The sequence below is a fragment of the Oryzias latipes genome, chromosome 4 (assembly GCF_002234675.1).
Source record: "Oryzias latipes chromosome 4, ASM223467v1".
In the NCBI taxonomy this organism is placed as follows: Eukaryota; Metazoa; Chordata; class Actinopteri; order Beloniformes; family Adrianichthyidae; genus Oryzias; species Oryzias latipes.
Window position 1 is genome coordinate 7,684,286 of NC_019862.2, and position 281,615 is coordinate 7,965,900.

General features: G+C 46.1%; 14 protein-coding genes and 4 long non-coding RNA genes across 46 annotated transcripts in view; 9 read left to right on the forward strand and 9 right to left on the reverse strand.

Annotated features, from left to right (window-relative positions):
- The first annotated feature begins 1,183 nt into the window (after positions 1 to 1,183).
- LOC101171982 (elongation factor 2) lies at positions 1,184 to 7,249 on the forward strand. Its single transcript, XM_004067697.3, has 13 exons — positions 1,184 to 1,306; positions 2,349 to 2,563; positions 3,312 to 3,493; positions 3,845 to 4,056; positions 4,289 to 4,467; positions 4,545 to 4,650; positions 4,858 to 5,110; positions 5,209 to 5,404; positions 5,493 to 5,859; positions 5,959 to 6,312; positions 6,381 to 6,563; positions 6,638 to 6,770; positions 6,906 to 7,249. Exons 1-13 carry the CDS (start codon positions 1,304 to 1,306, stop codon positions 7,097 to 7,099), a joined length of 2,577 nt encoding a protein of 858 aa, XP_004067745.1. The 5' UTR covers positions 1,184 to 1,303; the 3' UTR covers positions 7,100 to 7,249.
- Positions 7,250 to 7,978: 729 nt separating this feature from the next.
- Positions 7,979 to 14,202, forward strand: hmg20b (high mobility group 20B). Of its 3 annotated transcripts, none has more exons than XM_020702248.1 (10): positions 7,979 to 8,093; positions 8,341 to 8,477; positions 8,946 to 9,146; positions 9,231 to 9,351; positions 9,453 to 9,499; positions 9,606 to 9,672; positions 9,750 to 9,965; positions 10,899 to 11,031; positions 12,856 to 12,963; positions 13,810 to 14,202. In XM_020702248.1, exons 2-9 carry the CDS (start codon positions 8,397 to 8,399, stop codon positions 12,941 to 12,943), a joined length of 954 nt encoding a protein of 317 aa, XP_020557907.1. In that variant the 5' UTR covers positions 7,979 to 8,093; positions 8,341 to 8,396; the 3' UTR covers positions 12,944 to 12,963; positions 13,810 to 14,202. The 3 variants fall into 3 exon arrangements, with proteins under 3 accessions (XP_020557907.1, XP_020557908.1, XP_004067746.1); XM_020702249.1 differs by having other exon boundaries at positions 9,456 to 9,499; XM_004067698.4 differs by lacking the exon at positions 12,856 to 12,963 and having other exon boundaries at positions 7,980 to 8,093.
- A 90-nt stretch (positions 14,203 to 14,292) lies between these two features.
- On the forward strand, positions 14,293 to 55,079 carry unc13a (unc-13 homolog A). Of its 10 annotated transcripts, XM_023954105.1 has the most exons (45): positions 14,293 to 14,965; positions 19,150 to 19,179; positions 19,266 to 19,365; positions 20,545 to 20,662; positions 21,241 to 21,364; positions 21,945 to 22,015; positions 22,104 to 22,158; positions 22,561 to 22,590; positions 23,695 to 23,890; positions 24,522 to 24,641; positions 25,670 to 26,464; positions 27,498 to 27,591; positions 28,700 to 28,746; positions 28,861 to 28,939; positions 29,502 to 29,507; positions 29,831 to 29,905; positions 29,982 to 30,201; positions 31,178 to 31,405; positions 31,524 to 31,665; positions 31,770 to 31,939; positions 32,015 to 32,130; positions 32,945 to 33,108; positions 33,184 to 33,337; positions 33,429 to 33,497; positions 33,713 to 33,802; positions 33,989 to 34,123; positions 34,195 to 34,328; positions 34,422 to 34,507; positions 35,016 to 35,142; positions 35,219 to 35,315; positions 35,575 to 35,718; positions 35,791 to 35,868; positions 35,945 to 36,022; positions 36,776 to 36,864; positions 36,947 to 37,093; positions 41,474 to 41,597; positions 43,015 to 43,020; positions 45,993 to 46,022; positions 47,305 to 47,361; positions 47,457 to 47,537; positions 50,648 to 50,795; positions 51,322 to 51,378; positions 53,398 to 53,490; positions 53,615 to 53,774; positions 53,846 to 55,079. In XM_023954105.1, exons 1-45 carry the CDS (start codon positions 14,944 to 14,946, stop codon positions 54,132 to 54,134), a joined length of 5,475 nt encoding a protein of 1,824 aa, XP_023809873.1. In that variant the 5' UTR covers positions 14,293 to 14,943; the 3' UTR covers positions 54,135 to 55,079. The 10 variants fall into 10 exon arrangements, with proteins under 10 accessions (XP_023809873.1, XP_023809874.1, XP_023809879.1 ...); XM_023954106.1 differs by lacking the exon at positions 43,015 to 43,020; XM_023954111.1 differs by lacking the exon at positions 24,522 to 24,641.
- Positions 55,080 to 55,363: 284 nt separating this feature from the next.
- LOC101165221 (unconventional myosin-Va) lies at positions 55,364 to 67,325 on the reverse strand. Of its 2 annotated transcripts, XM_004067834.4 has the most exons (34): positions 66,923 to 67,324; positions 66,441 to 66,551; positions 66,177 to 66,345; positions 65,704 to 65,848; positions 65,475 to 65,631; positions 65,260 to 65,403; positions 65,107 to 65,188; positions 64,931 to 65,038; positions 64,735 to 64,847; positions 64,395 to 64,663; positions 64,237 to 64,318; positions 62,948 to 63,088; positions 62,743 to 62,874; positions 62,598 to 62,681; positions 62,408 to 62,521; positions 62,241 to 62,338; positions 62,090 to 62,176; positions 61,679 to 61,999; positions 61,188 to 61,344; positions 60,868 to 61,107; positions 60,058 to 60,261; positions 59,896 to 59,989; positions 59,684 to 59,832; positions 59,416 to 59,601; positions 59,239 to 59,339; positions 59,049 to 59,154; positions 58,690 to 58,930; positions 58,098 to 58,249; positions 57,872 to 57,961; positions 57,656 to 57,788; positions 57,287 to 57,584; positions 57,043 to 57,217; positions 56,888 to 56,968; positions 55,364 to 56,819 (listed from the first exon to the last, which is right to left on the reverse strand). In XM_004067834.4, exons 1-34 carry the CDS (start codon positions 67,070 to 67,072, stop codon positions 56,658 to 56,660), a joined length of 5,076 nt encoding a protein of 1,691 aa, XP_004067882.2. In that variant the 5' UTR covers positions 67,073 to 67,324; the 3' UTR covers positions 55,364 to 56,657. The 2 variants fall into 2 exon arrangements, with proteins under 2 accessions (XP_004067882.2, XP_020557910.1); XM_020702251.2 differs by having other exon boundaries at positions 59,684 to 59,989; positions 66,923 to 67,325.
- Positions 67,326 to 68,553: 1,228 nt separating this feature from the next.
- LOC111947352 lies at positions 68,554 to 69,830 on the forward strand. Its single transcript, XR_002873166.1, has 2 exons — positions 68,554 to 69,371; positions 69,440 to 69,830. It is a non-coding gene; the product is annotated as an uncharacterized LOC111947352 (long non-coding RNA).
- On the reverse strand, positions 69,273 to 75,082 carry LOC101172482 (methyl-CpG-binding domain protein 3). 8 transcript variants are annotated; one of them, XM_004067702.4, is made up of 7 exons: positions 75,007 to 75,077; positions 72,046 to 72,114; positions 71,511 to 71,670; positions 71,215 to 71,352; positions 71,043 to 71,133; positions 70,789 to 70,966; positions 69,273 to 70,153 (listed from the first exon to the last, which is right to left on the reverse strand). In XM_004067702.4, exons 1-7 carry the CDS (start codon positions 75,018 to 75,020, stop codon positions 70,006 to 70,008), a joined length of 798 nt encoding a protein of 265 aa, XP_004067750.1. In that variant the 5' UTR covers positions 75,021 to 75,077; the 3' UTR covers positions 69,273 to 70,005. The 8 variants fall into 8 exon arrangements, with proteins under 8 accessions (XP_004067750.1, XP_020557916.1, XP_020557915.1 ...); XM_020702257.1 differs by having other exon boundaries at positions 72,085 to 72,111; positions 75,007 to 75,035; XM_020702256.1 differs by having other exon boundaries at positions 72,046 to 72,111; positions 75,007 to 75,035.
- A 4,206-nt stretch (positions 75,083 to 79,288) lies between these two features.
- Positions 79,289 to 102,893, reverse strand: LOC100820722 (E2A1 transcription factor). Of its 6 annotated transcripts, none has more exons than XM_023953842.1 (21): positions 102,475 to 102,893; positions 100,352 to 100,448; positions 99,204 to 99,276; positions 92,051 to 92,118; positions 91,479 to 91,551; positions 91,300 to 91,337; positions 91,035 to 91,167; positions 90,336 to 90,382; positions 86,228 to 86,327; positions 85,973 to 86,058; positions 85,740 to 85,833; positions 85,606 to 85,667; positions 85,271 to 85,346; positions 85,087 to 85,148; positions 84,819 to 85,013; positions 84,390 to 84,501; positions 84,162 to 84,309; positions 83,913 to 83,966; positions 83,374 to 83,606; positions 83,145 to 83,296; positions 79,289 to 82,065 (listed from the first exon to the last, which is right to left on the reverse strand). In XM_023953842.1, exons 2-20 carry the CDS (start codon positions 100,424 to 100,426, stop codon positions 83,151 to 83,153), a joined length of 1,875 nt encoding a protein of 624 aa, XP_023809610.1. In that variant the 5' UTR covers positions 100,427 to 100,448; positions 102,475 to 102,893; the 3' UTR covers positions 79,289 to 82,065; positions 83,145 to 83,150.
- A 6,147-nt stretch (positions 102,894 to 109,040) lies between these two features.
- On the reverse strand, positions 109,041 to 125,724 carry LOC111947353 (zinc finger and BTB domain-containing protein 7A-like). Its single transcript, XM_023954115.1, has 4 exons — positions 125,028 to 125,724; positions 119,747 to 120,292; positions 117,421 to 118,262; positions 109,041 to 114,464 (listed from the first exon to the last, which is right to left on the reverse strand). Exons 2-4 carry the CDS (start codon positions 120,212 to 120,214, stop codon positions 114,041 to 114,043), a joined length of 1,734 nt encoding a protein of 577 aa, XP_023809883.1. The 5' UTR covers positions 120,215 to 120,292; positions 125,028 to 125,724; the 3' UTR covers positions 109,041 to 114,040.
- Positions 125,725 to 126,501: 777 nt separating this feature from the next.
- map2k2 (mitogen-activated protein kinase kinase 2) lies at positions 126,502 to 132,363 on the reverse strand. The gene is made up of 11 exons (XM_004067704.3): positions 131,611 to 132,363; positions 131,229 to 131,439; positions 130,037 to 130,183; positions 129,882 to 129,959; positions 129,743 to 129,794; positions 128,579 to 128,703; positions 128,145 to 128,352; positions 128,004 to 128,068; positions 127,860 to 127,921; positions 127,649 to 127,694; positions 126,502 to 127,578 (listed from the first exon to the last, which is right to left on the reverse strand). The coding sequence occupies exons 1-11, from the start codon at positions 131,697 to 131,699 to the stop codon at positions 127,468 to 127,470; spliced, it is 1,194 nt and encodes a 397-aa protein (XP_004067752.1). The 5' UTR covers positions 131,700 to 132,363; the 3' UTR covers positions 126,502 to 127,467.
- Positions 132,364 to 132,947: 584 nt separating this feature from the next.
- On the forward strand, positions 132,948 to 133,886 carry LOC105353893. Its single transcript, XR_908613.3, has 2 exons — positions 132,948 to 133,482; positions 133,623 to 133,886. It is a non-coding gene; the product is annotated as an uncharacterized LOC105353893 (long non-coding RNA).
- On the reverse strand, positions 133,549 to 147,234 carry pias4 (protein inhibitor of activated STAT 4). The gene is made up of 11 exons (XM_004067705.3): positions 147,128 to 147,234; positions 145,129 to 145,507; positions 144,947 to 145,031; positions 144,830 to 144,871; positions 142,545 to 142,635; positions 139,670 to 139,798; positions 138,181 to 138,286; positions 138,027 to 138,100; positions 136,115 to 136,275; positions 135,749 to 135,900; positions 133,549 to 135,672 (listed from the first exon to the last, which is right to left on the reverse strand). The coding sequence occupies exons 1-11, from the start codon at positions 147,152 to 147,154 to the stop codon at positions 135,407 to 135,409; spliced, it is 1,512 nt and encodes a 503-aa protein (XP_004067753.1). The 5' UTR covers positions 147,155 to 147,234; the 3' UTR covers positions 133,549 to 135,406.
- On the forward strand, positions 139,690 to 140,291 carry LOC110014922. The gene is made up of 2 exons (XR_002289944.1): positions 139,690 to 139,827; positions 139,934 to 140,291. It is a non-coding gene; the product is annotated as an uncharacterized LOC110014922 (long non-coding RNA).
- Positions 147,235 to 150,500: 3,266 nt separating the features above from the next.
- Positions 150,501 to 152,913, forward strand: LOC100301625 (forkhead box protein D1). Its single transcript, XM_011473845.3, has 2 exons — positions 150,501 to 151,785; positions 152,311 to 152,913. The coding sequence occupies exons 1-2, from the start codon at positions 151,321 to 151,323 to the stop codon at positions 152,689 to 152,691; spliced, it is 846 nt and encodes a 281-aa protein (XP_011472147.1). The 5' UTR covers positions 150,501 to 151,320; the 3' UTR covers positions 152,692 to 152,913.
- Positions 152,914 to 178,258: 25,345 nt separating this feature from the next.
- LOC101173926 (one cut domain family member 2) lies at positions 178,259 to 195,951 on the forward strand. The gene is made up of 2 exons (XM_023954116.1): positions 178,259 to 179,689; positions 190,083 to 195,951. Exons 1-2 carry the CDS (start codon positions 178,651 to 178,653, stop codon positions 190,373 to 190,375), a joined length of 1,332 nt encoding a protein of 443 aa, XP_023809884.1. The 5' UTR covers positions 178,259 to 178,650; the 3' UTR covers positions 190,376 to 195,951.
- A 4-nt stretch (positions 195,952 to 195,955) lies between these two features.
- Positions 195,956 to 212,805, reverse strand: LOC101165719 (phospholipid-transporting ATPase IC). Of its 5 annotated transcripts, XM_020702260.2 has the most exons (28): positions 212,045 to 212,309; positions 211,682 to 211,932; positions 208,011 to 208,102; positions 207,768 to 207,881; positions 207,160 to 207,258; positions 206,704 to 206,765; positions 206,317 to 206,389; positions 206,059 to 206,129; positions 204,993 to 205,084; positions 204,752 to 204,910; positions 203,941 to 204,029; positions 203,676 to 203,869; positions 203,397 to 203,605; positions 202,645 to 202,676; positions 202,408 to 202,564; positions 202,036 to 202,224; positions 201,839 to 201,951; positions 201,253 to 201,420; positions 200,915 to 201,026; positions 200,327 to 200,402; positions 200,131 to 200,254; positions 199,653 to 199,839; positions 199,340 to 199,563; positions 199,185 to 199,268; positions 198,885 to 199,109; positions 196,849 to 196,987; positions 196,548 to 196,678; positions 195,956 to 196,391 (listed from the first exon to the last, which is right to left on the reverse strand). In XM_020702260.2, the coding sequence occupies exons 2-28, from the start codon at positions 211,704 to 211,706 to the stop codon at positions 196,200 to 196,202; spliced, it is 3,432 nt and encodes a 1,143-aa protein (XP_020557919.1). In that variant the 5' UTR covers positions 211,707 to 211,932; positions 212,045 to 212,309; the 3' UTR covers positions 195,956 to 196,199. The 5 variants fall into 5 exon arrangements, 4 of the variants coding, with proteins under 4 accessions (XP_020557919.1, XP_020557921.1, XP_020557922.1 ...); XM_020702262.2 differs by lacking the exons at positions 211,682 to 211,932; positions 212,045 to 212,309 and adding an exon at positions 212,385 to 212,805; XR_002289945.1 differs by lacking the exon at positions 196,849 to 196,987 and having other exon boundaries at positions 196,244 to 196,391; positions 211,682 to 212,317.
- Positions 212,806 to 242,744: 29,939 nt separating this feature from the next.
- lingo3 (leucine rich repeat and Ig domain containing 3) lies at positions 242,745 to 269,665 on the reverse strand. The gene is made up of 2 exons (XM_023954117.1): positions 269,229 to 269,665; positions 242,745 to 245,397 (listed from the first exon to the last, which is right to left on the reverse strand). Exon 2 carries the CDS (start codon positions 245,344 to 245,346, stop codon positions 243,517 to 243,519), a length of 1,830 nt encoding a protein of 609 aa, XP_023809885.1. The 5' UTR covers positions 245,347 to 245,397; positions 269,229 to 269,665; the 3' UTR covers positions 242,745 to 243,516.
- Positions 258,561 to 261,647, forward strand: LOC105353894. The gene is made up of 2 exons (XR_908614.3): positions 258,561 to 258,746; positions 261,080 to 261,647. It is a non-coding gene; the product is annotated as an uncharacterized LOC105353894 (long non-coding RNA).
- Positions 269,666 to 281,119: 11,454 nt separating the features above from the next.
- LOC101174173 overlaps positions 281,120 to 281,615 on the reverse strand; it is a 1,126-nt gene continuing 630 nt past the window's right edge. Inside the window, exons 4-6 of the mRNA XM_004067707.4 lie at positions 281,458 to 281,615; positions 281,281 to 281,385; positions 281,120 to 281,220 (exon numbers count right to left, since the gene is read on the reverse strand). The exon at positions 281,458 to 281,615 is cut by the window's right edge and continues 6 nt beyond it. Coding sequence (XP_004067755.1) covers positions 281,188 to 281,220; positions 281,281 to 281,385; positions 281,458 to 281,615 — 296 coding nt within the window. The 3' untranslated portion in view covers positions 281,120 to 281,187. The remainder of the gene's footprint in view (positions 281,221 to 281,280; positions 281,386 to 281,457) is intronic.

The window sequence follows — 281,615 nt, forward strand, 5'->3', positions numbered from 1 at the left end:
TTTCGATTGGTTGGTAAGGCCACTTTGAGATCTTTAATAGAGGATGGAGGTCATAACATTTAAGCTAACACAGGAGTGAGATGCAGCTGAGGAAACTCAAGCTGCCCACCAATGTATTGGTGCACAGTGTTGGTCTACACGGCCATCATAGAGTCCGTCCTCACCTCCTCCATCACCATTGGGTACACTGGAGCCACATTGAGGGACATAGTCAAACTACAGACCATCATGTGCTCTGCGGAGAGAGTGGTTGCCTGCAGGCTCTCATCCCTGCAGGACCTGTACACGTCCAGGATTCAGAGGGAGGCGTTAAACTCAGATTAAGGATGACCCTTCTCATTTGGGACACAAACTGTTTGTCCCTCTCCCTTCGGGCAGGAGACTCCGTTCTATCCAGACCATAAGAATAGCTTTTTCCCCTCTGCCATAGCACACATTGGCTGAAATACCTTCAAATGTAAATAATTAAGTCAAGTCCATTTGACATCCTTAGATTTGTATTTATGTTTCGTGAATGTTTTACTGTTGTTATGTTTAATTATGTTCTGCTCTATTTTAGCACCAATCACTGCAAACAAGATCACACTCACCAACAATTGCAGAAAAATATTCTGATTCTGATCTAATTAGAGAGAGAACAGGACTGTAATAGGTAGTGGGTCGGGTGTGGTAGTACATTTCTTGTTTCTTGTACTTATTGCTTTCTTTAATATTGTCCTATTTCTCCTTTAAATCATATGCCGGAAAAAAAATGGTATCTGTATGGTATCATATCTAATGGTATCATATCAATCCTGAAGGCTTTGAGCAGATCAGGAGAAAGGGATCTACTTTTTCCCTTTAGCTGTCTTAAAACACATAATTGATTTGAACTTTCAAAGCCAAGAGCTTTGTGATCTCAGTGACCTCACCTGTTATGTATGTATGTAGAGGCAGTGACTTTTATCATCTATTTACATTTAAGTCATGTTTTTAACTCAAACTTCGTGTTTTTTTGCATAACGGTTAAATTTTTAGTGATGTTTTGGGGCTTTAGAATGTTTTCCATCAGTGCGCATGCTCCAGACCAGGAATAAACAGCATTTCACACACGTGTTAATATTTTTTAGTTACCACACCGACTAGTGTTTAGTAACTTCAACGCAATACGTTAGTACGTGACCACGCACGACACTGACGCATGCAGTATAAAACCTGGAAGTCTGACGTCAGCGGCCTCTTCCCTGCCTATGCCCCTGTAAGGAAGGCAGTGTAAAGTTTCCTGTCTCTTCTCCAGCAAGAGAATCCGAAACCATCCGTCAAAATGGTGAGACTTTTCCGTGTATTTTGTGCATCGTTAAAACATTAAGATCGCAACGCTCCTTTTCAGCTAATATGAATGCAATGACGCAGCTGCCGTGGAAGAAAATCTTGTGTTTTTTAACGTTGGATGTTCGATTCAAAATGGCTACCATTTTTTGTTATCAAAGCGTTTGGGGCCTTTAAGTCATATAATGCAGTTCTGCTCCGATTTTCAAGAGTTTTTGTATTTCTGTGCTGTCTGTGGTTTGTTATTTCGGGGTCATATATACCAAACCTGATTTTAAAACTTGACTTTTCCTGTTTTTCGTGCTACTCGTAATATGCGGGTTGACAGCGTCGGTCGGCTTTTTATGTTGCTCACTGTTAGCTCCAACGACGTTTCAGAGTGATTTGGCAACACAATAAGAGATACTATTACGGCTTTTGTGGTTTTAACCACGTCATGTGCCACAAGGCAACTCCTGTGTAAAATATAGCACTTAAAATGACTGCATTTGTTTTGGCAGCAACTTGCCGGTAATAGCTCTGCTAGCATTAGCATGTAGCATAGGTGCAATGTCTGTACACGTGGCCCTTCGGAGCAGACATATGACGCCGGTCTCATCGCACATTAATGTAGAATATCGGACGTCATCTTGTTTAACGCAAAACGTAATAGTTTGTTTACTTGTTGTTGCACCTGGTTTCCAATTTTCACTTCATGCGTAGTTGCTAAGACCGTCAGACTTTATCATGGCGGACACACAACGCCCAGAAACGCAGGACCTTTGAAATGAGCCATAAGTTGCCTCCATATGGGAGTGTCAACATGATAAAGATGCAGTTAACAGCTGTATATGACCGTTGCACATAAGTGTCTTTTACTTCAAAGAATCTGATCTTTGATAAGTCATAGAATTTATATTAAATCTTTTTTTATGGTCTGTAAAAGCCACATGATGATCACATTTCAATCCCCTCAAGACATTGAGAAGGCACCTGCACTGTTAAAGAAAAGTTGAGTCTCCCTTTAGTTTGGTTTAAATGGAAATTCTTTTTGTCCTCAGGTGAACTTTACCGTAGACCAGATCCGTGGCATCATGGACAAAAAGGCCAACATCCGAAACATGTCTGTGATTGCGCACGTGGACCATGGAAAGTCAACGCTGACGGATTCACTGGTGTCCAAAGCTGGCATCATTGCCTCTGCCCGTGCTGGAGAGACACGTTTCACCGACACGCGCAAAGATGAACAGGAACGTTGCATTACCATCAAGTCTACGTACGTGTCTAGGGGAATGGTGACCAGCTTTATCTGCATCTTTGTCAGTTTAAAGCAGCTTTTTTTTTTTTTTTTACTGTTTATGGTTTTGTTAGAGCAGCTCCTCACAGTCAAAGTCTGTAGATTTTTAATGTGCCTAATGAGCTTTCTTTGAAAGCATTCCACCTTAAGCTATGTTAGGAGCAGAAGTACATTCCATAATGTCTGCCATTTGTTTTATTTAGCGCTCCTAATAGATTTTTCATCTGTGGGTGATTCTACATTTTTTAAAGCATTATATTTAACTTTCTAGCCCAGCAGAGAGGAACATCACCTAAATTAAAGTTTAAAACTCAGATTTACTTAACATAATACTTTATAGACAGTTGACTAAACTTGTCTTTAAATGTGTCCCATTCCTGTGTGTGTCGGGACAGCAGAATGTGATACTATTGTTAATCTCAGGGTGTTTAAAGTTTAAGGCGGAGCTGGGAAACTAGTCTTACCTCTTGTTCCTGACAAAAACACCTTAGTCACTCTCCTGACATGAACTCCAACATTTAGGTTTTCATAATGTTTTTTTATAAATTAGTAACAGGAAAAGTTGCCATAAAAAATGTTTTGTACTGCTGTAATTGCATTAACTGCTCTTGTGTTTTAGTTTTTTTTTTTTTAGCTGCATTTGAATTTTCCTTTAATAAATGAATCTTTAATAAATACAGAGATATGTTTATTGCTGTTAACATGCTGTTTTTATTCTAACCCTCAGAGCCATCTCCCTGTACTATGAGCTCAGTGAAAACGACATGGCTTTCATCAAGCAGAGCAAGGACGGCCGTGGTTTCTTGATCAACCTGATCGACTCACCGGGCCACGTGGACTTCTCCTCTGAAGTGACCGCCGCTCTCCGTGTCACTGATGGAGCCCTGGTTGTGGTTGACTGTGTCTCTGGTAATGTTTTAAAATGACCTTTGCCCCTATCCTCTAGTCTTGATGAGCTTGCATGTTGATGTGGACTCCACAGTGAGGTCACTTTGCAATGATGCTGTTTTAGATTAAGGCTGAATAGCTGAATATACTGTATACATTTGCTCTTCGGGCTAGATGACAAATATTTTGTTGTGACGATAAATTTTGGTGTCAAATTCCCCGTCCTGGAGTGTAATATAATCAGTTCCTTTTTTCCAAAATAAAAGCCTTAGTTTTGGTGCAGACAGCATGTATACAGCTCTGGATTTACCCTGCAAACCATTCTGCTGCTGTTGGTTATGCGCATGAGTTTATAAAGGTGTTTGTGCACAGGTGTGTGTGTACAAACGGAGACCGTGCTCCGTCAGGCCATCTGTGAGCGCATCAAGCCTGTGCTGATGATGAACAAGATGGACCGTGCCTTACTGGAGTTGCAGCTGGAACCAGAAGATCTTTACCAGACATTCCAGCGAATTGTGGAGTCTGTCAATGTTATCATTTCCACCTATGGAGAGGATGAAAATGGACCAATGGGTAACATCATGGTATGTGGTGGATTAAATTAACCTTTTTTATTCATTCATAGTCCTGGGGGGTGGTGGCTATGGAAGTTGCATATTTATGTAATTATCCAACAAAATATGCAAATCAGGCTCCAGCTAAACCTTTTCCTCCAAGGTGAAAAGGCATTTAGTTGAGAAAAAAATTCTGTCATTCTGTCAAAGACATGAACATAAATCTTCTCCTACGTCTCCATAACCCGTCTATCTCATCCAGGTTGATCCGGTCATTGGAACCATCGGCTTCGGTTCTGGCCTGCACGGTTGGGCTTTCACTCTGAAGCAGTTTGCTGAGATGTACGCGGCCAAATTTGCTGCCAAGGGCAACAGCCAGATGACTGCAGCTGAGCGCTGCAAGAAGGTGGAAGACATGATGAAGAAATTGTGGGGTGACAGGTGTGTCTCATACTAATTTGCCCAGATATTTAAACTTCCGTCATGAAATCTCATCAATGCTTTGCTGAATATTATAGATACTATGACAGCGAAAATGGAAAGTTTGTCAAAAGCGCTATTGGCGCTGATGGCAAGAAGTACCCCCGCACCTTCTGTGCTCTTGTCCTGGACCCCATCTTCAAGGTAAACCACTTTGAAATGTCCTAACTTTTGAACATTTTGAACCCAGCGCCATAATCTATAAACCTGCAAGTGATGACTCAGCTATTCTTCACTTTGACCTGAATTAAGCAGTGATGATGCATGTAGACCTGAGCAGGTGCAAATGCCGCAGATGTGGCTCATGTTTTGTCAGTGCCTGAAGCCAAATTGGATTTCACGTTGTTGCAGGTGTTTGATGCCATCATGAACTTCAGGAAGGATGAAGCAGCTAAGCTCATCCAGAAGATGGATGTCAAGTTGGACAACGAAGACAAGGACAAGGAGGGCAAGCCTCTCCTGAAGGCCGTGATGCGCCGCTGGCTGCCTGCTGGAGAAGCTCTTCTGCAGATGATCACAATCCACCTGCCTTCCCCGGTCACTGCTCAGAAGTACCGCTGTGAGCTGCTCTATGAGGGACCAGGAGACGATGAAGCTGCAATGGGTACGAAGTTGCTCTTTTTACCATTTTCCTGACGGATCTGATTCTGTGTGAAAGGATGTTCCTGTTTTTAACGCAGTTCAATACAATTTGTCTCCCAGGTATCAAGAACTGTGACCCCAAAGCTCCACTCATGATGTACATCTCAAAGATGGTCCCCACTAGTGACAAGGGTCGCTTCTATGCATTTGGTCGTGTGTTTTCTGGGTCCGTTTCCACAGGCCTGAAAGTACGCATCATGGGACCAAACTTTGTCCCAGGAAAGAAGGAGGATCTGTACCTGAAGCCCATCCAGAGGTATGTTTCAACATCTGCTCTCCAGAACAAGGTTTGAGTTTTGGTTTGAGAACATACTGACGCAGATGTGGGGCGTTCGCTCTTTCAGGACCATTTTGATGATGGGTCGTTACGTTGAACCCATTGAAGATGTGCCTTGCGGAAACATTGTGGGTCTGGTTGGAGTGGACCAGTACCTCGTCAAAACGGGAACAATCACCACCTTTGAGCAGGCTCACAACATGAAGGTGATGAAGTTCAGCGTCAGCCCTGTGGTGAGAGTTGCAGTGGAGGCAAGGAACCCCGCAGACCTGCCCAAGCTGGTGGAGGGCCTGAAGCGTCTGGCCAAGTCTGACCCCATGGTGCAGTGTATCATCGAGGAGTCCGGAGAGCACATTGTTGCAGGAGCAGGAGAGCTGCACCTGGAAATCTGCCTCAAGGATTTGGAAGAAGATCACGCTTGCATTCCAATCAAGGTTCAACATTATTCCTGCTGAGATTAGGATTATACAGGCAGAAACATTTCATCTGTTTGTTGGGTGTGGAGTTGTTGAAGCTTCTTTTGTTTCCCACAGAAATCTGACCCGGTGGTGTCCTACAGAGAGACAGTCAGCGCAGAATCTAGTGTCATGTGTCTGTCAAAGTCACCCAACAAGCATAACCGTCTGTTCATGAAGGCCCGTCCCTTTGAAGATGGTTTGGCAGAAGACATCGACAAGGGTGAAGTGACCTCCCGGCAGGAGCTCAAGGCCCGCGCCCGCTACCTCGCCGACAAATACGAGTGGGATGTCGGTGAGGCCAGAAAGATCTGGTGCTTCGGACCTGACGGAACTGGACCCAACATGCTGGTGGACGTGACCAAGGGAGTTCAGTACCTTAATGAGATCAAGGACAGCGTCGTGGCTGGGTTCCAGTGGGCGGCCAAGGAAGTAAGAGCCTGAATATCTAACGGTTGAAGTTATTGGTGTTCTTGCCGTTTACAAGGCTTTTGTTACAGGGAGTTCTGTGTGAAGAGAACATGCGCGGCATCCGCTATGACATCCATGATGTGACCCTGCACACAGACGCCATCCATCGCGGCGGCGGCCAAATCATCCCCACAGCCCGCAGAGTCTTGTATGCCTGTCAGCTGACAGCAGATCCCAGAATGATGGAGCCGGTCTACCTGGTGGAAATCCAAGTGAGTCTGGGGTTCCTTTATTTTATTTTTTATTTTTTTTTAAGAATATCAGCAACACGGGTTTTATTTTGTAGTGCCCTGAGACTGCGATGGGTGGGATCTACGGTGTGTTGACCAGGAGACGTGGACACGTGTTTGAGGAGTCCAGGGTCATGGGAACACCCATGTATGTCATTAAGGCCTACCTGCCTGTCATGGAGTCATTTGGTAAGTCTTTTGGTTTGCTCCTGTTTGCTTTGAGATTCTTTCTTCACCTTCCAGCCTGTTCTTGTTGGAATGTTTGACCTCTGTGTGGCAGAAGGTCGTCTGCAGGCGTGTTTCAAGTAATGTTCTGTGTCGCAGGCTTCACAGCTGACCTGCGTTCCAACACCGGTGGCCAGGCCTTCCCACAATGCATGTTCGACCACTGGCAGATCCTCCCAGGAAACCCCATGGAGCCCACATCCAAGCCTGGTGTTGTTGTCACGGATACACGCAAACGTAAAGGTCTCAAAGAAGGCGTCCCAGCTTTGGACAACTACCTGGACAAATTGTAGTGCACCGCTCTTCGCCATTCCTCCATTCCCACATTATTTGTTTATCATTTGGGACCGGACTGTACAGAACAGCAAATACTCAAGAAAGCCAAAAAGATCAGAAAATAAACACAAAAATTGTAAACGATAAATAAAACATTTAAAAATCCAGTTTGTCGTCTTTTCTCTCCTTGGTTTCATTTATTCACAAAGTTTCATGATTCATTTGCACGTCTGGTCAGGATTCTGAATCCTGCTTCAGCCCTTAATAAGGTAGTTGGTTCTGTGAAATTAAAAAATTGGTTTTAAAAGCGTTTTTCAATAAGAATGGTGTGCTGCTGCGTGTTCTCTGTATGGGATCCATGTTTAAAGTCCTGTCAGCTTTATGATGAGCCAAAGTGCTACATGAGTCCTATATGGCAGGTCCTTGGAGAACAGGCCATCCTGTTTCAGTTGAAAGTGTTCAGTGCCTAATATTAAACGCTGGGAACTGACAAGAGTACAGCAGTGGTTGGATCTTTACAGGTTTCAAGTGTTACAAACTTCATAATGGTCTGAACTAATGTTCAGTTTGTATGTAGCGGAGCAGCAGACAGGTGAGCAGAACACCTGCAGACAGATGCATCTGCAGCCACGTTGGTTTTATTCAGACTTTTGAGAGCTAGTTATTTTTTAGGATTATACTGACAGATTTTTAGTTTTTTTTTTTTTCTTTAAAGAAGCGCAAAAAACACCATAAATGAACTGTGGGAAAGGTGTCAGTGGAAAAACAGGTTCATCGCATTTCTGTTCCACTGAAATCTTAGCCGGTTCGGTTATGGAAGCTTTTCTCGTGGACTGAGTTGCTTCTGGTTTGGACGGGGAGGGGTGGAGTTAGTTTCAATCGACCAATCAGCTGTCTTCCTATCGACCAATCCGGTGGCAGATCAGCTCCACTTCCTGTTTGACCGAGGGACACATCTGCCTAGAAAGAGTCGTATGTTCACGAAAGTGAATCGATTTTTAAACTGAACAGGTCAGTAATTTCACCTTCACCAATATGACACTTTGGATCTACGACCGTAGTTTTTCCAGTCCTAAAAACTTGCGGTTTGGTTACCTTTGTGTGAGTTGTGTCTGGTGTGCGTGTGCGCGTGCATGACACTGGCCAGTTAACATTAGCCATAACTGACCGTTAACAGTAACATGAGCAGAACCAGAAGTGCAACATCTCGCTGTCAAATCGGTGCTAATGTTGCGCGTTTTTACGTCTTTCCGCGCAGCTGAAGTCTATCTGCGGGGAACGAGTCTTAACGGAAACTCGCAGAAGTGAAGCATCATGGGAGGAATCAAGCAGGAGCACGGGGACGTTTCCCAGCAGCCCAGGGCTCCGCACGCGCCGGACCAAGCCCAGGAGGAGGTGAGCCCCGCCGAAGGAACAGTCTACGCGCGTTGTCGCGCACGCGCGCCACAGAAAAGAAACTTGTTTTTACTAGACATTTCCCTTATTTCAGATCCTTAATTGAAATACAGTTTTCCCGCCTCCTTTGAACCTTAATAAAGGATGTTTATGGTTATTTATGTCTTTTGTTAAAAAAAAAAAAACCTTCGTTTTTGTTTTAGTTTGAATATTTATATATATGTATATTTCCTTCATAGATAAAGATAAAGTAAGGTTTTCTGAACAGTTGGATGAAAACAAACCATGTTTGATGTTAACCCCAAACAGAACTGTATTTACCTTTTCATTCCTGTATATCTGTTCATCCTTTACTGTCATCCTTGTCAATGTCTGACTGGGGGGAACATCATACAGTCAGTGGGTCGATACACAGATCGCTGCAGATGTTCCTCTTTGTTATCACTATTTGGTTCCTTCTCTCTGCAGCCTAAGAAGAGAGGCTGGCCAAAGGGGAAGAAAAGGAAAAAGGTTCTTCCAAACGGTCCAAAGGCGCCCGTAACCGGCTATGTCCGCTTCCTGAACGAGCGGCGGGAACAGATGCGGGCCCGATACCCTGACTTACCGTTCCCAGAAATCACAAAGAGACTGGGGTCTGAGTGGACGCATTTAGCTCCAAATGACAAACAGGTATCTGTTTCCATCATCATCATACGGCAGAGGTCGTACGCTCCTTTGGCGGTTCTGGTTTCAAACATGTGGGTCTGTTGACAGCGTTACCTGGACGAGGCAGAGAGGGAGAAGGTGCAGTACGCCCAGGAACTGAAGGAGTACCAGCAGACCGAAGCCTTTCAGATCAGCAGCGCCAAAATACACGACAAGAAGATCAAGAAAGGTGATTGTTCCTGTCAGTCAGCCGTTTCCGTGGAAACGTTGATCTCCTCATGAGTGCTTTTGTGTCCCCGCTGCCCCTCATGTTCACTTTGTGTCTTCCAGAAGAACCTCCCGTAGGTTTCAGCAGCTCAGGATCGTCATTGGTGAAGGTATGTAGACGGCTGTGCCGTCCGGTTCCGGCTGTTCTCCTCAGACGTTTCTCAGAACTGGACGGTTGAAACAGATTGTCTTTTTCCGCAACCACGTTCGCTTTAGGCTTCCGACATCCCGAGCAGGTTTGACATCCCGATTTTCACAGAGGAGTTCCTTGATCAGAACAAAGGTAGCTCCACGCGATCCTCAGGAACACGGGTTTGTTTATCTGGGATTCTTCTTTTTTATGTGACCTTCTGTTTGCAGCTCGAGAGGCGGAGCTGCGGCGGCTCCGAAAAGCCAACATTGAGTTTGAAGAGCAGAACGCGGTTCTGCAGCGGCACATCAAGGACATGAACAGCGCTAAGGAGCGTCTAGAGGCGGAACTGGGTCAGGATGAAAAGCGGACCCAGGCTCTTCACCAACACCTGCTGGCCATCAAACACTCCCTGGTCAGCAGCCTGTCATCAGTGCCGCTCCCAGGTCAGCCAGCACTTGGATTGGGGTTCACTTTTCTGGTTTCAAGTCTTAAACCAAGTCGCTCAGCCATCTGATCTGGGAAAGTTCACCAATGGGCCCTTTGCTGTGACATCACGTGTCCGCCATGGTCAGCCATTTTGGGAGTCAAGCACACATTTGTTTTGATACATGACGGGTAAAATCTGTGACTTTGGTGTAGAGAAACAGCCGCTAAATGGCATCATGGTCTACAAGCGCCCCTGCTGGTTGTCACAATAGAAGAAATCCAAATTCAAGCGTTTTATCTCATTGATTTCTGAAGGCAGAAAATAAGGATGAATTGCTGCAGTCTGACGGGACGGATGGCGGCCTACAGATGCTCACGGTGAACAATTAGTCTCAGGTTGGCCTTTGGTTACACATTTTGTCTTAAAAGTGATACATATTTAAGGATAAGGATGGTTACAATTTGGGTTTTATCCTGTACCAATCTGTTACTTTTGAAAGGGTGCCGGCTTGAAACGGTACTTTCTTTTCTATCTAACGGTGATCAATAAATGGCAACTTTTCCAAAAACACGGAAATGTAAGGAAGCAGCATCCCAGGTTCCTGCGGAGCCTGAATATACGGTCTCCGTTATCCTCATCCTTACTGGTAAAAGGAGACACCAGACGCTGGCAGACCTTTATTTTTCTCTATATCAACGACATGGAAGGAACTGTCATTAGATCATATATATGATGAAAGGAGTCAAGAGGACATAACAGAAATCTGTGGCAGCTATGCTCTTTGTTTGACTCCTAAAATGGCGGATGGGCGTTCCCACAGCCACGGGGACGTCTCTGTCACGGGCTCGATAGCAACACAGATTAAACACCACAAAACGGGTACAGGAAATGATGTCACGCTGTGTTGCAGCTCCAGTTCTGAAACCAGAACTCCTGTTTTCCTTCACAGATACGGGAGAGACGGCGTCTCTGGGAAATCTGGACTCGTACCTGAGTCGTCTGAACGGAGTTCTTGAGGGAAACCCCCACAAACACCGAGCTCTGGTCAACCAGCTCACTGAAGTCCTCTCACACATCGACAGGTAGATGCGACATCGTTTGATCCACTGGAATATAAATGAAGAGCTGTCTGCCGTCCTTCGTCTTGACTTTGGAATCACAGTTGAAGCATTTTTAGTATCAAGTACATTAGTTTCAAAGCAGATTAGATGTGCATTTTTCTTATTGTTCGGCATCTTTGTTGTCTTTAATTTGGATTTGTGGTGGCGTGAACAGGAGAAGCATGCGGCTCCACAGAAGTTCATGTTTGGGGGGCTTTCTGAGGTCCAGTGGGGTTCATACCTGCTTCTTTATGTCCACGGCCGAATCCGAATTCTTCCCCTACCCCTTCAACTGTAGGGGCATTTGGAGGGGTAGGGCTGTCCGAAATAGTTTTTTGAAGGTGAAATCTTCGCAGCAGAGGACTCTGTATCCATCTGCTGCGAGGGTAATCCACGTCGTGCTGTGCCGCGTAGAAGAAACGCATTTATTCACATACGTGCGCTTTGAAGGACACAAGTTTCCATATAAATGTTAGTAATGATCTTTTGTTCTAGCATGCCTATTTAAAGTTATAAAATCAATGTTGTGTATTTTCAAAGCGCTGGCAGCTACACGCTAACGTGGATGACCGGCAACTGTTGATGACTGTTAGAAGACACTATTTTCACATAAGTCTCCATTTGAGGGTTGGGGTTGGGAGAAGCTGTAGGTCACATGTGTCAAACTCAAGGCCCGCGAGCCAAATGTGGCCCTCCATGACATTTTATGTGGCCCGCGAGAGCATAAAAGTTTTTACTTTCTTAAAATAAAACATAAAGATTGGTGTGTATTTATTCCGTATAAATACTGTTTGGAGAAGAAAAGGAGGGAGTTAAGAATGTGTGCCCTGTCTAGGCTACCCCACTTTGGTGGGACACAGCCCGGGTATATACAGTGAGGTCAATAAGTATTTGATCACCCTGTGATTTAGCAAGTTCTCCCACTTAGAAAACATTAAGGGGTCTAACATTTTCATCATAGGTGCATTTCCACAGTGAGAGACAGAATCTGAAGAAACATTCAGAAATCACGTTGTACGATTTTTTTAAAACAATTTATTTGTATATTACTGTGACAAATAAGTATTTGATCACTTGAGTTAAACAACTTTAATATTTGGTACAGAAGTCGTTGTTAACAATTACATAGGTCAAACGGTTCCTGTAGTTCTTCACTAGGGTTCTACACACAGCAGCAGGGATTTTGGCCCACTCCTCCACAGATCTTCTCTAGATCTTACAGGGTTCAGGGCTGTCGCTGAGCAACACGGAGTTTCAGCTCCCTCCAAAGATTTCTATTGGATTTAGGTCTGGAGACTGGCTAGGCCACTCCAGAACCTTGATGTGCTTCTTACGGAGCCACTCCTTGGTTTTCTTGGCTGTGTGCTTCGGGTCATTGTCATGCTGAAAGACCCAGCCACGACCCATCTTCAACGCTCTGACTGACGTTAGGAGGTTTTTGCCATATATCTCACAATCCAGAGCCCCGTTCATCCTCTCCTTAATACAGTGCAGTCGTCCTGTCCCCTGTGCAGAAAAACACCCCCAGAGCATGATGCTTCCACCCCCGTGCTTCACTGTAGGTATGGCGTTCTTTGGATGATGCTCCTCCTTCTTCCTCCTCCAAACACGCCGAATGGAGTTAAGACCAAAAACGTTCTATTTTGGTCTCATCTGACCACAAGATTTTCTCCCATGACTCCTCTGGATCATCAAGATGGTCATTGGCAAACTTCAGACGGGCCTTGAAATGGGTTGTCTTCAGCAGGGGAACCTTCTGTGCGATACATTATTTTAAACCATGATGTTTTCATGTATTACTTATAGTAGCCTTGGAAACGGTGGTCCCAGCTCTCTTCAGGTCATTGAGCAGCTCCTCCCGTGTAGTCCTGGGGTGATTCTTCAGCTTCCTTAGCATCATCGATGCCCCACGAGGTGAGATCTTGAGGGTCCCCAGTTCGAGGGGCATTGACAGTCATCATTAGCCTCTTCCATTTTCTGACCATTGCTCCAACAGTTGTTTTTTTCTCACCAAGCTGCTTGGCAATTGCCCCATAGCCACTTCCAGCTTTGTGAAGGTCTACAATTGTGTCTCTTGTGTCTTTTGACAGCTCTTTGGTTTTGCCCATGTTGGTAGTTAGACTTCTGACTGATTTTGGGGTGCAGAGGTGCCTTAATGCAAGCTAACAACCTCAAACAGGTGCCACTCATTTAGAATCATGAGCAGAGTGGAGTTGGACTAATTAAAAGCACAACAGCATGTCTTTGCTGGTCAAAAATTTATCTGCTAATCAAGTGATCAAATACTTATTTGTCACAGTAATATACAAATAAATTGTTTAAAAAAATTGTACAACGTGATTTCTGAATGTTTCTTCAGATTCTGTCTCTCACTGTGGAAATGCACCTATGATGAACATTTTAGACCCCTCCATGTTTTCTAAGTGGGAGAACTTACAGGGTGATCAAATACTTATTGACCTCACTGTAGATAGATAGATGGTGTATTTATTCATATCTGGGGGAATCAGACTTGAAATATCAGATTATACATTAGGACTTAAACACTGTCCATATAACCTAACCTGACAGAATCAATGAGTTATTTAACATTAAGGAGTAGTCACATATATTTTCCATTACATTTAGTTACATATATAAGTTATATCTGGCCCTTAGAAGACAGCCACTATGCTGATGTGGCCCTCGGTGAAAATGAGTCTGACATCCCTGCTGTAGGGGAAGAATTCGGCCTAATCGTGTCTTTTCATTTATCACCAGCGAGAAGTTATGAGGAGACCCATAATCCCCCTGCAGCATGAGGGATGCTCCACTCTCCGATCAGCAGAGGAGAAGAACACAAACATCATCAGGAGAGAACGCTGTTTTTTTTTACTCATGGATCCATATGTTTCATCATGAATGTGTTTCTATACCACGATGGAATCAGCTGCATTCAGACTAAGTCTGAGTAGCCGTCAAAGTGACGGCGCAGCAGCCACGTGGCGAAGGCGGAGGATGTGACAGAACTGGAAAAAGATGGAATAAAGTTTGGTTTTCATGTCGCGTCTTAACAGGGATGTTCTCATCACATGTTCAGTAAGCATTTTATATTTGTGTTGCTTGTTTTTATTTTAGAAACTGTCATTAAATGTAGTTACACTTTCAAAACAGGAGAATGTCTGTGGCTCTTTTGTTTAGTGTTTCCTGAAACAGTTTAAACCCAAACTTTTTCACATTTAGTCTCAATATAATGTAAAGTCTGCAGTTGGCGTGGAGCGCCAGGAGGGGGCGCTCTTCGCCATATCCGGCTCAACGGGTCTGGTGTTTTAATCTGGATCGAACCGGTTCGGGAAAAGGTCTAAATATTTCTCGGAAAGCTGCTCCTTCTTTTTTAGAGGCTTAAAGTATGAGAATAGCTTGATTTATTGATTTATATTTTTATTTTTTACAAAAACGCCGTTAAGGAAAAAAAATATGTAATTTTGTTTTAAAAAAGATAATTTATTCTAAATGACATTAAACTGAAACTTTTAGACTACAGTCCCTTTTATTTCCGCTCACTCACGCGGCGTGACGTCACGGCCGGGAGCTGTCCACGCAGCTGGTGGTGCTGAAGCTGAACAAGATGGCTGTGTGCTGGAGACCGGGGAGCTGAGAGCGGAGGAGGGAGAGGCTCTGAAATCCCGCCCGTCGCGCCGCCAAACACACGGGAGGCTCGCTGGCGTCCTCCCCAAACCGGAACACGGTCCGTTCTACCGGTTGACACGCAGCCGTTCGGGTCCTGGTCCCGCTCAGCCGCGGAAAAGGCGGGCAGCCGAACCTCTCCAGCCCAGCATTCTCAGCGGAACTGAACCCGAGCGCCCGCACGAACGCTCCAGAAGCCGGACTCGGACCTGAAGCCACGCTGGAGAGATGTCACTGCTGTGTGTTGGAGGTGAGAGTCCCGTTCGCGCGGTTCGATCCGAACCTTCTGCTCCGAACGTTTTCAGAAATGACATTTCATTGAAACATCAGAATGTCTTTCCTGCACGAGCCAACTAGCGCGCGGGGGCATCATCATCACTGAAAAAAGCAGCTTTATTGTTTCTCAGGCATTTCTTCTTCAGGATTTTGCTCCTCGGGTTGATGAAGCAGAACATGATGAAGCAGATGGATGAGAGTCAGACTTTGCTCCTCGGGCTGCTTTCTCAGCACTTAGACTTCAGTTTGGAGGACAGGTCTCGCTGTTTCTGTTTCCACATGAATGCACCTACACACAAACGAATGTCAAAGTGACAAATAAAAACAGAAGTTTGTCATGATGCTTGATTATCTTCTCTTGGATTCTGGGTGAATCTTCTCTGAGTGACGGTGGAGGTTCTGCTTCATCAGAGTTCGCATCAACTCCAATTCTTAGATAAATAAACCAGACTTTTTCATCAACAATGCATTGTGGGTTCCTGTTGGGTTAAAGGCAGCAATTAGCCCATGTTTGTTTCGAGTGTTTAAAGAAATGCTTTCATGGCGCCCCGTGATGATGGCGTATTTCTGCCGCCGTTTGTCAAGTTGGTTTAAGATCGTGTGTGAAATAAAAGGTTTTGGCTCCAATGCTTAGTCAGCAGATCGATGTGTGGCCAGTTTTGTGGAAATTCCTGGAACCAAACCTTCATCACACACCTCCATCACACACCTTCGTCACACACCTCCACCACACACCTCCACCACACACCTTCATCACACTCCTCCACCACACACCTCCACCACACACCTCCACCACACACTTTCATCACACTCCACCACACACCTCCACCACACCCCTCCATCACACACCTTCATCACAAACCTCCATAACACACCTCCACTACACACCTCCACCACACACCATCACACTCCTCCATCACACCACCACACACCTCCATCACACACCTCCACCACACACCTCCATAACACACCTCCACTACACACCACCACACACCTCCATCACACACCTCCACCACACACCTTCATCACACTCCTCCACCACACACCTTCATCACACTCCTCCACCACACACCTCCATCACACACCTCCATAACACACCTCCACCACACACCTCCACCACACCCCTCCATCACACACCTTCATCACAAACCTCCATAACACACCTCCACTACACACCTCCACCACACACCATCACACTCCTCCATCACACCACCACACACCTCCATCACACACCTCCACCACACACCTCCATAACACACCTCCACTACACACCACCACACACCTCCATCACACACCTCCACCACACACCTTCGTCACACACCTCCACCACACACCTCCACCACACACCTTCATCACACTCCTCCACCACACACCTTCATCACACTCCTCCACCACACACCTCCATCACACACCTCCATAACACACCTCCACCACACACCTCCACCACACACCTCCACCACACACCTTCATCACACTCCTCCACCACACACCTTCATCACACTCCTCCACCACACACCTCCATCACACACCTCCATAACACACCTCCACCACACACCTCCATAACACACCTCCACCACACACCATCACACTCCTCCATCACACCACCACACACCTCCACCACACACCTCCACCGCACACCTCCATCACACACCTTCATCACAAACCTCCATCACACACCTCCATAACACACCTCCACTACACACCTCCATCACACACCACCACACACCTCCATCACACACCTCCATAACACACCTCCACCACGAGCCTCCAGCACACACCTCCGTCACACACCTCCACCACACACCTCCACCACACACCTTCATCACACTCCTCCACCACACACCTCCATCACACACCTCCATAACACACCTCCACCACACACCATCACACTCCTCCATCACACCACCACACACCTCCATCAAACACCTCCATAACACACCTCCACCACACACCATCACACTCCTCCATCACACCACCACACACCACCACCACACACCTCCACCGCACACCTCCATCACACACCTTCATCACACTCCTCCACCACACACCTCCATCACACACCTCCATAACACACCTCCACCACACACCATCACACTCCTCCATCACACCACCACACACCTCCACCACACACCTCCACCGCACACCTCCATCACACACCTTCATCACAAACCTCCATCACACACCTCCATAACACACCTCCACTACACACCTCCACCACACACCATCACACTCCTCCATCACACCACCACACACCTCCACCACACACCTCCACCGCACACCTCCATCACACACCTTCATCACAAACCTCCATCACACACCTCCATAACACACCTCCACTACACACCTCCATCACACACCACCACACACCTCCATCACACACCTCCATAACACACCTCCACCACGAGCCTCCAGCACACACCTCCGTCACACACCTCCACCACACACCTCCACCACACACCTTCATCACACTCCTCCACCACACACCTCCATCACACACCTCCATAACACACCTCCACCACACACCATCACACTCCTCCATCACACCACCACACACCTCCATCACACACCTCCATAACACACCTCCACTACACACCTCCACCACACACCATCACACTCCTCCATCACACCATCACACACCACCACACACCTCCATCACACACCTCCATAACACACCTCCACCACGAGCCTCCAGCACACACCTTCGTCACACACCTCCACCACACACCTCCACCACACACCTTCATCACACTCCTCCACCACACACCTCCATCACACACCTCCATAACACACCTCCACCACACACCATCACACTCCTCCATCACACCACCACACACCTCCATCACACACCTCCATAACACACCTCCACCACACACCATCACACTCCTCCATCACACCACCACACACCTCCACCACACACCTCCACCGCACACCTCCGTCACACACCTCCATAACACACCTCCACTACACACCTCCACCACACACCATCACACTCCTCCATCACACCATCACACACCACCACACACCTCCACCACACACCTCCATCACACACCTCCATCAGACACGCCCCATGTTTTTTATCTCCTGCTATTCTGTTTTGTTTATCCAAATCATTACTGAACCATGCTTTTTGGGAAGTCTCTCTTTGTTACATAACTTGCACTGAAGATTTAAGTTTCCTGTTTTTAGATCTGTGTTTTTGGTCCCTGCTCAGTAGATTCAGTTCTACATCGGTGTTTGGTCTTGGTAGATTCAGATCTCTTCTCTGGATGGAGGTTGTGTTTGGAGGTTCTACTCTGCGGAGGTTCTTCTTATACCATTCAGTGAAGACAGAAACCAAGTGACCCTGTTACTGCTGTGGCTGCAACATTTCTGCAAGGGGTGTGCAGAAAACGTGCACTAACCCCCCCCGACACATACAGAAGTGGTTATTTTTAGTGTGGGGATGCACTGTCCCCGCCTGCATCCGGCGCCACAGAGAGATTATTGGAGCACAAATGAAAGAAAGAAACAGCTAGCGCACGTGCAAACGCGCCACATGATTATGGGGAGGTGTAGGAGTGAGGGTGTAAGAAAAGGGTAGGGGGACCCACACACACACACTGCCCCATGAAACACAGCGATGCTCAAACTAGGCGTCATCCCAGGGGCATTCTGGGTAAAGCTATTTTAAGAAGTGCATGTGTTCACAGTGATGAATGTCTGTGGTGACAGTGACTCTGAATGGGGGAGGGGGGGGTATGTCCCCATTAAAGTACTTCTTCACTTCCTGACATCAGTGAAACGCCCCGACTGGGGGCAGTTTTCATGCTGACCATGGACATGAGGAAAACACAACTCCAAACCAACGATGAACAAACTCAGCTGGGCTTCAGAAGTCTGGTTCCCTTAGGGGAGGGGGGTGTTTTGTCATGTTTCATCTGATTATGATAGGTCTGTCACATTCAGACCTTCAACTCTGCCCAAAGGGCAACATGGACTCCCATAGATCCCGCCCCCTTTTCCCAAAATGTCCATCCTCTGTCATTCAGTGTATAACTTGACCTGTGAGCCGCTGGGATTTGAGGTCACACAACTAAACAGAACTCAACTTATCCATTAAAGCGCTTCGAAAACAGAACGATGGACTGATGCCTCCTTTCTTTATTCCTCTGTTCACAGTGAAAAAAGCCAAACTGGATGGTCTCCAAGGTGAGCCCCTCCCCCTCGCTGAAGGACCTCTGGTTGACTGTCATTTAAACATCGGAGCAAACCAACTCCATGATCTTTGTCCACAGAGAAGTTCAACACCTACGTGACCCTGAAGGTGCAGAATGTTAAAAGCACAACCATCGCTGTGCGGGGCAGCCAGCCCAGCTGGGAGCAGGACTTCATGTTGTGAGTTTGATTCCTTCCTCTGACCTGTTTGCTCCCTCACAGCATCTCTCAGTCCCTCCTGAGGGAACCTGCTCTCTGTTTCTGTTGGACTCATCATCAGCACCAACTTCCTCCATTCAAACCTGATTATCCAACCAAATGTGTGTGTGTGTGTGTGTGTGTGTGGGGGGGGGGTCTAAAAGTAGTTTAGAGCTTTTCAAGACAGAAAAGTGTAAAAAATGACTGTTGAATGTTTGTGTTTCAGCAAATATTTGATGGGTGGGTCTGTGTTTATGCTGGGAATTGTTTGTTACAGAAGTGTCAGCGATAGTTTAGTGTAAAGATGCTTCCGTCTGCCCTCAGAAATGGGAGCTTTGGGCTGTAAAGACAGAATTTTCTTTTCTAAAGATCTTGCTGAAAACTTAAAAAGTTGCTAATGTCCTGTGATCTCAATTTTTGTTTTTGAAAAATTCCTCTTTTTTTAGAGCTTTTGCGTAAAGATATTCTTCATTTATCAATGATAATGACAGGTGGTTTCTAACAGCAGCACACATAGAAGTATAGCAGCATAAAGATGCAACACTGGATACTTTTTTAAACAGGTTGGTGTGCAAATGTGGATAGTATTTTTGGTACGCTTCATTTTACAGTTAAAAAGTTGACCATTATTGAAGACATGAATAAAGCTGTTGGTGCCACTGTTTCCTTGGTGCACAGACACCTGCACAGGTAAAAGATGTGAGGTGGGTGGCAACATTTGTGTTTCTATTCAAAGCTTTGGGGCTCCACACTCCCTGGAGGAGCAGAAGGAGCAGCTCAGAGGATCCCTACTGAAGCTCCAGCCTCCCTTTACCTTTCTGATTCAACACATCTTCATATATTTTAGTGCCGAAGCTGTAAAAATCAGGATGTGTTTAACATTTAAAGGTAAAAGCATTCATTCGCTGTGAAGACGATCATTTTTTCTTCTCTCAGACGTTCAGTCAGGCTGCAGAGCTGTGAAACATGGCTGCTGCTGCGGCTGGTCGTTGTCTGTTTGCTCTTGAATCCTGCCAGACGCTGCGCTCAGACTCTCACACTTTTCCTTTGGGCTCACAGATGGGTTGGTGTCCATCAGCAAATGCGGCGCCTGATTTCACCTCGCCGCCTTTCCCTTCATTTCTGTTTCTTTTCCCACCGTTTCTTCCATGTGCCACACAGTGAGATAAACCGTCTGGATTTGGGCCTCACCGTGGAGGTGTGGAACAAGGGGCTCATCTGGGACACCATGGTGGGAACCTTGTGGATCCCCCTGCGCAGCATCCGGCAGTCTAATGAGGTACGCCGCCTCCAGTCCTTTGTTTCTCCAGGTCTTCTGTACTGAAGCCTGGAGGGTGGGCTGCTTTTTCCACAGCTTTCACACATGAATCCTAAGTCGCAGACGTTTATTTTTACTCAGACCAACAGTTGGTGTTTGCTTAGAAAAGCTGCATTTTCTTCTGCTGCTTCTCTCACTCAACAATAAAACTTCACATTTCCTCAATTAGCTCACACTGTCTCACCGCTGGGTTGAGTCCTGGCTGAGGAAGCCGCTGATCCATGGAGCCACCACCTGCATATCAATGCATTATTCTTCAGGCATGCACATTGTTTAATGCATCTGGAAAAGGTTTAGTTGTTCAAACCAAGTCATTCAAATGGATCAATTAGAGTTGAATGGACATATGAAGTCTGATTGATCACGTTTGCAGTCAGCCTCCATGTTTAGACCTCTCCTCTGCCTTGGATTCTGGGCTTTTCATTAAGATTGATGAGAACGCGTCTGAAGGACTAATCGATTAAGATCCATGTTTAAATCAGTGCCAAATAAGAGTCCGGATGTTCTGCTGAGGTTATCGTTTCTCCTGTTTTCACCAGGAGGGTCCAGGCCAGTGGTTGACCCTGGACTCCAACGCCATCATGTCTGAAAACGAGATCTGTGGAACCAAAGACCCCACGTTCCACCGGCTGCTGCTCGACACGCGCTTCGAACTGCCTTTAGGTTTGACGTTCCAGCTGACTTTGAAAAGTCTTTTTTTTTTTTTTTTTTTTTTATACACTGTATTTTATCCCATGAAGGGAAATTCTTTCTCTGCATTTGACCCATCCCCTTGGGGAGCGGTGAGCTGCAGCCGAAACCGCGCTCGGGAGGCAGTAGCGTTAAGGGTCTTGCCTAAGGACCCTCACTGGGTGATGTTAACTGCTCGCCATTGATATGGTAATTTCCCCCAGTACCATTGCTCATTCCCCTCCGGGAATCGAACCCTGGTTTCCTGCATGGTAGCTTCCCACCTTACCAACCGAGCTACCCAGCCGCTAAGTCCTGCTTTTATTTTGAAAATCATGCAAACGAGTTTCTGTTTAAACTTTACGGTCTCATAAAAAGTTTTTCCTGCCGGATTTGATCCTCTTAGTTTTCCAAACATTGAACATTCTGGAGGACTTTTATTTCGTGATCTCATCTGCAGTGCTGGTGATTTTCCAGCCTGGAGCTTCAGTTTTAGCCTGGCGGCATGCGCCTTGTGTAGTTCCCTCAGAAGTGTTGGACAGCAGAGTAACCAGATGCTTGCTTTGTGCTGCAGACATTCCCGAAGAGGAGGCCAGATACTGGGCGAAGAAGCTGGAGCAGCTCAATGCAATGAGAGACCAAGATGTGAGAAACATTTTTCGCTTTCTGTTCCTCCACATTTTGATGAGTTGATCTGTAAACCTGTCTTTTTTTGTCTTTTTTTAAATGACAGTATGCTTATCAAGAAGAACAGGAGCGTCCACTTCATGCTCCGTCCACACAGTGCTGTAAGTCTCCCCCACTGCTGGCGTTCTAAATGTTGAAGTTATGAGAATAATGGAACCTTTTTAGCATTTAATAGAGGTTATTTCTTCCAAACAAGTCAATCTTCCTTTTGGTTCATTGAAATCTTTTAGTAAATATGAGCTTTTGTATAAACAAACAAAACATTTAATTTTCTTTTGTCTGTTTAAAATTATGTTAATTTAACATTAAGTGACTAAAATGGACATTTTTTTAATGTTATTTTCTATATTTCTGTAGGTTGTGTTTACTTTAGCATCCTCACCTGTAAACGGCACAAACATTTTCACATAAAAGATTTTCAAATTGTTTCCTGATTCTTTTAAATGTTCTGATGAATCTGTCGGTGATCAAAGCATCTGTCCTCTTTTTTTACGGCTGTGCAGGTAACTGGAGTTTGTGGGGCGACCAGCAGAGTGAGTTCAAACTCTTTCAAATGACTGAAGTCGTTCTCTGAGGTCACAGCAGGTTTGGCTTCTGCGTGTTTGATCATTAAGCCTGATTTAACCCTCGTTAAACTCCTGTGCGATCTAAACGTTCTGACTTTACTCCTCCTGTTCTACGGGTCAAAAATGACCCACCCTACCAAAGCCCCACAAGAAAGCAACTCCATTGAATATTAAATCTAAAATCTATTGGAAAACATCCTGCTACTCATTAATTCAACTTAATCTTATTGTTTTTTTAATTATGCATTTTGTTACAAAATGAACATTATTACCCTTTTTCAACTCAACCCAACAGTCATGACAGTTTTCTTTCACACAGTAAAGGTGTATTATTGTTAATATACAAATGTAAAGTTATTACTTCTGAATGAATTATATTGAAATGGAAAAAAACTGTCAAAACTCTGGTATTTATTTGTCAACATTTCTTTTACAAACTTAGGAAATGAACTATGAAGTACTTTTCTCACAACACAACAAAAGGTTTCTTTGATTTTGTGAAAAACTTTAAAAATCAACTATTTAGCGAGTTTTTTTAGCAGTTCTTACATTTCTTTTAAATTATAATTTTACGGGTCATTTTGACCCGTAAATTTATAATTTTTGTGGGTCAAAATGACCCATAAGACAATTCTTGTACCCTAGTTTTGTACACATAGACAAAAACAAATTTTTCTAATGATGGAGCCTCTTTAGGAAAAGGCATAAATTTTCTAGTTAGAAAAGTGGAAGTCGTGTTTTTTACCAGCATACCGCCCCAACCATGGAGGTGGGTCACTTTTTACCCACAAGACAACACAAGGGTTCATTGGGACACTTTCCTGTGTTTCTTTAGTGTTGATCATCCTTTCTGATGAAGAACACCTCAGTTGCAGTCCTCGGTTCTGCTTGGAGAAAGTTGTTCTGTGTCAGGATCGGATCAGAAAGTTCTGTTAAAAGTTTGGTTTTGTTGCTTCCAGAGTTTATGAAGCACGTTTTTGGGAGGGAGGGAAGGAGGGAGGGGGTCTGTTTCTTTCAAATGTGAGCAAAACAACAGGAAACATGGCCTAACCCCCCCGGCGCCCCCCACAGATGAGGATCCGGACAGTGCTGTGGATGACAGGGACAGCGACTACCGCAGTGAGACCAGTAACAGCATCCCACCCCCCTTCTACACCACCTCCCAGCCCAACGCCTCCATGCACCAGTACCCCATCAGGCATCCGCAGTACCGCCACTCCTACAGCGACGACCCCCACCTGCTGGACTACGACCGCAGGAGCATGAGGTAACACCTGCAGCTGCTGTCCCAGCCAAAGGCGCTCTAGTTTGAAGGACGTAGAAAAGTGAGGATGGAAAGAAATGGCATTAGGAAATAACCAAGCTGTTTTGGTTCTGTTTCTCGAACGTGGTAACATTTCCCAGAATGCTCTTCTCCTCCAGAGAGGAACCTGTCTTAGCGTGCTGATGCTCACGCATGTGTGTAGGTCATGTATGAACGGGGCCTTTGAGGTAACGCTAGTAAGGTAACCCATTGGGATTCCTTCTTCGCTGTTTGTTACTGAAGACATGAATTTCTGGACCTTTCAAGAAAAGATGAAAAGCATCCAGCCTGGAGGTCCTTCAGAGAACTCTGAGTTTAGACAGACGTTTGTTTCTCTAAAGTGTGAACATTTGAAAACCAAAGCTGATGTTTGATCACAGAACTCCGGACACATGTGGGCCTCCTCTTCTTCCTCGGGGAGGAGGGAACCTCTGACTGGACCTGACTGAAGCCTGTTCCTCAGGGTGTTAGCTGTGAGCAAAGTGGACCACTTGGACCTGAATGTTGAGGGGCAGTTTAGAGGTTTACAGAGCTTTTCCACTTTGACCTGAAGCTCTACTGATGCTCCTCTTCCCCTCTCCCCTCCTCTTGCCAGACGCTATGATAGTTTAGATTCTGCCACCAACGAGCGCAGTGATCTCGACTCAGGCTCGGGGTCGAGCCGGCGCACCAGTCGTCAGTATTCTCTAGACAGTAGGCACTCACTGTCCGATAGGTGGGTCTCTGAACCTCCTCTGCAACTTCTCCTCCTCCTCCTTCTGCTCCGGCCTGTGACTCTGTTTGGCTGTGACGTCAGTGGTGGACTTGTCCCGTCCTCCTCGCTCGCTGTGCTTGCATGCATGCGCTCTCACCTCTTCTCTGTGCGTGGATGTTTGGTATTTTTCTTTGTAGAAACTGCTGAATCTGTCTCAGCCAAGTTCCCGCCGGAGACACGGTGGTCGGGTCACCTGCGGCTCGTTAGACGCAGTCTCCTGTGTGTGTGTGTGTGTGTGTGTGGATGGATGGATGATGGATGGATGGATGATGTTGCACAGCCCTCAGAGACAGAAAGGTTGGTCGTTGGTGGGACTTCCTGTGTAAATCGGTTGTTACCATATAAACCCCCCCCCCACCTGCATAAAAGACTTTATAAAGCACCGCCCCCACCCCGATGATACACAGGAACTTGGGGTTGGAGGCGAGTGAGCATAGCCCAGATGAGGTCCTTTCTCTTTCATTCAATGATGTATTGTTATCCTCATACATGTTAGGGACAAAAACCCAGAACCTGGTCTGTGTCCTGCTGAGAGACAGACATGAGGGCAGGGGACCAGGACTCAGGCCACAGTTCAGAACCCAGAACTGTCCTGACATTCCTACTTTACCTCTCTGGCTCCTCAAACGATGAGCTGTGAGAAGTGGTCTGGACCTTTTGAGGTCGTTCCTCCATGTTTCAGTGTCTGGACACCCCTCCCCTTGTCATTAGTGTATTTATTTTCTTCTTCTCTGGAAGCTCTTCCAGCTTCATCCGAATCCGTCCAAATTCTTCCTCAGCTTTTGGGAAACGTCTCTTCAGTTGGTTTGTGTCCCGTTAACACCCCCCAATTTCCTGTCCAGTTGTGACATCCGGAGCTAACCTAAGACCCCCGTCCCAACTCATCTTAAAGTAGCTGCCCCGTCCCCGTCCCCGTACACGCTTCCCTCTGGCGTCACAGACCGGTCCGGCTGTGGCGGTGGGTTGGTCTAACCGTGTTCTGGTTTCAGCCCCACAGACAGCCGGTACGCCTCGTCTGCTGAGCTGAGCCGTGGCAGCTCTCAGCTCAGCGAGGAGTTCCCTCCGGAGGATGGAGAAAGCCTCCGAGGATCAGAGTTCTACGACGAGAACGACTCCTACCACTCCTGCCACTCCTCCGTCAGCTACGGCAAAGAAGACTCCCCCGGCTGGGAGGGCGAGGACCACCCCGCGGTCTACAGTGATGAAGGAAGCTACATCAAAGACGGAGGCGAAGAGGGGGCGCCGTATGAGGATGATGAGGGAGACATGTACTTGGATGAAGGACAGTATAACTATGAAGATGGGGAGGAGATTCCTTATGAGGAAGACGAACATTTGTATCCGCCAAATGACGTGCAGAGTAAAGCCCAGGCGTCTCCCTACACCCCAAGCACCGCCCCCGCCCCGATCCCCCCTGAGGGTCTGTCCTCCACCCGGCCTCCGCTGGAGAAGCAGACCTCTCTGCATCAGCAGCAGCCGGTCCTGGATCAGCACCAGGCCCCCCCAGCTCCTAAACTACCTCCAGCCTCACAGGACAGCATCCCCCCTGCTGTTGCTGCAGAGTCTGCCAAGCCCCCCTTTGCTCCTCCACAGCCAGAGCTTGGCATCACAACTTCCTCCACCCCTGCAACCACATCCCAGCTTCCATCTCTGGACAGCAAGACCCAGGAGCCTCCACCCACATCTGAGGCAGCTGTGGAGGAACCCAAAGACCTCGAGCAGGTTTCAGCAGCAGACGCTGCACCAGCGGCCCCTGAGATGACCCAGGAGCCTCCTGTTTCCAGGTGAGTTCATCCGGTCCTGATGTTAGGATGCACCGTAAACAAGCGTAGGTGGCGGTATAGCAGTGTTGTTTGTATCACATCAGAACCCTCATGGAAACATGTTCCCATCAACCTTTGTGCTTCCTCTTTTCCCACCCTTCATGAATCTCTGCCCAGCACTGGTGGAAGTGAAATAGTCCTGCCAAGGTAGCTCCGCCCCTCATTCATTACAGTAGCCAGGGGCAGCCTGCTGATTTCCGGATGGAAGCTGGTTAAGAAATGAAACTTGTGTTGGTCAGTTCACTAAGTAGCTGCTGGCTTCAAAAGAACTTTTCACCTTCAGGGATAAATTTGAAACGTGAGAAGATGATCACGTGATATTTGACTGAGATGGTGAACATCATCATCATCATCTTCATCACAGGCTAAAATACTGACTTTCTGTTGAAAAAAAAGGCTATAATTTAACCCTGTAACAGTGGAGTTTTAACTCCAATGTTTACAATCTTTCCACTCTTCAGCTGTTCACATGATTAACGTAATTCCAGTGGATTCTGAAGCCGAGAAAAGCGGCTTTATGCTGTTATGCAACATTTTACGCTAGTAACCTGTTGCATATCTATGCCATATGAAAAGCCGCTGTTCTCCGTGTCCGAATCAGCTGATTTGCATTGATCGCATTAACAGTTGAAGAGTTAAGGAATGTCAAAAAGGCATCGCTGGGGTCATCTCCAGTGTTAAAGGGTTATTGGCATGTTCACAAACATCCCATCATTTTTTTGGTGTAATTTAGACCTGATGTGAGAGGTCATTGAGCAGAAATTCTGACGCTGGCCCCGCCCACATCCTCCTGTTGACCATCTGCTGAGGTGTTTACCTGAACAAGACGTTGTTCAGAACATTTACAGAAACAAAAATCTTTGCCTCTGAATTTTTTTTTTGATTAATTATTGATTATTGATCATTGATTATTTGATTGCTGTTCTGGTTACATCTCCATGTTCCTACTGGTTGTTTTTTTTTTTTTAAATCACTTTTTTAACTTTGATTTCAGCTTCCCAAAGAGGGAGATGATGGAGCCAGGTCATGCCAGAGCCAAGGCCAACTGGCTCCGACTCTTCAGCAGAGTCCGGCTGCAGCTCCAAGAGGTAGCTGGGGGGGGTATAGCATAGATGCTAAGTGTCTGTATTGTTGTGTGTTTTACTGTTGGTTTGCTTTATGTCTCGGTGACGGCACATGGATGAGCCGGATGAACCGTCCCCGCATGTGTTTTTGTTGACCTGTTTTTCCCAGTTTTTGGTGAGTTCTGTGGAGGATACGGTCTCGTGATTCTAATGGTTTCTGTTTACCCCTGTATTGTTTGTTCCATTTCATTATTTTCTTTTCAGTCGTTTGCCACCCCCCTAGCGATTTGCATGTTGTCCGTTCTGATAGCCCAGGACCAGACTCTCAGGTGGGTGTGGCCAGAAACCTGTCATCACTCTAGTTGACATTGTTTGCATCCTTTCTGCCTCACAGGAAGCTACAGAAATCCTCTCAGGTCAATATTGATGTTACTTTTAGTGTGGAACATCTCTAAAGAAGTTTCAGGAACATTCCAGCTGAATGTTTCAGAGCTCATTTAACATCAGATTAACATTTACAAACTCAAAATTTGTCAAATATTTTCTAGTTCTCTTTAGATCATATTCAGAACATGAACGGTGATGGTGAAATACAGATTTAAATGGAGAAAATGAAAGTTATTATCAGGTTTGAATGAAGAAATAAACAGTGATTTTTTTAATAGAGAAAACATTTAGAAAGATGTTAATAATAATCACATGTAAAGTAAGAGCTTTGTAAACAAGAAATAAATAGATTCAAAGAAAGAACAATGATTTGTTTCAACTGTTTTTATAGAATTTGTGCAGAAAATGATCAATAATGAGGATTGAAACTGTTAGAAGACAAAAGTTTCACTTTGTTTGCAGTTAAACAGAGGTCCATCATGTTTTATAATTAAACTGAAGTCATTTATGCTGCTTTTCAAGCTAAATCCTAAAATTAAAACCAATCCTCTGAGAGGAAAAACATGGGGGCCAAACTGGTCCCCTCATGGATGTTTCAGGCTGTTATTGAGTCTTTAAAGGGACAGTATTCAGAGGTCATGATAGAAGGGATGTAAATACTCATCAGGACAAGTATCTCACAGTGAAAGAAAGATTGTTGTGTCCAGCGTTTGCTCTGGTTTCTCATCTCTCCGTCTGCGTTCAGGCTCGTGGTGAAAGTGTCGGCATCGCATCTTTGCTGTTGTCAGCTGGGTAAGTCGCCGTCCTCCTGATGGATCTGCTCTGACCAAACCTATGAAACCTGTTATTGAATTTTGTGCGACAACGGATTTGAACTCTCCTCTATCCATGTGTGTTTCTGTGCAGCATGGGCGGGGCTCTGTACAGCATCGACAGCATGCCCGATCTCAGGAAGAGGAAAGCCATGCCTCTGGTCAGAGATCTGGTCAGTTTCTGCTCTGAGACAACGACTGACGCACATCGCAGCTTCACATCCTGTTCTCGCCCATTCACAAGCACCTCCTCCTTCCTTCCTTCCTCTCCTTCCTTCTTTCCTTCCTCCTCTCCATTCTTTCCCTCCTTCATCTTTCCTTCCTTCTCTACTTCCTTCATTCCTTCCTTCTCTCCTTCCTTCGTGTCTTCCTTCATTCCTTCCTTCTCTCCTTCCTTCCTGTCTTCCTTCATTCATTCCTTCTCTCCTTCCTTCCTTTCTTCCTTCATTCCTTCCTTCCTTCATACACCTGTAGATCCTCTGAGCAGTTTTTTCCGCTGACTCATCATTTATCAGAAAAACATTTTGACTTGTTGAAACTTCACAGAATCCTCTTTCGTTTGTTTTTCTTGCACATAAACAGAAGAGAGTTGGTTAAATCTCGCTGCCTTCATAGCATCACATCTGTTTGAGTCTTCATGAATTTTCCAGAAAATCCTCTTCATCTTTGAATAAATGTTTTCCTTTTTCTGAACTTTCTTTCTCTTCCGTCTCCTGCTTCTCGCCGCTGCTGCAGGCTATGGTGAGTTTCCTTCACCAAAGCTCCAGTTCCTTCCAGGTTCATGTTGAAAAAAATAATCAAATCAGCTGCTTCCTCTTTGACCCATAAATAAATGCTCTTCTCCTAAATATGAGGCATTTGCTGCTCTTTGCTTTTGGAGAATCAGAAGGAGTCTGCATAAAAAGTTCATTCAAAGCTGAAACACACGTGTAGGAGAACTCAACATAAATGTGTCTCCGAAAGATTCGTTTTTTCAACGATTCATTGTTATGGTTCTGAAAAAAGAAGGAACTCCTCCATGTTCTTCAGACACTAAATGCAGCTTCTGTCTGTCTGTCCCTCAGTCTTTGGTCCAGAACTCAAGGAAGGCAGGAATCACCTCGGCCCTGACCTCCAGCACCCTCCACAACGAAGAGCTGGTCAGGAATCCCTTCCAGAATGTCAGCAATGAAAATCTAGAGTACTTTGCTGATCCGTCTCTTTGTCCTTTTCCAGAAAAGTCATGTGTATAAGAAAACCCTTCAGGCTCTCATCTATCCCATATCCTGCACCACCCCACACAACTTCGAGGTGTGGACAGCCACCACACCCACCTACTGCTACGAATGCGAGGGGCTGCTGTGGGGGATCGCTCGCCAAGGCATGCGCTGCACAGAGTGTGGAGTCAAATGCCACGAGAAGTGCCAGGACCTGCTCAACGCCGACTGTCTGCAGAGTAAGACTCCTGTTTTCAAGGAAGTCTAGTTTCATTCATGTGGATCTAAGGATCCTTAGGTCAATAATAATAATAATAATAATAATGGATTAGATTTATCTGCGCATTTCCAGACGCTCAAAGCGCTTACAGTGTGTCCATTATTCATTCACTCCTCATTCATACTTGGTGTTGGTAACTACTGCTGTAGCCAGAGCTGCCCTGGGGCAGACTGACAGAGGCGTGGCTGCCAGTACGCGCCTACAGTCCCTCTGACCATCACCGGGACATTCATACACATTCTGGAGGCAGGCAGGGTGAAGTGTCTTGCCTAAGGACACAACGACGTTTGACTGGGATCGAACTGCCAACCCTCCAATCATTGGCTGACCTGCTCAACCGCCTGAGCCACTGCCATTGTCATTACAGGTCATCACAGGTCAATACAGGTGATTACAGGTGAACGTAGACTCAAAAGCTTCAGAGACGTTCTCCATGAATCATTTAGGAGCTTTTGAGCTGATGCTCTCGTCTCGTGGTCCCGTCCTCTTCACTCTTTGGGTTGCCCTCATTGCAGCTGCACCTCTGTTGATCTCTAAGTCTGCACAGCTCGGTCAGACACAGAAGATCTGACTTGTTCACTGCAGGTCCATGACCTGAACCTGCGGGGAGCTCGCAAAAAGCATCACTTCCTGTTTCTGAGACAACGCCATCCAATCCACTTATTTTCTTTTTTGTCAGTTTCTTGTTTATCATGTTTTCTCCAGAAACCCATTTGTTTTCTGTCCCCGCTGAACTTTCCCGGCCTTTTCATTGATCTGTTCGCAACCTGATGACAACACAGATCAACATTCTTCCTCATCTGCTGGCTCCTCCTCCTCTTACAATGACATTTTCAGTCACAGTTCAGAGAACATCTTCCTCCTTCAAGCGTCCTCATCTTCTGAGCTCCAATGACATCGATTTGGTTCTTTTAGCATTTTTGTGTTACTTTCAGGAGCAGCAGAGAAGAGCTCCAAACACGGTGCAGAGGACCGGACGCAGAACATCATCATGGTTCTGAAGGACCGCATGAAGATCCGCGAGAGAAACAAGCCGGAGATCTTTGAGCTCATTCAGGAAGTATTTACCGTCCTCAAGTCCACCCACGTCACGCAGATGAAGCAGATCAAGCAAAGCGTGCTGGACGGAACCTCCAAGTGGTCTGCCAAGATCAGCATCACAGGTGAGAGAGGGGGGCAATATGAGAGCCTGGTCCATTGAAAGTTGAAGAACATTTTTGGAATCAAGCGTCCGACAGGTGATCCACAGGTGACCGGCTTGACCTTCTCCCTGTCTTCCAGTGCTTTGTGCTCAGGGCCTCCAGGCAAAGGATAAAACCGGCTCCAGCGATCCTTACGTCACCGTCCAGGTGGGAAAAACAAAGAAGAGGACCAAGACCATCTACGGGAACCTGAACCCGGTTTGGGAGGAAACGTTTAACTTGTGAGTGAACTGAAAAATACACAGAAATTGAGTTTTCAAAGCAGGAAATAATAATAATGTTAAAATATTCTAACTTCCTTTAACGTCTTGTTTCATCTCTGCAGCGAATGTCACAACTCCTCTGACCGCATCAAAGTGCGCGTTTGGGATGAAGATGATGACATCAAGTCTCGTGTGAAGCAGAAGTTCAAACGGGAATCGGACGACTTCCTCGGTCAAACTATCATTGAAGTCCGAACGTTGAGCGGAGAGATGGACGTCTGGTACAACCTGGGTGAGTGAAACACGAGGCTCCTTCAGTGGCGAACCAGCTAAAGAACCACCTGATGAATACTTTCACTCTCCACAGACAAACGCACAGACAAGTCCGCCGTTTCTGGAGCCATCCGCATGCACATCAGTGTTGAGATCAAAGGAGAGGAGACCGTCGCCCCGTATCATGTGCAGTACACCTGTCTGCATGAGGTACATTTTTTGGACATTTTGAGGGGAAATGCTTGTTCATTAAAACTCCAATGCTGCAGTATTTAACGTTTGTCAATAAAATCTCGTTAATCTTATGCTGAGTTCCAATCTTAATGTTTTAAATCCCAGTTTTTTTTTCTATTCTCACTATCAGAATGGAGACAATATGCAGTTAATTTTGTCATTGAAAAAAACCCTCCTTCTTTTGACCAGCATTATGAATGGTGGTTTTCTGCTCATGACGAGTCAATTTACCAAGTTTACTCTTAACTTATTGACTTCAGTGATGATAATGACTATAAAGGACGCCTCAGTCTCTCCTCAAAGCTGCAGATTGATTTTCTGCTGCAGAAATGAAGAAAGTGGAGAAAATGGGACAATTTCTTCTGGATTTCTTCCTGTTTTGGGTTGAAAGTCAGCTTGTTTGGAATGTGGGAAACTCTGTTTCCACCTCCTTCCTGTCTTAGTTCCTGAACGACTCCAGCAGCTCCAGAGGCAGGTCTGTTATGAGTTCTGTGGAAAAACCACAGATTGATCGCAGACCGGCGCAGAGTCGTTACTCGGCTCATTACTCAGCATCTAAACTGCCAAATGTCATGTTTTATGGCTTCACATTAGAGCCTGTAAACCCCTTCAGGGTTTCAGTGGTTTTACTGCAGAGGCCGCGCCTGTGCTGCTCCATAATCTACGTTTATGGTCTTTAAACCAACAAACACTTTGGACTGAGTGATGAAATAAAATCTGGTAGCAAGTTACAGACCTTTCTCTGGCGTTTGACCTCATCTTGGATGTTTTGTCCGACTCCTTTGTACAGAACCTCTTCCATTATGTGACGGATATTCAGAACAACGGCGTGGTGAAGATCCCTGACGCTAAAGGGGACGATGCATGGAAGGTGTACTTTGAGGAAACTCCCCAAGAGATCGTAGATGAGTTTGCTATGCGCTATGGGGTGGAGTCCATCTACCAGGCCATGACGTACGTGTCCACCTGAAGCTGCTATTTGTAAGGCCTCCTCAGTTCAGGCCGTAAACCTTTGCTGTTGCTTTGCAGCCACTTTGCCTGCCTGTCGTCTAAGTACATGTGCCCCGGCGTGCCCGCCGTCATGAGCACCCTGCTGGCGAACATCAATGCGTACTATGCTCACACAACCCAGGCCACCAACAACGTGTCTGCATCTGACCGCTTTGCTGCGTCCAACTTTGGGGTGAGTCGAACTGGAAGCAATCGTCTCCAACATGCCAGCAGATCTTGTTTGTTAGGCTCAGTTTTCACCACACGTGTCGTCACGCCCACAGAAAGAACGCTTTGTTAAACTCCTGGATCAGCTACACAACTCCCTGAGGATCGACCTGTCCATGTATCGGGTAAGAGCCTTCATCACAGATATCAGATGTAGACGGGAGCTGCATCAGTCCTTTAGAGAGAAAACAGTAAAAACCAAGGAGGTGGAGGAGCTCTTCGCAACTCCTCTGGTAGATGTACCTTCAGGAGCGCCGTAAGCTCCCTTTGACCATGCGGGGATTCTGGACAGGTACGATGTTGTGTCTCACTGTCGTTTCTCTCTGTCCTCCACCTGCAGAACAACTTCCCAGCCAGCAGTCCTGAGAGGCTGCAGGACCTCAAGTCCACCGTGGACCTACTCACCAGTATCACTTTCTTCAGAATGAAGGTGCGGTCCGTCTCCAGTTCTGTTAAGGTTCTGCGGTCCTCCTGTGGATTTTCTCGGAGTCTTTTTTAAAATCAGACACACAGACCGTGCATGACATACATAAACTTTGGTCTGAATTTAAGACAAAGATGTTAGTGAAGCTCCAGTCTGTGAGGCAACAAAGTCTAGCAGTTTTGTGTGATTTAGGTCCAAGAGCTCCAGTCTCCACCAAGAGCCAGCCAGGTGGTGAAGGACTGTGTGAAGGCCTGTCTGAACTCCACCTATGAGTACATCTTCAACAACTGCCACGAGCTCTACAGCCGAGAGTACCAGACAGACCCGGTAAGAGCAGCAGATCAAGATCCTGTTGGTTTTTCTGCCTCAGCGCTGTCATTTCTACTCTCTACTTCTAGGCCAAGCAGGGAGCTGTTCCTCCGGAGGAGCAGGGGCCCAGCATCAAGAACCTGGACTTCTGGTCCAAACTCATAACTCTCATTGTTTCCATCATAGAGGAGGACAAGAACTCCTACACGCCCTGTCTAAACCAGTACGTCGGCCGTTTTATTCCTCCTCAAACCTTTTCGGTTCCTCCTGGAAGAACCGAAACGCTCAGATGAACATGTCTTTGTTCTCTTTCAAGGTTTCCTCAGGAGCTCAACGTTGGTAAAATCAGTGCAGAAGTGATGTGGAACCTTTTTGCTCAGGATATGAAATATGCCATGGAGGGTGAGTGTTGGATCCATGGAGGTTCCTGCTGCCCATCAAGCAGAGATTCTCTGTATTTCATCTCGTTCATGTAGTCGAGTTAATTTTGTGAAACTGCAGGAGTTCGAGCCTGAAGACTCTTTAACCCTTTGCACTCCAGGGTCTTTTTTTTCTCTGCAATTTGCTCAAATAATTTGATCTCTAAATTGTTTCTTGTGAGGATGCAAGAAATCCACATTTTATTAAAATCAAAGCTTCTTTTTTTATTTATAGATGTTTGTCATTATTTTACACAAAAATTCCACGACAAACCTGACTGTCAAAAAAAGTCAATTCAGAGGAAAACCTTTAGTCATTTTTTAACTGCTGTTGTAATTGTAAACTACAGATGGTATTGACAAAGAGAACGGTGAATTCAGGGACATCTGAGGGTTCACATCTTTTGTAAATCAGGAATCTAACACATTAGATCCCTGCTCTGCAGATGCAGAGCAAACTTTCTCTGATGTCTGCTTTGCGTGTTCCTCAGAGCATGAAAAAAACCGCCTGTGCAAGAGTGCAGACTACATGAACCTGCACTTCAAGGTGAAGTGGCTCTACAACGAGTACTGCAAAGACCTGCCCTTCTTCAAGAGCCGAGTGCCTGAATATCCGGCGTGAGTCTCCAGAAGAATCGGGACGTGTCCACCAGTCGTTCCTGAACGTTCCCTCACTGACTGCTGCTCTTCACAGGTGGTTCGAACCGTTTGTCATCCAGTGGCTGGACGAGAACGAAGAAGTCTCCAGAGATTTTCTGCATGGCGCTCTGGAAAGAGACAAAAAGGACGGGGTAACCAGCCTCCTCCTCAGTACCTCCCATTCCATCTGCTCTAACCCCCCACCCTCACCACCACACACAGGTTCATTTCCAAAGGAAGTGACTTTTCACTGTCACATTCCTGAATTTTGAGGTCAGAAGAGCTGCTTTCACTTCATTACCCAGACACCCCTGGGGCAGTGATGGTGGGGGCACCCTGTGTCCAGCCCCTCCTCCTTCAGGCCTCGTTCTGTCTTAGTGTGTGATCTTTTCGTCCGTTTCCCGCTCTCAGTTCCAGGTCACGTCAGAGCACGCCCTCTTCTCCTGCTCGGTGGTGGACGTCTTTTCTCAGCTCAACCAGAGCTTTGAGATCATCAGGAAGTTGGAGTGTCCCGATCCACAGATCGTAGGGCACTACATGAAGCGGTTTGCTAAGGTACGGCCCACATCCCAGAACCTTGTGCTTGACTGTTTCTAACAAAGACTTCCGTTATCCTGTCCTCCTTAGACCATCAGCAACGTTCTTCTGTCTTACGCCGACATCATCTCCAAACTGTTTGCTAACTACGTTACCATGGAGAAAGTGGTGAGTTTGTTGGAACAAACCAGGTCATTCTTCAGCAGGGGGGGGTCTAAAAGGATTTCTGTCTTCTTCTTCTCAGCCCTGCATCTTAATTAACAACATACAGCAGCTCAGAGTTCAGCTGGAGAAGATGTTCGAGGCCATGGGGGGGAAAGACGTAAGCCCCTCCTCTTGGTTACTTTGACTGGATTGTGTTTCAGCCGCTCAGCAGAAGAACCCACGGAAGAACCTGTGTTTCCTGATGGAGATCAGTCTGTAGCTCTGAAACACCTGTGATGGTTGAAAAGTGAAACTCAAACTGTTAGAGGGAAAACGAGCAAATCCATCAAATTAAAATGTATGTTTTTATTCCACAGAAGCAAAACAAGGTGGCTCATAACTGAACTGTTTCTCCTTAAACACCTTAGCAGATGAACTGAAAGAGGAAATAACCTACTGCGACTTTTTGAAGGTTTCTGAGGAGCAGTCGCCATGGTGACGGAGAGCTGTAGCTTGGTTGAACGGGCTGAAAAAGGCTTAATAACATCACATGTACGGTCATGGAGGTCTGATGTCTTTGTCTGGACTTTCATGCGTACAGGCTGTGGAAGCAGCCAGTCAGTCCCTGACTGGAGTCTGAGGCTCAGCTGGGTCACGTCTGCACGTGTCTGCATGTCTCTGCATCCTCTGGTCACCTCCAGAAACCCTAAAGAAGCCATGACAGCCTTTTAAGAGGCTCCAGGCTCTGACTCTAAATATTTATGATCTTCTGGTGAAACTATGAAAACAGTTTATACTCCAGACCAGGTCCTCTTGAAAGGCAGAAGCCTCTTAGATGTTTGTTGCAAAGTTTTACCTTTTATTTTCAGGTGGAAGCCCCATTCTGTGCTTTTATTTTGAAGGTGTCTTTGTTTGCGTGTTTCTTATTCAGCTGTGCGTGGACGCCAGTGATATCCTGAAAGATCTGCAGGTCAAGCTGAACAACGTCATGGATGATCTGAGCCGCGTCTTTGCTGTCAGGTACAAACTCACCTTCAGACACGCAGAATTATCTGTGATGACCTCCAGGATCTTCTGAGAAGAATGATTGTTTCCTTCAAAGCTTTCAGCCTCACATTGAAGAGAACGTCAAGCAGATGGGAGACATCCTGGCTCAGGTGAAGGGAGGCTCCAACGTTGGGAACGCCAGCAGTGTGGCTCAAGACGCCGACAACGTCCTGCAGCCCATCATGGAGTTCCTTGACAGCAAGTGAGGAACCTCAGAAACCTACCAACTCACCTTTAAAACCCAAAACCGACCTGCTGCTTTAGAACCCCCTAACCGACCTGCTGCTATAGAACCCAGAACCTGACCAGCTGCTTTAGAACCCCCTAACCGACCTTCTACCTTAGAACCTCATAACCGACCTGCTGCTTTAGAACTCAGAACCCGACCTGCTGCTTTAGAACCCCCTAACCGACCTGCTGCTAAAGAACCCAGAACCTGACCAGCTGCTTTAGAACCCCCTAACCGACCTGCTGCTATAGAACCCAGAACCTGACCAGCTGCTTTAGAACCCCCTAACCGACCTTCTACCTTAGAACCTCCTAACCGACCTGCTGCTTTAGAACTCAGAACCCGACCTGCTGCTTTAGAACCCCCTAACCGACCTGCTGCTAAAGAACCCAGAACCTGACCAGCTGCTTTAGAACCCCCTAACCGACCTGCTGCTATAGAACCCAGAACCTGACCAGCTGCTTTAGAACCCCCTAACCGACCTTCTACCTTATAACCTCCTAACCGACCTACTGCTATCCAACCCAGAACCCTGACCTGCTGCTTTAGAATCAGAATCAGAAATACTTAATTGATAGAATGATGTAAAAAAAACAAGAAAAAGAAAATGTGGGAAATTTGTTTGTCACCATAGCAACTGACAGCAGAGGGAAAAAAAGGCTTAGAATGATGTAAAAAAAACAAGAAAAAGAAAATGTAGCAGAACCCCCTAACTAACCTTCTACCTTAGAACTTCCTAACCGACTTGCTGCTTTAGAACCCAGAACCCTACCTAATGCTTTAGAACTCCCTAACCGACCTGCTGCTTTAGAACCCCCTAACTGACCTTCTACCTTAAAACCTCCTAACCGACCTGCTGCTTTAGAACCTCCTAACCAACCTGCTGCTTTAGAACCCCCTAACTGACCTTCTACCTTATAACCTCCTAACCAACCTGCTGCTTTAGAACCCCCTAACTGACCTCCTACCTTAAAACCTCCTAACCGACCTGCTGCTTTAGAACCTCCTAACCAACCTGCTGCTTTAGAACCCCCTAACTGACCTTCTACCTTAAAACCTCCTAACCAACCTGCTGCTTTAGAACCCCCTAACTGACCTTCTACCTTAAAACCTCCTAACCGACCTGCTGCTTTAGAACCCCCTAACCGACTTTTTACCTTAGAACTTCCTAACCGAATTGTTGCTTTAGAACCCAGAACCCTATTTACTGCTTTAGAAACCCCTTACCGACCTGCTGCTATAGAACCCAGAACCGACCTGCTGCTTTAGAACCTCCTAACCGACCTACTGCTATAGAACCCAGAATCCCGACCTGCTGTTTTAGAACCCCCTTAACTGACCTTCTACCTTAGAACCCCCTAACCGACCTGCTGTTTTAGAACCCCCTAACCGACCTTCTACCTTAGAACCTCCTAACCGACCTGCTGCTATAGAACCCAGAACCTGACCAGCTGCTTTATAACCCCCTAACCGACCTTCTACCTTAGAACCTCCTAACCGACTTGCTGCTTTAGAACTCAGAACCCGACCTGCTGCTTTAGAACCCCCTAACCGACCTGCTGTTTTAGAACCCCCTTAACTGACCTTCTACCTTAGAACCCCCTAAACGACCTGCTGTTTTAGAACCCCCTAACCGACCTTCTACCTTAGAACCTCCTAACCGACCTGCTGCTTTAGAACTCAGAACCCGACCTGCTGCTTTAGAACCCCCTAACCGACCTTCTACCTTAGAACCTCCTAACCGACCTGCTGCTATAGAACCCAGAACCTGACCAGCTGCTTTATAACCCCCTAACCGACCTTCTACCTTAGAACCTCCTAACCGACTTGCTGCTTTAGAACTCAGAACCCGACCTGCTGCTTTAGAACCCCCTAACCGACCTGCTGTTTTAGAACCCCCTTAACTGACCTTCTACCTTAGAACCCCCTAAACGACCTGCTGTTTTAGAACCCCCTAACCGACCTTCTACCTTAGAACCTCCTAACCGACCTGCTGCTTTAGAACTCAGAACCCAAACTGCTGCTTTAGAACCCCCTAACTGACCTTCTACCTTAAAACCTCCTAATCAACCTGCTGCTTTAGAACCCCCTAACTGACCTTCTACCTTAAAACCTCCTAACCGACCTGCTGCTTTAGAACCCCCTAACCGACTTTTTACCTTAGAACTTCCTAACCGAATTGTTGCTTTAGAACCCAGAACCCTACCTACTGCTTTAGAAACCCCTAACCGACCTGCTGCTATAGAACCCAGAACCGACCTGCTGCTTTAGAACCTCCTAACCGACCTACTGCTATAGAACCCAGAACCCCGACCTGCTGCTTTAGAACCCCCTAACCGACCTGCTGTTTTAGAACCCCCTTAACTGACCTTCTACCTTAGAACCCCCTAACCAACCTGCTGTTTTAGAACCCCCTAACCGACCTTCTACCTTAGAACCTCCTAACCGACCTGCTGCTATAGAACCCAGAACCTGACCAGCTGCTTTATAACCCCCTAACCGACCTTCTACCTTAGAACCTCCTAACCGACCTGCTGCTTTAGAACTCAGAACCCGACCTGCTGCTTTAGAACCCCCTAACCGACCTGCTGTTTTAGAACCCCCTAACCGACCTTCTACCTTAGAACCTCCTAACCGACCTGCTGCTATAGAACCCAGAACCTGACCAGCTGCTTTATAACCCCCTAACCGACCTTCTACCTTAGAACCTCCTAACCGACCTGCTGCTTTAGAACTCAGAACCCGACCTGCTGCTTTAGGACCCCCTAACCGACCTGCTGCTATAGAACCCAGAACCTGACCAGCTGCTTTATAACCCCCTGACCGACCTTCTACCTTAGAACCCCCTAACCGACCTTCTACCTTAGAACCTCCTAACCGACCTGCTGCTTTAGAACCCCCTAACCGACCTGCTGCTAAAGAACCCAGAACCTGACCAGCTGCTTTAGAACCCCCTAACCGACCTTCTACCTTAGAACCTCCTAACCGACCTGCTGCTTTAGAACTCAGAACCCAACCTGCTGCTTTAAAACCTCCTAACCGACCTGCTGCTATAGAACCCAGAACCTGACCAGCTGCTTTATAACCCCCTAACCGACCTTCTACCTTAGAACCTCCTAACCGACCTGCTGCTTTAGAACTCAGAACCCGACCTGCTGCTTTAAAACCCCCTAACCGACCTGCTGCTAAAGAACCCAGAACCTGACCAGCTGCTTTAGAACCCCCTAACCGACCTTCTACCTTAGAACCTCCTAACCGTCCTGCTGCTTTAGAACTCAGAACCCAACCTGCTGCTTTAGAACCTCCTAACTGACCCTCTACCTTAAAACCTCCTAACCGACCTGCTGCTTTAGAATCCCCTAACTGACCTGCTGCTATAGAACCCAGAACCCTGACCTGCTGCCTTAGAACCCAGAACCCAACCTGCTGCTTTAGAACCTCCTAACCGACCTGCTGCTTTAGAACCCAGAACCCTGACCTGCTGCTTTAGAACCCCCTAACCGTCCTGCTGCTTTAGAACACAGAACCCTGACCTGCTCCCTTAGAACCCAGAACCCAACCTGCTGCTTTAGAACCCCCTAACCGACGTTCTACCTTAGAACCTCCTAACCGACTTGCTGCTTTAGAACCCAGAACCCGACCTGCTGCTTTAGAACCCCATAACCGACGTTCTACCTTAGAACCTCCTAACCGACTTGCTGCTTTAGAACCCAGAACCCGACCTGCTGCTTTAGAACCCCATAACCCAGCGGTCCCCAACCCCTGGGCCGCGGACAAGTACCGGTCCGTGGGTCATTTGGTACCAGGCTGCACAGAAAGAATAAATAACTTGCATTACTTCCGCTTTATTAATTTCGGAATCTGAAAGATGTTTCATCTTGAAAAATTGCCCAATTCTCTGTTACTTCCATCTATGTCACTCTAGACGCAGGCCAACACTCTTCTTGGTCATGTGATAGGTTACCGCTAAAATAAAACCCAGGAGCTAGCAAAATGAATAAAAAACAAACGACTTTGCAAAGCTTCTTTGCCAAAGGGAAACACTTCCAAAAAACAAAGTTACATTTAATAGAATAGATATTTTTTGCACCATGAGTGTGGGAAGGAGAGAGGATGATGACACCTGTCCCATGTACTTTGTCAAGCGTGTCAAAACAAAAACTCAGGCTTCATCTTGCCATAACTTTGTCATAAGGTTTATCATGGCGTAGCAACAATAATCATCTGTCTACAAATTTCAAGACCGGTTCGTGGAACCTTTGTGTGACGTCATAACGGTCTGTGGCCTTAAAAAACGTTGGGGACCACTGCTGCTGTAGAACCCCCTAACCGACCCGTTGTGCTTCCCTCCAGCCTGACTCTCTTTGCTAAGATCTGTGAGAAGACCGTGCTGAAGCGGGTGCTGAAGGAGCTGTGGAAGCTGGTGATGAACACCATGGAGAAAACCATAGTTCTGCCACCGCTCACGGACCAAACGGTGAGATCAGCTGTCGGATCCGAGCATGAACATCTGCGCAGCACAGATTATTACAGGTCTGGAGGGCAGCTGATCACGTTGATACTCCCACACATGGACCCACGTCTCCAGGTTTTTGTAAACCACATTCAGGGCTGGAGGAACGAGGAGACACATTAGGGGACAGCAGAAAATGTGAGCATGTGCAGAAACATGCGAGGCGACAGAAAAAGGTGGATGACTTGAAAAGAGACGTTTTTGTCTGAACCCAGAAGATGCTTCACACTTACATGCCACCCTCTTCTCACTACCCCATAAACTCAGCATTGCCCCCAGTGCCTTTTTTATCTTAGCAACCAACAGCAAACCCTAAAGCAGGGCTGGACCATACCATCTGAACATCTGCTCATGGCTGCTCTCCAGCATGCTTGAAGTTAAAAAACGGATCCGGCCTGATTCTGAAAAGACGCATTTTGGAGACCAGCCCTGTTTCTGTTTCGTTTTAATATCTATGTTATTTATGTTGGATTATTATCTAAAGAGCCTCATATCAGTGATCATAAAGGAGCCATGCAGACAGCATGAAACGATGATATTTATTCTGAAAGGTCAAGTACGGAAAAACAAAGTTTGTGTGTCGGGGCCCTAAATAACACAAAAACGTTTCTGAAATCTTTTTGCCCTAAAATTGCAGATCAAGAAACAAACCAATTTTAACTTCACATTAAAAATATTTTAAATGTGTCCATTTTTGGTCAGTTTTATTAAACGTTTCTGCATTTCAGGCGTCCAACTCTCTACTAAAAAACATTGGACAGGAACTTTAGAAGCCAAAAATAAAACATTTTATTAAAATTTTGTGCAGAATTTTCATCCAAACCATCATTTTTCTGCCACCAACTCTCACATGCAAACATAATTTCACCAAATTTATAAAAAAAATCCATGAATAGGACTCATGACGTATCTGAACCTTCATGTGACATAGAGGAGGAATGTGTAGATCTGTTTTCAGGAAATAGACAGCACCAAAAAGAAAGCAGAGGCGACCAAATGATGCCGATATTAATAATGACCCTTAAAGATGACTCTCCTCGTGAAGGAGCAGCTCTGGGGGGGGGCACAGAGCTGCCTCCCCTCTGGTTGATGTCACCGGATCTTGAGAAGGTCCGTTCGGTCCCAGAAGCAGTAGAACTGACTTTTGTTTGAAAGGTGGTGAACGCTCTGAAATGCAGAAATCTGAAATGGATGCCGCTTTCCGATGGGACGCAGGCAAGCAGGGGGCTTCCTGCTGGGGTCTCCACCTGCTCTCTGCTCAGAGCTTCACCCAAACGTTTCTTTTTGACTGATGTGCGGCTCTTTGCAGCTTGACTGACCCTTCTCTCTGGTTGTTGTTGTGATTATGGTTACATCCTGCTCCCACCGCTCTCCTTCACAGATGATTGTAAGTACAGCTCTCCTGCGTGTCTGTCTGTCTGTCCGTCATGGTGGTTGACCTTCTGCTTCCTGTGGCTGCTCCTCTTCTGTTCCCACATCACACGCCCCCCCCCAAAGCCTCATCTCTCTGGTCCATCTCTAGTTTGAGAGGAGAGAAGCATGGTGCATTCCTAACTCGCTCTGATCAGACAGGCCACACCTCCCGAACAGTCTCCACCAATCCGTGCCCCTCTTCTGTTGCCTCTTCCTCCTCTGACAGGAAGAGCTGCTTCCTTTGCGCCTGGTCTTGCCTTGTTTCTTCTCATACATTGTCTCCTGTCCCGGGACTCTGATGGGATGACTTTGACCTCTTGATATCTTCTGACCCCTTCTAGCCCCTCTCTTTTGATCCCCCCCCCCCCCCCCCCCCCCCAGATTCCCACACCTCTTCCACCTGTTTGAATCTGTCTTGCCGCCCCCACCCGTTAGTGTGGGTTTGTTGCTTGCGTCTGAACTCTTGGTGCTCTCTGGGTTTCATGTGTGTCTATGCAGACCTGTCCTGTTGGTCTGTCTGGTTTAATGTTCTGTCACTGACGATAATGATGATGATGATGATGATGATGATGATGATGATGATGATGATGATGATGATGATGATGGAATATAAACTTCTGCTCTGATGATCCACCAACCAAAGGTCTGCAGCGTCTATGAGCGGAGATCCAGCTCTTCATCTGTGCCATAAAAGTCTCCTTCATGTCTTAAAGACGCGTCCACAGTGAGACTTTGGCTGCCAGAAAAAAAAGTTCCTGGTTAGCCTTTAGTTCCCCGTTTTTTTTTGTCATTGAGGTTCTCAATGGCACTTGTGTTCCAGTGAGAGCTTCGGGTTTTGTCCGACTCCACTTTTGCTGTGAGTGGGGAGAGAAAGTCATTCTCATTCGATTCTGTTTGCGTGATGCTCCGCCCACACTGAGGTGGGGCCTCTTGCTTTGTGTGGTCCATCTCTTGCTGGCGTACAGGTCAGAGCTGGGACCTAAAGGAGAGGTAGGCAGGCATTTGTTAACTAACTTGTCGACTCTGAGTTGTTCAGCACGTTTGGGTGAAACGTCACAAACCAGAGCAACCCCAGATTATAATACTTCCCCCACCGGGGGAGGCAGACAGGAAGGCTCGCTTTACCAACCAGATCCTACTCTCTCTCTGTAACCAAAAGATCTTTTTCAATCACACACACAGACTTGATCTTTTCTGTTTCCAAGCAGACTGCTGCAAATGTGATTTTTTTTAGCACAAATGAGACGTAGTGTAGAACCAGCAACACTTTTTGAGCGCTAGCTCTGTGTGGCTGCATGATAGGTGTCATGGTTTGAAGGTGGGAGGAGTCATTCATAACCAGACAGAAATTAACATCTTAAATATTGTTTAAATGATGCATAAAGTGAAAAAGCTCATTTACATCCAATTTATTCAGATATGTTGATTATTTGATGCTCAATGGGAATGATGGGAAGTTATAATAATGGGAAATGACCGTTAGAAACTTGGAGAACTGTTGGTTCAGCTTCTCTGTCTGTAAAGTAAATTAATGGAGCTCCGGTTTTACATCGCCAAACGCTGCCAAACGCTGGGGGTCCTAACAACTGCCAACAGGTTCTGCATCATGTCATTTGCTGCTCAGTTAATTATAGATACAGTGGGTTTGGTGTTCTTGTGACCCAGCCCAGCATTCTTCCTTCTCCAAACACGGCGAGTGGCGTCCATACCAAAGATTTCTATTTTAGTTTTATCTGACCTTATGACCTTCTCCTAATTCTCCTAAATTTGTCCGAGATCTTCTTCCATTTTCTAATAATCTCGCCAACAGTTGATCTCTTGTCTCCAAACTGTTAGTTTATTGTAGACTGGTTTTATCCCCACGTTGGCTCAGGTCTACTTTCTTGTCCCTGGGGTCCTTCGACAGCTCTTTGGTCTGGGTGTCTTAATATAGATAACCAGTCTAAACAGGTGACATTCATACAGGTGGAGGAGAGAAGAGCTCCTTAAAAGAAGAAGAAACAGGAATGTGAGGAACAGAATTCTTGTTTTTGGAAATAAATCCTCGTTTTCTGCTCCATTAAACAAATACAGTCTTGTCTCCCACAGTCAAAGGGGTTCTATGGTGAACATTAGAGACCAAACTCTGATTTCTCATTCAAAGAACTTTGTAAATGACGACTAAGATCTTCTGTCTCCAGATGAGAAACATTTCTTTCTCAAAGCAGAAAGGATTCCAGTCCATGCAAAGTTTGGCCAACAGGATCAAACAGTTTTCCAATAAGAGAGATTTCAGTAAAATGATTCCGGTGAATTTGTGATGGATGTGCAGAAACCCATAGGTCTGTAATCTCTGGTTCGGTTCTGGACTGATGACGTTGTTTCATAATCTCAGAGCAAAGATGGATAAACCCCAGAGTTTGGAGACACTGATGGAGACCAAAGTCTGGTTTCAGGTGGAGAAAATTAGGGGGGGTGATTGGCTCAAATGCAAAGACGGGCAGTTAAGCAATTAGTCCAGAGTGAAGGTTTGATGATCTGTGGCGTCCAGAGAGACAGAACCCAGAGGTCCTGCAGGTCAGGTAGATCTTCCTCACTGAAAGCTTGAGTAGAAGTGGACTTCATCCTTGGGCAGTCTCGTTCTATGTAGTTCAGGTAACTTTAGCTAGAAAGTTGATGAAACTCTGGATCTGTTGTTGAACGGATGTTTGATTTTCGGATGCAAACGGATCTGAGGACATTAAAGATCAGCATGTCACCTCCTCTTCCCGCCGCCATTATTGTAGTTTACAGCAGTTTATGATGTCATTCATAGACCAGAGGAAACAGGTTGTAATGGACAGAAAAGTCATGAAAACGTCTCTTCCAGGTTCAATCTTTAAGTTCAAACTTTTTTTCTTGTGAACATACTTGAAATGACGTGGACCAGCAGGACGCTCTCATATTAACCACATGCTTTCTTTTCAGGGGAGGCTGAAGAGTGCTTCTCACAGTGATGTAAGGACTAAATGTGTCTCGTCTTCCTCCTGTCCCTCCTCTGTGTCCTCGTCTGTCATCAGACTCAACAGTGTTCCTGTGTGTGTCAGCGTCTGTAAATGTAGCTGCTTCAGAAAGTGTTTTCAGGCTAAGCAGCGTCTAAACACACAGCGCTGAACCAGAAAGGACTGAAGAAAGAAACACGATCAAATATCAGAAAACCTGCTTCATTAGGAGACAATTGAAAGAATTCAGGTAGAAATGTAGAAACTAGGAATCATCAAAGTGCAACAAAACACAAAAGACAGGAAGGGTTCATGACTCCCACATGACGGAAACACCGGGTTTTATCATTATATTATTATTGTTATTATTATTATTGCTGAGATAAAACCATTTTTGAGAAAACTAGTTTAAGTTTGTTTACATATGAGAGTGTGTGCGTCTGTGTTTGTGCATGCATTTGTGTTTGTATGTACTTGTTTGTGCATGTGTGGGTAAATGTGCGCTTGTCTGCATGTATGTGTGTGCAGAAGTGGATGTGTGTGTACAAGTGTGTGCTTGTATGAATATGTGTAAGTGTGCTTGTGTGTGTGCAGCATGTGTTGATACATGAGTGTGTTGCATGCATTGTTTGCGTGAAATTAATGTGTGTTTTAGTAAGTGGATGCTTGTTTAGTGTGTGGATACATGTTTTTGTGTCTGTGTGGGTGAATGTGTATGTGCTGGTGATGGTGTGTAGGTGTACATGGGTCCATTATTTGTATGTGTGTCTGTTCACATGTCTGCGAGCCTGTATGTGAGTTGTTGTGTATGTATGTGTGTCTTTGTGTTTGCCTGTGCGCATGCATGTACTGTATGTTTGTGTTTCCGTTTATGTGTGTGATTGTGTTATGTGTAATTTGTTTGTGGTTGATTGTGTGCTTTTTTTGTTTGTGTGTGATTGTGTGTTTGTGGTTGTGTGTGATTGTGTGTGTGTCTATGTGATTGTGTGTACGTGTAATTGAGTGTGTGGGATTGTGTGTTTTTGTTTGTTTGTGAGTGATTGTGTGTGTGTTTGTGAGTGATTGTGTGTGATTGTGGGTGTGTGTGTGTCTATGTGATTGTGTGTAGGTGGGACTGGGTATGATTCACAGACATATCTTAGCAGCTAAAATCCAGAAGCTGCCGTTTGGTCTGAACTTTCTTCAGTTTTACGGTTGGAAATTTAGGTTTGTGTCAGAAATTGTGATTTGTGTGACTCCTTTTGTCGTCTGCTAGTTTTACTCCTTTCTTTCTCTTTATCTCTTTTCTTCTCTTTCAGGGAACACAGCTCATCTTTAATGCTGCCAAGGAGCTGGGACAGCTGTCCAAGCTGAAGGTAGTCTATGTTTCTGGATGGCAATGGTTCCTCTGGAAACTGCAGTTTACTTTGCTGACAAAATTTTCCATATTTTGTCTTGCTTTGATCTTTAGGAGCACATGGTTCGTGAGGAGGCCAAGGCACTCACACCCAAGCAGTGTGCTGTGATTGAACTGGCTCTGGACACCATCAAGGTACGAGATTATTAATTCCAAATCAGGAAAACTAAAAAAAAGAAACAAACCTAGTGCAGAAACGCAGGGGATGCAGCTGAAATGTTTCTGCAGCAGCAGGAGATGCAGCTGAAATGTTTCTGCAGCAGTTGAAGATGCAGCTGAAATATTTCTGCAGCAGCAGGAGACCCAGCTGAAATGTTTATGCAGCAGCAGGAGACGCAGCTGAAATGTTTCTGCAGCAGGAGGAGACGTAGCTGAAATTTTTCTGCAGTAGCAGGAGATGCAGCTGAAATGTTTCTGCAGCAGCAGGAGACGCAGCTGAAATGTTTCTGCAGCAGCAAGAGACGCAGCTGAAATGTTTCTGCAGCAGCAGGAGATGCAGCTGAAATGTTTCTGCAGCAGTTGAAGATGCAGCTCAAATGTTTCTGCAGCAGTTGAAGATGCAGCTCAAATGTTTCTGCAGCAGTTGAAGATGCAGCTGAAATATTTCTGCAGCAGCAGGAGACCCAGCTGAAATGTTTCTGCAGCAGCAGGAGATGCAGCTGAAATGTTTCTGCAGCAGCAGGAGACGCAGCTGAAATGTTTCTGCAGCAGCAGGAGACGTAGCTGAAATTTTTCTGCAGTAGCAGGAGATGCAGCTGAAATGTTTCTGCAGCAGCAGCAGATGCAGCTGAAATGTTTCTGCAGCAGCTGGAGACGCAGCTGAAATGTTTCTGCAGCAGCAAGAGACGTAGCTGAAATTTTTCTGCAGTAGCAGGAGATGCAGCTGAAATGTTTCTGCAGCAGCAGCAGATGCAGCTGAAATGTTTCTGCAGCAGCTGGAGACGCAGCTGAAATGTTTCTGCAGCAGCAAGAGACGTAGCTGAAATGTTTCTGCAGTAGCAGGAGATGCAGCTGAAATGTTTCTGCAGCAGCAGGAGACATAGCTGAAATGTTTCTGCAGCAGCAGGAGATGCAGCTGAAATGTTTTCTGCAGCAGCAGGAGACGCAGCTGAAATGTTTCTGCAGCAGCAGGAGACGCAGCTGAAATGTTTCTGCAGCAGCAGGAGACGCAGCTGAAATGTTTTTGCAGCAGCAGGAGATGTAGCTGAAATGTTTCTGCAGCAGCAGGAGACGCAGCTGAAATGTTTCTGCAGCAGCAGCAGACGCAGCTGAAATGTTTCTGCAGCAGCAGGAGATGCAGCCGAAATGTTTCTGCAGCAGGAGGAGACGCAGCTGAAATGTTACTGCAGCAGCAGGAGACGCAGCTGAAATGTTTCTGCAGCAGCAGGAGACGCAGCTGAAATGTTTTTGCAGCAGCAGGAGATGCAGCTGAAATGTTTCTGCAGCAGCAGGAGATGCAGCTGAAGTGTTTCTGCAGCAGCAGGAGACGCAGCTGAAATGTTTCTGCAGCAGCAGGAGATGCAGCTGAAATGTTTCTGCAGCAGCAGGAGATGCAGCTGAAATGTTTCTGCAGCAGCAGGAGACCCAGCTGAAATGTTTATGCAGCAGCAGGAGACGCAGCTGAAATGTTTCTGCAGCAGCAGGAGATGCAGCTGAAGTGTTTCTGCAGCAGCAGGAGACGTAGCTGAAGTGTTTCTGCAGCAGCAGGAGATGCAGCTGAAATGTTTCTGCAGCAGCAGGAGACGTAGCTGAAGTGTTTCTGCAGCAGCAGGAGATGCAGCTGAAATGTTTCTGCAGCAGCAGCAGACGCAGCTGAAATGTTTCTGCAGCAGCAGGAAATGCAGCTGAAATGTTTCTGCAGCAGCAGGAGATGCAGCTGAAATGTTTCTGCAGCAGCAGGAGACGCAGCTGAAATGTTTCTGCAGCAGCAGGAGATGCAGCTGAAATGTTTCTGCAGCAGCAGGAGATGTAGCTGAAATGTTTCTGCAGCAGCAGGAGACCCAGCTGAAATGTTTCTGCAGCAGCAGGAGATGCAGCTGAAATGTTTCTGCAGCAGCAGGAGACGCAGCTGAAATGTTTCTGCAGCAGCAGGAGACGCAGCTGAAATGTTTTTGCAGCAGCAGGAGATGCAGCTGAAATGTTTCTGCAGCAGCAGGAGATGCAGCTGAAGTGTTTCTGCAGCAGCAGGAGACGCAGCTGAAATGTTTCTGCAGCAGCAGGAGATGCAGCTGAAATGTTTCTGCAGCAGCAGGAGATGCAGCTGAAATGTTTCTGCAGCAGCAGGAGATGTAGCTGAAATGTTTCTGCAGCAGCAGGAGACGCAGCTGAAATGTTTCTGCAGCAGCAGGAGATGCAGCTGAAGTGTTTCTGCAGCAGCAGGAGACGTAGCTGAAGTGTTTCTGCAGCAGCAGGAGATGCAGCTGAAATGTTTCTGCAGCAGCAGGAGACGTAGCTGAAGTGTTTCTGCAGCAGCAGGAGATGCAGCTGAAATGTTTCTGCAGCAGCAGCAGACGCAGCTGAAATGTTTCTGCAGCAGCAGGAGATGCAGCTGAAATGTTTCTGCAGCAGCAGGAGACGCAGCTGAAATGTTTCTGCAGCAGCAGGAGATGCAGCTGAAATGTTTCTGCAGCAGCAGGAGATGTAGCTGAAATGTTTCTGCAGCAGCAGGAGATGTAGCTGAAATGTTTCTGCAGCAGCAGGAGATGCAGCTGAAATGTTTCATGTCAGGATGTTTGGTTTAGGAAGATGGAAAGAAAAGAAATCTGTCAAAAGTGTTATCTTATTTTAAAAAGTGTGAGGGTTCTTCTTCTCGTTCCAGATACGAACATTTGGAAATTCTGTTTGTGAGGCAGACAGAGATGTTTTTTTATCAAAACAAGCCTCAGATTTCAGATTTTTATTCTTGACCTGCAGCTTCTTTGATACACTTTCAGTTTTTGTTAAAAATGTACATTTTCTATCTTTATTGAGTTTATTCATCTCAACAGATGTGAAATGTTTCCTGTTTAAAATAGCTTAAATACACCATTGTGAGTTTTTTATGTTAGCTGTTAGAATTTTCCTTTTTTTTTCGTTTATTTCTGAGTAACAACAGAATTTCTTTGGATTCGTGCCACAGTATTGACTAATCAAAGGTCTGAGGTGAGGATAACTGCACTTTTTAGAGCAGAAACTCTTGGAAAAAGAGTGATAAATGATGAAAGTGCAGATCATTCTGGAAGACGTTTCTGTTTTTCCTCCTTTAGCAATACTTCCATGCTGGTGGTGTGGGTCTGAAGAAGACCTTCCTGGAGAAGAGTCCTGACCTCCTGTCCCTCCATTACGCGCTGTCACTGTACACGCAGGCCACCGACAAACTCGTCAAGACTTTTGTCCAATCCCAGAATGCACAGGGTAAGATCTGCGCTTTCGTTGACGTGTTTTTCAGCAGGTTTTCAAGAGTCTTCCTTTGTTTGCTGCAACTCTACTTTTTTCTTCTGCTTTTCTGAATTGTAAAGACAAACTCTCAATCTGAGCATAGCTTTCTGGAAGCTCAGAGGTTTATTTACCTGATATCTACCTGCTGACAGGTAATCCTGATAGGGATTTTCAGGAAAACACTTTTCATTTCTTCTGGTCTTTATTCTGGGGCTCAGCCCCCCCCCCCCCCCCCCCCCCTCCGCCGACGACACACCTCCTCTGAGCACTGCTGGGGGGGCAGATGCCATTTTCAGTGGATGAGGTTTTAAATTTTAATCAGGTAAAATGTCAGGCGCTGCCGAAGCTCAGATGAGAGCGTTTCACTGAGGATCTGCGGCGTTTCTGCAGTAAATCGTTAGAATGAGGGCATATTTCCGTCAGTTTGTACGTGTTGGTGTCTGTTTGACGTGTCTCTCCTCTCTCTGTCTGCTCCCTCCTCCTGTGCCCGTCTGCGGGCCAGTGTTCGGCGGGAAGGGGGTGAGGTTCACCACTAGTGAGGATGTTTACCCAGAAAAGGGTATGTCGCCTGCAGGCTCAGGGCCTGAGTCATCCAGGACTAACCTAAAGACTCCAAACCAAAGCCCCGACACCCCCTCCACCCTCCACCCCTCTGCCCTCCATATGCATCCTGACCCCCCCCCCCCTCCCGCCTGCTCCATCCCAAAAGCAAGTGCAGCTGCGCCGCACAGACACGCCCACAACAGAGAGAGAAAGAGTTCTGCATTCATGCATGAAATGCGCGTCTGTCTGTGCAGAGCTGCAGTGAATACATACTCCGCTGCCAGTATGTATGAGCAGAACCAGCATGACGTCACACACGACCCGTGGAAATGCATCAAGCAGGGGCGGAAGTCCGATGCTGCATGTGTGTGTGTGTGTGTGTGTGCGCACGTGAGTGCACGTGCATAGATGTATGAATGAGGAGGCCCACACAGCACCACCCTCCCCACCCACAGTTGGAGGAAGTGCTGTCCTTCAGCGATGAAAGAACCGAAGAGGAGCATTTTTCATCCAGGAGGAGCACAATCCTCCCCGAAGCACTGAAGAAGGAGGAGCTAAAAGGAGCCAATCAAAGAGGATCGTTCTGTTCAAAATTATTATTTTATTTTGTTTTTGCGGATGCTACGTAAAAAAAAAAAACAACAACAAAAAATAGTCAAATTTACTTTAAAAGTCGAAAGGAAAATAGTTCTTGGGCTCTCCAGGGTTGAACAGATTTCATAAAACAGAACTTTCGGAAACTCAAAGTAAAACATTCATCCTATGGACCCTGCAGCTGCTTTAGTCTGAAATAACTTCAGTAACAAAAAGTTTGAAAGAGGTGCCATCTGTTCTCTGATAAAAACCATTTGATGTTTTTTTAATTTTTTATTTGTTACAAAATGTCTAAAAAAAAAAAACAAATCTGATTCTTTTCACGTCTTAGAAGAAAACTATGAAAACAGAAGCAAAAGTTGATTCCGGTTTGGAAGATACCACATCTGGAGGTCAAAGAAGGAGCTGCAGAAACGCTTCAGAAGATGAAGATGAGGATGCAGAAGATGTTCAGTAAAGGACGCTGCTGTTCAAACAACTCCAACACTTTTTCCAGATTTGCTCTGAGCATCAAAAGTCACACATTTTTTTCAATCACCTACATTTTGTTACCTAAGCTTCAGGATTTTACAGGAAGACGTTTATTTTTCTTCTCAAAGCTTTTATTTTTGCACGTTCCTTGATGTCAACATTTCCCGTCTCTTCAGCTCACGCTGTCGAGTTTTTTAGAGATCCTTTCTGGCTTTCCTTTTTCCTCGGCTTCATTTCCCTCTCATCTTCTGTGGACGTCCTGCACAGAGCAGCAGGAGCAGATGGAGCGCTGCTGCTCTCTTTGGTCCTGCTGGCAAGCGGAACCGATCCGCCCGTAATGTTCCTCTGAGAGACGGCGCCGCTGCTGCATGCCAGGAACACTCAGCCTTCTGACTCCCACACTCTCCTCAGTGGGCGGGAATCTGGTTCGGCACCGCAGATCCTCTGCTGGTGGACTGAAGACGCATCAAAGGCAACAACAACTCCCATCTGCCACTGCGTCGTCAAGGACCTTTATTCACACCCATCAAGTGACGGACCCGTCCATCACTACAGCCTCGGTGGACCTGCAGATCTCCACCTTCTTCCAGTGCTGCAGATGAAAGATGAAGGCTCTGCTCTTCATCCCACTATTCTGGATGAAAGCAGACCGGATTCCATCTTCCTGTCTGCCCCCCCTCCCAGTGCGTGGGCTGTGCTGGATTGAAAGCCTCGCCTCCCAGCGGCTGCAGCTGGAAGTGCTGTGGAGACTTCATCCCAAACCCTCTGCTGCCGCTCTCGCCCACTCGTAGCAGCTGTGTGGTGCAGACAGCCTGTTCCTCCATGATGGAGGCAGGAGAAAAGGCCAAATCCTTCCAACGCTCCTTTGGGAGATTGGGACAGATTTTGTCTTAATCTGTGTGAGATTAGAATCCCAGAGTGCAGTTTGGTTTGCAGAGAGCAGTGTTTCACCTCCTGTCTGTCCTGTCAGGTTCTGGGGTGGATGACGCCGTAGGGGAGGTGTCCATCCACGTGGAGATCTTCACCCATCCAAACACCGGCGAGCACAAAGTCACGGTCAAAGGTAAGGAGGGGTTTACAAACCAGACGCTGCTCATCAAACCATTGTTGGTACGAGCGCCGTTCTCACCGTTCTGCTCTCCCTTGACCAACCTCCTCTTCCTCCCGTTCCTCCTCTTCCTCCTTAGTGGTGGCTGCCAATGACCTGAGGTGGCAGACGCAGGGGATCTTCAGGCCCTTCGTGGAGATCTACATCATCGGCCCACATCTGAGCGACAAGAAGAGAAAGTACGCCACCAAGTCCAAGAACAACAGCTGGGCCCCCAAATACAACGAAACCTTCACCTTGTAAGTATCTGGAAGTCATGATGGACGAGCGAAGACGACGCTCCATTCACGCCGTTTCCTGCGCTCTGCAGCACCCTGAGCAACGAGGTGGGTCCCGAGTGCTACGAGCTGCAGGTATGCGTGAAGGACTACTGCTTTGCTCGAGAAGACCGCACCGTGGGGATGGCCGTCCTGCAGCTGAAGGACATGGCGTCCAAAGGAAGCGTGGCCTGCTGGCTGCCGCTGGGGAAGCGCATCAACATGGACGAGACGGGCCTCACCGTGCTGCGCATCCTCTCCCAGCGCAACAACGACGACGTGGCCAAGGAGTTTGTCAAACTCAAGTCCGACCAGCGCTCCGCAGAGGAGGGGCGCAGTTAGGACGCCGTTCACAGGTGGGGGGGGTATCCAAGCCGGAGCCTTCCAGAGTCCCCAAGTGACCCGGAGTCAAAGCACAGATAAGAAAACCGTCACACCTGGGGATGTAGAGACCCGTCTGTCAGAGGAGGGCAGACAGAACCACGCCCTCTACCAAGAGACCCCGCCCGTCCTTATTGAGACTGATGTCAGGAAAAATCCTCCTCTGGGTTTACATTTCAAACTCTTCTCACACACACCCAAAACCCTACACACACACCCCTCTTCAGAGTAGTTGTAGAATTGTTGTACTGCCTGTACTGTTTGGGCTTGTTTTTCACCCCTCCTGCACTTCCTCTCTTCTCTAGTTTTGGGAAGAGAAGGAACCACAAGTGCCGGCAAACAATCCCTGAGAAACGCCACGGGCAAACCCAAGCACAACCAGGTCCGGGAGTCCGGGTGACCCGGAAACAGCAGGAATGGCTGCACAGCCCGAAACATTACAGAAGTCTTACAGAAAACGCAGGAAACAAATCAGTGGAGTTAAAGTTGTTTTAATTCAGGTCTTCTAGAGTATATTTCTATCTGAGTCATTTATAGATAAATATATAGATACATATGTACACATCCATACAGGCAGGAGAAGACAGTCTGATGGAGATGAGATACTTGAAGGACTGTCTTTGTGTCCGTTTACCCTGAAACAGAGCACACTGCCCAACACCCTCAATGCCTTCTGCCCTGCTGACCCCAGTCTGTGTGTGTGTGTGCAGAGAATTGTGTAAGCAAAGGTGTGTGTGTGCGTATGAATGTGGACGTGTGTGCAGAGAATTGTGTAAGTACAGACGTATGTGTCCACATGTACGTAGATGTGTGTGTGTGCACATGTAACCCTTGTGCTATCCTAGGCACTTTAACATTGGGAGTTGGGTCATCTAGACCCACTAGACAGTGCTCTGAACCTTTTTTCTTCAATGATTTGTGATCTTCACTGGTGTCCATGGATTACATGAAATCTTTCCACCTTTATCCACCTTTGTCATGGTATGGAGAACACGTCAATGTAAGGGTGGGGTCATCTAAGATAGCACAAGGGTTAAGTAGCTACTTATGTATGTAAATGTATGTGTGCATATGTATGTAGACGTGTGTATCCGTCTGTTGTGTGTTTTGTTGGTGCGGTTGTTGTTTACATGTAAAGAACGTCTCATCGGTTGAAACGATCTGGTTTGGATGTTTTTGGGTTCATTTTCTTTGAGGCCAAAGTTTACACTCTTTTTTTTTGTTTGTTTGTTTCTGTAAACATTCTCAGCGGCTCTTTCTTGGGGGGCCGCGGGGAAGCAGACTGATCCTCTCTGCTTCTTCAAAAACGAAGGAACATGTGGGGGGTGAAAACATGGCTGCAGATCCAGACCCCCCCCCACACATACACATACACACACACACACAGGTCTAAAACTGACATTTACAGGAGATCATTTAGTCTGTTCAAAACATGAGGGGAGGGGGGCACATGTCTATGGATGTCACTCAAATGTTTCCCCGTTATTTTCCAGACTTAAAAAATGTAGAAATGACAGGGTGGACCCCCCCTCCCCCTCCTCTAAATAAACCAGGTCGGTGGTTTATTTAGAACTGACATAGAACTGAACTCTATGCATCTAACCTCCACGTTTGTGTCGACGGGTCGTCTTAAAGCAGTGCTAAAATGTTTACATGGTGGATTCTTCTCAGCACAAGTGCTGCTCTGATATCGTCATGCTGTCTCTTGACTTGTCCCGGGCCAAACCTGCGCTAACCCGTCTGTGCTGAACTGAAGATTGTTGTAAATATCTGGCTGTGAGGTTCTGCTGAATCGGAGCACCTCCTGAGGGAATCAGGAGAACTGGAGGTGAAGGGAACTGGATCACCGGGCCGGACTGGGAGATGCCGAGTGTCCCGGTTCGGTGTGCACGCTACGTGAACGTGAGCACGCTGTACACGCTCGTTCAGTGAGAAGGACATTAGAGTCGGAAGAAGGCTTGCTGTTGGCGTGTGGGAGCGGTTGCCAACACGCCTGCGGGACTCAAACCTGAAGCAGGAGGAAGCACCACGCACACAGGGAAGAACTTCCAGACATAGTGCATGATGGGAAATCCAAAACAAAAAGAAGCTCCATGGATCCAGCACGCAGTAGTTCATGTTTCTGCCTATGGTTGTTCTTTTTCATTTTAATATTCATCCTCGTTTTCTATTTTGAAATGTCTGTAAAGATATAAATATGGGTTTCTGATGGCGTGTAGTGCTTCACGGTGTGCGCATGAACATGTTTTTATACACGGGACGTTTCTATTCTTTTTCCTATTCCACTTGTCTGAATGGGGTTGAGGTTTGTCAGGCTCCAGTCTCTCTGTGTTTCTGCTTCCAATAAAACATCAACCAGAGTTTGTGTGCAGCTTTCTGCTCGTTCAGCGGTTCTGGTGGCGCCAAATGCAGGAGGAACACGTGTGTCAGAAGGTCAGGTTCACGCAGAAACCGTCCCAACAGCCTCCTCCAGCAGGAACATCCTCAGGCTCTGCGCAGAAACGAGATCTTCAGGGAGTCCGGGATGACCAACTCCTCGGCGTGGAGCGCAGGTGGAGGCAGGTACGGGAATCTGACGGGAAACACTTTCCTCACATCCATCAGCAGCTGTGGAGGCTGATGGTCGCAGCGGCTTTTCAGCAGCGCCTGGGGAAAGCAGAGGAGCCTTCAGGAGAGGCTTTGGGAAAGCGTCGACGCTCACGCCTGAGGCGTACCTGCACCGTACGGATGAAGTTCAGAGTCACCCTCTCATCCAGATCGCTGCTGGGGGTGTAGAGCATCAGAATTTTCACGATCTGTGGAAGAAATCCGCTCTGTCAGCTCTTCACAGGAACAAAATCAGAGGAGAAGCTTTGCTGCAGACGCCCACCTGCTGGCTGGAGAGGGCGCTGCAGGTCTGAACTATGGCCTGTGCGTCTGCAGGGGTCTTCTTCCCCACCTGCAGCAGCTGCGCAGCCTGGATGAGAGGCTCTAGTGTGGCCACAGCGCCCCCTGCCATCACACCTCTACTGCGCAGCCACTCCTCCAGCAGGCTGACGTTGTATCTGCGGGGAAAGGGTAGCATGAAGACAAAGTGGAGCTCACGTGCTTCCCGGCTGGCTGCGGTGTGTTACCGTATCTGAATGCCTCGGCTCCAGCAGCACATGTCCTTCCTCAGCAGCAGGCTGTTGATGGCGGACGCACAGATCAGGTAGGTCAGCTGCTGGAAGGCTTGCTCCATCAGACTCAGAGGCAGAGCCTGCTGGGTCAGCGCCGCGTGAAGAACACCAAGCTCCCGCAGCACAGACGCCATGGTGGGGGCCTCGCTGCCTGCGGGCCTGGGGCCAGAACCTGCTCGCTTCCTGGACACGCCCATCTTCACCACTGAGCCAGACAGACCCGTGATGGTCTCACTCTCCAGCAAGGCGGGGACTGAAGAGGGGGATGAAGGCGTGAGGGAAACCCGAGAAGACTTTTTCAAAAAGAGCCCGCTAGACACCCACCTATGATGTTTTGTAAACGCGCCTCAGTGATGGACAGAAGCTGCTGGAAAGCCTGAATGCAGAGGTCACTCAGCCCGCGGCCCAGGTCCCTCAGGTCAGCGGAGAGGGGAAGCTCCTTCTCTGAAGCAGAACTCTGAAAACCAGCAGAGCGCCTCAGGCGTCCACGTCTGGGAAAACAGACAACAACTTCTCTTCACAAGGTCAGAGGATCCGTACCTGCTTGGGAGAGTGCTGCTTCAGGAGGTCGTGCAGCAAACAGGCGTTTTTCAGCCACAGCGCCGTCATTTTCACATCCTGCTGGTGTTTCTGAGGAGACGAAAAAGCAGGAACGCAGCAGAAATGAAAGGATTGGAGTCGGATCTGTGCTCCCACCACACCGACTCGCTGTGGGGGGAGTTCTCCTGACCTCACTGCTGTCCCACAGTTCAGGACGAGGGCTCACCTTCAGCGCGGCCTTCATGGCGGTAACGGCGGCGCCGCAGAAGGAGCGAGCACGAACGGGGTCTCCGCTGCAGTCGGCCTGACGCACGCACAGAAAGAGCACGCTGGCGGGAAGGCCAGGAGGCAGGGAGAGGGCGCCCTCAGCACGGATATCTGGGGCGGAGACCGGGGAGGGGTCAATGACCCGAGACCAGCTGCTCTTTCAAACACGAGTTTACCTTTGAAATTCCTCTCCTTTCATCTTCTGATCTATTGTCAAAGTGTTCCCGGCTGTCTTTTCATTACGATGATGCAGTTTTGAGCCAAAATCTAAAAACCAGTGTCGTTATCTAGGACATAGTTTCTGCAGAGCGGCAGGAGTTCGTTCACCTCTGAGTTGTGGGCGGGGCGTCACACATAAGATCTTTTTCTAACTACATTTTTTGGTCTGCTCCTGATTCACAACGATTTAGATAAAGAAATATTCAGAAATGCAATTTTGAGCTGAATTTTCTTTCTAAATGCCGTCCATCAGCAGAAAACTGCTCCAAGAATACGTTAAAAACACCAAAAACAAATTTTCATCGCAGTTTCCTTTAGAACATCAGTCGTACCTGTGATGAGGTTCTTGATGAGTTTGTTTTCGTCCCGTTTCCTGCATTCCAGTAAACCAGGGACTGCTGCTGCCTTTGGGCACCGTGGGATTTCTGAGCACAGCGACTGTCGCGTCCTGACAGGTGGAAGCTCACTCGCAGTCAGGAGTCGTCTGAGCGACACCGTGCTCTTCAGCTCCTTCAGCTCCCTCCTCAGACGCACACACTCCTGCTCCCGGGCCTCCAGCAGGTCCTGTAGGTCCTTCAAAAGAAGACATGTTGGTGGTCATCAACTGTTCTTTAAGCCACAACAGCTGGACGGCGTCCAGGAAGGAACCAAACAGTGCCGATGTTCCACCAGCAGATCCTAAGACCACCACCTCTGCCTGTGCAGAACCAGACACGGCTTGGTGGAGCCGCTGCCGCACAGCCTCCAGCCCCTCCTCCTGCTGACTTTGCTGCTTTCGCAGCTGACGCTCCAGAAACCTGAAGGAACCAGAGGAAACTCTGTGACGGATGATCTTGTGGATCAGGAGGAAAGTTTGGAGAAGAGGTTTGACGGTAACGGACCTGTTGGCCACTCGGACAGCGTCGTAGGCGTGCTCCAGGTCTTCTACGCTCATTTTTACCACCTGGTCTTTGGCCACATCCATCTTCTCCATCAGCTGGTCCTGTCAGGATGGACACGGTGAGAAGATACGGTGGCAGATTTGTGACAGTAGAAGGTGGGGAGAAATTTGAACTCACCTTTGGAGATTCAGAGCTCCACACCAAAGACTTCCTCTCTGGACCAGGAGACGTCACGCTGACCCTGCGCGCTTCCTCTGGGGAGGGGGGAGCAGGTTGGAAAGGTGACTGCAGAGGTGAGGATGGTGAAGGGGGCTCCAGGCTTAGACTCTGGGTGGAGTCGCTCCTTCTGTGGCCCTTCGGAGTCTGCGGTTTGCGGTGAAGGACAGGAAGCAAAGTTAGAGGTTGTGGTGTTTGAGGGTTCACGGGACGGACGGCGAGGAAGGACCTCGGGGAGCAGACTCATCTCCTTCAGGTTGTCGTATCTCTGTTCCAGCCTGGTGAAGTCCCTCAGGAGGCCCTGATACTTCGTCTTCTCCTCGTCCAGCTCTGCCTGAAGAGCTTCGCTGGCCTTCATCACGGCCTGCTGCACACACTCTTCACACACAGGAAACAGATGAGACACAGACAGAGCCACACGGCTGTGAAGTTCAGACCCACCTGCTTGTGTTTGTTGGAGCTGAAGCAGGCGAGCAGACAGATCTTCCTTCTCAATGGAGACCTGCTCCTTCTCTCTTTGCAGAATTTCCACCTCCTGATGTCACCAGAGTCAGTCACACTCCACCTTACAAACACGGAGAACTTGGAGTTTGGAGGACTCACGTGCTTGAGACAAAGAATCTCCTGGGCAGTTTTCTCTTCAGCTCTCTTTCTGTCATCCACCTCTTTGTCACTGATGGGTGGAGGAGGCTTCTCCTGCTTCTGACTCTCCAGTTTCTGGACGGTCGCCCTCAGAGCCTGCAGCTCAGCCTCAGCAGCTCCTCGATACGCGGCGAGCGTCTCCCTGAGAGACGAATTCTCCTTCGCCTGCAGACAAAGAAACCAGTTCAGAGAAACGCACAGCAGGTGACGACAGGAAGACCCAACGATGGCACAATCCTGAGCCGTCTCTGTGTGAGAGTGAAGTTGTGTTTGTTCATTTGTCTTGATCCAGCCTTCAGAGGCTGCTGACATCTCAAAAAAGCAGCAGGAAATGCAGCTCATGTCTGTCTTTTTTTATTTAACCTTTATTTATCCTGGCCAGACAGCTGAAAAAATGGTGTTTTCAACGGTGGCCCAGCAAAAGGCAAGAGGAAGAGAAATAAAAGGAACTACAGGAGACGGAAACTGAACAAGGATAAAACAGCAGCAACACAGACAGCTATTCAAATCAATAAACTAAGTTACAGCAACATCTTTCTTTCAAATGATCATTAAAGTTCTTCTAAAAAACTATCTTTGTGTCTATTCTTGGTGTTTTTAGTCAATGATTCTGGTCTCCACAGAACCAATAGGAGTTTGATTTAAGGACGGTGAACAGAACCCATTTTGCAGGTGTGTTGCACACGGGGCTGAAGTGTGCAAAAGCTCTTCAGGTGGAAACATTAAACTGCATGAGAAGACGTGCTCCTGTGTCCGTCCTGAAGTCCGTACCTGCTGATCCGCCCTCAGCTGCAGCTGCATCACTTTGACCTCCATCCCTTTGTTCAGTTCTCGGAACCTCTCCACGGAGCGCGCCTCCTTCTTTAGCTTCAGCAGCTCTCTCCTGGCCGCCCGCCGCCGCACGCAGCATTGCATGTAGACCACAGCCGCACGCACACGCCGAAAAGACTGCCTCGCCAACCATCCGCGCACCCTGGCCTGGAGCAGCACGGCTCTCCTCTCAGCCACCATCTGAGGGCAGAACAGACAGACGGCTGAGTCTGGCGAGGTTCTACTGCAACCGGTCCGATTCCTTTGGTGGACCCGCTGACTTGTCTGTGTCTGCGGCGCGCCAGCGTGCCCCGGCTGAAGGCCTGGATGGTGACGGTGGCCTGCCGGATCATCAGGAACAGCTGCCTGACCACCACCATGCGGTAGTTCTTCTGGAACACTAAGGCCGCCTTATCGTGGCGCAGGAGGCGGGCGTGTCTGCGGCAGCATGACCAGACAGAACTTAGTTTAGTAGAAATAAAGGAAACATGACCAAAAGTACTGCAATGTGAACAGTCATTGGTAACAACTGGATTATTAGAATCCTTTTGATTAAATGCAAAGTGTCCCTATGTTTGTGTGTGTGTGTGTGTGGGGGGGGGGGGGGTTGGGGTGAGGGGGTCAGTGTGTCGTGTAGTTTCAAAGCTAACTTTCTAAGCGCCTCTCTATTCATCACTTTTCTTCTGACAGAGAATCTTCTAGAAGATTTTAGTTGAATCAAAGCTAAAATGGAATTGAAAGAGAAACCAAAGTAAAGACCGCAGGTCCACACCTCCTGGCCCGAGACCCTCTGCAGTATCTCTGGATGGTGGCCGCGGCCCGGAGGATCCGGGTGTACCGGATCCGCTGCAGCCAGCCTTTGGCTCGGCTCTGGATGATCACCGCCGCTGCTCGCAGCCTCTCGGCCCTCAGCCTCTCCAGAAGAGCCACCTGACCGGCCCGGAAGAAAACTTTGGTCTTCCCGAAGCAGTACTGATCCGGGTCCGGGATGAGCTGCGGGAGAGTCTCTCTGCACGAGGCCTGTGCACGCTGCAGGTTCTGAGGCCCAGGGAGGAGAACGCGGTACCTGCTGAAGAACTCCTCATAGGTCCACCTGCACAGACGCGTCTTTGGGGTCAGACCTCACAGCTCCGGGTCTAAGCTTATCCTCTGGAAGAACCAAAGCATCGTGAGACCCTCGCACCTGGATGGATAACCTTGTGCGCTGATCCGGATGGTCTCCAGAACTCCGCAGGCTCTCAGCTGCTGGACGGTTCTCTTAGGATCAAACCTAAGGAGAGAGGCTTTGCTGTCAGTCTGCGTGCAGCAGAGGTTGGCAGCTGGTACCAACTCACGTGAACGGCTCCTTCAGGTCATTGGGTTTGATGCAGCGGACGTAGTGAGGGGTGGTGCTGTTCAGAGTGTCCATGAGCATCTGCAGGGACTGACGGAACTGCGGAGAACATCACCAGCTTCAGACTGGATTCACAATCCAGAGCTCTGGTGCGAAGTGAAGACACACCTGGAAGCCCACAGTCAGCTTGTGCTCTCTGGTGGCTTTCCTCCCCAAGCGGGAACCACCTTGGGTCAGAGGGGAGACCTCCTGGAGCTGGAAGAGCTCCGCCACCAGCTCAGACTGACGCATGAACACAAACACGCCATCAGCCGAGGTCACGCTGAGGCCGGACTGGAATGGGCGCCGTGCAGCTCACCTGACTCGCTTTGAGAACGTTGATAAGCTCATCAAAGACGGTGTCTCGGTTCTTCTCTAAAAAGCCCTGACCCTCATATCGGACCTGCAAAAAGAGGCGTCAGTGCACAGGGAGGCGGAGCCTCAAGCTGAGCGGCAGCACTCACCGTGTCAGCAAAGTGCAGGATGACGAAGGCGCTGTTGGAGGTGCGAGGTTTGCTGAAGTGGGGGTGTGGCTTACTGCTCAGGTGTTGGTCGTACAGTTTCTGGACCCAGCTGTCATCAGAACCTTTAGGCATCTGGATCATTCACACACAAGCATGAGGGAGCTGTGGAGCCGCGGCGGTTCTGTCAGGTACCGTCGCCACTGACCCTGCACTCCTCGTCCAACAGGTCGAACACGCCCAGCTGACCCTCCATCAGGTTGATGCACAGCTGATTGTCGCTGAACTCGATGCGCGTCCAGGCCAGCTCCTCTCGAACGTACTCCTCTTGTTCCAGGAGGAAGACATGCTGAGAACACGGATCGCAAACAAAGAGAAAACCTGAAGTGTAGCGACGCCATGAGAAGAAGCCTATTCACAAAAGATCCAAACGGCTCATCGATGTTTTCAGCAGGCAGGTTGGACAAAAATCACTAAAGCACAAGCAGACAGAGCAACATCCAGCTTTTATTTTGATAGTCCACTCCTGCTTATTAACAAGCTCATTTGCATGTTAGCTAAAGATTTAGTCGAAAAACTAAATATTAATTTAAGCTTAAATATTTAGTTCGGAAAATAAATATATAGGTCAGATCAAAATATTTAATTTGCAAACTAAATGTTTAATTAGATACAATTAAACATTTAGTTTGCAAACTAAAAAGTTTGTAAACTAAATATTTAGTTGTAAAAACATTACTTTAAATTAAATATTTAGTTAGTAAATGCAACAATTATAATAAATATATAAATTAAAAGGTGAAAATGTGCATTTGAAAAATGAAACCTATTCTTACTGATGAAACAGGCTAAATAACATAAAATATTGCTGTTACTATTTTACAGACACACACACACAAATAGAAGCACACACAGAAAAACACACAAATAGAAGCACACACACAGGGTCCTACCCATCGACTGTACCAGAGAACTGGACTGAGTGACGTCATCAGTAGAAAACGGTTTATTCCAGCTCCAACCAAATGAAGTCAATTCAGTCGCCATCATTTCCCAATACAGACGCCGCCATATTGGATTCAGACATCATCAGTGAGCAGGGATTGGTCAGAGTTGGTCCAATAAGGAGTGAGCTTATTGGATGGCCACACCCCTACCACTTGAAAGTGGCCTACACCAAATCTGTCAAACATTTTGAATGTGGGACGTGGGGGCCAGCATACTCTGCCTACAATCAAGGCACCTGATTGGTCAGATCATAACTTGAACTACAGAAAGAATATCCTAAAAGAATAGAGGATTAAAAAAAGGTATCAGATCCAGAGTGGTTGTTCCGACCAATAGAATGACTGACAAACAGCTGTCTATGGAATTTTGGCTTCTTGGAGCCAGCAGGTACTTCCTGTTTGGGACACCAGGGGGAGGGGCTACTCAGTCCAGATCTCAGATACAGTCAATGAGAAACCCACTGAGGGGAACATAAGGAAAGAGACTCACCCTGTTAAACTGCTGCTGCAGTTTTTCATTTGCATAATTGATGCAAAACTGCTCAAAACTGTTCCTTTCAAACGTCTCGAATCTGCTCCAAACAAAAACACATCAAAGTTTTTTAGGAAAGAAGTCATTTTCCAAATTCCTGCGGGTCGTTCCCTCACCCATAGATGTCCAACACTCCGATGAAGGACTTGACCTTTCCCCTCTGGCTGCGCAGCGCCGCGTTGAGCCGGTGGACCGTCCATGTGAACAGCTGACCGTAGACGTGTTTAGCCAGAGCATCTCTGGCTGCCACAGCCTGCTGAGCGGACATGGGTTTGACCAGCATCTCTCCCCCCACCGCCAGTCTGCGGTGGCATAGCCAGTGAGAAATCTGAGCCCCCTCCACGCCTAAAAGCTTGGAGAAGATGGCCAGAGAGCGGTCCTCCACCTGAGGTGACAGCAGAACACCTGTACCATCACTGAAGTGAGGACCATAGGAAGAGGAAGAACCTCTGTTACCTCAATGAAGCTCCGGTCTGAACTTCTCCCACTGGACTGAACTCTGACATTCCCCAGGTGTAGAACACCTGAGAGGATCCTGAAGAGCTCCATCTGCTGCTCAGGCTGCACACCTGTGGGATTGACAAAAAGAAGCCCAGGTTTTGGAAGGTTGCTCTTCATCCTCCATTTCTGAGAGAAGGCAGGAAGATCTCACCCAGAACTGTGAAAGCGTTACGAGTGCGCTCCAGATCCGACCGATCGTCAGCGCCGCAAACCCGGGTGTCCCCACCCTGGTTGGTGTAGAAGAAGCGCTCAGCTGCGTCTGTGAGGACAAACATCAGTGAGACCATGGCGCGAGGAGCTCACAGACGTGACGTGGTTCCGTCTCACCCAGCTGGAGAGCTCTCATCTCGGGCAGGTCTCTGGAGGCGCAGAGCTGGTAGAAGATGTGGTAGTTCCTCTCTGCTGAGGCCTTACAGACACGCCAGAGAAGAGTCACCCACAAGACACCAACAGCCGGGCTTCAGCCGAGGATGAAGATACCTGGAAGACGACCCTGGACTTCTCCAGCAGGTATGTCCTCATGTTTGCTCCGATGATGTCTCCGTTCTTCCCGAAGCCGATCTCGATGTACTTCCCAAAACGGCTGCTGTTGTCGTTCCGAGTGGTTTTAGCGTTGCCTATGGACTGAAGGCAGAACGTGGACCCCCCCCCTTTCCTCCTGAATACTTTTAGGGTGGAGACTGGGGCTCCTGTACCTCCATGATGGGGTTGGAGCTCAGGACCCGCTCCTCCACGCTGGTCTGCTGCGATGCTCCTCCTACCACGGCAAAGTATCTCATGGTGAATTTGGCTGAGACGGTTTTTCCAGAGCCGGACTCCCCACTGATGATGACGGACTGGTTCCTCTCCTCCCTGCACACATCCACACAGTCAGCAGAGCCCCACCCCCCACCGCCTGCCCTCTCCCCCGCCGCCACCCCTCACCTGGTCATGGTGCGGTACGCCTCCTCTGCCACGGAGAAGATGTGCGGCTCCATGTCCGTCATGTCCTGACCACTGTACGCGTCCATCACCTCCTCGCCGTATATGGGGAGGCTCTCATAGGGGTTGATGGCCACTAACACAATACCTGTGGGGGGGAGGGGGGAACAGTTTTTAACCATTTTCACCCCATTTCACCCCCATCAGAGTAAAAACTAATGATTCAGAGGCTACATGAAAGACATGTTCAGGGGGCGGGGTCAAAAACAGGTGAAAAACAGGATTCAGGCCAGTCGGTTCCTCTACAGAAACTGATTTCTTACTGAGAACTCAGATGTTTCTGGTAAACATCGGAGTCTGTTTCTGGAATCAGGTTGGTTTCTGTTGTTCTCGTCAGATCACGGAGGGAGATCCTGCCGGATCTGTGATGTCACAGACAGAAGCTCCTCCTCCAACTTCCCTCCATCTCTGCTCACCGCAGTAGGTGTAGATGCTGCTGTAGTCCAGAAAGCGAACCCGGAGGTTGTGCAGCACAGCGGGCTCGTGTAGAAAGCTCAGGGCGGTCAGGTCGTTCTCGGCCTCTAAAATGTCGGGGTTCCTCAGAGGAGGGAGGTCAGACGGGGAGCGCAGTGCATACTGGACCTCCTGTTCATGAAAATCAAACAAACAGATGAAGTTTGGGAGAAAACCTCTGGAACCCACATGACTCCATGAGGAACAGGAAGTCCAAAGCATCTCACGTGGCCGTTCATGAGGCGGAGCATCAGCTGTTTCTCTCCAGGTCTGTAGTCCTGGAGGAGTTCTGCTGGAACCCAGACTGCCTCCGGGTCAGGAACCCACACCCGCTCACCCTGGCAGGAGAGGAACATACAGATGAGAAGCGGGGCTTTGTGGTCCAGCAGAAGGTCTGAGTGGGAAGCCTGTGGACATTTCCAGGAGCTGCTGCTTTGCCTGACCTCACCCAGTCAGGGTTCAGGTCCTCCATCAGCAGAAAAGCCTCCTTAACGGAGTTAAAAATTAACCCGGGTCATCCTTTCTCTGCAGCTCCTCAGCAGATCAACCCTATTCTCCAAATACGCTCAATAGTTTCACTGTTTTTAGGCCTCCAGAAACAGTTCTGACTCGACTGAAAAGAACACCATTTTGGAGTTGGAAGCATCAGAAAGTCGGTGAGAGTAGAAACTTTAAGACTTTGATCTTTAAGCTGAGGAGCGTGTCTCACCTTCGAGTAGAACTCCAGAGACGCCATGTTTCCGTCACAGCAGAAGACCTGCTTTGAGGTTACTGCAGAGACTGATGCTGCTGAGAGAGAACCTGCCGGGATCCGCCGCCGTCCGTCCAGCTGGTGGAGTTCTGCACTTTGTCCGCGCATAAAGCTCCAGGTTAACTGTTAATCTGCTGAAGGGCGAGCGGCTGCATCAGCAGAAAGACTTCCTGAGTCATAAAGATGCTCCAACTCCAGCAGCTTCAGGAGACGACAAAAAACTCTGAGGAGACTTTTGTGAAACCAAGAGCTGTTCTTCAAACAGCCACAAGAATGTGAAGAAGCAGAGAACAAAAACCACACCACGTGTGTGTGTGTGTGCATGTGTGCGTGCATGTGTGTGCGTTTGTGAGACAGAGAGAGAATACATTTGTTTGTTTCTGTATATTTGTGTTTGTGTGAGTACATTTGTGTGTTTCTACGTGTATTTGTGTGAATATTTGTGCGTCTCATCGTATTTGTGTATTTCTGTGTCTATTTGTGTGTGTTTCTGCATAAAGTTGTTCGTCTCTGTGTATATTTGTGTGTGTTTCTGTGTATAGTTGTGTTTGTGAGTGAGTACATTTATGTGTTTCTGTATGTGTTTCTATGTGTATTTCTGTGTCTATTTGTGCGTCTCTGCGTTTTTGTGTATTTCTGTGTCTATTTGTGCGTCTCTGCGTTTTTGTGTATTTCTGTGTCTATTTGTCCTTCTCTGTGTATATTTGTGTGTTTCTGCATAAAGTTGTTCGTCTCTGTGTATATTTGTGTGTTTCTGTGTATAGTTGTGCATCTCAGTTTATCCGTGTGTTTCTGTGCATTTTAGTGAGTATTTGTGTTTCTGTCTACATTTGTGTGTTTCTGTGTATATTTGTGCATTTCTGTGTCTATTTGTCCTTCTCTGTGCATGTTTGCGTGTTTAAATCAGTGTGAATGGAAGCGTTTGTGTATATCTATGTGTTTCTGTATATATTTGTGCGTCTCTGGGTATATTTGTGTGTTTGTGTATATTTTTTGCGTCTGTGTATATTTGTGTTTTTGTGTATATTTGCGCGTCTCTGCATTTTTGTGTACATTTGTGTTTTTCTGTGTATATTCGTGGGTTTCTATGTATATTTAACCATTTCTGTGTATATTTGTGTCTGTGTGCATATTTTTGCGTTTCTGTGTATATTTGTGCATCTCTGTGTGTTTCTGTGTATATTTGTGTGTGTTTCTGTGTATATTTGTACGTCTCTGTGTATATTTGTGTGTTTCTGTGTGTATTTGTGCATCTCTGTGTGTTTTAGTGTATATTTGTGAATTTCTGTGTATATTTGTGTGTTTTTTGCATATTTGAGTGTGTATATTGGTGTGTATATCTGGGCGTTTCTGTGTATATCTGGGCGTTTGTGTGTATTTGTGAATTTCTGTGTATATTTGTGTGTTTCTTGCATATTTGTGTGTATATTAGAATGTATTTGAGTGTTTGTGTATATTTGTGTTTCTGTATATATTTGTGCGTCACTGTGTATATTTGTGTGTGTTTCTGTGTATATTTGTGAGTATCTGTGTATATTTGTGTGTTTTTGTGTATATTTGTACAGCTGTGTTTTTGTGTACATTTGTGTTTTTCTGTGTATATTTGTGGGTTTCTGTGTATATTTGTGCATCTCTGCATTTCTGTGTGTATTTCTGTGTATATCTGGGCGTTTCTGTGTATATTTGTGTATTTCTGTGTATATTTGGGTGTTTCTGTGTATATTTTTTGCATCTCTGTATATTTGTGTGCTTCTGTGTATATTGTTTGGGTCTGTGTATATTTGTGCGTCTCTGCATTTTTGTGTACATTTGTATTTTTCTGTGTATGTTCGTGGGTTTCTATGTATATTTAACCATTTCTGTGTATATTTGTATCTGTGTGCATATTTGTGCGTTTCTGTGTATATTTGTGTGTGTTTCTGTGTATATTTGTACGTCTGTGTATTTTCGTATGTTCCTGTGCACATTTGTGTCTATTTGTGTTTCTGTGTATATTTGTGTGTTTTAGTGTATATTTGTGAATTTCTGTGTATATTTGTGTTTCTTGCATATTTGTGTGTACATTAGAGTGTATTTGAGCGTGAAACACAAATATATTTGTGCGTCACTGTGTATATTTGTGTGCGTTTGTGTTCAGAAACAGATTTTTTTATTCCAATGATGTTACGGCTGTGGCCTAATTTGGCTTGGATTTCTTTTTGTTCTGTATGTAGTGTATTTTCTTTTTGTTCTGAGTGTTGTGTATTTTCTTTGTGTTGTGTATTTTCTTTCTTAACGGGCACAAGAAACGACAACAAACAATATGAAGTGAAGTTCTGGTTAAAGTGATGCCTCTGACCACAGCTTTAATGGTTCAAGCATCAGATGGAGGCGTGCCGCTCAGACATCAGAACACCAGTGGAACCGGGTCACTGGTGGAACCTGATCACCAGTGGAACCGGGTCACTGGTGGAACCTGATCACCAGTGGAACCAGGTTACTGGTGGAAACGGATCACCAGTGGAACCGGGTCACTGGTGGAACCTGATCACCAGTGGAACCAGGTTACTGGTGGAAACGGATCACCAGTGGAACCGGGTCACTGGTGGAACCGGATCACCAGTGGAACCAGGTTACTGGTGGAATCAGATTACTTGTGGAGCACACAAACAAATTTACATCTACAAAAAGTCAAAAGTACAAAAACCCGTTCTCCAACGGACCCTAAAAGACGATCTGCTGTTGACGTGTTTGATTTTCATGATTGTCACAAATATACAAACTTCTCCGTAAAAATGCGCCGCTCGCCGAATGCCACTGACGGATACTCGTCGGTAAAAGTGTGTCCTTTGTTGGTTTGTATCTTTTTGTTCCACGTCTACGATGATCTGGGCTCACGGATGCAGCCAGGAGCCCCTGCCGCCCCGGTTCTGATGAGGGAGAAGCCGGTGCCGAGCCGTCCTGGATGGAGGTTTGGGTTGATGTGGACGCCGATGCTGGGCGGGTCTTCCTGACAGCTGGACTCCACCTGCACAATAAAGCCCCCCACCCCCACCCCGCAGCTATACGGTCTCCATGTCCTCGCTGCTGTTGCCCTCCTCCTTCGGGGGCTCTCCTTCCTGGGTGGCCTCCTCCACCTGGGCCAGCATGTCAGCCATGAGCGCCTCCTCCAGCCTTTTCCTCACGCTGTACACCAGCTCCTCCTGCTTCCTGCACACAGAACCCAAAGAACCTGAAGTTCCAAACGGCTCTATTGTCGTCAGAGCATCAGCTTTTGGGCATAAATACCCCCAGGGGCATTTCCAGCTTTCTACCCTCGGGACTAGTCAGGGGTTATCCGACTCTTTTAGAGTTTATTTTGATGTTTGAGGAGAGCAAAGTTTAATGGAACCTTCTGCATCAAAATGCAGCTCCTAAAACAAATTTCAAAATAAAATACAGAGCTCCTGCTGCTGTGAGGAGCGTCTGCCTCCCCCCTCCTCCACAGCACAACGCTGGACCACCGTCTCCTCCATGGAGGTTCTGTGCTGCAGCTCCTCTGTTCAATCCAAACACCGGAAACTTCTGAACTCCTAAAACTATTTGCCGCTGCCTTGCTCCTCACTCAAAATCTGCCTCGACGTTGAACCAGCAGCCAGTCAGCTGAAGATGAGGGGACATTCCGTCTTCTAGCCTGCGTTTCTAAAGAAGAGGAGCATGGGGGGTTTGTGATGGTGAACGTGGAAAACGTCGAGCGAGGTCAAAGTTCTCGGAGGTAAACGTGGCGTTTGGCGTGAAGCCCCCACCTTCAGTCAGTCCATCTAAATCTGGTCATGTGACCTTCAGACCAGCCTCTGCATCCTCACCTGATGTCCTCATCAGTCACGATGAAGGCCTTGCACAGCGGCTGGGCGGTGTTAAGCCACACCCCCGGGTTCTTCTCCACGGCGGCAGACAGCTGCCCGGTGATGGGGGCGGCGCTGGTGTGGAGTGCGCTGGCTATTGCCGACAGCAGCGTTTTATCCGTGCAGCCGGGACCCACGCCTAAAGAGCAGCGACAGTCAGACCGGGGTTTTCAGCGGAGGGCGGCGTTGGAGCAGCGGATGCTGCAGCTCTGCACCTTGCAGTCCTTTGGGCAGCTCCATCGTCCGCACCAGCTCCTCGGCGATGTCGTACGCATTCAGGCCGCTGAGCTTCTTCTCCCAGAACAGCTGTGGGCGGAAGGACAGGGTCAGTTCCATCACACCGAGCTGCCACAGCCCTTCAGCCAGCATCAGAGGCCGCGGCCTTGCCTGTCGAGGCTGGTCCACGGCTTTCTGAGGATCCGTCTTCACTTTGTTGCTGGGGTGGTTGGTAACCTTGGTAACGGGCTGCTTGAAGATGGAGGCTGTCTGTCTGACTGGGAGGGAGGTGTTGAGGTCCGGTTTGCCCTTCAAGACACACAAACAGGAAGGGAAGATCATGAGGAGAACACACATCCACCCAAAAATGATCAGCAAAGATCTACAAACCAGCTCAAAACATCCTGAAACAACATCCTGAAAGACCCCACCAAAATAAAAGTCCTGAAAGATGCCGTCCGTCTCACCTTGTTCTGGTTGTTGTTGTCGTATCGCAGTCGCTGCCGGTTTTTGTTCAGCTTGCTCATCAGCATCTTCCCCGTGCGGAAATCAAAGGAGCTGAGGTCCATCTGGTTACCAAGGTAACGGGCCAGCTGAGGCTTACTTCGAAACTTCTTTCCAGATGGACTGACGAGCCGGGACAAGAGAAAAAAAACGTGAAGAACCTCTGCGATCCGGAGGACAACAGACCAAAACGACAGCAACACCAAAAAGCAAGCAGAGATGAAGAGCACAAAGGAAACATCACAGCTGGAATCGAACCACAACGTGCAACAACCAGAACACAAGATGCATCCCAGCAGCACAGGAGAGACAGCGCAATGAATGGATGCTGCCCTCCGACCAGCAAGATGTGTCTGAAGAGGAGCTCCAGAAGAGCGCAGCTTCATGGAAACAATGACGAGGAGATGTTTCTGACATGGAAGTCCACATCTGTGCAGACGGTCATGCAGATGTTCGAGCATCACACAGGAACAGCAGGATGATGGACAGGTAGCCTACCACAAACTATACAAACGACCCGCCTCCCCCCTGTCTTGCCTTTGCTCCTCATCTTGTTCTTCTCCTCTGCTAAATGAGAACAAATCTGTCGTTGTTGAGTCGCTTCAAACAAAGAAAATCAAGAGAAACATCCGCGAGCTCTAGGTCGGGAGACCCGGATGTTAGCTAGCCCGCGCGGTTTAAGAACTTCCCAACAACGACGAGGAACCAACCCCTTCCCCATCCCAGCCTGTCCCCTACCGCTGTCTGTGTCGGAGTGGGCTGTGAGTGTCGGAGGTTGTCGAACAGTTAGTACCTAAAGTAATAGACATCGCTTTTCCCGGCTGACAAACCCGACTTTCTGGTCACTTCTTCCATTTTCCAGCCTTTTGGGAGAGCACTGCAATCCCACCTTTTCTTCTCCATTTCCCGGCGAGCAGCCTTTGAGTCTGCTCTAAGTGAAAGGCGGGCTAGTCTACGACAGAATCGGTCTTTGAGGGAGGGGGGCGCAGGCCTATCGCTTCCTACGCTTTTCTTTCTACCATTTTAAACCGTAATGGGATCTTCCAGCTCACATCTCCTCCCTTTGTCGCCGAGCAGATCCCTCCGCCGCCGGCTCAGCCGCATCACTACCTGCGCGTGAGGCTGGCGCATCACGGCCACATCCGCCTGGAAAACTCCACCAGAAGCAGAAAAAGACGCGGCGAGGGGCGGGGCCAAACCAGACAGGAAGCTTCACTGATCAGACTTCAGAATAAAAGCACAGGTCCATTTACCTTTCATTTTAGTGGTAAACGTCACAGAAAATCGTTAATGAGCCCTTTTTTCATTTAGGAAGGACAGTTGTCCTTATAATACAAATAGAGTCTATATAATACAAATAGAAATGGACATGAAAGAAATGAAGGTGAAATATTAGGGGTTAAATTTATGTATTAATGTCTCATACTAAATATAAACATTTAATGTATATTTCTTAATTTCATGAAATGCTGCACACAGAGATGATCAAATCGATCTGATTTGCTGCGTTATTTTATCAGATTTTTGCATCAGGTTCTGCGTTCCTAACAAGTTTAAAAAAAAGATTATTATTCTCATCAGTTTATAAAAATGTGTGACTTCAAACTGATTGTATTAATTCTAAAGCTGAAGTTAGAAGAAACAAAGAAAAAGAAACCAAACTATATTTTGATATTTTAAACATCTCAAATTGAGGATGATCTTATGTTTTTGTGAAACTGCTGATGACTCTCGGGGCCCGTTTTTCCCAAAACCGCAAATGTTGGTTAAACATTTAGATGATAACAAATTAACTGCTTTAACTCTTGTATGAAATTTGGTCATATTTAATGAAATTTTATCCAATTAGTTTGATCAAAATTGCAGCCTTTAGACTGTAAAATACAGCTTAAAATCTTTACTGTTGAAAAAAGTATGTGAACCTTTTGGAAATACTTAGATTTCTACATGAATTGAACAGAAATTTTGTTATGTTTTTTTATCTGTGTATATGTGTGTTTCTGTGTATATTTGTGGGTTTCTATGTAAATTTGAGCATTTCTGTGTATATTTGTGAATCTCTACATTTTTGTGTGTTTCTGTGAATGATTGTGGATCTCTGTGTAAATACGTATATTTATGTGGATATTTTTGTCTATTTGTGTGTTTCTGTGTATATTTGTGTATTTTCGTGTATATTTGTGTGTTTCTTACGTATTTGTGTGCGTATATTGGTGTGTATTTGAGCGTTTATTTATATTTGCGTGTTTCTCTATATATTTGTGTGTCTCGGTGTATATATGTGTGTGTTTCTGTGTATATTTGTGCGTCTCTGTGTATATTTGTGTGTGTTTATGTGTATATTTCTGCATCTGTGTATAGTTGTATGTTTCTGTGTATATATTTTGCATCAGTGTATATTTGTGTGATTCTGTGTTTTGTTTGCGTCTGTGTATATTTGTGTGTTTCTGTGTATATCTGTGCATCTCTGTGTACATTTGTGCTTTTTTGTGTATACTTGTGGGTTTTATGTATATTTAAGCATTTCTGTGTCTATTTGTGTGTTTCTGTTTACATCTGTGCGTTTTTGTGTATATTTGTGTGTTTCCGTGTATATTTTTCCATCTTTGTGTAGGTTTTTTTTTGCGTCTCTGTGTAAAGTCATTCCTCAAGGTTCACTGGGTTTTTTTTTTTAAACTCTAGCTGAAATACTAAGAGCAACCAGATGATGGCGCCAGTAAAACGCAATAAACGGAAGGAGGATGCAGTCTGTGTCTAAAGCTCACTGAGGTCCCGCAGCTTAACGTCCATCAGCAGGAGCAGATCCAGAACCTGATCCAGGTCTCTTCAGGACCACCTTCAGAGGACGTGAGACCTGAGAGCGACTGCAGTCTCTTTTAAAAGGAGGAGCGGGAGTTATCCATCCTTTCTGGAGATGGCTCTGTATTTTGAAAAACACCGGAAGCTCCTTTTGAACGAGCCGTTTGCGATCTCGACAGACGGGATCGGCCATCTGACAGCAAATAGTCCGTCCTCACGAACCAGCGGCGCAACATCCGTTCATGACTCCACAAGATTACCAATCTGTGATCAACACATGCACACCACACACGCGCGCGCGTGAACCGGCCTCAGGCAGCGGGACAATAATCCCGCTGTCACTCAAACCCGGTGCCGGCAGTGAACAAAATAGATCTTATCGATACATGAAAGCCAGTCTTGATGCGCGTGTCACGTACACCTTCACCTCCGTCGCGTTAGATAAAAGCACCGATCCGGCGGGGGTTCGAACGCGAGGCGCGCGCGGAGAACAAGAGATGCTGGGATGGACCTCAGAGCCCACTGTGGGCTGCTGGACAACGACACGCGGAAAACCTTTTCCGTGTCGATGATCATCCTCCAAATATCCACGCGAAGTCAAACGCAGTGAACCTGCGTTGAAAGCGCGCGGCGCCACGAACCGTCACATCATGTACTTACTCGTTTTTATCCATCTTGGAGACGGTGGCGCGTTCCGCCTCTTCTGCGTTAAATCCCTCTCCTCTTTCAGTCCCCTCCCCCCTCCATGATCCGTGCGCTCCAAACCAACAACATCTTCACCCGGGAGGCGCGTGCGCTTTACTGGAGCGCCCAAAATCCTTTAAAAGCAGATTTTTCACATATATGTAGTCTTCTAAAACCCTTTCCTGTGTGGACACGATCAGACATCAGAGTTCATAACCCGCTTTAGAGTTTGTAAACAGAAAACCACAAACAAGAGTTTACTTTCACTGGTAAAAAACAAAAAACATGTCACGGTGCATTTAAGAGAATCGTTTAATCTGTGGACATTTACAGCAATATGAACAGGCGAAAACAGTGGGAAAGACATTTTTACAGCATCTGCAGCTTAGTCAGCCTTCAGTCTGACGGTGGTGTTCCTCCATGACTCCACCTGCAGCTCCACCCTGTAAACAAAAGCACATTCCCATGTTCAGGAACACCTCCATCCCTGACACTGAGGACGCGGAGACCACCTTACGCTCAAGTTTTCTTAGCAACCTTTTAAAAATCCATAAAGTTAAACATGTTTATTTAGTAAACTGTTGACGCTGCAGTCTCGTGTTTTCCTGGAAGACATGAACTAACGAACCTGCAGGAGTAGCTTCAGTCCTGCTGCCTTTGGCTGTGGGAGGGTTTAGGGAGTGTGGGAAAACCCCACGTCGGATTCTGACGGTTGTCTCAATGCGCTGCAAGAATTCATCCATTGCGTTGAAAAGCAGACAGGTGTTTGAGGAACACCTGAGCTCCGACAGGAGCTGCAGACATAACGGTCCAAGCAGCCTCCAACCCCAACGGAAAACACCTACTTCCCATCAGAAACCAGCAGGTGACTCACATTTTGAATGTTATTTGTCGTCCTTGAATTTTCCATTAATGTATGGAACGTAGTCGAGAACTAATCGCCAGTCCGTGAAGTAGACGAGGGCCACGCCGCCGACTGTTCCCCATGTAACCATGTTTGGTACCCTGGAAGAAACAGAAGAGGGTGAAACTTCCCAGCAGGACCATCAAGCCGTTCCAGCTGCACAGCAGACGTCTGCAGCCACATCATCTACTAATAAAGGAGTTGCTCTACACTAAAGGTTCTGGAGCACGTGTCAAACTCAAGGCCCGCGGGCCAAATGTGGCCCCCCATGTCACTTTGTGGCCCGCGAGGGCATAACAGTTTTTAATTTCTTAAAATAACATTTTTTTTAGTTGATTACAAATTATGTGTAGCTGTAGTTGTAATTATTCCATGTTTGCAGGTCTTATGTGTGTATGCAGAGAAATTGTTGTCATCAAACCACCAGTTGGATGCAAGGTTGTGTGTAGCCTTATTTGTAAAATGTTACACATGTAATACATGTTCTTTCTAGCTCAGTTTTATGTTCTTTTTCTTTATTCACTTGGACAGTTATTAATGGAGTTATGTGGGTTTTAATTAGGGGACAAAATTTAAAGGGATTTATGCTAGAGTGACAAGCAAACATATGTTTTCTATGCCACTGTAATTGTCAATTTAAAAAGTTATAATAAATAAATAGAGTTTTTCAACATTAAGGAGTAGTTACGTTTATTTTTCATTACATTTAGTTACATGTATAAGTTAAATCTGGCCCTCTGACGACAATCACTATGCTGATGTGGCCCTCAGTGAAAATAAGTTTGACACCCCTGATCTAGAGCCTAAAGCTCTACCAGACATTGTTCTTTTACTCTCCACTGTGTCTCTTTGGCTACAGGAAAAGAGATGTCATTGAAAAACATTGGAGCTACTTAGTTAGCAAAGCCTTTTGAATTTACCTCCGATGTGCTTCTAAATCAGAGTGATATACTGGAAATGATCAACCATGCATCCAGAAGCTCAATATAAAACACAAAACTGTTTGTTTTTAGAATAAGTTTAACTTTAAAGCACATATAATCTTATGGGGCATTACAATATTTTGTTGCTATCCAGAGAAGGACTAAAATATACAGTGCTCAGCATAAATGAGTACCCCCTCTTTAAAAAGAACTAATTTAATCTGTAGCTTAATGCACACAAGGAAAATGTCCAAACTTTCTACAAGGTTGAGTTTTATTGAACTCTTCTTTAACTCCAGAACATGAAATAAAGGTTAATGATCTAACTTGGATCACATAATCTTCACCCTGCAACAAAAACTACTACATCTAGTGTTTTGGATGAGCACCGTGATTTTTGAGGACAGCACCAAGTCTTCTAGACATGGAATGAACAAGCTGGTGACATTTACCAACATCTAACTTCTTCCAATCTTCAAGAAGAACCTCTTTTAGAGCCCGGATGCTGGATGGAGAGTGATGCTCAACTTGTTCTTCAGAATTCCCCACAAGTGTTTGTTTGGGTTCAGATCAGGAGACATCCTTGGCCATCCAATCACCTTCACCCTGTTCTTCTTCAGAGATGCAAACGCCGCTTTAGAAGTGTGTTTTGGATCATTGTCATGTTGGAAAAGTGCTCCACCACCAAGTGCATGAAGTGATGGCAGCATCTTCTCCTTCAGTACAGAGACGTACATTGAGTTCATGATACCATCAATGAAATGCAGCCCCACATTAGGACACTGCCACCACCATGTTTCACTGTAGGCACCATGCATTTCTCTTTGAAGTCCTCACCTTTACAGTTTTAAAACCAAAAGTTCCAAAAACTGTGAACTTTGTCTCATCACCTGGTGTATTGAGTCCCAGTAGTCTTCATGTTTTCCAGCATGGGCCCTAGTTAATTCTATGTAAGCTTTTTTTGTGCGTGGGCTTTAGGAGTCCTCCTTCGTGGACGATAACATGCAGGTCATTCCTCTGCAGAGAGCGCCGTAGGGCGTCACAGGAAACAGTCACTCCAGTTTGGCTTTCTACTGATTTAGCTAACTGCAGTGAACTTGCATGGCGGTTTTCTTCAATCCTTCTCATCCTGTCGAGATGTTAGCTTCTGTGGACGGTCTGGACGTCTCTGTTAGATGGTTGCACTTCCATCTTTAATGTTTAGATCACTTTTGCTATAGTATTTTGATTAACATGTAAAGCTTTTCTGATCTTCTTGTTGCCCTCACAAAGTCTAGTCTAGTATTTCACTGACAGTGTTGATTCTGAAAGGACTCTAAAGGTTTTCTGACAAATGTAGTGCCGTGTACTCGTTTATGCTGAGCAGTGTATCTGTTTACATAACGTCTGGACTTATTCCATTGAATCAAAAACCAATGAAGTCATGTTTATGTTCGCAGAGGTGATATATAGAGACATACGAAACCCCACCACGAACCACGGAAAACCGGAGGTATACAATTAGAAAATGCAATTTTTGTTAAAAAACAGTTTTATTGAAAATGTTTGATTGGAAAAGTTACGCTAAAGCTGATGATTCTGTGTGGCACAAGGCGTTTTATTTTGAAAGGAAAATACATGTTATATTTTGGGGAAGAGAAGTGACATTTGTTCTTTGATACAGTGTCATAACATGGATAATAACATAAATACAAAGCCAGGTTCAGAAATGACTGCATCTGAAAAATAATACTTCACTAATCTGTCCCAGATACTGCTCTGTCCTCACGCGCGCGAAGGAATTATCGATCGAGATACTTAAATTGATCCACAAAGACATCGAACAGTTGAAAATCATCAAATGTGGAGCTCCGTACAATAATTACCCCACATGTTTGTTTGCTTGGAGAGGTTTCGTTTGAAAAGCGAGTAAAAGTGAAAAAAACTTCCGCGGACGGGAAACAATCATGCTAAGCTAACGGGTTAGCTAGTGGGTCACACAGGAGGACACTGGGAAACTGAGCCAGAAAAGACGCTAACGGAGCTGTCATGGTCTCCAGAACCGAGCCCGTTAAGATTCGAACTTACCACGTCCTCAGAACGGAGATGTACTTTGCTCCAACAACTTTATTTAGTATTTTCTGGACCATTCTGACCTTTCCTCACCGTTTCCCTGGCAATAGGTCTTCAGGACCTGAGCTGGTCTGCCTCTTCTAGTGCCTGATCAGAATGACTCGATGGCGCGGCGGTTTATTTTTAAATTTAATCTTTAAAGTGCCCCAAACCTCAGTCACCCAAACGACAGGCTCACTCAGCACTAATTAACCTGCTGCACATCTGTCTGCTTTATTTTAAATTTGATCGATATTTTGAATGAAATGATCATAAAGTGATACTTCTTCTGGATTGAAACAAACCGAGAGGCCTGGAAGATGAAGACATGAAAACAAAATGTGGTTTAAACCCTTTATTAAAATGGTTTAACTTTCTCTGTATACAATATTCAAAACCAGACATTGGAAAATGTATAAATCTGCTTTAAAAATGGCACATTTATTGCTACATTTACAGGTTATCTTAAACTGATGGGTACATAGAAATATTGAGAGGACTCTGTAGGAGTAAACACGGTCCTCTGGGTTCAATAGTTAACACTTGGTGGTCTCACCACCATTTAGGGCAAAACTTTCATTCAGTGACCCAAAAATAAAGTCCATAGTTTTCAGACACCGCAGCATCTAAACTGCACTTGGGTCCGAACTTTTCCTTGTTTATTTATCCTTAGCATGAAATGATCTTCAGTCAAATTTCCACGACGTTCTAAAGTTATCAGATGTGTTTGGACAGGAATCTAAGAGGCAGGCTTCCCTCCACATCATTTCAGACGTTTGGTCTGGAGGACCTGAACCTGAAAACTGCTGCGGGATCTTTAATGTTCACGCCGACGGGATTTTCAGGGGCTGAAGCGGTGGAGCCGCTGGACCTGCATCCAAAAAGCAGACAGATCCAGTAGCAGGAGGAGGAGGACGGGGAAACAAAAACAAAAGTAAACATGGTCTATGATAACATTTATTTATTAACTAGATACACTGAAAGAAAATCTTTTTATACCATTTAAACTTCTTCCTGAAAATTAAAAAAACAAAAACAAAAAAAACATTAGGAGCAGGAGGGGTCAGGGAATGAACAAGTACCTCTTTAATCTCCATGACAATGAAATGATATGGTTCACAACAGAAAACGCTCAGAACTGAAACAAACTAGTTCAGGCACTGATAAAGCTTCACTCTCCCATCCTGACATCTTAAGTCTTGAGAATGAAAAGGCCACACTGTTGATTTGTATAGGTGTTTTTCTTCATCTTCTTGTAGAAACCAAAACGGACAAAATGCTCTCACTCCCACTTCTGATTACATGTTGGTAAAAAGAAACCTTTAACAACATGACATGGGAAAAAATAAACACAATAACACTGTTTTGTTCTCCATTTTATCCATTGTGTGCAGGAAGCCGACGGAGAGCTGCACACACGGCCGTTTGGTTTGAGGGCGGACCAACCCAAACATGAAACCCTCCTGATGAAACGCCATCCTTCTACCAGAGCTACATTCAAAAACCTGTTGCATAATAATAATTACTGTTGGACACAAAACCCTCCGATCGCCCCGGTGAGAGCGCCTCGACACGACTGCGGCACACGCCGTCCACCAATGGAAAGACAAGAGTTCGATTCCCGGTCGCTGATGATGCGTCTTACAACTAAAACTGGAATAAAAAGGATATAACAAACACTTTTCTTTATCATCTATTGATCATTTTCCTTCTGCCATCCCAGTTCAGTTCAACACGAACTTCCCCTTTTACAGCTCATCTACAATACACTCTAAACTTTTAACTAATATTGCCATTTATGTAAAAAATCTACAATGTATAGACTAACAAAAAATATATATTTTTATATATATTTAATTTTGAAAAATGAAACAATGAATGAATTGAATTTACACGTCACACTTCTCTCAGTGAAAAGGTGAGAAGACTCACTCACTCAGGAGAAAGGTGAGGGGCTGTAATTCAGTGGGAATGCTCGTTTAGGAAAACAACGCCTGGGTTTGCTCAAAGGCTCGTCTGCTCAGGCAGCGGCAGCACGCGGCGTCCTCCTTCAGAAGAACCCAGACCTTTGTGGTTTACACCCCTCCCCGCTGAGCGCCACGCATCTGCTGGCACAGTCAACCATTTGAATAGGAAAAGGACCTGCACCCGCGGTGCTGGTCAGTCCATGGCTTTGATAGAGGAGCTGAGGAGCTGAACTGCAGGCCGACACTTGGACTCCAGCCTTTTCTGGACACTACTGTGCTTTCCATCGTCTGTGTGCCTTAGAACATAAAGCAGGAGAACCTGGATGACACCAGGCGGGGCCGCAGGATTAATGCTAGAATTTGGACTAAAAAAAAAAAAGAGGCAGAGCGGTTCTCCGGACCGGTTCCACCTCTTGGATAATTCATAACAGTCAACGGAAGGAGTCTGACTGCAAGCCCCCACGTTTGGGAGGAGATCGACTCGGCCTGGATCCGGACCGAATCCAGGGACGCTGCAGTCAAACCAGCAAACACGTGCACGAGGAGAAGCGTCAGCTCTGGGTTACATAACATATGTAAGACTGTACCATCACGCTGGGAATGACATACATTAAAATAGTTGCTCATACACATAAGCAGTCCCTCACAAATGTTCCTCGCATGGAAAACAATTTGCTTCAATTTCAGTTAGAAAATATGTAACAATTAGGCACAAATTCCTAATAATTCAATTTGTGTTTGTTAGGTCTCCTTTGCCCCCCCCCCCACCAGAGCACCTCTTGGCAGTGTGTGTAGTTCCCGAGTGCGTCAGGACAAAAAAAGAAAAGTACTCCGCCGTTCGAGCGTGTGGAACCCCGGAAAGCAGAAAGAGAATCTGAGGCGTAGAAAACAAAAGGAAAGTTCTTCACATTTTCACTCGTAGTCTTGGTTGGGAGTGCGGCGGACAGGCTGTGTCAGTTTTGGCAGTATGCACATGTGTATGAGTGTGTGAATCTGCATTCAGCAAACATGAACGGACAATACACAGACATGTCCACGTGCACGTACGCACGCGCACACACACACACATACACACACACACACGCAGAGTAATGGGTGGAAGAAACATTTTAAGGCCACATCCATAGACAGCCGGGAAACACCACCAGGTCTGTGGAAACAGGAAAACACCCAATCAAAAACAGACTTTTACTCTGAAAAGCCACACAGCTTCAGGAAGCCCAACAGCAGTTTGTCAGGCACTTCCTGGACATCAGCTGATGTGTGCTCTCCACCTGCTCCCCACATGTGCATTCATCTTTAGCTGCTCCGTCTCCAGGATAGTCCTGCAGACTCTGCTTACACAGTTAATGTCCCATCAGCCATCACACAGCCGGGTGAGTAGGGATGGGTATCGTTAAGGTTTTAACGGTACTACTACTCTTATCGATACTGCTCATCAATCCGGTATTTTAACGGTACTCTCATCGATACTTTATGAGGATGAAAAATAAATAAATAAATAAAAAATTAAGAACATAAAGGGTTTTATTTCCTCATTTTGCAACAACATTGTTTTTTTTAACGAAACATTTTACTTTATACATGAAAATGTTCCAGAAAGGATATTTATTTAATTATTTACACTAATTTTTATTCTTTATGAGCGTGATGTTTCCTTTGATCTTTTGTCCATTTTCCACAACCTTGAATAGACTTTGTCTGTCAAACACCCAGAGTTAAGTTAAGTTAAATCCAGTAAACCCAATAAATTATATTAATTTTATGGATGACGAATATCATTAGTTATTAATTATTATTAAGCTTTAGGAAGCAGCTGTTAGTTTGTTGCGGGTCTGGAACCATAAGCGGTCAGTCTAAGGCCCGCCTTTCTACCTGTTCGTTGTTTGCTCCGCGTGCAGCGGAGTTAGTTAAATATGACAGATAACGTTTATATTTTGTGGGACACAAAAAAAGCGACTTCTCCAGTACCGATAGCAGAACCGTTGAGGTCAGATCTTAACGATACTGGAAACTGCTCAGGAACAGTTTCATGGTTTAACTCCCCAAATCAAACCCTTTGATGCTGGGTGTCAAAGATCTGAACTCATGTCCCTCCAGTCTCGGGGTGGACACTCGACCACAAGGCCAGAGCTGATTTCTAAATGCATGCGAGTCCACTGCAGTTCATTAGGGGGCGCTGTTGTCCCTGCGGCAGACGTAAGAATGCCCGGTGACTTCAGGACCTACCTGCTGTTACATGTGACCAACTGGGTTGTGGCCGTCTCCGCCCATGCTGGGGTGGCCTCCTGAGAGCTGCATGGGAGCCTCCGCCCCCACCCCGGACACCTTTTCCTCCTCGCGCCGTTTTAAACACGCAGCCTTGGGGTTGAGGTTGCGCTCTGACAGAGGAGCGGAGACAGAGCCGGTGAGCGTGAAGCTGTGCTGGAGGCGCGGCGCGTGGACGTCGGCAGCTCACCTCTGACTTGTTGTTCTAAGTTCAGGATGACGTTGACGGCTTGGTGGAGGATGAGAAGTTTGGTCTGAGGTTTGTCGTGGCTGAGGTGCAGCTGGCACATCCTGCCGAGCTCCTTGAAGGCCTCGTTGATGTCCCGGACCCGCAGACGCTCTCGGGCGTTGTTGGCCACTCGCCGCTCCCTCTCGCGCTCCATCTTCACCTCGGGGGGAACGTCCTCGTCATCCTCGTCCAGACTGCACACACAGATGGGATCAGTCGTAAAGCCGGCTTGAGCAGGTCGTTCTGCTCATGCTTCCAGGCGACCTTCAACCTGCACTAAAAGGTCTCTGTGCATGGCAGCCATGATGGAGCTCGGCAGGATGTGCCAGCTGCACCTCAGCCACGACAAACCTCAGCGTGTCTGTGACCATCTACAAGCAGCTAACACGATCACATCTCTGAGAACGTCTGCTGATGGAATGAAAGCTACAGACGTTTGATCTGCAGAACGTCTGCCGCTCTGATCTACTGCAAAGGAATTCTCTGGAGGAGAAACTTACTCATCTTTCTGGTCTGATAGGCCAGAGAACATCTGGAGGGTCAACGCCTCCTTTCTGAAAACGTGAAATGAAGGGAGGGGGGGGGTTGATATTGTTAAACACCTGACACAGGTAAGACCACAGGCCTTTGACAAGCAGCCTCTGGAAAAACAGCTTCAGCATCACGTCCGTCTGTACTCACAGTCTCCAGCATCAGGACCAAACCTGCGTTTGACAAAAAAGCTGCAGAGGTTGAAGAAAGCGTGTCACCTTGTCCGACTGCGAGCCGATTTGGGATCCTTCTTCTCATCCTCTGATTTGTCTGCCACGGAGGAGTTCTCATCGTCCTCTTTGTCTTCTCTTTTGATGTCGGAGCTGCTGGAGGAGTGTGAGGAGCGAGCCAAGCCCCCGGGGAGACCTTCACACACGCAGGTGTTGTTATTATGATCATGTGACCCGACACCAGACGGTCATTTCCAGGTGAACCTGAAAACCTACCAGTGAAGCCTTCTGACTGGCTGACAGGCTGCGTGGGTCCTGATGCGTGGTGACCGTGCAGGAGAGTGCTGCTGGGAGGAAGTCCGGCAGGTTCCTCGTGTTTCCCCCCCTGCTAGCAAAGACGGAGGACAAAGACACGAGTCTCATTAGCAACAAAAACCGCCAGGATGTGACACAAAAGTGTATCTAAATGACTGATCGATTAATTAAATACACATTTTCCTGGTCAAAGTTGTGGAACAGTTTTTGTTGTGTCACATTTTAGCCAGCAGGGGGCATCGGGAGAAGTTCCACTTGAAAATGATGGCCTGTGATCTGCGCAGCTCACTCCCAGACGCTGCACAGGTCCAATGGTGTGGAGCGTCTGACCGACATCAGGACAGAATCCTCTCTGCTGACAGAGCAGCAGCTCAAAGGGCGGGGACTCACCATGGCCGGATGTCTGTTGCTGAGCGCGAGGCTGGCGTTGGGGAAAGCCGGAGACAGGCCTCCCAGGCCCCCGTTGTGCACGGGGGGCAGCAGGCCGTGCATGTCACTGTGAGTGCTGTCTAAGGCGGGGCTCTGGCCCACAGCGTGGCTGCGGAGAACGTGGATGGCCTCCTCCAAACGGTCCTCCATTTTACTCTGCTGAAGAAACGGCACAGATGAGCGGAGAAGCGGCACCAAGACAAGAACAAGCTCCTGTCCGTCATCCTACCAGTGCGTGAGGTTGGCCTTCAAACGGGGGGGTGGTTGGTCTTTGCCACTGAGACGGAGCTCCTGAAAGACGGAAAAGCATCATCGCAGAGAAAAGGACCGCTTCCAGAAACGAGTTCAACCGCGAGAACCGGACTTATGGTCAGTGAAAGATGGCAGAAGCTGGACGGGTGGAGGAGGCGTACCTGCGATGGCCTGAGGAGATCCAGGAGTAGAAGGAGCAGACGGGAAGTTGTTACTGTTGTGGTCTGACGGATAAATCTGAAAGATTCAAAAACACAGAACTCAAGTCTTTCTGGAAAAATGTGAAAAACTGAAGATCCAATAGATCCTCTTCATCACATCATCTTCATCCTTTCTGGATTTCTACGGAGGTCAACGCTGAACTTATGCAGACAGAGCATTTGGGATTTTATTCCCTGTTAGCGAACAATCGTATTAACCCTTTAACGACTGGTGAACAGTATTTCTTTAAACTTTAGAGGTGTTGCTGTTCCTACGATCTAAAGCAGGACGTTACCGATGCCAGAGCCTTCCCGATCTCGTCCCCCGAGCTGCTGGCTGTGGTGCCTCGGCCGGCCGCTGAAACACATTGAATCCTCTTAGAACGTCTCCTCAGAGGAAACATCACAGCTAGGTGCTCCTGGTGCTTACCCATAATGCTTTCTCCGTTGAGGGTGGGTGTGTGGTTGTAGGTGGTGGGGGCTGTGTGGAAGCCGTTAACTTCGGTGCTATGCAGGGGGTAGTTCTGGGGGGGGAGGCATGCAGGTCATTACTGAAGAGTCAAAACTAAGGACAGCCTCCTGGGGGAGCTCTTTCATCATTTTTTTGAAGCAATGCCCCAACAGCCCTAATACACACAATGTTGGCGGGGGGGGGATACTCACCATTCTGTCGCTGATGGCGGGGAAGGAGCCTGGCTGTCCAATGTTCCCCAGCATGGGGGAGTAGCTGGAAGAGGACCAGGGGTCTTCTGAAGGACGGAGACCAGTGTTAAAAACCCAAACCCTCAATAGAACAGTCCACTCCCCCCTCAGTGGAACTGTCCACTCCCCCCTCAGTGGAACAGTCCACTCCCCCCTCAGTGGAACTGTCCACTCCCCCCTCAGTGGAACTGTCCACTCCCCCCTGCATGAAGTTACCTTGCATGAAGAAGGAGCCGGGATAGACGGCGCCAGGCTTCGCGCCCGCGTATCCTGCACCGTCTCTGGCAAACTCCTCCCCTGACGTGGAAACGTAAACCTGAGACAAAAGCAGAGATGGAAGAAAGTTTAGAGAAGGCGGTAGCGTGAAAGCACGGGTCACTGATGAGACACAACTGCCCACTTCAGTCAACTTCTGAGATCAGAGTTTAATCATGAAGGTGCTGCAGACCCACATGTGGACCACCAGGCTGGAATATCAATGGAATGTCCCTTTTGGTGTGACAGGGCTGCCAGAGCCCATCCCAGTGGGTCCCCGGAGAAAACCCACACGAGCAAACTCCACACATGATTCTGTTTCAGGTGCCCCAGCCAGGACTTGAACCAGGGCCTTCTTGTTGTTAGGCAAGAGCGCTAATTACTGTGGCTGGAATAGTGAATGAAAAAGCCAGACAAACAAGCGTTTCCATAACCCCCTTTGGAATCAGAAGATTCTGCTCCAGTCAGGTGTTCTGGTTCATTCCTCATAAACAAACGTCTCCAATGGTTTTTGTCTGAAACCAGAACTTGCCGTCTTCTCTGGGCGGCAGGTTCCAGCTAAGCTCCCAGAAGAACTCTTCTGACCAAGACCAAGCAGCACGCTCAGCTTCAGAATGAGAGCTCTGCAGACGGTACCGAACCTGCACAGGTTCAAGACACCCCATGTCAGACGCAGCAAAGCCTGGACTTCTGTCTTCAGTCATCGTGGAGCAGCTCCAGCCACAGAACATCTCACTGTGTGGACTGGATTCTGCTGAGAAACTGTCCTTCTGTCCGTGGTACAAGATCAGTGTGGTCAAAACTGTGGTCAACCATGGACACCAAGTCCAGCTTTGAAGGCACCAGTGATGAAGATCAGAAGAGCCACTAGAGTCTCAGAGTCATGCTCCTTTGTTCACCTGAACTTTTTCCCCCCAAATGATTTTGTTGAACAATGCTTCCAATCAATGAAATTCACTGGAGAATTTAGATTTATTAGTATCACTACACCTAACTTCCCAGTTGTCCCACCTGTGTTGTGGAACAATTATTTAAAGTCTTTCTGCTTTAAATTGAGTTCTTCATCTGACCTGCAGAGGCTGCTGATCCAGAACCACAATTAGGATGTTCTTTGGACCCCCTCCCTCCATCATGACTGGAATCCTAAGGCTTCTGCCATGGAGGTAGATGTTCTGCTGTGGTCCATTAGACCAACTTTTGGCTCTGGAACCTTAAAGAACCTCATTCTTCACGTGCGCTTCAGGGAAACCTCAGGCTGCACCAGCTTTAGCCGCCACAAGGTGGCAGGAGGGAGTATTTAGGAGCTGGAGGAAGAGGAGCATGGCATGCTGGGCACAGCACCGGCTCCAGTCCCAGCGCAGCCAGAACTTCCTGTGGACCCCGGTGACACGGCCTGGCCTGTAGCCCTCCCCTGGAAGACTCCCGGGATCACACACACACATACCAGGCATTCAGTGAGCCAACACACCCGTCCAGGCAGAACCCCCCCCCCTGTCCACTACATATGGAACCAATAGAAACGCTGCTGATGAAACTACATGTGAGCTCAACCAGAAAGCCTTTGAAACACAAGAGACAAAAACACGAACCCCGGAGATCCAGAGGGACGCAAGGAGCCCCCGCTCTCCAGATATCATCGCTCCTCACTCCTCTCCGCGCTGAAAGAGGAGGAGAAGAACGGAGGCTATGCTGCAAAGAATGCTAATCCAGAAAAGGGATTTTTTTCTGTAATTTGATTTAACAGAGAGAAGTGGAAAGGGAATGGAGAGATGCACTTCTAATTACAGAGCCATCTGCCTGTTCCTGGACCACGTCCAACTCCACAGGCAGCTGGGCTGAGGAGAGGATGGGGGCTGGGATCAGGCTGCACGAGGGACGCAAGGAACGCCTCGCTGGGTAGGGGGTGCTAAAGGGGCAGGGGAGAAAAATGTACGAGGCCAGAGCAAGAGAACGTCAAGCTAGAGATGAGGCGGATGAGGAGAGAGAGTTGATCGGGCTAAACTCAGGGGAAACACGATGGAGATGATTTCATCCAACTATAAGCTTGGAGACGTTCTTTCAGAGAACAATGAGAACCTTGCAGGTCTGCACGCAGATCCTGGAACCTCCCTGCTTCATGCAATCCAGGTGATGGCCGTGCAAAGGTCAAAGGTTGACATCAAACTGAGCTAATGTGGAAGCAGAGGCTTTATGGGACCAATGAGAAGCTCTCCTCGGACCCAGAGGAGGCTTCAGGTCAACAGGTGTAACAGGAGATGATTCAGAGCAGTGGTCCCCAAACCCCCAAGGCGTGGACCGTCACTTGGCATCGGGCCACAGAGAAATTTCTATTCCTAGGTCAATCTGAGGCAGAATCAAATTGACCAATACCATTAAAAAATCGTTTAAAAATGAGATAAATCAATAATTGAAATCGGGGCCTTAAACCCCTTTAATTTAGACACGACACGTTTATTTTACTATCAGGTAAAAATGACCAAGTGGTTTTAGGTCAGTGAATCGGCAACCAGAAATGCTGAATCGTTGCTAAAATGACTCGTTACACACTTATCCATTTTGTAAAGCAAAATTAAGTCGATTGAGGATTATCAAGAAGATGTAAAAAAAGAGGGGAACAAAAGTTAACAAGTCCAGAACGGTTCTTCTGACCAACAGAATGAGTAATGGCTGTTTATTTCTCTATAGTCTATGGGATTTTGGCTTCTTGGAGCCTTCTTTTGTTTAGAACAAAACCTATTTTGTGACAATTTAATCATTTTTATTTATCCACCACACTTAAATCCTTTGACACGGAGATGTCGCCCAGCAACAGCTAAATAACGGGGGTTGGGCCCGTTTAGGTGGTTGTCCTCAACCAGCAGGTTCTGGAGTTGAAGACGGAGTCCCAAGAATTTCCATACCTGGTCCAAGGCTCCAGTATTAAAGGTCGAACAAAGCTGAAGTTGGCGTCCAGTTGTTTGCTTCCACTGTAACGGTTAGGGGAAAACCTAGATCACATTTAAATGGGCCTAGTTAACTCATGAACAATTACGAATCGTCCAGAAGCAAAGCTCACTCAAAAATGTTAGTACAGAAAATATTCTTCTGTTAAAAGACAAAAACCCAACCCTGTAATTTAGCCTTTCATGAATTTTACAAATCAATTATCAACTCTACATTTTCTAACAATGAGGTTCAGACTATTCTTTTAGGCTAGAATTAACTTTCAAGAGTCTATATTGACCAATACTAGACCTCCAAAAAAGGGGGAGCACAGCTTTACCCCCAGAAACCCTCACAGGATCACATAAGTTGATGAAGAAAGTGGGCGGAGTCATTAATCTGGGCTCAGACTTGGCCTCGCAAGCTCTGCACCTCACAACTGGGTTACCCCCCCCCACTTCATGTGGTGAAGCACAGGGGGGTGTTGGGGGAGGGTCACAAACAGACGTCTCATCGTTCACCGTAAAACCTTATAGCGGTCTGCACTAAGCTTTAACACCCACATATGGAGGGGGGCACCGCCGCGGCTCAGTTTTAGTCATCAGGTTGATTCAGACCCAAACACGAAGACCCAAACTGTCTCAGTTCTGAGGAAGTAGGGCCTGAATCAGGTAGCACAGAGGTGTAGAGGTCAGCATTCTGGCCTCACAGCGAGACGGTCCCGGTTCAAATCTCTTTGTGGAGTTTGAATGTTTTCCTATGGGTTTTGTCCCACAGCCCAGAAACATGCTCAATAGGTTCACTGACGCTTCTAAACTTGGGGTGTGTGAAAGTGAGTGTGTGTCCGTGTGACGGACTGGAAAACTGTCCAGATAGACTTCACCCAACGCTCCCGGTGAGGACACCCACTTCCAGGAGGACGGAGACAAATAGAAGTTCTGACTCAGAAATCCATGACGGCAAGTTCTCCTGCAGCTCACCCATAGACATCCCAAAACACAAACAGCACCTCAAATTCTATCAAATCGACAAAACCGGCGTGGCAACAACCGCACTGAAGTTTAGCTGAGACAGTCGAGTCGGGCTGAGCAGAACCTTTGCAGGTTTGACAGAACTCAAGCAGAGGAGAGAAAGCATCAGTTCTCACCGAGGAAGGCAGGCCGGGGGGTTTCCGGATCTTCTTTGGCTGGGCATCTGTGCACAGAAAAGAAACATTGTGCTCAGGTTATCGGGTCAGATGAGGTTTGAGCACCAGAGGGGAACTTCAGGTGGAAGAAAACATTAGAAAGAGGAGAACAGGAAATGACATTGAGCCTCCAAGTGAGAGAACCTTCTGGATGATCAATTGATCAACCTAAAGCCATTTGTAAACCATGTTAAAAATATGGCAGAAAGTGGTAAAGATGTACGAGATGAGTGATGCTGAAGGTGTATAGGTGGTGTGCATGTGATACAGACTTCCAACCAAATGGGCTTGGTAAAATGTTTCCATCCTGGATGAATAAGGGGCTGACGACGTGCCTCTCATTCGCTCACAAAGGTGCACTACTGAGTTCTCAATCAGAGTGCTAAATGTGACATACAGCAGACTGATTATTCAGAGGTTTTTCTTTTTCTTATTTTTTTTTAACCAATGTTCATGTTTAAACTGGGCCTGTTCTCTTTATTCAACTTGTATTCAAAAAAAAAAAAAAAAAAAAAATCATAAAAGAATCTTTTGGAGGACTTGTATAATAAATACTGTAAAGCTGTTGTACATTAAATGCTTTTCAACTAATAAATATAATTACAAAGAACATTCTGGAAAAACCACGAAGACTCAGTCAGGGAGACCCTTCCTCCTTACCTAAACCTCCTTCGGGCGGCCTTCTCCTGGGGTTGTTGGGGTAGGACGGGTAAAACTGAGAACCAGACTTGAGGCCAGAGGGGGACATGGCATCTGGGCTTGGCATCGGTATGTCGCTGGGAAGAAAATTAGGCTGCAACAAGAGAGATGGCAAGTTTTTACTGTTCAATAAAGACGGAGCATCAATGAAGTGAGAACAGAAGTGAAGTGGAACGTCCTTCGTGTAAATGTTCCTCCAACTTTGGCTTCACAAGAAAAATCCTACCTGACTCCCAAAATGAGGATACGGCCGGTCAGCTTTACCTGCAGGAAACAGGAGAAGATGCAGAACAAGCTTTGATTGACAGCTGAGGTCAGAGGGTGATGAAACCTGCAGACAGGCTTCGTTTACAGCACGAACACGCGAAATGTTGACGGAAGAAAACACGAAAATTAGAGACAAACCAGAAATCCCTGAACTGATGAACGGAGATGACAGGCCTTCATGCTCACTGAAGTGGGTTCCATCTCCGTAGCCCTGCAGAAACAACAGCACCAAAAGAAACTTAGAACCTCCGACAGAACCTGAATAACATCTCTAACTTCCGGCAAATTCAATATCTTCATATTGGGGGGGGGGGGAGCCGCCCCTCTGGCGGGAAGCGTGCCAAACAAATCTGCAACAGCTCCAGGGATTCAAACAGACTTCCTTAATTATCAGCTTGGGGTAATCAAAGCTCTGCCTCCATTTCTGCCCCGGTTCCTTCCATTTACGCAGACAGCTGCCAAACGGGGACGGTGGATGAGGAGAGCAGAGAGACGCCATGCCAGAGCGGGATCCTGAGCCAAGGTAATTAGGTAGAAACCAAAAACTAACACTTCCAACGTGGCGGGAAGCTGCACAGAGCGGCTCTGGTGGATGGAAGACGGCGTGCAGTTTCAGCCCGTTAAAAACATGCACAGTGTCTTGATTGGACGGCACGTGCTGTTCCACGGTAAACCCGTATTGCCCCTTAAAAGAGTCATGTGGATCTTACCCGTCCTTGGCTGAACGAGGGACTGTTCTGTTCTGCAGAACCCCAGGACCCGGAGCCGCTGCGTTCATCTGCAGATGAAGAAACACTTGGTTAGAGAGGACATTGGTCAGGTTCCACGGAGAACATCTGCCGTATGTTCATTTCTAGCTCTGGGACAACGTGCGTGAATTGCCGTGCACTGTTCCCATTAGAGTTCATTATAGTGAGTGAATAGCAGAAAATGAAACCTTCACTTCCTAAAGGAATTCAGGATGTTCCAAAGCATCTTTTCTGACGCCTTTACGTTCATAAACCAGACAGAACCTCTGGAACCTCAGACGCCTCCATTTAGGTCAAACATACATGATGCAGCACAAAGAAAACGCCGCCCAAGCCCGGTGGAGCAGAAAACTCCCAAATACCCCCATCATCCCCTTCTCCCTGTCGAATGCACTAATGCTATCCAGCCTCTCGGGAGACACAGGCTTAATTGCATGCTCATTTGCATAATTGTGCATATTAATGTGGTTTCCTTATGAATATTCATATTTGGTCTTTGATTTCTGCCTAATTAAAAACACGTGTGTGTGCGTGAGCAGCACAGAAGCGGAGGGGTCTGGGTGAGATCAGCAGCCGCTCTGACGAGCGAGAATGAGCGATGAGACGAACAGAGCGGTGCAAGCACCTACACTGGCGCTGACAGCCGTGATCTATGGCGCCGACGCCGGCGGCATGAAAACTCAGGGAAGCAGCAAACGGACCTGAGAAGATCTGCAGCAACAAAGCCCAGAGACGCCGTCAACCACCTCCAAATGCCAATAGACACTGGCGAGGAGCTCACGGTTAAATAAAGACGACAGACTTTGCATGCCGACTCTGGGGCCAAAGGCCTCTGCCAGCAGACGTACGTAGCACCAAATTCTCATGACAGAAACTCACACAAAGCAGCAGAGTGTCCCCCCAACATGGTGCTTTATTGGTTCACATGTTTGAAAGGTGAGTGTGGAAGGTAATCTGAGGAGAAGCCTTTACCGAGCGGCGCTCCTGGGATGTCTCATTTGGACAACAGGGATGCTGAGGAGGAAGACAAAGAGCCGTGCAGCAGAAACCCAACAACCTCGTGAACTCAAAGGCAATTAAAAACAAGCTGCAGAGGGGACACCGACACCTACGACCACCTCGACTTCAGGGCAGAAATCCAACGGTTACTATCCCGTATCACAATCCCTTGGTTACTAGATCCCGTCTCCATAGTGTGCAGCTTCAAGGGGCTCCACTGATGAAAAGCTAAGAACACTGAAACATCCATGTCATCTGTGTGGCATCATGCAGAAGAGCTGATGCTCCACTGATAAAAGAGAAAATAATAATAACATTTAAAAGACAAGTTTCTTCGTGAAACGGAGAGCCCGGAGGTGTGAAAACGGTTCCAGAACTACAGGCACATGAACACAGATTTTGGTCTGAGTCCCTTTGCAAAGGGATCTGAATTCAGTAGAAGCGCACCAGAGTTCACTACAAAGAATCAAACCAAGAATCCTGCAGCACCAATAGTTTAGGTCAGTGGCCCCCAACCTTTTTCACGCCACGGACCGGTGTGACGTCACACAAACTTTAACAGCCCAGTCTTCCAAATATAGGCGGATGATTATTGCAACAACAACGCTAGGATGAGGGAGGATCAAAGACGTGACAAGACAAACACTGCACTTTCATTTTTACACGCTTAATAGTTTGCATGGCACAGGCGTCATCATCCTCTCCCCTTCCCACACTCATGGTGCAAAAAATAAGTACTGTCCATTAAATGAATTTTTTGGAAGCCGAAGGCTCCTCTTCTGTCTGCTGTCTGGGCCTTTTCCCCTTCGCAAAGTACATTTCCAAAGACGTTTGTATTTTACTCATTTTGCTAGCTCCTGGGTTTTATTTTGGCGGTAACCTATCACGTGACAGAGAAGAGCGCCTTGGCTTGCGGCAAAAATGACAGTCAGATGTAACAGAGAATCGGGCAATTTTTCAAAATAAAACATCTTTCAGATTCTGATATGAATAGAACGAAAGTAATGCAAGTAATTTATTCTTATTTTGTCTGGGAGGGCTGGGGACCGCTGGCTTAGGTGACGGGACTGAGGTCCCACCTCCTAAATCAAGGTGATCATCCTGGTATCAAAGCTCAGTCAACAGGGGTTCCTGAATGTGTGGCATGAAGCTCAGGGGAACATTCAGGACCTCCCAACAGCCCAGCGTTTGCTCAGACATCAGTCTGGATCGTTTGTTGTTCCGTTCTTGGATGTGGACTCCAGAACAGATTGGCTGCACTGTGAACAGGAAGCGTGACATCATCGTGGCGTGTTGTTCCATGATAGAGACGGGGAGGTCAACACAAACCGAAAAAAAAAACAAGCTGTTGATCACTCCTCACAGAGGCATGAACAGCGCCACCTACTGCACCAACAAGCACAGTAACTGCTCCCGCCCATGAAGTGATCAGACTTTAGTCAGAGAAGAAAGGAAGAACCAGCCCCCTGTTCTCCCGGCTAAGGTTAATTCACGGTTCTTTAGTCTGCCTCGGGTTCTGTCACACCTATCCTCAAACCAAAACTCGTGGTTTTAATCCAAATGATTCACATTCGGTGGGTAAAGAATAGGGTTGAGATGCCAAGAGTCTCCATAAAAACAGAACTTCACAAAGTCATCGTAAAAACTAAGGAGATCCAGGCGGTACCTGCAAAGGGCGGAGCCACATCAGAAGTACCTGCTTATGTGTTTGTAGCTATACATAAACAGACCCCCCCACACACACACACACACACTAAATGACATTGGGGGGCATCTATAAAGGAAAACTGCAGCTTTCAGCCAAGAAGATTTGGCTGAAGGCTGAACCAAAGCAGTCCATCACTCGATGTGGGAACATCCATAGTGCATTCATGGATTATAAAGGTTCTGGCAAGTTCTACAAGTTCTGATCACTCTGGTTCTGATTGATAGACATTTGTGGAGGGGAAAAAATAGCAAACAGCAAAAAATAGGTAGTTTCGAGAGGAAAAAGAAAGAAAAAATGAAAACGTATTCGATTCCTGAATCAGATCAACAAATCTTTATGTTTAATTTTTATTTAATCATCAATTCTGAGTTTATTTACAACTTTAGGTCAAAATCACCAACACATGTAAGAGATTTTAAAAGAAGTGTTTTGTTTTTAATCGCTTTTGTCACTCAAATGTTTTCTTCTGTCAACTTCCTGGTTAACTTCAGCAGAAAACCAAACCTAAACATCACCTTCACTTTGGATCATTTTATAACGAATCCTGAAAACGTTCTCCAGTTCTTCATCCTTTTTCCTGACTACAGATCCAGTAAATGAAGACGCAACAACCCCTCAGTAGAACTGGAACAACTAGAAAACACCCACTATCCCAACATCTCAACGCACAAGGGTTTCCAACTTTTACCGACCGACTTTTTTCCTCTTTAGTGGAAAAACCACAAAACTCTAGGTAAACATTTTACAGACGCGCGTTCCGGTAGTTTTACTTTGAAAATTAGAACTTTAACCGAGACTTTACTGTGAAGATTTAATTTCCTGTAACAGTAGCGCATTCGGCTTGTTTAGTTTTTACTTTATTTTACATTTTAGAGCTATAAGTACATTGCATGAAGCTTTTTTTTTTACTCTACTCCGATATTGAGATGTGAATCGGGGATCTTGGATATCACAAATATTCACATTTTTTTAACAAGTATCCAAGTATTTAAAAACTCATTACAGCCCTACTAAAACTAGTATTTTCTAAATATGATAAATGTGAATCAACCGTTTGAATAACTTCACTAGCAGCATCTTCAAAACATTAGAATATTCTGCATCATCATTATTGTCTGTTGGAACAACTGTCAAAATAATTCCAGATTTGTAGAAAGGACACCTGGATTTTTGTCTGTTAAAAGCAGCTTTTATTTTGAAGTGGAAGGTTCTTCTGTTTCCTCTTTTCTTCCAAAAGAAACTTCTAAGATACGTTTGTTTTTCTTAACTTTGATAGCTTGGGGGGTTTCAATTTAGCAGCTGGAGGAAGTGCTTTAAGAAAGAGGCGGATGTATAGAATCCAGTCGTTTTCCAAAATAAAACTTCCTTCAGAATCAGATTAGAAATAAAACAGAAAAAATGTGGGCTTTCCCCCCCCCCTTTGTGGCCCGGTACCAACTGCCCCATGGACTGGTACCAGCCCAGAGGTTGGGGACAACTGCTCTTAAGTTTGGAGGTCATTCGGAACAGAACTGTTTACACAGGCAAGTCACATGACTGCTCCGAGTGTTGTTGTTCACACATTACAGTCAGCACTAGTGGTTTAGGGGGAAAAAAAAAAATCGATTAGACGATTTTGCGATATTTCCTTTGGTGATATTTGTATTCATTTGGAATGCTGTCAGGACGATATCTATTTAATTATTTGTGGCCGTCCTTCAGCGTCTAACTCTTTTTTTCCCCACTTCAACCGCTAGTTGGCAGCACCGCCCACTGAGCCTCTTTGAGCAGCTCTAAACTGCACCAAAAAAATAAAAATAAAAAGACAAGATCTCATGGAGAGGCAGCTTGTTTTGTTGTCATGAGACTCGGTGCCATGCTGCTGCCAGTATCATAAAAATGTGTGTAATGCGGTGCTTTGTAGCGGCTCAGATAAGAACGCGTGAAGCAGTGCAGCTGTGCAGCGGCTCATGAACGAAGCATCAGCCAAAATACCATTGGAAAAGCGGGCCAAAGTTCTGCAGAATCTCACAGCAATAGATTCCAGTTTAGCGACCTGATGGATCAGAGTGACGTGTACAACACTCTGAAAAAAGACCAACGTCGCTGCGATGAGCGGTGAAATCTTTGTTTACTTCCGCGTGTCACAAAGCAGAGCTTCAGCGGCAGTAAAGACTGTAAACAAAGCATATTAGCCATAGCAAAGCAACTTTCCTTCGCCCTGTCATGTCACCTCATCATCACACTTTATTTTTTCTGGAAAGAATGTGAGTTTTTTTTTTCTTTATTTTTTAGGCACCGTTCAGGCTCCTGAACCGTTGAAAAGTTCTGGAGAAGCAACATTTAGCAATTTGAATAAAAAATAAACAGATCATACATTTAGAGCCTTTTTTGTTAAGGCACATTCATTCTGAAAAATATTTTGGTACAAAAATCAGACTATGTTGACTGTTCCCTATAAGAACAAATATATCCTATATTACCCAAATAAAAGCACTATGAATTTGCTTGTATAAAACAACTTGTCTATGAGATACAGTTGCACTGCTCAACATTGCGATCATAAAATAAAATGAATTTGACTTTTTTTTTTCCAATGAAAAGAGTGTCTTTTTTAAAGCAATACCCCCCCCCCCCCCCCCCCAAAGGGAAATGTGTTCCGGTACAATGTCGCGATACGAGACTCTTGCCAATACACATCCCTAGCTAGCGCCCCTTGTGGACCTTTAGCCGTTTATGCCAACAGTGCCAGAACCTCATCCAGCTTTTGTTTTTTAATTTATCCCTGATGGGAATCCGGTCATCAGGTATTTAAAAAGTTCCATCTTCCTTTTGTTATTTTTCCTAAAATGTTAGGACCTCCTCCGGACTTCTGCTTGGTCTCAGAAGGAGCTTCCTCCCTTCTGGGGCTTCGGAGCGTCTGAAGGAGGAGAACCCTTCCAGCTTTGAGCTGCTCATGTCTGAACCTGAAAGGTTCTCCTGACCAAAGCTTATCCTTGATTTGAAAACGGTCATTAGCAGAGAAGTAGTTGGCGTAGTAACCACGTAAACAAGGTCTTAAACATCCCAGCATTGTTTTTATGCTTTCCAACAACGGCAGTGAAAAAGCCCCTTTAACTAAAGCGGCAGAGGAGAACCGGAAGCAGAACATCCTTGTTCTATGGCTTTGGTTCTGCGGCGCTCCGCTGCAGTCCAGCAGAGGAGCGTTCTGGAAGAAAGCCTGTCGCGTCTCGTGTGTGAAGGGGGTTGGAGACGTTGCCAGCAGCTGCAGAGGTGACAGAGGGGTCGCCCGCCTGAAGGCTTGTGGGCTTGGCCAACCCCCACCCCACACAGTTGCACCCCCCCTACCACCACCACTACTCAAACATCCCACACTTCTTGGCGATCCGGCGTTTCTTCCCTCCACACCACGCGCCCTGGCGGGAGCGCGCACGCCGGAGAAGGACGCCTAACGCAATTAGCCCCCCGATGAGCACTTTTGTGCTGATGAGCAGACGCGATGTGGAGGGCCGCTGTTCCCGCGCTGCTGCCCTGGCGTCATGGATGGACGTTCCTCAATGGTCATCAAAGCTACATAAGCAGCTCTGCAGGCAGACGTTTGCCCCCACCCCTTGGGGTTCTAGGACCTCCGGGATGAACGGTTCTGCGGTTCAGGAGGACCTGCAGAAGCTCCTGAAGTTGGAGCCGACAGCTTTAAGTACCACATTATAATTGGTGTCAATGACTGAGGGCCACACTTGGGACAGGGGGGGTTAACTCCTCTCTGTTTAGTAATTGCCTGACGTGAGAGGAACAAACAGCCTTCCACAGACTGATCCCTCCATTCAGCAGCGCGGCCGCTCGCTGCACGCTGGGCCGCTTTAAGGGGTTGTCGGCGACATTGTCTCAGACTCCAGCCATTTCCTGCAGATGGGGGGGGGGCTCTGAGCTGTGCTGGGGGAGGAGTGTTTTACACTTCAGGGCGGGGGAATCGTTTCAAGTCCATAAGCCCCTTCTTTGCCTTTGTTCCTGAGTGGCCAAGTTCTCACTCTGGGGAATGCTGGGAGTGTGACTCGATTTCACACACCGGGATGGGGGGGGGGCAGCCCGGCCCAAGTAACGCGACTTACTAATAACCTTCAGGAAGAGAGACACCCCCCACTCCCCCCATCAGTGTGTTAACTGCAGCTAGTTTGCACTTTGAAGTGAGAGGTAAAGCTAACAAAAAGGACAAACACGCTGAAGATGCCCGGTTACCATGACGACATCCAGTCAGAATCATCACTGTTTCAAAACAAACGTAATCGTATTTGTCTTCCTGAAACATCTGCTCACAAACACCAGCAAAGGATATTAAACCACGACAAAACCCAACGTTTCTGCTAAACGTGGACATTAGGAGACACCCCCACGTTGTATTTGGAGGACAGACGGCTTCTGGAGGCATACCTGATCCAGCGAAGTGAGTGCTGGCCAGAGTCATGGTCCGGTTCTTCCCGTTGGCGACTGGCGGCGCAAACATCTGCAAGACACAATGAAGTCCGAGTTAGCAGAGGAAAGAGCAGAAGACGCACACACAGGTAAACCGACCTCCCCACCACCACCTCTTCACACCAGCCTACAGGGTTTGATGAAGTCGGTGTGTGAATGAACGAACAGGGACGAGAGCATCCCGGAACCACGGCGGTTTGCGTGGTTTACTGTCTGCTGGGGTTCACAGCCGCTCCTCTTACAGAAACGTTCACACCAGAAAATTTGGACACGTTTGGTCGTGACTGCAGCTGGATCCAAACCGCAACTCAAGAGGGAAGAATCTACTCTAGCGAACGGGAAGCTTTTCACACCCCCCCTTCCCAAAAACAGGGGCTTCACAGCTTTACTTTAGCTCATCTAGCCCACAGAAGAAGACGACTTTATGTGGACTTGTTTAACTGAGCTTCAATAAACATCAAAGAAGCTTTCCATCCCATGAACCTGCTGAGTCCAGGTGAGGGTGAAACACCAGAACCCTGATGGTTAAACAGCTTCTAAACCCTGCTTTAGAAACCAGCAGCTTGGGTTGTTTTAGAAACTAGGAGATGATTCTGTCAGCGTTAAGCTTCCCCACAGAACGAAACCTGACAAAACCTCTCCATCCACGCCGCAGGTGATGTCAGAACGGCGTTGAGAGCAGACGTGTCTACAGTCTGAAGGGTGAGCCCAAATGCAGGAGCGTCGTCTCTGGTGATGCAGCTGCACCAACTCTAAACATCTGTGGGGAATTCTGGTTGGTTCTTCTGCGTTTTCCAGTTACCTGACAAACACCTGAAGGCTTCATGGATCATTTACATCCACGTAAAGTTAAACGGTGCCGTCCGGATGGTGTACATGACACAATGGGCACTCCTTTGCTGTACAAACATTGAATGCTGATAAAACAAATGTGTTGTTCTGCAGACTGAGGATTGTGAGTGTTCCTGCGGACCCCCTCCTGCACTCTGACTCCAGCTCTCCACCGCACATAACCACACCTGTATTGCATTCTTTTCTCCCAGTGCCCCCCACCTGCAGCACCAGTGCCACCCAGAGCTACCCAGGCTAATCTCCCACTGGCTTACCGCGCTGAAATCCAGGAGGTCGCTGAGTTCCTTGTCAGTTTCCACTGCAGCCATTCTTTGCTGCTGCTCGCTCATACCCTTCAGCCTCTAACCAACCCTACGAGAGAAATTTGCAAATACAGGGTTTTAATGGCACTAGCAGGCACAGCGAGAAGTTACAGACTATGATGAAGGTGGAGATGAATGACTGAGAGGACCTGTGCTACGTCACTGACTCGGACCAGAGTTTCTGCCCCTTCACTTCCATAAAACCACAACAGAACGGACGCCTTCTTCTCACGCATCCATGCAGGTAAACCAGACGTTGTTTACCGGACAGGTTGAACACACGACCAAAACATACAGCTCAGATTTCCGCCATGCAGACACACGAGCCCCCCGGAGAGGAGGAGGAAGACAAAAGAGGAGTTCACCAGGAGCTCTCCTCCATGCACAGGAAGGAGGCCACGCTTTGAAGAACACTCCGTCTTCAGCCAAATCACAGAGTAACGAGCAGAAATGGGGTCTTTTATTTTACGCAGCCCCGGCAGCGAACGCAGCCGCATGTCGATCATCGCTGCATGAAAGAGAATGTAATACACTCACAATCACAGACATAATCGGGACTATTGTTAGCCTGAGGAAACGGGGCTGAAAGGCACAGCTAATGACTGTATGCAAACACGCCATTACAGAATTACCATATGTCACCTCAGAAAGGCGCTTGTCACAAGACACAGTGAGCATGAAGACGGGATTTAGCCTCTTCTAAACTCCACTGCAGGCCCCAGGCCGCCTGATGCTGCGCGGCGGCGAGCCCCACAGAGCGGCTGCTCAGTGGAGGAGGAACAGAGGCGCGCGGACACCAACAGGTGGTGTGTTTCTGCAGCTTCCCCTCGCATTCACAGCGAGGCATGTTCTGATGCCACCAGAGAAACGGAGAGACGCCAGAAGTTCAGGCTGAGCAGAAAAACATGGAGGGAGCTTTAGTGTGAAGGAGGAGGAGTCTCTGAGAAAAGCCTCCTCAGATATGACCAGAGAACGTAAACAATAGACACGGAGCTGGTTACAAATTAAACTGGCATGGTGACCTCGGGATCAGAGGGCCTCTCCATCAAGACCAGAACCAAACGGAGCAGCACATGGGGGGGGGGGGGGGGGGGGGGGGGGGGGTTCTGGAACAAAATGGTATGTTCGCCTGCTGCTGGATCAATATCTGAAGCTGGGAGATCCGGGCTCTTTGTCACCCCAAGCAGGGCAGGAAGGCAGCTCCTTCTCTGCAGAGGCTTCCACCCCAACGATGGAGCAGATGCATCAGACTGCATCCAAACATCAGCTGGGTCCTCAGGAGAGGAGCTGTGGTGACGGTCCAGCCCGAACCGAGCCTGTGGGTCAGCCCCCACCGAACCGCTTAAAACAGACCTCCTTCTATCTGAAACAAAGGATCGGAGGAGCAGAGAAACATGGTTTCCATCTGTTGCTTTAGCCCGCGAGGACCTTTTGTTTTCCAGGAGTTTCTAGACAAACTTTGGATCAAACTCCTCCTGAAGGAGGGGAACTCGCGGACTCCTCATCGCCATGAAAAGCGGAGCAGGAGGCGGCCGCGAGCCTCCGCAGGAGGAGCCCAACTTCAGAGCCGTTCTGGGGGCTCCGCGTTCGGGGGGAGAGGGGGGGGGGGGGGGGGGCACAAGGAATTTCCTGCCAAATGTGCAATAAAACGGGTCTGAGGCAGCCGCCGCCGTGAGCTCTCGCTCGGCTCACGCGGAAAGTTTGCTCCACGTCTGAGCGGAGCGTAAACGCCGCGTGGCCACAACCACCGAAAAGGCGTTTTTTTTCACCGCCAATACCCCCCCAAAGCCGCCGGAACGAGCGCTGGCGGCTCGGCCCAAACCCCGACGGCCGCCCGCGAGGCAGCGCCAACGTTTCACGTCCGCGGAGGGTTTTAGTAGAACAAAGGAGGGATTTCCTCCCGCGAACTCCATCACGCACTCGGCCCTCCACCTCCAGCCAGACAAAAACTTACATCCCCCGCTTAAACCGCACATTCCCCAAAACTTTTCCACAATGGAAGCGGTGGAGACGGGCTCAATGGAAGCCGTCGAGTTCAGCCCCAAAGAGGCGATGTTGTGAGAGTGCGGGTTTACCTCTCTGCTCCGAGGGTCCGATATCCAACCGTGAAAAGAAACGCAGAGACCCGCAGGGAGAAAAACATAAAACTTCAAGAGAATTTCGACCTCAGTGCATGAAACGCATTGGGAGCACACAGATGTCTTCCTTTTGTCCCGGGGAGCCTGCGTCTCGCGGAGCGTCCACGTGCCTGCCCGAGAGCCGCGAGTCTGTGTGCAAACACTTCTATTTTAGGTACAAATATCACGTCTTCCGTTTTTGTTGTTACAACTGAGATGATTTCATTCTTCTCGTAGACATCTTCACCACCTCCGTCCACATTGTCAGACGCAACAACGTATCCCTCCGCACAAAAAGTGAGGGCCTCAACGCCAGCGGTGTCCGATTTCAAACGCCTTTGAGAGATGTTTGAAATTTTTCGACATAAAATCCCCCAAATTCGATGTCTCCTAGTAGCCAAGGCCTACAACATGTCCAATCTCGACATTCATGGTCAACAACTATGTCGGCAATCCTCAAAATTCGGGCGCTCTGTGAGAACTAGATGGCGCGGCGGAAGGCTATGGCAAGAAAGTTACCTGCGATTATACAGCAGCAGCTTGACGAGATGGCACGATAAATCCAAAGGCTCTCAGCCAATGAGAGAGTACGCAGGCTTGACTGACAGTAAGAAACACTAATAGGGAGGCGTATATCGAATTTGGCCCCGCCTTTTTCCTGACGCTCACTTTCCCTGCGTGCTCAGAGAGGTTGGCTAAAGGGGGCTCCATCATGCCCGCTGACATCACTTTAATTTTTAGGTTGCCGTGTCTTCTTTTCGTTTTTGGTCCCAACAACAACAACGCGAACTCGCAGCTTTGCTTTAGCCTAGAGCTTTCTGCTAGGATCTCCGAAACCCATCCACGCCGGATTCAGCCGGATAATAATAATAATAATAATAATAATGATAATAATAATAATAACAATAATACATAATTTGCTTTTTAAAACGATATTTAGTTGAGTGAAAATCTACCTTAAGCTGGACTTTCTGTCACTTATTTACATATCTGTAAGACGGATTATATATGTCACAGGAAGTCCAGTGTTATTCTTTTGTGAGTTCTGATAAGTAAGACGTTTCGCTCCTGCTCATCTTTGAGCTTAAAAAAAATAAAAGTCTAAATAAGCCACAAAAAAACGACACTATAGAATGAACCTCAATCTATGAAGAAAGACAGAATCAAACGTATTGCATCTTCGTCTGTTGTTCATGCTCAGTTAATTGAAACAAACTGAAAACGTTTTCTGCAGATAAAGTGTTGTTGCACTTCCACCATTCTCCTGCAGGGGGCCGCGCGGGCAGCAGCCCGGCAAACATCAGACCAAGCCGGCCTGCTAACTGCCTTCTCTGGAGCAGAAGCACACGGAAGAGACGCTCCAGCAGCCAAGGCAACTTCACGTTTCTCCCGAGGGAATCAGGCCCAAATGTTTACGTTCAGTCCACGTCCTGATGCTCAGTTCGCGCATAGCTCAGTATAGGCATAAGCCAGCCTTTATTAACACGTTTTTCATCGTAGAGTGATCAATAATCCATAAATATAACGTTAAGCAGGTAAGAGGCAGTCACGTGACCCGTCTCTTGCATTTATCACGACTTAATACTTAATCAAACGTCTTATTGGCATATTTTAGAAATTCAAAACTAAAATGGTGTCAGAAACCTTGCCTAACCCTGAAGTGTGTCTGAAGCCGTCATGTGACCCCGCAGGCGGGATGCTCCAGCTTTGACCTACATCAGAAGGAAGACGCACTAAACTCCAGTCATTCACAGACTTGAGGGTCTGAGCATCTATTTATACAGCAGGTAGTGATGCTAAGGGGATTGCTGTCAGTGGTGCATACAGGTAAATAATCCCCTGGAGGAGGAAGCAAAAGCTCTGGATCAGAACAGGACTTTGTTTCATGGACCATCTGAGGAACATGAAAAGGTTGAACCAAAGGAGACACACATCTGAAAACGACGTCATGCATCATCATCTCAAGTTGAACCCTTTCATTGAGAAGCATCCTCATTAAGGCTTTATTACTGGAGGAGCGGAGGATCCAGAACAGGGTTCCTGGAGATGTTCTGTTCTAGAACTGTGCTGATGTCTGCGTTTGCCATGAAGCTCTGCAGGCGGTTTGTTGCAACAGCTGGGTCTGACATGGAGAGCGTGGATGAGGGCAGGCGGAGGCTCAAACCTCTGCAAAGACTGTCAAACTGAACGCCACTCACCACAGTGCTGCATTTAGCTTATTCAAAGCTTTCACGACGTTTACGCTGCATACGTTTCCCGTCTCAAACCAGAGGAAATGTTTTCTGTTCTGAAACAGAGAAATCCCTCATCTGGACTTAAAGTCTTCTTTCTTTGAAATGTTTCACGACTTGATGAGTTACCTCACCTGGATAAAAGAGAACCTTCATTGACATGGAGAAATCCACATTTACGACATCTTTGAATTAGCTAAAAGAAAGTCTTAAAGATGAGGGAGATTCTCCTGAATTAATGCTGCAATATCATGCTATTAATGGAAATCTACCACTGAGTGAAGCTTCTAAAAGTTATTTTGAGAGGACTCTCTAAAACACTGATATATATATTTATATAATATAAGGCTCAATTTTCTGTCCGCATGTCCCCCCATCCTCAGAAAAATCCCACGAGGACATGTTAAAAACAGCACGAATCTGTTCAAAATGATAAGACCACAGAGCTGCATATCTGTTTGCTGTTAATATCTGTGGGTACAATAAAGCTTTTTGTTTTTTGAACAGAGTCAATCTCAGCAGATCTAGAATGTGTGCTGTTAATCTGCCCCCGTTTGCTCATGGAGGGAAACCCTGAGCGCGCGCTCGTGACGCTGCAGCTTAGTGTTCCCGTGAGTGTGCGTGCAGGCCGCTCGTCACGCAGGAGCACGTCGCCGGGCTCTAAGCTGCTGGATGTGTAGGCGCAGCACGCGGGGCCCAGCAGTGAGGCAAGCTGCTCACCTCTCTCCACAGAGCCCCCCCCCCCCTCTAGGCCTGTAATAGTAGAGGCTTAGGTTGGGGTGGGGGAAGGGCAGAGGTGCACAGGTTTCTGATCAGACAAGAAAACTAGGCCAAGACCAACAGCCCCCCCCCCCCCCCTACACAAATGCAACAACTTTGGCGGGGCTGAGCCGCCCGTGGGCCCAATGGCCGCTGATGTTTGAGACGCAACACCTGCGCTCTCATAGCTGAGTTATGATTCATGCTCCTCGGCCCTTCGGCAGCCGGGGGCGGGAGCGGGGATTGATGGCGCTGGCTGAGCGCAGAGGGAAGCGTGGAGACACCGTACCGTCCCTGTTGGAGGATGTGAGGAAAACCAAACATTTGGTTGGAAGAAGGAGCAGGAACCTTCATCATCAAATCAAATTCCCACCAAGATCCACAGTTAGAAAGTCTGGGACATCACTTAGTTTGAATCTAGAATCAAGTTCATAATCCTCCTGCTAACCTATGAGGCCTTACATGATATAACCCCATCCTATATCAAAGACCTCATGGTTCCTTACCAACCAAACAGAACACTTGGGCTCCCAAAATGCAGGACTGCTTGTGGTTCCTAGAATTAGTAAAAGTACAGTTGGAGGTAGAGCGTTTAGCCACCAAGCCCCTGTCTTATGGAATAAGCTCCCAGCTCATGTAAGAGAGGCCGACACAGTTCCCACTTTCAAAGTTAGTTTGAAAACATTCCTCTTTGGACAGGCTTATTGTCAGACTAGCAAGTATTCAGATAATATATAGCTGATAGTAGGCTGCTAGAAGTTTGAAGCTGGAGAAAGTACGGTATTCCAGATTCCAGTTGGCTCATCCGTGCCCCTGTACCTGACTGTGTACCTGGTCTCTGCTCCTGGTCCTACACTTGGCTGTGGATCTTGCCTCTGGCTCCACCTGGATGAAGCCCATCTGCTGGACTTTTAAAACATGTAGTTGTAGAGTTAGATAAGATAATTCTTCTCTCAGAGTTCTGGTACATCGCCTGTCCGTCCTGGGAGAGGATCCCTCCCTCATGTGGACACCCCTGACGTTTCTTCGTTTTTTCCGGAATCCGTTTTTTTAGGAGTTTTTCCTTACCGAGAAGGAGGGTCTAAGGGCAGGGATGCCCAGTTTAGCTTAGTCTGTTTAGTTTAGTTCACAATTTTCCTATTGAATTCTATGACTTCATGTTCTTATACAATTATGGTATGAAGCCCATTGAGACACCTATTGTTGTAATATTGGGCTACAGAAATAAATTTGAATGGAATTAACCTCCCAACTCACACACACACACACACACACACAGACACACAGACTCACACTATCTATTTACCGAAGTAAACCTGAATCAACAGTTTTGTGTTTTGCTGCTGTCTGCTCTCATTTTACAAAGCCTGTGCTGCACCCCCCTCCTCCTGCTACTTCATGGGACTCCTCCCTTCCATCTTGGATTCCCATTATTGCGCTGTTGCAAGGGAACCTGTACCCCCCCCCCCCACACACACACACACACACACTTCAGGTAAACAAAAAAACAGGGGAGGGGGCCACCAACAGACACAAGGCTGAGCAGAAGGCACACCGGGGACTGCAGGGGCAGTTGGTTTTAACATGAAACAGGTAGCAAACAGGAAGTGGTGTGAAGACGGTGACCAGAGTCAGGAAGAGTCTGGAACAACGCAGCAGCAGATCAGCTGAACTGACTCTGAATCAATGGAAGGAGGCATGTCAGACGGGGGGGCTACGTGGGGGAGGGACGTGAAGATTGTTGGTGTGGTGGGAGCACTGCAACAACAATAACAGCAGTGTGTGTGTGTGTGAATGAGTGCATGTTGTGGCTCATGAAAGTGATGAAATGACATCTCTGCTTCAGCCTGCAGCAGCTGCAGCAGCTGCTGCAGCTGCTGCTGCTGCAGCCAGGACCTCCCCGTCCACATATCTGAGCGACTCCCTGATAGCTGCTGCTGGTCAGGATGCTCCGTCTGCCTCTAATGAGCTCTTCCTTCACAAAGGCTGGTCTGTGTGCAAACAGGTTTATGTCTTTTCATCGTTCCATCGTCTGCCTAATCTCATTTTCATGGCTGTTTACTGAGAGGAATCAGTAAATCCTTCTCCCAACAGAACGTCATGATGTGCTTGCATAGATTTAAAGTTCCTCAATGATGCTGTGGAGCAGTGTCCACCACAGCAACCATCCCATCTCTCCATAAAGCAGAGCTTCCAGGTAGAACATTTGAAAACCGTGTGGTGGTAATGTTTAAATGAGGTTAAAGCTCCTCTTTTTCCTTGTTTTCTGGCTTCTTTCATCTCTTTTCTCCTCCCCTCCCCCTTTCTTTGCAGATTAGAATTCATTAGCAATCAAAGAGCCTCCAGAGAGCTCCAGCTCTTAATTGCCTCCTCATTTGCATTTTTGCATATTAATGACTGCAGGGTTTTGGTGGGATTTTGCCGCAGTGGTTTAAAGGCACCTCAGTCCTCTGGGGAGCAGAGATGGCTGGAGGCACAGCTCCCAGCCGGTCCCTCCGTCCTTCCCAATGGGGAGCTGGACGGAGCCGGAGGGGGGGGTGCGATGGGTCGTGAGGGGACTGCACAGGTTAAAGGTCGTTGTTTCTGCTCAGCATAAGAAAGAACACGTCCTCCACAATTCCTAATTATTCTCATATTGAGCAATTTGAACACCTGATCTGAAGAAAATCTCCCCCAGGAGGAGGAAATCTATACTGCAGAGATTGCACAGTCTCCTCCTCCTGTGGACCACAGCTAGTCCGCATTAGGCTCATGTCCCACCATGGCAGAGCCTAAAAAAGCAGCAGGACTCTCCTTCAGGTTCAGACTCACACAAACTGCACAAAAGCGCACATGCACACACACACACACACACACACACACACACACTGCAGGAGTACCAGTAGCAGGAGAACGCTGGACTCTCATCCTCTGCATGTTAACTCTGAGAGAACGGCCCCCGGGGGCTCCTGCCCCTCAGGTGCTGCGCCTCTTCTTCTCCTCCGTACAACTGGTGTGTGAACACAAGAAACGGCACACAACCAGGATCGTTCCTGGTCTCCCCACAGACTGGAGATGCTCCTCCTGCATTCACATGCTCCTCCAGGAGCAGCGCATTACAGCAGACGGGCTGCAGAGCAGGCCTGCAGACTGCTGCAATGTGTGGGCCACTGGGGCGGGGTTAATGAGCTATTCTGTGACCCCTGTCACAACCCCTCCCCCCCATATCACCCCCAGGGAGCAGGCGAACAGGAAGGCCGGGGGACGAGCAGCCTGCGTCCGAGTCCGGACTCTCCGCTGCAGCGCAGGCAGACACGTCAAGCTTCCCGCAGACAAAAGCGTCCATCAGGGCTGAGAAGGAGTCAGGAGTAAATTCAGGAGGAAGGAGCGTCCCTGCATGTGGAAAGGAGTGAAGATACCGCCACCTGCTGGAGAGCTTCGTACATGAAGGAGGTCACTTTGTAAATGAACGGAATCCAAAGATGTAAACAAAGTAAACAAGCTGCTGTAAACAGGAGGGGAGGGGCACACGAGTCAAGGATCGGACAAAGCAGCTTAGCCACCATTGTTTTAATAGAAATATCTTATATTCTTTAAACCAGATGCCAGACATTTTTGGATACATAAAAAAAACAAAACTGAAACAAAAATCAACACAAACTGGAATTTGACGGATTCAAATGTGTGGATTTAGTGGTCTCTTTACATCACCGTTTCTATGGGAACAAAAGTGCAAATTCTCTCAACTGAAACGTCGGTGTGGCGTTCCCTGCAGCGTTTGTGTGGACTGATGGTTAGAAAAGTAGAAAAGTTCTTCAAAATGCACACGGAACCACGTGGCACCGAAGTCTGCTGCCCCCCCCCCAGGTCTGACTTTGCTTTGTAAACCATCAAGGGCAGCTTACGTGGGAGTGGCCAGGTTGCAGGTCCGATTCCTGAAAAAAGGGGCGGGATTTTAACGGTAGAGACTGTGGGGCAGCAGATTTCTCTGCTTGGGGTCAGTGAACATTTCTTTCCGATTTCAGAGGGATCTCAAACACAACGGGATCATGGAAGAACCGCCCGTTCCTTCTCCCAGCTTCAAACATAAATGCTCCAGTTTAAAGGATTCCTCCGCCCCACTGCAGCGCAGCAGGTTCTCCTGATGTGGTCAAACAGGCCAACGTTCTGCAGGGAACGTGGCGGGAGGTGTACACGTTCTAGAGCATGTCAAGTGTTCAGACGCCAGAACCTGCAGAAGATGCTGCAGGTTCCACATTTAGCACTGAAAGCTTTGAGATGTATTTCTGTCAAAGGTCCTGCCGTCAGATCCACTGACCACTCTCCCAACAAGAGCAGCTGTGGTGCAGCGGCCGTCCTGGGCCCCCCCACCACCTCTGACCACAAAGGAGCTGCAGAATTCTGATCGTAAGACCGTTAGAGATGTTTTGATGTCCAGATGAGCTCCAGCTTACTGTCATCCAGACTGCATTCATTCAAGTTTTTTTTGCTCTCATTTACATATAAATAAAGTTTACACTTAAATAATGGTTTCCATGGAAACCAGGGACAGAAACACAACAGCAGTGACACCCATGAACGCATAGAAAGAATCCAGGATGGCCTTTTGCAAAGTGCTTTTGTTACAATCGCAGAAGCTGAAAAAAGGCAGTTTCAAAGCGATATGGTGGGGGAGGGGGTCCAAACTGTAATGTCCACCGTTAACAGCCCAAGAAAAGTTTGGGGGGAGGGGGGGGGCAGTGTGAGAACTTGAACAACCTGGAACTGCACTGTTTTGTACATATAACCCCCCCCTCCTCAGCGTGTTATCTCTGATCAGAGGACGGTCTCCATTTGGGGGGGGGGGGGGGTGAAGATGGCAGAGATGGGGCAGCCCCCTCCCTTACAGTCCAAGTCATATGGCTGAACTTCACGTGGCTTTCTTTCCTCTGATGAGCGCTTCACCTGATCGATATGGGGGGGGGGGGGGGGGGGCTAACATGTCAAACAGCCAATCAGAACAAAGCAGACACTGAGACTCAATGCATAGCAAAGAAAATCCACCTGAGTAGAGCTGAGTAGAGGTCAGCGACAGCCGAACCGCTTTCACGGATTTTTATTTTATGGCCATGCAGTTCCTGCTTCCCTGTCTAAACCCCCCCCCCCCCCCACACACACACACACACACGGAGCCCTTCTCCCTGATGCCAACCTTTGCCTCCCCACAGACGGAGGAACTGCCCCCTTCCATGAAAAACCCAGGCAGACGCAGAGCCAGGGTGCGTATGCGGCGCCAGGCCGGCCAGGAATCAACACAACCATCAGCCCCCCCCACCCCAACCCCCTGGTCCCACAGTCCCGTAATTGCAGTCAGCGTGTCCTGCTTTACGAGATTCCACCGTTTTTATCCGTTTATGGCCACGACCGCCATCAACATCGACAAGATAAGAGCAGGAAACCACCTGACAAGGTATGGGGGGAGGGGGGCACCCATACCTGCTCCTTAAGCAGACAATCCTGCTTTGATCCAAAACCCAAAGATCTTCTGGAGAAGGTGACGCACCGTGACACCCCCCACCCCCCCAGCAGGGCCAACATTTAAGGACTCCTTGGTTCTGTTCAAGTGTGCTTGCAGACAGAGCTGGTGGTGATCTGCAGCAGCAGACGCAGGACGTCCCATCTGCAGATCCCTGACCTCTCAGAGAAGCGCCACTGTCTGCTTCCCTTTTCATACGGAAGTCGCTTTTTTATTAATTTACTTTTAATCTCTTTCCAGAGAAATCAGGTGAAATGGATTTATTCCAGCTCAGGGTTGATGGTTCCAAACCCCCAGAGACGTGAAGGAAAGCCTTTTCCTGCTTTGGTTTGATGGTTCCTGGACATCTTTACATTTTTTAGTGTATAGCATCACTTCTCTACAGGGGTTGGATGGACTGTATAAGACTGTTGAGTCTGGAGCTGCATGCTCCTGAAGCAGCCGGTCTCTGAGGTTCTCCAGTCTCCTTGCTCCTCCTGCTCCAGCAGCAGGAGGAGCACTTTTTCTACATTAGTGCAAACGTTTGCTCTCTCCGCTAAAGCACCACTTCCAGTGCTATCAGGGTTTCTTATTCCCAACCCACCCAAGCACCTCTTTACCCCACCCTCCTGGCATAGTATCCCAACACCATGACCGGGCCCCCCCCCCTCCCAAAAAAAACGAAACCCACGCAAACACAAAAGATCGCTTGACAAAACAGCTAAAGCAGTTATTCTGAGAAACACCAGATTATCCGGACATAGAACGCAACAAAGTCAAGTAAAAATAAAATCCTGCGCATGGAAGAGGAGCTGCGATTCAGCCGGGGGGGGGGGGGGGACGCAGACCACGGCGTGAAAAAGAAGAGAAAGCTTTGGTTAGAAAACATCCAGGAACAGATGAAGGTCCAGTTCTGTCTGCAGTCAAGAAGCAGGTAGACACAAGGCTACCCAGCATGCACTGGGGCAGCATGCACTGCCCCCCCTTTGCAGATTAAGACATTAGGAGTCAGCTGCGGGGGCCGATGGCTTGTTTTTGTGGAGACAGAAAAAAGTTGATTTTTTAGGGCCCCCTCCCCTCCCCTAAAAAGTGCATTTAAAACCGATTTTCTAATTAAGGTGCAGACGAGACTCTCAGTCCAAATAAAATAGGTAATGGGGGGGTAGGGGGGGGTGGGGGTCTGACTTAAAACTAAGAAGAAACAAACAAACAAACAGGAAGTTTTAAGACTTAAAAAAAAATAAAACCTTACATCTATAGACTCCATACAATAGATATGTCATCTCCCCCCCTCCCCCACACCACATAAGACCCACATAACCCAGTGGGGGGGGGGGGGGGGCATCTCTGGCTGCATGCTTGAACAGGATGAGGTTGACTCACACCTCCAACGGGGCCAGGGGGACCCGGATACACACACATGCACAGCTACACACACACATATACACACAAACACAATCACACACAGCGTGCATGGAGATGTAAACCCCCCCTCCCCTCAGTAAACTGCCAGCAGCCCCCCTCCCCCGGTGACACTGGACTCTAATGCAGTAATGCGTCCTGCAGGCCCGTTCAGGCGCTGGGGGAGATTATTTTTTGGAATGCAACAGACATTGTGAGATGCCCCTCCCCTTCCTTTGTTCCCCTCCCCCACCAAGCAGCTGCAGCAGCGCTCGGATTTGGCCTCCAAAACCTGGACAGGTATTTATTGCTCTCCTCATCATACAGGTTGGCTGTGGTCCCCCGGGCCAAAAAGACTGGAATAAGCATGATCCATAAACCGTGCCCCCCCCCCCCCCCCCCCCCCCCGCCGCATGTCTTTAGTAAAGCTGTGCAAACATAGAAAAAAAGGTGCTCGTCTATCTCGTCTTCGTACTCTTCGTCACCCCCCCTCCCTGCCGACCCTTTAACCTGCGACCGCTTAAATGCTACCCGCGCCTTGTTGCACAAGGACAGAACCCGAAAAACTGCACGCCATGAAGCACATTCATTCATCCGGGTCAGAACCCCGCCCCGTTCAGAACCGACGGGCGACTAGAAGGTTCTGTTCTCCTCACTAAACATTCACCCCGTTCCTCCCCCACCAGCTTCACCCCCCCACAAATACAACATTCATCCTTTGAGGAAAGACCCAACCGTAAGTACCCCCCAGGCAAGACGGGGCCAGCGTCATTTCACCGCGAATATATACACACGTATACAATATAAAGTGTCATGTACCCGAAGCGGCCAACAAAACCGACAAGTTAAGACAAAAAACAAACAACAAGAGGGGGGGGGGTCATAGTAAAGCCAGCATTGACAATGGTAGTGCTTCAGAAAGACAGACCCCTCTGAACCCCCAGTCCTGCAATCAGTGAGCCCCCCACTAAAGAGGATTTGACTCTGCTTGAATCTTTTCAGTAAAACAAACCAGTTTTTTGTTTGTTTTAGAGTAAGTAACACTTCAGTCGAAGCCCCGCCTCTTCCTTTCTGGAACACTTAGATCGCCATCATTAGTTTTCCTTGCATATACCATATTGTGGCAATTTTGTTTCTATGGTAACTGTCCTTTCAGGCTGCAAAATAGAAGAGTTGTTTTCACAGGAAGGGTTTGTCCTGACTTCACCCCTGCAGCAGCCAGAAGGTGCCTGCAGCCTGCAGCCAGCACCCTCCAGCCTGCAGCCACCCCCCTGCAGCCTGCAGACACCCCCTGCAGCCTGCAGACACCCCCAGCAGCCTGCAGCCAGACCATAAACTGCATAGATGCAAACAGCTGTTTCCGCTGTGCACATATTCAACGAATAAAACATCTACGTACAGAAAGGATCCAGAAAAAGGAGGCTAAGGGAGATCTGAAGTGTCCTTTGCTCTTCAACTCAAGTGCTTTACGTCGGTTTTGTTTCCTAGAATCAAAGGAAAGAGAAAAATAAAATTTTTGTGACACCCTGATTTGGTTTGTAGAGCAATAGTTAGTATTTTTGTCCTCTTTTGTCCATGCTCCCCTCCGTCTGCCGCCTGTCTCACAGGCCCAGCAGAATGACTTTGTTGTTCAGCAGTGTCCTTGATGCCCCCCCCAGTCTCAGGGCCGGGCCTCCAATGCCAGCTCCTGCAGAGGAGGGCTGTGTGCGGCACTCTCCACCTCTGCCGCAGAGGACGCCTCGGAGCGCCGCCTCCCCCTGATGCCGCGGGGCCCGGGGCCCTCCTCGGACCCGGGGCGGAGCGGGCCCTGCGGAACCTCCAGGGCCTCTGGCTCTCGAACCCGCGGTTTTCTTCCGCGCCGGGAGGGGATACCGTTGCAGCCGTCTTTCTTGAGGTGGCGGTGCAGGTGGTCGGAGCGCACGAAAGTCTTGAAGCAGCTGGAGCACTGATAGGGGCGCAGGCCGGTGTGCACGCGCATGTGGTTCTTCAGGTCGTAGTTGTGAGCGAAGGCCGCTCCACACTGTGTGCACAGGTAAGGCTTCTCTCCTGTATGCTTACGCATGTGGACCTTCAGCTTGTCCTGCCTGGGGAGGGAGAACACAGCCGTGAGGATCCAGAAAAACCCCACCCTTCTTCTTTACAGCTTCATGAAGCGCTAATGTACAACCGACTGTAAACGGCTCATTCCTGAATGGTTCTAGTCAGCCTTTCAGGACTTCATTTCATCGCCGGTCGGCTTTTGGAATGGCTCCCAGTCAGCTGGCAAAGACATCCCATAATTCTGACATTTTTATCTGTGATACAGAAGCACAATCACAGCGATAAAAAGCTCCATGACGACGGTCACTCTGCATTTTAACCTCAATCTAGAACTTTTCAACTCGTGGGCCACAAAGGGTTCTAAAATTCGTTAGAGGGGCCCGACCAAGAGCAGAGGATTGGAGGCTTTTGGTAATCCACCTTATAAGAGACAGAAATGACATGGAGGAAAACAATTTGACTGAAAATGAATAGATAATTTAAACAGAACATTCTTGAGGTTTTATTTTCAAAACTGTTGGTTTAGTTCTCATTTTAGAGCCAGTTGCACCGATGACTTGATGTACCTCACGTAAAACCCAAACGTAGAGAAATGCTGTGTTCATGTGGTGTTTGAATGATCTGTTAAATGGAAAACAACAACCGCATGGATGCTGGAGCAGGGGCCCCAAATTTTGTCCTCTCTGATTTGTCTCATTTTAAACTTCTTTAGTCTTTCATTTATTTTGAAGCACTTTGGGACCCTGAAGGAGTTGTAAAATGCTATATGAATAAAGGTTCATGTAGATATTCAGTCATTCATTCATTATCTTTTTAATAAGACAAACAACACCATTTATGAAATAAAAAATAACCAAATACCTCTCTCTGTGACTCTTAACGACTTTTTTTTAAAAATATAAATCAATAAATAGTTGATCCTCTCCCATTATAGTCCTTTTGCAACTTTGAAGGGCTGCAGCTCCTCAGACATCTCATAGATTGTGCTAAACTTTACGAATGAGCAGCTGCAATGTGTCCCGCACGTCTGTTTCTCATCCAGTGATAAAGAAAAAAAAGTCAAATTCATTTGTCTTCTGCTGCAGCTAAGCACATATCTGGATTACCTTTTCACCAGTAGTGTTCCCTTGTTAATTGCAGGAGTTTCGCTCTAAAAATAACCGCGATCGATGAAATCCGCTAGGATTACAGATGTTTTATGGCAGTAAAACTCCTCACTGCACACTTTATACACTTTTCTCAGACACACATGAACATTTTCCCAATAGTCTCTCACGTTTAAATTCTCAAAGTTCAAACCTTCATAGTCATGAAGTCCAGGAATATAGAATGAAAACAAAGATCTGATCGCGATCAAAGATTTATGTAGATCTGGAGAGCTGCATGACATAGAGAGCTCCAACCAATCAGGACACAGAACAGGGTGGCCTAACAGAATGACCGAAACCGCCAAAGATGAACCGCGACGTCGAGAGAGAAGACTGTCTTGTGTTCTATTTGACAGGGATTTTTAGAGGGGTTTAGATCAGGGCATAGATTGCAGAAGGACGGATTAAAATGTCATGTTCAATGTTTTAAACGTCAGTTTTGTTTCATATAAAAAACATGTGACCTCCTGTTTAAAAACAAACGTTTTATTTTGGTAAAAAAATAAACCAAAATTCTAAGCATTTTTATTTTATGTTTTAAATGTTAAAAAAAAATTGTAAATGTAATTTATTGTTTCCTCCTAGCCAGGAATCCCTTGAAAAAGAGATTCTTAATCTCAATGCGAGATTTCCTGGGTAAATTAAAGAAATAAACAAATAAATAAAATGAAACACTGTCCCCGCCCCCGATGTACACGCACAAACTATGTTTATATACACGCACAAACTCACATATAAACATATGTAAAATATCAAAGGGCTTGGCGCTTTACAGTCAGTCCCAGCCTGCTGAACGCTGGCGCAACCTATGACCACCAGGGGGCACCGCCCAGGGACACCTGTGGCAGGAATCGAACCTGCAACTTTCCGATCAGGGTTTGACCACCTACCGCTGCCCCACCATGTAAACACATACACACAAACACATGTAAACAAACACCTGATCACACATAAACATAAACACACACACAAGCTCACACATACACATGTAAACACACACTATGCAGGGACTATGTAAGTGGATTATCTCATATACACAGCAACACCCCCCCCCCCCCTCCCAGCCCTAAACCTGCACAGATTCCGTGTGCCGTGGTCATAACCTCCGGCTGAAGTCGCCCTGACTCTGGTGAATTATTTAAAGAGGGAGCGGTTTATTGGTGTCAAAGGCAAACCTTGATCACGCTGGAGGAAGATTACAACCCCAGCCCCCCTTCCCTTCCCCCTCCGATGGTTAAATCCAGACCCGCCTTTCCCGCCTGAACCGCGGTTCTGGTTATTCTGAGCCTCTGGATCCATTTGCAGCACAAGCTGCTGATTAATTCATTTAAGGAATGAATTCAAGGAACAGTCCAGTAAATTCAGAGAACCACACAGCTCCCTGAGCGACACGTGGTGTGGGGGGTGTTCTTTCAGGGGGTGGGGGGGGGTGGTACTCAGATGCAGGCTGACAGCAGATCAAGAGTTCATGTTGGCGTGTTTGAGCACAAAGAGCAGCCTGTAATCCCCCTCTGTATCAGAACAGCACACTTTATGGCAGGTGTCCACCAGATAACAGCTCCGTGGTACTGCCTTCTTTTATGGGACCCCCCCCCAGTTTAAAACTATCTTTCAGGGTTGGAGCGTTCCGTATGTGACCTTAAAAACATCTCCCCTGAGCCCATCTGTGACCATGGAGGACATTTGGGAACTTAATGCAGAGCTAAGGTGGTTAGCGCTAATTCTCCGGCTCTTCAGCTCTTGGCTTTGTGGCATTTGCCTCTGCTGGGGGGGGGGCGTTCGTCGGCCTTGCCAGACCCAAGGCTATTAGCACATGTGACATGAGGCAGTCCCCTGCATTAAATGGGCTTACCTGGTAAAGCGCACTTTGCAGATGGCGCATTCATAGGGTTTCTCTCCAGTGTGCGTTCGGATGTGGCGGGGTAGCTTGCCTGCACCTTGAATGACCTTGGAGCATATGGGGCACTTCTGGAAAGCCTTAGAGCGCATCTTCCTCTCTCCTCCGCCCCCGCCGCCCCTCTCTGCTCTGAGCTGGCCTGGACCGCTTCGTGACATCCATAGTGGCGGTGCTCCCTGCGTTAGCGCCGCAGAGCCCGAATCCTCGTGCTGTGCGCTGCTGAAATAATTCAAGTAAAAGTCCATGTCAGGGTCATCCCCCTCCCCCGGCTCCTCTCCGGCAGCTTCCCGCTCCTTCTGCTTCTCGATGGAGTCCATCATGTGCTGCAGAAGGGCGCTGGCTGAGCCCCTCTCCCCCACCATCATACTCCTTCCACTCTCCTCCGCCTCTGGCCCCTGCCGAGAGTCGGGCGGAAAGTAAAAGTGCCCGTTCTGAGACGGGGGGTAGAACGTTGTCCCAAGACTAGCTCCATTGCCCTGGACCAACTCTCCATCATCATCGTCGTCCTCATCCTCCTCCTCCTCCTCTGGTTCATTTGTGGGGGGTTGGGACAAGGCAAGTGCCAATGGGGAGAAGAACTCAGCTGGGCCAGCAGGAGCCCCGTTGCTGTGGGTCCTTCCGTTATCGACATTAAAGTGCGTGGGCAGGTCCCTGAGCTCAGGCGTGCTGCAGCTGCTGCTCCAGTGCGCCCCCCTCTGGAAAAACTCCAAGTACTCCTGGGCCCGCACCTGGTTCCCCTGGTCCTGGTCTCTTTTGCCTTTGCCCTCTTCCTCCTCCTCATTTCGCTCACATCCCGCCTACACGGGGGGGGGGGGGGGGGGGGGGGGGGGCAAACATAAAGAAGATCAGTTAATGTTTATAAATATGTTAACAAAAAACAAAAACAACAAATATACTCGACAATGAACGATGACGTTTCATGGGGTTGACCTGGAGCAAATGATTTCAACAACAAAAAAATACTCCAGAGTCCGTCACCCACAACCTGACCATCCGCTTGTCATCTATACCCTGAATGTCCAACCGTCATCTACAACCTGACCGTCCAACAGTCATCTACAACCTGACTGTCACCTACAACCTGAACGTCTCCCCGTCATCTACATCCTTACCATCCAACCGTCATCTATAACCTGACCTTCTGCCTGTCATCTACAACCTGACCGTCCAACTGTCTTGTACAACCTGACCATCCAACAGTCATATACAACGTGACCATCCAACTGTCATCTCCAACCTGAACGTCCAACCCTCATCTACAAATTTACCGTCAAGCTGTCACCTACAACCCGACCGTCCGCCCGTCATCTACACCTTGACTGTCCAACTGTCATCTACAACCTGACCATCCAACTGTCATCTACAACCTTACCATCCAACCATCATCTACAACCTGACCGTCCACCTGTCATCTACAACATGACTGTCCAACCCCCATGTACAACCTGACTATGCGCCCGTCATCTACAACCTGACCGTCCACCCATCATCTACAACCTGACCATCTGACCGTCATCTACAACATGACCGTCCAACCCTATTCTACAACCTCACCATCCAACCGTCACCTACCACCTGACCGTCCGCCCGTCATCTACACCTTGACTATCCAGCTGTCATCTAAAACCTGACCATCCAACTGTCATCTACAACCTTACCATCCAACCATCATCTACAACATGACTGTCATCTACAACATGACTGTCCAACCCCCATCTACAACCTGACTATTTGCCCATCATCTACAACCTGACCATCCAACCATCATCTACAATATGACCGTCTGCCAGTCATCTACAACCTGAACGTCCAACCGTCATCTACAACCTTACCATACAACTGTCATCTATAACCTGACCGTCTTCCCATCATCTACAACCTCACCATCCAACCATCATCTACAACCTGACCGTCATCTATAACATGACCTTCCAACCCTCATCTACAACCTGACCATCCAACCGCCATTGACAACCTGACCATCCAACCGTCTTCTACAACCTGACAGTCATCTAAAACATGACCATCTGCACATCATCTACAACCTCACCGTCCAATTGTCATCCACAACCTGAACGTCCAACCCTCATCTACAACTTGACCATCCAACCGTCATCTACTGTGTGTGCGTTTTTGTCAGTGTGTGGGTGTGTGTTGTGGTGACGGTCCAACCAAGTGGAGGGAATGATGACTGGATGGCCAACGAGCACCCCCCCGTCTGAAAGCATATGCTCTATCAGCACAGGTGAAGCGAGTGGGTGTTTCTTCTCGGAGGATGTACCGGCAGGGAGAGCACTTTGGTATCCAGCAGGTGAGCGCAGACTTCCTGGACTGGTGGGATCTCCAGGAGGCGCGCAGCGGCGAGGATGTCCACCACATTGCTGCGGCTGACGGTCAGCGTGGCCGTGTAGGCGAAGTCCAGCAAAGCCCCCATAGCTTCTGCTGCCACAAAGTCAATGTTGTAGATGTTGTGCTGGTCAGCCGCGGCCCCCGAGGTGAAAAGCTTGTGGAAGTAGGAGCTGCAGGAGGCCAGGACGGAGCGGTGGGCGGGGAACTCCTGCTCCTGGGTGACCAGCAGGACGTCACAGAGGACTCCGCTGAGCCGCTGCTTGTTCAGGCCGCCCAGAACGTCAGCGCTGTGCTCGGGAAAAGGGATCCATACCGGACCTTCCTCTGCCTCACCTGCCCCTCCTCTTCCCCCCGTACTCCTTAGCGGCCTGCCGCCCCTCCCTCCGGCTCCTGACGACATTTTCCACCAGCCTGCCGCCGAGCCGCCTAACACAGCCCCCACCCGAGTATCCGTCCTGCCGTTTGTCCGTCTGCCGATCTGGAAGGAAAGCACAAACAAAGAGGGAAAGATCACTGCTTTACATGCAGAAAATATAATTTTGGTTATGACAGCAAAGAATAACCGGATCATCTTTGACGAAATGAAATTGTGTCTTCACATCTCGGAGTTCAAACTAATAGAAATTCACATTAATGTATAGAAATGTTCTATGAATAAAAATGTTTTAACCTGTGAAATGGTTTCTTCAGAAATCAGATGAAATTCTTTAGTATAAACATTTGTTTGTTTGTATTTTGTTGTTGTTTTTAAGCCCAAACATTACATGAGGACTTTGGAACCACAGGAAGTCCTACGTGATTTTGGCTCACCTGTCCTCACCTGAAAAGACCTGCTGATGTGGCTGCAGCACTTACAGGACCTTTAGATGTTTCTCATGAAACAACCGGCGTGACCTGACTCATGTGTGTGTGTGTGTGTGTGTGCACTCACTTGTGCAAGAAATCAAGTAAGAGGTCGTGAAGGACAGATAAGCAGAAGGCTGTGAAGATCAGAGTGCATGCTGGGAGTTCAGCCTGTGCCTGTGCCAGTAAAGACCCAGCGCGGGTGCAGCGGGTGGAGGAATCAGATGGGGGGGCTGGGCAGACTCAGTGTAAAAACTCCCCAGGAGGAGGAAGAGGAGGCGCAACAGGCTGCACAGGAGCAGCATTAAAAAGGGAGGTGGCCGATCCGGTCTGAGCTGGTTACCCCACCCTCAAGCGTGTGCAAAGTTTTAGGGAGGGCCTGTCCCCACGCACACATACGCATGCATATGTGTGTCAGTAGTGTGTGAGCGTGAGTGTGTGTATGTGAGTGTTGGGGGTTTAACAAACTATCCTCGATTTCTCCATCGGAGCTCCAGTGACATCACAGACGTCAATAACTCCCATGAAAACAGACAGGGACGTCCATGCCGTCCGGTCCTGACCCCTCCATCTGCCAGGCAGACCCTGCCCGGGGGGGGGGGGGGGGGGGGGGGGGGGGGGGGGGGGGGGTTGATGACATCACCTCTGATCTTCTCAGGATGTTCGCAGGCCACAAAACCTGCCCGTCCTGCACCCTTCCCCGGTTCTACTCTGCTCTGCTTCACCCTGCACAGGGAACGCCGCCCCTCCTGCATGGGCCACGTGTCGCCCCCTGCTCAGACTTTAGCCTGACCTCGTCTTCAGCATCTGACACAGATTCAGATTCACAGAAATGGTTCTGTTTGCTTATCGGGACTCCTGTATCTCCTGTGAGGAGCAGCTAGACCCAGCAGACATCTCCAGATAGAACCAGCGCCTCCTCCTGTTAGGAGAGAAGCCACGGAGCGGCTCCACCAAACCATCCCAGCCAAGCCTCAGGAGCGAGCTTTACTGCAGGCTTGAGCAGCACGCAGTGCTGCAGACGTGCAGAGCTGACCCCAGGTCACAGCTTTGTGGGGTATAGAGGCTGAGCTGAGGAGATGAAACACACAAGTGCAGACACACACACACACACCGAGCAGGAGCTCCCTGCAACTGAAAGACATCCAAAAACGCAGAGAAAAAAGTAGCGGAGCCACAAACCTGATCCGGACACCTCCTCATGGCTGAAACCCTCCTCATCACTAATTCATACCTGTAGGTAAGAAGGCCTGCAGCCGGGCTCTGAGCTCCGAGCTCCAGCACAGCCGTCTGCGCAGGTGGCCTACCGCTTTCAGGAACGGCCTCTGCGACTGCAGCGTTACCGCCCCGGCCTGCTTTGCAAGTCAAACCACTGCCGACCCGTCCCAACCTCACCCTCATCACCTCCATCTCCTCTCCAACGTCTCTTTCCGCCTCGTCTATCTCTGAGCTCTCCATGGAAAGCTGTGCTCTGACCTGGTTTTCCCACAACTGGAAATGGAGCCAGCATGACACTTTACCAAACAGTTCCCAAAGTCACAGGCGTGGGAGCAACATCTGAAGGCTGCTTTAAAACTTTATTTAAACCCTTTATGACAGAAATCTGCCCATGACTTTTAGATGAAGCTTCAGGTACAATCAGCAGCAGCTTCGAAAACCATCAGACCGCCACAACAGGTCAAGGTCTGACCAGCACTGGGGGGGGGGGGCAGCTTGCTTTTGAATAAACGCCATCGCTCAGTCACTCACTGCTGCCTGCTGATTGGCTGTTTGGAAGCAGGAAGAGAGCGAGTGGCTGATAAACCTGAAGCTCCCAGAAACGCAGCAGGAAATGCTCCAAAAAACTGACGGCGAGAGGCGCTCTTCCCCACTTCACCTTCCTGCTGGGTGGGGGGCACTCAGAAATCCCAGCAATCAGAAACGAAGTTGAATGCGTCTGGTGTTCTCCCAGCATGCTCAGCTGCTGCGACCATTGTCAAAGTTTTCCACAAAAAGGTTTTAGCTGCAGAAACTGCTCAGGAAACGCAGCTGCGGCTGGAGAAGCTGCGGTCTCCCCTGCAGTCGCGCAGGAGTTCCTGTTTCTCCATCAGCCGTCTGTGGACCCGACCCACCAACACGTGAGCCCGACCGGTCCTCAGAACCTTACAGCAGGCATGCAGCGGACATGCGCAGTCGGCAGGGACAGAGCACTTCCTGTGCGTCTGCGTGTAACAGAACCTGCTCTGTTATCAGATGAGCAGCGCTCTCCGCCTCTCTGTCCCCACTGTCTGACCCGACGCCGCTCCCCTTCCCTCCACCTCCTCCCGTCTCACGGTTGCTCCATCTCAGACTCTGCACCCCCCACTTCCCCTATCTGCTGCTGAGGAGGCAAAGCTGTGGAGACCCGCCCACCTTACAACGTCTCGCCGTCCTTAGCCCCACCCCGCCATCCTCTGTCTGATTTCACTGCAAGCTGTCATGGACTCAACGCCAGACGGTTGAGACCCCCGATAAAGAGCATTCACGTTTGGGACTTTGTCGGTTCTTTTGATCAGATAATCTATTCAATGAACTTTTGACTCAGAAACTGCGACCGTTCACTGCACCCCCCTCCTCTGAACCCCCCAGCCTCCTACCCTAATTCGATCAGGTGGCGCTGGCCTCTCCGTAATAGGCGTCCCAGAGGAGAACAGGAGGAGCTCCTCTCCTGGTCTTCGGCACAACAGCAGAACAGAGGAGGTCTGTCTGCAGGAGCAGCTGACCAGAGAACCGGACGACAACTCCAACAGTGAGACGGGGTTCAAACCCGCGCCTCCTCTCCACTGCCTCACAGCAGACCAGCGCGGCCCCCCCCTCGCTCCAGAACGGAGCAGCAGCCGCAGGACTGGAGGCACAAACATGCAGAAACTGCCTTCAGCCCCACCGCCAAATTGATGGGTGGTGTCTGAGACCTGCCCACAGCCACTGAGGTCCCCTGCAATTCCCCTGCAGTCTATTGTTGGCAACAGTGACGTGCACGGCAGCGTGCACACAAACACACACGTGTCGACCCGGTTCAGCCTCTGGCAGAAATTCACCACTTTCTTCAGCCCGTTCTCCTTCAGACGTTTAAGCAGAACATTTCAGCGCTGAGGGTGAAACGCCATCTCCGGCCGGCGCCGCCTCCTGACTGACATTCCAGCGTGTTTCCCAGCATTTGGGCGTCTTCCTGTTGGCAGCCGCTGCTCCGCACGCCCGCATGCACGACTGAAGAACGGGTTCAGCCAGTCTGCAGCGCCAGGGCCGCATCTGCTCAGGGAGGGGGCCGCCAGGGTTACTGTGCAGGGCCGGCGAGCTTCACAGATTGTAATGTGCTCCGACCTGAGCCAAGGTGGGTGGGTGGGTGGGGGCTCATGAGGCGTTTGGAGGCGAGACTGAGGAAGAAAGGGGGACGTTCTGTCCAATGCCGACCAGGAAGAGACATTGGGGGGGGGCATGTGTCTTTAGAGACTCACTGGTCTCATCAGAACCTCTTCCGAAACAGTTCTGGGGATCTACAGGAGCCTGAAGACGATGAGGAGCGTCCCGCCATGTCCACCTCCATCAGTAGCGGGACTGACCCCCCCACACCCATGAGCTGTATCTCAGAACAGCATCTTGCTCCAACTGGACTGGAAACGTGTGTGTGGTTCTGGCTCTGACCTGCCCCCCCCCCTTGTTTTTAGCTTTGTGACGGTAGCTCGCCACGCCCCCTTCACGGGATAGGACGGCGCCTGTTCCTTTTCCGGAACAACCGACAGTAAAGCATTGTGGGATTTGGAGTCCCGAAAGCCCCTCTTACCTTCTGTCCAGAGGGCTCAGAGACTACATATCCCAGCTGTCTAAGACCCCCCCCCCCCGCACATCCGCCTGCTGTGACGTCAGCACTGGGGGCTGAATGATCCACTCCAGGTATTAAAGTACAGCGCAGCCATCACAGAGCGGCTGCAACTTCCTGTCACTCTCCCCGTTTGCCACCCCCCCAGCCGGACCCGAGCGTCCTGGACCAGCCCCCCCCCCCCCCAAACACACAGCCAGCGTCACAACTGTCCTGAAAAAGTTGCTGTCATTGCTTTTGCTTTAGCCTCGTTCAGTTTCTACACCCCCCCGCTCGGGACCCCTCCTCTGTTTTTAACCCCCCCCATCCCCGCAGCGTCCACCTGCCTGAGAAGTTCACACCTTTGAACGCATCACAGAAAACTTTATTCAGACCCTGGTCTGGGGGGTGGGGGTGGGGGGGGGGGACTTTGACATCACGGAGAAAGAGGAAGCTCCGGGACTGCTGCGACCCACCTCCCCTCTCCAGCCGGCCCCCCCACCCTGCCTTCTGCCCCCTCCCTTCCTGTGCCAGGCCCGGGACGGCGGGGGCTCACCTGATGGCCGCGGCGGTGCTGCTGGGGGTCAGCCTCCTCCTCGCGGAGCTCTCTGCCTCCCCGTGCGCGCGCGCTATCCAGGCGGCAGCAGATCCGCTCCTTCCTGGTTTCTGGAGGGCAAAGAGGTCCCTCCCTTCCCTCGCGCGCACACTCACACTCTCTCTCTTAAAGACACAGTGCAGCCTTTCTGACCCCCTCCTCCTCCCCCCTCCCTCAGTGAAGCAGCTTTCACTCATGAACTGATGTGGGAAAAGAGAAAACACCAACCACGAACATACGACTATCCTCCCCATCCGTGGGGGAGATTTGTTGACGATCTGGGCTCCTGCCTCACCCCCTCTCTCCTCTCGTCTTTCTTTTTCCACGGGAGTCGCACCCACCACCCACTGCCTGAGGTCATGCTGTCCCACCCCAAAAGCAAGTCCTGGCACATTCCTGGGGGCTGCCAGCCCTCCCCACCAATGAGAGCGCGCGCTCGGCACGTCGCCGTTCCTGCCAAGACGAAGCAGGTGAGGCTGCCGGAAGTTTCCCAGAACAAACACGGCCCCCCCACCCCGGTTTGGTTTGGAGTCGGATGAACAATAGTCAGAATGATGTCGTCAGGATCCACGTGAGCTTTCTGATCACACACCTGACCACAAATGAAACCTCGTAAATGAAACTTTCAGTTTCCAAGCCGTTAGAGGCATTTTTTGTTAAATTCCTGCATAGGGAAAATGTGAAAAGTATCAAAAAAGGAACAAAATATTGCTAAAGTATTAAAGTAATCCAAAAGTACCTAGTAGAATAGAATAAAAAGCGTTTGTCATACCTGGTATAGCCAAGTCCAGGTACAGTTTTCTCCAATGTGCAAGGTCAATACAGAGAAATGAAAAGAAAAACTGACAGAACACCTTACGTTACGAAGAAACGTGCAAAATCAGACAAATGTGCCAGAAAGAGGACAGAGTAATCCAAAAGTAACAAAGTAATCAGAATGACATCACTGTGTGGAAAACTGCTGGAAGTGTCTCAGAGGTGTCCACACGTCGTCCACAGGAGTCTTTGCGTCTGCGGAGATCCATCCACAAAGCAGAACAGGTTTCATTGATCTGCAGGAATCTGAGGATCAGAATGGGTTCCTAAAACCCTCGACCTCTGTGGGTTTTTTCCGTCACCAACCTGCAGCTTCATGGGAATCACTTTTATTTGAAATGGTTTATTTCAAGCAATCAAAGCAAGAATAATGCACAAAACAATACAATCAGCAGTTATACATTCATACAGAGATGTATCAACAAAGTATAGCTGCAGCTTCTTGCCCTCGCCCTCTTAGAACAGATGCACTTTGCTGCTGATCAGATACCAGAACCAGAACCAGGTCCGGGGCAGTAAAACCTCCATCCAGCAGTGAACACCGGCGGCTAAAGCTGAAGGCCACAGTCACTTCCCGGTTGAAGCTTCGCTCCACGTCTTTCAATAAAGAGAAAAGAGATGGCAGAACATCGACAAATAAGTTTTATTGGAATCTTTTTGTACATTAGAACCAGAACCAACACATCTTCTATTAGCATAAAATGACTCTTACAGAAATCGAAAGGACCAAAATGTTAAGACTGCCGAACAGAACTCCTGTTTTTTGGTTTGTTTTTCGCTTCGTGCAACACTCCGTCTGCACATCACGGGATGGGGGTTGTCAGGACGAGCAGCCAAAAGCAGAAGAACACAAAAGCTCGAGCAGGACGGGAGGCTGGAAGGAGAACAACACAGGACCGAGGCTGGGTCAGCTGGTCGGGAAGATCCAACCACACTCTCCAGGTCTGGATCTTCAAATCGGCTCAAAGCTTCTTCCAGGATGGAGGTGGAAAGGAAGCATGGAGCACCACGTCAGCAGGAGCAGAGAGGCTTCAGGGGAACGTTCAGAAGAACCGAGGAGAAAACGTCCCATCAGGAGAGGAGACTGAGATCCAGGAGGCTGCAGGTTCTGAAGCAGCATCAGCAGCTGGAACTCACGTTCCTACAGCAGGTATCAGGCCCACAGGCGGCGTTCTCATGTCAGAATTCATGCGCCGGGACCCTGCGGCCATTTCTGCAGAGAACGCCACGCCTGGACCACAACGGGATCCTGCAAGGTGGAGGAGGTGGAGGAGCAGGTGACTGCAGGACAAACAGGCTCCAGTCATGAAGCGAGTTTGTGAAATGTAGCCTCCACTGTTGCCATAGAAAAGATTCAACCATACAAAATCAGTTTGTGAACTGTGTGTGTGTGTGGGGGACTCAACATCTTGGAGGCGGAGCTAAGGGGGGGGGGGGGGGGGGGGCTTGTAAACTGCTGCTGGTGACAGAAGACGTGAGGGAAAGCCAGAACAATAAAACCTAAGATAGGGAGGGGAGGAGCCCGCCATGGCGTGCTGCAGCGTCACAGCAGCCCCGCGGCGTGCAGCGGCCCGCCTCCGTCCAGTCACTCGGTGACGCGGGTAGGGGTGCTCGGCTGGTTCAGGGTCATCGTTTTGCACAGCCAGCCGGCAAAGTCCACGCCGTCCACCTCTGATCGCTTGATGAACGTGTGACTCTGCAAAGCAAAGAGGAACTTCAGCTGGAAGGAAGAGCGCGGCGAGAAGGTCTGAGGCCTGGAGACTCACCATCAGCATCTTCAGATCTGCCCTCTCAGCCGGGTTCTTGATCAAACTGCAACAGCAGAGACAGAACGTGAACCAAACGCGACTGGGATTGAAATCATGACAAATTCACCGATTTTTGTCTCTATTCAGCAGAAAAGCTGCCTGCGGGTCGGGAGAGATGGCGGCTTCTGTGGGACGCTGTCAGGAGGAAGCTGGTCCTTCCACTGCTCACCATTTAGTCACAAAGTCCTGGAAGTCACTGGTGAAGACACCATGAGGCAGTTTTGGGGGGGGCTGAGGAGGAAACAGCAGAAGCTGAAGATCAGAAGCAGCTCTGAAACCTGGCGTTCATGATAGAGACCCACGCCCCTCAGACCTCATTCACGATGTAGTCCAGGAGTTCAAAGATGGCCATGGCCGGCCTGCTGTCCACGCCGTGTCCTGGAGGGAAGACCCACAGAGACAACATGAAGCTCCGCCTCCCAACCTGAGGAAAGCCCAAACCACGTATGCCTACCGCTCACAGGCCTGCCGGGGGGTCTCGGCCTTTGCGTGTGCGGCTCTCCTTCGGCTCCGTCCAGAATGGCGAATCCGAAGATTGCCTCCAGCTCTTTGGCGTCGGGTGGGGGGATGGGATAGCGGCCGATCGCCAGCTCCACCAAGGACAGCCCCATGCTCCAAACGTCCGACTGAACAGAGTAGTGCGTCCCCTGCAGTCTCTCCGGCTGTTGAGAGAAAACCACATCAGAGGCGGGGGAGGGTGACTGAGCCAATGGGGCGGGGCGTCACAGGGACGGTGGAGGGAAGGGGGTTGAGGTGATAAGAAGGCGGCAGCAGGAAGGACTAAAAAAATGGACACAGGAGCAGCTTGAAGAACTGCTTCAAATTGGAGGGGCCGAGGGACAGGGACAGAGGGGCAGAGGGACAGGGGCAGGGGCAGGGCCAACTCACAGACATGTAGGAGCGCGTCCCCACAAAGGAGTTGGCCATGGAATCGATGAGCTGGCCGCTCACGCCAAAGTCGCACAGCTTGATCTCCCCGCGGGAGTTGACCAGGATGTTGGAGGGCTTGACGTCTGCAGACAAACAAGAGGAGGTGATGCGTTCAGGGACACACAGGCAGTCGGGAAAGCCCAGCTCCTCTGTGAATCAGATTTAACAGACGTCAACGTGACAGAAGGTCTGCAGTTCAGCTGCTCCTTCACAGATCTGAGGAGTGACTCGTCCCCTGTGATCCTGGATTTCCCAAATTTGATTCCAGAAACCCTGAACGCCTCAATCGGGATTTGAACCATCAGACATCGACGGAGAGCTCTTCTCAACACTGGCTGTCCAGAGAAACCACAGATCCACCGGGGATCTTCTGAGCAGGCTGGTTAGCGGGGGGGATGCTGTGCAGACGGGGACGCTGAACCAAAGCCGTGGATTTGAACACCACGACAACAGGCTCCAGACTCAAACCAGTGAACAGACGCCACACATTTCCTGTCCGTCAGCTGTCCAATCAAAGGCAGAAACCTTCCTGCAGAAAACGGCTGTGACCCCCCACCCCACCCCACACACACACAGGACAGCAAGCGTGGGGGGAGGTGGAGGGAGGGGCCACTGGGTGCGGCTTCTCTATAATCAGGTCTGAGAGGCTGTAATTACAGCTGAGCTCCCGGACATCTCCATCCTGAAGCCGACTTCAGCGCACACCTATGATTTCCCTCTGCGGTGGGGGGTGGAGGTCCGCCTCAGAGGGTCTGACCAGAAACAAAACAAAAACGATTTTTACCGAGCCTCTCCAGAACATCAGATCCGTGGAGAACGCTGATGCTTTCAGAGATGTTTACTCCTCAGGAGCCGGCTGTGGTTCAGCGTCAAAGCAGCGACTGTTCCTTCACACCAGCAGGGAGGTTCCTCCTAAGAGGAGCCTCCATCTCAAACGTCTGGCCGCTGTTTTCCTCCCAGATTCAAAGGTGTGATCTGACATTTGGACCGTTGGTTCTGTTCACGCGGTGGTGCTCCGGTTGCATCATGATAATGGTTCTACCGTCATATTAGGAGGAGCCAACGAGCGTATGAGGACAGAAGAGCAGACATGATGTTTGTCGGTGTTGGAGGCGTGGTTACCTCTGTGCATGATCTGGTGCTTCTCCCGCAGGTAAGCCAGCCCCCTCAACACCTGCCAACGACACAGCAGAGAAGATCCAGCAGCAGAACAAACCCATTCCAGAGGAACAGACCCCCCCCCCCAGCCACAGGCTCTTACCGCTATGCTGACTTTTCCAAGAATCTCCTCAGGGATTCTCCGGGCTTCCTTTAGGACCTGATCCAAGGATCCACCATCCTGTGGAGACAGAAGACGTGGATGAGAACCTCAACCAGCAGGACGTCTTCAGGGATCCTGGAGGCTCAGAGTCTCACCATGTGCTCCATGCAGATGCTGATCTCTCCATCGCTGTAGAAAGCCCCGTAGAAGCCCACGATGTAGGGGGAGTTGCATTCGTGGAGCACCTGCAGCTCCCTGATGATCTGGTTCCTGATGGCAGGTTTGATTTCCAGGTGGATTAGCTAAAGGAGGGAAGAGGTGGAACAGTGTGGGAGTTGTCTGCAGGACCATAGACACTTGCAGTACCTCAGTGGAACGTCTGGATGGTTTCTGAGGGGGCGTGCATCACTGTGGGGGCAGCAGATTCAGCAACACGACCCACCGCCCCTCCACTAACAACTACAGGAAACTAAGTCTTCTGATGGAACTTGGAGGCCTTGAACAGCCTGAGGAAGAACGTCTAACCAGTCTGAGGATCTCGTGAGTGTCAGCCAGAGACCGAGTCCTGTCCCGTCTGCAGCAGGCGCAGACCGAGTCCTGTCCCGTCTGCAGCAGGCGCAGACCGAGTCCTGTCCCGTCTGCAGCAGGCGCAGACTGAGTCCTGTCCCGTCTGCAGCGGTCGTGTTTTATCTGCCACTACAGATCAGTTGCATTCATCTGCGACAGCCACAGACAAGTCAAGTCCCGCCTGCAGCAGCTGAAGCAGACTTGTTGTGTCCTGTCTGCAGCAGCAAGAGACCAAGTCATGTCCCATCTGCAGCAGCCAGAGACCAAGTCGTGTCCCGTCTGCAGCAGCCAGAGACCAAGTCGTGTCCCGTCTGCAGCAGGCGCAGACCGAGTCGTGGCCCGTCTGCAGCGGTCGTGTTTTATCTGCCACTACAGATCAGTTACATTCATCTGCGACAGCCACAGACAAGTCAAGTCCCGCCTGCAGCAGCTGCAGCAGACTTGTTGTGTCCCGTCTGCAGCAGCCAGAGACCAAGTCCTGTCCCATCTGCAGCAGCAAGAGACCAAGTCGTGTCCCGTCTGCAGCAGGCGCAGACCGAGTCGTGGCCCGTCTGCAGCGGTCGTGTTTTATCTGCCACTACAGATCAGTTACATTCATCTGCGACAGCCACAGACAAGTCAAGTCCCGCCTGCAGCAGCTGCAGCAGACTTGTTGTGTCCCGTCTGCAGCAGCTGCTGGTAACTTTGCAGTGCAGAAAAAATTGGGCGGGCTTTGGGAGAAAGTCAGGCTTCAGATTCCAGAATTGCCTTCTTCACCAAACCGTCAGATGAGGTCCTCACCTTGCGGGCCATGACGAGACCCGAGGGCTTGTGGCGGACCTTGTTGACCACGCCCCCGTTTCCTGCCCCCAGCTCACAGATGGGTTCGAAGTCTTCGTCCTTCAGCTCTCCCACCTGAGCCTTCTGGGTGAGGAAGGCCTCCAGACGCTTCCTCTGCTGTTCATCCAGGTCCAGCTCTCCCAGCTTCTTCTGTAAGGCCTCTAGGTTGGCTCTGGGGAAGGGTGTGTGTGTGTGTGTGGGGGGGGGGGGGTCAAAGTACAGATAGAGACAGTTTACACCCCCCTACAGATGATAGATCTGTGCAAAAGAGTGCCCCCTGCAGATTCAGGGTACTGCATGATCTGCATAAAAATGTAAATTGTTAACCCCCCCCGGGACTCACTCGGACGCAGCATCGATGGTGTTGGACGTGGTCTGTCCCTCCCCGATGGGTGTGATGTTCAGGGGAACGGGTCTCCTTTTGGGGGCCATTTCAGGGAATCGTTCCCGCACGGTTCCTTCCGGCAGCGAACAGTCAGTGCGGCCGCGCGGCACCTCTTCCTTGTTCGGCGCTCGTGAGCGGCTAATAAGTTTCCTGGCTAACGTTAGCTTTCACTTCCGTTAGGGGGGGGGCATGTCAGTGTAGCTCAGAGAAAGCGACCATCAGGAGAACCGTTCTCCTGAGAACCGCGGAGGATCTGGATTTTCTAGATATCTATCTGCTGCTAGCCATTAGCTGCTAGCAGGTCGCGCCAGTCCCTCAACAAACGTCCGAGTCCCGACACGCAGCAGCAGCTCCCCCCGCGTCCAAGAGTCACCTGCGGCCGAGGTTCGAAAAGGCGGCGCCCACTTCACCACAGCCTCCAAACTGTAGTTCGTCCTGGTTTCAGTCCGCGAGGAACGACTGCTGAACGCGCGTGGCTCCGCTCCTGACCCCGGTGCCTCAATACAGGAAGCAGCAGCTGCCTACGGCGATGGGGCTGTGGTACAGCGGCGAACCCGCTGAGTGACAGATTACCAGAATCCCAGTGGAAGTCGAAGTGCGGGTGCAGGGACATAAAGGTTTTTCTAAGGCTCGCGCGGCGCTGAGGAGGGGTTTGGTCGGACACCAAACTGCAGCTTTTCTGCGCGTTTATGTCCGCAGACAAACAGGCTTCTTGGGAAACACCGCCATCCCGCGGCCAAAGAGAGAAGTGCAGTCATGCAAAGAATGTCACAGAATATATGGAAGCATTTGTGTAGCATAATCAAAAATAATCGTCAAAACCAGAAATGCTTTTTCATTTTCAAAATGAAGCTGCATTTTTTGACTCAAAAGCAATCCACCAAAATTCTTTTTCATTTTCTTCTTCAACACTGCATGTTCTTACTCAATTCAAATGATATTGACCGAATGTGTAGCAAAATTCATTTAGAAATGTCTAATTTGACAATTAAAATGGATTTACAGATATGCTTTTTAATTTTCAAAAGGTAACTACATCTAATGACTCAAAAATAAAATGAAAAATCAATACTTCAAAATGCTTTTTCATTTTCAACATAAAAACCACTTATTCTGTGTCATTATTTAAACAAATAAGCAAAGGGGGGATTGCATTTTCATTTTAACATCCACCCTGCAAATATTTTGCTACACATTTACCAGAGAACCTTTTGAAAATGAAATGTCAAATAATATTTTCTTTATCCTTTGAATTAAGTGACAGAATGAGCAGTGAAGAAGAAAAAGAAGTTTGGTGGATTGCTTTTTCTTTTTGCAGCTTCATTTTGATAACGAATAAGCATTTCTGGTACTTTATTTTTAATTGTGCTATAGAAACACTTCTATAAAGGGGTGCTGGCATCTTAATGCAGAAAATCATCTATTGTGTAAATGTAATTTCAGCTAATTGACCGGTTTGCCTTTCGGCTTCAGCCCATCAACCCTGCAGTTCTGGAGACTTTGACTTTTCAAACGTAAACTTCAGAAGATTCATCAAACGTGTTTTTCATAGAGACTCAGCTGCACACATCTCCAAAGAGCAGATCTCTGCTGAAGTTTGGTGCCATCATGCAAACGTCTCAGCAGGTTTTCAGAAGACGGCGGCGTTTCATCCGAGATAAATTAGAGGATGAACAGTCAGCGCTGCAACCAAAACCACCCGTTTAGTGAAGCAAACCTAGAGCAGTTCAGTCTGAACCTGATAGACCACAGCTGACGCTTCTTTAGGATGGAGGAGACACAGAAAAAAAGAGAAGGAACCACTGGAGTAGGAGCAAATGCCTCCTGAAGGTGGGCAGCTCCTCCCAGAGCAGAAGTTGAGACTCAGGTCACACAGTTCCAGAAAAGAGGCGAAGATGTTTTTTAAGAACAGATTTTATTAATTCAACACGTCAATAACAGCTGTTAGAATACATTTCTTTATGTTACAGTTTCATCGTCCTGAACAGACTCACACGTGGAACATGTTGGCCACAGCGGCGGCGTCCAGAGCTGCTGCTGAACTCAGCGTTTTGTCACCCAGAAGAATCACCAGGGGGAATTCCAGACGTAATAAAATAAGATTTTCATTTTATTGTCTTTATGAACATTTAAAAAACCAAACTCGTACATAATGAACTGTGAGCCACCGGGCGGCCATGCTACGTTCTGCATTTACAAAGAGAAGCCACTAAGAGAAGTAAAAGAAAAAAAAACCAGGGACCCCACAGGCTCAAACCATCTACGCGGCTCGGTCCCACCAACCATGATGTCACGAGACGCTGAGGAGATCCACTCCGGCCGCCTGACCCTCCAACAGACGAGGAGTTCTATGGACAGAACCTTCAGCGGAGCCACAGGAGCAGAACTCCTCGAACACCCGAAGCCTTCGTGTCTTCCAAACCGGAAGATCAGATTTCATTTGACTCCAGCTTCTTTTTCTAACCATGAATCCGCCTTCTTCTGCTGTGAAGGAAGTTCTGATCCAAATGCAACATGGAGATGCGGATGAGAACGTGTCGTGGACAAGCGCGACCCTCTAGTTGAAACCCTCAGAACCTAAAGCCCACGGCGAATGGAAACGGGTCACAAAGTGCAGGAACAAATGAAAACATGCAGAGCTTCCAAACGAGTCCTCTGAAGGTTTTCCATCAAAGTGCAAACATCTCTTCCACCGGGAGATGCGACGGCCTGAAGATTCACTCTGGGACTAAAACGGATCCTGCAAAGCCGGCTCTGGTGTGAGCTCATCAGCAGAGACAGGAGCCTGACGGGCGGGGCAACGGGAGGTTCAACTGTTGTGAGATGTGTGACGGACAACAGCCGCTCCACCTGACAGCAGGAGGTCCAGGAAGCAGAGCAGTGCGAAGAGCGCAGTGATGCAGCTGCAGAGTGACAGCCTCTGACCTTCAGACGTCTCCACTGACCCAAACGCGCAGCTCCGCCCATCACTTCCTGTCCACAAACGTCTTTGCAGGAGCCAGGCAGACCACATCCTGAACTTCAACCAAAATAAGAGCTTCACCTGTGAACCTGGATTTGGACCGAGAACAGGGTCACATCGTATGAAAGTCCAGTGTAGAAACATCTCAGGAAGTCTGCAGCTGCTCCAGAGCTGCTCTCAGATCTGTGGGCCGAGCTTCTGCGGTTGAGGTAGGTTTCTCCATCCGAGGACGCGTAGAAGGAAAGCTTCGGGGGGGTGTTGTGCTCTGCACCTCCATGAACCAGATGATCCTGAAACATCTGGTTAACGTTTGGACTGATGCTATGAACCAAGATCTCCACCTGACCTGCTCCTCAGACCTTCATGTCTTCTCATCTGATGTTTTCATCTTCAACAACAACAAAAAAGGACAGAGGCGGCTGGCTTACAACTTCCTGTCCATCACTAATGTGAGAAGAATGTGATGCAAACACTGAAGGTCCGCAGCGGCGGCGGACAGTCTGTACAAAGAGACGGTGAAGGGGAGGAGTCTGGAGACTAAGGGGGCGGGGCAGCAGTAGTCAGGAGATCAGTCTTTACAGCAGGAACGGGATGGAACGGGGTTTACTGCAAGCTTAAAGGAGGAGCAGCCCCCATTGGGACATGGAGACACCGCGTTCTCCTCCAGAAACCGGCGTTGGTTTGCCAGGACGCCACGAAGAGGAGTGACGCGCTGTGAGCATCAGGCTCCTTCTGCCCTCAGGTCTGAACCTCCATGCTCCTCTGCCTCAGTCTGTCAGGAGAACTGCAGGGTCAGTACGCCGTGACCAAGTCCTTGTCGTAGTTGTATCGTCCCCTCTTGGGGGCGGGGCTGTCGGCGCTGTCCTCAGTGTCCTCACTGTCCCCTCCAGCCCCACCCCCCTCCTCCTCAGAGGAGGAGTCCAGAGTCAGATCTACTACCACACCTCCTGCTGCCGGTGCTCCCGTGACTCCAGCCATCCCTGAGGAGCTGCTTCCGGGTCGGCCCGTCAGGCTGGTGCTGCTGTGGGCCGGAGAATGGCCGTTGGCTTCAGGACTGCCTGCAGACACAAACCCAGCAGGTCACGAACTGTAACGCGGCGCAGACGGCGCTCTAAGAAACGCGCAGACGCTTACATATGTCAACAACCGAGTACTCTGGAGTTTTACTGCGCTCCCGCTCTCGTTCCTTCTCCTTTTCATCTCTGATTGGCCGCCAGGAGCCGTCTGTCAAATACTCGATCTCCTCGATGTCCTCACCCGTCAGCTTCAGTATCTCTGAACACAACCTGAAACCCAGATGTGGATAAAAACCTTTAGGTCTGCCAAAGATCTGCAGAACCCAGACTTACAAAAACACTTCAAGTTGTCCTCACGTATAGACAAGGGAAGGTCAAAACAAACATAGCTTTGATTTTTTGTGGTTTTGACTTAAAAACTTGTCAAAGCCCGAGAGTGCAGATGAAGTTTTCAGTCGTAAATGTTGGACACAGCTTTCCTCACCCATCAATGGTGAGGAGCTCAAAGGGAGCCGGCTTGTCGCACACGGGGCAGGTCCACGTCGGCTTCTTCTCGTTCATTTGCAGGAAGAAGACGGCGTCGAAACACTGAAGATGGGCGCAGGTCAGAACTCGGCACGGCACGCCGAGTCGCATCTTCACCAGCTGGAGGAGACAGGAGGAGGAGAGTGGAGGTTAGTCATGGCGTTTTGAGGAACATCAGCAGCAGGACGTCACAGTGAACCACAGGAGGGACAAAGTCCCATGTCTCAAGTCCCAAGTCGAAACCAACAAGTCTCACGTCACCTCCAAGTCCTACAGTTGAATGTTTCGAGTCCTTTAAACAACAGAGTGTTCACATTCACATGCTTTTAGGAACTGGATTTATTCATCAACATTTTGCAGCATATCAGGTAAATTACCTCTGAGCTCATGCATCCAAGCAGATACATATGGACCGAGGAAGAGTTTAAAATGTTTGACTCCATAAAACCAAAACAAAAATAAATAAATTTAACGTTTAAAATTTCTGTCTTTTTTTCAATCCGAAATTTCACATTAACTTCCTGTAAAAACATATTTTTGACAGGAAGTTAATGGGGGACTTGTATTCAAAACAAAGTAAGTCGTATTCAGACAGAAATATTAAACGTTAAACCAAATGTATTTATATCTTTGTGCCCGGACTATGACTTTTTTCACACTGTAATTGAACAGGAAACATAATTAAACTGGTTAGAATCACATACATAAACTGCATTTAGAGGCAAAGCTCACAGAGTGGCTTTGGGGCGGTCTGTCTGTGTGAACTTTTCAGAGCAGAAATAAATGTCGCTCAGTCAAACAGTTCAAACAATCACATGAATTTGTGTTTCCAGTCGTGTCCCGACAAAATAAAGGCTGATGTTATTCCCACACATTTACGTGCAGCCAAGGTGCAGCGAAGATGCAGATTGCTGCGTTTCTCGCACGGTCCTGGATTTTGTGTCCATCAAGGCTAATGATGTTAGCCCGTGTTAGCCTGCCCTAAGCCTTCTTCCAGCTTAATTCTTCCACAAAAAAGCACCGACCACACGGATTAAATAAAACGATGAGCGAACAGGCGCTTCATAATATTCTTAACATTAATAAAAGCACGTTTGGAAGATCGTCTCGTATTACGGAGCTGCTGCACATGCTGCCTGTTTGTGTGGCAGCGGTTTGTTTACAACGAGACCTGGTTCCTCATCCGGGTGATTTTACACTACTGCGCATGCCCAAATCATTCATTCCGACCGAAAGTGTGAGCCATGGGAACGTTTGTTCTAATCGGAAAAAGGTTTTCTGATCCCATGTGCACGGGTGAATTTTAACCCGACCATTGATCCGATCAAGATATTCTGCCCATGTAACCGCGGCTAATGATCCAAAACCCACTTCTAAAGCGGCGTTTGCATTTCTGAAGAAGAACAGGGTGAAGGTGATTGGATGGCCAAGGATGTCTCCTGATCTGAACCCAAACAAACACTTGTGGGGAATTCTGAAGAACAAGTTGAGCATCACTCTCCATCCAGCATCCGGGCTCTAAAAGAGGTTCTTCTTGAAGAATGGAAGAAGTTAGATGTTGCTGTTGTTGTTGACGGTGCTCATCCAAAATACTAGATGTAGTAGTTTTTGTTGCAGGGTGAAGATTATGTGATCCAAGTTAGATCATTAACCTTCATTTCATGTTCTGGAGTTAAAGAAGAGTTCAATAAAACTCAACCTTGTAGAAAGTTTGGACATTTTCCTTGTGTGCATTAAGCTACAGATTAAATTAGTTCTTTTTAAAGAGGGGGTACTCATTTATGCTGAGCACTGTATATTTTATATTTTGTTCATAGGACTGCTGGGCAAACAGAGGACTTGGTAATGCCAGATTTCTGGGAAGTACTCACCGGACAGATGAGAGACACTCTGAGACCCGTGGTCGCAATTTCGCTCTCAGGATCAAAACGAAGTTTGTCTTGGACTGCAGAAGACAGCAGAGGAGAAGGTCATGGCGAGCTGAAGTTCAGTCCCGGAGCCTAAAGTTCAGTCTGAAGGACTTACTGCGTTCACGGCAGCGTTCTGCACTCTCCACAGAGCAGAGCTTCAGCTGGTTGAAGAGGTCGGCGGCAGTGAAGGCTCTCACCAGATACACCGCCAAAGAGTATCGCTGAAAGCAGGAGTTCACAGTTCGTAAGCTCCTCAGGAAAACTTTGGAAAAACTGAGCAGAAACATCGACTCAAGCTCTGAAAACAATTAGGAGACTGGTTCCAGAACCGCTCAGGAAGGTTCTAATATTCAAGCGATTGCAGCAGCAGAAGAGAAGCTCTGAGTTAACACAGAGCTCTTTACGGAACCTTCTTCAGAACTTCCTGTGTTCAGTAGGATCTGGCTAAATCAGCACATAGAAAAGATCTCACAGGGCTCTGTTTTTCAGAGCAGCTGGACTTAAAGAGTGTGATCTAGAAGATCTTTAGCTGCTTCAACTGAAACACAGTTGATCAGAAGGACAGAACCCTGTGATCAAACTATTGTAATATTAAAATCCATCATATTCTCAATAATCAACAGTGGTCTTCTGTAAGAATTCTGGAACCAGTTTTCTGTGGTCCATGACACTCATCATTCAGTACAACGATGATAAACTAAGACAGCTGCAAGGCCGGGTGGATTGTTGGAGCATTATGGGTACTGTAGTCAGGAGCCTTGCGTTGACACTTCATTGTGATGAAGTGAAAAAGTCAGAATTGTTTTTGTCAGTAAAGTTGCATCTGTGGTGTTGTCCTGCAAAGACTGATAACACTACAGTTCACTAGAAAAACTTCCCATCAACTCCTCTGACCAATCACCTGTCTCTGGACCCCTCTAGGAATTCTGGGTAGCGTTTGGCAGTCATACTACACTATCTCCCAACGTTTTTTGGGTTCATGCGTCTTATGATCCGATAATTTGAATGTCTTGATTTCTTCTCACAGAAGCAGATTCTGGTCTCTGGACCCTCTAAAAAAATGGAGGAGAGGCTCAGAAGAATCCGCAAAGCAGGAAGACTGAAGACCTGAAGTAGGAATTGAAGACTTTTGTTTGTTCGTTTTTTAAATAACTTTTTGGTAATTAAAAGTTTCTAATATTAACAAAAGTCCCGTTGCTTGTACCTTTTTGTTTTGTACTTCTTTTCCTTCGATGAAGTCATCCATTTTTCTTTGCGTTTCATTGCTCATCATTGATTCTCCTTCCATTGTTTGCTGCTGTAACACCTGGATTTTCTCCATCATGAGATCAATAAATGTCCGATTTGATCAAAGAGAGCTAGACCCATCAGTGATTAACCTGATTTAAATGTTTGGTTTCTTTAAATTAACGACGTCCCTTTGTTTTTAAAGAAGGAAGTTCTGGAATGTAGGTCAGTTTTTAATCGAGTCAAAAGCTGCAAACCATCCTGTTAGATTGAGCCTGACATTAACATGTGATGAACACGTTAACGTGGCCGTCCAAAGCAGGGAATACCGTGAGAAGAACATGGAACTGTGGTATGGAAGTAACCATGTGACTGACCTTGCCAAAGTTCCCCCAGGTGATGGTGACTCTGTTGGTGACACTGGACAGGTGCAACCAGGGAGTGATGTTTATGGGACGACAGGGACGCCGTGGTTCAACGCCGGGCTTATTGGAAGGATAATATCCCTGTGAACGAAGAAACCAGAGAACCCCAGGTTTAAACAGAACAGAAACTCTGCAGCAGAGGTTCAGATATCTAATGCTGATTTGATCAGGAAGTCGTTTTAGACAGCTTTGTGTTTGTGTCTGTTTGTCCCACAGAGCTGTGGTGCGTTATGGTCCTGCACAAACGGGAAGAGTGGAAAAAAAGACAGAAGCTCTAGAGAGACCTGTCAGAGCGAGCAGCTATGGCAGAACACGGCCCGGATCGGGTTCTGAGATTCTACCGTCAGCAAACACAGGAGATGCATCTTTGCTGAGAGGTTCATCCATTTAAGAGCAGAAATTTTATAATAGATGTCTTTAGAATAAAACCTTTTGTTATTAAAATGGATTTGACATTTTTTCAAATAAAAAAGTTCAAATTTGGGTCATATTGCAAAACCTAAATGCAGGTTTCAAAAACAGTTGTACTAATTCTGGATTGTTTCTGTTTAAATAAAACTAAAGAACAAAAAAACAAACATCAGAGGATTCATGTCGTGATTAGTGGTTATTGATTCCTTCTGAGCGATCCGATTGGATCCCATTCACCAACCCAGAGTGGATCCAGGACATCTTTAGCCCAAACTTAAACCAGTCTGACTCAGAAATACCAGGTGCTGAACAGTGCAGGTGAAGTTTTCATAATAATTTGGAAAAGGGAAGAATTCCTCAGATTTACATTCCTGCTTCCTAAAATGAAAAACTATCTGCTGCTATGATTTGCTGACAAATATCTTGTGAAAAGAGCAGAAAGAAAGGGATTTTTGAAAGCTGAAGCTCTGCAGAACATCACTAATGTGGACCTCAGAGAACCCAGCAGCAGGAAGGCTTTCAGTTCCAGGTTTAGGTTGGACCATCAGTCCGAGCCCAAAGTCATGAGATTCTAACTCCATCAGAACTTCCTAAACTCCTCTAAAAAGACGTCATCTGCTGCCATGATGCAACACAACTGTGTTTGTGTGTAGTTGCTGCTCATTTTCCAGCTCCAACACAACTGCTGAAGATTTCCTGCTAAGAAGACTGCCTGCCACCTGTCTGTTTCTAAATGCAACTTCCCACATTTTCTAAAAGTCGCGTTCCAACATTCAAGGCCGACTCACAGGAAGTTTCTTCTGTTCAAACCACTACCGACGTTTTTACATGCAGATAGATCTGAAAAAAACAACTAAAAAAACAACAACAAAATATCGTGAAAAAATTCTGTATTTTTTCAGCTCCTCTATAGAAATAGATTGCCTTTGTTGTCATGTTTTTTTTTTAAAGAAATCCTGCCTCCTCTGCTGCCAATAACCTGGATCAGGTGCATTTAGCCAATAAGGAGCTTGAATGGCAGGTTAGTTGGAAAACATGTAGGACACCGCTTCCTTCATGTCATCTGCATTGTTGGTCTGGGGTCTCTTCTTCTTGACTAGAGTCCATGGATTTTCCATCAGGTTCATGTCAGATGAGTTTTCTGGTTCATCAAGCTCAGTAACACCATGGTCACTGCAGAAGCTTTGGGTACTTTAGTCTGCACAGGAACAAGGTCCTGCTGGACAGTAAAATCAGCCTCTCCATGCAGCTGGCCAGCAGAGGGCAGCATGAAGTTCAGCAGAGTTTGATGCTGTCCTGTGGCCAGCTGAGACGCTCCTGGCGTCTGTGGTTCTAGAGCAATTTGACACGGGAAATGCAGCCTTTGCATCCGTCTGTCTCTTGGTGCTCCGCCTCCAGCCTTGTGATGCCTCTCAAGGCTGCCGTTTTCCCTGCAGAACTTTTTCTTTCCCCTCAATGTTCTGGTCGCAGAAATCTGAACTACCAGCTTGTACAGCAGTGAGCTCTCCAGCTGGTTCTCCTTGTGAAAGTGTTGATGAGTGCCTGATGGACATCTGTCATGTCAGCAGTCTTCTCCATGGTTGGAAGCAGACTGAGAGCATTGAAAGGCTCAACAAAGCTTTGCAGATGTTTTCAGTTCATTAACTGATCAAACGGAGACGCCATCCAATACTTTTTTTTTTTAAAAAGGTTTCATTTTCAGAGACACTGATTTTGGGTTTTCATTTCCTGTAAACTCATCAAAATGACGAGAAAGACTGAGCACATTTCCATCAGTAATGACTCTACATGATGTACAAGTTTACAACAGCAAACTTTCCATGTTTCAGCTTCTACGGAGGCCTAAAGAGCAGCCGGTCCCCTGCAGGTTACCAACAGAAGCTTCACTTGCCCATAGAGCAGTGACAGTGTGGGATTTTTGATCACTGCGGTGATGAACCAGCAGGGGGCGCGGTGCCGCGCCGACACACTTTGTTTATAGAGACAAGTAACTTTGCGCTGCGCAAAAAGTTCCCAAACAAAACATGATATTCATCGCACTCTAGCAGTGCATGTTCATGTTCATGTGGAGTGAAAGAGAACAGTAATAAAAGGTTTCTCTCAGAATAACAGTGATTCTTTATGAAACCGCTCTGGAGTAGAGCTGTGATGGTGTGGGATTTCTGATCACCGCGGTGATGAAGCAGCAAGAGTCGTGGTGTCGCACTGGAAATTAAATTAAATAGAACGCAGTCAATTTGTCGTATTTCGTCGAGAGACGGAAACTTCTGTTGTAAAATGAGGATGTGTATGTGCTGCTGAAACTGCGCGCGTGTGTAAAAGAAGAGGGAGCGCGTGCAGGGAGTGAGAGCCGCACACAGGGAGTAAATTTTCCCTCTTTACAAACTGTGACAGGACAAAGAGCGAGTCAACTCACTGGTACGTGACAGTAGGACTGGTTGACTTTTACAGCGATGTTGGGAGGATACTGGTCCTCTTCAACTCCGATGGAGTCTGAGTAACAGATTCTGCAGAGACAAATAAAAGGCATCAGAGAACTGAATGAAGGACATGTCAGGAACAGCAATCAGGGCCTCAAGAGTCACCAGGTTTTCACCTGTAAGTGGAGGAGTCACCACCTAGTTTTTCATGACAAACAAAAGCACCACGTAGTTTCAGACTCGATTGGAATTGGATGTTGGATTACAATCGGATCCGATTTTTTTATCCTTTACATGTGTTTAATTCTATAGATTTCAAGCTTATTATTACAGACAAATGTTCTCCTAGAAGTCTGCATATCATGAACGGATCACGTTTTATTGCCGTAAAGCGCAGCAGAATACGACACCAGTCTGAGAAAGAGGCGCACAAAAACAGTAAAGTTAGCGAGATATTCACTGATTCAGACTTCCAGGATCAATAACTTTTTAGGCAAATATTTTTTTTAAAGTGCCTCTATTGGTTTGTCTAAACTCAAACATCGACCTGCAAACAGAAAAAATAGTTTGTTTTTAATGAGAAAGGCGCTCTCTGTTCTGCTGACAGAGAAACTGCGGGGAAATTTTTGAATATAAGCTTTATTCTAGACGCCAGGTTCAGCACAAAAGTATCAATATACACTGTATATTTATGCAAACGTAGAATGATATAAAATAATCTTAAGTACCAGGGGTTGGAATGAATAACCAAAGTATATAATGGAAACGTTAAACTAGATTTGAAAATATTACAGATCTAACATTTTTAAACAACTTGATGTTGGGAGCAAATTTTAAGACACTTTAAAGCTTTGTGGATTTTTTGAAAAATGAACCGATTTAATAGTTTGACCTCCATCAGAAATAAAAACAATTGTGGGTTTTTTGTCAGAAATTTTACATTTATGAAGGTAAAATATAACAAGGAGTTTGAATATATTTATTAAAACTTAAAGGGCATTTTCTTATGTTGGTGGAAGCCAAACAATATATGTTCCGTCCAGACGCGTAACAAGGACTGAGCAGACGCCTAATCTATGAATAACGAGTGCTGCTCTAAAAACTATGGTGAAAACTATAAGCTTACTACTGCATGATGTGTATTCAAAAAATAAAGATTTTTTTTACTCTAAATCCAATCTAAAGCAGTGTTACTTAATCAATATGCTTTAGTAAAGTCAAGCATCTTGATTATATAGTAAATTGTTGAAGGAACACTATTGGATTTGTGATAATAGATTAGCTTAATGGAAAAAAAAAAGTTTTGCACTTGGAGAAGGTGGTTTTTGAGGGGCATCGAAACGACATATTTCCCAAAACTGCAATGGAAGCACTTTTTAGAATTAAATGAGGCACATGACCAACAACCGGATGGCGATGCGCTTCTTGGTAGGAACCGGGGGCCTTGGGCGCTGCAAAGCAGGCGCCACCAGAGGTCCCAGAGCATCACACAGATCATCAAAAGTTAAGCGTATCGTGTGGAATTGTTGGATCCACAGCTCCTCTGTAAAAATCAACAACCACAATTTCCCAAAATGCCTTCATCTGTAGCCACTCCCACGGCCTGAAGAAGACGCCGACGTCTCCTTTGATATACGATGATGATGAGCGCTAGTGCTGTGGCAGAAATCTGAATGCATCAATCAAAGTATTGTTCACATCAGTCGCCGTGATTCTGAATGAATTATGGTTATAATTATAGTATAATTTGTTCTCATTCGCATAGTTATGATTTATCGGAAACAGTGTAATTTTGTTTTTTCAACGGTTTTAAAATTTTGATAAAGTTTTGTGCTCTTGTGTTATGGAAACACAGCTGATGAAAACCACCTAGCAAACCTGGAAAGAGGTCTTTTTCCAATTTGGAAGGTTTGCAATTCCATGTGGAAAGAGCACTGGCTTGTAAAGTACCAAGTAAACGTCCTTGAACTTTACAAACAACTGTCCTACAGGGACTCCTCCTCTAAAGTTTTGGAAGTTGTGTAGTGGATAGACAGTCAGAGGAAAACAGGCTTTGTGGATGCCTGGAAAATGCATGTGGGGCTCCTTTCTCCTCAGTAGGTGTAGGAGGAATACTCCTTTGAGACCCCGGATTAATGGTATAAACATGAACCAAGAAATACTGATGAAATGCGAAACAGCATAAAAGAATAATAAAAACACATTCAAATGTATACTTTGAGAAAGATTCTGACAAGAAACAGGAGGAATTAGCAGATGATCAAAGGGTGATGGAACGTACCTAAGAACCACTTGAATTGATCGGATTCCCGGTCGCAGCTCACTAAGAAAGAAACAGAGTGATTACATTTCAACCAAACGGCTGTAAATAAAACCGGTATTATGGTTTTCTAGTTACCTTGCATTTCTGATCTGGTCTGCTTGGTTTGGTGTTAATTCAAAGATGCATTGACTGTCCTGCAGTTTGTCATTGTTCTGAGGGACTGCAAACATTTAAAAGAAACAAAACCAGTTACAAAAATCTAGACAAAAGGAAAACCAACCTTCAGTGTGAGGGGTAAACAGCTGTTCCACACTCACTTAGCTCTGTAGGTGGCAGCAGTGTCTCTAAAGTCTGGTAAAAAGACAGTGGGACCATGTTGACCTCCACTGCAGGGGCAGTGAGCGGTTTGGAGATGCCGTTGAGGTAGTCTGTGCCCTGAGAAGCGGTGGGAGAAGAGCTGATGGGCGAGTACGCGACTGGGACGCCCTCTGGACGCCGTGCTGCCAACCAGCCAGATGTTTTAGGGAACCGCGACTCATAAAGCTGCCTGACATTTTTTAGCAGTTCTGGGCTGTACTCTGTCTGCACAAGCCGCAACGCTCGCCCCACCAGGTCCTGCTTCAGCCCACTTTTGCTGCGACCCATTGAGGCCAACAGCGTCTGCAGGTCTGAGACCCGGAAACTTTTGACCATGTTCTGAAACGAGACAAAGAAAATGGTATTTGAAGAACTCTGAAAAAGTGATGAGCTTTCTCAGAAAGAGGGTTTGGGTACAACCAGAGCAAACGGTACAAACATCAAAATTACTTTGATAGAAATAAAAAAGCTCTATAATGTTCTATGTGTTTTTACAACAAAGAGAAGTATCAGAAACATACCAGAAAACACAATGCGGATTCTGTTTTATAATACAAGTAATTATAGAATTAAATCCAGAATAAATTCTGACAGATTCTAGTTTTTAGGAAGAACTTAAATTACAACAAAAAGCAAAATTTATACTATAGATTAACTTGGTTCAAACTAGGGCTGCACGACATAAGGAAAACTCGCGATATTGGTGATTAAGATTGCGATAACGATATAATTTGCGGTATATAAACAAAGAGCAAAACAACCAAAAACATAATTCACATTTCATAGCAACCGTTTAAAAATTATATTCCAAATGACCCTCGTCGACATAGGAGGTGATCATCTAACATAATAGGCCTCCATCTGATTGGTCAACAACGTGAAGGAGTCCATCCGATTGGTCAAATGCATAAAGGGATTTATTTGATTCGTTAAATGCTTCAAGTTGCCATAAGATTGTTTTAGCACAATTAAGGTGACCATTATTGCAATTTTTGCTGTCAAGTTGCACAACTTGATATTGTGAGAAATTTGCGGTATATTGTGCAGCCATAGTTCAAACAATAAGCTACACATGCAAAAGAGAGAAAATGGTGTCCACAACAGTCATAATGAATCACTCTGACAGCTTCATTTACATATTTGACTTCAAGCTCCAGACTAAAATAAATAAAGGTCATAACCTTTCAATGTAAATATGTAAAAACCAAACCTGTGGGATGGGTGGGGATGCTGTTAACCCAGACAGAAAGAAAGCTACAGATTTTAAATGAAAAAGATTGTTTATAATCAATCGGGTGAGGACTTCCATTTACAGGAACGGTTCAATATGAGATGTTTTGTTGCTGCAACATCCTTGCTGGTATTATTAAACATGTTTGTTAAGTCGGCTGGTGGGATTTGGACCCCGGCAGGAAACTGGTCTTCGGTCCAGAGTTTTAAGAATCCGGTGAGAGTGGGATACAGTTGACACAAGCCCTGGTTCGTGTATAGTTCTTTCTAGAAACCGCTCAGACAGACTAGAGAGCAGGCTGCGCTACAGCAAGCTAGCTCCCCTGTGGGTGTTCAATCTCATAGCTACTGAAGGGTTTGACAGGTGCTTTTACTCAACCATCTAAAACCACCATTTACACCGAAACGAAAAGATAAGACGTGAAAACAGCGCAGCTCATCCAGCATCTTTACAGGGAAACACAAACACTTGACCCGCACGTCATTCATTTTCGGTTTCTTCCCTCAGAACCAGCACGGTGCTAGCTAAAACAATGTTCCCATCACCTAGCAGGCTAACAGGTTTAGCAGCACAGCTCGGCAGAGACCGCAGCAGTCTGAATTCATGAGAAAACACGTCCTTAACAACACATTTATACTACAGCCAGGTACTCTACTGAAGGGCGGGATTTAAGCCGCCGCGTTCACGCTCTTTCCACTTCAAATGAGAGTGAACCAGCCTCTACTCACCATCGCCTCCACCAGTTCGGCCGCCATCTTCGTCAAGCAGTACCGCGAGAGTCAGAAGTGACGGCTGGTCTCTCACCAATGAAACTCAGGGTCAGTCTTTATTGACAGGTGGCGGAGCCAATGAAAATATTCATCCTGTGAAAAGGGGCGGGACCACAGGCAACGTGGGAAGCGCTGTCTTTTTTTTAAAGTTACAGTCCAACTATTAATAAAACACTCAGACGAAGGTCTGCGTTTCCAATTAGGCCTCACTCTAAATGCATGAAGTCGTGTGAGGAAGTATGTCGGATTACACTTTGGGTCCGTTTGATAATATCCAGATATTTCGACCTGGCGCTTTAAAGACTATTAAAGTAAAACGCAGATGGAAAGCATGGGGTATCAAATGGAATGGGTCGCATGGTCCATCCGAATCCCGTCCGACCAATAAACTCCGCTCCGGGTTCTGCCTCCAGCCCGGAAAGCGAAGGTAAAGCTTTGTTTGAGATGTTTCTGAATGTAATTCCATTAAGGGGTTATTAAAACATGTACACACAAACACGCGTGCGCGCACCTACACACACTTACACATCTAAAACAGGTTTTAGATAAATAACAATAACCCAGGTAATACCGACATTTATAGGAAACAAAGACATTATATAGGTAACAAAGACATTATATAAGTATCAAATACATTTTACTTGTAACGCAGATATTATACAGGTAATGCAGACATGTTTTAGGTTACAAAGACGTTGCTGTATATAGGTAACAAAGACATTTTATAGGTAACGAAAACATTACATAGGTAACAAACAGTGACGTGCGGTGAGGTTAATGGATGGTGAGGCACTGACGTCATCAATCATATTTACAAACATATGAACCATACTGAGTAACTTATTCACCATTTAATTGACAACAGTTAACGTGTTTTGTTTAAAATATCATTTCAACATGTTTTTTCATATACAAACTGCAGCATAGAAAAAAGCACAAACCTTATTATCGTCTTACCTTTACTTGTAAATAAAGCCCATATGCCGCTCCTTCTGAAGAAAATGACTTGCCGCTTGCTATCACTTCTTCTATTATTTTTAGCGTCATAATCTCAGGGCTCACCGGCGCCCCCTAACTTGAGGCACGGGAACTTCTGGCCTCACCCAGTTGCTTTTTTGCCGGCGTTTAGCGCTCAGCACAAGAAACACGTCCCTCAGTTATTTATAAAAACAAACACTGTACATCATATACCTCTGTTAAATTATGTAAACTCAGCTCATAGAGTACAAGTGATTGAACCGACATACAGAGAGACAGCAGTACCGTCTGACTGCATAGGTATTGCGCAATCCAAGGTGAGGCTCAGCGGGCTGCTGCCTCATCGCACGTCACTTCTTAGTATCTGAACGGCAAATGCGGAAATTCAGCGATTTTGAAAAGAAAAAACACCCAAAAATGATACATTTAAATGGAAAATGACTGCAAAGCACAAATTACTGAACTTAAATATAATAATAATTGAATTTATTTTTCTCTTTTCTTCCCATGACAGGTGAGGCACAGCCTCACCTGCCTCTCCTGACTGCACGTCACTGGTAACAAAGACATTATATAGTTAACAAAGACATTATACAGGTAATGCAGGCATTATATAAGTATCAAAGACATTATACATGTAACGCATACGTTATACAGGAGATGAAGATATTATACAGGTAACAAAGACTTTATACAGGTAATCCAGACATTTTATAATTAACAAAAAATTATACAGATGATGCAGACATTATACAGGTAACAAAGATGTTATACAGATAACCCATTTGTTTTACAGATTAACATATAAGTTACGCAGGTAAAGCACAAGTTACGTAGATATTGCATTTGTTACACAGATAATACATAAGTCATGCGGATAACTCATAAGTTATGCAAGTAAAACACAAGTTACACAGGTAATGCATATGTTACAGATATAATGCATGAATTACAAACAACGCATAGGTTACTCAGAAAAGGCACACAATACGCAGATAACGCATAAGTTACACATATAATGCATACGTTACTCAGATAACGCATAAGTTAAGCAGATAGCGCATAAGTTACGCAGATAACTCATAAGTTACGCAGATAGCGCATATGTTACTCAGATAATGGATAAGTTACCAGATAATGCATAGGTTACGCAGATAACGCTTTAATTAAGCAGATAACTCATAGGTTACGCAGATTATGCATAAGTAACGTAGATAATGCATCCGTTACTCAGATAACGCACAAGTTACGCAGATGACACATACGTTACTCAGAAAAGGCACACATATAATTCATATGTTACTCAGATAACGCATACGTTACCAGATAACGCATAAGTAACGTAGATAATGCATACGTTACACAGATAACATATAAGTTAAGCAGATAACCTATAAGTTACGCAGATAACACATACGTTTCACAGATAACCTATACATTATGCAGATAACGCACAAGTTACGCAGATAACGCATAATTTACGCAGATAACTCATAAGTTACGCAGATAACTCATAAGTTACGCAGATAACTCATAAGTTACGCAGATAACGCATATGTTACTCAGTTAATGCATAAGTTACCAGATATCACATTAGTTACGCAGATAACGCATATGTTACTCAGATAATGCATAAGTTACCAGATAACGCTTAAGTTAAGCAAATAACTCATAGGTTACGCAAATAACGCATAAGTAACGTAGATAACGCATACGTTACTGAGATAACGCAAAAGTTGCGCAGATAACACATACGTTACTCAGACAACGCATAGGAGACCAGATAACGCACAAGTTACGCAGATAACGCATACATTACACAGATAACGCATATGTTACACATATAATGCATGAATTACGCAGACAACGCATAGGTTACTCAGAAAAGGCACACATTACACATATAATGCATATGTTACTCAGATAACGCATACGTTACCAGATAACGCATAAGTAACGTAGATAACGCATACGTTACACAGATAACATATAAGTTACGTAGATAACCTATAAGTTACACAGATAACCTATACGTTACGCAGACAACACATAAGTTACGCAAACAACACAAGTTATGCAGATAACGCATAAGTCACTTAGATGACACATACGTTACACAGACAATGCATACGTTACTCAGATAACACATATGTTACGTAGATAACGCATATGCTATGCAGATAATGCATAGATTATACATATAACACATAAGTTACTCAGATAATGCATAAGTTACACAGATAACGCTTGTGGTTCCTAGAATTAGTATTATTAATTAGTATCCCGAAAGGGATAAAACAGAAGAAGATGAATGAATGAATGATTGCTTTGAGAGTCATTATTTTGTGTTAATTCAGCCAAATTGTTGAAACAATAAAAAAACAGAAAATTTTTGGTCTTGCTTGGCTTTACATGTTCTGTTTAAAATATCTGAATTCTAGTTAACACACACAAATAAAGGCCACATGAGTAGTTTCATCGTAATACTTACCAGTTTTTAGAATTTATTGGCTAACTGATAAAGTCAAAGAATGAACAGTAAAACATTTTGCCCAAAATGTCTTACTCTGGCATCTAAAAGGAATCTTAGAGGTCTTTAATTCTAAAACATACATGCTTTGCACACCATGGATAAATCTTGAGTGTTTAATCTCTGGTAATTACAAAGATTTTCTTGGGTTAATAAAAATAATCCGGTCTTAATCAGACCCCCTACCCAGACCTCCGCTGTGCCTTCTTTACCTCTTTTGTGAGGGATGAATTCTCAGTCATATAAATAGACACCTTCACAACTCTCCAGCACAATTCTTGGTGACAGCAGGAAACTGTTGGCTAGCTAAGGAGAGGTCTTTATTAGCAGGTTTACCATAAAAACAAACCGTTTCAGATTTTATTTTCCAAATTGGCTGTATTTAGACCTCCAGACTGACGTCATTTCCACATGTCGTAGTTGTCAGGCGTGTCGAGGTAAGCGGCAGCTCATCTTTATCGGTGATCCTGTCAACGGGTAGACTTCGCCAAAAGAATCAAGAGGCACTGAGGCATTCGCTTTTGAGGAGTTTTATCCACGGAAAAGAAAGTCCGGGCAATTTTTCTGAGACTTTCAAAAGAAAACTTTTTATTTATGACCTGAGCAGCTTCTGAGCCTGCATGTAAACAAAGAGACCCCTGTGATGAGTCTGAAAGATCTCACTTCAGAAATAGCAATGGAGAACAGACACAGCCACAACGGAAGCAAAGACAGGCTGGGACTGAGCTTCACTATCGACTACCTCCTGTTCAACAGAGTCAAAGGCTCCAAAGACCAGACGACAGGCAGTTCTGCTGCAGAGCAGACAAACAGCAGCACACTAAACGATCAAAACCCTACACTCAAAGAGGTGGACAAGCGTTTGATACTGTCGGAGGAAGACTCTGTTCGACACAAAGCCAGCGAAGAAGAAGAGAACGAAGATCATGGGGAGCAGAAAGTGACCCTCGCCCCACCATCTACCAATCCAGAGAAATCCGCCGACAAACCCAACCAGTCCTACATCGCACTCATCTCCAGGGCAATCCTGTCCTCCAAGGAGAAGAAATTATTGCTGTGTGACATCTACCAATGGATCATGGACCATTACCCGTACTTTAAGAGCAAGGTATGTTCCTGCCAGGCTTTCTCTTTTTGTCTGTGTCTCTAGAGGACGTTCACGTTGGCACAGAGGGCACATTTTCAGAATAACAAATAGCTGCTCTGGACATGAATCCCATGTTATAGAGATGTTTACGTTAGCCAGAACATGACCGCATGTTTGATGGTAGCCATCGACATGCTGAAGTCTGGCATTAAAATAGCAAACTGACCTAGTTGGCGCAGGTAATCTGTCTGAACAATCAGGGACAGTAGATGATCTACTTGATCAGGATAAAGTAATCCTGTTGCTAGGTAGCAAACTGCCTCTGCCTTCACCAGGTGATACAACAGATTGCCTGTTGGATTACCATTGATCGGTGGTTGACGTGCTAAAACAGGACCTTGAGGTGTCATGTGTTACTGCGATCTTGCTCTTAACACAAAATGGCTGCCAACGAGGTTTGCGTCCAGGAGCGGATCCCTGTTTCATTAGACTCTTGCTTGCTGTTGGGATTTAGCCCTCATGTATTTTCTGCACTTGTCTCCACAGGATAAAAACTGGAGGAACAGCGTTCGCCACAACTTATCCCTCAATGAATGCTTCATCAAAGCAGGACGGAGCGACAACGGCAAAGGACACTTCTGGGCAATCCACCCAGGAAACTATCAAGACTTTTCCAAGGGGGACTACCACTGTCGGCGTGCGCGACGGAGGGTACGTAGGGTCCCGGGACAGCTCCACGTTTCCTCACTGACTTCCCCCTTTCACCCTACTTCCACCCTCACCCGCCCTCACAGAACAGCCTGTTGGTGTTGTTCTTCAGCCGCAACGCTTCCTCCGCCCTGCTTGGCACCCAGACTGTACTGGCCTTGGTCCAGCATTCACCCACAAGTAGGGCTCCAGCTGGGTCTGAACGCATCCGTACCCTAAAAAGCTCTGATCATACTTTGGCCCCATAAACCATAAATTCAGCTTCCCCATAGCTCAGTGGAAACCACCATGAAACTTCTTTTTCTTTGAATTCTTCTTTCTTTTAGGACATTTGTGATCTTGGGAAGCATTGTTTTTCAGAGGCTGCTGCACTTTTTTCTTTTGTATGTTAAAGGTTTTAGAATGTTTTCTCATATTATTATTAAATTGTTTCCTATTAAAACACACTTTTTCATCACTTGTGTCGTTTGTGCATTTATTTCACATTACTGTGTTTTATTTTTGTGACCAAGAGTTTCAGCGTGTCCTTTTCTCAGCTAAACTACACTAAATAATATAGTGTTATCATGGATATGACTAACAAAGATGAACCGTGTGAGTCTGAGTGTGTGTGTGTGTGCGTGGGTGTGTGTGTGTGTGTGTGTCCATATGTGTTTGTGGCATTAGACTTGGCTAAAAGTGAGCCCACGGCAGAAATGCCACCCAGTGTCACATGCTAATTAGCCAAAGCTGTTGAGATGCAAAATCTTGAGCCCCAAAAGGTTCAAATCTGGGTTTTCCAAAGTTGGCCCCATAAGGAAACGGGCAGATAATCCCAGCAATCCCAAATAGTTTCAAGAAATAGGAAGCTTATCACACTGTGTAATCTGCAGTCGCTGGTGCGGATAGACGGGGACCACAGGAGGTCTTCCATGAGGGGAGCAGAGGAAAGGTAAGGAGCTAGAAAGAGGAGGGGGCTCTGACTTCTAGAGGGGAGGAAGGAGGCGTCTGAGGAAAATGATGAAATAAAGTCAAAGTCTTTGCTGAGACAGGATAAAGTTTGGAGGCTGAATCGGGTTTGGCTCTTTATCAGGAGAGATGAAATGGAATAAAAACTGATCACAAAAAATAAAACTGATAACATGACAAAAAGATATTCATGCTTCCCATTTTAAGGCTTTTTCGTAACCCTTGTGCTATCTTAGATGACCCCACCCTTACATTGACGTGTTCTCCCTACTCTGACAAAGGTGGAGAAAGGTGGAAAGATTTCATGTAATCCATGGACACCAGTGAAGATCACAAATCATTGAAGAAAAAAGGTTCAGGGCACTGTCTAGTGGGTCTAGATGACCCAACTCCCAATGTTAAAGTGCCAAGGATAGCACGATTACAAACATTCATAAAAATAATGACTTGGCCAACAGTGCTCCAACTTTAAACCCCCCAGGAATCTACAGAGTTTAAAGGCCCAAAGGGAAAAGTGTCAGAACAAATTTAAACATCTTTTTTATTTTTTTCTCTTTTCTCTTTTGAATAGAAACAAACACTCAAGACATTTTTTCCTCATTTTATACAGTTGTGTTTAATTATATGGAGACCTCATTAGAAAAAACAGCTGAACATCTGCTGTCTGACTGAGCTAAATAAGAGTTGAGAAATTTTCTCACAAACTTATAGACTGGATTTTCTTTCAAAATTGAAATCCTCTCTAGGATGGAAACCGTCATTCCGGCTGCAAGGTCTTTTATAAGACGACGGAAATGTTTACTAGAACAAAGGATCGGGTCAGTTGATCTTCCTCACATCAATAGAGAAATTCCTCTCTGACTTGCAAAGGTTGGCATTTCCATCCACGGTGTAGCAGCAGCAGACGGTTGGATCACACACCTACCTCTCTGGAGTTTGCTTGTGTCCGCTCATGTGGCCGTCTTATTTGCAAACGGTCGAATACTTGACAACGGCAATATTTGACATGAAATGAGGTTGTGAGCAGACAAACAACAGGTCAGAGGGATAATGTGTGGTGGATCCTGAGAACAGGTGTTACACACAACACTTCGTTTCAGGCGATGTTCATTAGAACAATGACAAATCCATCTAATTAATTTTTGCCGGCCAAATCTTCCCATTCAGTGTCTTCGGCTAATTGGAGCCTAATTTGCTTAATTCCCATGAACTGGTCTCTGCATGAAATCCTCTTCAATTCACCAGCTTTACAGCTTTAATTTGGTTGCATATGTTTGCAGTGGACACACACGCACACACACACCCACACACACACACAAACAAAGCAGTTTTGACGCAAACAAAGGGCACACCCCAGAGCAGCAGCTGCAGCTGCATGACGCATTTCATGCAGAATATTCTGTCACCAGAACCTTCAAATACTGTTTACAGCACTGTGATCATCTCCGGTTAGAATCGACCACCTTCAGGTCGCATCAGATTGGGGTCAGGAGCCGTGAGTGTGTGCATTCATATGTGCATGTTATTTTGTTAATCTAATGAGATGGGTGCGGGGGGGCTGGGGGCCGTAGATTAACTCCCAAAGATTTTTTGCTGATTAGCAGAGAGTGAGCTTAGCAGATCAGACCTGCTGAACATTATGGCCGTGTTTTAATGCTCTGCATTACCGGAGCATTCCGAAGCGGATCTCCTTAACCTGCACGTCCCACGGCCGCAGACACAACACCCAGGAGGTCACGCCGTCTGAACCCCCCATTTAGGACTTTACAGGGAGAGAGCTTGTTTGGGTTCAGCTGCTGTCAGGTCTCAGAGCCTCCTCCTGTTGAAATGGGTTTGAATCAACTCCAATATTTTTACTTCAGCTGCAAAGTTCTGCACCTGAACTGATGGGAAAACCGGTTTTGGAGTGTTTTACAACATTAAAATCAAAATCTTGTGTTTTCTGTTGAATCTCCTAAAACTTGAACTCTTGTTTGACTTGCCGTTTTTATTCCTCTTTGACAGAGCCCCAGTTTAGCAGCATTAACTATCGTGGTAATAAATTCCAAAATGGCATGTCCATGCATGTGGACGCCACACCGTCAGAGGTTGAAGACTTTTTTCTCTCCTACTTTGTAAATCACAGCTCCATATTTTTCAGTAGCAAAGACTACATAAAACAGTAATGACAACGTTCTCTGCAAGTGACTCCGTGTGCTGGGGGCTGGTGGTCTCAGGGGCTGTTTTTTTTTTTTAAGTGCTCATTCCAGACAGCACATGGCGGTGGGGGACAATTTTGACATCAACATGTTGATTTTTGATAGCTTCATCATTTGCATTTCCAAATTTGCTGGGCAAAGTCAAACCAATGAGGTGAGGTCACAGTATTTATTTTAATGCCTCAGAGCAAATTTTCTTTTTACTTTGCTGTTGTTTTTGTGTTCAGACATTGTTAATTAAAAAAATCTTATTGAAAAATTCCAAAAGTAGATTTATTTTGAGTCAATTTTTAGCTACCGAGCTAAAACCATAGCAGCTAGCTATCTGTTTGTCAAGAAGTCAGTTGGGGTTGGTCGTCACATGTTAACAATAGTTTTCCCCAATGAGGGTGAGCAGACAGGGATGTCTATAACAGAATTGTCATACGTAACTAAATTGAATCCAAAGAAGAATAATGCAAGAATAAACAAGACAACCAACAGAGGCTTATATCCACACGAAGATATCAAACATTGGATAAGAGTCATAGAACTGATTGGTAAATACTCATTCAAGAAATTCATTCAGCCATTCCTCTCAAACATAAATGTAGAACATGATACAATGAAACTATTAAGAGTATCAAAAAAAATTTCAATAGATTGGAAACAAACATGTATATTTGCACCACTTGGCTTTACTTAACTGTTAATTTGACATTTTCTTTAATTTCAATAAGAAGTTTTGAACTTCTGATCAGATATTTATGCTTTACCAACACAGATTCAGATAATTAAAAATCCCATGAGTATCAAAAAATTTAATGTCAAAGATGAAGCACATAATGATTCCTTAAATAGACATTTTTTCAGAAATCCTTCTAACAAATGCAGATCAAGTATCAAAAATATAAACAGACTTGTAAATTAAAAAAATAATTATAACAAATCACATTTTGGAAAACAAAGTGGAGTGTTATGATCAGGAACCAATTACTTTAATCATCTCCAATAATTGATTTATTCATTTTATTAATTTTATTTGGTTTGGGTCAGTGTCTTTGTCACAGACATTGATGTGATTGGCTGACCTTTGTGTCTCTGTTTGCAGAAGAGAGAGAATTTCTCTGGAGTGAAATTTGTTTTATTTGCACCTATTTTTTGTTTCCAGTGCAAAATTATTTTTGAGCAAGTAAGAGTTCGTCTGTGACCAAAGTGAAGTTAGTGTCAGGTTGGATATTCGACAGACATTTAGCTCGTATCCTTCTTAGGGACTGTCAATAAATTAACAAATGCATGATGTGGCGGTGAATTTAGATCAAACCTTAGACTCGCTGCTTTGCAAAAAGAAATGGACTACAATGAAACATTTCCTCAAGTTGTGTTTAAAGAATTTTATTTATTTTGCCTGTTTGTTTTTTTTTTTGTTGTTTTTTTTTTGTTGAGAAAAATGGTTTGAGGTTAATATTCTGGTATTTTGTTCAACAGCTCCCAAACCATGTGACCTTAGGATTCCAAATAAAGGCCGAATTGTGGTGCAGACATACCAACATCAGAGACACCAATTTATTTTGTGATCATAGATGCTGAATATTTTATCTAAATTGTTATATTAAATTGTCAGAAGTTCGTATATGTAAATTCTGGCCATTTTTTCAAAAGCTCTCCAACTATGTGACCCATCCAGTCCAAATTCATCCCATTGGTCCATTGCTCAAGAGTAATATTTGACTGAAGAAAACCATCAAATCTGAACGACTCTATTATGTGCTTTCTTCTTCCAGCTGTTTGCCAGAGATTGATTCTTAACTTTTTTTTAGTGCCTCATTTTGTCAGTATTGTGACACCCCCACTTGGATGCATCACCTAAGGATAAGGAAATTGAGCTAAGCTCTTTGCAAGCTGTCCGTCATGTATGATTGCAAAACAAAGTAGTTTGACTGATGTTGGGATGTCAGTGCCACAATTTGGGATGTATTTCCACTCGTTGGGTCACGTGGTTTGGGAGCGATTAAAGAGAAATTGCCAAAGATTGTATGCGAACCTCTGAAATTTTAATACAATAATTAATTTAAAATATTCAGCATCTATGATTAAAATTGATAAGTTGATTAATGATTTTTTCCTAAAGAACATAATTGTAACATAATTTTGCACATATTTTTATCTTTTGATGTCAATTTTACTGATATAGTATTTTTTTTTATTCATATCAATGACCTTTATAAGTAACATAATCTGCATATATTTTGGATAACTGATCTTCATTTCCCAATTTGATTTCTAAAATAGTTATTTTTTACAAAATATTTTAAGTAATCCATCTTTGTCATGTGCTGTATTGATATTTCAGGATTCTTAATTCTGTCTGATAAAAGTTTGGAACCGGATATTGATAAATCATGTAATAAAATGGTTATAGTATAACGGGGTGGGATTATATAAGTTTGCTTCCTTCCACTCCCTGTCAAGCAATATTTATTAATATGTGTAATTATCCTAAGTTTGATTAGTTACTGTATGAATGTATAACTGCTGATTGTATTGTTTTTGTGTATTATTCCTATTTGATTGTTGAAATAAACCATTTCAAATCAAAATAAAGTGGTGTGTATGTTGTTAAAATATCGGAGCCACATTTCGGCATTTATTTAGAATCATAAGGTCACATGATTGGAAGCTATTGAGAAAACATCAGAATATTAACTTAAAACCATTTTTCTTGCGAAAACATTGCAAAAATAAATAAGATTGTTTAAACACAACACGAGGACACGTTTTATTGTTATTTTTTTGTTTTTGCAAAGCCTTTAGTCTTGGGTTTGATCTAAAATCTTTGCCACATCATGCACTTGTTATTTAATGACGGCCCTAAGAGACACCGCTGTGGATCCACTCTGAATGTCGAATCTGCACCGTAAAGCTAACTTCACCGCGGTTCGTCTGTGCAGAAGCTGCAGCTGAACGGCTCAATGGAGTCTCTTGATTTGCGGGTCTATTGAATGCGTGACTGCACACAAGTCTTGATGGTTTCTGAAGTCCCGCAGTTGAGTTCAAATCCAGCCGCTCTTTTCCAGCAGGTGCAGAACCAAAGGTCCGTTCGGGTTTCAGAGGCACCATAGTGGATCGATCGGTTCTGCAGTTTACTGCTGACAATAATCCGCCTCCCGGAGCTCCGTTACCGCCTCGGAACCGACGGTTTATCCATGATCTGCATCCGCCGCCCCCACCATCCAGGGTCGTGCTGACCTGTTGATTGACAGCTGCGCTCAGACATATGGTGGAACGGTGCATCGACCGAGGCTCCCCCAGGGGACGGAGCACCCCCCCTCCCGTTTTTCACTGGACTGAGAATCCGTGCAGGACGTGTTTTTGGCCGCTAGATGGCGCAAGGAGGCAAGGAATGTGACGTGACGGAGTCAGGGATTCCATTGGAATTGTAATACATGCACGCGCATGTAAATCTGCGGGTCTGCTCTAATCATTTTCACCTGATAAAGACTCCCTCCTGCGCATGCTCCGTCTGAGAGCCACAGCGGCACAGACGCTTCAAACGGAGCTGTGCGGGAGAGACGTGCACCGCAGATGAAGCAGACGTCCAGGAGCCTCAGGCTGTTTCCTTCTTCCAATTTCCGCTTAAAAACATACAAATTGAGCTGCACCAACCGAACACCTGTAAACCGCGCCGACTCAGTGAGTCTCAGGTGCTTTGATCTGTTTGGAAACATCCACCTGCTCCTCACTGCAGTCTGTGTGATGATGGTGTCATTTTCTTAATTGTTATCACCTGATAAAACACAAATGCAGAACCTGAAATATCTTAATTCCACAAAATGAAGGAAACCTGGTTTGAATTTTCCAGGTGGGACAGGTGGATGCGGGCCGTTCTCTCTGCATGCACACTTCGCCTGCAGGCAGCTGTCCTCCTCAGTGACATGTGTGCATCTGTGTGCATGACTTCAGCCCCCAGAATGCATGAAACCCCCATCCCTCCTGTCAGCTCAGCGTTGCCATGGTGCTGCATCCCTGGTCAGAGCCTTGCAGTGATCCCCTGTGACCCTGATTGCTGACCTCTGACATTTTGGCCATGGCCAGGGTCAGAAGGTCAGTGATAGCCGGAGGCCAACAAGAGCACTTCCGTGATAGACACTTGGGCGTGTTTGCTGCAGCTTTCATCTGCAGTGCTCACCTCTCAGGTGCATTAGCTGTAGACCCGCGCCAGCAGGTAACATCCTGCTCCTCATGGAAGAACTTTGTATTCTGGACTCACAGACTCCACCTCCTCGGCTTTGTGTGGAACGCGATGACAAAAATGATACAAGCTCACATATACATCATGATGATTACAACCATCACCACTATCCCCCCCAGCCCAACATGTGAGAGGACGTTAGCAGCTTTGTTTATAAGTCTGTGTGTGTTAGTGTGTGTGTTTTGTGTTTGTATTTCTGAGTGCGAGTCTGCATGTTTGTGTAAGTGTGTTTGTGTGTATGTGTTAGTGTGTGTGTATTTATGTGTGTTTTTGTGCTTGTGTATTTATGTTTGTCTGCATATCTGGGTTAGTGTGTGAGCGTATGTGTTAGTGTGTGTGTATTTATGTGTTTTTGTGCTTGTGTATTTATGTGTGTCTGCATGTTTGTGTAAGTGTGTTTGTGTGTATGTGTTAGTGTGTGTGTGTATTTATGAGTGTTTTTGTGCTTGTGTATTTATGTGTGTCAGCACATCTGCGTTAGTATGTGCGAGTATGTTAGTGTGTGTGTTTTGTGTTTGTATTAAGGGGTATTTCTGAGTGCGAGTCTGCATGTTTGTGTAAGTGTGTTTGTGTGTATGTGTTAGTGTGTGTGTATTTATGTGTGTTTTTGTGCTTGTGTATTTATGTTTGTCTGCATATCTGCGTTAGTGTGTGAGCGTATGTGTTAGTGTGTGTGTGTATTTATGTGTGTTTTTGTGCTTGTGTATTTATGTGTGTCTGCATGTTTGTGTAAGTGTGTTTGTGTTAGTGTGTGTGTATTTATGTGTGTTTTTGTGCTGGTGTATTTATGTGTCTGCATGTTTGTGGAAGTGTGTGTATTTGTTAGTGTGTGTGTATTTATGTGTGTTTATGTGCTTGTGTATTTATTTGTGTCTGCATATCTGCGTTAGTATGTGTGTGTATGTTAGTGTGTTTGTGTGTGTGTATTTTTTTTGTACGTGTATTTCTACGTCTGTGTTTTTCTGTGGGTCTGCATCTTTGTGTTAGTGTAGTTTGTGTTTTTTGTTACATTTTTGTGTTGTGTGTCTCTGTGTGTGTGTCAGTGTACATGTGCGTGTATGTTGGTTCATATTAGGAGAAGAAGGGGGGCGATAGGGAGTAATTACAGAAGGGTGGGGGCTCAGAGTCACGTGACCCGAGCTTTCTACTCCCGAATAATTTATCCCGCCGGCTGATAGCTCGTCAATATCAATTTATTAATTTAACAGTTGTGGACTGATAAAAGGTGGTGCGCACAGTTGGTCTGCTGGAGCAGAGAATAAGGATGAATTTTACAGTGGGAAGGTTTGGGGGGGCAGACTGGAGGACAAAGCGGGGAGGGTGGAGGAGGACTGATCAATGGCAAAGAGACGCATTTTCTCTGTGCAGAAATGGGCCACCATCGCTCATATTTCAAGGCTATTGAACAAAAGTTATGAAAATTAATACACTTATTATCACCTTATTAAAAATTAAGATGGAAGACGGCGCTCGCTTGAATTGATATTTAAATGTCTCCAACATATTGATCAGCCCAACCCAGTTTCTCCCCAACTTCTGAGGGTGAGTTTCTGCACCAGCCTTCAGGGAAAAAGCTGCTTTAGCGTGGAGAGCTTCTGAAGCTTTTCATCAGACGCAGGAAAAACCCCTCAGACGCGTCCTGGAAGCTGCATTCTCCACAGCTCATAGAAACAGGAAGACATCTGCTGTGTGACCCCTCTTGACCTTTCAGGACGTCTTTTTCCGATATCCGCATCAAACACACCACCACCAGCCGAAGTCCTAACCTGTTTGCAGAGCCATTACATAACATCCCTGAAGGAGGCTAAGAGGCATTTTAACAAGACCCAGTGCTCTAAGTGTTGACCTCCTCCCAGTTGACCCTGAGCTCCTGACCCCACTTACAGCAGCGGCTGCTGGCTGCGGCGGAAACGGCGTGCCTCACGTTCCGCAGTGAAGTGAAAGAGAGTCACAAACAAACGGAGGATTCAGACTCCAGACGATCCGGCCGGTTTATCACACTATCCAGGAAATGACCAGAAAAAAACAGACCAAGTCATCGTCAGCTTTGTACGGCGGTGGGTCCTACCCCCCTACCGTCTGTGAGGATCTCTCTCTGAAGTGGATTTCGTGGGGTCTTTGGAGAGCTGCAGGGTAGCAGGTGTCAATAAAAGTGGAGTGTGTGAATGTGAGAGATGATAGACGGAGGTTAAGAGGTGTCAACACAGACACAGAGAGCGCTCAAGGACTCTCCACTCTGCTCAAGCCCTCCTCTGATTAACCTCTAAAGACGGCGCCGCCACACCGATGCCCCACGCAGGACCCGGCTCTACTGGGCGCTCTGGTCTGCTCCCTGAAGCCTCAGACGTCTGTGAGACAGGTTTCAGCTCCGGAGCTGTGAGGTGTGGAAACTAAAATGTTCTGGCAGTCGGGGATGGATTTGTTACACCTCTGATGTGCTGCATAGGTTCAGCCAAGTGTGAGACACAATAGTTCCAGCCCACAGGGCTCTCCACCTGCCAGGTGTTTTAACAGACAGGAGCTGAACACACACCTCTGAGGGGGGCGGAGATGTCCGACTTTGTTTCATTCAGGAGAGCCCTTCGTGCTGTGACTCCATTTAAATCCAAATGAAACGGACCCTTTCTGGTTCTCCACGGTTTCCTCAGAAACCTTTTCTTCCCCACATTTTTCTAAAAAATTCAGACAAAAACCCCCACCATGAAAGCTCAGACTAGTGAGCCGGTTTGTGAAATGCTGACAGGACTCAGACCACACTGGAGGTCTGAAGGCGTTGACCCCCCAGGACCAGTTTAAAGACCCTTTTATGGTCTGACTCTGCTGATGGACAGCCTTCTGTTCACATCTGCTGTTTTCATTCTTACGATCTGACACTTTGTTCTCCTTCCGTTCTGTGATGCGGTTCCTTCTGATCCTCTCAGGAAACATCTCCACGTATCGATCTTCTGCTGCTGGAGCAGCTTTGGTTCTCCTGATCGGGTTTCAGAAACAGCTGACCCGGTTTCCATGGGTTGGGATTTGAGAGCTGGAGCTGGGCTGGGATCACTGCAGACATCAGCTCTGAAACCACAGACACTTCTTCTGATCTGAGATACCCCACCCCACCCCCAGCTGGGTGGGACATACCTTTGCAGCTTTGGTTCAGCGGCACTCCACTCAGAAGGACTCTATTAGAACTTATTGATCTCAGTCTGACACAAAACTGTACAGAAAGATGATCTGACATCATCATCATCCTCATTCATCAGGGATATTCTACAAAAACCTGATGCCCTCTCATCTTTTTTAACGCTGTTCCTTTGTGTCATATGAACCCATCAAAACCTCAACATTTCATGCTGAAAACAGAAACTCTTTACATTTCTTAACTGCATTTTTGGACCAACATGTATAAATGTTCCTGAATGAATGTTCTGAATGGGGTCGTTTTTTCTACCTGAAAATTACTTTCATTCAATAATTCAATCTTGGCTGCAAAGATAATATTAGACTCTGTGGAAATTGGTTTATAAGCTGCAGATGTTTGATCTTTATTGACATTAACGTCACATACGATGAGACGTTGGGCCGTTAGTTTCCTCACATTCAAACTGTCAGTCTGTACATCAGTGGGTTCAATCCAAATGAGTTCCTATTTGGTTTTAACATGTGGCTTTTATCTGATGACCCAACGGTCTGTTCAACACTTATGAGTTTAAAAACATTAAAGGGGAAAAACCTTCGGGTGGTTAAAAACATAGGTGAAGTAGTTTAAGTGGATCCTGGATCAGACTGAAGGATCAGACTGGACTGTGGTCCAGCTGCGTTGTTCCTGTGAGCCTTAGGCTGCTGAGAGAAGAATTAGTCAAACTCTTCCAAATATCATTTAAAACACTGACAATTACAGGGATCCAGCACGTTACATGAATGCAGGAACCTGTTTCTAGCTGTGGATTTTCCATTTGAATGCGGAGGTGACACACGCTCCATCCAAACTGAGATTGAAAACAAAGTTCAGATGTCTGTATGTTTACCGTTTACAGGCCTGTCCTGATTGTTTGCATGTCTCAGCATCACAGCTTCAGTTCTCTGGATTCCAGCGGAGCTCCTGGTTTGGTGAAGGTCACCTCTGATCTCGACGCTGTACACAAGAGATGCTGACCGGACAGAAACGCCTCGATGAGCTTGTTTCTGTCCGACATGTGAAAATGTAAAACATCTCTGACAGACTTGTTTCTTTGTGACTCGTGGATGATGTGTGAGGTTTGGACTCTTGCTGGAAACCTGCACAGAAATGCGTTAAGGTCTTGATATGGAGAAGGAGTTGCTGAAGCTCAGAACAGACTTTTGTCCGGAGCCTCTTTTCCTCAAAAGGATGAGTCTGTGTTCCTGTGACAGGCTTCTATACTGCTGCTCTCATCCCACCAGCAGCTAAGTGCTTCATCAGAGATGATGCTCAGCATGGAGCAAATGGTTGCTCTGCTCTGCAGACCCTGAGCTGTGCAGACGCAGACGCTAGGCCAGGACTGCAATCAGTGCAAGAGTCAATACTGGAATGAAGAAAGATGCTGATGCGAACACAGACATACGAGTCACATCTGCAGAAGCCGACGTTTAGGCAGCTGCATGAATCTTCATCATCAGAAATGAAATCAAATATGTTGGATGGTTGTGGCGAGATGTGTCAGCGTAACGACCCAAGAGTGTTTGAAACAGTCGAGCTGGCGGATATGAGGAGATGGGGGTGGAGGCAGATAAGTGAGGTGGAGATGGAGACAGGTGAAAGAGGTAAGGGTCAGAGCACATGCTCTCCCCGGCCTTCTCGCCAATGTTTTATTAGCCCTGTCAGATTGCAACTTGGCCAACGGTAAACATACAGAACAAGCTTAATTAAGAATTTTTCAACGGGGAAACGGTCAAGTCCGGAAACATTAGCGAGATGCAACCGGGTGTCGTAAAGATTGATTGAGACAGAGGATGGAGGGATGTGGATAGAAACAGAGGGTGGAGGAAGGGGGGTGGGAGTGGTGTGTAGGTTACAACCGGGGGGTATTCTTGTGTTGCTCGGGGCAGTAGGGTGAGATGAGTTTGGAAAGATAGCGACAAACGATTTTTAATGCATTAACAACCCGGCTGTGCGAGGCAATAACAAGGACGAGAGCTCGGCGTTAAAATGTTTGACATCCTGCTTCGAAATCAATGCATCCCGGACGGGGCGCGCACCCACCTCCACCGCCGCTGCAGAGTGCTCACACGCAGCAGCAGAGGAGCATGTAGGAGGGCGCATGAGCCAACAGCCTTCCAACCTCAGGGCCGTGTGTAGGAAACAAAAACAATACCTATATCCATAACAATATCCGCAGGTAAAAGCAACTTTAAATCAACACAGTAAACAGGAGCATCTGGAGTCGATTGTGGAGAGCCGTGTAAAAGGCCAACAACTAAAAGAGTAATGAGCCTTTCCATAACTCCCCACGGACCTTAAGTTTGCATTCAATACATTATTTACAACAGAATTTTTACTGAGGTATAGGTTCCTCTCAGGGGTGTTTACTAGACGAGGGCTCTAACTGCTTTCCAATGCCTGCAGAGTTCAGAGTTAGAAATGATTCTGTTTTTTCCATGTTAATGAGCTTTGCAACATACATGTTCATCATACGCTTCACGGACGTGAAGGATCTTCAGTTGGATCAGATCAACTGTAAACCTTTAAGGCTGGATTCAGACTGGACACATTTGGTCTGCTTAAAGTGAACCAGAGTTTGTTTTCCCCGATTATCCGGAACAAATTTTCAGGCTAAACAGACAAAAGCTGACCCTGGTCAGGGACCAGGAACCGCTCTTGGACCCATCTTTGGAGGTGGTCTCGTTTGTTTCCAATCGGACTGAACTTCGTTTTCTTCTGAGTTTCCTCGGTCTGAAAACAATCCGTCCTTGGAGCGGAACAACTGAACCTAAACGGCCACCGTAGCCGGTGGTGACATGATTTAAACACAGTAGGAATGAAGCAACAGATGAGCCGCGGTCAAATGTAAAGCAAGGATTGTTGTGTTATCAAAGAAAAAAAAAGGATCCAACTGTTTATTTGTTAGAACCTATATTTTAACATTGCTGAAAACACTTCTTACATGCTTTTCTGTGTCTCGTTATGCGGCACGGTGCTACTGTGACGTCATCCTAAAAGCTACCTTGTAGTTTCTTAGTAGAATTCTGTTAAACAATACCATAACACCACACAACTCATTGAAATGTGGTGGGCTGAATTCAGGCTCATTAAAACAAATTTTAACATGATCCACACCACTTCTCACTGTTTTCCCGAAAATCTATATGTCATTAACACTTATCAGTGTACCTTCATACCTGGCATCTCCTCAGTAACCGCCTTGCAGCACGCCTCCGCCGGTGTTGTACCTGACGATGATACAGACGTTTAAAAATGGTCAGTGAAATATAAAGTTTGTTAGTGAACTGACAAGGACTGCAAAGCGCAGGACTTCCATAATTTCTGCGTGTTGTTGTTTTGACCCGCCCTTGTAATTCCTGGCCAATGACTGAAGAGATCTTTATTTACATGGTTTTGTTTACAAGTTTTGGTCCGTAGAATGGGCCGCTTGACGGCAGTCTGAAAACAGACCAAACACAAGGTTCAGGACTTGATCCGGACTAACAGAATACATCCGAAAACGTAATCCAACAAAAAGTCAACATTTGAAACCGTCCATATGGTTTTTCTCTGAGAAGATGTTATCATTTGCATGAAGGTTTTAGGAGAGATCACATCTTTACTTTCTGTGGTAAAATGAAAAGATGGAAGTCTAATTTAAGGAGGTGACGATTTGCATGTAATCTTCTTAATAGGTGCGGCCAGCGCTGAGCTTTTTTCTTGGCCGCGCTGAACTGAAGGAAGGGTAAGGGTTATGGTTAGAGTTACGGTTAGGTTACTACATGAGACCAACAACACCATTAAGCCTTGGACACTTAAAATGTAAGGAATGCAGCAATGTGCATCTTGGCCGCACATATTGCAGCCAAGATGAATTTTCATCAGCTTTTGTGTCTGGCCACACTAAAAATCAGCATTAAAGGGTTTTTTAAGTGTATTAATGTTTGATCCATTCATGCATTTTTGAGCATTCTTCTAAAACCTGCTCTCTGAGCACCAGCCCCTCCCAATCCACAAAAACAAGTGGGTTCTCACATTGTGATGTCACAAAGTGAGGAACACTTTGTGAAATGGGCGGCACCCACCTTCTTCACATTCACATTCTTTTGTATGCCAAAGGTAAAATATGATCACATATATGGATATAGTTTATTGTGAAAGTGTTGAGATAAGCATGATATATTATAAATTTGCATGTTGACTCTTCTAAATGTAGACAAGGTAAAATCCAAATTCCAGCTTGATGATGTACATGTATGAAAACAGAGGCTTGAAGCTTGACTGCTGCTGCATCTACAGCTGCAATGGTTTTGCCATTTAGCCCCCCCACCACCACCACCACCAGAAGTCTGAGGCATCTCTGCTCCCCCTGTTTGTGTCTCCAAAATACAGTAAGTTGTGGGAAATTAGGGAGTCTCTGAGTCCAAGACAAATCCTCCCCTCCAGGATCCCGCTATGCTTTCATCTCTGTCTTTTCAAACAGACTATTTGTCATTGCTGAAATAGAGCATTTTAAAAATTCAACCTGGAGCCAACCCCCACCCTGACTCCCCTCTATTCTCACTCTCAATTCCCCAGACTCTGGCCGGCTACGATCAATAGTCTATTGATCAGCTCTCTCCATTCCCATTACGCACCAGTGCCAAAAGAGCCGACCATTTTCTCTGAAAAGCTGGTTGGAGCGGATCTGTGGCGAGCAGGTTCGGCTCATTTGGCCGGGTTATTATTAAATGAGTATGGCGTGCGAGTTCTGTGGCGCTCTGAGCAGAGCTGACAGGACTTCACTGAACACGTCACCTTTTAATTGAAAGGTATAGCACTGAGGTAAAGTAGAGTATGGCTCTCCACTTAAAGTAAAATACCACATGCGTGGAAAGTAATTCTTTTCCCAGTTGTTTCTCCTTCATCCCCCCCGCCCTCAGTCTTTCTCTGGTCTGTCTCTCCATAGACAATGCTGCGGGCAAAATCAATACTGAAAAGCAAAAAAAGAGAAAAGCATATTTTTAGCCTGTTATTATATGAGCCGTATGTGGAAAGGCGTATTGTGGGAATGACAGAAATGCCAAGGTGTTGATAGGAGAAAGACTGGGGTGAGGAGGAGCGGTAATGATGGTGGTTCTGGGCCCAGTAAGACAGAGCCTAATAGAGATGGATCAAAAGAATTTGGAGATAAGTGGGGGTGAGAAAATAGCCTATATCCTGACCGAGGATGGAAAGGTGCAGTCCCAGAGTTAAATGCAAAGCCCTATGCGTGTTTTTTTTTTTTTTACCAACAACTGCTGCCGCTTTGCAGAATCAGAACATGTTTCTGCTCTCTATGGACCGCTGATGGACTCCCTTTTCCCCACCTCAGCCTCACTCCTGTGCTGCTGTCATTCAAGTTCCTGCTCTCCTCTGATTGGCTGTAGATGCAGTGTTGATCAAACACAGGGCAGTCTGATTGGCTGGGGAGCTCAGGGGTGAAGAAGGGATTGATTTATCTGTGGTATTAGGAGATCAATTAATCCCCATTGTGTGTGCCAGCACAGATAGTTCGATGTGTCTTATTCGGTACGGCTTGTTCCTGCCTGGCTGAGATAAGAACACACCTCCCCCCATCACTGTGCTGTATAAGCAACAGCCCAAATCAAAAAGGGATGATGGCACGTGTAGGGTCCCTACCCAGGCTGACTGGCTGATCACCACGAGGAAAAACCGTCGATGTGAAAGACGTCTGAGCAGAAGCTGCTCATTCCAGGGCTGGGCTGCCGGCCTTGTTACCATGACAACGCTGGGGACATAAACGTTTGTAATAACTCGTCTTCTGTCCACCGATATGATCGATTAGCGACAGACGCACAAAAAGAAATGGATGAAAGTTGCCGTCACTGGCTAGTTAAAGGAAAAAGATCTTCCCTCACTTTATTCTGTTAGCTAGATGTTCCATTATTGACCTTTGAACTATAGTTTGAACTTTACCTTTACAGGGAGATTAGAGGAGCTGCTCCCCAACAGGGGAGCAAGACTTTTCCTGTGTCTGCTCCACCTCAAACCATTTGCAGCTCTACCTCAGATCAACGCTTGCTCGCCCTCAGACCAATATTTGCTCCACCTCAAGCCAGCACATTCTCCACCTCAGATCAGAATCTACTCTACCACCAATTAACACCTGTCCCACCTCAGACCAACGCCTGCTCCACCTCACATCAACACCTTCTTGACATCAGACCAATACTAGCTCCACCTCAGACCAACCCCTACTCCACCTCAGACCAATGCCTGCTCCACCTTAGACCAACCCCTACTCTACCTCAGACCAACCCCTACTCCACCTCAGACCAATGCCTGCTCCACCTTAGACCAACCCCTACTCCACCTCAGACCAACCCCTACTCCACCTCAGACCAATGCCTGCTCCACCTCAGACCAATGCCTACTCCACCTCAGACCAACCCCTACTCCACCTCAGACCAACCCCTACTCCACCTCAGACCAACCCCTACTCCACCTCAGACCAACCCCTACTCCACCTCAGACCAACCCCTACTCCACCTTAGACCAACCCCTACTCCACCTCAGACCAACCCCTACTCCACCTCAGACCAACCCCTACTCCACCTCAGACCAACCCCTGCTCCACCTCAGACCAATGCCTGCTCCACCTCAGACCAACCCCTGCTCCACCTCAGACCAATGCCTGCTCCACCTCAGACCAATGCCTACTCCACCTCAGACCAACCCCTACTCCACCTTAGACCAACCCCTACTCCACCTCAGACCAACCCCTACTCCACCTCAGACCAACCCCTACTCCACCTCAGACCAACGCCTACTCCACCTCAGACCAACCCCTACTCCACCTCAGACCAACCCCTACTCCACCTCAGACCAACCCCTACTCCACCTCAGACCAACCCCTACTCCACCTCAGACCAACGCCTGCTTCACCTCAGACCAATGCCTGCTCCACCTCATGCCAATGGCTGCTCCACCTCAGATCCATGCCTGCTCCACTTTACACATACGCCTGTTCCATCTCAGACCAATGCCTGCTCCACCTCATGCAAATGCCTGCTCCACCTCAGATCCATGCCTGCTCCACTTTACACAAACGCCTGTTCCATCTCAGACCATCACCTGCTCATCAGATCTTAAAATTTCAGTGTAAATTTTCATATTTTAACGGTGGGGGCGGTCTGTAGATTTCTAAATCCCAAGTTATCTGTGATAAAAACTATCAGGTATATTATAATTCTGTTTGCACCCTTGTTAGTGGAAATATTTGATTTTTTTTTGCAAAAGGCCAGTTGGTCCCCCCCAGAGACAGTTTATATTGGTACCTGAACATATTAATGCTGGGGGTATTGGGGGTGTAACACTGGAGTTTCATGTTTCTCTGACTCATCTCTCCGTTTCCTATGAAGTGTCTAGTGGGAACCGTCCAGGTAAAAGGTGCGTTTTCCCCATGAACAACTCTCAGATTGACGTTGAAGAAAACCCAACCATTTCTCCTGAGTTCCCTCTTTACTGGTTTTTCTGCTGTTTGGTTTGTTTTTGTGGTGGTCTTCTGTCCTGTTGTACTTTGGAATCATCTTAGCCTTTTCTGTTTTGCTTTTCAGATCTCTGCTAGTCTCCTTTAGTTCCCTGTCAGTTTTTGTTGATCAGATTTTAAGTTTGCTCTGCAACAGACCGGCGACCCATCCGAGATGAACCCCACCTTCCCCCAACAGTAGCTGGGATAAGGGCCAGCAACCCTGTGACCCAGAAAATGTGGTGCAAAGGTAATATGGTGAAGCTCTGATCAGAAGATCTAAGGTTCGGTTCCTGCCTTGCCGATGTTTGGCAGTGGAGCTGCCATCAGTGTGTGTGTGTGCGTGTGTGTGTGTCTGTGTGCGTGGGTGAATGGGACTGTGACTGCAAAGCACTTTGGGCCTTAAAGACCCACTCCAATTAAAATGTGTTTTGGGTGTTTTTAACATGGTCTTGTGGCATTTTTGTGATGATGGAGAGCATTGATTAAGAATATTAAGATTAAAACTGCATTTCTGAGTATTTCTTTATTCAAATTGGGATCAATCAGATGCATATAAAAATATGCTGTTTTAAAAAGATTGCAGTTGTTCATTTCAAACTAAAATCGGCGGGCTACAATCTCCCCGCATCCACTTGCAGACAAATAGGTCCATGAACGTCTTTGTTTTCCTCGTCTGAGCTGGAACCTGGATCTAAACTGTACGGCTGGATAGTTCTGATGTTGCTGCTATTTTTGTGGCACTGATAATGTTGGATCGAGTGTGTAAGGGGCTGTTAGCTAGCGGGAGAGATTGCAAACAAAAGAATTATGGGTAATGGAAGGTTTACTTCACACCCAGAACTCAAAGGTGAATTTCTGCAGAAACTATGTCCTAGAAAACAACACAGACCACTGGGAACTCTTTGAAAATAGATCAGAAGATGATCGGAGTGGGACTTTAAGGAAGGTAGGATGGATGAATGGATGGATGTTATGAATTCGGTATGTCAGTTAGAAAATACAGTTAAAAACAGGAAGCAGTGGTCACATGATTGCGATTCTGTACCAAACGGGGAATCTGGCGTCTTTCTATATCACCATGAGCTCATTCAGCACTGTCATTACAGAACTGGAATATGCTTTGGGTGGGAAATCCTACAATTTAGAGAGAATTAAGTGCATTTATCAAGTTCAAAATGTTGACATGACAGTAAATCCTCTGCTTTACTTTAAAGTCCCATTAGCTGTCAAAAACCAAAGGGTGTGAAATTTGTTCTCCGCATTTCACTCCTCCCCTGGGGAGGGGTAAGCTGGTGTATTTTCATGTTACCCACAGGTGTTGGTTTTGGCGGCCATTTTGAAACCTTGGAGACATCCCAGACTCTGATGGGACAGAGAGGGAGGGCTCTCTTTCTATTTAAACTCTGTGGTTTTTCCACCTTTGAGCTTCAACATTTGGCTCTTTCTCTGACCTTCTCCTCTGTCAAAATATGGACATTTTCTAACATTTTACATGTCAAACTTTCAAAGCAAACAGCTAAAGTGCGTAAAAGTCGGCTTGCTGTCTCTGCGAACAGATCGTGAGGAGATCGCAGAGATGGGAACTGTGCTTCACATTTGCGAGTGGGAAAGCAGTCATCGTCTTGGGAGGAAGGGAGAGGGGTCAATGGACCGATTCTTGCTGATACTAACTCCAGGATGACGGTGAAAAGAAAAGGTAGCAGAGACTGGGAGAGAAGTGGGTGCTAATTCCTACTTTTCTGTTTAAATAAAGATTGGAGCTGGATAAAAGCCATTAAGGGAGAAATCAGACAGGGCATGCTATGTAGGACAAGAGCTGACTGCAGGGAGGTGAGTGGTGAGATCGATACTCAGTCGATGCGCTCAACACCCAGCTATACACACACACACACACACACACACACACACACACACACACACACACAGTGGGGCATGTATTGCTGGGCATCTGCATGTTTGTGTGTGCAGCAATGACTAATGGAGAAAGAGAGGAAGCCTGGGGAGAAAGAGTGCTTGCAATATACAATTAACTGTCTTCAGAGTGAGGGAATATTAAAGATGGCTGCTTGTGCAGACTGTCATTTGTGGTGATAAAAGTATTAAAGTGAAGCATTTAGACAAAGATGGAAGGGTGGACACTTACACAGATGGATTTATCACCACACGGTTAACAAAGACAGATGTTTGAAAATAGCGTCTTCAGCCCCAAACGTAGCCTCAATACAACTGCAATCACTCTGCATTCTGTCCTCCTCTCCTTTCTCCTTCTCTTCTCTCCTTCTCTTTCATCCCTTCTTTCCTTCCTCTCTCGCCCCCCTCTCTATAGAATTGATTGACTATGTCTCCTCAATCCATCTCTCCCTCTGTCGCTTAGCAACGGGTGCTCTATCGGGTGTGGAGGGTGGGAGTTTCGTGAGGGGAGGGGTTGATGGGTAGATGAGTGGGGGGGGGGGGTGTGTGCATGGGTGGGTAGTGGTGGTATTAAGCAGAAGCCAGTTGGTCCCACATTGAAGATGCTCTTATTTCATCCTTGATGTGAGAGGTCCTAATGAAAACAAGAAGATCTACTTGATAATGGGGGGGGGGGGGGGGGGGCACCTCCACTCAAAAATAAGAAAAAGCGCAGCAGAGAGAAAAATGCAGAGCAGCTCTCGTTTGATGCTGGAGCCAGGATGACTAGCAGGTCGTCGGTGGGTTTTGTTGGTCTGACTGTTGGATCCAGCCGAGCGGTCCATCACTCTCCCTCCAGCTGTGTCATAGTTTCATACAGCAAGGCGTCTCTGCAGAAACACAAAAGCACAGCGGAGTGAGCCTGCACTTTCAACGCCGCTACGCCTCCGCTTCCCTGTCTCCACAAAAAACTACAGAAACAAAAGAAAAAGCTCCCAGCGCATTCTGCTGCAGCATCTCCACAACTGTTCGGGTCAAACTCTCCCTGCCACTTTGAAGAGGCTGAACTGGGAGGAAAACTGGCTGCTATTTGTTTAAATGTTTAGCATTTGTGATGACTGAACAAGGGAAGTTGAGCAGAAAGAGTCTCCTTTGAATCCCAGGTAAAGTGGTCTGATGTTCAATCCTTGTATGAACACAGAAGGGAATAAAAAAGTGCAGAACTATTGTTCTGTTGGAGGACCTTATCCTTTTGATCTACGCTTAATGTCTGATCCCCTTTGAGGAGGATGCGCCGGCGGTTCTTTAAGCCTCATAAACCCAGCGTTAGCAGTGCTTAAGAAGTCAGGAGGCTGCGGTTAAACACCCGCACGGCGGTGGGAGAAGAACGGTGAACAAAGCTCCTGCAGCTCATGAGACAATGCCAAGACTTTATGAGATGGAATGGTTCTGCAGCCATGAAACACAGAACATGGAGGCATTTCAGGCCTGTAGCTTCTGTGGAGGACTGTGCAGTCAAAGGAAACAGGACTCCCCCCCCCCCCCCCATTCAAAATGCCATAAGCACAGGAATGAAAATAAAGCGTGAAGTTCAGAATTCACAAAAGCTTTCCTCTAAGGTCAGACACGCCCTGCAACAGTCTGTCAGGGGAAGAGGGTCAATGAAATAGTAGATTTTTTTTTTAAAAGCACAGATTTTAATGTGAAGTCAGATTGTTTCTGTTCTAACACAGGAACATCAGAAAACAAACTAAAGGAGATCTGCTCCAGAAATAAAGATGAAAAACAACAACCTACTGGTTTTTATTTAAAAATATTTTTTAGAAAGTTTTATTTTAATGTTCAGTTCTTCCTCTGAAAAACAACATTCCTGCTGAGACGATAAAAGCTTTAAAAAGGGAGCTCTGATGAAAAACCGTCTCATTTGAACTACAGTCAGGCTGCACGTGGAAAAATGTTTGAATCCCCACCTTCTTCTCCGTCCAGGAGCCGCCGGGTTCCGGTTCCGCTTCCCCACAGCAGAACACGGACGGACCGTTAACGCACAGGACCCTTAATCACGCCCGGTGGACCCGACATGCTGCCCGAAGCGTTGCAGATGACGTTTCCGCCGCCAACAGCTCGTCGGAAAAACAGAGAATCTGCAGGATTTTCTACGAACTTCAGGACAAAATTTAAAAGAAAAAAAATGTTTCTAGACACAGACGGGATGCGTTTGTGAGACGACACGGTCAAATGACCGATAACTGGACCCGTCAGCTTTTTTATTGATTGTATATATTTTTTATATTGAACGAGGAGCCAACTGCATAACCGATTTACAAAATAAAAGCTCCAAAGCGGATATTTCCTTTCTCCAGTTCTTTCTTTGTTGTTCAAATATTAAATAATATATACATATATATATATATATGTATCCTATACATATATATATGTACAGGAATATATATATATATATATTGATTGAAACCATTATATATATATATATATTTGAATAACAAACAAAGATCTGGAGAAAAGAAATATCCACTCACACACACACATATATATATATATATATATATATATATATATATATATATATATATATATATATATATATATATATATATATATATGTATGTATATATATATTTACACATATAAAATACGAAAATACACAAATGTTTGTGTGTGTGTGTATGTGTGTTTCATGGACATAAATGCGCACTTCCACATCAAATGGTTTCAATCTAAATAAGTTGCATTTTATTTTGAGAGAAACCAAGAGCGGAGAGGAAATGCGCCTCCAATTCTCCTCAACAATCGATCAGACTGCAGATAGATCGATAAGGCACCAGGGCTATTGATCAGCATGCTCCTCTATTGCCGGGCGCTTTCAAATGCAAATGCACCTAAATTATAATCTATGGCAACACACTAATTCCTTAACAAACTGCAGGCAAACGCTTTCCAAACACAGAGCGATTGAAGGTGAAAGTGATTCGTGTTTCTTTCCTTTTCTTTCACAGCTTCACGGCCGCGGAACTCTCCGTGAAACGGACGGTTTAACAGTAGGCTGCCTTTTAAAGATTTAACAGGACAAACACGCAGCATTCAAAAATGCAGCCTCTCATCGATTCAGGCCAAAAACAGTTTGAAGCTTCGCAGAAAAGATCGAATGAGTTGAATGCGAACATTTTGTGGTCAGAAAATGGGATTTTGAGTAGAAAACAGGAGGTCAAAACATGAAAAGAGGATTTTAGAACGCGCGTAAAAAAGATGCTTTTTTCCAGAGATGGATCGTTTGGATTTGTGGATTCGGCATCCTAAATTTTATTTACAATATTCTTCATGTAAATCCACTCTGACTGCAGAGCCAAAGGCAAACAAGGCGGAAGTGAAGAGTCTGGTCTCCACGAGGCCTCAGGAGTGTGAGGGCGTCCGCGCGCGTGTTAGAGTTGGGAAGAGAGCGGCAGCTCCCCGTCCCACTGACTCGCTCAGAGGCCTGATCAATGCGACATTACTAAACACTGCTACTTAACTTTTGCCAATAGCCAGATTCAAGTAAATATACTTTAGAATACATTAAGCGCGATGCATCAGCCGCGGAGTCATTCAAGAAGTCATGAAAAGATTAGTCTGTCTCCATCAGTGATTCCTGGGAAAATAGACGCGCTGAGGCCGATGGGAGCTGCTGCTCTGCGGACAGGAGCTGCCCGACATCCCCGGAAGAGAAGCTCATAGTAATAATAATAATAATAATAATAATAATAATAATAATAATAATAATAATAATAATAATAATAATAATAAACAATGACAACAACGTGTGTGCGTTCTTGGTGACGTTTACGCAGATCTCAGTGAAATAAAAGAGATTTGGCCCATTTGGAGTCGGTCCAAGTCACCAATACGTGAAGCCTTTTTATGGAGCATCATTGATCATCGATTGCCGCTCTGGGTTCAGTATTGATCACCTGATTGGTAACCGGCGTGACTTCATAAAAACGCACGTTCGGGCCTCTTGAAAAGTCTTTGGACAAAATGAGAGGAAAGTGCCGCGCGCTCCCGCAGTTGCACTTGTTTCTGTGACACAAACAGTGGCTGAACAATCAGTGATCTGCTGTTCGGGGTCGATGACGCACTTCCTCGTTGATGCTAAGAAAAAGAACTGATGTTTCTGAGGAACATCAAGTCAAACCTGAAGAAACTAACCTGAACATATAAGAACTTTACATTTGTAAAACATAAATGTACTTATGTATCATATTTATAGTGGTGTCTTTTTTGTGTCTTTCCTGCAAATCAACTTGATCATGAATATAGAGGATTACAGGATTAAATTGGACCCCCCCTCAAGCTGATTGACCTGAACACTTCTCTGAAAGTAAAACTTTAGCGCCTGCGTGCGTGCTCTGCTGCGTTATAAAAGTCCGTGAATTAGGAGCAAGAAGCAGCGATGAAATTTAACATCCATCACCGCCGCAACCGATCCGCTGCTGTGGCCGCCTGGCTGAGCACGGATGACGGATTCGCTGCTGCTCCGGCTCCGGTAATTCCTTTTCGATACTGGTGGTTGCTGTGATCAATATGGGGACATTAACCCCGGTGGACACCTTGCAGGACGCGCCTATACGGCCGGAGCTGTACGCCAAGGTCGCGAACACCCCAAACCCCCGGCGAGGCCGCGAACGGCCGCGACCCACCAGCCAGAAACCAGAAGCGGGACCCTTCTACGCAACCTCTAAACGGCCTGCACTTTTTAGATTATTGTTTTGTCTCATTTCAGCTCTTGGACTCAAAGCCCGACCGGTTCTGTTATCCCTTCATGACTTGACACCTTCTCTCCCACCAGGACCTGAAGGCCTGACGCTCCTGGGTACCAGCTGCTGCCGCGCAAAACAGATCAGGAGGGTTTTGGCAAAAACAAAAATGATGACAAAGATGCTGGGCAGCAGCCATCAGACCTGGAGTTCCACAAGTCCCACAAACACAAAGTGAGCGCACGCGCACTGAGCTCAGATTATTGAGGTTCAAGGCAGCAGTTTCACCCCAAACAGCAGTCCTCTCTCCAAACCCAAACGTTTGGTATCTCAGTGCCTTTGGAAATAAAATAATATTTAACCTCAATCACCTGTAAGTGCGTCCGCGCGCAGCACCAAACGAGCTCCAAATTGAGCGCGCTCCTGGAAAGTTTGCGCTCCTTTTCGACCAAAGAAACGGTGAAATGCAGGCGGCTTCATTAGATTCACGCGTGCTCCTGCAATAGTCACAGACCTATCGATGGATCTCCTGATCCATAAACTCTGACATTGATGGATGGCTGAACTGGACTGACATTAGAGAGCAGCAAGTTTCATGCAAGAAGTCTGCAAGGCGTGAAACTGCGGCCTGCACGTGAGAGGTAAGGTTTGATTTCCCTGAATCTGAAGAGCAAAGATGCCAAACGGGTCAAAGCCTGGAGGCTCTGATGAAATAAACCATATCTGGAGTTATGGAGTCATATTTTGGATGGAGGAGGGAAAGTGTGGAATTATTTTAAGTAAAAGATCAATTTAAAATAAAAAACAAAGACGAAAATCAAACAAAAAAATCGAACAAAACAAGGTGAAATTCTTCTATTCTGGACTCTACGTCCTCAGCAGAAGAAGAATTTCAGAAAAAGTAACTTTTGGTTCCTGCGTTCCCATCGTTGCCTGCTGTGACGTGTCCATTAACCTTTGACAGCGCCATCACATGCGCTGCTGGCGCCTTGTCTCCCTTCTTTATCAGTGAAGATGGGTGCGCGTCCCTGTTATCCGCGCGCGCAGATGTTGCGCTTCTGTTTTTTATCGAACGAGCTTAATGCAATCTTTTTCTGGAATTCCAGCTTCATTTTGCAACACGAACAACTCATGACAAGCTGGGGCCAGTGACGTCACCCTGACCCCAGACAGAGCACGCGAGAGCGAGGATACACCGCGTGGGCGCGCACATGCGCACAGGCTCGCTCCCAGCTTAACAGGAGCCGGAGCGCGGCAACATACACACACCGCGTCGGTTCCCGTGAAGGTGCTGAGAGCGTGGACACTCCGCACGCCGAGCAGAGCTTTGCGGTGCAGGTCTGTGCGGCGGCCGGGATGCGGGCTGGGACACGCGCGTGGGACTGACTGCAATCAATGGCTTGGCTTTGAAATCAACGAACATTTATTAGAAAGGCGCGAGAGACCGAGCTACCGCAGGATAGAGGCGCGTGAGCGGAGAAAGGGGCGGACATCAACATCCTTTAGCGATGGAGCTCACGATGGAGAACATTGGAAACCTGCACGGCGTCCCGCACTCTCATCAAACCAGTGACTTAATGAACTCCCCGCACGCGCGGCAGTCGTCGGCGTCGCACCGGAACCTGGTGTCTCACGGACGCTCGGCCATGGTGTCCAGCATGGCCTCCATCCTGGAGGGCGCGGGGGACTACCGCACAGATCACGCTTTGTCCGGCCCGCTGCACCCCGCTATGACCATGTCCTGTGACTCCGGGATGAGCCTGAGCAGCACCTACACCACCCTCACGCCTCTCCAGCATCTACCCCCCATATCCACGGTCTCGGAAAAATTTCACCACCCACACCCACACCCTCATCACCACCAGGTGCACCAGAGACTTTCGGCAGGGAACGTCAGTGGCAGCTTCACCCTGATGAGGGACGAGCGCAGCCTCGCCTCTATGAGCAACCTGTACGGCCACTACCCCAAAGACATGTCCGGCATGGGCCAGTCCCTGTCCCCCCTGTCCAACGGCCTGGGCTCCCTCCACAGCTCCCAGCAGACTCTAGGCGCCTACGGCCCGGGGACGCACCTATCTAACGACAAAATGCTCTCGTCGGGGAGCTTCGAGTCCCACGCAGCCATGCTGTCCCGGGGGGATGAACACCTGGCGCGAGGTCTCGGAGGCCACGGGGCTGGGCTCATGACGTCCTTGAACGGCATCCACCATCACAGCCATCCTCACTCTCAGGCAAACGGATCTATGCTGTCCGACCGGGACAGACAGACGGTGGTGGGAGGCGGGCAGGGCGCGGGGTCGGGGCAGGTGGAGGAAATAAACACCAAAGAGGTTGCGCAGCGGATAACAGCCGAGCTGAAGCGCTACAGCATCCCGCAGGCCATCTTTGCTCAGAGGATCTTGTGCCGGTCCCAGGGGACCCTGTCGGACCTGCTGCGGAACCCGAAACCGTGGAGTAAACTCAAGTCCGGCCGGGAGACCTTCAGGAGGATGTGGAAGTGGCTTCAGGAGCCCGAGTTCCAGCGGATGTCAGCCCTCAGGCTCGCAGGTGAGTGAGGAGACAGCTCCACCTGAGTGATGTGAACAGATCAATCAGAAGTCAATGTGGCGAGACTGCCAATAGCTGCTCAAACAGACGTTAGTAGAAGTTATTAGTCGATGGTATCGAGTAAAACTTCATCATGACTGTAGGGGTGTTAAATGTTGGGGGGGGGGGGGTCTACTCTAGCTTTTGACTGATGCCACAATCCATGACAGGAACGCGGACTGTGATAAAACAAAAGAGAATGCAGGAGGGCAGGTCGGTGACACCTTTACGCACGAACGCAGAGAGTGTTCATCCATCCGCTCCCGCTGTCTGCCTCACGCGCACGCGCACCGGAAAACGCACGCACAGATGAAAAGGCCTGACAGACGCAGGTTAAATTCCAGGAAAAAAACACCTTTCATTTTAGGTAAAGAACGACTGACATCTGCCACTACTGTGTGAAAACGAGGGTCTGAGGCCTGACCATTGAGCGTGGGGTGGTGGTGGTTGTGGTGGTGGTGGTGGGGGGTATGACCTCCCCCCGTGGATCAATTTTCTAGGTCCAGCCGTCCCATTTCAGAGGACCACACTGATAAAAGATCGATTTGAATCTGAAAGACACAAACAGATGCGTCTTTCTGTGGCCCGAGTTGTCCTCTTTGCACTTTGGGACCCCACCCCCACCACCCCCTACATTCATTCAGCACCGGGAAAGTTCTGAGTGGATTTCACCCGTCACGATGGGGAAGGTCACGCATTAACTCCGTCCTCCGGGAATGCTTTTCACGCCTTGATCAGTTATTTAATCGGGCAAAGATGATCACATTAAAGGGTGTGACGTGAACCCACGGCCCCGCCCCCTGTACAGCCTTTAACACCTGATTAACAGAACATAAATGAGGAGCATTGGTGGAGATGGGAGAGGTTTCCTCGCATTGATGTTTGTGTAAAGGTCCAGTTCAGACGAGCTGCGCCTCCAAACGTCAATCAGCGCCTCCGTGTCGTATTTCAGGGAAGGGTTCAATTAAGCAGATATAGTGGCATATTTTAGTTCCAGTCGATGCTCTATTGAAAAGCACTTAATGGCATGTAAATTGTTCCTTTGCGTATTTAGTGGGTTCTGGTAAATAAAGATTTAAACACTCCACAATTGTCTATTTAAGTGCCACTGCTGTTAAAGCTAATTGGGCTGTGGGGTTTTATATCTTCCACTGCCGCCACCCGGATAAAAGCTCCCCATCAGCAGAGGGGGCTTCAGCGGGGGCAGTCTCGGGGCTTCGTCACATTTACTTTCATCCATATTCTAGGAGAAGATGTTTCTGTTTTTCTGTCGCCTTTGCGGCCTCTACTGCTCTGAAGCAGACAAATGACAAATGGCTCGTATGTAAATGCGCAGAGCGACATTTTACTGCATCTAAAACCCCAATTACCCTCACGCGCATGTGGGCTGGGAATGGGAGTTGGAGGGGTATTGGGGGTTGTGAAGCTGAAAGTGAGGCTGGACCGTACGCGCTCGGCCACATCAATCAATACATTCAAATTACTATTCCAAATTCATCACAGTCACTCAGATCAATGCAGCTGCCCCCGCTTAGCTAATGCGAAAATTCCAGCTTCTGAGCGCGCACGACGACCCTCTCACGAAAGGAAGACGGAGCAGATCTGGGCCTGCTGGGGGGAGGATCGCGTGTCCTTCACAGTGACCGAGAGGACGCGCAGACTCTGTAATATTCTCCATATCCTGTCAGCTACGAAAACGCGAAGCTCTGGACGCGAAAGCGACTTGACGCGCAGCGACGACGACAGAAAGTCCGGTTCCGGGGGTGTTTAAAGATCGCATTAACCATGAAAACAATTCGTCTTTGCATCTGTGTTAAATTCCGCACTCCATCTCAATGTATTTGGTCGGGTCAATACAGCCCTGATCGATAAGGATAGCCAGTGCATCTATCAATTATCCCGCCTCAGCACTCCCACCCATTGGTCCCCCCTCCCCCAGGGCAGACTGGAAGGAGGTTGGGAGAGGGGACAGCTGCTGCAGAACAAAAACTCAGACCTCCTTTTCTCCCTCCCTTAACACTTGCTGCGCTGCAGCCTTCTGCGCGCGCACTCATCTCAGACGCACGGGGTAAATCTTCAGGTATCATTAAGATTAAAGGCGCGCTGTTCATTCCGGTCTCAGTTGCATCAATGATAGGGACGCAGGAGGTTCGTTTGCACCTGAATAACCAGAACCCGGAACACAGGGTGTGCTGTCCAATACTTCCGGCAGGGGGGGGGGGGGGGGGTCATGGAGTACACACTGGATTGCTAGCAGGAGGAGTTCTCATCGCCATTAAATCACCAGACCTAATGTCCCGCTGCACCAGAGGGGCAGGAGACACCGCTGATGGTTCTGTGGAGAACGACCTAACGTTGACATGAACCTTGCTTTAAAGTGCTGCGGACACGTACAGGCTTTGTTTCATGTGCTTAAACCACAGAGGGTCAGTCCGGCCTCTGTGGGTTCAGCCTGCGGCTGAAGTCATCGCTCTCCAGGGTGCTGAAGTGGTCTGAACTGCAGGATCTGGTCTTTCTTTGGAGGACACCTGAAGATGGAGGGCTCGACTTGTACCAAATCTTTCTTAATTGTACTGTTTCAAGCCCAAACACCATAATTTCAACCAACAGCCTCCATCACGGATCAATATTACAATCCACGCGCGCGTCAATCACACCATCCTGCCTGCGCCCTACTTTCATGTCAAGCTCAGAGCCCACCGGGGGTGGGGGGGTCTAACATAATTCGTCTCTTTTTAGGACTGAATAATAAATACAAGAAGCGCCTGTGATCAGGAGAACAGGAACCAGGAGAACAGGAGATCAGAGAAGAGCAGAACAGCCGAATAGAATAGCATCAAACTAATATTTCTTTAGAAATGTGATTTTTTTTTGCGTATGGAAAAGGTCGACTCTGAGGATAGTAGCATCTGATTAATAAGAGAAGAGCTACGGCGGGATTTTCTTTCGGGGAGAAACGCATCGATGTTAGTCTGTGAATGATCGATCCGGACTTTAATTATTGATGTTTTAGGGAAAATAGGAGCGTAAAATGTGCAGCCGTGATTTCAGACCTTTGTCGTTCCTTAAACACAGCAGCGCGCGTTGTAAGCACTGAGACACACGTGTACGCGCACCGCCTCTACAGTCCCCTGCACTCAAAAAACGTTCACTTTGAATGAACATAAAAAAATTATGGAAAGGATTTCCACATGATTAGATTGCGTTACTTGAACAAAAATGAATCATGTTGGTCCTACTTAATTTATTTAGGTTGGCTCAACTTAATGTATTTAGGTTCAAACTAATAAATTTAAGTTGATTCAATTTAAATAGAGCAGTTGCACCCAACTTTAAATTGATATTGTTACTCACTCTAAAAAGAAAAAAGTTGATCCAATTTAATTGAATCACTTCAATTGGTCACACCTAAGTAAATTAAGTTTATTTAACTTGAATTTCTATTTATTTCTTTAATTTTATTTATTCATCTGTAATTGGTACATTGTTCCAAAGTTACAACCAATGGGTCTTTTAATTTTCACATCAAAGACATGAATTACCCAGCAAAGTCCCACATCACAAGACAGGAGCTCAATTACCGTGAACTCTGTGTTAAGTATTGGAACATTAACAGTTTGCCACACAAGGGGGTTGGTCTTCATCCTCTACCAAACTTTAACTCATGGTGCAAAAAAAATAAACATAACAGTTTAAATCACTAGTTAAAACAGAGTAAAACAGCTAGACAATAAAACCCATGGACAAAAACTCACACTTAGACCCCAATCTGCCCAGATAGACAAAGAAAATGGTATCCCACAATTCCTTGCGATTACTAATGCATCCAATTTAATGGTATCATGTTGGATCAACATGATTGAAATTAGTAACTTTTAAATGGATTATTTTTATGTACAATCGACATGATTCATTCACGTAAGATTTACAAACATAAAATTTTCTGGTTGAAATGACAAGTTACTTTTTCGTTAACTTAATTGGCTGGTAATTTCCTTTTTTTGAGTGTGTGGGGGAACAACAGACATTTGCAGCAAATACCTCGAGGCTATTTTGGTTCAAAACCGAGTTCAGCGCCTCAAGAAACGACAGATCACGGTTTGGACCGTTGGAGCCATGGTAGGAACAGAACCACAGTAAAAGCCCAGATATATGATGATTTCAGCACCACTGATGAACATCTGCAGGAAGAATAATGTTTGATTTCCGTCTTGAGATTCATCTGTGCTCTACTGTATGTATGTGTGTATGTATGTATGGATGTATGTATGGATGGATGTATGGATGTATGATCTTCTGGGTGCAGTGTGTGTCTGCGCCATTGTTAAGCCCGATCTGGCGAGCCCTGCATTTATTGATTCCCAGACCGCGGCTGCGCCACGCAGCCCCGCAGCGCCACGCACCCCGTCCATCTTCACTGCCTTTTCAACATGAGCACCTGCACGCCCCTCGGGAACAGGTGAATGAAAAGGTTCGGCGGCTTCTCTCTTGACATCAACAGGATGAAATGGCTGAGGTTCAGAACACACACCGATCAGTCCGCCCCCATTTACATAAAGTACATTTCATCGGGGGAAAAAACTCCCTCCAATTTTCACGCGCTCCCTTAGCAGCGCGCACGTCCCAATCCCCGAGAGGCGCGCGCTCAGCAAAGGTCTGTAGAACCGTCTCCATCCCGTCTCTTCTGGTTTGGATGATCAATTCCTCCGCTATGCCGTCGCCCCCTCGCTGAAGCGGATCGATAGCAGAGAACGACCTTTAAATCAAATTGCTTGCAGAGTCAACCCAACGCACGCGGCTGCCTCCAAAGGGTTAAAGGCAACGTGCGCGCACGCTTCCTTCCCAAAACAAAACAAAACAAAACAGTCCTCTCCTTTCTTCCTGGTTTTGACTCGAGCGTTCCCGCCGTCAGACCCCCGGATGGATGAACTTTGTTTCTGAAAAAAGAACTAATCAGTGCGGGCTTTGACACCCCCCCCCCCCCCCAATCTGTAGAGGTAGGGGAGGGAGGGGGGTACAAAGAGCAAAAGCAGCAGCGCAATGTACATGTGCTGACCGGAGCGCATCCATGTGCGTTGATGGAGTTTATTCACTATGTTATGTCACCCCCTCCCCCCCACCACCAGTAGAGTGGGGGTTGAAAAGGGTCATAACAGCGATAACCGCCAATTTGACCTAAAGACCCCCCCCCCCTACATACACACACTCACCTGGACACTGACAGGCCTTGCGATTGCTCTGTTTGGTGGTTTGTGTGTGATGGGGGGGGGGGGGGGTGATCATTAATGTGACTTCAGCTCCATCAGTTGCAGGGATTCGGTTCCGTACCTGAAGCCGCGACTGGCCGCCGCAAATTAGTGACGTGTTTACAACGCGCGCGGTGGGGTGGGGGTCAGCTGATCACCGTGGAAAAACCCACCCTCCTGTCAGAGAAGAATCCTCAAACCAGCTCAGGAGAAATGGGCCGCAGCTGATCTGGAACAAGTCTGAGTCCTCCTGCAGGTCGATCACAACAAAACCGCAAACACAAGCGCGCGCACACACAGGCGCGCGGTCACGGCTTATCGTAGCCGCAGATGCAATCCGAAACTCTGGTTGGGCAACCCCACAGATCAACAAAGGAACAAAACGACTGTGAAATCAATTGATGAATGAATCGATGTCGACCATAGAGCCGCTGTAACGTGAAACCAGATTCAGGTTTTCAGAAATTCATGGTTGCGCGCGTGAGGCGATTGGAAAAGACGGATTTATTGTTTGACCAATGATTCAGTTTCAGACCTACAGTTTAAAAATACATTGAAAAAGATGTACAGGTCTGTGAACGAATGTTTTAATATTTTGTCATGATTTGTCCTGTTTGGTCACGAGGTCTAATGGAGGAAATCCTGGTCACTGCGGGGCGAAGGCGGGTTCACCCGACAGGTCACCGGAGGCCAAACATGTCCCCCAATCGACTGGAAAATCAAGATAATTTAATACTGGAAATTATTATTATTATTAATACTGTTAGAAGATGCCGACGCTCTCAGGTCAGGAAAAAGTATAATAAGTATAAATGAAAAAAGTAGTATATTAGTAGAAATTATATTTTTTTAAACTGGAAGTTAATTTTTTTTAAAAGACAATAAAAAAGACTTTTTAAACACAAAGAAATAAAAATATAAACTGAAAGTCACATCAACCGTAAATCTTTATTTACACCTTAAGTTTGTTTGTTTTGGTAATAAAATAAAGCTTCAGTTAACACAACTTTCTGTTCTTCCAAAAACTATAAACAAATATATATATATATATATATATATATATATATATATATATATATATATATATATATATATATATATATATATATAATTATTGGAAATAAGTGTGTGAGGGTAAAGAGAAGGTCATCTTATAATTGAATGAATTCATAATTAATGAACGATTAAGAATTTTTTGTCTTGCATTTATTTATTTAGGACCTGTGTGTCATAAATTCTGGCTGCACGTGATCGTTTTCCTGAGTGTATAAAATAAATCTATGAAGTCTGTCGGTGAGAACGCGTCATTTGACACGGAAGGCTCCCGACAAGACAAACCTTTTATTTTTTAATTTTTCTTGTCAGCAAATTTTATTTTTTTAAATAAATTCCCTAAAATAAAATTATGTGGACCGCAGAACGCATATCTGAGATCTTTCTGTAACACTGACGTCTCACTGGGTCCTTATGGATTTATTGAAACATTTAGTTCTTGCATAAATACGTTTTATTTTTATTTATTGCTGTATTTGCTTAAATATCTTAGATATTATCATAATTTTTTATGCAACTTACATGTATTTCCATGTGCTACATGTCACGTTTGTGGCACATAAAGGCGTCACAAAGCAACATCACCACCTGTTGTTTTGCGCGTTCACGTTGATGCATAACCCGCCATTAGTGATCTGATCATAGATAATCAAAGATTAAAGTGTCCCCGTCGCCGTGGATTCAAACAGGCGCGTGCGCAAAGCCAGCAGGTCAGAGATGAAGAAGGGTAAAAGTCTCGCACCTCAACGGCTGGGTGCATGTAATCCTCGTGGAGAGCGTGTTTTATGATCACGCAGCAGCGCGAACAGATTATTGATATTTTAAATTGTCGACAGTTTTTAATAACATGTAATAAAGCAGGGCGCCTCGCATGCGCAGTCACGACATGTTGGCATCGTTTTGATTATTTCCGGCGCATGCGTCTCTGGCGGCTCATGCAGGAGCTCTGAAGGGACAGTCTGCGACCGCAGGACCATCGGGGGCCCGCGTGCCGGAGTTAAGGTGGGAGGAGGAACGCCTCGCAGCGGAAGACAAACGAAGTGCCGCGTTTTCAGTATATTAACACCAATTCCCACTCATTACATTAAGCAGTATTGAGTTTCGGTGTTCTGAACAGAATTGGCACTGCCCTGCAGACTGTGGAGACGCGCGCGCGCCATCCATCTTCCGCGCACCAGAAGGAAAAGCAGCAGAATTCAGGAAGAAATTCAGAGTCCAGAATTTCACAGCAGAGAAGAATGCAGCTGCGCAGACGCGAGCTGACCAATGAGCGCGTGCACGTTTACGAAAACAGGAATGGAAGCAGTGCACAGACGGAGTGACCGTGAAACCCAAAAACATTTGACTATCTCATTATGAGCGGGAAGAGCAGCGATGATCGATAAACGATTTATGGGGGAGACGGATGCGCATGCGCGGCGGCGGGCAGACACGCGCGAAGGGGAGTCATTGTTAATTTGTGGCTCTGATGGTAAAAATAGTAACTGGTTATTATTATAATTCTCTCCTATTTTGTTTGTCTTCTCCTCCACTTCATGAATCCAAATTCCAATTCAAAGGCATAATTAATTGGCCACAGAATTTCACACACAAGATATTCACAAATCTATTGATCGGTTTCGAACCGTTGGGCCTCTCCCCTTACCTGGAACATTGACGTCGGTCGTCAGCGAAAAATTGACGTAATCAGCGGAAGATTGAACATTTGGACAAAAACCTTGGAAAAAAATCGTGATTTTATTCATAAGCGTTTAATGTGATGGTTTTTTTTAACTGCGGATGGACATTTTGTTGAAGGAAATGCGCATGGGCCGAGTGAGCTCAGAAAGAGAAGAAAGGGGAACCGCTGTTGATCAACCAGGAAGACAAAACCTTTGAAAGTTTCTCCTTTTTCCTGATCTAAATATGAAGCAGGCTCTTGCGCGTGAACACATTCTCTCAACCGGGCCCGCATCTCCGGTCCGGGTCCTTTCTGCGCATGTGCGTCCCTTTCCTCCTGCTGTGGCTCTAAAAGCTGCAATGATCGATTTCCCTCCTTTTCCACACCGAGCCCGGTTCAGTAATCAGGGCCCCCTTCCTCGCCGATCGATCGGTATTGATCACTAAACCCAGCGCCTGTAGCAAAACGCTGCGCGCTGTGGCGCCCCGTGCAGCCGGGCCACGACGACAGCGACACCTGCCGACCAAAATGCAGCCAACTACGCGGTCGATGGGAGAGAGGCGTCCGGTGGACGGGGGGCCGTGTCCGCCTAAACGAAAGTCATTCATTGGTTGATCATCAGAAAACAGTTAAGAATAAGGTCTAACAGCTTAAAGATGTTTAGACTTTTACTAAAATAAACAGAGGAAAAACAAAACAGACTAAAGCTCAGATTATGAATAAAAATTCCAACCCCCACACTATTAGTGAAATAATATTCTAACGTATAAAAGCGCATTTTGTCTTCGTTCTAAAAAATAAATGTAAAATAAAAAACGTATCAGAAAATCGAAAAGATTTGTCACACATTGTATCAAATACAATGTAAAGCTCCTTTGTTTGTCTTCAAACACAACTTTCTCATTTTAATCTCTAATTCTAAACAGAACAGGTGTGAAGCCGGAAGTGCGCGTGCGTCCGCGCCTGCGTCCGTCTGTGCGTGCGCCAGATGTTACAGCAGTGCTGACGTTACATTATGATGATGTGTAGACCCGGTTGTTGTACTGGATTTAGACACACGGCTAATACACAACCAATGATACACAGACATACCCCCCCCCCCCCCCTCTCCTGGTCGTGTCCATGAATCTTTGGTTCCGGCAGCAGAACATCTGCCGAACTTTTGTTCTGCTTTAATTTTTGTGCTTGCTGAATTCCTCCCCCTCCCCCCATGTGAAGTTTTCTTTTGAAAATGGTTTTGTGGATGGAGGAGGGGGGGGGGGCTTACAGCAGACAGTGGAGCACCTCTGGAGTGTTTGTGTTATAAATACCCTCTCAGAGCTTTATAGAGGGAGGGGCTCCGGTGGGCTCTGTTTGAAGTAGCAGACTGCAGACCTGCTTTGAGGTGGGGGTATTTTCCGACCTCAGTCCCAACAGAGAACACCCCAATTCCTGCAGCAAAGTCGGTCAATATCTGGCTTTCTCCTTCACATGCTGCCCCCCCCCCCCCCTCCGTTCAGCGTCTCCCTTCAGTTCTTTAGCCCCCTCCAAACTCACACTCTGCCCCTTCTCTCTCCTGTTTTGTCTTTTCCTGCTTTTCACTCACACACACAGAAACACAAAATACTTTTGTGAAACAGTCACTCCGTCCCCCACTGTGACTGCAACTACATTAATATTGAATCAAACAGCAGCAACAGCCCCCCCCTCCCTCCCACCGCAGGATGGCTCCCTGTCTGCTCTCTGCGGGATGGAGGGAATATTCCCACTAGGCAGCAGGCATGGATTAGCTGGAAATCAGATGGAAGATGGCAGCAGAGCTGTAGCATGATGTGTTCACGTGAACAACCTATGACCTTCTGCCCGCTCTAGTTTGGTCTGAAAAACCGTCACCTCAGCTCAGTGGCCTTGTGGTTAGAGTGTCCGCCCTGTAATTGGAAGGCTGTGGGTCCAAATCCAGACCAAAGACTTTAATCCTTGTGCTATTCTAGGTACTTTAACATTGGGAGTTGGGTCATCTGGACCCCACTAGACTGCTCTGATTTGTGATCTTCACTGGTGTCCATGGATTACATGAAATCTTTCCACCTTTATCCACCTTTGTCATGGTAGGGAGAACACGTCAACGGAAGGGTGGGGTCATAGGGTAACACAAGGGTTAAAATGGGACCCAATGCCTCCCTGCTTGACACTCAGCTAAGGGGTTGGCTTGGGGGGTTAAACCACCAAATGGTTCCCGAGCGCGGCTCGTCTGCAGCTCACCTTTGAGGGAGTCAAATGCGGAGAACAAATTTCGCGCACCTAGGTGTGTGACAGATGATGGGAATTTATACCTGTGTGTATTTACCTTTTTCTTTTGTCTTCCTTTTCTTCCGCTCTCATCACCATCCCTCCCACCGCTGCCACCTCCACCAAGCCTGCAAGCGCAAAGAACAAGAGCAACACAAGGATCGCAACACAGCGCCCAAGAAGCAGCGCCTGGTCTTCACCGACCTGCAGCGCCGCACTCTCATCGCCATCTTCAAGGAGAACAAGCGGCCGTCCAAGGAAATGCAGATCACCATCTCCCAGCAGCTTGGCCTGGAGCTCAGCACCGTCAGCAACTTCTTCATGAACGCACGCCGGCGCTGCGTGGACCGCTGGCACGATGACCACGGTTCCAGCCCCGGGCAGCCGGGTACTTCTGCCACCACTTTCTCCAAGGCCTGAGGGGTGGAGCGAGCGTTCAGAGGGACACTGGGCTGTGGAACCTGTCCACTACAACACTACCGGGTCCAGACCGCCTGAACGCCTCTGCTGGAGAGATCCTTCGTGCCATGCAATCATCCTTTTTGTCAGTCAAACCGTCAAAGCGTCACGAGGAGCAACCGGAGCGGCGTGACGTCAGACCCGTTCACCCAGAAACAGACAATCATTGATTTCTTCTTGGTTTCGCTGAGGGAAAATTATTTTTATGGCATTTGTCGGAGCAAAGACACCAAAGATTAGATCTTTTTTTTGGATGGCATGTGCGCCTCCTCCTTCACCACACTGTTGCTTTACTTTCAAGCTCTCCGCGCCTCCTTTGTGTCTGCTCCTCACCCGCCCGTCCACGCCTGCACACACTGGGGCAGAGGAACGGCAATAAATCTGACAAGACAACAGCACAGCCTTATTATCAGAACCTCATGCTGCGCACACACAAGCGCACCATCAGAGAAAACAACAACGCTACACCACCTCTCCACGCCTCCCTCTCGGCCTCCTTCATTCCTCGGCTGAAGGTATTCCCTGAAGGCCAGCCATTTCGGAGAGTAGCTCAGCCTGATCATACAGCAAACTAATGAATTGAAAACTGAATCGATGGAGACAGAGCGAGGGGCCTCGACCCCTCCTGAAGGTGAAACTCAAGACGCTCGGCAGGAGAAACTCAGGTCTTCCAGGCCCAGGTTATATTTTTGCACAGATGTCCAGGGCCTGCAGAGAGACGTGTCGTTGTTCCTCCAGAATCTGTGTTTCTCCAACCACCAGGAGAGGCGGGCGGGATGTCTGGACGCGCTCTTTGTTCTGCTGGGAGCTGTTCCTCAGATCAATATGTGAGAACCAAATGATGACAACAAGATGCTCGGGGATCCAGCCAACTGCATTACAGCTGCATACGAAAAGCAGAATGTAAGAGGAGCACATGGAGCCCTGTGGAGATCAGGACCCACTACAGCACACCCCTTTCCCCTCCATCCGCAGGCGGAGCAATGCTGCCCCCTACTGCTGACAACCCAGACCCTCATCCAGCAGAACAAGGGGCCTCAAAGCCAAGGAGACGTCACGGCACAGCACATCAGGGCCCTCGCAGCTCTTTGAAGGCAGATCAATAGCTAACCATTATCCTATTGTTCCCCCTCCAACCAGCACCAGTGAAGCTGGAGGGGGGGGGGGTGATCCAGCTGAAAAAAAAAACGCAGGGATTTATCAAAGACAAGGATTAATTCTGGCAACCCAGTTCTGAAGGGTCAGAAAACGTGAGTGCTTTGGTAGAATCGTCTCCACCTAAAGCGAAAGCAGCTCTCAGCAGATGCAAAGGAACGTTCTGGACGCTCCTCCACGGATGTCGTGTGGAACTAATCCAACGCGAACCACCATCATCATCTGTTCTAACGCTACATCAACGAGTGCCAATGCTAACTGCCTTAATGTGAGTCAGAATGTGGTCGTAGGGTTAACACCGCCGCCACGCCCCCCAGCGTGTGCCACAGACATCAACAATCAGCTTTTACCTGAATCCACTTTTTTAAAAAATGCAGACAAAGGAAGGAACCGAAGAAAAAGCAGACCTCATCTGAGATGATCCCACAAACACAGAGCTACGGCGCAGCAGACAGCATCTCCAACCTGTGGAAGCAAAAAGAAAGCTTCCTTTCTTTCTTTGGTTCTCTACCTCCTCTCTTCCTCTGCCCCCCCCCTTCCTCTCTATAATGATGCGGGTATTTCATTGGTCCCATAGACACAAAGTTTCTAGTTCTTCTTACTATTGTGCATAAAAGGCACCTTGTTGATAAATCAAAGACAAAAAAGAAAGGACTTTTTCAAAGGAAAAGGGGGACACGGGGGCCGCTGATGGACTTTGGAGTTTTTAGTGAATTTGAACAAGACTTTTACCACAAACAAGAGGGGAACAAAGAAAACCGGAGAGCAGTTCATGTCAGAACTGTGTTCCTTTCTCCCCTGGTTGGGGTAAATTGTCCTTCGAACGCCCTGGTTGACTCAGTATGGAGGTTGGGGTGGGGGTCACAATGGTTATCTGTTTGGTCTTAAGATGCAACTGTAGCATTTCCAACAATGTAGTCAGATGAGCGGTGCAGATTAGGAGCTGATGAGGAGGCGCTGCCTCCCTCACGCTGCTGTGAGCAGGGAGGAGGAGCAGCTGAAAACAACGTCAAGTTGGTAGGTTAATAGCTGGACTCAGCTTCAGGAATGAAGCTGACCAAACGACATTTGTTTGTAGTGAGAACCAATATGGCTACCTCACTGAGCTGAGTGGTTTGTGAACCCGCCACTAATACCAAAGATACTGCAGCCTACCGGTCGCAAACTGCCTAGGGGGACGGAAACCAAAAACAGCCCCCCCCCCCCCCATTTAAACATCCACCCCCCCCCCCCCATACACACACACACACACATCTGCACAGCGCAGTCGGACTGCAGTGGGCCACGCAGGCGGAGGTGGCTGCCCTGCAGATGGAGTTGAGTGCCTTTTCCCTTCAACCACAGGTGGGACTGCACTGGCATACAGAAGCACACAAGTAGACGCACATAGCTGCAGACATGCACCCAGAACTGGACGGACATGGAAGTTGGGGGGGCAGAGAGGGACACAAAGTGGGGGCTGTGTCAGCATTTTAGCTCATATTGAATTTCCATCTTCTACACTAGAACCCAAAAGCACTTTATCACGTAGGAAGTCTGTGGAAAAAGCATTTTTTTCCTCCATCCGTTTTTCATTCAGCCTTGGGCCGTTCGGCCTGCGTGCTCATCGTCTCAGCTGCTTTACTTCCCTCCAATCAGAGATATTTTTGTGAACCAGAGACAGAGGGAGGTTAAGGGGGCCGGCTTTAAGCACGCATGGGGCGCCACTTTCAGACGCTGGCACTTTGCGTTCATCAAACACAGGAAAAACATGTAGGACTCATGCAGCATAAAGACACCAACAACCCCCCCCCCCCCCCATCAACAGCTCCCCCTGGCTAGTGCTGCGACTCGGTCAGCGTGTGTTGACAATTATTTCTGAAATACCTCAAAAACCTTTCCTGTAAACTTTATGTAATTTAAAGTGAAAATAAAACTGCTAATGATGAGGATAATTATGAAACTATGATACTATGATAGTTAGTTTTGGAACTCGTGACTTGAAGCTTTATACTGTTAAATTTGTTTGCTTCTTTTTTCGTACATTCTCCTGTTTTTTTTTTTTTTTTTGCTACGGCATGTACTTACTGTTTTCTTAGAGGAGAAGACGCTGTGAATGTTTCTGTGGAGGTTGGTTGGGGCAGAAGAGACAAAAGACAAGGCTGGAACGCAGATTTTCTGTTCAGAGCAGACAGCAGCTTTCAAAGGAAAAAAGTGATGCAAATATAATCTGAACTCAGTCAAAAACACCAAACGTTGATGCCAAACCAAAGGAGGAACAACCTCATTTTCTTTGTGAGCTTTCTTCTGCCTTTACGTCGTCTTTTCTCTGAAAAAAAAAATGTTTCACAGTTACTTTTGAAGGTTCTGGGTGTGTTTAAGTGCTCCTGATGTTCTTAGAATATTACAGACCAGCACCTCCTTTTGAGAAGAAGGTGTGCTTTTTTTGTGCATGGATATTGTATAACTGTATAGAAACCAACAGGAACGACCTGTGTGACTTTGTGGGATGGAGAGGACGGAAAGACTTGGGAGTGGGTGGAGAAGGGGTGGGGACATTTTGGTTTTCAAAATAAGAGACTCAAAGGGTGGGAGGGTTTGGGTTTAAGGTGTTGGAGGGGTCTTTGTTTTTAGAGTTTCTGTCACTGTTGGATTCACTGGTTGTGTGCATGTGTTGTTGCAACCCGCCCCCTTTCCCCATGTTTCTTTGATGTATATAAACCCAGATGGTAGGGGGCAGTGTGTACTGGGGGAGGTCAAACCCCTCCTCTCCCAATCAGCAGCATTCAGTCTTCATTCCTCAGCTTCAGTCACATTCGGGTCCTGAAACGTGTCCTGCTTTTCCAAAAAACAGGGTTGTTTACTTGGAGTTAATCAGAGGGACACGGGGACCCGAGTGACCTTTGTGTGTCCACATGTGTGTTTGCGTGTTCATTCTTATCTCTGTGAAGGACAATGCTTGATATGTTTGGTTCTTTTCCATGGGTCGCAACATTTGTCATGCAAAAACTGAAACCGTTTCATAATGACTGACGAACCAACCGCAGCCCCACGTGGCGACCGACCGACCGTCTGGCGGGAAACGCCGTGGCAACGTTCTGTCAAACAGCATCTGTGTGTCGTTTCCTGGTCGGACTGAACGGTTGTCGTTGGGGGCTGATGTAGACGCCCCCAGTCACACTGTGCTCTCCCTCTTCTGTTACCTGTTAATCAATCAGAACCAAGTGTCTTTGTGATGGTAGAAGACAATCAGTTTCAAAACAAGAATAAAGGTTTAGAGGGCAGGCCAGTGGGGAGGAGGGGGAGGAGGAGCAACAAGAGGCTCTCTGGTTTGAGACAAACTGTAGTGCACAACTGCCAAACAACTGCCCCACCGGCCCCGCTCACACATCCACCCCTCATCCCATTGCCAAAGTTCACACCCCCCGGGCTCGGCCCCTCCTCGGTACTCCTCACCCTCATTTTAAAGAACAAACAAGTTGATTTCCCATCATCCCCCACGACTTCCTGCTAATCTGATGATGTAACCAACCGCGAGGAATAAAAATGGCTCCGGTTGGTGACTTTTGCACAGTGAACTATGCAAACACCTGACCCCCCCAATCCTAATCGTTGCTGCTGGGTCAGAGTGTACAACCCTCAATGCCCCCCCCCCCCCCATCACATTTTAACCCCCTCCTGTCCCACACATCCCATGTACTGAGTGAGGGTGGGGCACCCCTGCTTCTGTGGTTGGTGAGATAAGGGCACCAGAGTCCCCCCCAAACACCACCCCACACCAACCAACACCAAGCGCCCCAAACTGCCACCGACATCAGAATGGAGTCAAAGCTGAGGCCGCTCCTGCAGATCCTTCAATGTTTGATCGTCTTTGCCCCCCAGTGCCAAGGAAGGGCCCCAATCAGAGCAAAGACACTTACGTTGTACGAGTTTACAGAGTCGTCTGGAGACGGTGGCTAATACTGCACTAGAACAGACGCACAGGAGACACGCACACACCGGCGAGGGTTCGAGTCCCCTCAGAGAGTCTGCAGAAACCAAAGACAAAATCAGAGGAGCGACAATCTGGCTGCCAAATCCAAGACAATGTTGAGCTCTCTGGGCGACTCCGACATTCCTCGGCCACGAGGACATTCCACGTCTTGCACTTAGACACACGTGCACATACTTGCAAAACCCACACAAAGGCGAGAAAACGCCCACGTCTCACCAGACAGCCTCGGCCCTCCTCCCACTGCAGAAGCTGGAGAGCCTGTGGAGGACTTTTAGGTTCACTCTGAGACTCTTGAGAAGGAAAAAAATTGGAGTAATAACTGTACCAGAAAAATAAAAACTTAAAAGGATAATATGGGTAATTTGCGTGTTTTGAAATAAATCAAGAAATAAAACAATTGTAAAACAAAGCAGCAAAGTTTGCATGTTTTATTTGATTCTTTTTAACAGACGTTTGTGCTTCTTTAACAGATAAAAGATTGATTTTCACGACTAAGTTAAATTAAAATGATGATCTACAATCTCAGAAATCCCACATCTACTTGTGTAATAACATGAGTCCTGCAGTGTAGTATTTAATATTGCATAAAAGACATTTTCACTTCAACAATTATGTTTGTGAGTAAATCTTCATGTTAGTCCAGCGTCACTGAGTGCGTCAGCCAGCCGGTTTACTAGTCGCAGCTGACTTCTCATCCATCATCATCACTGCACTTCGGGTGGAGACTGCTGAGTTGATGACACGGCCAGGCCCCTCCCCCTGAGAGACGGCGTAGGAGGAGCGGCGCAGAGGCGACCTTCTTGTGAACTTTGAGCTCATCTCCACGGTTTGAGGGGCTGTGCTGTGAACCTGGATTACAGTGGGAACGCACAGTTCCAAATGTCAGACGCTTCCACAGATGAACATTAACAAGGTAACAAACACCTCTCTTTTAAAAAGGGTATCTATTTTCATTTATTTGTGGACCTTTGCTTCTGCCTTCCCAGAAGCTCTCAGATGCCCCACCTTGTGTTTGTCTGGAGCGTTGAGAACTGCTCTGAAGGCGTGGGCAGAGAAGGATGGCAGAACGGCCGTCCAGGCGGCGAGCAGAGCCGTCAGCCAGACGACGGGATCTGCAAAGGCCCTCTCAGACACACCTACACAAACACAACTCCAAGAGTTTCACACAAAAACATCAATAAAACAAATACTGAAGGTGTTGTGTGCACTTGCTGCTAATGTCTCTGCCCAGATGTGGCCTCAAAGCAGCACAGCACACATAAATGGAACCGAAACAGAACAGGATTACTCTGATCAAGAACATTACCTAGAAAGTAATAGTCGCTGGGCGACCTCTGGAAGAGGAAACTGCTGTGGGTGATCCTGCTGCAGATGAAGAACATCACCACAGAGACACACACAGCTGCTACATTCAACTTTGTCCAGTATTTAGTCAGGATCACAATCTGACAAACAGACACAACCATTAGAATGAATGAAAGAAGTACATTTTTATATGTTAGTTCTCTGAAAACAGCAAAACACAGATCGACATGTCAACTGAAGGACATTCTGAGAAAAAAGATCAACACAGGAAGGATGACGGTGAACCCAAACAACAACAAGGCAGACTCTGAAATTCCCCTAAATTTACAAAAATGAAACATATCAACAGAACAAAGAGCTTCATGTACAGATTCTTGTCTCCTCTTAGGTTTTTTGGGATCCCTGTTCTCGCTGGCGTTTTGTTTTTCTCCGTTCTGCAGAAGCTGGGCGGAGCATTCTACCCCTTCCACTAGCCCCGTGTTTCTCATCTTTTGCAACTTCCCTCATCAAGACCATTGACTGTATAGAGAACTGGACTGAGCGGATGTGACATCACTCACAGAAAATGCTTGACCTCCGTCTCTAGCAAAATGAAATGAATTCAGTCGCTATTTTTTTCGCAGAAAAATGGCATATATGGCGCTATGTTAAAGCCTGTTGACAGCTATTCGTACGAGTCAGTCTGAGTGATGTTTCTATGGCAACTACTGTCGCCAATCATGTGTAAGCCTGTTGGAAGTCTACACTCCTTCCACTGAAAGCGGCTCGGGAGAATCTGTCTGTGAAACATTCAAGGTGGGGTCAGCGGACACAACATGCAACCCCATTGAACCATCTGATTGGTCAGTTTATTTATTGAATAACTTCAACTACAGAACAAATATGTAAAAACAATGAGGATTATTAAGATGTTAAAAAAAAGTTTTAGATCCAGAAGGGTTTTTCTGACCAATAGAATGATTGGGTAACAACTGTTTATTTCTCTGTAGAAGTCTTTTGGAGCCAGCAGGTACTTCCAGGTTTGGACCGCCGGGGGGAGTGGGGGGTGTCACTCAGTCCTGTTCTCCGATACAGTCAATGATTAAGACCCGCGCTATTTAAGCTCTGCTCACCCAGCCTCTCCCCGTCAGACTGTCCTTGTTACTGGGAGCTCTGTCTTGCTGTCTGGATCTCTGGCTCTAGACCAAGTCGGTTTTGACTTCTGCCTGATCCAAACCGCCTGTTTTGCCCCCAACACTGCTCTGAAACATTCAGACCCCTCAAACCTCGACTCACCTGCCATCAGCGGCTTTGAGCCTCCCGTTCTGGTCCTCACAACAATTATCAATTCATTTACAAGCCATCTATGGATTTAGCCCTATGTTAATCTATCAACGTCTTACATTTCAATTACAACACAGTTACTCCGGGGGGGGGGGGGTCCCGAAAAAACCCAAATCTCCAGTTTGAGTCAATATCATTTTCATTATTGACATTGATTATGAAGCTTTGCAACAATAACAAAAAAAATTTAATTTTCAGCCCTTCAAATGACGTATTCTTTTTAGATGTATGCATGTGTGATCCCTTCATTTGTAATGGTCTTCCACTCTGTTGCTCATCCCTCCTAAGTCTTCTGCACCCCCCCCCCCCCCCCCCGGTAACCCCTTGTTAAAACATGTAGATCAAATTTGAGGCAGTGCAGAAAAAGGGCTTTTTTTCCTGAAATTGTAATATTGTTGCACCTCAAACTAACATAGTTGAAGCACAACGTATTAAAATCCCTGAATGTATCATCACTGATATTGTCTATGTCTCATAGAAATGGTATTGTAATTTTTTGTGTTTTTTTTACCAAAGGGTTTAAAAAACAAACAAAAAATGAATTGTGTGTCAATTCTTTGGACTTTACAGGATAAAATGATTACAGCCTGATTATATAAGAAGTCTTTCTGTTTAACTGCTGTGATCTGCACCTAAAGTATTTCCTCTAAAATACCTAATTTTCAATTCCAGCATTGGGTTCAACATTCCTACAGAGTTAAAGATGACCCTGACCTCAGCAGAGGCAGTAAAAGTGGCTGCCATGGCGACAGTGATGGCCATGGTCTGGTAGTCGTAGGCTGTGTTGTAAAAAACTCCAAACGAGACAAAGAAGAGGACGAGCGACGTGTAGACGGCATGCAGCAAAGACAGACAGAGCTGCAGAGGTCCAGAAAGCTCCTGCTGCTGTCCACTCCTGTACAGCTCCGGCAGCTCGAGGCTGGTCTCTGCACTCACATCCTGTGAAGCAAAGACGGAGCCTTCCATAGACAGCTATCCTTAGGATTGTCTGCTGAACGGGAACCTTTGACTTACCTGTTCAAAAATAGCCACGCACATGACAGGTGCGGCCGTGTAGCAGACTGTGTAGAGCGCGATGAACCAGGTCTCATACAGAGACTGCGAGGAAAGAGGACAGCGTTGGTCTTCAGGTAACCTTGTGATTTTAAAGGTTTCAGCTGGTGTCTAACCTGCGAGCTGAAGCCGTTGAAGAAGCCAAACCAAATGTGCACGAGAGCAAAGCTACAGGTCTTGAACAGGAAGTAGCGTAGGAAGAAGGAAATGCGACGGTAGGACCAGCGGCCATGAACCAGCAGCAACTTCTGCAAAAACCTGAACTGAGACAGGGCAAAGTCGGCATTCTGCACTGCCTGACCTCCTTCAACGCCTGCCACTCCCACTCCAATGTGGGCCGCTGGGGCAGTGGGGGGAGAAAACAAAATCAGTGAAAATGTCCCACAGTAGGCTGTCTCTGCACACGCTCACTCAGGCCTCCTGACTCACTCTTAATCATGTTGACGTCATTGGCGCCGTCTCCGATGGACATGGTGATGGCGTCTGTGTGTTTCCGGACCAACTTTACAATTTCAGCTTTCTGAGCAGGCGTGACCCGGCAGCACAGAACAGACTGACACTGCTGTGCCAGGTTCATGAAAGTGGCCCCCCACTCTGGTTTCTGCTCAAACTCCGCCTGAAGGGAAGCACATCCAGCTTTAGTTCTGATGGGGAGTGGATCATTCCAGACTCTGCTTCCCTTTGCTGTTCAACCAAAACCATGAGGAGGCTGGCTGCTGATGCCGGTCAAACCGACCAATCACAACGCTTTTTGAAGAAGAGCAGTCTTTATCATTTTCTAAAAGAACAAACCTCTCTCATGAGCTCCGTACCACAACCATATCAGGTTGTGGCATGAAAAGGAACAGAAATGTGATTTATTTTTTCTTCAGACATTCTGCAGCATGACTGAAGAGGTTCTGGTTACCAGCTCAGGCCCGGTGAAGACCAGAGAAACCTTCGCTGGAGCGTTCTCTTTGCTGGTGGCCCACAGCTCCATCTGCCTGGCCTTCATGAAGCTGACCTGTGGATCTGCTGACTGGAGTATCTGTCTGCAGGCAAACATGGTTGAAATGCTCCAAATGTTTTTTGGAGTCACATTTATTCTCATTGCTGTTACAGACCTGAGGTCCTGCCATTCCAACAGCCTGGCATCCGGATCCAGCAGTTTACACGAGTATCCAATGTTTACGGCAGTTTCTAGGATCACAGGAACGGAGAAAACAACTTCCATAACAACAAGGTATTTCTCTCTGAGTCATACTGGTTTAAGTTTGGGCTAAAGATGTCCTGGATCCATTCTAGATCGGTGAATGGGATCGTTCAGAATGAATCAATAACCACTAATCATGACACGAATTAGATCGTTGGTGAAATGAATCGTTACTCTTTTGATGTTTGCATTTTTGCTCTTTCGTTTTATTTAAACACAAACAATCCAGAATTAGACCCAAATTTTAACTTTTTTATTTGGAAAATGTCAACAAATCCATTTTAATAACAAAAAGTTTTATTCTAAAGACTTCTATGGTAAAAATTCTGCCTTTAAATGGATAAACCTCTTAGCAAAGATGCATCTCCTGTGTTTGCTGACGTCAGAATCTCAGAACCAGATCCGGGCCGTGTTCTGCCATAGCTGCTCGCTCTGACTATTTTCATGAATTTCTAGTTTTTTTTAGATGTTCTCATTCCTGATAACATGATCAAAATACCTTTTTTGTCCCCAGTCAGCACCCATACTTTAATTCTGGCCTTCCGAAGAAGACAGATGGTTTCAGGAACACCCTCTTGAAGCCGGTCTTCAATTGCTGTTACCCCCAGGAGCTTAAAAAAAAAAGAATTAAGTGAGCGTTTCTCAAAGCACTAACTTTATTAAAGCAAATGAACATCACAAAACTGAATATGGTCAAAACGGTCAAAATGGTCAAAACGGTGAATGAAAGCATGGATTGTTCCTTCCTTTGGGAACTGAAGTTAGTCTCAGGTGTCAGAGCAGGTCTTATGACCTCATAGTTCTAGCAGAAGGTTAATATGGAGAACCAGAGTCCACCTGCAGATCTTGCTCCATCTCATCGTACAGCTTCTCCAACTGCGTGTCACGCTCAGCAGTTGCCATGACAGCACACAAAGCCAGAGTTTTCCTCCACTTCTCCCATGATGCTTCAGGAACGGACCGAACCGCGACGCACAGCGTCCTCAGGCAGGCCTCAGCAAACACCTGATGTGACATGAGTCCACAGGCGTGTCAGGGTACCGGCAGTAAAGGAACGAAATGTAGGCAGTTGCAGAAACATAAACATTCAGTAAATAAACGCTGACATGATAAAACCGAGGGAGAACAATGCAGTGACGAAGAAGAGGAGTTAACAATTAAGAACATTATGACAAATGAAGACAGCTGGGGATGATTGACAGCCTTAACGTGGTTGGACTGACAGGTAAACTTGAAAACAGAACACGACAAGAACCAGGTCTAAAACCTGACAAAGGGCTCAGGCCTCACAGTGGTTTACCAAAGGCTTCATCCTCCTCCTCCTCCTCCTCCTCCTCCTCATTGGCTTACTTCAGGGGAAAGCTCCCATGAACACAGAAAGAGACAAACAACACTTTGTCAGTAAAGTCCAGAGCTGATTTACCTGCAGAGCTGTTTCAGTTCTTTCCAGATATGGGGAGTTTTTCTGAAGGCGCTCCAGAATCACCATGTCTGCCCCCTTGCAGTAAAGGTTTAATGCCCCCCCCGGTTCCCGCACTGACATAAAGGAGACATGAGCTGAGGGTTAAGAGGTGAAGCCTCTGCATGAACTGATCAGTGATTCATGGGGGGTCCGCTCACCGAGCACAGACATGCGTCTCCTTCTGCTGGTAAAGTCTAACAAAGCCAGCAGCTGATACTGATGAGAGACGCCCAGCTCAGAGACCACCACGCAGTCCCTGGTCCTGCGCAGGAAGACCCAGCCCAGTTCCCTGGCTGCACCCACCAGAGCCTCCTCATCTGGGGAGGCGGCCTGATAGACAGGAGTCTCTGGAGGGACTCAAACACAAAGCCCCCGTCAAATGAAAGCTAAAACGCAAAGCTGACACAGTTCTAAAACAGCAGGAGTTTGATGCTGTGAGTTGACTTTTTCATCGCACTAAAATGTCATCAGATGTCAGAGTGGAGTTTCTGGATCCCTCTGAAACAGAAGAAAGTGGAACCAAACCTCACCGTCCTTCCACTCTGCCATGACCGTGTGGCACAAGGCCAGAGCCCTGAAGAACTGCCTGCTGGCTGGACACTGGTGTCCTCGGAGCTTCTCCACAAGGCTTTGGGCAGACATGTGCAGGCCTCCGCGCGAGAACGGGTTCCAGCTCAAATCCATGGGCTGCATGAAACATGGAAGGTTTCTCTAAATTCAGCCACTATGAAAGACGCCAGCTCAGTTTGAAGAGTGAGAACAGATACCTCCACTTCTTCTGCCCTGACTGAGCCGTTGCCTAGAATGGAAAAAGGTTTAATTTGACTAAACTATATAAATTCTTAGAAGAAACAGCCTGTTTAGGTAAGATTAAAGTGATTTACATTACGGGAAGGAAGTGACAGAAAAGGCAGCAGTAAGTGACAGATTGATTATTTTGAATGGTTTGAATGACTGAATGTACTGTAAATAAGCAAACATGGAATTTAGCTTCAATGAAAATGATCTGTTACACATTTGGAAAGAAAAAACCTTTTTGTCCAGCGTGGCCCATGTGAACTCACCTGGATCACAGCCTGCTTACCTTATGCCAGCGTTACCTGTTTAATGTATTCTGCTTCCAGTAACTTTTATTTACACATGTAAAACATACATCTAAACCTATAGATACTATAGATCAGGAAGGTGAAAATGACTCCTGCTGCCAACTAAAACCCTGAAACTCTTTCTTTGACTTCTTATTTGAATTTACACTGATTTAGGATGAATTTTCTATGATCTTTTCGTTTTGCTCTATGACACTTCAGCTGAATTGAATCAAAGTGAATCCATATTATTGACTAAAAAATGTACACCACGGCGGTATAGCCAGTATTCTGCTCGCCATAATGGCCAACATGGCCTCTCGCTGCATGAAAACCTGGTGAAAATAGACTGAGACTGTTGAATGAAAAAAGGTGCAGTGAAAGTGCCGCTTCAGCGTTGGTTTGGTGAAACAGGAAACGGCTCTCTTAGTTACCGTAGATCTCGCCGGCAATGCAGCACTGTCTGAAGAGCAGTCGGTTCTGTGTAAGCGTCCCCGTTTTATCACTCAGCAGGTATCCCACCTGGCCCAGCTCCTCGTTCAGCGAGGTGTTCCTGGCCTCTGCCGGTCTGTCTCCCGGCTGCCAGTACAGCTGCAGGTCCCAGCCGATGAAGCGGCTGTGGATGGTGTGGATCACCTCGAACCTGCAGACACAAAACAAACATGCATGTGTGCCCCCCCTTCCTGACTACACACCACTGAAGGAGGCCTAACGTGATATAGAGCGCGATGGGCATGGCGGGACTCAGGAGGATGATGTAGCTCCAGTAGACCAGGAATCCTGAGTAGGCTGGATTGCCGTTAAACACCATCGCAGACAGAGGCCCCTCCTGCCGCATGACCCCGCCTGAAAACACGCTGTTGCCAACGGCGAGGAGTAGAGCCACCAGGAGCAGACACAGGACTATCTGCCAACCAAAAGACAGACATGATGAAAGCTCCACAGGGGTTCCCCTCTGCCAGCCTCCCAGCAACTCACCCCGATGACCATTTTGTTGAGAACTTGCTCGGTTCGTGCCGTCTTTACTTTCAGTTTCCCGCAGTTCCTCATTATCTTACAGTCTGTGCCTGCCACAAATCAAACATTGTTACCGTCGTCTTAGTCCGAAAACCTGCTGAGAAAGAGGTCAGGTTGTGGTCTGGCTGGTGTGGTCTTCAGAAAACGTGCAGAGTCTGACCCTGGCATGGAGGTCAGCATGAGACACAGTCCTCGCTGGAATCGATTAAAGCTCATATTTTACGATGGCTGGCTCTCATTAACAGGAATTTATACCTGCAAAAATGACCAAAGCATTCAAGGGCAGGAAGATAATTTCAACTTTGTCCTAAGAAAGCATTAGCCCTTCAGCTCTGATCCTGGTAAATTTAGAGCAGCTTATGTCAAGTGTGAAGCCGCTAGGAAGTAAAATCGGCAGAGTCAGGGTCAGGCCTGCACAGCTTATGATGGATGCTTTATAAAACTATCTGTGAAGAAATCTGATCTATTGATCTGCTTGACTACAACTGAAAGGGTCACATGGCAGCGCCGCCTGCTCCGGTAATAACCGATCACTGACAGGAGGAGCCGGTAATCTAGAAGACATTAAAATAGCCGTACTTAACACACAGCTGTATGACTTAAGCACTTAGTGCCTGAATTCCACATCATAACATTTGTCATTGAAGGAGGCCAGAGAGGAAAGAGCGCTGAAGGCAGGTGGTCTGGAGACGCTTCAACCCATTGTTCTTAGTTCAGGGTAGAAGCAGAACATTTACACCATAATTCAGGAAAAACGGGAAAGGCTCTGTACCCGAGTACACGACCAGGCCGTAAGCAAAGCCTGTGTTACGCAGAACGGTTCCCCTAAGGAGGATGTGCTCGTTCTCCAGGTGATAACACTCCCCCCGCCACAGCAGATGACCTCGGAAAACGTACAGGCGGTCGTTGGGTTCTTCGCACTGCACAACACCTGCACGGTTAGACCAAGAACACAGGTGTTACTGCAGCTTGAAGGTTTTGGAACACGAGTGTTGAGTTGAAGGTTTGATGACCATCAAAAGCAGCAAGAGCGCCCTCTGATGGGCAGCAGGTCAGATGGATGTGTGTGGAGGAGAGGGCCTGTCGGTACTTCAGGTTGGTCTCTCTGTAGAAGACAAACACACTGATGGACATCAGTTATCAGGAGACATGTCTTCCTCACAAACCCTGGGGGACCGGTGAGCTGCAACCACAGCTGAGTTTGGGAGCCATTTGGTGGTTTGACCCCCCCCCCCCCCCCCCAATTCAACCCCTTAATCCTGAGTGTGAAGCAGGGAGGCTTTGGGTCCACTGACCGTATGGGAGGACAGTTTGTTTGACGTCACCCGTAGAAAACAACCAAATGAAGTCAATTCAGTTGCCATTTTTTCACGATACGGATGCCGCCATGTTGGAGTCAGATGTAGTCAGTAGGAGTGATTGTCCACATCGGTCTGAGTCATTCTTTGTATGGCAACCACTCTCACCAATCAGGATTGAGCTTGTTGGAAGGCCATGCCCATACCACTTAAAAGCTGGCTTGGACGTGGGTGCCAGAAGGCTCCACCTACTTTTATTGAGGCATGTGATTGGTCTGTCTATAACTTGAACTACAGAAAAAACATCATGAAAAAAAGAGGATTATCAAGAAGCTGTGAAAAAAAGGTACCAGGGCAAGAATGGTTTTTCTGAGGGGGGAGATGTCACTCAGTCCAGTTCTCATTTACAGTCAATGATTGGGTTCCATAGAGTTTTTGCTATGATCCGACTGTGGAGTTGAACCTGCAGCCTCCTAGTCTCAGGGTGACTGATGACTTTAGGAACCCTCACTTCAGACTGAAGCTTATTGACTCTGAAACAGATGTTCTTGTTTGTTTAAAGCATTTTAGAGAACTTTGCTCTAAACTTCTAAACCCTACGGCTGATTATGATCTTTATGCCAGTGATAAAGATCCACAACGGCAACAACAAACCTCCCAAACGTTTGCCTCATTCTTTTGTGACTTCTGTACAGTTTAAATACATCTTTTGATCCCAGCATAGAGACAAAACGTCCTCATGACAGTTTATTACGCAGAATAGTAGAATCTTCATTTTTACCCGTCAATGTCGGCCGTCTCCACGTAACATAAGCTGTGAGGCTCAGAGCTGCAGAGAAGCAGAAGGTCTGCCTGTGAGGAGAGAAGCCAAACAGAACTAAGATGTTCAAATTCAGCCTCTGCATCCTGTGATGCTAAACAACAGAAACAGGTCATTGATTTAGTTTACAAAAGTCTCCCATGAACTTTATCAAAGCTACACCAAAACACAAGAACAGACAATCAGAGAAGTGCATGTTTGAGGAAGGCTGAGGCTCACGGGGATGACTTGGTCTTTGCTGATCCGCAGAATGTCTCCAACACACAAGTCTTTCCACTGAGCTGATCTGAAACTGAGAGAAAAAACAAAATTCATTTTCATGTCATTCGTTTTTGGATTTGACCAAACCGGCGGTCTGGTTTATGTGTGATGGTAGTTTCAGACACAACCCACATGCAATACAGTCACTGCAACCTTAAGATGAATCAAAGAGAAGATTAAACATTCATCCGCGTTACCTAAGCAGACATTTCCTTTGTTTGTGTGTTTTTTTATAGACAGTCATGACTTTCCACAACATCAACCCTGACGTCTGTAATTACAGACATTTACACTCTAGAACAGTTTAAGTCAAGCAGAGACAATTAAAGCCCAGAGCTCCCTCACCTTTGGGAGATGAGGACATCACAGCACCGAGAGTTCACCGCAGCATCACAGCGTCTTCTGGCCTGAAATGGAGACACTGCATAAGAGAGAAGACCAGAAGGTGGCGAGGATGGGGGCATGGGGGGGGGGGGGTACCATTATGGGGCTTTACAGTGACACCAGCTGAGAGATTTACACCCCCCACTAAATGATTAGTCAATAGAGAGGGGCCAAGCAGCCGTTTCACCCAGAGCTGTTAAGGACCGTAACTCAGAGATGCACTTAAGCAGCTGATTCACCATGCAAAACATCACGCCTGCATTTAAAGGAGCTTTGATGGTGGGACAGAAAATTGATGCTGCAGGGATGACAGCTTTTTCCAATGACAAGAGGACAAAGAGTCAATGAGGACAACGAAGGACAGAAGACCACAGGCATAAATCCATGCAGGAGGAGATGCTTGTGATAACCTCTCACCATGTCGTTGGCGAGGTCTTTGAAGGCCCTGACAGAGAGGACGACGAGCAACGGGATCATGGTGATGTACCACGGTATGGATGAGATGGCCGGGACACACTGGCGAGGGCAGAACAGAAGCAAAAACAGATGTCATCATGTAGGTGAGGATTTGTGTTGTGTTTTTTAACAGTCGTCTGTGAAGAGTTCCTGCAGCATTGATGTGGGAGGATGGAATGGACCAGCAGTCGTTGTTCTACATGAACATGCAAGTTCAGCCCCTGAAGAGGAACATGAAGGGGATGAGAGCGGCTCTTCAAAAAGAACAAACTCACATCGCCGTCTTTATGAACAGCTTTATTTTAAAACTCCTGCATTTCCTGACACGTCTCCTGATAAAGGAAGTTTTTGATTTATCAGCAGAAGAAACTTCTTCTGACGGAATGAAAATTGCCTGAAAACAAACAAAAAGGTAAACAGAATCAACGTAAAGGCTGAGACCAAAATGCTCCCAATCCCCCCCTTCATACTGAGGCTGAATCCTGGTGGGGGCTCTTTTTTTATCTTTCTCATTCATTAAACTAATCCATATGATGCTATTCAAAACAAAGCAGAAGAGCAGATCTGACCTGCAGCACCACCATGAGGAGGAAATAGAGATTGGCAGCTCTGTGGAACTGCTCGAACAGCGTCAGGGGCAGGAAGGTCAGGGGGGAGTATTTATGACTGTGCACCGCGTTGCCCTGCCAACCCAGAAAAGGGACAACAGGGGGGTTAGAGAGGAGTCCTGGGACATGAGTCCAGCAGGTAACAACACAGGGATGCGTGGTGATGTTTTTGCATCAGGTTGGGTCATGGGCGGGGCTTCTTACTGCATATCGCCCCCATTGGAAGCAGAGGAAGGATTTCTTCTGTCTGGCTGTGTGGAAGCCCCGGCCGTTTGCTCTCGCCTCCCATGTGAAACCTGGAGATCACAGCGTCAGTTTGAGTATGAACTAATGTTCAGTAACTGCATGTGACAGAAGGACAGATACTGAATCATCATGTACCTTTGATATTCAATTCAATTTTTCTTTATTTCAAGCACAAATGAAAATAAACACAAGAGTTTAAATAAGAGAGATAAAACAAGACAGTGTACTTGAAAAGGAGTGGTTTGAAGAGAAATCTTGTGTGATCTCACCTCTTTTTACAACACCTGATGATCTGTGTGTTTCTATTTACAGTTTTGTACATGTTGTACATTCACATTACATTCTGCATAGCACCTATGCAGACGTGACATTTTTGTATTTGTTGATCATTTCTTGCTTTGTACAGTTCCATCAGTGACATCTATAGTTTTTTTTTGAATACATGTAAACTTTTGTTTTGTTTTAAACCTTTCATCCAGTCTTTTACATAAATCCACACCACAAACTGATAAGCACATTTTCTTTTTTGTACTGCGAATGCACTGCTTTTTGAAGTTCAGCTGATGTCATGTAACTCCCATCTCTGTCCTTGAATATTTGTTGTATGTTTACTGGAAGTAAGTTATTTTTGGCTTTATACATGATGAGGGCTGTTTTAAGTTTCACTAGTTCCCATAATTTCAATAAACCCGATTTTAAAAATATTGTGTTTGTGTCCCATAATCCACAACATGAATTATTCGAAAAGCTTTTTTGCTGTTTTGTAAGTATTTCCCTAAACTTCCACACTGTACTGTAAATATGGAAGTATTATCGATAAACATGCTTTGTGAGTGAGTGTTGTTCCCAACACTGATATGCTTTTAGCAAGTTTAGCTTTGTTCCTGCTTTATTTGTGGTTTCCAGCTTGTTTTGTCGTCCATAAATACTCCAAGGAACTCAATTTCAGTCACTCTTTCCAGAACATGATTATCAATAACAACTTTTATTTCATTTTTTTTCCTAACTTGTACTGTCCAACAGCTGAGCAAACAGATGAGAGCTTTAAGCCTCTTGTGTTGGACATATTTTACTGTTACAACAGGGGTTATGAATCTTCTGACACACAAGGTGCCGATTGAATTAACCCCTTTTTGTAGTTTAGGCTGAACTTAATTCATCTTACTTATATTTGTAACCATTTTTTGTTGGACCGGACCGTAAAGAAAAGGAGGGAAAAAGAGAGAGGGATGTTAGAGAGGGGGGTAGGAGGGTGATTATAGAGGTGTGTGTGTGTGTTTGTTTGTGTGTGTGTGTGGGGGGGGGGGGGGGGGTAAAACCATGAACCAGCAACAAGTTGCTGGTTCATGGTTTTATTCACTACAGTTAGGTTCAGATCTCATACTAATCTAGGAGAGCAGGGCCTGTACACACACCCAAACATCACAAACACACCTGTTATATGTTCACATACAATTTGTTTGTAATTTGTTAGTTGATGTTTATCCCCTGATTTGTGCAATGGATTTACTTTAGCTTTTTTTTGTGTGGAATTGTTCCAGTTTAAAAGGATACATTTTTGATTTTTGAGTTCTTTGATGAATTTTAGAATTTCGTTCACATCCATGGGTTTCAAATAGATCGAGTTTGGATTTCTTTTAATGCAGTGTTCGACAGTTTCCATTTCTGATTGATAAGTACAGTTTGCCTACTTTGCCCCTGTTTTTTTTTTTACAACATATTCATTGAACTCCTTAGTCATATCCTGAATGTTGTTGCATATCTCATATTTACCAACTAAAGAGTCTGGTTAATTTGTTTTCTCTGCATGTTTTCTAATTACACTGTTCAATACTTTCCAAATTTCTTTAGTATTTGATTTATTTATTTTTATAAGTTTTTTGTGTAATGGTCTTTTTGCATGTTCTTATGATACTGGTTAATTTGTTTTCATATTTTTGTATTGCTGCTCCTCTTTAACCGTCTATTTTTTAAGAATTGTTTGTATATATTGTTCTTTTTTTGCATGTGTTTCTCAGTCCTGTTGTCATCCATGGGTTTTTATTATATTTTTTTCTATTACAGTATTTTGTAAGTGGGCAATTTTTGTCGTATATTGTTGTAAACTCCTGCATACATTTTTCACAAGCTGAGTTAACGTTGTTGCTTTCATAAAGGGTTTTCCAAGTTTGGGCTTGTAGTTCTATTTATTTATTCCTCTGTTAGTTTTCTTCTGTAAACTACTTGCCTTTCTTAAAATTTGCTCTACAAACACAATTATTGTTAGCAAATACCGGAAGGTGGTCACTAGGGGTGTTATGATACTCGTGGTTGTATCGAACCATTTCGGTTCGGTTCACTTTGTACCGTTTCGGTAGTCCCTCCCCCCCCAAAATGTATTTTTGCGCCGAGGCGGAAGCAATGTTAACCATGAGTTTCCGCCGAGACGCCATTAGGTGACGGATGTGACAGTAAACATGCCAACAGTATCACCATAACTAATGCAGACGCGAGGCCAGAGATTGAGGATCCCACCCATCTCCTCACACTCCCCTGTGTGGAAACACTTTGGCTTTGTTTTCAGCATCAATGAAGGGAACAGAAAAGATAGCGTATGCCACAGTAACACATCTAATGTACTAACGCACTTAAAACGGCATCACCCGAGAGTAAAAATCGGGTCTACAAGAAGAAAAATCTGCAAGTTAAAATGTTTTTTTCAGGCCAATGTTAATTATCCAAAGTTTTTGGGTTCTGACAGCTAATAGTTTTATTATTTTATATAGCAGATCACCTACATAGGTCAATTTTATTTATTATTATATAAAACCAATAAATGCATTTTGCAAGTCATTTTTTTCTGCCGTTTTGTACTGAAAAATTACAGAAAACATACCAAACCGAATTGAGATTTTAGTGTACCGTCACAGCCCTAGTCGTCACTGATGTCAGTCATCAGCAACCCACTTTTGTTCCGTTTTCTAGACAGTTTGTGAATATATTGTCTATCAAGGCTGCACTATTTGTTGTTATTCTGCTCGGTTTGTTGATTAATGGATATAGGCTTAAACTGTACATTGTATGAGTAAAATCTTCTGTCGTGGTGTGATTTTTTTTGGGTTTAACAAATCTATGTTAAAATCGCCACAAAGAAGTATTACCTTTTGGGGAAATATTAGCAAACATGTTTTCAATAGCACTTGTGAAAGTTTCAATGTTTGATGCAGGGGCTCGATAAACACAACTGACTATGACGTTACTCTCTTATACCATACAGATCTCTACAGATATATATTCCATGACATCATAAATACAGCCAGACATTGTTTCCATTGTGTTGTGTATGCAAAGAGCCCCCCCCCGCCTTGTTTATTTTTCCTATTCACACAGTAAAAATCAGAGCTGTCAAGCTGGAAGTGTAAGCCCTTCTCTGCCTTTAGCCGGGTTTCTGATATTGAAATGTTTTTGAAAGGTTTGTTGATTTGGTTACACAACAGAAGCAGGAAAGAAGGGCTGCTGGACCCAAAAATCCTCAATCTTTAATTCATTAAGAAAATAATCAACTCTGTCCTTCCAGTAAGTTTTTGTTCAACACAGAAACATGAAACAATGATTAACATAAAGAATGTTGCTGAAACTAAAAGACATACCTGATTGAGAATCGTCCTTAACCATGATGTAAAGCGGACTGGAACATAAAGACTCTGGGAAGATGGTCTCTCGGAGGCTTGGTTCAGTTTTGACACATTACTGGACGTTCTTACAGACACGCGGCTGTCAGATAGTCACTGTCAGTGCTAATGAGCTGAACGCTCCCCTGCTGCTCCTCCACAAACTCAACAAATGTTGCTAAGGTGAAAGTCCGGCTGCTGTCCGTCTCCAAAACACAGAGGCGTCTAAACTACAAATAACAAAGATCCGTTTTGAAAAAACTTTACATTTACTAGAAATGACAGTGAGCAGAAAAAGGTGGCCTGTTTCCCTCAATGCCGTCAGTCTGGAGCTCCACTCACCGCAGACCAAAGAGGTTTGGATTAGAGGCTGTTGTGCTTTTCCATTCATCTCCCTTCTTTTTGGATTGTTCCCACCCCCACCCTTTATTTCCACCAGGTGCAGCCTTCAGTATCACAGCCTGAACTCCCAGTCAGGGAGGAGCCTCCAGCCTATCAGATGTCACAGCATAAAAACACTTTGCATAGAAATACTTTGATTACAGGTGAAGTTTGGGAGTGTAAGGTTTCCTGACATAAAGAACATTTGTGTTTTTTCCCCCTAAATCTTTGTTTCCCCTCGAACGTTTTGAACCTGAGAAAGCTGTCGGGCCCAGAGGCAGCAGAGGGAATATTCACTTACAGGTCTAAGAGAGCTGTAATTGGACAATGCCCCCATCCACGAATCTTCTTTCAGATGATTTAGTTCACATCTCAGACGGTTTTTCTGCAGAAACCGAAAATGACAAATTTGATCAAAAGCAATAAAACCCACAGAAATGCAGTCTGATATTCTGGAGTTCTGAAAACGTCAGATTTTAATCATTTGGGAAGGTGCGATAGTCATGCGTGAGTGTGGTGGTGGGGTACAAAAATGCAAAAAGCTTTTTCCAACCAAAGTTCAGACAAAAACATGCAAAGTTCATTCATGTTTTGTTTGATCAGACTTAGTTCTGATTTCTACGAGGAAACGGTGAAGTATGAGGCGTCAGTCTGAGTCCTTCTCTATGGAAGTCCAGGACATTCATTTTGGAAGTCAACAATAAATTGTTTTACATGAATCTAACGCCACCTGGTGGAGGTGAGCACCCACTGCTTACCTCCACCCATCGAAGGAGGGTCAAACAGGTGAAACTGTTTGTGAGGCGAGTGCTGAACAACGGCCGCTCACTGAATTGATGCTAACTCGCTGTCAGTTAAATTCAGCATTTGTGGTTTCATATCTCTTTGTCTCGTTTTTTTTCCTTAGAGAGGACGCCCCCACAAACCCCATCCTTGCCACCATCAACACCTAGAGCTGCATGTATCCTTGTACGCCTTGTCTTATATGCTTGAATGTGCGTGCATATCTAGGCCAATCTTTCCTATCTATTTTTACAGCTGTGTTGTGCAGCAGAGTGGTTAGGGTGATGCACCAGTGGTGTGGCAAAGGTGCTATAAGGCCTCTGCAAACGACAGATATTCAACAGTCCAAGTAGCCTCACTGACAGTTTAACCGTCACCCATCGCGGCTGCCAGGCCTCACAACTATAAATACATATATAACACAAAGGACATCTCTCCCCACTAAACCCAGAGACTAAGCCAAGGCCCATTCATGAAAGCATAGAAAAAAACTCTGACATTCAAAAGCAACCTGACCTCAACACAAACAAACACGTTTTAATAACCATAAGTTGTTATGCAGAAAAAAGTAAACAGTTCATGATTCATAAATGTTAACATGCTAACATACGCAACTCCAGTTCCTTTGGGCTTTTCCCTTCAGGGGTCGCCACAACCAATCAGCTTCCTCCATCTAACCCTGTCTTATGCATCCTATCCTCTAACACCAGCTACCTTCATGTCTTCCTTCACTGCATCCAGAAACCTGCTCTTTGGTCTTCCTCTAGACCGCAGGTGCCCAAATCCAGGCCTTGAGGGCAGGCCTGCAGCTAGGTCTCCAGAAACCCTGCCTTATCTACTGCTGATTACCTGGATCAGGTGTGTTGAGCAAATAAAGAGCGTCAATGTAGGATGGTAGGAAAACATGTACACCGGCCCTTGAGGCCTGGATTTGGGCATCCCTACTCTAGACCACACACACCATGCTAGCAAAAACAACATACACAACCCGGGCGGCCCATTCCCCCCTCTTAGATTAATATTATATTGTAGTAATATTGTAATGCCAAAAGTGTAGATTTTCTATTATTGTCATTATTATTACCATCCGCTATCAGTTCCCTAGAGCATGCAACTCATTATTAACATGTTTGAATTAAATTTAATAGCAATAACAATTAGTTGTTAGTAGGATGCTAGAAGTTAGAAGCTGGAGAAAGTATGGTGAACTGGGGTTCTGTCCTCTATTCTCATCTACTTCTCCTGTCCTCTATTCTTGATCATGTATTTATCATTTAGTTCTCCATGCCGCTGTTTGGTGCACCGCAATTCATGTGTTGCCCATTGAGATGACTGTTGTTGTGATACTGGACTATATAAACTAAATTGAATTGAATTGAATTGATTACACAATATACTATTATACACAAATATAACTGTGGCTGAAGAAAGGTCAAGTCAAAGTGGAATCTGGTATCTTCATAGAATCTTCTGTTTCAGAGAGAAAGTCTGCCGAAGACGAGCTTCGAACACAGAAGAAAAACCACTTCTGCCTGAGCAAGACCCACATTCTAAAAAATTACGATTGGTGTTGCTGTAATTTCACACACACATATTTAAACATGCACACACAGCTGCATGCACAGCCACACATACATGTAAATGCAAAAACTCACAAACACACACCTACAAAGACACACATGCACATAGACCCAAACACACATGCATAAACAAACCTACAAAGACACAAATGCACATAGAAACACACCTGCATAAACAAACCTACAAAGACACACACATGTTTACACAAACCTGCAAAGACACACATGCATGAGCTTTCACCATGAGAGGATGAAGAGAGGAGGAGGAGATGTTAAATATCAGTTCCTCATTTGTGCTCAGAGCTAAATGGAATTTGTGGCTTTCAGCAGATTTCTAAGTGCTGATTAGACCAGAGAAGCAATGAAAAGCAGCAAAAATATTTGGCAGTCATTTCACTGAAAGGTCCTCCAAGACAGCAGCTCAGAGGTTTTATGGGTTTTTGGTCCTTTTGCTTAAACATTTGTTAGTTTGTTAAATCTGGGTAGCCGGTGGACTGAAGTCTGTCTTCTGCTCCTCATCATCACAATGTTTCAGTTCTGTTCATTTTACAGTGTTTTACATGCTAAAATAAATGTTTCCACACAATTTGCAAAATTCTACTCCAATGAGCAAAACACCTCAGCAGATTTCTAAGCAAAAGTCCGCTTCAGTGAGCGAACTGAAGTCACTCTGAGCTCTCAGGAGAACCACATCCTCCAGGTGAGGACGCACACATGTGCTAACTTGAAAACCCAGCACTCAGGTGGGCTATAGAAGGCAGCAGGTGAGTTTACCTGTCTGAAATGAGCCAGAAGAAGAACAGGAGTGAGAATGACAGGGGGAGCTCAAAGAGGAAATGACAGAAGTAGAGGAAGACGAGAAGAAGGCAGAGGAGGAGGCGCAGGCTGGAGGAAAAAAAGACTTAAAGAGTTGCTAGAACCTGAACAAAGAAGACTAGGACCAAATTTGACCCCAGAAATCTGTGCAGGACTTTTTGATCTTGTTATCAACCACACACTAATAGAAACTGAAAAAGGGTTCTTAGCAGAAAAACAGATAAAATAACCACACAGCACATTGAAAAAGAAGCCTGCTGCACTCATCATAACAACTGTTCACTGTAACACTGTGGAGCCAGTGTCCTGACATTAAGATATAAAAATATATCTTGTTCCCACAGATTATTATCTTGTTCCCACAAGATACTATTCCGTTCCCACAAGATACTATTGCGTTCCCTCAAAATACTATTCCGTTCCCTCGAAATGATTAACTCGTGCGAGCACACAATAATTAATGCGTTCGAACGCAATAATAAATCCGTTCGAACGCAATAATTATTCACGTCATAAATCATTCACGCGGATATGCTCTCTGTACGCCGGCAAAAGCAGCTTTCAGCGGTAACTTCCGTGTCTCTGTGACCCACATTCGTTCAAAAAAGGAACATGAAAAGCAAAAATGACCACTTTATTACCGTCTCAATGAATATAAGAAAAATATCATAAGAGTTATGATAACTAGGCTGCTTTGTCATACGATAGCTCCTGCTAGGCTACTACTAGCGCCGCCGCAGAGCTCTTTGATGTATGCCGGCATTTGGGCAACTGGCTGGTCGGTTGACAGACAGCTGATATTGTAAATTGTTGTAAATTGTTGTAATAAAGTGATCATTTTTGTTTTTCATGTTCCTTTTTTGAACGAATATGGGTCACAGAGACACGGAAGTTACCGCTGAAAGCGGCTTTTGCCGGCGTACAGAGAGCATATCCGCGTGTATGATTTATGACGTGAATAATTATTGCGTTCGAACGCAATAATTATTGCGTTCGCACGAGTTAATCATTTCGAGGGAACGGAATAGTATTTTGAGGGAACGCAATAGTATTTCGTGCGAACGAGATAATAATCTGTGGGAACAAGATATTAATCTGTGAGAACAAGATATATTTTTATATCTTAATGTCAGGACACGGGCTCCGTATAACACAGTGGGCTGCTTGAGTATTTCTTCTATATATCCTTTTTCCATAGGATTGTTTTGCCATTGAAGGAAGTGTTATGGAGGAAACCTTGTGATCCAGACAGATGGAGAGGTGAACACTTCCAGAACTCTTGTTGCTTTCACAGTAGTTTGTCTTCGGTCAAAGTGTTTGTCTTTCATGCAGTCGTTTATTTTTGTCTACAGATTTTTGTTGTTTCATTGTTGGTCTGTTACTGGATCTAATAGTGCTTAGAAATACTATAAAAATTGAAATCTTAAGTCTTCAGCATCAGTGCTGTGTGCTTGGTTGTCAGATTATTGCGTGTCTTTTTGTGAACATTCTCCCTGAAATTCAAACTAATCAAGAGGAACATTGTGAGTTTGTCACTATAGTCTCGTCTAAATGATCCCTAACATACAAATTTCTGGTCATAAATCCAGAACATGCTCTTTAGTAAAATACATAGATTGTTTTTACAAATGTGTTTTTTTTACAGCAGTGTGAAACTGGCTGCTTTAGTGTCTGACCACTGAGGTGTGTGTTTGTGAACTAATGTTTACACCAAAATGTGTCATTAGGCAAACAATATGAGAATCATACAAAAAGAGTGTGGTCTTTGGATAATTGTGATTCTATTTGGAAAAAAAGAACCCAGTTTTTTAATATAAGTGTAAACAAAAAAAGACTGTTACAAAGCAGCATGTCACGACAGACGTCTGAAACCAACACAAAAGGTAAAAAAGCTTCAGAAAAACTCACAATTGATCTATTATGACGTCCAGAGCAAACGAAGGCAGAGAAGAAGAAAAGTCCATCTATGGAGGACTCAGGAGAGAGCTCCAGACAGAGTCTGCTGAGGCTGAATGGAGTCTGAGAGGACAAAACATCTGGAGGAGGACCATGTTACTGCAGCAGAAGAGCGAAAAAGGTTAGTCATTACAGCAGAGAGAAATGAGAATGAAAGTCACCCGAGTTTATGATTTTAATGTAAACAGAAACAGAAAAAACTCACAGAAAAAGAATGGAGCATGTGTTGGAGGTCACACAAGTTAATGATGTGAAATTTAAAGGAAAAGAAGGATCATCGTAGAAAAAAAGCCCCCTTTCTGTTTATTTGCCATGTTGTGGTTAAACCATTTTTCCTCATGTTTCAGTTTAATTTGTATGATCTCTGGATGACTTCTCCTACAGGAGTAGCTCCTACAGGAGCTGCTGATCGTACTGTTGACGGTTTAGTGAGTGTCAAACAAGAATTGAGGTCAACGGAAAAGCTCCATGATAGTGTCTGCAGCAGAAAAGATGAGTGATCTGGAAAATACAAACTTCTCATCCAAACGACTGAGAAGATGAGAAGAACTCAGCAGTGGAGACAGAAGAACTTTAAAAGTTGATCAGAGCAGTGCAGCACTCCAGTATTTTCGGAAGAGGACACGGTCAGGTCTTATCCTAAGGCTAGAAGTTTCTTTTGACGAACCAAAAAAACACTGGAAATTGAGGTTCTTCTGGGCCTGGAACCACAGGGATCTCCAAACCAAAGTGAACGAAAAGACTCAGGAGAACCTGATGAACAAGCAGGAAGGGCAGGAAAGACATGAAAGGGTCTGAAAACGTGGGTTTGCAGCGCTGCTCAATCTTCGATGTTACTGCTTACACAACTCTTGCATTGAGAAGAGAAACAGCAGAGCAAACACATTCATCACTTCACTGCTCTTTATCACACTGTTAAAAATACCGACCACATTTCCACTTCAAACTCGATGTCAACACCAGCGTCCTTCTTTTATTAGTATCTCATAGGACCTGTGAAGCACAGAATCCTCAGACCACTCCCATCATCAGACCAGCGCGTGAGAACGTCCTCAGCGCAGGAAAGCATGCACATCTGAGTGGCCTACATTACTACTGCAAGCCTTTCATGTATGGGAACAGATAGTTCCCACTGCAGCTGAGAGAGGAGGGGATATCCTCTGCACTCGCTGAGGCTCCACTTCCTGTCAGAAATGTTTAACACCTCTGCGCCCAATCAGGAATCAGGCCAGAAAACTCTGGGCTTGCAGAGGTCCTGCTCTCAGGAACCCGGAAGAAGCTACAGAGATGCTGCACTTGCCAGGCCAAGCACAAGCAGGACGGGGGGAGGAGCATGTGGGAAGCAGAACCACAGCATCAATAATGTCTACCAAAAAACCAGACCCCCACCCCCCACTACCCCTCACTCAATGAGTCACCTAGTGGTTTAACTTTCTGAAGAAACGTGTGGTGAACAGAAACGAGGTATCGATGCAGAAACTGGGGTTTTGAAGACATTAGAGCAGATTTGAGAGCCTGCAGAGAATGTTTCTGAAAGAGGGGGAACAGTTCTGACGCGTCTTCCTGTAACTCTGAATGTTCTCCGTCAGAGGAACGTGGCTGTGCTGAAGGTGTGGAGAAACCCTCAGGTGAAGAAGGCAGCAGCAGCTGCTGCTGCACCATAAACCTATTCATACTGAGACTCATCAGTGCTGGTGTTGTTAACAATGTCGAAGAAAAAGAACATCTTTATCATTTTAGGATGAATAGGGTTCTTGTACAACTCTAAAATGTTCTGGCCTTTTTTTAATTTTTTATTTCGCGTGTATATATTTGAGGTAATTAAATGTAGTTGTACATATACTACAACAAAAGTTTAAATGTTTTGAATCATTTTTAAACCAACAGATAAATTGAAAACTATAGGATTTTTATCTCTAAATAACACAAAAGCGGCGCCTAAATCAGCATCATGGACTGGATGGGCCTCAGGGAACTGGAAGCGTTGTTAGCCATCAGGCCCGCCTGGCTCGTATATCTGAACCACTGAAGGGACGCCAGGTCAGCCTACTTTAAAATGTCTGTCAGAGCGGGAAAGTCCCAGAAACTCCATCAAATGCAGGGGGCTGCCGGGGAGCTTCACACCTTGGTTTGAACTTGTTTTTACATTACTCTGTAGAAAACAAACTAACCATAGAGGCGGGGCTTCATGTAGGACATGTTCTGACCATCATGACTAAAAACAGTAAAAACAAACAAACAGCTGATTAACCCAATGGAGGTTCAACGATCAACACCAGGAGGTGTCTGCACCTCCTCACTTCTCCATAGACTCCCACAAGTCATCTTCAAACATCCTCCTGACTAGTGTTCCCTCAGGTTCTTCACCTCACTTCACCTTGGTGCACTCAACACATCCTCTGAGTTCACTTGCAACCAATTCAAGAGCTTTGTTTGTTTGTCGACCCTGTCGACCCTCCGCAGAGGTCCCAGCCACACTCAGAATAAGATACTTGGATGAGCAGTGAAACATGATAAATCCGGATGCCGTGACTCGTATTCAGGAAAAGGTCACCTGGAGGAGTGAGAACCTCGTGGACATGTCCTCATCAGAGTTATGATGAGCTTCTCCATCAGCTCCAAGCAAACCACGAGAGAAAGCAAACTCTGAAATGTTACCATTGCCCAGTCTGTTCCTGTGGTTCTCCAGGATTCATCAACTCTGCTTGAGTCAAGAAGAACCCAACGAGGCATCCTTCAGTTTTTTATTCAAGAGATCCTCGATTGAGTTGATTTTCTGATCTAACAGCCACTTTATGATGGAGTCTTTTGTCAAGGAGAATGATGAGAAGAGGTTCTTGCTCTTCTCTGACTCCACATCTCACAAAGAGAGCTTTGCATTTAGTGAGCTTCATGCACCAGCACAACACCAGCTGGGAAAAAGCCTGAGGAGGTCAAATCTATAAGCAAAACCTAAAAACTTCAGCTGAGATTATTGAAACCAGCTAACAGTAAAGATGTTACCTAAAGACGACCCAGAGAAAAGTCCTTTTAATGTAAAAGTCTACGTCTAGAAAACAGATCAAATAAAACATCAGGAAACATTGAGAAGAAGAATCCAGACCAGTCAGATCAGAAACGAGCATTCTGATCCCCAAGACAGAAGCTGATTCCACAAACTCATCCTCTTCAGGGGCTTCATGACCCCCCCGGGTTAATGTGTACTGCAGACGTTTTTGAAAGTTGAAGCAACATGTAAAGGTCATTGATAGAGTTTATGTAGTTATCATTTGCTCACACACACTGGTATCACCCTAATATGATTGTATCTCAGTTCTGTCTTTCAGTGAGAAAACACTGACGTGAAAAGTGCTGATTATACAAGATCTGATCTTTCTGTTCTCGCTGATTGAGTGACTCACTTTCATGTAATTAACCCCTGCCAACAATTAAAATGGACTGCATGCACTGGGAAGACAGAACTGCTCTGTGGCAGTTTGCGCTGTGACAGACGGCTTCTCCTTCTCCATAAGTCTAACAAAAATTAGTTTCCTGTGTGGTTCCTTTTCTTTGTTAAGAAAAACTCAAAACCCCGGCAATTTGGTGCCGTGACCCGGATCTCAACATATCCACCGGTGGTGGACTGAGAACGTGCTGAAGTTGTGCGAATGCCCGGACAACTTAGGTCGTCCAGAAGAAAGTCCAGGTAGGTAAATTCCTCGCTATGCCAGCGTCATTCGTCCAGTCCTCATCTGCCAGCGGTGGATTGACGAGATCCAACCGGAAACGACGAACCACAGGACGAGTGAGTTTTGCTTACGATCACTGTGTTTGAAGTTAAAGGAACTGAAAATAAAATAGCAGAAAAGGTTACTGGCTTACGGGTATCCAGTCCCAGTGTAAAAAGTAAAAGTAGCAGAAAGGCTTCTGCTATGCAAGTAAAAAGTGCTAAAAAACGGAAGGAGAGGTATTTTAGAGACCCTCTCTGGATTTGTACTCCTGTAAAAAGGCAGTACTAAAGTGACAGGAACTAAAAATTAAAAAGTATAATAATATATAATAAATATATTTCCGCATAAATATCAAAGTGACCTTGGTGTCGGAGATTCGAGCTAGTTCGGTCTCTTAGGATCTCGGGACATAGCGTGCCATACCTCCTGGTTGGCCAGGGTCACCAAAGTAATCTCACATTTTCCATTTTGAACAACTCAAAAGTGTTTAGATGGTGGTTAACCTGTGAGTTGAAACAGCAGCACTGGCAGAAACCTAGCTGTGATAACATAAACCAGTGGACTGCTGAAGGAAACTCGCCGGCCCCCATTTGTGACTATGGGTAATAAAATGAGTAAAACCCCTGACGGGGCTCCGTTACAAGGAGATGAAAAATATATGCCACAAAAAGTGCCAAACAGTCTGCAATTTGGTTAAAATAGAAAAAAAAGTATGGTGTGAAAGTACAGCTGAAAATAAAAGAGTGGAAAGAAGTGGTTGTTACTGTCACAAGTAGCTGTCACTCAACCCCTCCTTGACCTGATTTACGCCTAACCAGAGACCATGACTGATAAGATACAATGGACCCCAGAGGCAGAAAAAGCATTTACAAACCTTAAACAAAATCCAACAAACACTACTACATTACAACTACCTGATTATTCCAAACCCTTTGTGCAGACAGTGGACTGCAGGGACGGGTTCATGACCTCCGTTCTTATCCACGGACAGCCTTTTAAACTGTATTTTAGACCTTAAAATGTGGATGGGAGACAACTTTTTGCAACTCAACCAAGACTTCGGGTGTCAACGTGAGTTTACGACGTCACTTTTGAGCTAAAAAACACATGTTGAGCAAATAGCCACATCAGATGTTCGGCATGTTCAGACGTGAAGTTGACGTTTTCTACCAGATCAGCAACACTTCTGAGCAGCCAGCTACAGAAAATGATCAATAAGAAAAAAAACGATAGCATTTGTTAATGTGTCCCATAATCACTTCATGCTCAGACAGTTTTCACTAAATGTTGGTGTAAAGCAACACTTGAGCTCTTCTGCAAAAGTAGATATTTATTTGGACAATTAGAATATAACTGTATATGTCTGACAACAGGTGTTGTTGCATCAGCCAGCTTTAATCAGTTACATGAAGCTCTTTATCCAACTGTTTAAATTCAACACAAGCTGCTCTAACGCTGCTCCACCTCCATCACAAATCTGGGATGGGTCGTCTTCCCTTTAAAAGACCTGAGGGTTGAATGTTGGCTGTGAGGCTGCGTGGTCACAGTGAGTCAGACAGAAACCTCTGCTGGAGTTTTCTACAAACCCCCACATGACCTGGACAGCCCCAACACTGAACACAACACACAGCTTTTACTTTGGAGGCATTTCTGAGAGCGGCTGTGGATCTGAAGGCGAGATTGTTTTTGATTTAAGAGTAAAACTTTTATTGTGATGTCATCCCCTCCATCAGATGTTCAATGCACCAAAACTAAAAGTTTCTGGGCTAAAAACTCCTGAGAAAAGACTTCAGCTAAAATCATTTAAGTTCTCTGTGCAGAGAAGAGGAGTAGACTCGTCAAAGATGACGGATGGGGGCTCGGCTTGCTCCACGCCAACAGTCCCACCCAGAACCCAGAGGTGGATTTCTAATGAACTCCTGCCACTCTGCAGAAACTATGTCCTAGAAAATGACAAAGGTTTTTGGATTTTGGCTAAAACGACATCATCATAATGAAAAGAGCACGAGAAATGCTTTGACAATAGATCAGACGATGATCTGAGTGGGACTTCAATGACGCTTTGACCTCTTGGCCACATCAGCCAAGAAAAGAGATCCTGATGGAGTCTGTTTCTGGATCAAAAAAAGGTTTTAAAAATTCTGGAACTAGTTAAAAAGCTTAGAGGAAGAGTTTGGCCATATAGTTTAATAGTTTATTTAAAAGGGAGCAGTGCAATTTAAAAAACCTCCACAAATGATTAGAAGAGCCAGAATTAGCCAAAGGCTAGTTTCATCCTCTGGCCTGATGTTACAAAGCACACACACACATATATACAATAAAATACACATACAAACATTTACTGTACAAAAACCTGAAATTTCACACCACAACACATCACATCACAGATGTTGGCAGCTACAGGTGTTGATAAGCCACACATGTATTGGAAGTGTTCCTGCCCAAAGGAATACAACCATCGCCCCTGACAGAGCCTGGGGTCCCGCTGAAAGCCGTGTCTTTGACTGACAGCCAGCTGTACTTTGTACATCAGTTTCATGTTAGCAAATGTGTGAAGACTGTCCTAGTTTAAAATATTACATATTTTAAATTACACAGTGATGGTAGCTGCTTGATTTCTTTTTATCCATTACTATAAGTGATTGTAGAAAACATCCAGCGGTTTCTGAGCAGCCTGAGACTGACTGTTTATATAAGAGTGAAGTGACTGAAAATTCATGGATGAAAACACATTTTTGCTGCTTCAGGTGACATTTTGTTGCAAATTGCATGAACATTTGCAAGGTTGAACTTAATTTTTTTACACAATTTGTTAATAGGGGCTTTAAAAGTAAGCCGTGAATCTATTATTAACCTGAGATATTTATACTGGCTGGCAGTTTGTACTTTTTTCTCCATGTAAGTAGGAATTGGGGGATTTATCTCAGTGAAACACATACAGTTTTAGAGATGTTTAACTGCAGACAGCACTGCTGCAACTAAGTTATGACACAGTACACAATTTTAGTGAGTTTAGCTGCAACAGTGTCTTTTGTACGACTATGAACAAAGAAAACTGTGTCGTCTGCATCCGTTGAGCATTTAGCTTCAAGACACACAATGGGCAAATCATCATTATAGAGACTAAATAAAAGGCTCTATATTGATGCCTGGGGGACTTTTTACTTTGAATAGGAGTTTTTTTTCTTCTCTGTTTTCTGAGCACGCTCAACAGGAATTACACTGAAAACTTTTGATATGCATCACATTTACAGGTTATGTTGTTTTGACAAATGGAACTGAATGCAACAGTCTGGACTCAGTTAGTCAACAAAATTGTAATCAGTGAGGTTTTAGTTTGGCTTTGATGATGATGATGCTCTTCATGTTTAACCTGTGTCCTGTGTGGGCGGGGTTTAAATGTAGTTTTTTATTTTCAGTCTCAACCTGAAATTATTATATATATGGTGTGCGTTATGAGTTTAGGGTCGTCGGTGCACACGGTTGGTAATTATCGGTAACAATGACTTATAGACTGTTTACTGCATGTTGACACATAAAACCTCATTTACCACTGCATTCACACCCCCCTCCGCACACGCGCGCACACTTGACACATTTGTCAAGATGGAAATTGAGACAACCCCCCCCCCCCCCCCCCGGTGGGTTTTCAAACAGGTGGACCGCTGCGTCTGCTGCAGGGGGCGTGACGACTTCAATGGAAGATTTCCGGTCACTTTGCTCCGTTTATCTGAAAGGATAAGCGGCCGTTTGTGAAGGACTCGGTTCTGTATCGAAGCTGCTATCAACAGAGAGAGCGAGTGGTTGCACGCGCACCGCCCAGCCCGCCTGCAGACGCCCTCCCCCCTCTCCCCCCGACAGAGAACGGTGAGAGTTGTGAATGAGATCACTTCTAAACTTCTACCTGAGACGCTCCTGAGGTCTTCAGTCGATCATCTCTCTCTCACAGGCGCCCTCCTCCTCCTCCTGCTGCTGCTCCTCCTCTCAGGTGAGTTCCGCCGCTGATCGGTTGGACTCCGTGAAGTTCATGGAGGAGCTTCAGGTGTTTCGTTTCGACCTGTTTGATTATAGAAACTGTTGGAGCTTCAGGTCTGAGTCAGACTTTAGAGATCTTCAAAGCCCAGAATGGGAAGTTCTGTGGATTTAGACCCAGTTCTGCTGCTCTCAAGGACTTCATTACAACTTATTAAGGGTCTCTTTCAGAGGCGCACCTGCACTTATGACAGTGAGTGAGTGAAACTCTGAACTGATCATGTTTCTGACGTCGTGAAACCCGCAGAGCCTCCCGCACCATGAGCAGCACCAAGGTCAAAGGTTCGATTCCCCCTCGGTCCTCTTGCTCAGCGGACAGCCTTCTCCCCACGGCGCTCCCCCACCAGATGACACTGGACCCCGCGCGCCTGCGCGCCTGTAGCAGCCAACTGGGGTCCGCGAGACGCCGAAAGAGGGAGATGATCCCCGCTGACCAGAAGGACGCCACCTACTGGGCGAAGCGAAACAAGAACAACGAGGCGGCCAAACGGTCCCGAGAGAAGAGGCGGTTTCAGGACCTGCTGATGGGGGGGCAGCTGCTTGCTCTGACTGAGGAGAACGCTCAGCTGCGCGCGCAGCTGCTTAGCCTGCAGTACCGCACGGGTCTGAGCATGGACGGTAACCCTCCCGCTCCACCTGCCAATCTGCCCCCTTTATTCCGGGGGGGGCTCTGGGGCTCTGCTGCTGTCATGGAAACAGGAATGTACCACTATGACGACACAATCAGCTGTTTCAGCCCAGCCAGGAGAGTTGGCGTCTTTGACGCAGTAACGCGTCACTACTGCATGACACCGCAGGGCCAGGGCCCCCTCAATGGGCATATCTCCAGGCCCCCCACTGGGCCCCTGGTCCTTTCTGCGGGGGTCAACCGCATCATGGACGCAGAGATAGATGCTCAGAGAAAGGTCTCCCCCAGTGAAGATGTCTCCATGCAGAGTGTCCTCCCCCCCAGAATCTGTGTCCCTCCTGGACACGCTCCGCCATGGCTCCACCGCGCCATGCTCACCTCAGAGCTACGTGTTTCCTTACCTGACTCCCCCCACCGCCTGTAACCTGCTGCCCTGGAGCTCCTCCTACCTGGCCACGCCGTCCTTTTACCCTGGCCTCCTCCCACACCTGCAGTGGAAGGCCATAGGGGTGGTGGGGCTGAGGTGTGGGTCTCAGCTGTTCACCTCAACCAGTACAGTTCTACTGAAGGCGGAGCTGGCTTCTGGAGGCGGAGCCACATTTTGAAGTAGGGGTGTGTCTGGCGATACGATACGTGTCCCGATATTTTACCAAAACATATTTTCTTTCTTTTGTTGTTGTTGAAAAAACGACCTGAATTTTAATGTCTTCCACTGTAATGAAATGGTCAAATTCAGTTTATTTACTGATCACAATGTTAATCACTGCAACTGTATCTCATATATGAGTTGCGTTTACCAAAGCAAATTCATAGTGCTTTTATTTTGGTAAGGTAAAATATAGAAAGGGAACAGTCAACATTGTCTGATTTCCACAACAAAATATTTTTTAGTACAGTAAACCCTTGTTTTTCACGGGGGTTACGTTCCAAAAAGAACCCGTGATAGGCAAAATCCGTGAAGTAGAAACCTCTCTTTTTTTCAATTATTATACAATTAAAAACTTATTATAAATTGAAAAGAAAGAACAAACCATTTTACAGGCTCAAGCATTTGTTACACAAATAAAAGTAGAAATTTTAGAAAATCTTTTTCAACAAATAATTGCTGTACTGTACTGTCGAATAATAATTTTAATCATCAGTGTGAACAGAAAACTTCAAATTGCGGAGATTAGCCCCGCCCACCGCGACCCGAGAGTAATTGAATTAAATGGGAGAAAATTTAAAATGATGAATAAAAAAAAAAAAGTACAGTGGGACAAATAGCGACTCAGGTGTATTTCACTGCTCATCAGACTGAGCCGCTGCATCCTGACTCTGCTCTGCAGTGTTTTCTTCTGTTGAAGACCCGTGCCGGTGTGTTTGTTCAGGAGAAGAGCATAGTGATAGGCAGTTGTTGTCACTCTTTTTTCTATGGGTTTTAGAGAAACTGGAAATTGCAAGAAAATTTGCACGTAATGTAAATTTGGCAAGCTGTTTTACGTACGTGTACATATTAAACTGCAACGTTATTGATGCACAGGTAGAGAAGAAGCAGAGTGACTTTTTAGCCAATCAGAATACAGAACACAATGCACAATGCAAATCCGTGAAGTAGCGAAACCGTGAAAATAAACCGTGTTATAGCAAGGGATCACTGTATAAGAAAAAACAAAGAATGAATATGCCTTAACCAATAGGTTTCTATTGGGGAAACAAAATGCTGTTTATTTTCAACATTGCTTAATGTAGCTTCTCCAGTACTTTTAAACGGTTCAGGAGCCTGAATGGTGCTTCAAAAATAAGGGGGGGGGGGGACACACTGATTCTTTCCAGAAACAATAAAGTGTGATGATGAGGCAGCATGACAGAATGAAGGAAAGCTGCTTTATTGTGACAAAGGTGCTTTGTTTACATATCTGCTCTGCTGCACCTTTGCAGCCACGCTTCTCACACGCAGAAGTAACTGGTAACGCTCCTCCCCACGATGTCAGCCTTTTTTCAGAGCGTTGTACACATCCCTCTGATCCATCAGGTCGCTAAACTAGAATCTGTTGCTGGGAGGTTCTGCAGAACTTTAGCCCGCTTTGCCGATAGCATTTTAGTCGATGCTAAGCGCATTAGCCTATTAGCCGCTGCCGTGCTTCACTCGTATTTAACTGAACCGCTAAAAAGCACAGCAATCCACGTTTTTATATGTTACTGGCAGCAACATGGCACAGAGTTTCTGTTTGGTATCCATCCCAATTAAAAAACCAAGTAGTTCATGTCTCATTACAACGAAACAAGCTGCCTCTGGCTGCAGTCTTCCTGTTGTCTTGTGTGGTGTACAGCTGCTCAAAGAGGCTCAGAGTGCTCTGCTGCCAGCTAGCGGTCGGAAGGTGAAGTGGACAACAAGAGTCAGACACTAAAGGACGCTCAGAAATAATTGAATAAATATCGTCCTGGCAGCATTTTGAATCGGTACAAGTATTGCCAAATGAACTATCGCGATATTTTGCCAAATCGATTTTTTCTTACACCCCTATTTTGAAGGGGGAGCTGCAGTTTGAGGGCGGGGCCTCCTTCTAAAGTCGGAGCTGCCATCTCAAAGGAAAGTCACAGTTTGAGGGCGGAGCCACTTTCTGAAAGCAGATGAACTATAAAACAGATCAAATCACAAACTTTCTGGAAACAATTTCAAATTCCAAAAACATTCAGACAAAAAATTGAAAGATTTTTCAAACATTTGAGTCATTTTTCTTGTAATGTTTATGGATCTTTATGTACAGAAAGGTTTGTTTTTCTAAACCAAACCATGGTCAATTTTTAATGCTTTTAGTTTGTTTCTATTGCTGTTTTGAATAAAACTGAATTGAAAACATTTGTTCCTTGCATTATAAAGAGTCTTACCTAATCTCTGTTGAGGTGAGCATAGCACCTCTAGAAGGTTTTTCATCATTCTCCAGGTTCTGGTTTGTTTTAGAATCTAACCATCAACTCCAGAGCTGGAAAGCTGGATCAGAGTCTCAGACAGATTGCCTCAGACAGATTGATCTGGTTGGGGGAATCGACGTAACAATTAATCGTTACACCCCTAGTGATTACTGTCCTCTCCAAAGAACATTCCGTAGTTCCAGGATGCACCAGCAGAGGGCACAACTACACAAACGGTGCCGAACGTGATGCATTTACCAAGAGCAGCTGTTAGAAAAGTACTCTGTCTCTCTGCTGTAACCCTTGTGCTATCCTAGGCATGTTAACATTGGGAGTTGGGTCATCTAGACCCACAAGACAGTGCTCTGAACCTTTTTTCTTCAATCATTTGTGATCTTCACTGGTGTCCATGGATAACATGAAATCTTTCCACCTTTATCCATCTTTGTCATGGTAGGAATAAAACGTCAAAGTAAGGGTGGGGTCATCTAAGATAGCCCAAGGGTTAAGCAGTAAAACAAGCAAACAGTACTGAGTAAATTAAAGATCCATGCTTTCATTTTAGCATTTAACATTTACATGACAATTGCTGCAAGAAAATAAGAAAGAAATGTTTTTTTCCAACAAACATTTAACTTGAAACATTCCTCAAATTGGACTTAAGGATGAAGTTCATTTTAAAAAGCTTAAAAGTAAAGACGTAAGTCATACATATAGATTTATAAGGAGCGAATAAAATTAAAACATAAATAAAACACAAGTAAAGCATTTTCTACCACATCCTGTTCAGTTTGTTCCAACAGGGACATTGAAATCTGATTACTCTGACGCAGTTCCTCCAAGCAAAAGAACCATTCTGTAGCTTTCAAAACAGATTTGTATTTAGATTTCTGAATCTTTGGAGCATTTGACGGTAGAGCAGCCTGTTTGTCTGCAGCGCTGTGATGCATTTTAGCGCCTTTGAAGCTTCTTAACAGGAAGCAAAAATTAAGGCGCCCAGACGCTTCTAAACATAGAAATGAACATCAAGGTGCAGCTGCTGACAGATTTTATTTCATGCACTTAGGTTGAATATGGGATTCCTGGATCATTATAAATGTGATTTAATGTTTGGAGGTCAGGGATGTCTGTTACATCGTCATGGTAACGTATGGTGGGACAGCTGTTGGCAGTGGTCGTGAGTCCTTTACTGAGAGAGAGATGTTTGATTTTGGTTTCTGAACATGCAGAGATGATGCGAGTTGTGTTACTTTGTTCTCTTTCTTTTCTTTTAGTTCTTCTCTGGAAAAGCTTAAACAAACGTTTTGATGCACTCTGAAAAACTGCTCTGACCCCGGCAATGACGGGGCGGCTGACCTCTGATCAGAATATTGCAGGTTTGATTCCACCATATGGGCCCCCGCCCTGCCTCTGGTGGTTATAGGCTGGTGTCAGTGTAGCCGCCATCAGTGTGTGAATGGGTGAAAGGGACTGTAAAGCACTTTGAGGTAGAGAAGCGCCTTACAAGTGACGGGATTTTTGCTAATCTGAAGAAATCAGCACGAATTTGAAGGAGGAGAATGAGAAGAAGCTGTCTGCTTTAAGTTTGAGTTGTTCTGAAGCCGCTTGAGCCTCAGTTTGTGTCCAGGCGGTTAGTTAGAAAGACAAATCAGAACAAAGTATAAAATGTAAAAAAGTTTCTTGCAGATTTTCTGACTCTAAAGTCTAAAAAACATCTGAAGACACAAACAGACGGGACCTCACAAAATTCATTGGGTTTTTATAATTCAGAAGACTAAATATGTTTAAAGGCTTGTGTGGCATAGACCCCCCCCCTTTCACAGCAAGCCACTGACATCACATGATCTCGACCCGGGGGAGGTGGGGGCTGAGTCACACATCTTTGGTGTGACAACAGAGGTGGACAGACAGGAAAGCAGAGCATCACCGGTGAGACCCTCGAATGAAAGATAAAAGTGAGCGAGTTGCTTAGAAGCTCCTGTGACCCCCCCCTCCCAGCTCTGCATTTATGAGCTATATTGCTCAAGAGCATAACGGCAGAGCTGAGGAACGGAACATCACTCAGCATCACTGAAGGTAAGGCCTGGACTCATCTGGAAACACCTGAGGCTTCAGAGGCAGCTTTGATCTCTGGAACCAGCAGTTCTTTGTGTTCATGAAGGTTCGGGTCACGTCAGAGGAAAGGAAGTCAAACATGAAACCGTGTCATCTTCATAAATAGAAAACGTCAAAGTAACAAGAATCTGGCATCACACTTTGTCTGTACTTCGTCTGATAACTGAAACATCTGCTAAATTATCCTCTGGGTGCCAAACACGGCGAAAAGCTGCTTCAGTGTTTTCAGGAACAGAAATGAAGAATCCGCTTTATGGACCACCTAGGAGGCACAGGCAAAGAACCTCAAAGAAGCTCCTATGAAACAGACAAAACATAAATAGATCTCAAAGAAAGTAAATAATGAAATTGATAAATCAGAAGAAGTTATTTTAGAATCAGAATAGTGTCGATGCTTTGTATTTGTTAACCTTTGGAACGTCGTGAAAGTTCTATCAGAGAACGTCTTCATATATCTGAATGTGTCACAAACACAAAGATGGTTTGTTTGAATGGAGAGACTTGAAGGGCAGATTTTGTCACTAGTGCACATCTGTCCAACTGGATCTTGTAGACTCTGCCGTCCTCAAAGAGCAGCTTTGATCCCACAGCAGAGTCTGGGATGAGGAGCAGGAGGAACCCATCGTCTGCTGCACCCAGAAACCCCCAAAATGTATTTTATTCAAACTGGAATTCCCCAAAGTTCATGGCTCCTGGAGCTGCTTGGCAGAAAAGATCTCAGCTCTGCTGCTTTTCACACATTTCTATCACATGTGGCTTCATTTAAAAGCAAAATGAAAGACTGTCCAAAAGAAGAGCATGGACTGCCAAGAACCGCTGGAACTAAAAGACCTTCAAAACGTTTTCCTACTTTTTGTGAAGTTTATTTCAAAGAAGACTGACATTTAAGCACTTTATTTTTCAGGAGTTTTATGGTTAGCTTTGAGAACCTTCACTTCTGGAAATGAGTTTGTCTGTTACTCTTTTCTTTCTGGACTGAGATTGAACCTGCAGTCAGAAATGCGACAGCAGCAACCTTAATGCTGAGGATGCAGCGTTCCTCTCACTCCATCAGGCCCTCCGTCCATCCCGTCATCTGTGTGTCCTGCTCTTCAGGTGACTGTAGTCTTTCTCCTGCTGACACGTCTCACTGAAACCTGCCACCAGTTTTCGCTCATCTGATTGCAAATCATTTCTCAGTTTGAGGGTTTTGAGTTTTCAAAGTAAAACCCAAGATGATCAGTTTCAAAATGAGGCTGAAGCTGCCACAAGAAGAAACAGAGGACTTTCACATCTGCTGTAAAAATGTTCTCACCCCAGTGATCAGAGGAAGATCACTGTCTAAAGAAAAGAAAGAGATGTTTTCATCTCCTATAGATCAGGATGGAAGGATGCTGTTGTTGGAACAGGCTTCATCTCTTGTAACCCTTGTGCTATCCTAGACACTTTTACATTGGGAGTTGGGTCATCTAGACCCACTAGACAGTGCTCTGAACCTTTTTTCTTCAATGATTTGTGATCTTCACTGGTGTCCATGGATTACATGGAATCTTTCCACCTTTATCCACCTTTGTCATGGCAGGAATAACACATCAATGTAAGGGTGGGGTCATCTAAGATTGCACATGGGTTAATGTAACACATCCTCAGGAGAGGTTCACTGGCTGTCACAGCCCTGATGGCGTGAAAAGCTGCAGAATGTGGACAGAGAAGTTACCAAACAGCAGAGCCAGGGAGAACGCAGAGACAGCAAAGGCAGAAGTTTGAGACTTCCTTACTAAAAGCAGCTGCTATTATTAGTCAATGAGGCCGAGGTGCAAATGTGACACAGAGCCGAGAACCTCAGGTTCCTCCACATGTCTGTCAGGAACCTTATGGACACTCCTTCATTGGACCACCCCCCCCCCCCCCCCCAGCCTGTCCTGCAGCATGCACACAGAAGCTCTGCTTTCAAGCTCTGGGTTGCTAGAATATTTTTAACCGGTTGTGTTCGAAACCACAGAGCAGGTTTCTCATGAAGGTTTAATGTTTCTGCTTCAGTTTGATGAGGGCTGGTAAACCGAGATGTCACAGAAAAATAAAAAAAACACTATGAAGACGATTTTTAAAATAAACCATTAAAGTCAGTTTGATTGACAGATGATTCAGATTGAACCAAAGGGATTTGGGTGTTGTCAAGGTGTGACAGAGACATCAGTGTGGTGTGCAGCAGTAAAAGTGTGTGTGTTTGTGTATCTGCAGGGGAGGCTAGTTGTGGTTTCCACTCTGTCTTCTCATAAATAAAAGAAATTTGAGGATTTTGTGTCAATTTTAGATTTTATGTAACTGTATTATTAAACCCTCATTGGCTGCCACTTCATGCTCACTGGGAGGGGGGGCAGGTCAAACGTAGTGCAGATATAGATAATGGGGGGGGGGGGGTGACACGAGAAACTAAAGGAGTTTTTCCATCAGCTAATGTGGGTCAGTGATGGCGCTGAACTGATGCAGATCTGCTTTTCCTCTGCAGTGATCCAGGCGGTTGCAGCAAAGCACAGCTGCAGCTGCAGCCGCAGCCGCACAAAGCATGCGCAGCACGAGTTTCCGCAAAACCAGGAACAAAAGTTTCTCAGTTTGACACATGTTCAAACGACTCAGTTCATGCAGGAAGCAGTTTTTTGGATGATCTTCTCAGGGTTCCAGATTTCTGCTCAGTCTGGCTTTTTGATTAATCTCTCAGCAGCCAGCAATACTGAAGTTCATTAGTAAATATGACCCTTAACACACAATATGACTAGCCCCCCCACCCACTTCATGTCTGCCTGAGCTTTCCATGTTCCATCCCCTGATGAAGACTGGTAGGAGGTGAGGTTAGATGGAGGGGGCAGCCAGCGGCTGAAGGTTCCAGACACAGATCAAAGTTTCTGACTTCACTATGGCTTCAAGGTTTTTGTTGGTGACAAAACATTTTAATACACTTTGAATTCAAATTACTTTCACTGTCAAGTGACCTAAACATGAACACAGGATCAATTCTGTCCAGTTCTGTGTTACAACAGACCTGCAGCATTTATTCAGGTTTATCCAGCTGCACCTGAATGCAACACTTTACACCAACTCAAATGTCAAACCTTCAAAATGACTGAAATGAAGGCATCCATACGTAACTCTGCTGACCAAAGAACGACATCACAGCGGCCGCATGGAAATAAAGTTCATGTGGAATCATACATTTTCATTCTACTGTTTTAGTTCAGATTTTGGTGTACAGTTTTTTAAAATGACCTGTTGGATGACCTGTGCTTCATAATAATCTGGTTTTATTTGACCTCCTGTGAACCTTTTCCTCAATTCATCCTGATCTCGTCCATGGAGGTTTTAAAACAAGGACATCATTGGAGATGTGATGTGTTTTACAGGTCATTGTTGTATGTTGCTCCTCCTGGGGGTGGGGGGTTAGAGAGGTAGATGAAGGCCCTTTGATGCAGCTTTTTATTGCATCCATGTAACATGACTCTAGTGATGATGAACCTCATTCACTCTTCGTGAATATTATTTGTAAGTTGTCCTCCCTGTGGTATTACTCTAAACCCTTAACCTTTACCCTAACCTGTAACCTGTAACCTGTGATCCCAAACCCTAACACCCTAACCCCTTAATCCTTAACTCTAAACTCTAAACCAGTGTTTTTCAACCTTTTTTGAGCCAAGGCACACTTTAACAGTGACAAAAATCCCGCGGCACAGCAGCATTCAAAAAAAAGGAGAAACTCTTCTTTAGTTTAACACGTAAAATAATCCAGACGTTATTAGAAAAGTGTTTCAGTTAGAAAGAGGACTTGGACCAAACTCTGGGATGTTTGGCTGTCAATAAACACAACCGGATCAACCGGAAACATTCTGGATCCCGTGGAAAGCTACACCACTGAAGACGAGCTTTAGGTGGTATTTTTGTTGGAACTGAGCGACTTTATGAGCAGAATCGGAACAAGGAAGTGAAGACTTTAATCACTCCTGATTATTTAGACTGATGACGTATGATTAAGCCTCCAAGAATGATTGGTGGAGACAGTTAAAGGGGCGGGACCCAAAAAACAGAGCTGAAGCTGAGGTTAAATCGCGGTACCGTCATTCTTATCCAAGTGTCTTTAATAGAATCAAATAAACACAAAGAAAAAAGTATTTATCTTTCATATTCCTAACTACTCAGTTTTTTATCAGGGCCTGTTTTGATGAACAGAGAGCTGATATCCTGGAGATGGTAAATGTTTTTAGATCAGTGAATGAGGCTAATTTCCCACGGCACACCTGACCATCTCCCACAGCACACTAGTGTGCCGCGGCACACTTGTTGAAAAACACTGCCCTAAACCCTAACCCCTTAATCCTTAACTCTAAACCCTAAACACTAACCCCTAACCCCTAAACCTGTAACCCTTAACCCTAAATACTAAACCTGTCACCCTAAACCTGTAACCACTAAACCCTTAACCTTTAACCTTTAACCCTAACCCATGTCTCTTTTGTTCCTCTGATGTCAGGTTCCTGTCATCACAAGCCTTTCTTTCTTCATGGAGTCTCTACGTTTCCGTAAAGACCAGAGCAGTGCTTCATTACAAGTGGAGAACAATCTGGGGTGTAAAGGACCACGGCGCAAAAGGGAGTTCATACCCGAAGACAGGAAGGACGCCCTGTATTGGGAGAAACGCCGAAAGAACAATGAAGCCGCCAAAAGATCACGGGAGAAGAGAAGGATGAGCGACTATGTCCTGGAGAGTCACCTGATGGCTCTGAAAGAGGAAAACGCCAGGCTGAGCGCTGAATTACTCGCAATTAAGATCCACTTTGGCCTGGTCCCCCCCGCAACAAACATGGGTCAACAGAGAAGCCAGCTCCACCCCCTTTCTCCTGCTAGCACCCATCCCATAACTGCCACAGGTTCCCACCACCAGTCTGTGGAGAGGAACTGCCTCTGGGGGGGCAGAGATTCCTCAGTCATGCCCAGCCCCCCGCCGTCACATCCCATTCTAATCCCAGCTTATGCCCTCCACGGCATGAGAGGTTATTCTTACCTTCAAGCTAAATGTCCCGCCAACCTGTTCAGCCTGTCCTGGAGCTCCAGCGCTCAGAGCCATTTGGGCTAAAGCAGCTCCTGATCTTCTCTGCTCCACCTGAGAAAGGCATTGCACCGCCAGGAAGAAAGCCCCCCCAAATAAAAACATGTCTGACTGACGCTCCGGTCAAAACACAGAATGAGAGTTAATTTCAAACTGCGCTGGTTTGTGATGTTGTGAAATTGTCGTACATGAACTGGACCAACGTCTGATGACATTCTGATCAGAAGCAGCTCATGTTGGTGACGTTGGCAGCATGAGGTCATCACCGCCACAACCTTCACCCCCTCCTCAGGGTGAAACTGTTGACTGTAAAATCTGCAGATGATTCTGTTTCTACAAAAAAAGTGAAAGAATTAAAAGCTGCACTGCTTCCATAACGGTTTGTTTGTCTATGAGTTCTTCAGAACAACGAGTAAACACCCTGAACGTTTCTTAATAAACACATGACATATCGGTGAAGTCTTCGTCCCAGCTGTCCTTACAGGTGGATGCGGGCTGTCTGCGGGTGAAATACAGTCAGGACCAGAAACATTTGGACAGAGACACATTCTTTCTAATTTAGTTTCTGTACATCACCACAGTGAATTTTAAATAAAACAACTCAGATGCCATTGAAGTGCAGACTTTCAGCTTTTATTCCATGGGTTGAACAAAAAGATTGCATAATACAAACACAATCCCTTCATTTCATGGGCTTGTAAGTAATTGGACAAATGAAATAACTGAAAACAAAATGGTCATTACTAATATTTGGTTGAAAACCCTTGGTTGGCAATGACAGCCTGAAGTCTTGAACTCATGGACATCACCAGATGTTGGGTTTTCTCCTTCTGAATGCTCTGCCAGGCCTTTACTGCAGCGGCTTTCAGTTGCTGTTTGTTTGTGGGCCTTTCTGTCTGAAGTTTAGTCTTCAACAAGTGAAATGCTGCTCAATTGGGTTAAGATCAGGTGACTGACTTGGTCATTCAAGAATATTCCACTTCTTTGCTTTAATTAACTCCTGAGTTGCTTTTGGCTGTATGTTTTGGGTCGTTGTTGCATAATGAAATGCCGCCCAATCAGTTTGGCTGCATTCACCTGGATCTGCGCAGACAGTATGTCTCTGAACACCTCAGAATTCATTGGGCTGCTCCTGTCCTGGGTCACGTCATCAATAAACACTAGTGTCCCAGTGCCACTAGCAGCCATGCACGCCCAGACCATCACACTGCCTCCACAGTGTTTTACTGATGATGTAGTGTACTTTGGATCATGAGCTTCTCCACGCCTTCTCCATACTTTTCTCTTGCCATCATTCTGGTAGAGGTTGATTTTGGTTTCATCTGTCCAAAGAATGTTTTTCCAGAACTGTGCTGGCTTTTTTAGATGCTTTTTAGCAAAGTCCAATCTAGCCTTCTTCCTATTCTTGAGGTTTATGAGTGGCTTGCATCTTGCAGTGTACTCTCTGTATATACTTTCATGCAGTCTTCTTTTTATGGTAGACTTGGATATTGATACGCCTACCTCCTGGAGAGTGTTGTTCACTTGGTTGGCTGTTGTGAACGGGTTCCTCTTCACCATGGAAATGATTCTGCGTTCATCCACCACTGTTGTCTTTCGTGGACGTCCAGGTCTTTTTGTGTTGCTGAGTTCACCAGTGCTTTCTTTCTTTCTCAGGATGTACCACACTGTTGATATTTCCACTACTAATACTGTAGCAATTTCTCGCATGTTTTTTTCTGTTTTCTCAGCTTAATGACGGCTCCTTTCACCTGCATGGAGAGCTCCTTTGACCGCATGTTGTCTGTTCACAGCAAAATCATCAAAATGCAAGCACGAGTCCTCTAATCAACTCCAGGCCTTTTATCTGCTTCACTCATAATGACAAAACAAGGGAAATGCCCACACCTGCCCATGCAATAGCATGGAAGTCAATTGTCCAGTTACTAACGAGCCTATGAAATGAAGGGATTGTGTTTAAAAAATGCTTTAGTTTTTCACATTTTTATGCAATCTTTTTGTTCCATACATGGAATAAAAGCTGAAAGTCTGCACTTCAGTGACATCTGAGTTGTTTTATTAAAAATTCACTGTGGTAAAGTACAGAAACTACATTAGAAAGAATGTGTCTCTGTCGAAATATTTTATGGTCCTGACTGTATGGTCAAACGTGTACAGAACACACAGGTGACCTGCAGGAAATATCGAGGTCGTAGACTTCTAAGTGAGCCCGTAGAAAGAAAATGTTCATGCACGTTTTTTCTACAGGTATGCTGCAGGCGACGGGTCGTAGTGAATTGCGTATACTTGTAAAGCACAAGTATACACCTTCCTCAAAGGCCCAAAGCGCGTTACAGAGGCCAACCGCCCTTCTACTGCAACACAGCTGCCCCACAGTGAGGAGACGCAGGTGTGCCGTACGACTTTTTCATGTTTTCACCCCTCCTTCAAATCCTGCGGATTGTTTAAGGAGCTTGTTAGTGCTGTTCACGTGAAACGTGCATGCTCATTGATGCAGTCTGACTGTTAGAAATGAGGAAATCAGACAATCAGAGTGTGGTTTGCTGAACATCCTACAAGGCGTCCTGTGGGCACTTATGGATCACATGCACACCCCGCGTGCAGCATTTGTGCACGGCCAGTAAAGAGCCAGTGCTCACAGCTCACTAATGACTAGAGAGTGGTGTAAGCATGCCGTACAACAGCATCACCCGTCATAATTGTGTGTAACTTACGTTATCCTCATAAATACTACATAATACAATTACCACATGCACAACAATGGCACGTTTCATTTTCATGGCGTCCCTTGAGGTGGTCGTATGAGCCTTAAGGGAACTGCATGACACACCTGCGTTCCCTTAAGATGCAGCCACTCCTATCTACGAGCTTGTCAGTCTCACCAACAAATCAGTTTGAAGTTGGAGAACCGTCGAGCTGTGAGCTGAACGGTGAGTCTGTGTCACACTGGCATCTCTGTGAAAGATTCTCATGGATGTTTGTGAGGTGAGTTTCTGCGGTTTAAAACGTGTTGCTGCAGATGTGAGTGATGTGTTAAACAGAGTCACAGATGTGACATTAGCCTCATTCCTCTACAGATGTGTGGATGACAAACTCTTTAGTGTGAGACTGTGATCTGCTGGGAGGTGCTAACAAGCTTGACCTTTAGCTGCCATGTGGTTTGGTGTGTATGCACCACACGGTCTTTGTTACCAGCAACCCATACAAATGTCAGAACAACCTCTACAACCAGTGAAAGCTAACAGAACATTCAGATTTTTATCAAATCTTTGTTTCCTTTACCGTCCTGTTAACTTTTTTTTAATTTGTCTTGTCCAACAGCTGAGCAAACAGATGAAGACCTTTTTTTGTTGAACAGATGTTACTGTTACAACAGGGGGTCAGGAAACTTCTAACACACGAGGTGCATATTTGTGTAAACCCCTTTTGGATTTTAGGCTAAACTTTACATTAATTATGTTTGTAAACATTTCTTGTTGGACCGGACGGAAAAGAGAAGAGAGAAGGAGAGAGAGAGAGATGTTAGAGACGGGGATAAGGGCAAAAAAGAAAGGAGAGAAAAAGGGGGTTAAAGAAGTTGGACAAAATACAACTACAGTTCACATGCACATACTTTTGCATACAAACCATCAAATGTAAAGCATTTCATTCTGTCACATGTACTATTAGTGCAAAGGTGAGCTAACACCTGAGCTCAGGTGTATGTTTATGTTCTGCTGGGGTAGATCATGGAATGTAAAAAAAGAGGGAGAATGCCCGGTCACATCCACACCCCCAAGACCCCCGCCAAAGCAGCAGTGGTAATCAGGACCACTCAGTAGTAGTCACTCAGTGGAGGACCCTTAACACTACTGCCTACCAGCAAGAATGTGCATGAATGATCCCGGTGATGGTCAGAGGGCCCATAGGCACGAACTGGCAGCGACACCTCTACCATCACCATGTATAAATGAAGAGTGAATGAATAATGGACACAATGCAAGCGCTTTGAGTGTCTGGAAAAGCACAGATAAATCGAGGTTCTCGCTGTTCAAGAGGCGGCGAGGACTGTAAGTTTTTTTCCTCTTTTTCTTGTGGAACAACTAAAAGGCCGGTGCCGGAGGACCTCAGGGTCCACGAGGGCTCATACTTTAAAGAAGATCACTGAGATGAGAAGGCCCTAAACCATAAAAAAGCATTTTTAAACCAATAAAAGAATCTTAAAATCCATCCAGAAACACACATCGAGCCAAAACGGGTGTAACAAGTTCCTGACCCCCTGGTTCCCCCCCATCGCGCTTGGAGACAAGGTAACATCAACATCCAAGGTCCCTGAAAAAGAATCTCCAGTTTCACCAATTTGTGCTTGTTAAGCAAGAAAACAACCCCCGCTTTATCGTAGATAAATGTACAGATATGGATGTAACACCAGATCTAGTCTTTTGCAAGCAGCTGATGTGGCAGCAGAGAAGCAGACCTCACTGGCCACAGCTGAATCAGGTTTATGAAACACAGGCTGGTGTTCAAAGTTTCTATCTAATCCATTTAAACATGAAAACTTTATTCTGTTCTTGCCAAACTTAAATTAGGGTTTCCCAAGCATCCCTGCAGGATTCTGGGGTTTTAGCAGGAACCAGATGGAGCTGGTTTTTAAGAATCCAACATTTGATCTTAACAGTTCACCTCTTAATTCAAAATGAAAGCAGCTCACACATTTTCTGCAGCGAAATGCTTGTTCAACAGTGGCTAACCACACCTGTGTCTTTCAGACCACAACATTTCTACACCATGGTAACCCATGATTACAACACAAATGCCCCCCCCCCCTCCCCCTCCATCTCATATGTATTAATGCTTCCTGCATTAAATCTTTCACTGCACCCTCAGTCTCCATAAGGGAACCTGGTTTGGATGAACCTGGAGGTTGACCCGTTCCATCGGAGTGGAACATGCATCTTCCCTCCACTCGTTAAAATTGTCAATGACAAGTTTGAATGCAGCTCCTCCTCTGCACTGGTGAGCACACTGCAGTGCCCCCCACAAGGGGACTTTCTACGCATCAAAAGATAAACTAAGTAATAAGTTTGATTCGTTTTAGTTTTGCCTGAAAGTCCTGCTGATTGTCAAGAAACAGCAGGTGAGGGAAATAAATGGTGCAAACGGATGCAAATGAGTCCATTCCACATCATTAAATCCATTCAGTTCCACTCACTGGCTGTTCTTATGATGGTTTAAATCAAACTTTATTTATAAAAAGCGCCAGTTACTGCATTACAGCTGTGTCATCAGCATGGATGATTCATGGTCACACCACCGTAGGTTGGTACTCTATATCTGACTCATCTGCCAAAACCACTCGATGAAATTCTTCAAAGCTGCTAACAGACCAACCATAGAAAAAAAGAAAAATTCCAGTGAATGCTTTCATGCATCTGTTGCTTCCATCCATCCATCCATCCAGAGTTCTAAACATTTTGGAAAAAAAACTTTTTTTTTAGCCTAATTGAGGAGAAAATTATTCCTGGTATGAAATGAACCCCATTTCCAAGACACTTCTATCAATTGTAATTTCCGTTGATTATTGCTTTGTGCATTAAACGCCATCACTTGCAGCTGAAGCCTCATTTCTTGTGTTGCTGAAAGGTTCACAGCAGGCCGTGTTCACACATCATGAATTCCCAGGACCGCCGGCTGTGTGTAGTTTACCCAGATAAGGGCTAAGACTTAGATGTGACCTTCTGCAGCAGAACAAAGGACTCATGAACTCCTTCTCTTTGTTTTTTCAGCCTGTAAACCATGATGTGGGCTGATAGACAAACTTCCATTTTTGCTTCAGCGCGATCATTACCTCCTCCACACTCTGCCACCAAGGTCAGAAATCATCTAAATAAGGACAACGTTGACGGTCTCTGCAACCAGCTCAAGACAAAATTAACCGCAATGGACAGGAAGGTTCAAACGGCTTCACAACTAAGAAGCAAAGGTAAACCTAAAATCCCAGAATGCTGTTTGATTCATTCTCACTTCAGAGCTCATCCTGCACCTGTCTTACCTGTGCACACACCTTTTTCATGTGTCTGTGTGGGACGGCAGAGAGGTTGGAGAGATGTTGCGGTTCAGATCCAGAATCAACGTTAAGCTCCAACATGAGAAATCAGAGAGGGTTTGATTTCTGTGCAAATTAAGACAAGAAAACAACAGAATCCTTCAAAATGACTGACTTGCTTTAACTGAAACTATGGAACGGTCTGTTCTACAGACCAGATCCTGATCAATTCTGGATTCTTTTAATTACAAATGACTAAAGTAAAGTTGATTTAATTACAGTTCATCATCATGAACCCTGAAAATGTTTGTGCCTCCAGAATATTGTAGAAACAGGTTTTGATCTCTGAGAAATGTCCCTGTAATGACCATCCATCCATCCTTCCTTGAAACCTGCTGAGTCCCTTTTGAGGTCATGGGGTTGTTGGAGCCTATCCCACCAACCGTTGAGTGAAGGCGGGGCCTTGATGGGTTGTTGGTCTGTCTCAGAACCACACAAACAAACACTTAGACTTACAGAGATGGTAAAGATGCACCAATGAACCCAGGAATCCTGGTTCTGGACTGTTGGAAGAAACCAGGAGAACATGCAAACTCCACGCAGGAAGAACCCACCAGGACCTTCTCAATGTGAGACAAGAGTGTTGACCACTTCACATTGCAGTCCCAATTTGTGGTGTTAAAAGTTTAAAGTCAGACCAACAGAGGGCAGCAGAGGAACAATAATAAAACCAAGATCTGCATGTTTGAATTTTGCTTTAGCAGCATTTATCCTGAAACCAGGGGTGTCCAAATCCAGATCTGGTTTTCCAAAAATCCTGCCTTATCTGCTGCTAATCACATGGATCAAGTATGTTTAGCCATAAGAAGCTTCAATGGCAGGTTGGTTGGAAAACACGGACACTAACCCTCAAGGTCACTCTGGTCCTTCTTTATTCTGGAAACTCCAATCCAAGAACGTTCATGAACATCACCTGATCTTCTGTTGAGCATCTCCATTTGGACATGGGGCCACGGCTTTTTAACCTTCACAAAGATGAAGATCGGCTATTTTAAAAGGTTCCTGAATTGTTTTAATGAGAGTAGAACAGAACACTGTGATAAATCACTCAACAGTACCATAAACAACCACAGGGACTTAAATGTCAGTAAATACAAAATATTTGAACTCATGTGCAATCCAGGTCCTGTCTGTACAAAAGGAGGGACAAGTACAGGCCAATCAGATCTGCAAATACAAACCCTAAAAGAGGCGAGGCAGAAATTCAGCTAAACCATCACCACACGCAGCTGTATGTCTCACTGTACCTGTAGAGGCAGTTGTTGTCTTAAACATGTTTGACATTCTGCCACACAAGTGAACAGTATGTTACGTAGCTTTAAAAATGGCAGTGTTGCAGTCTCTTGGTGTGATCTTTTCTGTAGGAGTCTGGAATAAAACAGCTGAACAAGAATAACTGTGAAGCGGTCGGAACTGTCTCCGCTTCTGTTGGCAAGTTCTTGGCAACAAGTGAGCACCACGCTGTAGTATTGATCAGTATGATGACTAAAGACTTTTAAAGAAGATTTTTGCAGAGTAACGCTGCAGTTGGCAGTTTGTAAAGTTGTATTGGAACAGTCCGTTCAGGGTTGGGATACACAAATATTCCCATTTCATCTCAGATTCCATCTGTACACCAAAGTCAACACAAAACAAGGAGCATTAGAAATCTATCAAAGCGCCACAGAAAACCTCTATTGCATGCACTGTTGTCCGAAATGATTCAAATGTTCCAACAGTGAAACATCTGTAGAGTCCACCTGAGAGGAGCTCGGCCCAATCAGATCATTTTCATGTTGAACTTTCGTGCTCCACCTTGTCCGCCGCTGGCTGCAGGTCCATCCACCTTTCTGAAGGAGTACTCCACAGAGAAGTTGTTCTTGTGTTGTCCTCTGCCTCGGCTCCACACAAAGAGCAGAATAAAGCAAAACAGAACCACTCCCAAGAACATGATGCAGCCCATCGCTGTTGAGATGAGGATGGTCTTCAGATCCAGAGTGAACTTCAAGAAGACTCTAGTATCGTTCAGGTTCGTATCATTCAGGTCCCCAACATAGTACGTGCGATTAGCCATGAGAGCCGCATCGAGCGGCAGCCCGCTGACAGTGAGCGTAGCAAAGTAGGTGTCATTTCCACCGGCATTACTGGCGATGCAGATGTACGTCCCGCTGTCAGTCACCTGGGCATACCTGATCTCCAGCGTGCCCTCTGGTAACACGGTCAGTCTGCCGTTACTCTTTGTGGTTATGCGGCGCCGCTGTGGAGAGATCCAGAAGACGACAGGGGTTGGCTCGCCCTCGGCTTTGCAAATGAATGACACGACTTGTCCCTCGCGGGCAGAAACCTGCTGCAGCTTCCTGTTCCGGATTTTAGGCTTTTGGCAGGTAAAATGGTCAAAAAGGGCAGAGTCAGAGAAAGCATTGAGAGCCCGTTGTTGCACCTCAACCGGCGTCATGCACACCGGTGAGGCACCGTCAAAATTAAGTGTCTTCCTGCGCTGAAGGATCCAGAGCAGACGGCAGTCACAGGCCAGAGGATTTCCGTCCAAGCGCAGCGTCTCCAGCGTGTTGACCGACTGAAAAGCTGCTTCCTCCAGCGTTACCAGGTTGTTGCTGGACAGGTTAAGAAGGTGGATTTGTCTCAGACCACCGAGTGCATAAGGCTGAACTACCGCCAGCTTAGTGCTGACCAGGTGCAGCTCCTTCAGCCGGATAAGATCCCGCAGAGCCCAGGACTCCAACACAGGAATGGGGTTGTAGGACAGGTTGAGGCTGGTGAGGTGAGTCAGGCTGCGCAGGGCCGAGGTGGGAACGGAGGTGATGTTGGTGTGCGTGATTGCCAGCCAAGACAGATTCAGACCCTGCAGGCAATGGGGGGAGATATATTCCAGAAAAGGCCAATGGTCAATCTCTAGACCTCTCAGGCTTCCTAGTTTCCGGAAATTCTGATCCTCCAGGGCAGAGATGCTGAGGTAGCGGAGGCGCAGCGACACCAAGTTGTGCAGGTAAGACAAAGACTGGCTTGAGATGGAGGTGAGGTTGCACCTCTCAATGGTCAACTCTCTTAGTCCCACTAAACCCAGAAAGGCTTTATTGGAAATATAAACCAGATCATTGTCACCAACCTCCAAGTTCCTCAAATGTTTTAGGTCCTGGAAAGTAAAGTCCAGCAGAATGACGATCTTATTTCCGCTGAGGTCCAGCGATGTCAGGTTCGTCAGACCTGAGAACGCCCCCATGGGCACTAGCTTCAACTGGTTGCCCCGCAGTGAAAGTGCCTGCAGGTTCTGAAGGCTGGAAAAAGCATTGGGCTCCAGGACACTGATGACATTATCACTTAGGTCCAGCTTCTCCAGGCGCGGAAATGGCAGCAGATCACCGTGCTCTACCCACCGCAGCTTATTTCCACGCAGGTCCAGGATCTTTGTGTCCATTGGGATTCCATCTGGCAGCGCGGCCAGGCGTTTACCGAAACACGAGACGGCCTTCAGCTTGGCTGTGCAGTCGCAGCGTGGCGGGCATCCCTGGCTTTGGCTGAAGGACACGCTGATGATGAGAAACAGGAAGAGGAAGAGCCAGCCCTCGTCATGGTCCAGGTTTCTCCCCATCATCACCGTCTCTGCCCAGGCCTCCGTCTAGGGTGGAGTCATCAAGGCAGTCACCTGGGGAGGGGGCAGAAGAGCGCGGGAACAATTAAAAAGGGAGACCAAATAAAAGCTTGGTCAATTACAAAAGAAATAAATAGTAACCAGTTTTAAGTCCTTAATTCTTGTTTTTTCTAATTTGGATCACTTTTCTCACAAAAAGCTAAGTATTTGCCCCGCACCACGTAACAAATAGTCCGCGTCGCGGCGCACCCCCGCTGCAGTCAAGATTCGGCGATACAAAGTGATACATATATGCTGATCATTCCGATGGGTTGAATAAAGCATCAGTTCAGAGAGAAAGTTCACCTCTTACTACTTGTTTTTGTCCAAATGAAGAAGCAAAAGGTTGTTTTAAAGAAGCCGGCGCAGTGATACGAAACATTTAAGCTAGGTGACTGGAACTTGTTTTTTCACCATGCAGTTATCCTGTGGTATATCACTTTTTAACGCACACCCAGCAGCCAATGAGAATCGAGTTTTCATCCGGACCATGGTATAAGGAGAAAACATTTTCTACATAAGGTGCTGTTAGGACACAATTTAATCTTAAAATTAGCTAATAAACACCAGGGGTCTAACCATTAATCAATGATTCAATTTTTATTCCTACGTTCAACCAGATCAATCTGTCCGAGGCTAGTTGTTAATCGAATTGTCCTAAACAGTTGATAAAATCGTTTCAAACTTGGATAAATCAGTTACATCGATATTGGAAAATACCATTTGGATTGACGTACAGTAGGTTTGTTTTCCTACAAGGTAAAAAATGACCAATAACAGCGGATAACACATGTGATGCGGCAAAAACTGATCAGTCCATCTTTCCAGTCATGTGACCATCCAGTGTGCTAGAATGTTCTAAGAATGTTCCCTTTGGATTCTTTGGATGTGTAAAAACAACACTGGACTGAACTCTAGGAAACTAAAATGTCAATAAATTTGACATTTTTTCATTCTTGCTTACTTGTTTATTTGGACACATATTTCATGTACAATCATACTACAAATGTAGTGCCCCCCCCCCCCCTCCCCCTGGTGAATGCGTGAAAGGTCATAGCAGCAGGAAGATGGTAACAACAATTCAGGTCACTGCATCATCACCACGCACACAAACACATAAAGACAGACACACACATAATAACAAATAAATACACATGAAAACAAATAAACACACACGAAAAAAAAGGAAACACACACGAAAAAACAATTAAACACACGTAAAGACAAACACACGCAGAAGCTTTTACTGCAGGTCACCACACTGATCTGCTCATGAACGACTGTGAACGACTAACAGCTGCACACATCTGACAAGAGAATGACTGAACTTGACGGTCCAATCAACTCAGTGGTAAAATCCAGCTACTTTTCTTTGAGGCAGTTAGTGAAGGTGAAACCATTTTTACCAAAATGTCATTCTGAGACAGTAATCCATGCTTTCATTCGTCTGGATTACTGTAACTCTTTCCATTGGAGTCAGCTAATCGTCCCTCTCACATCTCAGACTGGTCCAGAACGCTGCTGTTCGGGTTCTAGTCAGAGCGCGTGTAAGCAGTGTTGAAGAAGAAAATGAAAAAGCATTTTGGTGGATTGCTTTTTCATTTTAATTTTGAGTCAAAAAATGCCGTTACATTTTGAAAATGAAAAAGCCTTTCTGGTTTTGACTTCTGTTTTTACTAATGCTATAGAATCGCTTCCATACAAAACAGACTCAGGCTTATGCCGGGGGACTGATCAGCTCTCACAGAGAGCAACATCTCTGAACGCCATAAATGTTCATCTCCATGCGAGGAAGAGTCCTCTTTGAAAGGTCAGTTCGGCCAGCAGAACCGGCGGTTCTGCGCTGCTCAGAGGAACAAACCCCAGAAGATCCATTAGCACTGAGCAGGAAGGTGGAGGAACAGGAGGTGTAGAAAGGACTTGATGACCTCCAGCCGCAGGAGCAGGAGAACCTGATGTGCTGTGACACCCCCCCGAGGCTTCTTCAAAAACCCAGCCGCTCCATTTCTGTTCCCAACACCTCAACCTTCAACAGTTTGTTTCCTCAGGGCTTCAGTCATTAGCTCCTCTGGGTCACAGATGGATGGAAGGTTCTACCGGACTCCATACTTCTACTGGACTCTTTCTGTTACTCCTCGCTTAAACTTCCCTTTCTCTGGGGCTAAAATACAGAGTTCACCGTCCTCAAACTAACGACACCTGTGTCTTTTCGGATGGAGGTGTGCCGCAGAACCCAGTCCACTAGAGTTGGTTCTGGATAAAGTCTCCAACAGACGGAAGATCAGAAATCTAAATTCTAAATGTTTCAGGAACTTAAACAAAAACAATTTTAAAAAAGCCTCTAGAAGAACTGACAGCCCCTTTAGGATGGAGCTCAAAGAAACCGGAGGTGGTGCTTATTTCTGAAATAAAGATGTTGCACAACTGCCTGGTAATAAACTCTAATCTATTGATCTGCTTTGCTGCGTGTGGGTGCACTGCCTACAGCGGAAACCCGAACAGAAAACGAGGCTGTCAGACCAACAATAGTGGTGCAGGTGGAGGAGACAGCTGAGAGATGAGAAGGAGGATGGTGGGCGTGCCAAAAAGTGACACAGGCTCAGGTACAAATACAAAAGCTCCAGAAATGTCTGTGCCCACTCATTACACTTTACATAAGCCCCGCGCTGTCGGCATCATGATGAAGGGCCCTCCAGAGAAAACATTTGTCATGAACATCAAGGGATGCCACGGTCAGGGCCCCTGGGACACTCCAGGCCCACAGCAGAACAGGTTCCAGGCAGTACAAACATGCACCATCACACACTCAGATGCTGAGGGCCCCGGGTCAAAAGGGACTGAGCTCGTTCCTTTTTATGTCCCTTCCACCTTGCAGTGCTGTGACGGATGTAGTTTCCGGCAGGGTCATGCCACCCACCACAGGCAAGGACACCCAGTTACCAGGCAAAGAAAAATGAGCTGCAAGTGTGTGGGAGGAGAACATTGTGTAACGCCAGAGTCAGAATATAATCTGCAATGAGGTTAAGAAGAAAAACTACAGATGAACATCCCTGAGTGGATGGATGATTTCCAGACATTTGTGTGATAAGAACAGGAGTCAGAAGACGGTAAGAAATGGTCTGGTCCTTTAAACCCAAATGAACCCTCAGCTCCATCAGATGGGTGGAGTCCTTCACGTCTGCGGACCGCATGTCATTATGATGATGGCAAACGCTTAGAGGCTTCAGATACGTTTGTGTCCATGGACACCACGAGCAGTGAAACCGTACAGCACCAACGGGTGATTAGAAATGTGCCCTGCCATGTGCTGTGAATTTTTAATGAGGAACTTTTCAGGCCTTCCTGCTGTAAAGGCTTCAACCAACAGCAGATCATTTATTGATGAGGCTTTGCTATTCGATTATGACCCAGAGACACGCAGAGTTTGACCTTAAGAGGAGCATTAATTACCACAGAAAAACTAGCAGAAAACGCCAACAGCTATTCTCTGCTGGAAAGTGCTTTTACGAACATTTCCCAGCAGATTTATCTGAGGTTATTAATAATGTTGAGAGAATTCGACTCAACATTTATACATCTGAGAAAATGATAGACAGACAGACGGACGGACGGACGAACGGACACATAGATAGAATCAATAATAGATTGCCTTGCTGAAGTTAGGTCGTGGATGTCGGCTAACTTTCTTGGCCTAGATGAAAACAAAACAGGTAACTGTGTTTACCCTTAGTGGTCGAAAAGATCATGGTCTTGATTTCCTTTCTCTTGCCACTTTTGAACAGTCTGTGGTCACAAACCTGGGTGTTAAACTTGATGCAGCTCTGAGGCTGTGCTGGATTTAGGATGGAACCATCCATGTAGGATCTACCATACACCTCATGAGAGACATACAATGCCAAACAAGGTCTGTTTCAGGTGCTGGGGAGCCAGAGCACCCTGGTAGAAAGTGGTCTACTGGAACAAGATGGAAATGGACTAGATGTAAGGACAAGGTTCTGTTGGAATACCACTACTCCACTTATCCTTCTCAGAGAGGTTACATGCCGAGAATGTGGAGTGAATGGATGCTTTGAAACCACAATCAAGGAAAACTGCCAAGCAACTTGTAGCTCAGTGTTCTAACATCCTCAAATGGCAAATCCTAACACAACTTGAGATTGAAGAGATACAACACAAATGCAACATCATGGAAGAACTAGAACACCAGGTCAGAGAGGAGGCTATTAGCTCCCAACCTGAACTTGGGAACACAGCCCCAATAACTACTCATATGCTGAGCGAGGTGGGCAACTGACCTGAAAGACAAGATCATGACTAGAATGAACACCAGGCAACCCCCACACCAAAGGTGATGTACCACCTGAAAGTCTCCTGGAAACTGTGAATGAAGCACTGAGGGCAATTCCTACCACAACAATCACAGAAACCAATGAACTGGTTTACACTTAAGCTGCAGTGAACCTCGATGCTTGAAGACCATACATGCCCACCATGTGAGCAATGGTTGGAGGCCAAACAACTAACAGCTGCTCTCGACAACCATGGGACATTCGATCAATTTCGGTCAGGTTTTCGCAGAGCTCACTCCACTGAAACAGCCTTTCTCAGAGTCACTAATGACATCCTGATGCAGAGTGATGCAGGAAAATGCTCTGTGTTACTGTTATTGGACCTGACCGCAGCCTTTGACACTGTGGACCATTACATCCTCTTGGACAGGCTGAAAAACTGGGTTGGGGTCTCCGGATCAGCCTTAAACTGGCTCTCCTCATAATTGACTGGCAGATCTTTCTCTGTTGTTTTCTCCAAGTTTAAGTCCTCCTCTGCTCCCCTCACTTCTGGCGTGCCCCGAGGCTCAGTTTTGGGACCTTTATTGTTTATTTTATATCTGCTGCCTTTACAGCATATTTTAAGTTCTTTTAATGAGATTTCTTATCACTTTTATGCTGACAATATTCAGCTTTATGTGTCTTTTAAACCCCAGGATGTTTTTAAAATACAGACTTTACAAAGGTGTCTGGATTCAGTTAAGAGCTGTATGAATAACAACTTTCTCCAACTCAATGAAGCCAAAACTGAGGTCCTAGTTTGTGCTCCTGACAGTTGTCTCCCCCAGATAATCCATGAGCTCGGTCCACTTGCTTCTTTTTATCAAGCCCTCTGTCAGGAACCTAGGTGTAACTTTAGACCCGGTTTTATCCCTGGACTCTCAAGTCGGGTCACTTGTTCGCTCTTGTTTTTATCATCTTAAAAACATTGCAAAACTGAGTCCAATTGTGTCGCGTTCTGAGATGGAGATGCTCATTCACAGTTTTATATCCTCCCGTCTCGATTATTGAAACTCCATCTTCACATGTTTAAGTAAAAAATCTCTAGAACGGCTCCAGGTTGTCCAGAATGCTGCTGCCAGGCTTTTAACTAAGTCATCCAAGTTCTCACACATCACCCCGTTGTTAATGCAGCTGCACTGGCTCCCCATTCACTACAGAGTGCATTTTAAAATCCTGGTCTTAACATACAGAGCTCTTAATGATCAAGCACCAGTCTACATAAAAGACCTGGTGCAGCCATACACTCCCAGCAAGTCACTGAGGTCATGTGACCAGGGTCTGCTGGCTGTGAAGAGAACCCGGTTAAAAACTAAAAGAGCCTTTGCCGCAGTGGCCCCATCCCTCTGGAACTCTCTTCCTCTCAGCCTCAGATCTCTGGACTCAGTGTTTTTTCTTTTAAAAAGCAGCTAAAAACATATCTTTTTAAAATAGCTTTTTCTTAATTTCTTTTTAACATGTATTTTTACTGTGTTTTACTGTTGTTTTATCGTGTTGTGCTGTGAAGCACTTTGTGATTTTTATCTGGAAAGGTGCTATACAAATAAAGTTTATTATTATTATTATTAGGTTAAAATCAAAGCTGAGAAGTGAGTCAACTGACAGAGGCCCAAAGAGAAGCCGAAGAGATACAGCCAAATACCTGGAGCATAAAACTGCCAATCAACAAAGGTTCCTGGCCTTAACCCGCCGCCTCAAGAGGTACACAAGAGACCATGAAGCCGGACGGATGACCAGGCTGTTCTTAACCTGCAAACATGTACGCTCAGTGTCAGGGTCATAACAGCAGAGCAGACCCACCAAGGCTGGAAACTGAACTGGAAAAGTATTATGGGAGAAAGAGGCAGCACATACCAGCAGCAGTTCTCAGTTACCCTTAATGGGATTTTTGCCAAAATCCTCAAGACAAACATGCCCCCTCCCCCCTCACAGAGTCAGATTTTCTAAAAACGTCCTAAACTGTTTGGTTTGCAGAATTCTAGGTGCCTTAATTAAAAATGAAACTGACGTTCTCGTTTCTCTAAATCAATTTTTAGGAGTCAGTGTGTCATCAGCATCAAAGACGCACCTATGGGGCAGCTGGGGGCTTCACCGCCGCTCCACAATCACGTTGTGTTTTTCCTCACCACTCTGTTTACAACTGAAGGTGAAACACAAACATTGCAGTTTTCCTGCAGACACAAAATGTGTCTTCCCAGAGCCAGGCGGAGTTAACACAAAGCAGTCTGCAGCGCAGAACGGCGCTGTTTTTGGCACCACACACAGTCTGTCCCTGAAGATAGATGCCCGTGCTCTACGTGATGCAGCTCAGCGACGTGAACGCATCCACACACAACCATCAGGACCTTTGTGTAACAGTGAGTCATTACTGGGCTTTGTTCCTCTCATCAGACATGGCAGACCTTTTTATTCTCTGCTTGTTTTCTTTTAAGAAACACAAAAGCTCACATTAAAGAGCCTAAAAATAAAAGATCTTCTTTTTTTAAGATTGTTTAGTTCTTATGGTCTAAAAAAATAATAAATCATCTTAAATTTAATTTCAAACTGTGTTTTCTCGCCTTTATTGTATTTTGGATTTAGAAATTAATTTACTAAGTTCATTAAAATACTGTATACGAACTAAAGGCAGCTGGATTACTGATGGAGTAACTTTACCTGCTTTGGTTTGTCTTGTGGGGCTCATCAATGTCCTTTGATGCTTTTAGTATGGATTGAAACATATGCAGTTTAGAGCCAATAAAGACATTAACCCTTGTGCTATTCTAGGCACTTTAACGTTGGGAGTGGGGTCATCTGGACCCCACAAGACAGTGCGCTGGACCATTTTTCTTCAATGATTTGTGATCTTCACTGGTGTCCATGCATTACATGAAATCCTCTTCACCTTTATCCACCTTTGTCATGGTAGTAATAACATGTCAATGTCAAGGTGGGGTCATAGGATAGCACAAGGGTTAAAGCAGTGCTTCTCAATTATTTTTTGCCAGGCCCCCCCTAGGAAAAGAAAATGTTTCGCGCCCCCCCTGACCCCCCCCCCCCCCATAACCCCCCCCCCACACACACACACACACACACACACACACACAGACACACTCGCGCGGTGACAATACATCAGGTCAGTATCTATAAAATTTGTATACCTAAAATTGTATCTTTTAACACTAACAAAAGAAAAAAGCAAAATAAATCCACTTTCAACAAATATTAACTTTATTTAGCCACAGAAACCCTGTTCTAGTCTAAAACAGAAAAGAAGCTGAAAGTACCTGAAATAAAAAAAATCTGTCATTCCTTATTTAAACTAGAAACATTTTGACCAACTGAACCATTTGATGCTGAAAAAAATAATTCAATCAATAAATAATATTAAATCTAAATTGATCTGAAACATTAACACAGCAGCACCAATATATTTAACGTTTTTAGTCTGAAGAAATAGGTAAAAACGTGCTGATTTTTTTTTTCTAAATGACGGATTGTTTATTTCTGATCTCATAAAAGTGCAGCTGTTTTCCTGCATTACCTGCTGTCTTTATGTCTGTCTGACACCAACTAAACCACAGGCAGACAAAGAAAACATGGATGGAAAATAAAGACACGTCATCAAAATGTCTACAATAGTTCATAAAGAATGACATTGTTAGCATTAGCTTAGGAATCTAAGGGCAGCGGTGATCTTGGGCAACAGGCAGCGGTAGCAGTGGTCCGCGTGCCCCGATTCCCCTGGCAGACAGGGCCCACACCACCCCTCCCCTTTCGTTCTCACTCGCGCAGCCGCGGACAGACAGAACAGACAATAGGAACCGAATAGTGGACCAGATTATTTTCCAAGCACTGAGCCGCTGTCACCGCTGCCCCCACGTTAAATTTGCGCACCGGACAAACCTGTGCCTAAAACCGCCACCACCGCGCGCCCCCCCTGGCATCGCTTCGTGCCCCCCCCTGGGGGCGCGCCCCACTATTTGAGAAGCACTGGGTTAAAGGGACACTCGGGGGTCAACAAGGACATACCGTATATCTTCCAATAGTAGCCACAACATTTATTCCAAAAATTTGGCTGATAGCCCACCGTTTATTAAAGACAGGCGGATATTGGAGACCGACGTTTATTAATTCAATTCAATTCAATTTTATTTATATATCCCAATATTACAACAATAGTCGGTGTCTATAGGAGACCGGTATTTCATTTATCACAGACAGAACGGTGATGGCTAACAGCATCATTTTGAAATTCAGTCATGAGTGCAGACAACACCACCAATGATCATTCCAGGATTTATTGAAATGATGACAACATTGTCTTATGTTCTAAATACCACTGACTGTGAACGTTTTCTCTCTTGGAAGCATCAACCTCTGTATCAAAAATCATCTTCTCTTTCTCGTGAATCATTTTCCTGGAGACACGCCCACCTTTCCGTTTTTAGAAACAGTTCTTCTACTTTGTCGCTCGCTTTCTTTGTATCTCCACCAGGAAATCGTTTGGTCCTTTTTCTGTAGTGTATCAATATCATCCATCTGCTGGTGCCATTCTTGGAAAAGTTTTGGATCCACGCCAAAGTATTGGGCAGATTCCTTACCAGAATGTTCTTTGGCATACGCCATCGCACGAGTTTAAGCGCTAAATCAAATGAGCGTTTTTTGGCCATTTCTACACTGGATCACAACATAAATACCACAGACAGCCGGCATCTGCAGGACTGTGCAGAAGACCGGCATCTAAAGTAATGAACACCTGTTAGACCCGGCATTTTTTAATATATATACGGTAAATGGTATTATTATTATTAAATGGTTCCTTTATGCTGATGATACAACTGTACTTCGGGCATAGACACACAAACATAAACAGGCTCCTGTGTAGACGTGATCTTTTTTGGGATCACATTTAGCATTATAATAACATTTGGAGGTTGGACACCTCCCACAAATGGCCTCTGTGATCAGGGTGCATTAGTCGGCCTACAGCCCCATCACTCACCCTGCATTCACATTACAATTTTTCTCCATTGGTTTGGCTCATTTTTTGAAACAGAAATTACATTTGTCCATGTTCTCAAAACAACATGGACCAACCTCCAAACTGCCTTCCTTTTGATTTGATCCCTGAAACTGAGAGAGGTCTCGTAGGGCCTCACCTACCACTTTATGTTATTGTATGGGACAATGTGAATTTCCACCGTGGCCCGCTCATCAGGGCCTGGTTTACTACTCATCCAAGGATGGTCATAGTGTTCCTACCACCTTACTCTCCTTTTCTCAATCCTATTGAGGAGTTTTTCTACGCTTGGAGGTGGAGAGTGTATAAGCATCTGGCTTAAGATCAGAAGTCCCTGCTCCATGCAATGGATGCTGCGTGAGGATGTCACAGGAGATCAGTGTGGGGGATGGTTGCCACATGCACGCCGTTTCTTCCCTCGTTGCATCGCAAGGGAGAATATAGGCTGTGATGTGGACGAGAATCTGTGGCCAGACAGACAGCAGTGTGAGGACGGCCAGCAGGGTGAGGATGATGGCCAGGAGAGGGAGGGGGAGGACAGTGACCAGTGAAGAACTGTTAGTTGTGAAACTCAAGCATTATTTACAACACTGTAGGCTGCATATCATTTTCATTCTTTTTTCTTTGTGTTCATATTATAAAGTATATTATGCTGTATAAAATTTCTTTTTATTCTGATGTATGAAAGTTACTTTATGTGTGTGAATGATAATGGTTAAAATTTCCTTGGCAGTGTGAGTGCAATGTGTGCTGTTATACCTAAGAGGCTACTCTTACCCTAAAATCCTTTTTCTTTTTCTCAGTTTTATGCAAAATTGGATTCTGTAAGCTATACAAAAACAGTGAAGTAACCATTGTCAATGTAGGACTGAGCTAAGACTGAAAGGTGGACATGAGGGATATTTTAATGGTCCTCTGCTATAGTGACACAACATCTAATCATTTTGACTTGCAGTGCCTACACAGTGCCAAAGGGACAAAGTATTTTGGTGGCACTAAATATAATGAGAAGTTTAGTTTAGTTTTGACATATGAGTGAATTGTTTTGGGAGAGATATGAGCTTTTGCAGGTGAACCATGGTGTTGTGCCGAACCATCCTCATCATTTTGGCAAAAGCACCAAGAGTGTTGAGAACGTCCGGCCTGCTTCAAGAAATGAGCCAAAGCAATGGAGAAAAACTGTAACTTATTCAGAGATCTCTAAGAGAAAAATGCCCCAGTTGCACAAAATGGCCTGAAACCAGAAGAAAACATGAAAAGATGGTTCATTTTCTTCCTTCGCTGAAACGCCTCAGTAACAAAGACAGAGATCCACTAAAGAAGGAGTGCACTGGAGACGTCATGGAATGAGGAGGAACGCAGTCAGGGGAGGCAAACAAATTCAACATCTGTGATCCAAAGGCCAAAACTCAGAGGCAGAAAAGGCAGATTGGTACACCAAAGGGACCGATTAAATCTAAACCTGGGACAGAAAATGGGTCAAAAACCAGACAAGTAACGACACAACGAACCGGAGAAGAGTGCGAGGAAGTGTCAGTCCCAAATACTGAGGCTCACAGGTAAGATAAACAATAAAACTTCCTACAGATTAGGACACTGTTAAACCTGCTGCCAATCAGCACAGTCACACAAAGAAGCTTCATTAGTTCAGAACATTAGACTCTTTGCCCAAAACCAAAATATCAAAGTGAAGTGTGATCATTTATAATTTAACTGTAACTGATCTTTTTATAAATGAATACAAACTCATGCTGCAGGTTCATGGGAATAACAGAAATAAAATAAATCCTCTTTAACTGTTTCACAGTCTCTTTGCTGATTGGGAGGGAAACTCAACAAGACGCTGACGTTAGGATGTGAAGGACAGTTTGATCTGAATCTAGGCTGGCATATTTTTCCTGGCTTGCTGCTCTGCTGTCACCAGCTGCCACTTTAATGCAGACTCTTTCCTCGCCAACTGGCTCTTCACTGTCACATGACCTGTCATTTCCAAACAGGACGGCACCTTCCGGATCTGATGAATCCCCTTTGGGTCACAGGGATGCTGGAGCCTATCCCACCCCCAGCCCACAGACTAGTTTGTTCCTCCAACTGGACGTTACCAGCAGGCGGATGAGGATGTTCTCTACTTTCAGGAACAGAACAGCGATTGTGGGGGGAAGGGGGGTCTGTTTTGTCCGTGCTGCATCACGGCAGTATGAAGCTGGATTTGACTCGAGCTGCTTTGTGGTTCAGCGGCTGTTTTCAATAACCAAAAGTCTTCTACATTTGGTGCATCTGCACATGTTGGTCCTGGTGGTGAAGAACCCAAAATAGTGATAGAAACCTAAACATTTAATAAACATGGCAAGAACCAAAGAAATGTCACCAAGATCCAAAGTGCACAACCCTCACAGCAAACGAGGAAAAAAAAGTTTGAATGCAGTGAAACTGAGATGCGTTCTTCAGATCCCTTTGCTTTATTTTGTTTCTGTTAAGTGGGTTTTAAATGGAGCAGCAGAACTTCTCAATAGATCCGTGTTTCTGTTTTTGCACAAAGCCGTTTTATGGATTATTTTCTCTGCAAACAAAGAATCCGGTTCCACAGCAAAGTGCTGCTTTGGTGGTGCTAAAGGCCTGCTCTGGGGTGACCGTGTTGTGTGTTCTCGTGGCTGCAAAGCTGGAACAGTTGAGGTGAAGTTGCAGAGGGGTTCCTGCCTCGCACCGCCAGTGTTTGCTGATCGATGACGGGGGTTCACCTTTGAACTCAGGGTTTGAATACTTTTTTAGCAATGGTTTTCCATAAGTTTTCCAAAACTTTTATATAACCTTTCATTGAATTTCCAAAACCTAAAATAAATACATTTCAGGCAGACTATTGTTGTTGGTGCTGCTACATCAAACTAAAACATCCAAGTTTGTCTGCCTCGCTGTTAAAATTGCAGTTAAAAAACTACAACTGTAGTCCTAAAAAATATTCAAGCAAATTCTGAAAAAAACTATAGCAAAAATCTGAAAAAATTATGGCAAAGTTGACTACATCCCCAACGTGAGCGTTTTGCTGCTTTGTGCCCGATGTTGTCGTCAGGAAATGGGGGACAGCATGTTTGCCCCCCCATGTGGTATATGTTTCATGTACCCTGATTTCTGTCTTCCTTGACTCAACGTCTAACGTTGTTTGTGTTGCTGTTACATTGTCTCAGTCCATAATGTGATTGTTTACCCTCAATTTTTGTGCTGTTTTCAGCTTACTGGCCTTGTGGTTGAGTGTCCACCCAGAGACTAGAAGTTCATGAGTTCAAATCCAGGCTGTGTCATACCAAAGACTGAGACCCAGTGCCTCTCTGCTTCACCCTCAGCATTAAGGGGTTGGATCAGGGGGTTGAACTGTGTTTGCAGCTCACCGCTCCCCCAGGAAAGGTGCGTGAAAGCTGATTTCATGAAGCTGACAGCTTCATGAAATCAGACGTCTCCTCACCAACACACAGATGCTCAGTTTTCTGAAGGTTATTTATATCCACAGTTCACATAATTCAGTTGTAAAGAAGGAAGTTTTGTTTTAGATTCTTTGTTGTTTGTTCCTAAATTTAGCTGTAAGAAGCAATCATGAAAGCATCTATTTTCATAAGCTATAGTCAGTTTTTCTAAGACACAAGTTTCTCTGAAGATCTGCATGTGCATCATCTGCTGACCGTCACAACAACCAGGAATTCGAGACGTTTCCAAGTTTTGTTCTGCCGTTTCCTCGCCTGCAGGAACAATTAAGAACCAAAAATTCAGAACTGGAACCGGACCCGGAACCTGGGCGTGGGATTACACCACACTCCTGTCAATGTGGCGGTCCCTTCCAGACTTCAGCTCAGGCTGCCTGAACGACCTACTTCAGTGCCCCCCCTAATTTGGTCCCAACCCGTGGGGGCGCGCCTTTAGGAGCGTCCATGTAGAGCGCCTGTAACTGAAATCTCCTTCTGCTTTTCCTGCAGCGAACGCCAAGCGTGGAAATGCAGATGGCTGGAAGGAGACCTGAAAACACTGAGACGTTTCAGGAGTCTGAGGTAATTCTGTCAAACTTTAATTACCGTTCTGAAGCAATTAAAGGGCCTGAAGTCTCGACGGCGGTCGTGAAGCTGCCTGTCTCCAACAAAAACCAACTGTGGATTAATCTTCAGACTTCCTGTCTGGGGCTCTGTGCAACTATGCAGCACAATGATGCTGCTGACATCATACAGCTTCTTCTAAACTGGAGAAGTTAGCGAAGAGCAGAGAAGAAGGCCCTGACCATGATGACACAGCGCAGAAAAATGGCACTTCTGTTCAGTGAACAAATACAGCAGAAAAAGGATGGTAGGAGCTGCAGCGCGATGTAGGCGGAGCACTGCAGGCGCTTTGTGGAGGTGATGAGGGATTATTGCCCCCGACAGAGCTGCAGAAAAAAAAAGGCTTTGGATGTGACAGTGAGGCCCTTCATGGAGGGGGGGGGGGGGGGGGGGGGGGGTGTTGCAACAATGTGGTCCAAAGCCACACTGCTTTTTTGTTAGGAGTAAATCTCAAAAGCCAGTCAGCAAATGTGGCAACATCGCAGCTGCTGCAGCACTGCAAAGTGTATGCATGTGTGAGTGTGTGCATGTGTGAGTGTGCACATGTGTGAGTGTGTGCATGTGTGAGTGTATGCATGTGTGAGTGTGTGCATGTGTAAGTGTGTACATGTGTGAGTGTGTGCATGTGTAAGTGTGAACATGTGTGAGTGTGTGCATGTGTAAGTGTGTACATGTGTGAGTGTGTGCATGTGTAAGTGTGAACATGTGTAAGTGTGTGCATGTGTGAGTGTGTGCATGTGTGAATGTGTGCATGTGTGAGTGTGTGCATGTGTGAGTGTGTGCATGTGTGAGTGTGTCCATGTGTAAGTGTGTGCATGTGTAAGTGTGTGCATGTGTAAATGTGTGCATGTGTGAGTGTGTGCATGTGTGCATGTGTGAGTGTGTACATGTGTGAGTGTGAACATGTGTGAGTGTGAACATGTGTGAGTGTGAACATGTGTGAGTGTGAACATGTGTGAGTGTGAACATGTGTGAGTGTGTGCATGTGTAAGTGTGAACATGTGTAAGTGTGTGCATGTGTGAGTGTGTGCATGTGTGAGTGTGTGCATGTGTGAGTGTGTGCATATTTGAGTGTGTGCATGTGTAAGTGTGTGAATGTGTGAGTGTGTGCATGTGTGAGTGTGTCCATGTGTAAGTGTGTGCATGTGTAAGTGTGTGCATCTGTAAATGTGTGAGTGTTTGCATGTGTGAGTGTGAACATGTGTGAGTGTGTGCATGTGTAAGTGTGAACATGTGTGAGTGTGTCCATGTGTAAGTGTGTGCATGTGTGAGTGTTTGCATGTGTAAGTGTGAACATGTGTGAGTGTGTGCATGTGTGAGTGTGTGCATGTGTGAGTGTGTGCATGTGTAAGTGTGAACATGTGTGAGTGTGTCCATGTGTAAGTGTGTGCATGTGTGAGTGTTTGCATGTGTAAGTGTGAACATGTGTGAGTGTGTCCATGTGTAAGTTTGTGCATGTGTAAGTGAGTAAATGTGTGAGTGTTTGCATGTGTAAGTGTGAACATGTGTATGGGTATGCATGTGTGAGTGTGTCTGTGTGTTAGTGCATGCCAACATTGTGCACACAAACACGTGCACACAAACACGTACACACAAACACATGCACGCACACACTGATTCTACTGAAAGCAGGGAAAACCGAAAACGAGTCTGAAAGAGGTCAAGAGCAAATCTTCACCAAAGACGCTCGTTCTCTGCTCCAAAAAGAGAACAAGGGGAGGGGGGTAGACAGAGAGGGGTGACTCAGATGCCCCCTCCAGGGGAAAGAGGGCAAAGAGGGGTTGAAGATGGGGGGAGGGCTTCATGGAGATGAAAGTCAAGCGAAATGACAAAACACATTTTCTAGATGCAGGATACCTGAAACCCCCCCACCACCTTGTTTCTGGCTTCCAGAGGGACTACCAGAGGGGCGTTCTTTGTGTGTGTGCACTGGGACGAGACGACAGCAGGAGCGCGATCACAAATTATTCAGAAGCTCTTTTGACCATGTTTACGTGGACATGCAGCCCGCAGAGCCGCTGACCCCCCCAGAAAAAGGCAGGGGGGGGCTGACCCCAGAGTGTGATCTGCAAGCAGGACATTCCTCACTGATCAGCGAGGACTAATGTGGTTCTAGGGTTTCAACATTCTAGCTGTAAATCTGTTTCAGCGCCTGTCAAATGCAGCAAATGCGACAGCAGGAGATGAAATGTTCATGTGTGTCTGCAGTTTGCCTGGCAGGCGTATTTATAGTCACACACTGTAAAGGTTGTGATCTATATTGACTAACAAAACCCCAATCTCCTCAGCAGCATGCCACGCAGTCCTCCCCCACATGGAAAAATGGATCTGGAGCTCAATGCTCCAGTTTCAGCCCCCCACAGGACCGGCCCGAACAACAGAGGACAACACCCCCACAGCTGGGAGTCAATGCAACACAAAGATCAGCTCCGTTCAGGCACTGCTGACTGGAGAGTTGTGACAGAAACCCAGGAGGAAGACGATGGAACAAGGAAGTGCAGACGGTTCTAAACTGGCTTGTTAGAGCCGTCTGTCATGAGAAGATTCAGACCCAGAACAGAACGATGACGATGCTCCTCCTAGCAGAGACAGAATCCCAACTTCCTTCTAAAAATATGTCTGGTCTCCACAACAAACGTGTCATGACCGCCATCGTTTTCATTTTCTCTGCTTCGATTTGTTTTCATTTTCTTTGCCTCGATTCGGACCAGACGCATCTACATGTACACCCCTTCACTTCCTGTTTGAAGCTCAAAAGATGAGGTACTTGGATCCAGGTCAGTTCACCAGGTGACCACTAGGTGGTTCATCACAGACATCGGTTGGTGTAAGGAATAAACTCAGTCTGGTTCCAAAAAATTTGTTCATCCTGTCATGAAATCATTCAAGAAGTTTGGTTTCAGGAGTTTGACAGGAGAAAACTGATCACAACTTTTGATGGACAGGTGACAAACCAATCCTAACCTTAGTGGGCGTGTTTCAGCGTTTAAAAAATCAGATTTTTGATAATTAGATAAAATCACACAAACTGCAGAAACAAAACAGATCTTCAACCCATCAAACCATCTCCAGAGAACTGCAATCTTCATCACGAGGAGACCTAATCCTCTTCTACATGAAGAGACTTCATCATCTTCATCAGCTGCGAGACGATAACGGTGTAACGGTGACGGTACGTTTGAAAGTATTTATGCTTAAACAGAGAAGTGGAAATTCTAAAGGCTTTTTTTCAAAAAAGTATCTGAAAAAAAAAGGAAGTCTGAAATAACATGGAGGGAAATGGCTTTTCAGTCACATTCAGCCTTACTTTACCTTCAATCACATACTAACTTCATTTCAAAGAGCAAGAATTAAAGATCAGTGGACGCCTGAATCTGGGGGTGTTGGTTTGGGGGGGTTGCTGTGGGGTTGAACCTGCAGTCGTCAGTGGCAGGTCCTGCCTTTAACCCTTTGCAGCCTGACAGATCTGACAGATTGATCAGAGAACTGCAACAACCATCCGCAGTTTCTGTGTTCCTGTTGTTGGGGCATCAGATGGACAAATGGAATGATGCACGCTCATGCAGAGGAAACAAGGAAAGATCCTGTGTTCCGTTCATCCGTCACGTTTGCATAATTGACCAGCGCTGATGAGAGCGCGACCTCATCCAGAACCTGCTGCATGTAACCAGAGTCTTTTGCAGGACACAGGTGAACCCTGACCGCAACTTCTGCAAACGGGCCTCAGCAGAGTCTCTGTGGTGGAACTTCAGCAGAATGAAGGGATGAATCTGCTTGATGAGCAGCAGGAAGATTCTCCAGCAATGCCTTTTCAGAAGCTGCCGTCTCCCGCAGACGGACACGGTTGAGTCGTTCCAAAGACTTCTCTTGGAAGACATTGTTTGAAGAACAAACACAGCCGGGTTCCAGGAAAGTGCTGCTGCAGGTGGATCACTGAGACCCATCAGGGATCTTCTGCACACCAAAGAAAAGCTGAAGTTTAGAGAGGTTATCCTTCATCTTTGAATGAAGGATAACTAGAGTCTTCCTCCAGAAGCTGGTTTACTGTGACCATCACATCATTTTCAGGAATTTTTACGGCGCCCCATTTTCCTCTGAATTTGTTCGGATACGGAGCAACAAACCAGACTGTGGTGAAGTGGGCTGGTTCTGATGGGTGTGAAGGAGACACTTTCATTGGGGCAGATACCAACCAGCTGTTTTTTCCTTTCCTGTTCTGTCACTCTGCATTCGGTTGAAACGGCGTGATCGGCGTCTCTGCCATCAGCAACATGTGATGCAGGTGATCATGTGATCAAAACAACCACAAGGGAAGTTCTGCTGTGAGCAGCAGACTTTCTAACACTGCAGAAACCTGCAGAACGGAGGACGGAGGACGTGAAGCCCGTTGGTGTTCAGAGGCAGACCAGTTGGAGGTCTGTCCATTGCTGGCATGTCAGTTTGAACCCTATGTGACCTTTACATCAGATTATTCTTCACACAGTCGTTCTAAAAAGATCTTTCATCTGGAAGTCACGTGAAAAAACTTAAAGTCCCACTCTGATCGTCTCATAATCTGTGGTCAAAGCATCCCCAGTGGTCTTTTTATGATGATGACGACGTTATTCGCCAAAATCTGAAAAACCTGACGTTTTCCGGGACAAGGTTTCTGCAGAGCGGCAGGAGTTCATTAGATAGTCACCTCTGGGTTGTGGGCAGACTGCTGGCGTGGAGTAAGCCCATCCCCCTTCCCCATCATATGTCTGTTTACGTGCTCTCCCGCTAGCTTACAGCTCCTCACAACTCTGAGCTAACATTTGCGTTGCGGCAAAAATGGCGATCAACAGTTTAGATCCAGATTCCAGCTCAGACAAGAAAAACAAAGAACCAAAGGACCATAAATATTTGGACAGAGACACGTTTTTTCTAATTTAGTTTCTGTACATTACCACAGTGAATGTTAAGTAAAACAACTCAGATGCCATTGAAGTGCAGACTTTCAGCTTTAATTCCATGGGTTGAACAAAAAGATTGCATAAAAATGTGAAAAACTAAAGCATTTTTTAAACACAATCCCTTCATTTCATGGGCTTGTAAGTGATTGCACAAATGAAATAACTGAAAACAAAATGGTCATTACTAATATTTGGTTGAAAAGCCTTTGTTGGCAATGACAGCCTGAAGTCTTGAACTCATGGACATCACCAGATGTTGGGTTTTCTCCTTCTGAATGCTCTGCCAGGCCTTTACTGCAGCTGCTTGGCCTTTCTGTCTGAAGTTTAGTCTTCAACAAGTGAAATGCTGCTCAGTTGGGTTAAGATCAGGTGACTGACTTGGTCATTCAAGAATATTCCACTTCTTTGTTTTAACAAACTCCTGAGTTGCTTTGGCTGTATTTTTTGGGTCGTTGTCCATCTGTATTTTGAAACTCCGCCCAATCAGTTTGGCTGCATTCACCTGGATCTGCACAGACAGTATGTCTCTGAACACCTCAGAATTCATTGGGCTGCTTCTGTCCTGTGTCACGTCATCAACAAACAAAAAAGTGTCCCAGTGCCACTAGCAGCCATGCACGCCCAGACCATCACACTGCCTCCACCGTGTTTTACTGATGATGTAGTGCACTTTGGATCATGAGCTTCTCCACGCCTTCTCCATACTTTTCTCTTGCCATCATTCTGGTAGAGGTTGATTTTGGTTTCATCTGTCCAAAGAATGTTTTTCCAGAATTGTGCTGTCTATTTTAGATGCTTTTTAGCAAAGTCCAATCTAGCCTTCTTCCTATTCTTGAGGCTTATGAGTGGCTTGCATCTTGCATTGTACCCTCTGTATCTACTTTCATGCAGTCTTCTTTTTATGGTAGACTTGGATATTGATACGCCTACCTCCTGGAGAGTGTTGTTCACTTGGTTGGCTGTTGTGAACGGGTTCCTCTTCACCATGGAAATGATTCTGCGTTCGTCCACCACTGTTGTCTTCAATGGACGTCCAGATCTTTTTGCGTTGAGTTCACCAGTGCTTTCTTTCTTTTTCAGGATGTACCACACTGTTGATTTTACCACTCCTAATACTGTAGCAATTTCTGGCATGGTTTTTTTCTGTTTTCTTGGCTTAATGATGGCTCCTTTCACATGCATGGAGAGCTCCTTTGACCACATGTTGTCTGTTCACAGCAAAATCTTCAAAATGCAAGCACGAGTCCTATAATCAACTCCAGGCCTTTTATCTGCTTCACTCATAATGACATAACAAGGGAATTGCCCACACCTGCCCATGCAATAGCATGGAAGTCAATTGTCCAATTACTTACGAGCCCAAGAAATGAAGGGATTGTGTTTATAAAATGCTTCAGTTTTTCACATTTTTATTCAATCTTTTTGTTCCATACATGGAATAAAAGCTGAAAGTCTGCACTTCAATGGCATCTGAGTTGTTTTATTAAAAATTCACTGTGGTAAAGTACAGAAACTAAATTAGAAAGAATGTGTCTCTGTCGAAATATTTATAGTCTTGACTGTACATGGATCTATTTGACAGTGGATGCATCAGAATGGGGCAGAACAGGGAGCATGTGGCTCCGCCCAGCGTATTTTGGATATCACAAATACGATCTTTATCAAACTGCATTTTTTCGTCTGCCCTCTGATTTACGATAATTTATGGTATAATAAAGAATGAAGCAATACTCAGAAACTATTTCATACATGTTCTCAATCAGAAAAATTTTCATGGGAATGAGTTTATACAAATATTTGAATAAGGATCCAAACGGATGAGTACATCAGACTTAAGCGTGAGCATGTTTTGTTGTAAATGTCTGCATCCTCATCCCCTTCATAGGATGGAAATTAAACCCAAAGGTTTCCACATTTACTGGCTGTTACTAAAGAAACCGGTGCCGATTGTGACAGAATCACAAATATTCTGCTAAAGCAGATCCAGAACCAACAGAATCAAACAGACGAGCTGTGAGGAACAAATATTCTGCTCTGCAGGAAGCAGGTCAGCCAGCAATCGCCGTCACAGCAGTCAAGTAGTCAGGTGGGGAGATGCTCTAAGCTTGTACAACCGTCTGCCAGCAGACGAGCTGTGCCGCCATCGCTCCAGATGGACATGTTGACAGCGACAGCTGGCGTGCCAGCACGCCTGCAGGTATCAGAAAGCCACTCGCAGGAGCTCTCCATCTCTCCATGCCCTTCATCCTTTTCCTTCCAACGGGAGCAGCAGCGCCTCATGTCACCGATGCTGCCGGCCTCATAAATACTCCAGAGCAGAGAACAATGTAGCTAACTGAGCAGTGCCAGCGCCGGGCTGATGTCACCACCCAGCTCCAATGACAGCAGAGAGGATGGAGGTGAGTGTGGGCGCAGGCCTGGAGAAGCCCACGAAGCGGATTCAGAGATCTGAGAGACGCTCGCATAAACCTGTCAAATCAGGAGGCTTATTGATTTGACAGGTTACAGGCACTCTGAGGTTACACACATGGAGGTGGGGGGATGAGATGCATTCAGGGTCGGACATCGTGATGGAAAGAAGAGGAAATCTGTGTCCGTCTTTCAAAGTTTCCACTTCTAAACAGTGAACGTGCAGAAAAGTTCAGCATTGTTTCAACAGCTTCAGGGTTTCCTGTTGAGAAGATCTTCATCCTCTCCTCCCCCTGAAAGACCCTCAGCCACCATCTTTACTCCCAGAACCTGCTGTTTCCTTCAGATGAGGCAGCCGCTGCTTCAAGCAGCTGTTGGTTCCTCAAAGTCCCTCTGATCGTCTCATGTCGCAGTGTTTTCACGATGATTATGGCTTTTTCAGCCGAAATCCTAAAACCTGCATCGCTTTCCAGGACGGAGTTTCTACAGAGCAGCAGGAGTTCATCAGAAATTCACCTCTGAGCTGTGGGCGGGACTGTTGCCGCGGAGCAAGCCCGTCTCCCCTTCCCATCATCAGATCTGCTGTATCAGCCCAAAGATCTCTTCAAATCACACACAGTCTTTTTTTGTTCTAATCTCCTTCATCCAACAGCCTGAAGGAACATTTATGGCCTCAAAGCAAAAGAGAAAGACCAAACAGAGACAAGCTAAGGGAAGGACCAAAACACACACTCACACACACACACACTACCTGTTGCTTAAAAAACCCTTAATTGATTTTGATCGAGGTATTATTATTATTGTTTATAAATGTTCACCTGAGGAACCACAATTTATGTGCAGACTCTCTGTGCAAAACTTGAGTAAACAAAATTGGTTTGCTTGACCTTTGGCCTCGTTAAAGTGGCACCATTGTGCGACATCACTGCTAAGGCGCCGGCAACAAAAAAGGACCAGCAACAAAACTGTAGACATCATAGGGGGCAGTCTTTAGTCGTTAGGACACTTTGTGCCAGAACTTAGGTCAGATATCTTAAAAAAATGTCAGTTTTGCTTTGCGACACTTGGACGGCGTGGTGATGGCGAGCTCGTCAATTGTTTGATAATCGCAGTGCTGAGCCGAACAAAATGACATGTCGTGGCATGTCATGTTTGGAAATTCAAAGTTATGTTTACGGGCGCTCTTCTGAGCGCGCTCTATTTTATGACAGTAGGACTGATGAACAAAACGGAGGCCGTGAGGGGGTGGGGCTTATTTTCTACTATAATTATTCCCTTAAAGAAACACGGAAACAGCCCTAAATTTACAGGCACTGCCGGTCTGGTGAAAACTCATTTATTTTAAAATGATTGACTACGCTCCCTAAATAATGACATCAGAGTGGCACCAAAATGATTAAGTAAGGCCACAGCACTTTTCTCTTGTCAAACTTTCTGGAAGATTCCAACAAAATTCCACCATCCACCCCAGAAAAACATCAACACTCACTCAAGCACAGGTGCTATCTCACCTTTGCACAAACAGTTTGCATGACTGAATGAAATGTTTCACATGTGTTAGTCTGAGTGCATAAGTAGGCATGTGTGAATGTTAGTGGTAGTATGTCCATGTGGACTTGTTTGTGTGTGAACACTTTTGGAGGCAACAGGTGTGTTTGTAACTTTTGAGTGTGTGTGGACAGGCCTCGCCCATTTTAGATTTTTCATGCATCTTAACCTGTCAGTTGTGATTATAAGGCTCCAGCAATTTGTTGCTTTTCTGATGCTTCATGATCTTATCCCTCGCTACTACAATCACCCCTCTAAGCCCCCCCCCCCCCCCCTTATCTGTCATCCCTCTCCTCCTTTTCCTTTCTGTTCGGTCCAACAAAAAATATTTACAAAAATAATTAACATGAATAAAGTTTAGCCGAAATTACAAAAGGGGTTTATTTAAATATACATCTGGTGTATCATAAGATTCATAACCCCTGTTGTAAAAGTAAAATATGTGCAACACAAAAGGCCTTCAGCTCTCATCTGTTTGCCCAGCTGTTGGACAGGACAAGTTAAAAAAAATTTTTTTTTAAAGACTTCAAAAGGTTTACCTGCAGTCACATAAATTCAGACTGTTCAGTGACTGAACAGAGAGGGTTTGCTTGACCTTTGACCTTGTCGAAGTGGCATCGCGGTATGTAATCCTAAAAAATGTAATGCTGGAGAAGAGTTGTTTTGGATTTGGCTCGCGGGTTTCACCAGAACAGGAACAGGGGAGGGGCTGAACAGCGACGCCCATTCTGTGCCGCTTGTGGCTTTAATTTTCTTTCTTTTTTTTAATGACAGGAAGGGAATCTGCTTCAAATCCATCTTTATTTTTACACTTTTGGACCAAAGTTCCATTTTGGGAACAAATCCAGGTGTGATAAATCTACCGCAGCGCTCTGATAGACACCTCCCATCTGATGATGGACTGAGCGATCAGTGAGGACGTCCGTCAGCGCAGAGGCAGCCACTGCCACTGAAGCGGAGCAGCTTCATAGAAACTGCATTCATGTGCACATTTTATGTCTACTCTGGCCGCCGTTCGACCAGAGCAGACCAGAGTAGACGCAAAATGTGCACATGAATGAAACGTTCAGGCGCTCACAGCGGCAGGATCAGAATCATTCTTTGATCTGCTTGAAACTGAAAAAGTTCTTTCTCTCTTTACAATCATTTATTCCTTAAGCAGAAAGATTCGCTGAGAAGAAGCGTACGTTAATTCGAGGAGAAGCGAGGAGATGGAGATGCCTCCTCAGAATAATCATCTGATTTAGTGATGCTGCACGCTGCTGAAGGCGAGGACTGACCGACGGCGAGCTGAGCAAACCCAGAGAAGACTGCCTTACAGGAGGCTGCCTTCTCCACCTCTTAGATTATTCCATCTGTTTGAGATCTGCGCATGTGTGCGTGCACGAGCATCTGTCCTAAAGATGACAAAAGAACAGGTGAGGTCCATCTTCTGATCCAGCAGAAGATGGACCTCACCACCATGTGACTGAGTCACAGATGGAGGAACCTCCTCTGAGACGGTTCCATCAGACCAGAACCAGGGACAGAAAACAGGAAGTTGACTCACCCAGGACGAGGACTTGCACTGCTCCTCACTCATTTACAAGCCTGCAGGAGCTCCGGTCACCTGTGTGCTGCTCTTCTCCAGGTGCAGATGGTTTTTCTCCCTTTCTTCCTTCTGCAGCAGCAGCAGCGGCTGGCCTGGAATGCATTCACTCGCCTCCCCCCTCCGTCTTCAGCGTCGATGATCCAAAATGAGCTCCGCCGTTCTCTTTGTGCTTCGGAGGCAGGAGCAGCTGCTGAATTTCACGAGGACGACGGCTGCGCTGCTGCATGCGTGTGTGTGTGGAGCCGTCAGAGCGTGTGTTGGTTGCTGTTTACTGGAGCTCATCTGCACTGTTGCTGCTTCACAGCTGATCCGTGCTGCATTCAAGTCCTGTGGGGAAAAAAGGGAAGAGGAGAGCCTGGTTTAAACGTTCAGTGTGGCTCAGCTTCAAAGGGAGGGTATTATCCCCCCCCCCCCCCCCCCCCCGGAAACGGTAATTTGGGGAAGAACGAAAATCAAACTAAAATAAGAATTTGGGTTACAAGGAAAAATTTTGCCAAATATCCTACAGAGACCTAGACGACTGCAGCTCATCATGTCCAGTCATAAATAACAGAGACACTTTAAAGACTCACTCTTATTTTTTAATCTATTTAACCTTTATTTATCCAGGCAGGACAGATTAAAAGCAACATTCTTATTTACAACTGTGGCCTGGAAAAAGGCAAGACCTTTTAGAGAGATTACAAAAACAAGAAATGAGTTGAATACAACCAGAAGTAAAAACACAATCTAAAAATATAAACAAAAAAATATACTCCTGCAGCCCCGTGACCCTGAAAGGGGTCATGTTCCAGCCACTCGTGGGCAAAAGCGAGGTACACCCTGGACAGGTTGCCAGTCTGTCCCAGGTGACAGCAGCGTCCTCAAGACACAGGTGACAGCGAGGAAGACTCATTAGTGTGGTGGAAACCCCATCAAATTACACCCCAACATCAAGGCAAGCCTGGAAGGAAGTATCTCTGCATACTTGCTAGTACTTCACCTTCAGAGAGACTATTCAATACAACAGAAAACACTGACACACATCAGCATTGGCAACATGTCTGAACCCTTTAAGCATGTTGGTTTTTTATAACCAAGAACTTTTTATTGTAAAACATTCACTGCTCACGGATGCATTGACAGAGGAACCAGGGAAACCATTGCAGGAGTTCATCAGAAATTCACCTCTGAGTTGTGGAGCAGAGCAAGTCACTTCTACTTCCCATCATGCATCTGTTTACAGTTTCTCCCTCTAGCTTACGGCCCCTCACACCCCTAACCTAACATTAGCGGTGCATCAAAAATGGCGAGCAATATCGTAGCTATCCGCCAAACAGTTTAGATCCAGATTCCAGCTCAGACGAGGAAAACAAAGACATTCATGGATCTATTTGTCTGCAGGTGGATGCATCACAATGGGGCGGAGCAGGGAGCTCGTAGCCAACAGATTTTCTATGTAACAAATATGATTTTGTTTAAACAGCATTTTTTGATCTTCTCCTGATTCACAATGATTGGAAATACTGAGCAATTTTAATCTTAAATCATCAGAAAATGGCCACAACAGCATGTCAAAAACACCATTTTCATCGCAGTGTGTCTTTAATCACTGTTCTTTTTGATTTTTGTCAGAACTACCAGAAAGGTAGATTGCTATTCTTTGGTTGGTTTCCCCGAAATTTAAGTTCCTTCCCGTCTTCTATTGAGATAACCTGCAGTCTAATTCTTGTTCACTTTTATTTACATAAAACAGAAATGATGTTTTAGTTGATTTTTGTCATGTCATGTCGTCATTGCAATATTGATCACTTCTACTACCACTAATAATAATACATTTTATTTATACGGTTTCTTTCTGGGCACTCAAGGTCACTTACAGGAACAAAACAATCATAGCACACAGTTACAAAGAATAAAACAGTAGTTAAAAAAAACTACTATCGCACATCGCAGGTTTTCTTCATTTCCAGAAGCCCTAATATGAGCTTGTAGTCCTATTTTTCTTTACCAGAAAAAAACATTTTGTTTTTTTACATGTGTGGCAGTAAAGATGCAGTAAACGCTTTTTTACAAGTATTCCATAAAACAGTCATTGAAAACCACAACCTGTAAGACATCGACTTCCTGAAATGAATTTATGGGCTGTCGTGTTCCTTCAGCCACTGTGAAAAACAAAACAAAAGCGAAAAGGATTTAGAGTTTTCAAAGAATCGTATGTCTTCCAATAGTAGCCGCGGCCACAACGGGGTGCCTCCTCCACCTGACCTCCTCCTCTCCATCAACCCCCTCGTGTCGTCCTTCACTCCATGACTCTGGTTTGGCTGAGCGCTCAGAAGCAGTCTGATGTCTGTGATGTCGCTCCAAAACCACAGACCAAAGCAGCTTGAAAGCCCTCCACTCACCTCCTCCACCAGGAGAAAGAATTTATGGGCAAAATTTGTTTATCTGGAATGAAATGATTTTGGTGATAAAAATCCTGATTTATTCCCTAAATCGGTTAATCTCTTGTTTTGCTTTGCCATGAAGGGTTCTGTTGGAATAATGTATATTAATGATCTCATATTTGCTTTTTTATGCATCACCTAGCTATGTAGCTAGGTGATATAATCATGTTTGCAGAAGTGTCTGTGTCCAACTCTGTTTCACCAGAAGGTGGAGGGGACATTGCAAACTTGTGTGTTAGATGTGTCTAGAATGAATCGAAGGACCCTCCATGTTAGTTTATCCATGAGAAAAGGCTTTGCAGTCCTGAAAATGATGTGGTAAGACTGTAACAGACAGACATGTCGTAATTAATGTTTTCTAATCGTGCTGCAGCTGTGCTTTCTTGTCCCCCCCTTAGAGTAAAGCGCATGTGTAACTTAGGGAAAACCCAAAACATCTTAATAAAGGAGGTGAGCAGCAGAATATGCGCCAGAGTGGAGAGAGATTGTTTACTGGGTAGATCTCTGTTTGCTCTCTTCATAAAAGGTACCTTGGTCTGTTTGTCTTTCTTTCCTTTTTGAATTGTTCTGATGTTGCAGGTTGTTTTAACCCAACAGGTTCATTTCTTATTGCCAACACATTTGGAAGAAATCCTTCCCCTCCCTCCCCCCAGGACAGAGGTGCCTTAAAAACGTTTTTTTTTTTTTTAACAGCAGTGGTAGCAGCGATCTGTCTGCATACATGCAGCAGTTTGTGCTGCAAGAGTTTCTGCGAATAATCTGTTCCCAGATTAACGCTTCCATTACAGCTAATCCTGAATTCCCGGACAGAGTGAGGACGGGTGGAGCAGATTCGGGATGTTTCTTTGTATCTCTGGGAGCCTCTGAAGGAATGTTTGCATGAAGGAAACATGAAACGAATTCAAGTCACACATTTTCTTCTAGAATTTAATCTGCCACATCAGACATTCACAATATTCATTAAAACTATCAGGATCTATTTTGCACCATAAGAACCGCAGTGACATGTTCTGGGTCTGAAGATCTGAGGTGCTGAACCGGTTTTCAGGTCTTCTCCAGCTTTGCTGTTCTGGTCCAGCAGCAGGATGATGAGCATCATCATGTTTTAAGGAGCTGCAGTGGTGGAGCCACAGAGTCTGGTTCTGGTTCAAATGTGAGGCAGCGTCACAGTTCAGCATGTGTCCCTGCAGAACTCTGGTTCTACTCTGCAGCTTTGACCTGTCTGTCTGCCTGCTTCCATTCTGAAAAGTTATTAATGAACATATGGTTTATGGCATCTTTAAGAACAACCCCCCCCCCCCCCCCCCCCCCCCCCCAGCCTCTAATGCTGTGACATTTGTCCCATTGCAGTGGTTTTCTTCTCAGGCTGGTGGTAAAAGCATTGATGTCACGTGGAGGACATCAATGAACATGCCATTAATAAAGCTCCATACGTAACATGTTCTCAAACACCTGATGCTGAATATTACGGCGCCATCAGGGGAGTGCTGGAGGGGCGATGTCAAAAACCAAACACTGTCACAAGTCTCATTTTGAATGAGGGCCAAAAGTCCTGCAGATGAGCAGTGACTCTGGTTTTCCACGTTCCTATATTAAAAAAAAGGTTTAATCCCAGCAGAGAAAGGACCATCGACTTCCTCCTTCAGTTTGGTCTGAGACGCAAAGACAGCCCTGCTCGGAACCTCAGCAGAAGGTTTGTCATAACGTCATTCTGCCCGGAACCCCAGAGGAGTGCAGACTGCAGAGAGAATGTCTGCGTGACCTTCATTCATCCGTCTCAGCGCCGTGAAGCCATCAAAGCACATGGACGACACTCCTCACATCCCAAAAGTCCCAAGTTCAGCCGTCCATGAACTCCATCTGGACCAGGCCAGGCTGACCACAGTCGGGTTTGTTCATGACCGACATCAGGATACACAGTTTTTCTAGACTGACAAGACACTTTTGTTGAAGCTGCTCTTCTTTTCTAATACTGTGAACACAAAACACAATTTTTAAGCTACAGTCATAAAACCTCAGACAGGTTAAAAACTGAACTTTGTTGTGAAATCGTGCCCCGAGTCAGTCAACATTAAAAGCAACATTGAACTGTCAATCAACACTACGTAGAAAAAGAGCAAACACAATGCTCAGGACATGAAGCTGGAGAAATTAAAGTTTAAAAATTTGACTGTAGGCTAAATGCATGTTGCAGAAAACCTTTGCATTTATGACTTGTACAATAAGAAAAAAATCGTGTGCATTTACATGTAGCACCTGTGAAAACAAACAAGCGTTTGTCACTTGTGCAGAAGTAAAAATAATGTACAAAAAATATACAAATAAGGTATTACTCAGCCACAGCATCATGTCTCCGTACTGGGTCAGGCCACAGGACTTCCTCCACATCACAGGCCACATTTTACCTGGCCAGGCAATGGGGGTGGGGGTGGGGGGACCCTGACATGCTGTATCCAGACTTGGCGTGCCTCCACACCTATGTCACCACATTCAAGTTCCGTGGCATGCAGGAGATTAACCCTGGTGTAAGGTTGGCGTTCTTATACCTTCCACAGCCATGAGGAGAAGAATGCCTCAATAGGGTTAAGGAAAGGGGCGCATATAGGGTGGAGGGCAAAGATTGATCAAATCTTGGTTCATACGGAACCACACTCTAACCTGGAGGGCTCTGTGAAAACTCAAATTGTCCCAAACAGCAACATAGATGAGATGCTCATCTTGCTGTCCCAACAGAGCATCTTGCATGGGATTGAGGAAGATGAGGAGCTGGTGAATTTTGTAGGGCTCAGGTTGGCATGAAGGTGGACAACCCCATGACTGCTGATGGCAGCACATAATGGGACATTGCCACCACGCTGCCCAGGAACGCCAACAATGGCCCGATGGCCAATCACATTACGGCCTCTCCTTCTCCTTTAGGTGAGATCAAACCAGCTTCATCCATGGAGATGTATTCATGGGGTCTTTCCATTGCATCCAGTTGAAAACCCCTCTGTAGAAATAAATGTCGTTTTCTGAGAGATACGGAAAAAGGGATTTTGGCCTCCACAGTTAATCACTACTTAGATGTATTTGCTGTCAGCATTTACATACTGTACTACAATGTCATTAAAAGGTGTTTGACTGTTCTCTTCTCTAAATCTTCTGATTATGGTGGACACAGTGAATCCACTGATGTTTGGTTGTACCCTTTGTCCAGCCTCCCTCATGCTCATACCATGGACAAAAACATAGTCAATCACAGTAACTCTGATTTCATCAGATATTACTGTTCTTTGTCTTTGCTGACCACCTCGACCTCCTCTCACAAGAACTCTTCCTCTCAACTTATCCATTGTAGGGCCTCACAAACTAGTGCTTTCTGAACTGGTTTACTGTATATGTTCTCTCAGATCATTAGCCACACGTAGTAGCAGTTTTAAGTTGTTGTGTTCAAGTGGTGACAACTGTGATTTCTTTGTGTTTGACTTTTGTCCTTTGTGCACATTTAAGCAGCATGGGTGCATCACAATGAAAATGTGTTAGACAAGTTGTGTCTAAACAGGTGAGATATGTTTATGCCAAAGGAATCACTGATTCAATGAGTGGGTTTAGGCAACTGAGCATTTGGTTCAGACAATAGGGTTTAGTGTTTTAGCAATTGAGAAAAACTGTAAACTGGCCTCAGTGTAAACAAAGGATCCTGGTAAAACACCAAAAGCGGAATGTAAATCTAATATTGATCCATGCAAGAGGATAAAAGACAAAGAGAGAATCTGTCTTTTCTGGAGGAACTGCTCCAACAGAAAACGAAGTGGATCAGCAGAAATTCACAGCAGGAACCCGTCACATCTGATGGAGAGGAGAGGAGAGGAGAGGAGAGGAGAGGAGAGGAGAGGAGAGGAGAGGAGAGGAGAGGAGAGGAGAGGAGAGGAGAGGAGAGGAGAGGAGAGGAGAGGAGAGATCAGATCCACTCTGGAGTCTGAAGGGAAACAGAAATCCCTTTTGGCTGTGGACAAGAAACCAGATTCTCTCAAATTAACAAAGAAAGCTGCATGGCAAGTGTGTGTGCACGGATGTATGCATGTGTGTATGCGTGCAGGTTGCAGGTGCATGTGTACAGGTGGATGTGCACGTGTGTGACACCACAGTAGAAGACCTCCCCCTGACCCAGAGCCACAGGAATACCAGCTTCTCAGTGAAACTCAGCACATGACGACCGAGCAGGGGGGCTGTGAGAAAACCCCCGCCTCTCCCCACGGGCAATGCCAGAGTGTAGGAGACTCCAACATCCCAAGGAGCCCAAACTGTGGGTGGAGGCGGTCCTACCGTCTCTGACACAGACAAGGCTGACACAGAAATGAGGCAGTATTTACAGGCTACAGGTGGGCGAGGTCACAGTAACAGCACTCTGTGATTGGACCCTTTCCTTATGACAACATAGGAGAAAAAAAGATCATTGTGAAAATAGATAATAACTCTGACCCGATCTTTTTTCAAAACCCAAAAAAAACAGCAGATGACAGATCAAGTGCGTATTGTTGCCACAGTTTGCATGCGTGCCCTGGATTACCGACCTATTTGTTTCTAGTTTGTTCATCTGCGTCACAAATGTTTAACAGTTGAAGTCTTCATCTACAGATCCTCTAAGATGGTTCCAGCTTCATAGAAGATGATTTTTAAACAATCAATAAAATTCTGATCATTTCCAGAAGACGTGCTTTAGCTGCACGTCCTCACAAACATCCCAACACTTACATCCATGCTGTTCGCATCACATGTTCACACGCATGTAGAAAGGGGAGATGCACATTTTCAGCGGGTTTCATGTTAAAATGGAGCAACAGCAGAAGACCCAACTAAACCCTAAAAATGATCATGAAGCTAGATTCTAATCCTGCTCTGGACTACCAGGTTGCTGAAGCCTACCCTGACACTGAAGGGCAAAGGTGGGGTGTGCCTGTACGGGTTGTCAGTCCTTCGCAGGGCGAGTGCACAAGCATTCCTCATCAGCACATTTGAACTCTTCAAATGCTTTTTTTTTTCAAAGTTTCAAAACCAGAGGCAAGTTCTTCCAGTGTGGAAGATGATCTGCATGGGTGCATGCACACGCATGAAGACAGGAGTGAGTCTAGCTGCGGGTTTCTGGGTCACTGTCAGTGACAGTGTCAGAATCCAAAACCCAACCTCCTCAGCCTGGCCTACACGGGTCAGCGCTTCTCAAGAGGGACATGAAGCATCTCAACTCTGCGCACTTCACTGCGCCGCATAAATAAACCCGGCGGCTCCCTGCCAGCGTCAGCGACACGGGTGGGGTGGGGGGTTAGCAACACTCAGGGCAACAGCATGAATAAAAGTCACACCAGAGTGACAGTTCACCCTTCAAACAGATATGAAAAGACGGCGTTTAGAAGGAAATGTTGGACATGACGAGCTCGGCCTGAAATCTCCACAGCCACGCATGCAGCTGCACTATAACGATGCATTGGTCCCTGCCTGTAAGACAGCAGCAGGTAAGTGATCAAAGTGGAAGACTGTGACTGTTGCAGCAGACAAATCCATTCATTAAACCAAGGCTGAATGGGGAATACAACTGCCCCAGAAGGTCAGTAAATTAAACCACAGTAATTAATTAAACACAGCCTAAGGTCCACGAGTGGTCAAAGAATGGCTGTCATCATGACAAAAAGTAATGCTGCAGCTGACAATGTTGTAATGTCATAAACATGCAGCCATCCATCAAACGGAGGCTTTCAGCCCAGAAAACGCTGTCACAGCAGAATAACGTTCAGGTGAAACCCCGCCCACATTTCTGCATCAAACAGCTGATGCTGGCAGAAAATTAAACTCTGCAGCAGAACAGGGGACATGCACCTGCCGAACAACTAATGCAGTAAACATGCAGCAGCTGCATCACGACTGCAGAGACTGAGGCAGAAAACCTGCAGCCAGCACAGAGAGGAGCTGCAAACCAAAAGCTCCCTCCTGTACCGTTCCTCTGATGCAGGCTAAAAACCACATCACTGCGCCTGTTCCTCCTCAGGGCGGAAGCAGCAGATCAGCACTTTGGTCTTCACAGATGATGAGGAGGAACACGGGAGCTAAGAACTCCAAGGATCTCATCATCATCTCAGCTTAACATCCCATGGGCTCATTCAGAATAACAAAAACGGTCTTAGCAGTTTATTACGACACCATCATTTCCCTCCAGACAAACAGAGATTATGTAAAAAAAATATTCATAATAAAACCAGGAGGTTACAAAGTCTCAACATCTTCTTGCGAGTCACCTGTCCTAACAAAAATGCAGCATTTAATCCTATTTTCAAAAAATAAAAGCCTCCAAATACCATGGTAAAAACACCTGTAATCTTCTTCACCATTTCACTTCTGCCCATCAGCATGACCCCACAGGAACAGCATGACCTCATCGATGACCTCATCGTCCCCATCCTTACTAAAGTAGATATTTACCGTCTTCTCGTTACTTCATGACAGTGAGATAAAGGTGATGTCTGCAGGAGATCAATTCATTTGATCTTTGGAGCTTCAAGAAGGAGTTTCCTCCTGGGGAAGTCCTCAGTAGAATCTAGACTCCGACTTTCTGTCAAACAGCCGGTTTGAGTTATATCAGCGTTAATGACAGAGCTGTCTGTAGCTGCCTGATTTAGTGTCCATACGGTAATTATTTTCACTCATTTTCAGATTTGGATTCAGTTTTAATCGGAAGTTTCCAACAGATCAGGTCCTACAAAGCAGAGAACCTGCTGCATTGTTTCTAGAGTAACGCATGATGGAGACCATCACTGCTGGGTGAAGGGGGGGGGGGGGTCACCAGTCCATCACAGGAGGAATCCAAACAGTTTTCCATGTTCTAAAAAAGAAAAAAGAATGAACTTTTCAATCACTTTTCAGTCTTTTCCTGAAAGCTGCAGAGATGATGCATTTCAGCAGCAGCAGTGTACATTAACACGAATACAAACGTTTAGAATAGTAAGAGACTGATGATGTTATCACAATGAATGAATATAATGAACACATTAACACAGAAAATGCAACTTTGTGGCATTTAAATGTATGATCTCACTAATATCCAGTTATATGAAATGTATGTAGTTGAACATGTCTACATGAATGGAGGGGGGTCTTTTTCAACATCTTTCTACTTCCTTTAAAACATTTACGCAAAGATTTTATGGATTTGCTGATTTTATTTAATGTTCTCTACTAAAAGTTCAAATCCATCTTTTGAGATTCGAAATCTTTGTGTTTGAACCAACGACCATCAGGATCTTCCTTATCTCCATGACTTTCTATAGGTTAGAACTGTATAGAGACCTGGACTGAGCAACTGTGACATCACCCATAGAAAATGCCGTACGCCCAGCACCAGACGACAGTGATTGGTCCAAGTCGGACTAAGTCAACTTTCTATGGCAACTACTCTGGCCAATCAGAATTAAGCTTGTTCAAAGTTTGCCCCCCTTCCACTGAAAACGGCTTGAGAGAATCTGTCAAACGGTTGAGGTGGGGGCCATTGGGCACCAGATGATTTTACTGAGGCATCTGGTCAGTTTATAACTTGAATAAGTTGAACGGAAAAAACATTTTAAAAATGAGGATTAAGATATTTAAAAAAAAAAAAAAAAAGGTATCCAATCCAGAATGGTTCTTCTGACCAATAGAAGCAGCTGTTTCTCTACAGAAGTCCATGGGGGGCAGGGTCACTCAGTCCAGTTCTCTTATTCAGTCTATGTTAAGGACATGTAGTTCAACAGAGTGCTCACAGGCAGAGAGACTTGTGGGTAATTCCTCTCAGGTTTAGTTAGGCTTGTATACATGTACAGACGTTAAATCCAGTTAACATCACTGTTCCTGCTGCATCTCCACACCCACAGGGTCACATCTGCCCCCTTCATGTGCAGCTTCTTGCAGCAGCTCCTGTGAAACAGACGTGGGCGTGCATGTGTGCAGATCAGATCAGAGGATTCAGATAATAGCCTCCCACATCATATGCAGATTGGAGTGCCGGAGAGGAGAGTGCGTGTTTGTGTGTGTGTGGGGGGGGGGGGGGGGTTTGTTAGAGAGGGGCTCAGACATGCAGAATCAGGACAAGAACCATGAATGTGTTCTACAAACACCCCAGCAACTCGCAGCCCCCCCCCCCCCCACACTCAACAGGGGGGCAGGGTAATAGTGAGATGCTGATGTTTCTTCTCGTCTGAGCTCGTTATCGCTGATGTCAACAGAACTAATTGGGGGGGGGGGCAATAGAGTTCAAATGGATTGGTATAACCTTCACTGCATCGCCACAGCGAGGAGGGGGGGGCGGTCCTGCTCTGTTCATAGCAGCTGCTGCTCCTCTGCATTGACGTGACCTTGGTTTACAGAAGATCTGCAGTTATTCATTGCTGCAATGACGGTCCACTTCACTCTTTGGTCGCGCCGCTTCTCTGAACTCTGAAGGTGACGGACGCTCTTCAAACCTCTGGGGACGGCTGATCATTTGACTGGAATCCCTTCCAGACTGAAGGTGGTGGTTGGGTGGGTGGGGGGGGTCAGACAGTGGTTAACATTGAAGTCAGTTTCTCCACTGCTGACTGGTCACCCAAGTCACACCGTGTGACGTTTATAATTTGTTGAAACATGAAACTGAACAAACATTCTAAATGACCTCTGAACCTTCAGAGTCCCCCCCCCCTCCCAATGGAGATGAAAAAGTCTGGTTTAGTCTGCCATCCCGCCCGCAACTCAGGTTAATTTCTAATAAACGCCTGCTGCTCTGCAGAAACTGTCCTAGAAAACTTGATTTTTGCTCAAAACGTCATAAAGACCACTGCATGGGAACACTGAAAGCAGATCAAGTGATCAGAGTGAGGCTTCGTCTTTTTGCAGCATCAAGTTGTCCATTTTCCCAAAGACCAAGAAATCCTCGTAGTGTTTTTAATTTCAGCCTTTCTGCAGAAACCAGCTCCTACAACCTCTAATATGTTCTTCATCTACGTCTGAGCAGGAGCAACGCTCCTCCAAACCAGAGCTGAAACAGCTCACTCATCCAACTGAGGAAGGCGAGCCTGAAAAGGTTTGAGCAGATCGTGCAGCAGCAGCAGGTCACCACCCACTGAGCGTAGAGTCAGACCTCAGTGGGCACAGGAGGTCTGGTCCTTGAAGGTCAGACATGGTGGCAGAGAAACCACTGAACCAAAAGTCTTTAATCTGCTTTTTAAACATTTAGAGTAACTAGCTCCAAGAAACTTGTTCAGTGTAGAATGTTCCAGCTAAAGAGCTGGATGGCAGACCAAAGGTCAGGTCCTGTTAGTGGGACAAGTCCTAACGTTTGAGTTTCCTCCTGTCAACAGGTAAACTAACCATACCTGCAGCTGTAAACCCCACCTCCACCTGTCTTAGGCACTTTACTGCCATCTAGTGGAAAACCACCAAGTGTCAGGATATAAAATACTTTATTTCATTAGAAAGACAGAAATGTAAATATTCAAACAGCAGGAAGTCCTTCATTCAGCAGTGGGGGGTAGGGGGGCCGCATCCTTTCAGAAATAAAATTTAGTTAATTTTAGGTCCAACCATTTTTAAATGACTCGTCTCACCGTCTGCACATCTTCAATGACGAGGCCTCTCCCAGAAAGCTCCAGGTCGCTCTCCGTGTTGTTGTGGGAGGCGTATTCGTCGGTGTCCGTCTCCACGGAGCTGGGCTGGAGGACACGGACCATGGGTCGGTTCTACAGGAAGAGTTCCACATTCACAGGACGACAAACTGGACCAACCTCATAGTCCGGATCTTCTGCAGGGCCTTCATCATCTACCAGCTCCTTGGACAGAGCTTCCACCCAGCTTGGATGGTCTTCCTCCTCCTCCTCATCATCATCCAGGTCGTCTTGTTTGCGCTTGCTGCCTTTTCCGTCAGGTTTGGCGGGAGAACTTC

Excerpts from the sequence above, each read along its gene's own strand:
- LOC101171982 (XM_004067697.3), top strand. Across the intron at positions 4,057-4,288 it reads GACCAATGGGTAACATCATG|GTTGATCCGGTCATTGGAAC; the intron begins GTATGTGGTGGA and ends TATCTCATCCAG. Across the intron at positions 6,564-6,637 it reads TCTACCTGGTGGAAATCCAA|TGCCCTGAGACTGCGATGGG; the intron begins GTGAGTCTGGGG and ends TTTATTTTGTAG.
- hmg20b (XM_020702248.1), top strand. The coding sequence starts at position 8,397 with ATGGGAGGAATCAAGCAGGAGCACGGGGACGTTTCCCAGCAGCCCAGG. Across the intron at positions 9,352-9,452 it reads CGACAAGAAGATCAAGAAAG|AAGAACCTCCCGTAGGTTTC; the intron begins GTGATTGTTCCT and ends TGTGTCTTCCAG. Across the intron at positions 9,966-10,898 it reads GTCATCAGTGCCGCTCCCAG|ATACGGGAGAGACGGCGTCT; the intron begins GTCAGCCAGCAC and ends TTTCCTTCACAG.
- unc13a (XM_023954105.1), top strand. The coding sequence starts at position 14,944 with ATGTCACTGCTGTGTGTTGGAG. Across the intron at positions 33,498-33,712 it reads TCGACCTGTCCATGTATCGG|AACAACTTCCCAGCCAGCAG; the intron begins GTAAGAGCCTTC and ends CTCCACCTGCAG. Across the intron at positions 36,023-36,775 it reads AGGCCATGGGGGGGAAAGAC|CTGTGCGTGGACGCCAGTGA; the intron begins GTAAGCCCCTCC and ends TTTCTTATTCAG.
- LOC101165221 (XM_020702251.2), bottom strand. The coding sequence starts at position 67,072 with ATGCGCGGACAAAGTGCAGAACTCCACCAGCTGGACGGACGGCGGCGG. Across the intron at positions 62,339-62,407 it reads AGCTGACTGTGGGCTTCCAG|TTCCGTCAGTCCCTGCAGAT; the intron begins GTGTGTCTTCAC and ends TGTTCTCCGCAG. Across the intron at positions 59,990-60,057 it reads AGATTCTTTGTCTCAAGCAC|GAGGTGGAAATTCTGCAAAG; the intron begins GTGAGTCCTCCA and ends TGGTGACATCAG.
- LOC101172482 (XM_020702253.2), bottom strand. The coding sequence starts at position 72,450 with ATGGAGAAGAAAAGGTGGGATTGCAGTGCTCTCCCAAAAGGCTGGAAA. Across the intron at positions 71,671-72,045 it reads GGTCGTTTGTATAGTTTGTG|TCCATCTGGAAAGAAGTTTC; the intron begins GTAGGCTACCTG and ends CCGGCTCGTCAG. Across the intron at positions 70,967-71,042 it reads GCTGCCCAAAGGACTGCAAG|GCGTGGGTCCCGGCTGCACG; the intron begins GTGCAGAGCTGC and ends GCTGCTCTTTAG.
- LOC100820722 (XM_023953840.1), bottom strand. The coding sequence starts at position 100,426 with ATGAGCGAGCAGCAGCAAAGAATGGCTGCAGTGGAAACTGACAAGGAA. Across the intron at positions 91,338-91,478 it reads CATCAGTTCAGGGATTTCTG|GTAAAGCTGACCGGCCGTAT; the intron begins GTTTGTCTCTAA and ends TGTTTCCTGCAG. Across the intron at positions 91,168-91,299 it reads ATCCTCATTTTGGGAGTCAG|CCTAATTTTCTTCCCAGCGA; the intron begins GTAGGATTTTTC and ends CTCTTGTTGCAG.
- LOC111947353 (XM_023954115.1), bottom strand. The coding sequence starts at position 120,214 with ATGTCGTCAGGAGCCGGAGGGAGGGGCGGCAGGCCGCTAAGGAGTACG. Across the intron at positions 118,263-119,746 it reads CCAAAGTGCTCTCCCTGCCG|GCGGGATGTGAGCGAAATGA; the intron begins GTACATCCTCCG and ends CCCCCCGTGTAG. Across the intron at positions 114,465-117,420 it reads TGCAAAGTGCGCTTTACCAG|GCAGGACAAGCTGAAGGTCC; the intron begins GTAAGCCCATTT and ends CTCCCTCCCCAG.
- map2k2 (XM_004067704.3), bottom strand. The coding sequence starts at position 131,699 with ATGGCCCCCAAAAGGAGACCCGTTCCCCTGAACATCACACCCATCGGG. Across the intron at positions 130,184-131,228 it reads GTCTCGTCATGGCCCGCAAG|CTAATCCACCTGGAAATCAA; the intron begins GTGAGGACCTCA and ends TCCCTCCTTTAG. Across the intron at positions 128,353-128,578 it reads GGACGCGCTCCTACATGTCT|CCGGAGAGACTGCAGGGGAC; the intron begins GTGAGTTGGCCC and ends TTCTCTCAACAG.
- pias4 (XM_004067705.3), bottom strand. The coding sequence starts at position 147,154 with ATGGCGGCCGAACTGGTGGAGGCGATG. Across the intron at positions 142,636-144,829 it reads TCAATTCAAGTGGTTCTTAG|AATCTGTTACTCAGACTCCA; the intron begins GTACGTTCCATC and ends TTGTCTCTGCAG. Across the intron at positions 139,799-142,544 it reads AGTCCTACTGTCACGTACCA|GGATATTATCCTTCCAATAA; the intron begins GTGAGTTGACTC and ends CTTCGTTCACAG.
- LOC100301625 (XM_011473845.3), top strand. The coding sequence starts at position 151,321 with ATGAGTCTGAAAGATCTCACTTCAGAAATAGCAATGGAGAACAGACAC. Across the intron at positions 151,786-152,310 it reads ACCCGTACTTTAAGAGCAAG|GATAAAAACTGGAGGAACAG; the intron begins GTATGTTCCTGC and ends TTGTCTCCACAG.
- LOC101173926 (XM_023954116.1), top strand. The coding sequence starts at position 178,651 with ATGGAGCTCACGATGGAGAACATTGGAAACCTGCACGGCGTCCCGCAC. Across the intron at positions 179,690-190,082 it reads GTCAGCCCTCAGGCTCGCAG|CCTGCAAGCGCAAAGAACAA; the intron begins GTGAGTGAGGAG and ends ACCTCCACCAAG.
- LOC101165719 (XM_020702260.2), bottom strand. The coding sequence starts at position 211,706 with ATGGTTAAGGACGATTCTCAATCAG. Across the intron at positions 206,766-207,159 it reads AAGACCTCGCCAACGACATG|GCCAGAAGACGCTGTGATGC; the intron begins GTGAGAGGTTAT and ends TCTCCATTTCAG. Across the intron at positions 199,110-199,184 it reads GCGTGGCTATTTTTGAACAG|GATGTGAGTGCAGAGACCAG; the intron begins GTAAGTCAAAGG and ends TTTGCTTCACAG.
- lingo3 (XM_023954117.1), bottom strand. The coding sequence starts at position 245,346 with ATGATGGGGAGAAACCTGGACCATGACGAGGGCTGGCTCTTCCTCTTC.